This window comes from Perca flavescens, chromosome 4, assembly GCF_004354835.1.
Source record: "Perca flavescens isolate YP-PL-M2 chromosome 4, PFLA_1.0, whole genome shotgun sequence".
Classification (NCBI taxonomy): domain Eukaryota; kingdom Metazoa; phylum Chordata; class Actinopteri; order Perciformes; family Percidae; genus Perca; species Perca flavescens.
The window spans coordinates 30764582-31048813 of NC_041334.1; the positions used below are offsets into that span (position 1 = coordinate 30764582).

At 40.5% G+C, this 284232-nt stretch overlaps 19 protein-coding genes across 35 annotated transcripts; 7 read left to right on the plus strand and 12 right to left on the minus strand.

Moving 5' to 3' along the window:
* Nucleotides 1-2304: 2304 nt before the first annotated feature.
* Nucleotides 2305-5249, minus strand: LOC114554915 (uncharacterized). Of its 2 annotated transcripts, none has more exons than XM_028576992.1 (4): nucleotides 5191-5249; nucleotides 4562-4863; nucleotides 4245-4374; nucleotides 2305-3737 (listed from the first exon to the last, which is right to left on the minus strand). In XM_028576992.1, the coding sequence occupies exons 2-4, from the start codon at nucleotides 4833-4835 to the stop codon at nucleotides 3368-3370; spliced, it is 774 nt and encodes a 257-aa protein (XP_028432793.1). In that variant the 5' UTR covers nucleotides 4836-4863; nucleotides 5191-5249; the 3' UTR covers nucleotides 2305-3367. The 2 variants fall into 2 exon arrangements, with proteins under 2 accessions (XP_028432793.1, XP_028432794.1); XM_028576993.1 differs by having other exon boundaries at nucleotides 5128-5213.
* stx18 (syntaxin 18) lies at nucleotides 5235-23688 on the plus strand. The gene is made up of 11 exons (XM_028576991.1): nucleotides 5235-5471; nucleotides 16143-16210; nucleotides 18460-18575; nucleotides 18808-18885; nucleotides 18969-19035; nucleotides 19136-19227; nucleotides 21573-21664; nucleotides 22067-22125; nucleotides 22608-22677; nucleotides 22767-22847; nucleotides 22963-23688. Exons 1-11 carry the CDS (start codon nucleotides 5253-5255, stop codon nucleotides 23056-23058), a joined length of 1038 nt encoding a protein of 345 aa, XP_028432792.1. The 5' UTR covers nucleotides 5235-5252; the 3' UTR covers nucleotides 23059-23688.
* Nucleotides 23689-24811: 1123 nt separating this feature from the next.
* LOC114554649 (neuronal vesicle trafficking-associated protein 1) lies at nucleotides 24812-31516 on the minus strand. Its single transcript, XM_028576608.1, has 5 exons — nucleotides 31353-31516; nucleotides 30925-31078; nucleotides 30523-30639; nucleotides 27536-27646; nucleotides 24812-26086 (listed from the first exon to the last, which is right to left on the minus strand). Exons 2-5 carry the CDS (start codon nucleotides 31051-31053, stop codon nucleotides 25886-25888), a joined length of 558 nt encoding a protein of 185 aa, XP_028432409.1. The 5' UTR covers nucleotides 31054-31078; nucleotides 31353-31516; the 3' UTR covers nucleotides 24812-25885.
* A 3927-nt stretch (nucleotides 31517-35443) lies between these two features.
* tacc1 (transforming, acidic coiled-coil containing protein 1) lies at nucleotides 35444-66491 on the plus strand. 3 transcript variants are annotated; one of them, XM_028574818.1, is made up of 13 exons: nucleotides 35444-35630; nucleotides 54638-54747; nucleotides 57383-58802; nucleotides 59651-59714; nucleotides 60388-60577; nucleotides 61350-61414; nucleotides 61856-61987; nucleotides 62094-62170; nucleotides 62304-62347; nucleotides 63287-63450; nucleotides 63534-63640; nucleotides 63752-63872; nucleotides 64793-66491. In XM_028574818.1, the coding sequence occupies exons 3-13, from the start codon at nucleotides 57403-57405 to the stop codon at nucleotides 64856-64858; spliced, it is 2430 nt and encodes an 809-aa protein (XP_028430619.1). In that variant the 5' UTR covers nucleotides 35444-35630; nucleotides 54638-54747; nucleotides 57383-57402; the 3' UTR covers nucleotides 64859-66491. The 3 variants fall into 3 exon arrangements, with proteins under 3 accessions (XP_028430619.1, XP_028430620.1, XP_028430618.1); XM_028574819.1 differs by lacking the exon at nucleotides 35444-35630 and adding an exon at nucleotides 47760-47846; XM_028574817.1 differs by lacking the exon at nucleotides 35444-35630 and adding an exon at nucleotides 52526-53201.
* aggf1 (angiogenic factor with G patch and FHA domains 1) lies at nucleotides 41687-47645 on the minus strand. 2 transcript variants are annotated; one of them, XM_028574820.1, is made up of 16 exons: nucleotides 47406-47645; nucleotides 47244-47305; nucleotides 46586-46779; nucleotides 46331-46430; nucleotides 46054-46229; nucleotides 45681-45812; nucleotides 45354-45542; nucleotides 43997-44450; nucleotides 43637-43745; nucleotides 43433-43484; nucleotides 43227-43328; nucleotides 42968-43136; nucleotides 42687-42766; nucleotides 42467-42594; nucleotides 42275-42374; nucleotides 41687-42164 (listed from the first exon to the last, which is right to left on the minus strand). In XM_028574820.1, the coding sequence occupies exons 3-16, from the start codon at nucleotides 46769-46771 to the stop codon at nucleotides 41910-41912; spliced, it is 2232 nt and encodes a 743-aa protein (XP_028430621.1). In that variant the 5' UTR covers nucleotides 46772-46779; nucleotides 47244-47305; nucleotides 47406-47645; the 3' UTR covers nucleotides 41687-41909. The 2 variants fall into 2 exon arrangements, with proteins under 2 accessions (XP_028430621.1, XP_028430622.1); XM_028574821.1 differs by lacking the exon at nucleotides 43997-44450 and adding an exon at nucleotides 45088-45157 and having other exon boundaries at nucleotides 47406-47644.
* A 5071-nt stretch (nucleotides 66492-71562) lies between the features above and the next one.
* Nucleotides 71563-104830, plus strand: loxl2a (lysyl oxidase-like 2a). Of its 2 annotated transcripts, XM_028575218.1 has the most exons (14): nucleotides 71563-71681; nucleotides 73516-73829; nucleotides 76154-76329; nucleotides 86969-87177; nucleotides 89552-89768; nucleotides 91866-92049; nucleotides 94065-94216; nucleotides 94312-94479; nucleotides 97111-97276; nucleotides 97758-97998; nucleotides 98402-98517; nucleotides 98696-98832; nucleotides 100171-100282; nucleotides 102374-104830. In XM_028575218.1, the coding sequence occupies exons 2-14, from the start codon at nucleotides 73547-73549 to the stop codon at nucleotides 102442-102444; spliced, it is 2232 nt and encodes a 743-aa protein (XP_028431019.1). In that variant the 5' UTR covers nucleotides 71563-71681; nucleotides 73516-73546; the 3' UTR covers nucleotides 102445-104830. The 2 variants fall into 2 exon arrangements, with proteins under 2 accessions (XP_028431019.1, XP_028431020.1); XM_028575219.1 differs by lacking the exons at nucleotides 71563-71681; nucleotides 73516-73829; nucleotides 76154-76329 and adding an exon at nucleotides 85984-86017.
* Nucleotides 101846-109537, minus strand: r3hcc1 (R3H domain and coiled-coil containing 1). Of its 3 annotated transcripts, none has more exons than XM_028575221.1 (9): nucleotides 109507-109537; nucleotides 108178-108307; nucleotides 107165-107302; nucleotides 106410-106947; nucleotides 106031-106206; nucleotides 105845-105915; nucleotides 105653-105748; nucleotides 105291-105431; nucleotides 101846-102202 (listed from the first exon to the last, which is right to left on the minus strand). In XM_028575221.1, exons 1-8 carry the CDS (start codon nucleotides 109517-109519, stop codon nucleotides 105322-105324), a joined length of 1272 nt encoding a protein of 423 aa, XP_028431022.1. In that variant the 5' UTR covers nucleotides 109520-109537; the 3' UTR covers nucleotides 101846-102202; nucleotides 105291-105321. The 3 variants fall into 3 exon arrangements, with proteins under 3 accessions (XP_028431022.1, XP_028431021.1, XP_028431023.1); XM_028575220.1 differs by lacking the exon at nucleotides 109507-109537 and adding an exon at nucleotides 109337-109500; XM_028575222.1 differs by lacking the exons at nucleotides 108178-108307; nucleotides 109507-109537 and adding an exon at nucleotides 109337-109500.
* Nucleotides 109538-109791: 254 nt separating this feature from the next.
* Nucleotides 109792-112603, minus strand: LOC114554287 (golgin subfamily A member 7-like). 2 transcript variants are annotated; one of them, XM_028576030.1, is made up of 6 exons: nucleotides 112498-112603; nucleotides 111859-111981; nucleotides 111612-111764; nucleotides 111376-111477; nucleotides 110989-111048; nucleotides 109792-110649 (listed from the first exon to the last, which is right to left on the minus strand). In XM_028576030.1, exons 1-5 carry the CDS (start codon nucleotides 112537-112539, stop codon nucleotides 111001-111003), a joined length of 468 nt encoding a protein of 155 aa, XP_028431831.1. In that variant the 5' UTR covers nucleotides 112540-112603; the 3' UTR covers nucleotides 109792-110649; nucleotides 110989-111000. The 2 variants fall into 2 exon arrangements, with proteins under 2 accessions (XP_028431831.1, XP_028431829.1); XM_028576028.1 differs by lacking the exon at nucleotides 112498-112603 and adding an exon at nucleotides 112377-112481.
* Nucleotides 112604-113487: 884 nt separating this feature from the next.
* Nucleotides 113488-116048, minus strand: rplp0 (ribosomal protein, large, P0). 2 transcript variants are annotated; one of them, XM_028575200.1, is made up of 8 exons: nucleotides 115941-116048; nucleotides 115528-115635; nucleotides 115247-115422; nucleotides 114916-115003; nucleotides 114420-114566; nucleotides 114084-114269; nucleotides 113849-113989; nucleotides 113488-113715 (listed from the first exon to the last, which is right to left on the minus strand). In XM_028575200.1, the coding sequence occupies exons 2-8, from the start codon at nucleotides 115579-115581 to the stop codon at nucleotides 113563-113565; spliced, it is 945 nt and encodes a 314-aa protein (XP_028431001.1). In that variant the 5' UTR covers nucleotides 115582-115635; nucleotides 115941-116048; the 3' UTR covers nucleotides 113488-113562. The 2 variants fall into 2 exon arrangements, with proteins under 2 accessions (XP_028431001.1, XP_028431002.1); XM_028575201.1 differs by lacking the exon at nucleotides 115941-116048 and having other exon boundaries at nucleotides 115508-115599.
* Nucleotides 116049-118244: 2196 nt separating this feature from the next.
* Nucleotides 118245-149205, minus strand: LOC114553666 (paxillin). Of its 3 annotated transcripts, XM_028574999.1 has the most exons (11): nucleotides 148903-149190; nucleotides 130532-130707; nucleotides 130303-130388; nucleotides 129829-129962; nucleotides 129442-129637; nucleotides 129161-129308; nucleotides 123540-123698; nucleotides 122783-122956; nucleotides 121287-121368; nucleotides 121012-121160; nucleotides 118245-120921 (listed from the first exon to the last, which is right to left on the minus strand). In XM_028574999.1, the coding sequence occupies exons 1-11, from the start codon at nucleotides 148913-148915 to the stop codon at nucleotides 120655-120657; spliced, it is 1584 nt and encodes a 527-aa protein (XP_028430800.1). In that variant the 5' UTR covers nucleotides 148916-149190; the 3' UTR covers nucleotides 118245-120654. The 3 variants fall into 3 exon arrangements, with proteins under 3 accessions (XP_028430800.1, XP_028430798.1, XP_028430799.1); XM_028574997.1 differs by lacking the exons at nucleotides 118245-120921; nucleotides 121012-121160; nucleotides 121287-121368; nucleotides 122783-122956; nucleotides 123540-123698 and adding exons at nucleotides 125120-125805; nucleotides 126750-128168 and having other exon boundaries at nucleotides 148903-149205; XM_028574998.1 differs by lacking the exons at nucleotides 118245-120921; nucleotides 121012-121160; nucleotides 121287-121368; nucleotides 122783-122956; nucleotides 123540-123698 and adding an exon at nucleotides 125716-128168 and having other exon boundaries at nucleotides 148903-149205.
* Nucleotides 141939-157529, plus strand: LOC114553667 (coiled-coil domain-containing protein 63-like). Its single transcript, XM_028575000.1, has 11 exons — nucleotides 141939-141970; nucleotides 152734-152814; nucleotides 152945-153068; nucleotides 154052-154174; nucleotides 154860-155041; nucleotides 155124-155308; nucleotides 155433-155644; nucleotides 155733-155807; nucleotides 156831-156993; nucleotides 157082-157189; nucleotides 157343-157529. The coding sequence occupies exons 3-11, from the start codon at nucleotides 152958-152960 to the stop codon at nucleotides 157405-157407; spliced, it is 1224 nt and encodes a 407-aa protein (XP_028430801.1). The 5' UTR covers nucleotides 141939-141970; nucleotides 152734-152814; nucleotides 152945-152957; the 3' UTR covers nucleotides 157408-157529.
* Nucleotides 157530-158849: 1320 nt separating this feature from the next.
* myl2a (myosin, light chain 2a, regulatory, cardiac, slow) lies at nucleotides 158850-162267 on the minus strand. Its single transcript, XM_028575364.1, has 7 exons — nucleotides 162194-162267; nucleotides 161646-161738; nucleotides 160984-161059; nucleotides 160700-160804; nucleotides 160524-160602; nucleotides 159581-159629; nucleotides 158850-159333 (listed from the first exon to the last, which is right to left on the minus strand). Exons 1-7 carry the CDS (start codon nucleotides 162194-162196, stop codon nucleotides 159229-159231), a joined length of 510 nt encoding a protein of 169 aa, XP_028431165.1. The 5' UTR covers nucleotides 162197-162267; the 3' UTR covers nucleotides 158850-159228.
* A 3087-nt stretch (nucleotides 162268-165354) lies between these two features.
* Nucleotides 165355-206420, minus strand: cita (citron rho-interacting serine/threonine kinase a). 3 transcript variants are annotated; one of them, XM_028575921.1, is made up of 48 exons: nucleotides 206309-206420; nucleotides 205894-206016; nucleotides 205609-205750; nucleotides 204933-205108; nucleotides 203882-203983; nucleotides 200592-200734; nucleotides 200025-200118; nucleotides 199728-199934; nucleotides 199389-199542; nucleotides 197988-198177; nucleotides 193945-194050; nucleotides 193275-193418; nucleotides 192685-192804; nucleotides 190800-190970; nucleotides 188511-188564; nucleotides 188366-188419; nucleotides 187954-188094; nucleotides 187668-187793; nucleotides 186988-187083; nucleotides 186558-186674; nucleotides 185724-185833; nucleotides 184167-184341; nucleotides 182322-182519; nucleotides 182052-182105; nucleotides 180769-180966; nucleotides 180295-180488; nucleotides 180040-180175; nucleotides 179773-179877; nucleotides 179310-179450; nucleotides 178972-179079; nucleotides 178654-178846; nucleotides 178049-178210; nucleotides 175943-176080; nucleotides 175559-175739; nucleotides 175361-175452; nucleotides 175064-175168; nucleotides 174668-174837; nucleotides 172968-173048; nucleotides 172617-172752; nucleotides 172040-172179; nucleotides 171786-171878; nucleotides 171543-171651; nucleotides 170979-171107; nucleotides 170744-170824; nucleotides 170565-170643; nucleotides 169804-169986; nucleotides 167185-167572; nucleotides 165355-166518 (listed from the first exon to the last, which is right to left on the minus strand). In XM_028575921.1, exons 2-48 carry the CDS (start codon nucleotides 205993-205995, stop codon nucleotides 166495-166497), a joined length of 6342 nt encoding a protein of 2113 aa, XP_028431722.1. In that variant the 5' UTR covers nucleotides 205996-206016; nucleotides 206309-206420; the 3' UTR covers nucleotides 165355-166494. The 3 variants fall into 3 exon arrangements, with proteins under 3 accessions (XP_028431722.1, XP_028431720.1, XP_028431723.1); XM_028575919.1 differs by having other exon boundaries at nucleotides 187668-187796; XM_028575922.1 differs by lacking the exons at nucleotides 165355-166518; nucleotides 167185-167572 and adding an exon at nucleotides 167906-168034 and having other exon boundaries at nucleotides 187668-187796.
* A 1060-nt stretch (nucleotides 206421-207480) lies between these two features.
* Nucleotides 207481-210077, minus strand: LOC114554571 (beta-crystallin B3). Its single transcript, XM_028576494.1, has 6 exons — nucleotides 209172-210077; nucleotides 208716-208797; nucleotides 208463-208578; nucleotides 208196-208328; nucleotides 207977-208119; nucleotides 207481-207875 (listed from the first exon to the last, which is right to left on the minus strand). The coding sequence occupies exons 1-6, from the start codon at nucleotides 209459-209461 to the stop codon at nucleotides 207569-207571; spliced, it is 1071 nt and encodes a 356-aa protein (XP_028432295.1). The 5' UTR covers nucleotides 209462-210077; the 3' UTR covers nucleotides 207481-207568.
* A 177-nt stretch (nucleotides 210078-210254) lies between these two features.
* LOC114554572 (uncharacterized protein KIAA1671) lies at nucleotides 210255-217956 on the minus strand. Its single transcript, XM_028576495.1, has 8 exons — nucleotides 217534-217956; nucleotides 214401-214501; nucleotides 213209-213305; nucleotides 212835-212979; nucleotides 212520-212656; nucleotides 212195-212394; nucleotides 211948-212033; nucleotides 210255-210980 (listed from the first exon to the last, which is right to left on the minus strand). Exons 1-7 carry the CDS (start codon nucleotides 217831-217833, stop codon nucleotides 211958-211960), a joined length of 1056 nt encoding a protein of 351 aa, XP_028432296.1. The 5' UTR covers nucleotides 217834-217956; the 3' UTR covers nucleotides 210255-210980; nucleotides 211948-211957.
* Nucleotides 217957-221253: 3297 nt separating this feature from the next.
* On the minus strand, nucleotides 221254-223802 carry LOC114553742 (golgin subfamily A member 6-like protein 22). The gene is made up of 2 exons (XM_028575082.1): nucleotides 222150-223802; nucleotides 221254-221265 (listed from the first exon to the last, which is right to left on the minus strand). The coding sequence occupies exons 1-2, from the start codon at nucleotides 223800-223802 to the stop codon at nucleotides 221254-221256; spliced, it is 1665 nt and encodes a 554-aa protein (XP_028430883.1).
* A 9738-nt stretch (nucleotides 223803-233540) lies between these two features.
* LOC114554125 (protein unc-119 homolog B) lies at nucleotides 233541-238437 on the plus strand. Of its 2 annotated transcripts, none has more exons than XM_028575757.1 (5): nucleotides 233541-234006; nucleotides 234973-235086; nucleotides 235324-235420; nucleotides 235634-235806; nucleotides 237488-238437. In XM_028575757.1, the coding sequence occupies exons 1-5, from the start codon at nucleotides 233775-233777 to the stop codon at nucleotides 237598-237600; spliced, it is 729 nt and encodes a 242-aa protein (XP_028431558.1). In that variant the 5' UTR covers nucleotides 233541-233774; the 3' UTR covers nucleotides 237601-238437. The 2 variants fall into 2 exon arrangements, with proteins under 2 accessions (XP_028431558.1, XP_028431557.1); XM_028575756.1 differs by having other exon boundaries at nucleotides 233544-234006; nucleotides 235321-235420.
* Nucleotides 238438-245281: 6844 nt separating this feature from the next.
* LOC114554124 (RNA-binding protein Musashi homolog 1) lies at nucleotides 245282-270642 on the plus strand. 2 transcript variants are annotated; one of them, XM_028575753.1, is made up of 14 exons: nucleotides 245282-245424; nucleotides 245935-245975; nucleotides 246685-246766; nucleotides 246909-246993; nucleotides 255210-255251; nucleotides 255638-255730; nucleotides 261428-261476; nucleotides 262115-262197; nucleotides 262452-262569; nucleotides 264638-264718; nucleotides 265338-265394; nucleotides 267704-267760; nucleotides 267988-268142; nucleotides 268223-270642. In XM_028575753.1, exons 1-14 carry the CDS (start codon nucleotides 245360-245362, stop codon nucleotides 268298-268300), a joined length of 1086 nt encoding a protein of 361 aa, XP_028431554.1. In that variant the 5' UTR covers nucleotides 245282-245359; the 3' UTR covers nucleotides 268301-270642. The 2 variants fall into 2 exon arrangements, with proteins under 2 accessions (XP_028431554.1, XP_028431556.1); XM_028575755.1 differs by having other exon boundaries at nucleotides 268259-270642.
* A 1662-nt stretch (nucleotides 270643-272304) lies between these two features.
* On the plus strand, nucleotides 272305-275596 carry LOC114554642 (transmembrane protein 233). Of its 2 annotated transcripts, none has more exons than XM_028576597.1 (4): nucleotides 272305-272478; nucleotides 272568-272758; nucleotides 274181-274315; nucleotides 274995-275596. In XM_028576597.1, the coding sequence occupies exons 2-4, from the start codon at nucleotides 272573-272575 to the stop codon at nucleotides 275004-275006; spliced, it is 333 nt and encodes a 110-aa protein (XP_028432398.1). In that variant the 5' UTR covers nucleotides 272305-272478; nucleotides 272568-272572; the 3' UTR covers nucleotides 275007-275596. The 2 variants fall into 2 exon arrangements, with proteins under 2 accessions (XP_028432398.1, XP_028432399.1); XM_028576598.1 differs by having other exon boundaries at nucleotides 272305-272454.
* Nucleotides 275597-284232: the final 8636 nt, after the last annotated feature.

Genomic DNA, 284232 nt, shown 5'->3' on the forward strand with positions numbered 1-284232 from the left:
TTCCTAAACCCAACCGTAGCCTCGCAATAACACGCCACGTGGCTACGCTGTGACGTTGCAGACTGCCATCCACTGTATACAGCGTAGACATATAGCTCAGCGGATAGCTCAAAATGCATACAGATAACACACCACTTGGCTTTAGGAAAGTGCCATGTATGTTTAGGCGAAGTCATGATGTCATGTTGCCCAGCAGGTTGCTAGTGCCAACCAACATTAGCAATGTCATAATATTGCCCTGGACATTTCCGTGAGCTATTGTCGATAACATATCATCCAGCCTACATTAAAATAATAACATGTTATTTACCATTTGTTTGACAATAAATAGGAATAGTATGTAGGCTATTTTTTGTTGATTAATTTGACAAACATGACATTGTGCAACAAAAAAGAAAGTGCGATGTTTTGGACCTGAGTCAAACATCTATCTGGCACCAACTCCAAATATCTTTTCTTCTGGGATCTTAAAAGGCTTCTTCTATTTGTCTCGTTGACATAATGCCAACTAAAGCAAACTGGATGAGTTCATTCAAAATCATGGCCAAAACTCCCTCTATCCACCCCCACCTGTCAAATCCTGTCAGAGCATACAATATGTCACGAGAAGAAGGACATGCAGAAAAGGGAACATTCTCACACGTTTGGGATGTGTCCAGAGGCTTATTTGTAAGCCTGCAGGGTGTGGCAGGTAAGCTTCTACCTCAAAGGCAACAGCTCCCTCCCATGTAATTGCTCTTCATCAGATCAAGATGCATGACATTCCTACAGACTGTTTCAAGTAAGTCCCGCCAAAAGACAGAGAGTTAACTGCCATCAAAGGGGACAATCTCGAATTTGGATCAGTGGTGGTTGATGGGATATCATTGTGTCGTTAGCTCAGGTTTCAGACTACACCCCAGTAATAAACATTGCAGACTGCAGAAAATACAGCGTACTGATGGACTCAACCAAGCAGAATACAGCAGGAAAACTTAAGCCAGCAAAATGCATTACAAAAGCCCTTACACAAAACAGTGTTATTCGCCCCAATAAGACATCCTCTTATCAGAGCTGGTACCATTCGAGCGAGTCAGAGGAAGGATGCACCCTCAGGCAAAGCAGTGATAGGGCCTTTGATAGAATTAAGCCAATGTCAAACAGCCAGTAGATGAGTCCTGTGAAGATAAAGCAGCCAGGACTGACAGGTCTGATAATAGTCCAAACAAAGAGAAAGTGGAGATTAAGGGGTTCCTTTTCAGGCAGTTAAGTGGACTGCCCAGAGGACACTCCAAAACATGGCTCATCTGTCAGGGACGGGAGGAATGGATACCTTCCCCTGACGCTTCATCCAGGGGACAGATAGTATCTCGGAATTCCTATAAAGAATGCTGTACTAGTTCAGCTTTTAGGCTATCATCAGTAGTCTACTTAATCTGCATGTTTGCATTTTTACAATAATACATTTAGTTGATACTCTTATTTAGAGGAATAAAAGAAATACAGTAAATGCAACAAATACGCATACAATCCAAAAATATCAGCTTCCAAGCAATCAAACCTAGAGTGCAAAGGTTAAAAGGCAGATCATATTCATGGTTTGACAGCAGAACAACTATCAGTGAAGTATAAGAAATACTTCCCAACCATGTGTACCTGTATCAAGGGGCATGTTTGTGATAAAGAGGAAAATAAAGAGCCAATAATTTACAGTTACCAGCATTGGTGGAGTACTTTTACTCAAGTACTGTACTAAGTACAATTTAGCAGTACTTGTATTTTACTGTCCTAAGAACATATCTGAGTGGTGCAGGTGAAGGAGAACTTTAGTCCATCTAAAAGGGCCGTGGGGGTATATCAGACAAAAAAGGTTGGGAACCACTGTATTGGAGAATAAATATGATCATCATATGATCATTTGGGAAAAAAAACCTGTGATCGTAACATGTTTAGATAAAATCAGTAGCAACCTGTCATCCTTTTTGCCATTCTAGCCCATTACTGTAAATGCTCGCAGCAAGCTCAATTATTGTGTCTTATCCCGGGGTAAGATAAAAGTTAGGAAACTTTAATGATCAGTTAGACTCCTCATATCAACACACTAAGCGCGGCCGTGCCTATAACCTTCGTCCTTGAAAAGCTGCTCTCTTTCCACAGTCAAAGCTAAAAGAGTGAATGAAAAGAAATGACGAGGAGTTAATGCTGAGGCGGCAGAAAAGGAGAGACAGTCACAGCACTCGGTTGTAACACAGTCTGGCACAACACTAACAAAGGAAATGAGCAAACCACACAGCAAATAACAGACTTTTATTCAACACTCTGGGCCCCACTCCTTACATCTGGGTGCCAACCCCCATCACTTACAAATAAACGGATTTATGAGAGATATTACGCACAAATTACTACATTTGTCTAGACAGGACATTTTTGTAGCTTCACTTACATTGGCATGACCAAGTTAAATTTAAATAAATATGTAGATTGGTATATGTCAAACATTTACAGCTTCCAAATTCGCACTTAGGAGTAAATGGCATGAATCAGCAAATAAACTACATTTCTCACAGTCTAAAACTATACATATGAGTTGGACTTCGCTGCCAGATAAACTAAACTAAATTAGAATTCCTACAAAGAATAACTTTGATTTCAAGAATTTGAAAATGTAAGAGTTGTACTTCCACAGTAATATGGCACACGGCATTCACCTAGGAAATAATTCAAGGTTATATGAGCTTTTGTTAACGTGTCATTTGTTCTCGTTGTACTCATAAGTATAAACTATACTCTAATCATCGTATATCAATATAGAGGGAAGTCAAAGGAAACATGGCTGTCACTCTACCCATACTAGCCAACAGTGGAGTTTGCAGTGACAAAGGGAATACTTCAGATATTAATGCAATTTTTCCAGGCTCATGGTACTGTGCATGGTGGCTCCCTGGGTTTACAGGGACACTTCAATGGTATGGTGTCATAATTAATGTTATAAGTTACACCTGTGCTGTTCCTGTTATGATACGTCAAAATGTCAGCTTTAAAAAAAGGTCTTTGTCCATCACAAATTGGGGAAAAACGATCGGCAAATTCTTTTTCACAATGAAAGGAAGAGCTGACATCAAGGGATCAAAAAGCAAATTTGCTATAAATGCTTGGCTGTGGCATTGTGAAGTGTGACCAGACAAACCTAATCAATATTTCTCAGTCTATAGAGTATGGAATGTGTATCCAACTAAATTAAATGTGCTGTTTTAGTATTTCACTATACAAAAACATTACAGATATAAATTATTAATATTGCTTGAATATTCGTTGACATGAATGTACACATTTCAGAGGCAGGCACAAAGTCACAAACAGGTGCAACAAGTCGTTCTCTACAGCTACTTCAGTCCTTTGAAAGTGGCTCTACCATTTTCTTTTTCATCAACTCAATTTTTAGTGTGTAATATTCCTCTTGCAGCTTGAGGACTGCCTCTTGTCTTCTCAGCACAGACATTTCCAAATCCATTCGCTCAGCAAAGTTTTGCAGTGAGGAAGTAGAGCAGGGGGTATCTAGGTGTTCTGAGGAAGCAGCAAAGCCAGCAGCACGATGTGCACTAAAATGCACTGCGAGTGATTTAGGGACGTTAGTGGATGCTGCCGTTTTTTGTTTTGCTGGAGAAGTGGATGGATCTGGATATGCCGGGAGTTCTCTCAGTGGATGTTTGTTTGAGAATCTTTCATCTATTGTGTGCTCATTTCCATTTTCATCACAGCTGAAAAAAAAGTGTGTCAGTGATTTTGTTTGACAAGAATTTGCATTTCATTCTTAATGTTTATAGTTGGTTTTTCACCTGCCTCTAGTGATATCCAGACACATAGATAGGTTTGGTTTAATTTGTCCAGATGCTAAGATTACACTTTGGATTTTGTTTTTAGTGTGCTCGCAGCACTGACAATTTACATTTGATAAATTAATGGCAGCATCTCTTTCCAGAAACAAAGTTCCTGTTACTCTAAATAATCCTGTGGACAGTTTTAATAGGGACTATTTATCTGGAACAAAGTTAAACTGAAAACTGTTCACAGTGAAGTTTGTGGCTAACCCAAATATGACCAGGACAATAAGTGGGGTGAGAAAATACTGCTTGTTTTGCAATTGGGGTGATCGTACCTCAATAACAGATGTTCAATAAATTACTATATACAATTAAGTTCTGCTTTAATTCAGTCGAGCCACAAATACTAATATTTACCAAATAAACAAATCAAAAATATATTACCTGTTTAGTTGAGTTTCCACCAACTCTGAGACTGAAGAGTCTTTCCTGTCCTGTTGCAACATGTCTGACAGGTTCATCACAGAAATAACTACTTGAGTCACAGTACCGAACTGTTCAAGAGACAGGCCCTCTGTGAATGAAAACCCATGCCATGCATTCATTAATAATAAACACAATACCGTAAATTCTACACAAACACTGATGATGAAAGTGTATTTTTCTGCAGCTATCCCCATGTATCCACCCTCAAGGCTTAGACTGTAGATTTAATAGTACCAATTTGTAAGACTTTTTATTGCTAAGAAATATTTTCTCACCTATGCCCGCTTGCCTTCTCTGTCGTTTGATCTCCTCCCTTGACTTTGCCAGCAGATTTTCCCACTTTTTGTTACAGTCAGAAACTGTACGTTGAATCTGTGGAAACGCAGTGTTGATGGCTTTGGCTATTTCCTCCCAGGCTTGTCTTTTATCCTGTATTGAAACTCCAGTGCAGCACTTCCCTCTGATTATGTCTTTTCTCTCCTGCATTAACTCAGCAAGAAGAAGACACTCCTGGTCTGTCCAGTTAGGTTTTCGCTTCTTGCTGGACATCCCTTCAAGAAGTTGTAAGGGCTTTTTTCTGAGAGAGAAAGAGAGAGAGAGAGAGAGAGAGAGAGAGAGAGATTGATTAGCTGACATTACATCCTTATAGCACATGCATACAGTGCAGATAATTCAACACGAATGTCACCATACTTGAACATGATAATCTAATTGAAAGGTAAAGCTTTCTACTTAAGTCTTTTTAAACTTAAGTTATTATATTTAAGATGTTTTGAAATTGCAAGATTTTCGCTATCTGGAACTCAATCAAGACGAAGAGTAACTTGACAGCAGGTCAGACCTTTGCAGGATGTAAATACTATGAGGTACAGTACACGCTACAATAAATAATTACTGATAAAACCTTAAGGTGAAATGTAAGGCTTTCTTCTCCGTCTCAGGGAAAATCCAAAGCGTCGCACATCAATGACGTCGTCTGTTGGTGACGTGTCAGTTTGTTTACAGCGGTCCCTGCGCTGCAGCTGCACTGACATGGCTGTGGATATAACTTTACTTTTCAAAGCCAGTGTGAAGACAGTAAAAACCAGGAACAAGGCGATTGGAATAGGCTTTGACTCTACCAAAGATGAAATTTTCAAGAGAAGCAGACCCAAGAGTGGCTTCTCTCCGAAGGCGAAAGAAGTGGTGAGTGTTCCTTCTCATGCTAACTTTAGTTAACTGGGCTAGCATCGAGACAAACTGATGTTACGTGTAATGACAGTAAATATTGGACTGTTTTAGTGGTGGTTACTCATGTTGTAATGTAGAAGCAGCAGTGAGCATAGGAAATGTGAACAGCAAGTAAGGCAATTCTCCGACATGCTTGAAACGGAAACGCAATGCTTAGCTAGCTAAGTTTTGTATAGTGTGTATTACCAGATGTTCACAGTTAGCAAGGCCTCTCTCAGCAGTGTATATAACATATATAACTAAATTGAATGCAACATAAATTATATGGGAGTTAGGAGTTGGCAATATGGATATTAAAAACATAAAAACAAAACAGTCATGCTCATTGATTTCTAACATTGCCTAATACACCACGAGATATTAAAGGGATAGCTAGCTTGCTATAAAAGGTCTAGCAAAGTATATGGCAGCTGGCATGTAATCTTAAAGTAGATACCTTGCTATAAAAGGTCTAGCAAAGTATCTGGCAGCTGGCATATAATCTTAAAGTAGATATCTTAATGGCCAACACTAATGTGATTCATCCTCGTAACTGCTGTATGCATAGGTTTAGTTGGAGGGAGTGTATTAATGTGTCAGCTGTATTGTATTTTACTCTTCTGATTATTGTGCTGTTCTGAAGATAGTAGCCTCCTATTTAGATCCTGTTACATAATGCTAGTATGCACTGGAGAGGACAAAATAACCGCAGATAGGCCTATTAAATGCTCCAGCATTGTCATGTCTGAGTTGCCAAAATTGATTCAGTGAGAATGTATTTGCTTTAACATGGTTAATTATATTCAAGGTGGCTCTACAAAATTCAATAAACCAAATTCCAACCTGTTGTGGCTTTGTAAACAATTTCTATGGTCATACGCATGTTAAAGAAACAATTTCACTGTTTTATACAGGATAAATATTAACGTTATGGTCTACTCTTAACTAATGTATACTTTAATAATTTTCCAAGCACTCATCCAACCTGAAACCATAATCATGTTACTAAGTGAGTCGGTATTTTATTTTCCTCCCTCTGAATTTGTTAGTTATCTGCTCAAAAAGGAAATTACTTTTTTTAAGTGTATTAGCGACACACTGGTTTTCTATAAACCAAAATGTAATTTTACAGTATGCACTGTCATTCCATGTATTCAAAACAAAGTAGTTTCCAAATCACCATTACTAACACAATGGTCTTTCTTTGTCTGTCTTTCACTGCATCGTTGTGGTCAGTTATGTCACGTTGGAACATTATGTCTGCTTTTCTTTTAACACGCTGTCTGTTTCTCTAACTCATCGTGCCTGGTGCCCACTGTTCTGGCATTAAGGTGTAGATTGCAGTTAGCAAATGTGGCATGGTTTGAGATAAAAAAAAAAAAATGTTACAGTTTGCATTTGGTCTTGATAGTTAATCTAATGTCAACCCTTTTGGCACATATTTATACAACTTTGTGTCACACATGTTTTGTCTATAGTGCAAATGTAAGCAAATCATGGCCAGCAATTATTAATATTATTTTCAAGTAGCAATTATTTAATTGAATACTCAACTGTGTGGACTAAAGACTGCAAATAACATTATAGAATAACTTAAAGTCAGTCTACTTCTGAAGATAAATCCCTTCCAAAATGTCATATACTGTACACAGAGAAATAAAGATTACTGAAATAACATAACACTATTTTTACTTGAACCTCGGTCAGACTATTTTAAAACCCAGTGTGTACAGAATAAATGACTGCTCTGCTTGAGATCTGGGAAGACAAAAGCTAAGTTGTTCGAAAAACAAATCACATTGGACCAACTGGCCAGACTTAGCCGTACTGAGGCCAGAATATTTTGTGCCAATTGTCAGGTCTGAGCACCGCTGCTCCCCCAACACTGACAGGCCTGGATTCTGGGCTTTGAATCGATCCGGAAAATTGCCCAATGTGACCTAGACTTTAGGCTGCATAAGCTGAAACATTATTTATAAAATAATAGTAAAGAACATTCTCCTCACTTTATATAGATTAAAAAAGACGTGGCAAGTTTTCTTAAAATGTCCTGCCCTAATTAAAACGGGTTCAGTCTTCAACTACAGGTTGTAATTCCGTATCTCTGTTTAAAGACTTAGGCCTAGCTTACAGTGTCTTGAACATGATTTCTTCATTTAATTGAGGAAGTTTCACATTACTTGGTGAAGAAAAGTTCTGTTGAACCTCTTGCCATGGGACACTGACCTTAAAAACTTGGTAGGAGAAGCAACATTGCCATTTAATTAGTTCAGGAAACTTCACAAAACATCTCAAATTTTATTCTTCCATTACATGTACAGAGACATCATCAATGGTTGGCAGTAGGAGATGGATCATTGGCAACTAAAAGGCTTTGCTCCTTGTCATGAGTGTTGCTTCTACAGCCAGAAGTCCTTGGCCTGACATGAATATTGTGAACACAAACCTCTTCAAAGGCACCTTGAAGAACCACTTTACGTTTCCCTCGGGGAGTCAGGACTTTAAGTTGTACCTGATGTCAACCAACAGTCTGAGGCAAACATGAGCCCAGTCGCAGCAGCCCTGCACAACCAGGTTTTTGTTGTGTTCTGTTACGTTAATATTAGAAATGGTGGTTTCATAAAAGCAGTGGTGCTGATTCAAAGAAACCCAAACCTATCCTGTGGTGCCTGCCCTCTGCTCTCCTCCCCCCCCCGCTGTCTTCCTCACGCTGCAGATAAAATCTCAAACCATCTCGGTGAAGCAGCTTTTGTAGAAATTGAAATTGCGAGTTTGGAATGTCCTGACTGCTACAGTTATGTCGCGGTTTTCACCCACAACTCAACTATCCATTCTTCTCTGTACAGACTCACAGAGGCAACATTTTTTGTCCAAGTCCCCTCTTCACATGTATTATACCATAAACATGCTGCAATAACATTTTCTTTCGGCTCACGAACAATTTCTTGGGGAAAGCCGATCCTCCCAAGAGCCAGTGATTAAAGGTGGAAGATCAAAACAGAGAAAATATTAAATTAGGTCCCCAGTAACAATGTTGACGGCCGGCACCTAATGCACAACAGATGTGGGTGCCCTTCAAGACATGCATAACTCTCCAAGTTCCCACTGAAGCTTCACAAAAATAGAAAGAAAACATCAAAGTTGACAAATACACAGTGGTCCTGTGAGGCTTTTCCCACTCAAAAAGCAGCTCAATGAGAAAGGAAATGTAGCTTCTTTCAAGGCAAAAAAGGCTTGATTGACTAATAAGAGGGCCAGTGTTTACAGGGTGGGGTTTGGTTTGGGGAATCTTTTACCTCATAGGGGTTGGTTTGGGGCACTGTGATCTCCCATTTCACCGCTCACCTCGTCTCTCTCCGCAGCATGCTGCCCTTCTCAAGTTTAAATGGAAGAGGTCACTTTAAAATTGGTAAATTGTGTGTAGAAAATAGTTTTTGGCTCCCCACTGTGCCTTCAGTATTGGTATTCCAAAGTTGGCTCCTTCGGTTAGTGTTTTCTTAAAAACCCTGGCCATCAGCCAGCACTAAAAAGTATGTTGTGCTCTTAGAGTGTGACAACTTTCACATTGAAAAATTATGCTTGTATATTCTCAAAAACATTTAGTTTAGAATCTGGTTTACTTCATTTTTTCGTCAGTGATGATCAAGTTTCCAAGTCCAAAATGTTTGTTCAAAGTTATTTTTTGGGGGTACTCTGGACTATATCAGTCCAAATAGCGTCTGATTATGAACATGAAAGTAACATATTTCCCCAATCAAATACACTGGGATATGTCAAATCAGTGGTGGCACACTCAAAGATGAAGACCACACTTGAAAATGATGTGAAGGATCATTTTTATGATTCTATTAATGTTGTCATGCAGATAAAACTGGAGCACATTGGCAGATCTTTTGCGTTTTTAACAGGCCATGTTGGACAGATAGTGTACAGTCAGCCACAGCAGCAAATGGAATACAGCAATGACATTTATGAGTTTCCATTAATGTCATCCATTTAGGGAATAAAGTATGCAAGTGTGGAAATATTTTCTTTTTGTCTTGACAATTTTGAAAGGCCTCTTCTTAAAATAAAAGTTGTTGTCGGTCAAGTTACAAAGTTAAAACATTTATGGTAGAAGCACAAAGCCTAAGTCTCGTAGGTAAAATGTACCTACTTGAATATTCACAAAAAAGCCTTGCACAGGGCCAATACATTTTTCAGAGAATAAAAAACAATCATTCATATAGTAAATATAACGGCTAAATTCTAACTGTTGATGATATTGTCTCATTAAACAAAGTGAAGTCTGATATGAACCCCATTATATTGCAAATTCAGTGGAAGGGTGCAATCTATATTAATTTCATGTAATATTATTTACAAAAACACATGGTTAATTTCGACACAAGTCACAAACATTGGCACACAGGTAAAAACATGCTGGCATACAGCTGTCAAAGGACTAAACTCAGTCGGGGATTCAGTCATTGGGAAGGGATTTGCAAGGATCATCCTGAGATGAACATGCTGCTAAATTGTCTCTTTACCAGTTGGCCTAATCTCTGCTCTGTTTTCCCATGAAAGCCAGGCAAATTGAATTTGGAGGCATCTGCTGTCAGGCCTGAGCACAATCTTGATTTTGTTTAACTGCGTGCAACAAAATGCTTTTGCATGATTCGTGAAAATGTAAATAAAAGAGGAAAAAGTGGTGAAATGCAGATTAACAGATGTATGTCAAACTCTAAATCGCAAGATGGACACCAGATACTCTGCAGACAAAGTAGTGGAACAAAAGCAACGTTGAGCTCAATAGACAAGGCTACATTTGAACATTTAAACATGTAGCAAGACTAAAGCAGCGGCTGTTGGTGCTTTTTGAAGAATGTTGTCAAGCTTTGTCATTAGACATCTTAGTTATTGTGAATTACAATCACTGAAATACTACCAATGCAGATGACAGCAGGCTGCATACTTGACCCTGACACTTCAAAACACAGAGTCTGAACCATGAAACTACAACAGATGTGTGCTCCTCTACTTAGAGACTTTTGTTCTTTTTGTTCTAGATTAAGATGTTCGTGCAATAGGACATGAGGTATTAATTATGTATAGTCATTTCACATTGATATTTAATGCATCAAGTGAAACCAAAGCAGATAATGTTGTTTAACTTATAGTAAACATATTGTTTACTTTTCATTAGTGTAAATAAAAGGCATTGTTTAAGGCGAAGGTCAACAGAAAAATAGTTTTAGAGTTACTCTGGTTTGACATCTGCACTGCTGAAATGTCTGTTGTTTCCAGGCGCACACATTTTGCTTATAGTTGCTTTCTCCATTGCTCAAATTATACGGCTTCACATCAGATGCTGATTGGATAAATTTTTACATGCAATTCCTCTGGTTTTTGTCTTTACAGCAGTTGTCTAACCTCTGCCATCACTTTTTGACGACATATTTGACATATTGTTCAGAGTGAAAGTGTTTTATTTTCCAGAAGTCCCCTTACAAATTCAGCAATTTACCATCAATGAAAGGAAAGTTGTCCTATCACCATCTGCTGTTTACTCATAATTGTGCAATTTTTTTATTCCACAACATGATATGGGATTACTTGGATTGTCACCCATCCTGGTTTATCTTGGCAATTTAATTGGATCTTGGGGGCCACCTTTTTTTTTTTTTTTTTTTTTTTTTTAAATACAAAGCTACTTATTAAAGTACTTTATATCTAGCATTAGTTGTTATGCCCATTATCGTGAGTTATTATTGTTATTATTATTTGATTCTAAATGACAGGGGAAAATGGCTCAAGTTACTGAGAATTATCCAGCGTTGATGTTTTCCATATTGCCATTGTGATTACAATATCCACATTTATGAATTGGCATATTTAAAGCATGTCATCATTTTTATATATTTGCTACTGCTGACCTGAAACAACCAATTCACTTACACACACACACACACACACACACACACACACACACACACACACACACACACACACACACACACACACACACAGTTCAAATTACAAAAAAAAAGATGGGTGATGATACGCAGGCAGCAGTTCGAGAGGCACCTTCCCAGCGTTAATAAAGGTGTGTGTGTGTGTGTGTGTGTACAATTTTTAGATTTTACACTTAAGTGAGGCTTGATTTTTAGAGCAAATCGGTTACTGTATATTGCATTTGATACCACCAGCATGCTGGTGAATCTGAATAGACGGAAACACTGAGCAAGAGGAAGGGAGGGAACCTGTTGATTTACCTGATTAACAGACTTCAGATCATGCAACTGTAAAACACGCTCTGATTATTCAGGAATACATAGCAGGAATCACAAACACTATCACAGTATTACATAATCACGCTTGCTTTTATCAAATAACCGGCTTTGTCTATCTGATTGTGACCGGTCGCTTGAAGTCTCACTACCCTTTAACATTGCCTCTGTTTTTATTCATTTATTTTGTCTACTGTGGTGTCCAGGTTTTTTGTGAGTTAAACGTAACTGCCCCAACCAATGCATCTGTTTCTCATTAAATTGATTGTTGAAATATGATTTAGTTGCTTCAAAATACAGCGCTGTAGTTTCCATTGAATTTTTGTCTCAATGGTGAGGTCACCCTCTTGCGACCTCTTGCTTCTGCTTTTTGCGATTTTAAACATATTGCAATATTCTGCGATATATTGCAATTTATTACCTTTTTATCCAACTTCAAATTTTTCCCCAATTTCAAATGATGTCCCCAAAAGGAAACTTTGTTAACATCTGTTTTTTCGAAATAAAAAAAAATTCTCCGTTTGTTCATCTCACTTCACTTTTATTGCTGCAAAATGGGACTGACAAGCAGACCAACACATAATAATAGATCGATACTTGGCATCTGTGTATCGATACAGTATTGCCACGGAAAATATCGCAATACTATGCTGTTAGGATTTTCACCCCCGCCCCTACACTTGACAACACACAATGTCTCCACTGATGTGCCTCAGTGTTTGGATTTTAAGTTGACATGTTGTATCCATGCATGATCTGACCTGCATGATCAAAAATGAACAAACACCCAGACTGTATACAAGTGCTGCTTAATACGGCTTTGACTTATCCAGTAAATATCAAAACACAGTAATACACATCAAAAAAGGTCAAACCCTGTCAACCCTGTTCATATAATCATCAAAGTTTTCTTTGATGGTACTTTTTGTTTGTTTAAAGAGCTGACTAAAGCGTTGTAACTGCAAATAGTCATAAGAAGACAAAACTGAACCCATTAGAGAGTCAGACATAAACATGATAATAAAATCAGCATGTGGCAGAGTCCTCTCCACTGAAGCATCCTCTCTGTATCAGGCCCACATACCTAAACATAACATAGCATGGCGTCAGTATGGATAGCCCTCGGTCAGGACACACAGGGACTTAAACCAAAGCAGGGCAGTCATCATCAAACTCTGTCAGTTACCTGGATTTAACAAAACAAAGAGCCATCCAAGCTCTTTAGAAATCTGCTAGCTAAGCCTTTTCTCTTTTCTTCCTCATAATAATCCCCCCTGATGGTTTGTTTGGGCTCAATCTGGGCTTGAGGGAAACAGGGGGAAGGAGAAAACGAGGAGGTAAAGTGGGGGTCCTTGATGATGACGAGATTAGATGTAGCCCGGCAGACTGTCTCCTTCTGCCGTCGCTGCGAGCTCTGCCTCACACACACCTATGACGGTTGCACGTATACACACACACACACGCTACATACACACATACACGGTGAGCCGCATGCACAAGGCCACCCCCTTCCTCATTGTTGGAGAATTACTTGCTCTTTAGGGTCTTAAGTTACAAGAGCAATTGATCCCTCTGACCCCCTGCAAACTCTTGAGGTTGTGCTGGGAATCTGAGCTCCAATGTATACACACAGGAGACAGCTCAACCCCCAGAGCAGCACTCTTAACACTCCCCGGCACCCCAACAACACACACAGACGCACACACACATAGACACATACACACAGACACACACACACACACACACAGACGCACGCTTTTTTTTTGTGTCTGATGTTCCAATGCTGTGGATTTAGCACTGCCTGCTGGTCAAAAAGGTGCAGCACCACAGACCGAGTTCTGCTGGCAAATATATAGTTTGTACATAAATAAAATGCTAAAGCCAAGTGCTAATTGCAAGCCAAAAATATAGTTTATAGGTAAAAGATAAATTAGACATGCCATGTAAGAGGTTATATTTTCCACCTTGTGGCAGGCCAAGGTAGTCTCAAAAACAGAGAATTACTGAAACTCAAAAATGGGCTTCCACTATGACTAAGAAAACTATAAAATATTTACTTTTGAGAAGCTGGAGCCTGTGGTTTTTTTTGTTACCATTTCTTCTTAAAAAAAATGACTTATTAGCAAAATATTTGCCAATTCATTTTTGGTCAGTTGACTAATTAATTATTCAACAAATTGTTTCAGCTTTAGACCAGATGAAATACTTCACATTAGACTTGAGTGGAGGAGTTGAGATATAGCCTAACACTCCTAGATGAAACACCAATAAAAATGATCACAGAAGACTATAATTGGAGCACATGCTAAGATCCTACAACTAACAACAATTTTGGATAAAAAACTTCACAACAACTGTCTTATTTGTCTCTACTGTGAGATATGTATTGGAGGGGCGACCTCTAGCTCACCCAGTAGAGTGTGCGCCCCATGTAGGCTGATTCCTTGGCAGCGGCCCGGGTTCGAATCCGACCCGCAGCCCTTTGCTGCATGTTGCCCCCCCTTTCTCTCCCCTTTCCTCTCTTCAAGCTGTCCTGTTGATTAAAGTGCTCATTTTAGGTTCATAATTGTATTTAGAGGTTATATCAGAATAGGTTTACAACAAAACACCATATTTTTGTTGTACTGCACATTGCTGCAGCTCCTCTTTTCACCCTAGGTGTTGAGCTCTCTGTTTTAGCTACAGAGTGATGCATCGCACTTCTATTCCATCTTTGTTGGGAGTCGCACATGCGCAGTAGCTAGGTAAGGACTGCTAGCTAGACAGTTGCAGAATATGAGGGTGTGCCACGCTAGCAGCTAGGCGAGCATTATAACGTGTGCTACAAAGTGACAAACGTTCGTCATGGAAGTAAAGGCTGGACTACAGTAGAGCTGTTTGGAGCAGTTGGTGAACAGTCCCTTTGGGGTGGACTTTGGGCGTTTTCACTTTGTAAACCTATTACATGCACAAAAAAGATATAACACAATAAAGGAAAGGGGGGAAAAGCCAAAAAGCATAATATGAGCACTTCAAAGGCCATAAAAGCTCCAAAAAATTATCTTTATAATTAAAAAATAAGATACACATTGGAATAGCTGAATGCATCATTTATTCACTGAAGCAAAACATTATTACTAACTTTGTAAAATAGCTCCTACTTTCCAACTAACAGGATCACCCAGAATATTGGTCAGCATGACTGCAGGCATCAGTTTTGAAGGAGCTCACTTCAAAGTTTTCTCATTCACTGAGACACTACATAACGGACAATGTTTTGAAAAACCATAATAAAGGTTTTCTTCTCCCCTGAACCCCCCCCCCCCCCTACGCTCAACTGCTCCGAACAACAATTAACTCTTGACCTCAAATAATTGTATTATTACAAGGGTCGGCTTGCCTTAACCCTTGCCTGAGTTAGTGCCCCACAGCAGTGTGTCATACGTCACTGAATTACCTTCTAAACCAAAGGAGGAGTTCTAGGTTTCCAACAAATTGCTTAGCTCTGTTTATTTTGACACCTACTTTCTGAGTCAAAAAACTTGTCTTTTTTTTTTTTTTTTTTTTTTTTAAATAAAACACTGCTTCAGGTCACTGTGACGCTAGGAGTGAATGTTTAGAAACATTATTAGACTGCTGGTGCCAGGTTACCCCTTACAGCCGAGGCAATTTGATAATTGAGGTTGTTAGAGTGAAAAGGCTGAAGACAGGGTTGCTATCAAAATAATCTCCCACGCTTTGGGGTCGCTGTCACAGTCAAACTCATTGTGTCATATTTCAATCCTTAGCTTGTCTGAGTTCTGTCTTCTTCTGGATCTAACAGAGCCTGCTATGTGTATGTAAACCCACTTGTACCCTGCCAGCAGAGCTCTGTGGACAGGAAAGCAATTTGGTCTTTTTTAATATTTGACCGAATTATAGGAGCAAATATTGGATTGAACCAAGTTTCCTTTGGTTTGCCTGTGCACACATACACTTGGACATTTTCTCTGTGATAAATAGTAACACATCATGAATTTAAAGCTTATTAGAGGTCAGTGCTCTCTATGCAGCCGCTCAGGGTTTTATTTATGAGAGCTGTTTGACAAGGAAATTGCAGGTTTGATTTTTTGTACATCCTAGACTTGATGAATTGTCAAAAGCAAATATTGAGAATTCACAGAGATAGACAGACATTGGTCGCCTGTCACATCCAATAAATACAAAAGTATACATTTACTCTGGCTCTGTCTAAATGTAGTTGGGAGAAAATAGTTTCCTGGTACACGTCTAAAAACTCTTTCATAAGCCATGTTGACATGGTTAACATATTTGAAGGTGCAATTGAAGCATGGCATTTAAACAGACTCATTGGCATGAAGGTAATCAAGTAATGCTTCTTCTCACTTTATCTTGGCAGATCACGAACATCACCAAGCTCAAAGACTTTCTGCTACAACACAGAAAAGATTACGTGAGCGCCGGAAGGTAAGCCTCGCCAAACAGTCGTAGTAATCCACCACAATCGACAACAGCAGCAGTAAAACCCTTCCAGGCTGCAGGGGAGGCCAGTGAAGAGACAAACACTTTGATTCTGACTAAATTCAGAGAAGGTCAGAAGTCAGGGCTCCTTGAAGGTACCATCAAAAATGCCTCCAGTGTGTATGTGTGTGTGCTGCAGAGGGTTGTCTGCTGGCACAAGGTCAGCAGCGAGTAGGGTGGTCTGTAGCGGCAGGCTCCAGACTAATTGTCTGGAATAATTGAGCTGCAACCAAGTGAAGAACAAATCACGCCCTGGGACTAATGTAGGCCTTCCTCCTTTCAAGGCCCCCTCTGTGTTCTGTAGGTGTGGGTGTGTGGAGTAGCCTATGTTTTGTTAGGTTTGTTGATAAAGCCTCAACAGAACACATTAACTGAACATTAGAGATGTCAATGGGTGGAGTTCAGCAGTATTTAGGGGTGGGAAAATCCATCAAGAAGTCTCCAGTGGTATGTACACAAGTCTCGTCTACCGTCAGCCTCGCCATCAGCCGTTCCTGTCTTCCGTTTTCCACCACACTGTGACTTTGCCTGACAGAATAATTACGGACTATGGATTATACTGAATACACTTCCAAATGTTTATAGAATTAGTGTAGCTGGTCGTCATTTCAGTCCAAGTATGGTGAAGGTTAAAATAAAAGCTGTATTCATGGCGTCCTTAAAAGGAATATGTTTTAACATGTTATGACTGTAGCTTAACCAATCCAAAAATCCTTCTCTAGGTCACCATACGTATGGTAATGGATGACTTGTTCAGTTTGTATCACTGCATCTTTGTTCTTCCATGTTTGTTTTATTTAGAGGCTTCAACTAACGGTTATTTTCATTGTCAATTAATCTGTTTTATTAAAAACATTGACAAATGTCCATTGCTATTTCCCAGAGCCAAATGTAAGATCTTTAAATAAACTGTTGCATGCAACCAACAGACTAAAACCCAAACATGTAAACAAGAAGATGTTTTGCATTTGTGCTTGAAAAATTACTTGATTGCTGAATTATCTAAATAGTTGATGATGAATTTTCTGTCAATCGACTAATCGTTTCAGCTTTAGTTTTATTATAGTTATACATGAATATTTTTTGCGAGAATTAGAGTTAGTTTAAAGTGCTCATATTATGCTCATTTTCAGGTTCATAATTGTATTTAGAGGTTGTACCAGAATAGGTTTATGTGGTTTAATTTTCAGAAAACACCATACATTTGTTGTACTGCACATTGCTGCAGCCCCTCTTTTCACCCTGTGTGTTGAGCTCTCTGTTTTAGCTACAGAGTGGGGCATCACACTTCTGTTCCTTCTTTGTTGGGAGTCGCACATGCACAGTAAGTACTGCTGGCTAGTCAGTTACAGAGTATGAGGGCATGCCACGCTAGCAGCTAGGCGAGCATTATAACGTGTGTTACAAAGTGATGCACGTTCGTCACGGAAGTAAAGGCTGGACTACAATAGAGCTGTGGAGCAGTTTGTGAACAGTGTTTTTTTTGGGGGGTGGACTTTGGGCTTTTTCACTTTTTAAACCTACAATATAACGTGCACAAAATATATATATATATATATATATAAACCCATAAATGAAAGGGGGAAAAGCTAAAAAGCATAATATGAGCACTTTAAACCAATCAAGCTAGATACAAATCCAATCTAACAACTCAAATTCCACCTTTACAGAATAGAATCATCACCAGATCTTAACATTAGTTATGCATGTATGTGTCCACCAGAGGGAAACATTAAGCCTTAACCACACACCACCGCCTGACATCAAGAATGCCCTATGTTGAAGTCACAATCATGGTCACTTCTGTGGAGTTTCTTGTTCTCCTCATGTTTGTGCATGTTTAGTCAGATTGTTTCATTTTCCGCTCAAAGTAATAAAACATGAGCTCTGGTGAATTGGACACTCGTAACTCGACCATTTGTGGAACTTTGAATGTTCCTATCTGCCCAGTGCATGATGGGTACGGTTTCTGCCCCACATAATGTTGAATATGGATATGTAAGGGGTACAGGACGTGGTTGAAGGTAGATAGACATGAATATTAGGGAAGATGAAGGATCTGTCAGTATTTAGGCCACATTTAATAAAGCTGTGCTCTTAAGAGTCTTTGTTTGAATATCAATCAAACGTTCAGCTTTTGATACATGCCCACAAAGTATTTAAACTTACTGTGATTGTTCTTGTCTGTTTTACAGCCTCATCTCATCAGATCTTACCCGTATGACAGACAATGAACGAGACCAGATTGACCAGGATGCTCAGATCTTCATGAGGACCTGCTCTGAGGCTATCAAGCAGCTACGCAATGAAGGTGTGTGCTTGTTTTACTGTGCAGCACATGAACTAGTTCACAAATCTTATTGGAAATGTAAAATAGGCTCTCAGATAATGCTAATTTTGTCTTGCATTGTGAAGCATGATGCAACGTTCAAAACATCAACCGGGAGCTGAGAGGAAATTGGATTTGTTGTTACTTTTTGGGACTATACCAAAACCTGCAAGTTTGTCTTTAATAAGTGAATGTGTTCATGTTTTCACCATAGCGGTGAAGCAAGTGACATCAGCCCAGATAAAGGAGCACAGAGGGGCAGTGCTGGACCTCATTGAAATGTATCTGAGAGGTGAGTTCATGCAACTCATTACAATTTAAACAGCGCAAACAGGACTGCATGGTAACATCATGTGTACCTTGACTGTTTTTAAGGAGTATGTAAGCTGTACTCTGAACAGAGAGCAATCAGAGTCAAGAGAATGGTGGACAAGAAGAGGCTGTGAGTATATGCATACCTCATTCACAACTATTATTATTTACTTTATAATACTTTCAAAACTTGCTCCTGATTTGCATGAGCCTGTGCTCTGTGGTTTTAGGTCAAGACTGACACCAGAACACCACAGTAGAGTGGCGAAAACACTGGAGGTGGAGCCTACAGAGGAGAAGACTGTCAAGGAGGAAAGTTCTGGTAAGTTAGTGAGTCGTCGTGAGACGCAAAAACTGGTACAAGCAACCTTAGTCTATATCCACGACGTTCCACTTCGGGGATTGCTCCATTGCCACCGGAAATTCCGCCTTATTTCACTCTTTTCGGCCGGATGTCTGTTACCTTCCACTTTGTTTGTGTTGGAATTTTAAACTCCGGTGATGAGGACTATGGTTAACTGCTCCTCAGATCTCTGCAGGGTAAATCCAGACAGCTAGCTAAACTTTCTGTCCAATCTGAGGTTAGTGCCGCCCATGATGATTGTGATTGGTTTAAAGAAATGCCAATAAACCAGAGCACATTTTTCTCCCATACCGGAATGCTGTGTGGACTAGCCAGACCCTCCTCCGCGGCGCTGTGGAGGAAGGTCTGGCAAAGCGAGACTAAAGCAACCCTGATACTACTGACTTGTTCTCTGCTGGTTTGGTATTTTTGTGTATATAGCTATTTCTGTTCCCTGTAAAATGCACTTGTCCTTGCATTCTGTACACAACAAGAAAATATGGCAATAGTGACAGAATTGCACAGGAAACACCATTAGATACATTTGGTCAAAAACGCAACTTTAAAGGGACTATAGTAAGAATGCATGTAAAGCAGTCTGTACTGCATTAAAGATGAATGGGTGATTATTGTGTGTATATTATTACTACTATATATCTACTTCCATTAGATACTACTACTGTCTTTACATTGGTATAAAAGTTCTTCATTATTTACATTTCTACAGCCATCTGAAGGCAGCAGGACCAATCTTGGTGTTTCATCTGCAGTCTCTAATTTGTACAGTGCAATGCCTCAGCGCAGCACCATTATGCCTGATGATTCATTGTGGGCACTTGTTGGGAATTACAGTTAATATATAGGGATACACTTCACAGTTCACACTGACAAATCTTAAGATGAGATATGTAAAGATAAAACTTTGCCGTCCTCTAGACGTCACTTAACATTCTCAGGACCATCCGCATCCAAATCTTTATCCAAAAAGACTGGCATGGCCACAGCTGCATTTGTCTTCACACTTAATTAATTCTTCAGTTTAATAAATGGTGAATAAGAGCTTAATTATGACAATAAAGCTTTTGGTTAAGTTTGATAATAGCGAGTCTAAAAGCAAATTGACTTCGTTGTCATTATCACGTTAACAGGATTATGATGTGAACCATGAACACTGCTTAACCCTCTGAGGTCTAAAGGGCTTTTTTCACATATCTTCTTGAATTTTCCTTTTAAGGGTATTTGCATATAACCTGATCCCCATGTGTTTCATATCAGTGTTTCACATCATATGCTCAGAACAAACTCAGCTTTCTGTATAGTGATGCCCAAAATTGTTCCAGAGCTATGTGTAAAGAGATAATTTGGCCCTAAAGCGGAAATATTTCTCAAATCTCTTGTGAAAACATAACTACACTCAATTGTTTTGGTGCTTGAAATGAGTTTACAAAAGTCTTGGGTTCACAAAAGTAGCGTAATATATAAATAAAATAGTAAATAAATGTCTAAAATAAATTTTGTAATATCGCTTTTTGAGTAGGAGTGTTAAAGACATTTCTTCCTCAACCTTCTTATCACTTAATAGAAACAAACTGAAGTCACCAAAGTAAATGTAGCACATTTTGTTGTACTAATTTTCAACCAAAAATGCACATAATTAAAACCATGACTGTTTCGAACTAAAAAAATATATTGTCTAATGTCTGGGGAAAACATTGCATGACACCAGGGCTCATCACTTGTCTTTGGCTGTATATTACGTGTGCTGTATATTGACCCTCCCAGAGAACAATAATGTTTTCCTACTTGAAGAGGTCCCTCTGCACCTACTCCATTTGATGAGCCATTTTCATTAAGCACCACTGAGATTGGCTCAGTGGTTGAACAAGTTTCAAGCATAAAATGTGTTGTAATTATTAATCACCACATTCCTACAATTTATATTCCCTCACACCTAGTCCCTGTGTGCAGTGTTGCTGCAATGACCTACAGTTGTTGGGACTGCATCATGAAAAAATGTCAACACGGACTGCTCTTGTGAAATGTGGTGAAACGTAAAGTGACTACAAGGATACAACATAAAAATAAATCCATCTTAAAAACAACACATAGGGTTATATTTGAGTTTGAGTTTATTGAATTCATGCTCATAGTTAAAACAACTGAATAAAAAGCTGAACTTACAGTACATCAGGTTAGAAAAATAAAGGGTCTAGCCCTATAAATAAAGTCATTTCAAAGAGAAAATTAGCAACTACATGAGCAATTCAGATGAACAAAGTGAAAGTGAAAGATTTATTGTGAGTTTTTACTTTTCCTTCCTGTAGAGAAGAGTGTGTCGGAGGTCCCCAACAACCCGGTCAACCTGTGGGAGGAGGGCCGAGTGGAGGACGAGCTCTCTCCTGAGGAGATCCAAATGGTGTGGCACCTTCATTCATGTTATACAGTATATGGAGATCTGTATCATTCATGCGTGTCTCATAAAAGTACAGCTATACATAGACAACATCTAAATGCAGGACTCAGCAAAGTGCACAATAATTGATTAACGCAGGAGGTTTTTAGGGAGAATTCATTCATAGGAGTCCAAATAACTCATTTGGACTTTTGAAATATTTGTCATTACACAAATAACCCAGTGAAGTGTATTTTCACAGTACACCGTTAAGTTCATTTAGCCTTTTTGCTAGATATACCTCTTTGACGGTTTGTGGTCCAAATGATACAGCATATCACTTCTCCTAGTTACACAGAATTAACGTCTGACATCTACCTAAGCATTATTAATGAAGATGTTTTGTTATTGTGCATTTCTGTCTAGTTTGAGCAGGAGAACCAGAGGTTGGTGAGTGAGATGAACAGCCTGGTGGACGAAGTGAGGTGAGTCCTGCTCAGCACACACGTTACGTTCCCTTGTTATGAACAACAGGTCTATTACCAGGGGATGTCTGTGATTTCATTCTGTTCACACATCAGTATTGTGAATCAGTGAACGGTAAAATGATTTACCAGGGAACAGTGGTAATCACACTCTTTTGTGAATGTGTTGCACAATGTCATTTCCACTCCCACTAAATTACACCGCCCCTAGTGATTGAAAAGCCAGGTGAGCAAGACAACAATTATGTGAAATACCAGACACCGATCCAGACAGGATTAAAATGACCCAAGGACATAATGTTTGCAGATTAAATTTTTACCGTGGTAGCCAGAGAAAATCACTGACATTTTTGTTCCAGATGGAACAAAAATGGTCCTACGGTGAAAATAACCTGCCCCTGTATTACTAATGCCATCTGGAAGGGCTTAAATATGCTAGGCACTCTATTTTATATTTAATGCTTTCCTTTTGTGCGCACCAGACAAATCGAGGGGAAGGTGGTGGAGATCTCTCGACTGCAGGAGATCTTTGCTGAGAAAGTCCTGCAACAGGTGAGTTCCTGCTATTTCGTTCACTTGGACTCTTCATTTTGAGAAGAAGTTGTACATAAACTCACTGTCCGTCTCGCGTTCCATGACAGGAAACAGAGATCGACAGTATTCATCAGCTGGTCGTGGGCGCTACAGAAAACGTCAAAGAAGGCAACGAGGATATACGAGAGGTAACATCACTGATCTATTCTGCATGTGCTATTCATACTTTACATTATCTTTTCCTTTGGTTGATGTTAATAAATCTGATCAGTAAAACGTCACTTTGTTTACTTCTATCACAAGGCAATCAAAAACAACGCTGGCTTCCGGGTATGGATCCTGTTCTTTTTGGTCATGTGCTCTTTCTCTCTCCTCTTTCTGGACTGGTACGACAGCTAACACATCTAGCCAGCATGGGCTCTATACGACAGGAAACCGTCTGGCTCTGGCACATGTTGGTTATCTCATACAGACGTGATGAAATCACTGAGACTGAATGCACGGTTTACCGTGCTGGACCTGGTGTACAGAGTGCTCTTCATGAAGATTCTGTGTTCAAGTGGAGATGGCAGTTTGTTCTTCCCTGATGCTATCTATTAATGTTTGTCCAGGGCAGCTTCAATGTTTAAAAGCACTTGAATGGACGCAAGCTTTGTATGGAGCACTGTGTCCGCTTTAAGCGTGTGTATGTTTGAATATTCAGACTTACTGTATCACTAAAAGCAGTGACGATGGTTTAATTGGCAGCAACTTTTCCCGTCTGAGTGACGGACAAAACAACATTCATTTCTGATCCCTTTTGAAGCAGACTGAAGGTTACTGTTCAGAATGACAACACATTCACTTGTCTCATCTACACTATTTAAATACACTTCTGTACCTCAGTGACATAAATTATACTTTGCCGATGAATGTTTTGCTTTCCGGGCAATTATGAGCAGCAGAATCATTTTTAATATCTTTCACAGCATAACTGTACTGACACACCACTCACATTCTAGTAAAAGTAGTCAATAGTCTTAAATGAAATTCTGTGTCTTCTTTCTTTACTTTAGGGTATGATTTTATAACCGTTAATACATTTCATATGAGATAACATCAAGAGCAGCAGAGAGGCACAGCCTGCTCTGGTTCGTGTGACCTCAAGAAGAGAAGCTGCTGATATGTCTGCTAATCTCTTTATTAATTCAGTCCAGTTCATTTATTTTTCAATTCAAGGAAGAAGATTAAGAACAAGGCTTTCAAACGAGTTATAATTTAGTTTAGGTTTAAGGATTAATTAACAGGCTTGAATCAAAGATGGCTGCAAATCCCCCTTCTCGGCCAGAGCCTCGAGGAATTTGAGTATTAATATGACTGGGACGAGTGGATTCATTTAGACTAACTTATTCTTCATGGCACAGCCATGTTTCGGTAAGACAATTTGATTATCTGATATCAAATCGTTGACTAGTAAGGTAAGGTAAAGGTACTTTATTGTCCTGAACACATTCATGTAGCGAAATTCATTCTCTGCATTTAACCCATCCCTCTAGGGAGCAGTGGGCAGCCATTTACAGCGCCCGGGGACCAACTCCAGATCTGAGCCAGTGCCTTGATCAAGGGCACTGACTGGGGTACCTAGTACATGTTTTTTGATGGTGGGGGAAACCCACGCAAACATGGGGAGAACATACACAGAAGGAAGAAGATAGTACTGCTTTAGAAGACAGAGATCTAATATTTAATAGTCCACATCTAATTTTCCTATTCTGTTCTATCATTGCAGTGGTAATTTTAATTAGGTTCTTAAGTATAGCTCCTCTTTTGTTTACCTTTTGATTTAACTGATCTGAGTCGGGGGACGGAACCCGTGGTTATGGGACTTATGAGTGTTAGGATTAACCTATATCCTAGTTAAAGCATTACAGCGCTTAGAATTTATTCTTTGATCTCAACTCAAAGGAAACTGAGCGGTTAACTGTATTTAATTTCTGCACTGAGGGAGTTTCAGCATTACTGACAATTTACTCTTGAAATACTTCACAAAAATGTTCATATATGCATTCCACTTGGATGTTGATGTGAAATGTGGGCACTTTATTTTCATTTAACATTTTTATGTAGCAAATGCACTTTAATGGCAATCCTTACATTGTTTGAAAAAAGTACATCATTTGTAACGGTTTAATAAGTTAAATGACAAATACAGAAGAAAGCATCGGTACAAGCGACTACTGTCAGATTGTTCCACTACATCAACCTAAGTCTAGCATCTGGCTACCAACAGCCATTTGTGGTGACATTAATCAATGCAAAGCATTGCACAATACAGTGGCTTCACTAGCAATGCAAAAACATTCAATACAGTAGCATAAAATGTATGCTATGAAAAGTAACCATTAAGTGGCCAGCAAAGAAAAGCACATGGTGTTCACAAGTAGTTTAAATGAACGTAGACAATCATTAATGCTGGTTAAAAAGACAATGCATCAACTCATTAACAGCAGTATATGCAGAGAGCAGTATGGGCTGTGACAAAACAACACCATTAAAATAGTTATTTTTTCGCTGGTTAAAAGGCTTCCTCCAGGTCAAGCCTCATTTATTCACAATATCATGACAGTAAAATATTTTGACATAGATGACCTCAGTGGCAAATATGCTGCAAACTTTGGCGCCTTGTGAGACATGTACCACTTGCTGGACCTCGTGAGGTCTGACATGCGCTATCAGTACTTGATGTATTTGGGGGGGAGCTCAAACCAAACGGATTGTGTTTAGAGTCCTGCGTGCATGTGTGTTAAAACAAGCGACGCAGACACGAGATGGTGCAGTCATTTCACAATGTGAGTACTAAAGAGAGTTTTGTTACATATGTGTATGTACAAAGACAGTGAGTGTGTGTCTGTGTTTGTATCCGTGTGACTTTATCTACAGGTTTGCTCTGTTTTTAAGTGCAAATAAATAACGACATATGCGATTCAAACAAACCATGAATCCACCCAATGGTAACGCTTGCTTTGCTGAAAACTAATTTCCACAGATTTCCTGCTACAGTACACATCAGCTGACCAAACTACATCAACAAGGCAGCAGAGCACCTCAGGCAAGAGAAGTTGATTTTTCACCCACAAAAAGCCACGGGACTCTGAGGTTTGCTTGAATGGCACAACCATATTATTTATTTCTTTCTTTCTTTGAGCAGCAGGTTAGGCCACCTCCTGATCCCAGTATCCCAGGTTGGTTAAGCCAGTTTCTGGGCAGTCTCCGTCTCCTGCTGGGTGACCTTTTCCTCAGACATGATGGTCATCCATGGTGATACTGACCGGGTGATGGTCTGCTTGGCTATGTTGTAGTGGTTTATGAGGGTAAAGAGGCGCCCGCGGCCCCCAGGGCCCTGAGGGGGGTAGTTGCCATACATCCCAGCCAGCATGCAGCGACCTTGCTGCTCCAAAAAGAGAGGGAACGAGATCAAAATACAGAGACGAGCCATTGTGAAAAGAAAAACAACACACTAGGTGACAACATTATTATTTCTGTAGTATAATGGTATTCTGGGAAACAAACTGTGATTCACAGTTCCCAGTTATATGAGAAGAAAAGACAACTGTGACAAAACAGCTGCGCTGTTTGTACCAGAGCAAAAGATCACGCAGAAAATGAAAAACAAAAAACAAATTGATGAAACAACTTGATACAAACTAAGCTGCATTACCTAATCTATACCGGTGCCTGTGAAAATGGATTAGGCTTGTGCAGAAATGAGTCAACGGTCCTTGACGCCACTGCCACAGGTTTTATAGCAAGCCTATATAACTTTTGTGGCCAGCACTCGCTGTAGCTGTGTATTGGACTGAGCGACAACTTTTCATTTGTAAGAGGATTGTATTACTACTTATTTTTAAAGTTTAAAATAATGTAAAAACCAGATTCATTCATTCAGAGTCATTTTAGAAACCAAACACTGGTACAGTGAAAAAGCTTTATTCACAATGCCTCAAATTCTATAATAGAATAAAAAAAAAATTATTCTATTATAGATCATGCCTACAAACAGAAAACTATTAAATCTTTGAAAACTATTCTGATGAACTGAAAGGATAGATTTGTTTTGTTGGTAAATCTAACTTGAATTTCTTTTATCGTGAAAAAGATTCTTGGTAAAAACATTGGCCTGCAAATGCTTACCTTAATTATGACATCCATTATGACAGTCAGGTTGTCTATATGGCATATTTATTATATAGTAAACCTAAGTTATGTATCCCTCTTCAAAACTGCTAAAACGCTTTGCAAAGTAAATAAAACAAGCAATGAAACAAAAAGATAATCACATTAAAGTGCTCATATTATGCTTTTTGGCTTTTACCCTTTATTGTGTTATATATTTTTTTGTGCACATTTTGGTTTACAAAGTGAAAAAGCCCAAAGTCAACTCCAAAGGGACTTACCATCTCCAACAGAAAACACTGTTCACCAACTGCTCCAAACAGCTCTATTGTAGTCCAGCCTTTACTTCCGTGAGGAACGTGCGTCACTTTGTAGCTCACGTTATAATGCTCGCCTAGCTGCTAGCGTGGCACGCCCTCATGCTCTGCAACTGTCTAGCTAGCAGTACTTACTGTGCATGTGCAACTGCCCAACAAAGATGGTACAGAAGTGAGATGTCTCACTCTGTAGCTAAAACAGAGAGCTCAACACACAGGGTGAAAAGAGGAGCTGCAGCAATGTGCAGTACAACAAAAATACGGTGTTTTCTGAAAATTAAACCACATAAACCTATTCTGGTACAACTCTAAATACAATTATGAACCTGAAAATGTGCAAAATATGAGCACTTTAACATATCACTGTCAGACAGGGTCACAAACATTGATGCTCATTAAGTGTTTACCGTGTAAACAAAGCTGTCGGGGCAAGGCTGCTCGTACTGGTAGACCTTGTAGACAACCAGGAAGACCACACACACCAGGAAGGCCAGCGCACAGATCACAAGCAAGGTCACCTATGGGAGAGACACATTGAGCTGTAACAATTCCACATTTTACTGTACGATTAATTGTCTCAGAAATAATTGCGATTAAAGGTCCTATGACATGATGCTTTTTGGATGCTTTTATATAGGCCTTAGTGGTCCCCTAATACTGTATCTGAAGTCTCTTTCCCGAAATTCAGCCTTGGTGCAGAATTACAGCCACTACAGCCAGTCCCATGATGAGCTTTCCTTAGGATGTGCCATTTATGTGTCTGTAGCTTTAAATGCTATTGAGGAGGAGAGAGGGGGGGGCAAGGTGGAGGGTGGGGGTGTGGCCTTGAGCAACTGCCACTTTGCTTGTTTGCAAGCCATGATCACTCTCTCTTTCTCGTGGGCGGGCCAAATTTTCTGGGCGGGCAAAGCAGAGAAAGGGGAGGTAACCTTTCCCCTTATGACCTCATAAGGAGAAGATTCCTGATTGGTCCATCTGAGCTTTCCTTTTCTCAAAGGCAGAGCAGGATAGCCAGGGCTCGGTTTACACCTATCGCCATTTCTAGCCACTGGGGGACCATAGGCAGGCTGGGGGAACGAATATTAATGTTAAAAACCCTCATAAAGTGAAATTTTCATACCATGAGACCTTTAACAATATAACTGTCTCTTTCAGTCAAATGTGTTACTTTTTTAAACAAAAGCAAGTTTTGAATGAATCCCAGGATGCATCTTTTGGTTGTATCATTGTTATGTGATCCAGATAATGGTATAACACAGGTACACAGCCTATGAAGCAAACCACGCCTCTTTATTATAAAACATTGTATTTTTTTTCTTAAATGAACATAAAATTGACTATTACCATTATACCCCTTAGAGCCTTAGCTAATGTGAGCAATTAATTGCGGTTAAACAAAGAAATGGTGATTAAGTAAAATAATTGCGATTAGACAATAGGCCTAGATACACAACAGCTCCATCATCAAACCTATGTCACAGCTCTGCTAAAGGTCTCATTCTCAAAGTGGGGTCTGTGGCACTCTGCCAGGGGGTCTGTGAAGTCTTTAGATTCATTCATTCAAATCATCATGTAAAACTTTGTATTTCTTTTTTAACAAAAGGCTCCATTGTTCAACGAATAGTATTTCAATTTTCAAATCTATAATAGTTCATAGAGTTGTAATCCAACAAATCTTAGACTCTGCAACTTTGTTTAAAACATGTCTAATATCTTTCTAATACATTTCTCTTGTGTTGTTCTTTCAAGTAACTAAGACTACAGAAATTTAGCTACGTCATATTATTCCAAGGGACATGTATGACAGGGTCCACGGCATATTCTCTATCTTGTTAAGGTGTCCTTGGCTAAAAAAACTATTGAGAATCTCTGTGCTAAAGGACATATTTTCCTCCGCTGCTCCCCTCTGTCCTCAGGAGATGGGTACTGCTCAATCCACTCCTCCATAGTTAGGCCACTCAGGAGGTTGAATTTAACCCTAAATGTTTCCATTTTGTTTTGGGTTTTAGCTATCTAAGTTAGGCTATCAGTTCAAGCGTTTTTTTTTTCTCAGACACAGAGTGATACTTATTGTGCAAAGGAATTAGACGTCATAGCCGTTGTATATGGTTATTTTATTACAGCTGTGAACCAATCAGACTGCTTGACTTAAGCTACCTGTTTTATAAATAACAGTCACTAACAGCCAGGCAGGCCTATAAAGGATATTCTGCACATAGTAACTCGACAGGAAGATGGCTTGTGTGACCATCTGTACAGCCCAGCTCTCACCTCTCAGGGGAGTTATGTAACGACTACTGGTGTTTCTAGGAAGTGGGAGGGAGGGATAGGACAAGGTGTGGGAGAAATCGCCTCATTATCGCCGAAGATGTTGAGCCCCAAGGTGTGCACAAGCTATTTTTATGAGTCCATATGTTATTTTGCTTGTGGGCAAATTGGATTATTGAGAAAGTGAAACAGTGAAATCCAGATGCAAATGTGAAATCTCTGTCAGAATATTCTTGAGGGTTTCTTGGATTGGAAGCACGGTGCCCTCAAACAAGTCCTTTTTGCACCCAGTATGTTTGGCACCGGTTTAATTAGACTGTTAACAGCACATATCAAAATGAATAAAAGTATATTATTTATATCTGTCTGTATAAATCCCCCAGTTACACAGCAGAGCAGACAGAGTGCAAAGCAACAGGAGATTACGAAAGGACTGTCTGTGATGAAAGGGCTGCCTGCAGCATTTCAAAACAACGATCAGAGGAAGTGAGCTGTGTTCTCTTAGACAGTGGTGCGCCTCCTTGCCTTTCAGATGTTTGAGAATTAAAGCTCTTTTACTAAAGGAAGCCTGACACACCTCACAGAGACGGTTTCATCTGTTGATTTTGAATATCAAGTAGACTATTGCTTAGTCTGCATGCAGAACACATAGTTCATACATTTTGAAGTATGCAAGGAGGTCTTCAGTCACCCAGGATTGTGTTTGATCTTTTCTTTTACAAAAGCACATGCTTTTTAATCATTCTATATGGTGTCACACATCTGCCAGCCAGGGGGGCGTTGAGGGAGGTGGGAGAGATGCTTGCTGTTTGGAGGCCATCGCCATGGCAGCAGCTGAATTAATGAGAGTTTCAGGGCGGGGTTAAGTGAATCATTATGCATTATGTCTCCCTGTGTAGCCCGACAAGATGACAGGCTGCGCAGGACACAGGACATTAGGGTGGCCTGAGCAAAGAAGTATAACTTGGTTATTGGTGGGGGAATGTTATGACGGCATTGACAAATGTCCTGAGCTGCAGGGACACAGCTGTCTGCTCTCCAGGCATATCCATGTGTAGGAGTGGGAGATATATTGTAAATGGGATGTTGTATGAAACGCAGACAATGTCAGCAACATCATTCTTACCTTGAGTCGCTCAGATACGCCTTCAATGATGCTTATTGAGAACTCTGCGATTTTAGGAGATCGTAGCTTTCCCTTCTTGCTCTCACCATCATAGTCTGCCTTTGTCTTCACCACCACCTGGTAGAAACACAAAAACACACACATACATGAGAGACGATCCAATCAGCTTTCAGGTGTAGCTTCAGGAAGAAAATGAGAGTTCACCGAGGCAGGATGGGTTACATTAAGTGTATTGTAGTATATAAATAATATACCTGTAAGGATGATCATTGGTTACACAGAGAAATGTGTTTTCCTTGATGTCCCCTATCTTAATTGGACTAATTGGAATGATAGAAATACAGAAATGAAGGCCCCCTCACTGTGACTCTCCAAATCAGTGGAAACGGACAAAAATCTTACCTTATCTGGTGGAGGAAACTGCAGCTGACTGGCATCTAGTGGTGTGATGAGAGGGATGGTGTCAAATCCGTCTTCAGAAACCACCTTGCCGTTATTTTTCTCGCTGAAATTATTCCCCAGTTTAACCATTTTCCCTGCACGAAAAAACACCAACCTGGGGGGGGGGTAGAAGCGCGTATTACTCCATTAAGGATTATTCTCAGCTCCTGTGTGATTCTTTAAATCTTTCAAGAAACCATAGCAATCATCTTCACACATGCAAACAGCATTAAAAATCGAACACAATGATGTGAGGCGCTTTTGTGGGCCACAAGAAAGCCTGTTAACCACAAAAGCGCAGGAGAGGACACAGCAAGGCTTCGACATAATGGGACCGATGCATCACCGTGGAAAAAAAAAGAAAAGATGTACCGCATCCAAACACTTACCAGCTCAGCCGAGTAGCGTTTTGAAAACAGCGTTTTTTCCTCCTGATGTGGTGACTTTATTGCTACAGCGCCGCTATATGTTTTGTTAGGTGTGACGCAGCCGATTTGCGGAGAGGAGCTGGTGTACAATATGGCCAGCTGGGGTTGTGCGCCGCGTTCCCTCCGAGCTGGATGCTGCTGCTGGCGTCTGGCTGCACTGCAAGTGATGTAACATCCTCATCGCATCCATCCATAGACTACTCATCTGATCAGTGGCAGTAAACCCAGGAGCTGGAGCCCATTCACAATCTAAATGTAGCCTGCAATGTGTTTTTATTGTATCCATTGATGAGGGGAATCCAGGATTGTTGTTTTTTTTTTTTATTAAAAGGATTTCTATGGGCAATTATGCAAAAACAGAGCCTACATCTAGAACATACCAACTTGTGGTTTGCAGAGCCGCAGTAGCCTATTGTAGTGTCTCCTGCAAAACACACATAGCCTAGCCTACATTTATACAAACATTGAAGTTATATGGAGAGATAAAGCATTTGAAAGTAGTTTTTTGAAAAATCCTGAATTAGCCTAATGTGTATTAGTGGCTGGCTTCCTGATGATGATAGGCTACTTAAATCTCCTGAAAACTTGGCTTTAAATCTTAAAATGGCTATTGGTATTTTTTATTTATATATAAATGTATCAAATGAGAATGTGAAAACAATGTGACAACGTGAAAGAGGTCACTTGTAGTGATGAACCTACAGAGAGTTCTCTCACGAATCTGCAGCGAGTTTCAGCTCTATGTTTAGCTGTCTGGCCACAGCTTGGAGGTTTTGGTTCACTCTCACTGCTCTTATAGCCTTGTTTTTGGCTGCAGCAGGCAGAAAAAAATAAAATAAAATACAAAACTTCTAAAAACCCACTGTACACTACCTGCTCAGCAGCAGACAGACACAGTATTACTTGCTGATGAAAATATAGTGGAGCATTTAGCAGCTAAAGAGACAGATGTTTCCCTTAGAGTTGGTGGAGAACAAAAACAGAGCTAAAAGAGAGTGAATATTATACTAACATTCAGCAGGTGGCCACAAACACAACTCCAAATAAATTATAATGTTGCTCCATAACTGCTGGATGTGTAAATAAGCCACTGGTTACACAAGTTTACCATATCAACGTAAAATTTGATGTGATGATATTTCAAAGTTCAGAATGTGTTTCCACTGCCCCCAAGTGGCCAAAGAAATCAGTTATTTCAGGTTTAAAGAGTAACTTCTGGTTGAAAGTTTCAAACCTGTCTCAATTCTGGTTGGGTGTGGTACGAAGGGTGCTCTGTTGCACCTGTAACCATACCTCACAGTGATGTCACAGTGTCCTGGAGTACACCTGTAGACCTACATCATGGCAGCAAGGTGAGAGGTTAGACCACCACATCAGCAAATATTTTTAGTGGGTGTTTAATTACTCTTTAAAGCTCCTGAAAACTTGGCTTTAAATCAAGTATGGTTCTATAACCTTAAATATTAATGAATCAAAGTAAAAAAATCATCTTAAGGTATTATTTATTCTGTTTAACATTCAAGAACTCTGACGCTGACAGCAGACGCTGGATCAGGATTTTGTGGTGTGGTTTTAATCAGATAGGATTGACAGTAACCAAACAACCCCAGTATGTGACATCACCTTTTTCTAATGCTGTAAATACATGAATACATACAATTGAATTAAAATCAAATGTCCTGTTATAGGTTTTTCAAATGGGTATTTTTTTTAAATAGGCCAATATTTTTTATAGAAATGTGTGAGCACAACTCTGCCCCAGTCTGTGCGTCTGACTTTATCTTCTGTCAATAATGTTTGTAACATGATTTTTGACAGACTTTTATGTGTTGTTTTGTAGGCCTACTCCCATGGGTGATTGTTGTGCGCGGATTTGGAGTTCACCTCCTACCAGTGCATTCAGCATTCTTCAGCGTCATCATTTTTGCATAGTAAAGCTGAGTATCCCCTGTTTATCAGCATGCAACGAGTTAGAATAGCATAGAGAAAAAAAGCTAAAACAGAAATCTCTCAAGTGAAATAATGAAAACTGTTCTAACTTTGGCAGGAAATAGTATGTTCAGGATCCAAAAGCTGATGGGGAAAATAGGTTTTCAGGGCCTTTAAGTGACAGATCAGAGTGTGGTTCTGTAGTGATGGCTGTCATCTTTTCACTGATATTACACAGCAATGACTTTGCAGACTATGTGCTTGAATGTCCAAATGGGTATATTTTCAATTTTTTTTTAAACACACAAAAAAACATCATGTCATGAATCAGACTGTGTGACTGTGCACGAAACTTAGATCTTCAAAAATGTTGGGATCCATTAGGCTAAGATACATTGTAGTTATAGTTAAATAATCAACTTGAATTATTAACAAACACTGCACCAAGCATTCAGTATATAATCACTGTGAAAAACATGTAACATTTAGATTTTACTAAGCCCTTTATATCACCTCATCATAGTATTTATAGTAGTAGTGAAATGAAGATGTGTCTGTGCATATTATCCAGTAGCTTGTTGCCAGGCTACAGTGGGAATGAAAGGGATCCGTAATTGATCAGGTCCAGCCTGTTAATCCATAGGGAAAAGGAAGCAGCAGAACAGAAAGTGTTCTCGTCACATATTGAGATGGAAATCACAGCTCTTTGGTGAACTGTTAACTTGGCCTGGTGGCTATGACAGCTGCGCTGCCTCTGTGTGCTGCTGCTGCTGCTGCTGAGATGTCTGTATAATCCAGAGTTTCTGTTAACTGCAGCAGGCAGATGTGTTGCAGGGGTTTTCTGCTGCAGTTGCCTTCTCAGGATTAACCACTAGAGGGAGAAACCGCTCAAATATTTACAACTCATGACTGCTTGTGTTATGCATAGCCATGCATAGCGTGGTTATTCCTGTTTAAGTGTGTGGGCATTACCATCACTTTAACGGACAAAACTGTAGAATTCTGATACCAAACTCTGTGTTTTTTTTCTTTAAACAGGCGCCACAAAAAGGCAGCACAGCAGTGACAAATGAACAGATGTTTCCTTTTTATTTAAATCATACTGCACATTCAAATCTCATTTTCAGTGGGATTTAGATACTAAAATCACAGATCACCTACTGAGTTTGTCACTTTTCAGAATAGCCAAGCTGAGTGGAGAGATCACCGAGAGAGCAGTACTCAGATCTCTTAAGTAAAAGTAGCAAATACTCTGCATCTAAATGTTTACTCAAGTAAAAGTACAAAAGTATAAGCATCAAAATATAGGTTTAAAGTACCAAAAGTAACAGTACTCATGCAGATTGACCAGTTTTCAGAAAAATGTAGGCTATATTATGTTATTGGATTATCATTACATCACTTTAATGCTAGGTGGGGCTCATTTTACTTGATATAGAGCTGGGTAGCTTGTAAATTTCCACCGGGGTCAATAAAGTCTAATATGTCATAATTGATTTGTTGATTATATTTGATATAAATTATCAGAATTTTCAAACTGGTAACTAAAGTAATAAAATGAATGCAGTCGAGTAAAAAGTACAATATTTCCCTCTTGTAGTGGAGTAGAAGTTGAATTGTAGCGCAGTAGAAGTATAAAGAGGCAGAAAATGGGAATATTCAAGTAAAGTACAATTACTTTAGAATTGTACTTGAGTACAGTAGCTACTTGAGTAAATGTAGCCTACTTAGTTACTTTCCACCTCTGGAAGAGTTTTGTAAGTGTTTGTGAGTGTTTTGTGAATTAATGTAGATTTTAGCTACTAAAGTTGCTAGTGTGAAGCTATGATATTAGTTTAAATTGAGATGATATGAGTATGTAATGCTGCATATAGTCTATTGCTGTGCTAAATGCTCATTTAAGCATTAGTTAAACAATTATTATTATTATTATTATTATTATTAAGTAACAGTGGAAATGAACTCAGCAGTATGCATGGTAATGATAAATAAAGTCTTAACTTGTAACTTACACTGTATAAAGTGTGACAAAACCTTACATAGCGCTGCAACTGCTGTGTCTTTAAAACCAACTCTGCTCTTGGCTCTTTGCCCAGAAAGTTCATTTCCCATCCCCACATGGACTAAGCTCCGTCACGCAGAGAGAACAAGTATTTTCCCTCAAAGAGCGGCACCTCCAAAAGCACTCAGAGCACAAACTCCCTTAAGGACCTCTGTCACTGACCAAGGACTTTTCTTTCCACTGTGTTGTTAAGGAGACAAACCTCCCAGCAGATCCGTCACAGCCCATCAGTCCTCAGAGAAACCAAGGTATGATTTACACTCTTTAAACTCAAAATCTGACAGCCAGTCTGCCTGTCAGGTGTCCCGTTATTCATATCATTATGTGCTTTGAGTACATTAGTTAACTGTGTGTGTTTTTTGGTACTGATCTGCTGACTTTTGGACAGTGTGCCAGATGACTCATTGAATGTGCTGTGTCTGGTCTAAAAAGTCCTGCTGCCATGTGGGAGCTATTGTCTTTTGCATGGACACAAAGCCTCTTTTCATGAATGTATAATTCCCCTCACTAGTCGACCCAGCAGTTTGTGTTGGGTGTGATGTGCGATGCTGTTCAGTACTTCTGTTCATTAACGCTGTTCTTGTGAAGATTTTGCAGAAACAACAGGCAGGTTACGGAAAAGATTTGTGTCCTTGAGGTAGAATGAGTCACAAAGATTTGAATGGAAAGAACTTTGGCAATAACAATAAGGTTCAGACTGACTGTTTGGTTTGGACACGTTTTTAGCAGTAACCAGGCTGCATAAACAGGATGCTATCTGCACACACACTCACACACTCGGGTTGATGCTCTGGTTGAATGGACAGGCACAAGTACCGGCAAGAACAGCACCGGCACCGCCATCCGTGCTGTTGATGTAATCAGCAAAGTGAGATGTTTATTTTTCTATGGACCGACTGGTTTGTTGTTGTGGACAACTTGCATGGGAGCTGCTGCATCATGTGAACGATGTCACTGTTGAGCTTTTCTGGAGGGGTTTTCTGGGAAGATGAGGTCACAGGGTGACACACCCAGAGGCTCGGGCTCCGATCAGGAAAGGCCAGGGGTGGAAGACGTTCAACAGCGGCTCTGAATGAGTCACTTGCCGGGAGGAAGCCATAGTTTCGTTGTGAATTTCCATTCTGTTTGGAGCACAAGAATTTTGGTCTGTATGTGGTATTTATACACACGGCATGACGAACCTGGAATGGGATATTTCCCCCTCAAATACATAAACGGAAGCCTTATGACAGCTTTAACAGGATTACATAATGTGCTTTCATAAATTTGCAAGAGGCTTCAAGTAGTGTAATCTAATTTGCCAACATGAAAAGGACCACTTTGAAAGAGGGTGCTTCAAGTAAAAAACATATTCACGCTGGAATGTGGTTGGAATGAAGATCATTTCCTTTCAGCCAAAAAGATCAAGTTGGATGACCTGTGAACTCTTGGAGGCATTTAAACCCCCACTTCCTGACCTCTCCTCACATGAGCATTCCCACCCAACACGTGCATTCTGTGTGTCTCAAATCTCTTTTGACTGCCTTCCAATGATTACAAAACAAGTTTTAAAATAGTGCCATCTTGTGTGTTTTGAGCCTGTGCGCTCTGTTCTGATTTATAGAGGCTCACTGGGCGGTGTGGACGGACGTGGCTGGGAGGGCTGGCTGGGCCGGAAGTGGAGTGTGGGGGGGGGGAAGTTGAGTCAACACAGAACGGTTTCTCAGACTTGTGTCGCTTCTGGTCTCATGCCTCTCAATGGAATCACAGGCACAGACCGAGATTGCGATAACACAGAGTTGCAGACGTGGTCTGGCAAAAATGAAAGGAAAGTGTGTTGAGTCTGGCTGGGAAGAGTTTTCTGCTTCTGTCTGGATCCCAAAAAAAGAGAGAGGGTAAAACAAGCAGTGGTGGAGGAAGTATTGAGATCTTTTACTACCTGCATTCATACTCTAAGTAAAAGTGCAAAAGTATTTTGCATTAAAATGTACTTAATAGTACCAAAAATAGTCCTTATGCAGAATGGCCCATTTCACAACATATTGTATTACTGTATTATAATTAGTGATGCACTTCTTTCATGAATTAAGTTAATGTTGCAGCTGCTACAGATGTTGCTAGTTTTAATTACTGCTATAGCTTAACTTATAAAATGCATCATCATGTATTAGTTGATTTATTTTTTGTATTACTAATCTAACTCTGCAAAGTAACTAGTAAGTAAAGCTCTCAAATAAATGTAGTGGAGTAAAAAGTATAATATTGGCCTCCAAAATGTAGTTAAGTAGAATTAGAAAGTATTGTAAAATGGAAATACTCAAGTAAAGAACAAGTACCTCAAAATTGTACCTAAGTACAGTACTTAAGTGAATGTAGTAAGTTACATTCCACCACTGGAAACAAGTGTAACTGAAACGCACATTAGAAAGATATGTAGAGTATTGCATGTAAAAGAGCACAAAGGCATCAGAGTTTTGTTCAAAACACGATGGGTTGTGTCATCCTTCATTTGGAATATCATTCATTCGGATTGTTTTTCATTCTATACATTTCCCTATTCATCTCCTGATCTGTGCAACCCATTTTTGCGATCTACTGTTTTATTCATTTATAGTGAAACACACTATAGTGGAGTGGACTACAAAGAGTCTCCCATCTCTTTGTACAGCTATTGTCCTCATTTTGTGGCTGTGATCACTCACATGACCACATGACTATATGTACACCGTGTATTACACAAGAACTTCATTCTGCCACACAGCTGTTTGAATCGCTCTGAAAAACACATTGTGACTGGCATTTCAAAGTACAACAAGCTGTGTTCGGCTCAGAGCAACGCAATACACCAGACAAGCTCTAAGCGCATGCAACTGCATTTCAGGTCTTATAAATAGCGAGACTGTCACTAACTGAACTGTATTCATGAGGTATGTTTTCCTAAATTACAGACTCCAGTGAGCCTAGCCCTTGACCATGATGGAAATGAATGACATCCTGCCCCGTGTAGGGAAACTATGAATGATGATGATGAAGGAGTTGCTCTCTTACTATTACTTTGTGGTCGCTCCTCTGACACACAGCGGGGAACGTCTACAGTACGCAGACTCTAGTAGTAGTGTTCACAGTCTACCAGTTGATGTCAGGCTCTTCAGTCCATGACAGATCAGGATAATCTGCATGTCTGGACAACTTTCTCTCCCCAGCTTCCACAGGTTGGCAGAGTAGTGCGAGGGACTATCCCATAAGACTGCAGTTCCAAAGCTTTTTGGCTTGTGTGACCCCTGAAAACAGAACAGTCTACTTCTGATATCTCGAGCAGTGTCCCTTTTCAGATTGTTTCAACTTAAACATTTTAGAGACTAAAATTACCTTCTGACTAACTGAAGGACGCTTTGGCTAATTAAAAGTAATTTAAGTAGGTCCTCCGAGAGGAGGTAGAGGTAGACCTGCTCGCAATCAGTCAGCTGCTACAGGCAATGTGTCTCATAATGTCAGTGTTTTGGAAAAATGCAACAAAAATAAACTCATCTGATGGTAATTTTAGTTTTTTTTTTGGTGGAGAATCAATACAGCTCACTAATCAATTGAAACCATCCAATAACACCGGAGATGATAGGATGCTGGTAAAATGCAGTGTGCACTGCTGATGAACTTCAAATATCGCAGCTGTCTGTGAAATTTATTCAACAGCTTTTCTTTGACAATTGACTAAGGGCACATAAAATCTTTTTTAAAAATCATCAAATTAATAAATAAAGTTGATTCCATGGCCATAGAGTATCTGTACAATATGGCTAAAGGTAGAATTACATCATCAAAGGTTGAGGAAGGAACATTTTCTCAGACAAAAACAAGTCAATATTTGACTTTGTTTCATATATGAACTGTGATTTTATAAGTTATTTAATTCAATTTCATATCATTTATTCAAATGAATTAACTTTAATTCAATAATTGTATTTTTAATTTAATCTGTTAAGTGCAATTTAATGTAATTCATTTTAGTTAATTTAATGTATATAAGGTAATTTATTGTAATTATTTAAATGTCTTGTCATTTATGTTGTACATCACTTGTTTGACAACATACTGAACGTAACATAACCATATTATAACCACAACCATTTTAGTCAAGAATGACAGTTATTTTTTTTTTAAGATTATTTCTTTGGGCTTTTTCACCTTCAATTTTTGACAGGACAGCTAGATGACAATGGGAGAGAAATGCAGGAAATTGTCACAGGTCAGATTTGAACCCTGGACCTCTGCATTGAGGCATAAACCTCTCAGTATAGGTGTGCCTGCTCTACCACCGAGCCAACCCGGCCACACAAGACCATGTGAGTCTTAATGTGATGTAAATTTAACCTTGCATTTAAAAACAACTTCTGACTCCTAACTATCAAGATTGTACAGACTCCCGTCATCTAAATACCTGAAATATGGAAAAACATACCTCTGTTATCTGCAAATATGAGACGCTCCTTTCTTCTTTGTCTAATCTTTAAAAATGCAACACACAACAGTGTTTTTTTACAAGTCTGTGTGATTGGGTGCATGTATGAAAAGGAGATGACCTTTTCTTGCTCCTGTGTGCAGCCCAAAGCTAGAAGGGGTTGAAAACCAGATGTCATTATGAGAGCAAAACATGGCAATGGCAGGTTTTCTTAAAATACAGACATGGTGAAATAATAAAAGCACCTCTTTCTGCATTCTTAAATCCCAATTGTTTATTTTGTGTGTGAAAGATGCCAAATTATCTAGATTTGTTATATTGCTATGCAGGCTGAGGCTTGTCTTGAACAATCACATGGATTATAAACACTATTTCTTGTCCGTCACATAACCCCGATTCAGTTACAGCTCCAAACCAAGTCTTAGAGGGAACTTGTTTTCACTTGCCTGTGAGAGTATAATCCCAGGACAAAACAACTGCCTCAAGAATAGTCACATTTTCAAACTGCGGGAGAAGTGAAAGTGTATTCTCTCTGCAAGAGTAATATGCACTTGCACTGTTTCTGTTACACAGATTTCACATGTACACTCCAGTGTTCAGCTAAACAGTTGGAAAAACGCACTTAAACATGGCCGGCAAAACAGAAGAGATTTAATTACTGGTATATTATCATTATCACGCAACATAACGTCAATATAACTGAAATCTGCTGATTTTCCCCTGCAAGGAACTAGAATCACATCATATTTTGCATAATAACTTAAGAAATTACATTATGAATGAACTGCACTTGAAAGAACAGTGGATCAGTGTTCCTCTGAATGCTCTTGCAGAGTCAGGAACTGGTCAAGCCAGATCTTTGAAAAGCCTTGAGCCACATCCTCACAGAGGAATGAATTCCCACTTTATCACATGACTCACCACATCGTTTTATGGCTGAGACTTTCTACCCAATACAACCGGGCACATAGGACACAAGCTGATCCCTCCCAGTTTTGTTACACTACAGTATAAGCTGCAGAGTGTTTGCTTCCAGTTAGTGCAGTTAAGGGAGGAGATAATAGGAGGGAGGGACAAAAGAACCCCCTTGTCAAGAGAGGAAGAAACCTGACAGCATTGCATCACTACTAGTGAACTAGCGCTGTGGAGATAGGTCTAGCAATGCAGGACTACTATTGAAGAGTCATCAGAGGAGTGCAGTAGAGCGCCTACTAGTTAAGAGAAACACAGTGGTGGGGGTGTCTATTCATCGACCGGAGAGGAAAGATCAAAATGGGTGGCAATATAAGTCAGAAGAGCAGGCGAACCAGCTCAAGGAGTTACGCCAACAGTGTCACGTGAGTCAAATTACTCACCTGTTTGATGCTGATTTTAAAGAGTAAATCTATTGTCACTTTGTCTTCATTCACTGATTTAAAACGTGTGTTGCTTGCAGCTGAACCAATGATGTATGAGGCTTTTTATCTCTCCCACATTACTAGTTCATATTTGTGAAGTTGTATGCAGTTATAATAATGCCGTAGCAGCAAGAATATACAACATATACTACTATGATGTAAACTACAATACTGAGTGTATAACTACACTTGCTTTCTTTTTCCATTTGGTGTGAGAGTGGACTCTAGTCAAGCATACACTTGACAGACACATGCAAATATTCACACACCCTCAAAATGAACCCACAGATAAGACTGCATACAGGCAGACTGTTAAACATGTTTGCTCACTGGCCTTAGACAAGTATGTGGATGTGCGTGCCCATGTGCTTTTCGGCAAACACACCAATTACAATAATAACATGCAAATAATCAAACTGAACCAAAAGGTTAAGCACGTTCACATTTTTATGTGCAACATTATTCTGGGGGTTGTTGTCTTGTCATAGCATGATCTCATTGTGAGAAATATAGCTTCACTGTGTCAATATTTGCTCGAGGCGATTCATTTTCCTTTCCATATCCCTTTGTTCTGGGAGGCACAGTGGCAGCTCTGTCAATTTACAGACAGTATATCACATTTCCTTTGACAGGAGAGAGCAACGCATCAAGCCTCCCAGCTTTTAAATCCACAGTATATTCTCTCGCACGTATTCCTAATTTTGCCCGTCTGCATCACCACCTGCTTGTGTGTTTGTAGCCTCAGTCTCTTCTCCTCGGACCCAGGCTTTGGGTGACTTGTTCTTCTGCGTTTTAGGAGACAGCATGTCAGGCTGGCACGAATCAGCAAATCTCTCGCGCGCTTTTTCCCAGTTCTTCTGGGACTTTGATTTGGTCATAGAGACGCTGTCCAGTGACATGGCACCACCAGCCCCCAAACCTGAATGGGACTTCCTGATTTTCAGTTCAACCTGTGGAGAAAGGAATGAGAAAGAAACAAAAATCAAACAATGTTGTTGCTTCACAATTCATTTTTAGTCCAAACAGAATCTGCCAACAGAACATCCCCAGATTGTCTTACCGGGTCTTTTCTTCCAGTTCCCTCTTTACCCAGGCCCTCTCCTCTCTTCCAGCCCATCTTTTCCAGCATTTTCCGTCCTTTATTGACTTCACTGATCTCCCTTTAAGACGACAAGTACGACATAATACATGATTACCACTTCATCCATTGTTTTCCTTCTTTAGAAATTACAGTCAGGGACAATGTACTTACTGATGAACAGAAGCAGGCGCATCATCTCGTTGGAAAACGCCCTCGCTGCCCACTGTCTGTCGTCGAGACTCTGCTCGGTCCTGGTATCTGGGGTTCCTCAGGGCTTTGGCCTCCTCATATTCACTGCTCTGTTTACAGAAAACCAAAGAGGTGACTGGCTGCATTTTGGCTGAGTTTTTAAAACTTAAAACTGGTGGCAGTTAGTCCTGATAGCACTCACCTGCAGGCCATATTTGGCCTTCATCTGCTTCAGTTCCTTTTGTCTCAGTGCTTCTTTATCATCTTTGGTGAGAGCAGGGCCTTTGGGAAAATACAGAGCGAAGCTAAATATTGCGCTCTAAAATAATGTTCTCCTCATGTCTAACATGGTGTGGTAAACAATCAAAACTAGTGAATGCAGTCTCACACTGAGCCTTTGTTTGAGGAGTGGCTCAGTGTACCACTGTTGTATCATGCAACAACAAAATGTTTTTCTATGGATGTGTTTTCGTGAGGTAGTACCTGTAGTATTCTCCTCCCTCCTGTGCTTGCTGAGGTGAGCCATCACCTGACCAGGCTCACAGCCATCGCAGGTATCAGTGCCCGAGTGGATATGGAAGGACAGCACGGTCTCTCCCATCTTCACCTCATCACCGTGCATCAGCGCATGTGGCTCACATTTGGTTTTAGGCTGCAGTAAAAAGATGCATCGATAACGTCATTGCAAAGTTAAAGTTGAACAATTTTATTTAGAGGCAACAAACATAGACATAATGTTGACCTGCAAGATCCTGTTGCCATTGATGACTGTTCCATTCTGGCTTCCCTGGTCCACCAGCATGTAGCTCTGCTGATCCTGGTCAAAGTACACCTCTGCATGAAACTAAAACCAAATACAGTTCACAGTTAGAAACATCGCATAACCCTGCAATATGAAAAGACATTTTGAAAAAAACCCTGGCCAAATATAAAAGTGGAGAGGGGTACCTTGCTGACTCCCATTTCTGGTATTCGGATTGCATGGTCCATATCTTTCTCTCTGCAACAGAAAGACAGCAGGGTGTCTTTATGTACTTGCCGAGAGATCAATTCCTCATATTTTCTCTAAGTCTCGCTTGGTATGAAAGTATGAAGCCTTTTACTGATATGTAACTCATGCTGCCACATGACAAGAGAGAAACTAGCACAAACCTGCCAACGGTGGCTCGAGAGTCAGCTGTGATGATGAACAGAGTGCCCACCTGCAGCACTGGAGATCTAACCACTGTCACTCTTACACAGGGCGGCCAAATGTCTGTGACTGCAAGAAAAATAAACCCACTGCATTGTCACGGGAACACTGCAACCTCAGAATGGTAGTGTTAGAAACAGATGACAGGTGATGCTCTAACTAGCTTCAAGTTACTACCAGATTTAACAAATTTACATAAGAGCTAATTGTTTGCCTTTATTTCTATAGCACATTTTAGCAACAAGGTGATTTAAAACGCTTTACATAAAAACACCTTGTGCCCCGAACAAGCTCTGAATTTGGCTTGTTTCCCCTCTCACCTTGACTCTGAGTCTCCATTTCTGACTCTGGGCTTTCCTTGGAGCTGGAGCTAGAAGATGATGAGAACGAGGGAGTGGACGCCCACTCCTCTCTTTCCGACTCTGTAATCTCACCCTCTTCCGGTTCGCTGTTCCCCTCCGAGTCATTGCTCCGAACCGGACGCTTTTTCTTCTTCTGCTTTTTTGACTTGGATTTCTTCCTTTTCTTCCTTGATCTACCTTTGTCCTTATCATCCTTATCATCATCGTGTGAACCGGTTTTCTGCTTCTTCCTCTTTGACAAAGATTTGCCGCTAACCTCTTTATGTTTAGAAGAGTCTTTTCTACGGGGAGCCACATCGGGACTGCGAGACTTTCGCTTCAGTTTTCGGGATTCCGTGGTCCTCTTAGCTGTTGGCTTTTCGACCCAGTCCATTTCTTCTTCTTCCAACTGTACCTCATCAAATATGATTTCCTGCCATCAGACAGTCAACAGTGAGATTACAATCTCCAGCGATGTTCACTGACAGGGGCAAGCTGGCTTTGTAGATCCCATGTTTCATGCCAGGCACTGTTTTTGTACATGGTTTCAGTCTTCAAAGACAATCACTATACACCTCCCTTAAATTACACCAGGGAAAACTTCAGTGATCTAAATATTACTTTTTACCTTCGATTTATGAGCACAAGTGGCCAAATCCTCGGTTTATGACACTGACTGTACAGAGTAATGACCATCTGAACAGATGTTAGATCACACAAACAACTGTTTGATATCCTACGACATAAAATGACTAAATGCTTTATGATTTAAGTCTTACACTTGGGCTTTACTTTCCTAGTTTGACCATCATATTATTGATTGTGTTAAAACGTCATCACTTACTTTAGAGCCTGACATAGACCCAACCAGACTGTGTGAATCATCACATCACAGTCAAACATTGGTAAGGTGGTGCTTGTGTGAATAACTCCATTGGAACTATATAAATGATTTATTAGTTATTGATTCCTCCTATTGTAATGGCAAAACTATTAAATAAAGGCCCAGGTTAAAAAATATCTTGAGCTATTCTTCTGAATGGCTCTGCATGGTGGGATTAAAGGTGTACCTCTGTGGGAAGCAGTATTCCAGTAAGAAGAAATCTTCATTTTAGCCAATGAGTTAGTCACCTCTTGCACCTAGGTCAGAGGATAATCTTTTAGTCAACTAGCCTCAAGTTTATACAAAAAAAGCATTTGAAGACCGAGACCAAAACTGTAAAGCCATTCGTTTTTTAAACAGGGGAATTACAAAGTCAAAAGCCAGCTGTCGGACACTGTCAAGTATAAAATGAATACATGGTATGCATCAATAAAAGATACAGGTGTTACATACCTTATCATCCTGGTGTAAGATTTTCTTGGACCCTTTCTTTAACTTTTTGCCCTTCTTTTCACCAGTGCTCTTGTCATGGCAAGGCTCTGCAGCAGGCACCTCAATCCTGGAATGAAATTGGTATCGCCCACTCTCTGCATCACAGTAGTAGTAAATGCCTGTGTTGGCATCATAGTACAATTGACTGGCCTACGGAAGAGGGGAAAAAAAGATCAGAGAACTGTTACGAAATGTCTGTCAGAGAGGGGGAAAAAAAACTAAATAGCTGCTAAAATAATTTGGCTATAGACAGCCCTCAATTTTACTTAAAAGGGGTTTTTGACGAACCGAGTCGTAGTAGAAGCCCGTGCTGTGGTCATAGTACATTCCAGTAGCCTCATCAAAGACAAACCCAGTCTGTGTCATTGCCTCTTCAGCAGTGGCCCTCAACATATCAGCTATGGATCCTCCATCACCCTCCTGAAAGTCATAATGCCATTTATTAGTCATGAACGTAAACTCTCATTTATTAATTCAATTTATCCACTCATATCAACATCTCCTTATTTCAGTATTTGGGATTAATGTTGAACAATTAGCCAATTAATCAATTAAATGTTGAACCATCAATTCTGATAATGATTTTTTTTTTTGTCATTCATGGTGTAAAGAGAAATATTTGCAATTACTTCTGCTTAAGTAACGTCTTAATAAAACAAACCTCTGTTGTGACTGCAACACTGTCGTCAGTGGGAGGGTTAGCACCAGCAGCTTCATTTGGTGCTGAAACCTCTGCGGCCTCGCTGTCATTAGCTGCATCCACTGCTGCTACAGTGTTCAGGCCGTCCGTAGTGTCTGGGTTCTGAGAGTAGCCTCCATAGTAGTAGTTGTAATACTCTGGAGAGGATTATTGAACAATTTTTAACTGTTGACTCGCTTTCTGACGAGAGGAAATAATTATTTTATTTATTTAATGTAAATATACAAAACTAACATACCAGTTTCCGTCCATACATTTTCTTCTGTCTGAGATTCACTGTCGACTCTGTCTTTATCTTTCTTCTTCCGGTCATGAATCTCTGCACTCAGATGGTCAACCTGAAACAATACGTTTTAGATACATTCAATTGGCAGGCATTATTGAAACACCTATCATAATAACATGATACTAGAATTGTAATGAGTCACAAACTCAGAAGTTGCAGAAGTTGTGGTCATAATGGTCATTTCTGTAAGTGTTACTATGCACTGACTTGTTTCCTCAGGTCATCGTTGTAGCTCTCTGTGCTCCTCTGCAGTCTTTCGGACTGGTTCAGTTGTTTGTGTAACTTGGTCAGCTCGGCTCTGCACTCGTGGAGCTCCTGCTTCAATGACTCTACTTTCAGACGGAGCTCAGCCTCTTCAGACTCCGTGTCCCTTTCTCCATCTTCATTCTCCATTAGTTTAACTGAAGACGATAACATTCAACTTTGTAACTTGTAACGTTATAGCGTTATGAAAGCTGCCTCAGAATAGTAGCCATATTTACATCTAGCATATCTGTTTCTGGGGGTAGTTATTCATTTCAACAGACAGTAACGTTAGACAGCACAGTTGGAATAGCTAGCTAGTATACTAGCTAGCTAGCTATGATACTAGCACTGCGCTAGTGCTAGTATACTAGCTAGCTAGCTATAATATAAGTATACGGTATACGTGCAGTTTAGCTAGTGTCCCAAATTCCCCATACAATGTCCTTAATTAATTATGAACCTGCTAAACCACCTGTGCTGTTGGGGTTAGGGATAATAAACTAACCTGTCTCAAATAAGACCCTCATCATTTGGGACACTCAGTTTTTGGAAAATAATTTGGGACACTAGCTAAACTGACTAGCTAACGTTAGCTCCGTCTGTAAGGTTCACTTCTTACCGTTTGCGTCGCTTCCGTCTCTTTGGCAGTGAATTCCCTGTCAGCACGACAAATGAACCGACCTGAAAGTTGAAAATAAACATTTTGTAACTAACCTGTATTTCCGACACACTCGAGTACATGTTTTGATGATAATTAGACAGTTAACGTTAAAGTCATAACCGTGGTAATGTTTACTGTCCACCCTGTTCGCAACCGCCATTTACTACTTGCTAATACGTCACAACGGAAATACTTCTTCTTCAGGGTTGGCGGACTTCTTTGTTGAGAGTGAAGACAGGACCGTGTTTTTAATGTAAGAAATGCACGTGGATGTATAATAGGAAGAAGTCATGATGTCAAACTGTTTTATAATTAATGTTTTTGTCACATGCTGTATGTGTGAATTTACACAATAATGTTAATCAGTGGTAAAAAGCTTGGCGGACTTCTTCGTTACATCTGACACATCTAGAAGAACTTTACTGCCACCCATCGACGAACTATTTTCATAGTTTACCCCTTTACAGCTCATGGTAAACATTTACCTTTCTTCAAATGACTGATCTTAACGTCCCTTTCTGATTCATGGTCTTTACGGCAACATATTTTACTACGGAGCCGGTAAGTGTCAGAAAACAGCATACAATGCGCCATCTGCTCTCACTTTTCACAATTGTCCAATCCTTTATATTTATTATTGTAGATTGCAATAATCAGATTAGACAGATGCCAATAAGCTCAAAAATTCTGTGATCTGTGATGAACGCTGCATGCTGATTAGCTTGATTTTAGTGCAGCATTCTGAACATTAAAAAAAATCACTGATTTCAAAATGTTTTAGAGGTTCTTGTTATGAGGATGTTCAGTGTCTCTGTGAATTTGCAAGATATATATTTGTACAGTATAAGAATTGATAATTATAAATAAAAGAGATTTAACATCCAGGCAAAGCAACTGCCCCAGGGCCTCAGAACACCAGGGGCCCCAAAACTTTCAGGCTTCCTGAGCCTAATTTAATTGAAAGGTTATTTGGGAATTTGCACCACTAAAGTTTAGTGTCCAAAATCAATCAAGATGATATTAGTTTTAAGGTTGATCATGAAGAGGACCCTTAAAATTTAACCTTCGTTATTTCAGTTTTCTGCCTGTGAAGTGAGCAAATTTGTTAATGGTGGACGTGGAGGGACAGTGCAATACTGAGTTTGTTAACAGTGGAAGTGAATTGCTCTCCAAAGGCTTTAATACATATTATAACTAATAACAAAAGTAATGGACCTGTAATTATAAATAACTTTTATACAGTTCCCTGATCAACCCAGAGTTGATCAGTGTACAATAGTGGGCATTATGAATTAAGTAGGCTGACATGGGTGGCTGTGGTAGAGCGGTTGCCTGCCAATCGGAAGGTTGGTGGTTCAATCCCTGGCCCTGCAGTCCTTTGGCAAGACACTGAACTCCAAGTTGCCCCCGATGCAATGTGAGTGATTATCTGTTGAGCAGGCTCTTTGTACTGCAGCCTGGGCCACGTGTGAATGGTTCCTGTACTATGTAAAAGCACTCTTTGAAGACTAGAAGTCCTTTATATGGAAATTAAGTATTGGTGTGCAATTATGAGTACATTAAATATAATTGGAGTTTGTACTATATAAAGGTGCATCACATAATAGATGCTAATTTAAGGTTTGGGAAGGTTTGTTAACTAAGTATAAATTGATTATGTTTGTTGCTATGCAATGTTTTTTTCTTATTGAGGTGCACTGTCCTGTTGTCACAAAGCTTTCACCACTAGATGTCCCTGCAACACACTGTTTCTGCTATTTGACAGCTCAGAGTGAAACTGAGGGAAATTTTGTGATAGTTGCTCATCTCTGGCAGGATGTGGTCATAACTTAAAGTCAAAGCAAAACGTTTTTAGCTCTTATAATACATGGCTAGTACCTAGCTGCTAGTTGATGAATGATCATCTCACACTGTTCAGTTTGTCACACTGTATACACTTTCTGTCAAAGGGCTGATCATTTAGTTTGCCTCTTTGTGATAAGGCAACATTAAGGACTACTGTATGCTAACATAGACTAATTGTTTTTACACACTATCTCTGTCATTGTCCTTTGCTCCACTTGTCCTTCCTCCTCCTTAGTTCCTCAAACACACGCCTAACTATTCTTCTATTCACATTTTGATTCACTTCCTTCCTCCCCTTCGTGTCTACACTTATTTCAGGCTCCAGAGGAGGGGCTGTTGTATAATGATGTGGCTCCACTATTGTCCTCTAAAAATGAAACACAGTCTCTATTTATGGCGAGAGTCTATTTAAAGTATGATACCGTACACTGTGTACTTATGTGAAATATTATCTCTGCATTCTTTCAGACACTTGAGCTGTGAAGTTACAGGGCAGGTTTGTCAGAAAAATATTGTTACTGGGTGTTAAGCTTGACATGACAACTAAACATAAATGTGTTATTAGTCACATACAGAGACAGGCAGAACTTGAGTTGTTGTGTTAACTGAGGAAAAACTTCTTTGGGAAGGTCAGAGTTGTTTTCCTTCTAGTTTTAGTGACTTTCTGTTTTCTCAAAAATGGGGTTCCTCCCATTGTGTTTGAAATCTGAGCTCTTTTGAGTTGTGTTTGGATTTTGGTGGCATCATCAGACCTCTTGTGGCTGTGGTGGTGGTAGAATGGTGTGGTATTTTATTTGGAGATACACACAGCTGCCTCACGCTACCTACTGATGTTTATTGATGCCATTTTTTAGACTAGAAAATAGGGGCTGTCATCTGTGAGTATAATTTGTTTGGAGGAGTGGAAAAGAGTGTGGTGCTCAGCTCAGTTTTTTTGTGTTTTCCAAAAAACAAACTGCCAGTGAATAGTTATGAGTTATGTTAAGGTGGTAATAGGAACCTTTCTTACTTATCCTGGCTACCACTAGAGTTTTCTCTGGCCCCCTTTCTCTGACAAGAAGGATAAAGGCACAAATAGATCCTCATGCTCCTGTGATAATCTCTCTGTACTACACCCATAACTACTAATTGCACATGATCAATGCAAGCAGGGACCCACCTAACTTTCACCCCAGCCTCAAGCCCCACCAGACCCAGACAGTAAATAAGTGGGCAGAGGACAAACTGCACCCTTTCTGGTCCAATGTGGAAACTCTGAGCCAGCTCCTCCATTGGAATTTGGGAGGAGTTTAGTTGCTGTGTGGCCAAACCAAAACTTGGAAGAGTTTCTGGAGTGGGAGTACAGTATTAGAAAAAAATACACAGAGGATGCATTGCATGTTATATGACAAGGCACACAAAACCAAAAAATAATATACCATAAAGGTGTTCTTAAAAAAGCACAGAAGCTGTGGCCACATTGAAGCTCTGATATGTGTTTCATTCTGCTTTAAAAAACTCACATCTCATAATGGTGATTGTTAGACTTTATAGCTGATAACTGCTGCTAATTGGCATTTGCTCAAATACGAATCACCTCTAATAATAATAATAATAATAATAATAAACTTTATTTATAAAGCACTTTTCAAAACAGAGTTACTTTACATGGACAAATCTAAATAAAACAATTCAGCACAATACAATTAAATTAAATAAGGCCACTTATACAGAGATTGAAATACCCAACAACCAAATAATAAGATAAAAAGTGTGAAATAAACAAATAGAACATATTAGAACTAAAGTGACATTAACAAAATGCTTCTTTTTTTAAGTTTTAAGAAGTGATTTGAAATATTATACTGCTTCTCCGAGCCCCAGATCCTCAGACAGGAAGTTCCGAAGTCAAGTGGCCCTGACCGCAAAAGCCTGGTCACCTATACTTTTTAGGAACAGCCAGCAGAACCCTGCCTGAGGATCTGAGGCTACGCCCTGGCTATTAGGGGAGCAGCAATTCAGCAATATAACTGGGAGCCAGCTCATGAAGTGCTTTAAGAGTGATCAGTAAAGTCTTAACATGAATTCTAGCAGTTAGGGGAGGCCAGAAAAGGGCTAAAGTGATATTGTCTTCTGAATTTGTTAAAAGCCGAGCAGCTACGTTTTGTACTAACCAAAGGCGTGATATTGTATTGTGGCTTAACCCTGAATAGTAAATTACAATAATCAAGACGCAATGATATAAATGCATAGATGACCTTCTTGAGATCAGTGCCGCAAAGGAATGACCTCATTTTGAAGCATAATTGGAAAACACCCAGGTTTCAGCTGCACGTTTAAGAATTGCACACAGGAAGCTAAGTAGTTCTGTAGCGAAGGCATTGGCTTTGGAGGACCAAATACCATTATTTCTGATTCATTTTCGTTCCACTGTAGGAAGTTTTGGAACATCCAGCACTTGGTTTCTGATAGAAGAGACATAGACGTAGGTGGCCTTCACTGGTTTGGGACAAAAATCTGAGTTTAATGAATGTTGTGTTTGCGGATAACATGTCCTACTGGGAACAAGTATGTAGAGAACAGGGGGTCAAGGATGGAGCCCTGGGGAACACCACTGGTCAGAGGTGCCACTGAAGACCAGGCATCACCATCAACTACTGAAAAGGTTCTATTTGACAAGTACGATTGAAACCAGAGGCTGACCCAATTTTCAAGGCGATCCAACAAAATTGCACCATCGACGGGATCAAATGCAGAGCTATGATCAAGAAAAATTTAAATAGCACAATCACCAACATCAGCTGTTAGAAATAGATCATGTGTAGCAGTGTTTCTGATTTAGTCTTTCTATCTTTTGTATGTCAAAGGTGTCTTGGTCTACACAGAGTCATCAGTTCGTACTAATGATTGACTTTGGCCTTTTTAGCAACATCAGTTATTTTAGAGAACAGTCTCTAATGGTGTTGAGGTATTTCAGACACGCATCCTGAGTAATGTCATGCTTTTGTTTCCTTGACAACATTCAACAATATGTACCTGTGTCAGACGCAACAATGGGTTTCTGCCATCCATTAATGAGTGCGTTGAAGGCGGTGATTGCCTGTCTGTTCAGTGGTCTGAACTGTTACCGCAGACAAATTGAATCCAACCAGGTAGATCTCCTGGGGCTATCCGACAAAACTGGTTCCCCTGCATGCATGCATGCCATTGGATTGCAGAAACTGTTAACTGTTAACAGTGTGGGGGAGCAAAGAAGGCTTAAAGATCTAGCCCCACATTCCTAACCTCTCTCTGGGCAATAAAATGTGGAGCCCCAACAGTCTAGCTCCTCCTCCTCCTCCTCCTCCACCTTCTGTTTGTTTTCTGACTCCCTTCTTCTGCTTCAGAGTGGAAGAGCAGCCTGACAGGATCATACCATTTTCTAGCCACAGGGGAACTCGTTTAGTTGAGTAAGGAGAAGCTGCATTCATTTTTAGAGCTTTGAGCTTCCTGCCTCCCTGTGTTTTTTGTCAGTGGACTGACCCGAGGTGGAGGGGAGCGGTTGGGAGGGGGTGTTCAGCAAGGGAGAGAGTGAGAACAGCATTTTGAAACCCAGCTGATCAGAGCTGTGATGTGCTGCCACAGACGGAGAGGGAACGTGACTGGGAAAAAAGAAAAGAGGAGATAATAGAAAGCAGCTGAAGTCTTTTTTTGATTTTAAGACGGAGAATATACAAATAGAAGAGTGGAAGAGAAATGTCTCCTCCCTTTCATGGGAACCTGGGAACTCATGTGAAGAGAGAGGCTCTGTGGAAAGATGTGAGAGCATTTGGCAGGGTGGAAATCTGAGGAAGAAACACACAGAAAAGGATCAGTCAGGCTCTGGAAACCAGTCCAGTGAGGCTTTGAGTTGAATAAGGTTGGAAGAAAACCCGTGGAAAGAGAAGTGATGTCTTGGCTGTCACCCGTGTCATGGGCCAAATGGACTTGGACGGCCGTGCGAGGGGGAGAGGAGGGAGAGGAGGATGAAGAGGAGCAGGAGGCCAGCGAGGAGAGAGAGCAACGTGGAGAACGAAGAGAGGAAGAGGAGGAGGAGAGATCTCAAAGCTGCAGGCAAGTGTTGTGCTGGAGCCCTGAGACTACTGACACTGGGATTTACACTGGCTGGACTGGAGGATGGGGCATTTTTACATGTGTGTTCATGTGTGTGTGTCTAGTATTATGAAGGTTAGGAAAAAAAGAGAGAGAGAAACACATCTGTTGGCTTATCTGCATTTTTTGTTTACATGCAGAAATGGCAAATGTGTTGTCGTGCAGCGCTGACCACTGACACATTTCTGGTGTGGCTGTGGTTTAGGCTGTCTCAGGGTTTGAACAGCATGTTTTTCTGAGCCTTACTGACACTACATCCTCATTTCTGTTTACTTCAGAGAAGTAACACACTGCAGCCAAGTACGGTTTAGTTTAATGATGTAAACATTGCTCACAAACATGACACATGCTCAAGGCATCATGGCCCTGGTGTCTCTGTTCCTCGTGTCTGCTTTGATGATGTATTATTTTGGCCATTGTTTAAAGTAAAGATTCACAAAAACCTTTTTTGCGCTGACTTCCACACCTAAACATTTTATTGACCAGATAATGTATCACCACTCTACCTTAAATGCCAAAATATATGATTGTTTAATAAGCCCAGCAGTTATCTAACCAGAGTCACTCACATCAATATCTAACCTGCACTGCGATATGGCTTCCTGAAGTGATCAGATCAAAACTGAGTGTTGCTGCTCTACAATGTTAAAATCACAAGTCAGTGTTGAAAAGGGTCCATGGAAAGTACATTGCAAACTGTATTCAGTTGCAATGTTAGCATCTCATTTTAAAATATAAACTTCATACTGTATAGTGCTAAAAATGTGAAAGAGTGGGATGGCCTATTTCCTCTTTCTCTCGATCTTTCACTTATTCGTTTTCTTTCTCTCCGTTACTGGCATGAATCAAATAGTGCCACCTGTGTTGCCAAAGCACAATACAACATCAGAAGAGATAGTAAATTAGTAGATTCAACGCAGAACCATTAATCGAATTTAGATGGATTTTGGACAGTTGAGACTTGTAAAGGTACATCAAAGTCCTCTTTGTATATGGTACATATTCACTCACACTTTATCATCTTTGCTTTTTTATGCAAGTAATGGCTACCCTAGGATTCAAATGGAACGTTAGAAGGTAACATCACACTTTGGTTGAACTGCTACATGCTGTGATGAGGGGTCACGCATAGGGAAAAGAAATAAAGAATTGCATTTGTCCTTTACTTGCACATATTGCATATTTGAATGCAGTTAGTGCAGTTCTGTTAATGCAAGTCATCTTTTGCAGTGCTGACTTTTGCTTTTTGAGTACATAGTTCCAGTATTTATAATGTGATCACTACTTCTTAGTTATATAAGGATTTTTCTGTCCTCCTGTGTTCTCATGTTTGGAAAGTTCATGCTCTATCTCTCTCTCTCTCTCTCTCTCTCTCTCTCTCTCTCTGGCTTCCACAGCTCTGACTCAGAGGGTCATTTTGGCACTCCTGAAGCAGCAACTCCTGTCCACGCACCCCCAACCTTCCCAAGAGAGCTGGAGAACAACAACACTGATGCAGACAAAACAGGTGAGGCCACTGCTGAGCAAATAGCGAGAGAGAGAGCGAGAGAGAGAGAAAGATAAGGAGAGGCAGAGTCGGCATACTGTTCAAGAAGTGAACACACAGCAGTAACACCTCGGGGTAGCTGAAGGCTCTCATTAACATTACAAATATTAAACAGATCAGAAGAAATAAGTATTTTTCACGTACACGGCACATGTTAAAGACAGAGTGTCCCTCCATGAAGTTGCCATGGAAACAAGAGTCTTTCGATGTTGCACTAAATGTTCAGACATCACGTGTGTGTGCATGTTTGTCTTTGTAGTCAACAAAAGAAAAAAAATTTCTAAAATGCATCAACTAAGTCATCTTTCTATGATAACATAATAATTTTAAATAGCACCTTTTTGACAAATAACTCCACTACTGTGTCTGAACTGTGTGTATCAGGTTCACCACAGCAGAGTAATTGGATACATATGCAGTCTGTCTGTTTCAGGAATGTACCTACCTACTGCATTTTAGCTTTAAATCCTGCCTATTTCAAACTATAAGTGCCATTATACAAATGTGTTTTATTACAGGTACCTAAGGTTACTAATACTAAGCAGTGAAGCATGTCCTGCATGCTTGGTCGGTAAGCTGGTATGCACACTGAGTTTTGGGTGGGTTTTGGGTGTAATGATGGCAGAAACACTGTCATTGTCATGTGTATCACTGAGAGGAGGAACCTATAGCACAGTGTGGGAATGGCCCTTGCTCTGGAATTCAACAGGTTCAACAAAAGCTTTGGTTCGCCCCCTTTGGAAACTGATAGAGGTCACAATGAGGGGAGTAACTGAACAAAGCTCGTTATCAGGCTGAAACCATCTCGCTTTTTAAGGAGGTTTGTAGGAGACCATGCGTTAACGTGAGGCAGTTGCTTTCTTGGTAGGAGTAAATCCTTCCTGTAAAACAGCTCCAAAAACATTTTCCAAAAGTGTGCATTGTGAAGAACAACCAGAATGGAGCGTGCAGGGAGTTCACTTTTGTTTCAACCACAAACGTCCCTTCCTGCAGCTGCGAATCAGGAAGTTAAAGTGCCTCTAGAAACTTTCTTTGAATGTAAACATGCTGGCAGTGTTTGTCTGTGTCTCCGTTACTACCTCAGCATCAGTCTGTACATGATGACAGTTTATAAATATTTAATAGATAGTTGAAGACTTTGTCAAAGCCAAAAAGGCACCATATATTAAAGGTGCAGTAGGTAAGACTTATAAATCTAACTTTCGTGGCCGGGTTGGCTCGGTGGGTGGAGTGGGCGCACATATACTGAGAGGTTTATGCCTCGACGCGGAAGTCTAGGGTTCAAGTCTGACCTGTGACGATTTCCTGCATGTCTTCCCCCCCTCTCTCTCCCCTTTCTCACCTAGCTGTTCTAGCTTTCTATCATATTTGCTGAAACTGACCCTATGTTCCAGTTGAACTACATGAAGCAAGTAATTTAAAAAAACCTCTGGCTCCTCTGGCATCACCAAAGCCTGTAGTGCGATTTGCAAAAATCCACCGCTCCCTGTTCAGATGCACCAATCATGGCCAGGGGGGGTGCCTAACTGCGTGTCAATCACTGCTCATGCACACACATTCATTCTCCCTTGTTGTTCAAATTTGTTGGCTAAGTACTGGATCTTCATAATCCTACCCACAGCACCTTTAAACTTGATTACATTAGCAGATGAATAATTGAGACTAGCTGTGTATGTTTCCTGGATGGATGTATTCATCTGTGGTGAAATGCATGATAAACTGACATTTGACAATTTGTTATAATATTATTTCTATACAATTATTTGAATACTATTTAGCAATGATTTTGTTTTAGAAATGTTTTAAATTCAAAGATAATCATTTATATGATATAGATGTGTTTGATTGAAACCAACTACTGTGCATGTGGAGATAGTACTTTTTATACTAAAATCAATTTAATATATCATGCCAAAATGGTAAACAAATGCAAAATTATTAATTTTCTACTCAAATTCGACCAGGTTTTGCATATTATTGCAGACACAACAGCTGATTAAGATTGACCCTGCTGTGACATGTTCTGCCATGAGAGAACCAAAAGGGAGTCTTATAATTTTTCTATTGATTTTGCATGTGGCTATAAATGAGGATATGTTTGGATGGGCATGTTGGTCTGCAGGAATACTTGACTTGAAAATGACACTCTGGCGACATACTAATGTGAGTGGAAGTAGGTAGAAACAAAAAAAATATTATGTTGCTAGTCTCCTAGCAACATAATATTACATGAATATGGCGAGTATGACAGGCGTACTAAGATATGTTGATGTGTCAAAGAGTCCCTGGGGGCAATAATTACTCCACAGCAGCCGCTGTACCTGTTGTCCTCAACACAACACAAAATACATCATAGCTCTCTTTTTTTCTCTTCCTCTCTATTTTCCAATGCACTACTTGGTTTAAATGTTATGGCCCTCATAGAAAGACATCACCATGGCAACAGCAGCAATAGGAACAGCGTCTGAGTTTAGATTTGATTGGAGATATTATCATAGGGAGGGAGTGTGCATGCAGTTTCCCTTTTTTATTTTTTAATTATTGTTATTTATGTTAATTCTGGCATTTTTTTCTTCTTCTCACATTTCTTCTTCAGATGTGGATCAGGAGGAGCACATGATAGTGACTGCTCCGGTTTGGGATCAGGATATTTTGCTCAGCCACAACATGGGTCAGGATGAGCCTGCGGTCCCCATGGGTGGCCCACTGGAAGTAAACATCCAGACCCTGGAAGCAGAACAGACAGAGAATCTTCCAGAAGCTTTGGGCTCTGTGCCTGTCCCTGCTCCATCCTCAGTGAAGGAAGTGCCTGAAGTGGCTAAATGCACAGTGCCATGCACAGTGCCATCCTCTGAGCCATCCCAAGTCCCAGTCCCCGTCCTAGTGGCAGATCCTGTCCCCGATGTGGCTCCAGCTCCTGTTCCTGTTCCTGTTCCTGTTCCTGTTCCTGTTCCTGTTCCTGCTCCAATCCCAGAACCAGACTCAGTTCAGAGCAGTGAACCTGCAGCCAGACCAGCTCCAGAGCCCCCTGAGCAGAAACCTCTTGTTGAACCAGAACCACAGTGCAATGGCCTCGACCAGACAGAGCCTACTAAAAAGACTAAAACCAGCAGGTCTAAGCCTCCATCCCTGAAGGTGAAGCTTGCACAAACAAACGAGGAAGAAGAACTTCCTCTTCCCAAGGCCACTTACAAATTTGACCCTGACCAGCTGGATGACAGCTTTAACCCCTTCACCTGCGGCGGATCCAAAATCCAAAACTCTCCCCCACCGTTCGGTTCAAGCTCTCTCCCCAGACTCGAGCCACTCGGTAGCTCCTTGCCTGTGTGTGAGACCAGCTCAGTAGCTCCAGCCCAAGCGGAGATGATGGAGTCATCGTCAGAGTCGAAGTCTGTGATGCTGGAGTTCGGTCTGGACGAGGGGACAGTCAGCAAGCCACCTCAGAGGAAATTAGGCGGTAAAAAGACAATCAGCAAACTTGCAGCTAAGAAGCAGAAGGCCAAAGGATCAGGGGCTTCCTGCCAACCAGCACAGGAACCCACTGTGTCAGAATCAGATTCTCAACCAGCATCAGAACCAGTTTCTCTACCAGTGTCAGAACCGGTTTCTCAACCAGTGTCAGAACCGGTTTCGGATGCTTTTCCAGAAACTGCTTTGCCAGTTTCAGACTCTACTGCAGCTCTGAACCTTGATGATATTCCTATTCCTAAATCAGGAACATATAACTTTGATCCCAGTCAGTGGGACGACCCAAACTTCAATCCATTTGGTAGCAATAGCACGGTGAGCAGCTCTCCAGTGCTCCCTAAGAGCTCCTACAGTTTCAATCCAGACAGTTTTGATGAATCCGTGGACCCTTTTAAACCCTCCAAAGCTATGAGCGCAGAGGACACGTCAAGTAGCGCCCCTCAGCCAGAGATAAAACTGAAAGACGGAGGCAAACAGAAATCAGGGCACCCAGTGGGAGAGAAGAAAGTGAGACAGATTCCCAAGAAAAGCAAAGAAAGGACAATCATGTAAGTCTACAGCAAAATAAAAACGCTCTATCCCCAGGAGATTGCAGATTTGAGATTGTGACTTTATCATCGATAATAAACATTCAGATTTTTATTTTTATATGTTATATTAGGTTTAGATCCACTCCACTGAGCTTGCTTTTTCTTTGGGTGGATGTGTTTGCTTTGAACACATGCCAAACACTAACACTGCATACTGGCCATTGATGCAGTTTCCAAACAGGGTATATATAGGCTCTTTAAAGTGCTTATAGCTGCAGTGCTTTGGACTAATTTTAGCTTTTCCAGGTCTGTCGGCATCTTGTGTTTATGCTCAAACTTGAAACTATCTAACATGCTAAGCTGAATGCCTTAAGTCACTCACACACTATCCTTTGTCTCTTCCCCCTGATCTGTTCTACATTCCCTTCATCAATATCCCCTTCATCCTCCATTCTTCCTCCTCTTGTCTGTTACGCAACCCCCAACCTCTGCTTTCGTCCACTTCTATTAGCCCCAGGACATCTGAACAAGTCAAGTTTCTCTGTTTTCTGTTGTAAGTACTCTCAACTATCGACGCTCTCTTTCATGCATGCTGGCTTCTCATTTTACTCTCATCGTGGCATCTGCTGTGCCAGAACTGACTGTTGAAGGAGCATGTGAGGGAAATAATCCTTAGTTTCACCTCAACTCACAAGGCCATACATCATCAAGTTAATTTGTCCGGTCTTGTGATCCCTCCAGAAATGCTTACGGCTCTATGGTTGTAAAAACAGGAGAAAGAAAGAGGAATTAAACTTTTGAAGGACCACTATTTTTGGATCTATGTATTCTGACACTTGTATCGTCGTCATGTGCTTGTTTTGTAGGAATTCCTGTAAAGTTCAGAAATATGATGAGAGCCAGTCCTTGGTGCTTGACGTGTGCAATCAGGTAATGCGTGTTTTTCTGTGTGGTGTTGTGTCAGCTGAAATGTGAAACCTTACCGTAGTGACACTGCAATGTCCATTATTCTGCAGCTGTCCAACCTTATCGGCCTCGCCTCACCTCTTCACACACACACACACACCCATACACTATGAGACAAGCTAACAGCAGCATCAGCAGTGGCTCCAGCTCTGCAGTGCCTGCTTGGCATGGTGACAGATGTGTGACTTATCAGTCTTCAGTCAAATATTAGTCTGCTGCTCCCATGTGCCCTTAATGGTATCACCTCCTCCATCCTTAGGAGATATCCTCAAAATATTGTGTAACACCAGAGTCTCTTAGATAACGTATTGTAACACCATTTTTCAAGGCCCACCATTGTTACCTCAGTGCAGTTGGAATATATTCATGGAAAAAAAACAACGTTTGTTGGATTGTGATAAGCGATACTTGTGTATGTTTTAAGTAATGTACTGTATCCACATTTGTTCATGTAATTTTGCCATCCACAGTAGTACTTTCCTATGTAGGAAAGTTTTTATAAAAGCTGCTAACTATGCCTTTCTTCCTGTAAGGAGTTATATTGTGTATTTATATATAAAGTAGTTATATTTAATATTTGATACATCTGAAATAAATCCCATTATAAGGTGGATCCTATCTTCCTCATTGTCTCCAGGAGGAGGATGAGGTGGTGGCTCAGACCCCAGAGATCACTAAGCCAGTTCATCACGCCACTGATGAGGAGAAGCTTGCCTCCACTGGCATTGTGGGCCAGACACCAGACAGCCAGGAGGAGAGAGGAGAACCCGAATGCTATAAAGCACCTGTAAAAAAGCAGCCAATCACTGATATATCTGTTATGGATGGTATGTTTGGAACCCCCCTTCGCTATGTGTAAAATAACATTTACAACAGTGTTTGGTGTTAAAATGAAAAAAAGCAAATAGTGAAAAGAGAGACTTTTCGACATTGCTAAATATGACACTTTTTCCCTTTAAGTCAACTTTAGTGGAAGGACCAACTGACCAAATGTTCACAAAGCACGTTTTTATTATGTGAAACAAACAGCCCTAGTAGACTAAATAATTATTTAGATAGTCATAATATCTGGTCTCTTTTATTCCACCCGACCTTCTAAATTTACTTGTGATGTATTTAAGTTGGTAGTATTTTATAGGACATGCAGTATAAAATGTCCGTGTATTCATGATGTTTGGAGTTAAAGAGGTAGGCATGCCCAGAGAGGCGCCAGTTCCAACACCAGGATGAATTGCAAGGATTCAGTTACATCATTTTCTCTGCAACTACTGTTGGAGTATTGGAGACTGCAGAGCCCCAAGAATGTGTCAAACTTTATGAAGGAATAAAATGGAGCATGCATGCTCAGCAAAACCCTGTCCTGGATATAAGAAAGTTATAAATGTTACACTGGGGAACAAATGTTTCCCACAGTTTTGCATTACAAGTCTGTGTCAGTGGTGCACGTCTCACACCGTCTTTATACTAAGGAAACAAGACGACGAAAACTAGACAAATAGTGCCCATATTCTTCACTTAACTTCATAACTTAGATCGTGACAATAAGTACAATTAACAGTTGTCATTTGTCATTGAAGTATGTGTTTTTTGTCCCTAAAGGTCCTGAGACTAAGATTACAGATCACCTGGAGGAGGAGGACACCTGCAGTCTGAAAGATGATATAGTAAGTACAGGGAGGGAGTAGTATGACTATTTAAACATGACCTGCTTGTTTTGCACCAATTATTCTTTATCTCAATTGGGAAGAATATAGTTTAGCCATTATTTGCGTCCTTTATTTTTGGACTGTGTTGCTTTCTTATGCCCAGGAGCTATTTTTGCTACAATGATCTAATAGTTTTTAATCACACATTTTATTTGTCCACAGATAGATAATCACACTTGCACTTGCATCAGGTTATACAAATGTTTGATTAATAAAATCAACACACATGTGAACAGTTTTCCCAGAGCGTTCGTTGCGAAGACATCATGTGATCTGAAATGAAAAGTAAATACAGCAGAAGTGGTGATTTGCAACATGCCATAAGGGGCCTGCTTACAAAATGTAAAGATTGTGGCAGTTCTAGTCAGATAGAAAGTATGTTTTTTCCATATTCCACAGAGTGAGATATCCATGAACCTGACAACAAAGGTGGCCAGCAGTGAGGGCCCTGCCACAGCAGCCCTGTCCCAGGACAACATACCTCTGAGTGAGATGGACAAGGCCGCAGTGCTCACCCTGATCAGAGAAGAGGTATGTCACTGTCACAAACTCAGAAAGACAGAACTCATCTAGTGATGGTTATTTATTTTTTTTTAGATCTGAACATTTTCCTTGTCATGCCCTGTCCTCCAATCAGATCATCACTAAAGAGATGGAGGTCAATGAGTGGAAGAGGAAGTATGAGGAGAGCAGGGCTGAGGTTTTGGAGATGAGGTATGGAGCTTCACTGTTTCTTCAGAAGCTTGCTTTACATTTTAAAATATTACAGTGCAAATGTAGAAAAATATTAACACCATAGAGAAACAAAATTTACAAATGATGTACTTTCTATTTTTTATCTTGACAGGAAAATCGTTGCAGAGTATGAGAAAACAGTTGCACAGATGATTGGTAAGTTGCTGCCACCTAGTGGTGGAATATTCTACATGGATTTGTATGGTTCACACCTCATGGCTTCAGAATGCCTTATCAGTAGTGTGTGTATTTCATGACTGCTCCACGAACATTATAACACCTCCAGGATACATTCAATTTAAGGATGCATTATATAAGTATATCTCACTTAAAATGTTCGTTTTTGTTGTGTTGGGTCTGTTGCAGTGCATAGGATTTGAAATGAAACAATGACAATGAGGTTAAAATGTTAACTCTCAGCTTTATTCTGAGAGTGTTTACATCCACATCAAAGGAAGATTGAAGCCTTTTTTATTTATACACCCCAAAACATAAAGTAATTGGATTGAGTTTGCTTAAACTTCATAAATTCCTCATATTTATTTGCTGATTTTTTTGCACACTACAACTGCCTAAAGTCTGTGGCTCAAAAACACCAGCAAACACTCTGTAGCTTCCGTCGTGATGCTATGCTGGGTCTGTACTGCAGCCAAGTGGTCATCAGAGTGAAACACATGATCAGTTGTACTGAGGTCAGGTACCTCAGGTACTCAAGACCTCGCCAGTCAATTATATCCCACTGTTTGGCTATAAAAAGAAAGTTAAAAAAAAAAAAAAACCTTTTCCTTGTTTGTATTTTTTTGATCCCTGTCCTACTGCACTGTCTTAAACTTTGAGAACAAGTAGTATGTATATAAAGGGCTACGAGTCCCTCACACTCAAGCACCCACAAGGCTGAGAGTTGGCACTAATCCTATAGTCACTGCTTCATGTCAGACACAATGTGCTAGCGTAGCACAGAAGGACTTATTTTATATGGTGATGTAACGCACATGCATTTACATTTTGCATTTGTTGTTTCAGTTAAGTCTTTAAGCTGTGGTATACATCTTGCCACTCAAATCTTGTATTTTGTAACTCCCTTGTTAATTGCAGAGGACGAGCAGCAGCAGAAGACCCTGTCCTGCAGTAAGTCTGTCAGACAGCTGACCGTAGAGAGGGATCAGGCCATGGCTGACCTCAACTCTGTGGAGCGCTCCTTCGCTGACCTCTTCAGGAGGTATGAGAACATGAAGGGAGTCCTGGAGGGCTTCAAGAAGGTCAGTAGAGCTTCAGTATGAATCTCATGAGACTACCACAGAATAGCCAGTTCACTAGATATTCTCTGCATGTATTTCTTCAGAATGAGGAGGTGCTGAAGAAGTGTGCGCATGACTACCTGATGCGTATCAAGCAGGAGGAGCAGCGATACCAAACTCTCAAGGTGCATGCTGAGGAGAAACTTGATAAGTAAGTTTCCATGTCTGCAATTTACGATTTCAGAATTCAATCATTAGACAGGCTAGACATAGTCTCTCATTTTGACGATCTCTCTTGTCTCTTTCAATTCCTCTCTAACAGGGCTAATGAGGACATAGCCCAGGTACGTGCCAAGGCCAACTCTGAGAGTGTTGCACTAAACGCCAGCCTGAGGAAGGAGCAGATGAAGGTGGAGTCACTTGAAAGAGCTGTCCTTCAAAAGGTGGGATGACTACAAACATGATTAAAATTGATTCACTGTGTTAAACTGTGTAAGTGCAAGGCAGGGTATGCTGAAAAAACACTCTGGATGCTTGAGGTTAAAATCCTTTTGCTGGGAGAGTTTTCTGTTTGTGTGTTAGACATCTCTTTTCAATTCAGAAGTCTGGTAAAAGGTGCTAAACAAGGCTTTTTTTTAAACAACAATGTATTATTGTCAAATAAATTGTGGCATGTAGGAATTTTTACATCAAACAAATATGATTACAGTTGAGATCATTTGTGGGCTTTTATGTCACACCAGTGGTAAGATTGCAGTACTATTATTTTCCAAGATTACACACATTCCTGTCCTTTCTCATTTTTTTGTAAAGATTTAGTAAAAGGGATAAACGTTTCTTCCCATCACCTTCAACTTGTTGCACCAAGAGGAACTGGAACAGGATTTTTTGGTTCTTCTCGCTTTGGAAAAAAATGTCTTCTCCTGTTTTGTGGCATTAGATCCAATAGATGTTATAGCAAACTCCAACCTCTGTGGCTTGCAATGTTAAAATATAGATTCATGGTGTTGAATTACAGTGACTTCAAAAGTGCTTTATTTACAGCAATCTGTAAAATCACTGTAAAGTACTTCATCATGTGCTGGCATATGTCTGCCATCACACTGGCATGACATCTAACACCAGGGGGCAGTGTTTAATTTACTAAGACCAACAGACTCTGGTCATGTATCATATAAGCATATCATATTGTTTGTTTTTTATGTGAAAAATATCAGAGTAAAGAGTATTTCTTACTTACTTACTTACTTCTCTGTGTACATATTCAAAGACTTGTATTGTATCAGTGCAAAATAGTGTTTCTGCCCTGTCGTTTTATCTTTACCCCCAATTTCTAAACACTCTTCCTCTCTGTCTCTCACAGAATCAAGAGATCGAGGAGCTCACTAAGATCTGCGATGAATTGATCGCCAAAATGGGGACAGAATAAGAGGCCTTTAATCAATATTTCACTGCAACATTTATGTAAATACTGTACATAATCACACTTCAAGCACCTGTCAACCGTATCTTTCTCTCTGCTCATATGATTTTGAAAAATACATTTGAAATGCAAAATGGTTGCTCTTTTCAGATTGAAATATGAAACCAGTGCAATAATTGTTCATAGTGGAAGTGGAAGAAGCACAAAGCTATCACAAGGTGTATTTTAATTACTTTGAAGGAGATGTATTGATCTTTGATTAAGGATCTACAGCAAAGGCTCATTTTATAGTTCAAAGATTCATCAGGTTTTAACTGTTGACCCTCTTCATTGTAATGTATGTGCTTTTGTTCTATTACAGAGAATTTCCATAACCGTTTTATAGAGCATGTTTAACACCAAACTAACAATAGTGGAACTAAGGGAAAGACAGTGTGGGCACACAGCACAGACATCTTTTAGCACAGTGCGTCTACACTGTAATTACCTGTGTTGATAATACATTTGTAAGAAAGGACAAATCTCTCTATTGAGTGCCTAAACTGATCATAGTGTATTAGTTCCCTGGCATATAGATAATAGATACAGATAATAGTAATATTACTTATAGTATTTCTTAAGTTGCCTTTGAGTTTGTTTGTGTTTGACATGGATATATGGAATGGTATATATATATGGAAATATATACAATGTGTGATGAAGTCCTCAGTTATGCAGAGTTTGAGTTTTGACATTGTGTTTATTATGCCTACCATAAATCTTTGGGATTGTTAAATATGAAGAGCACTTAAGAGAATCTTGAATTCTGTTCTATGATATCGTGTTCATTTGGAGATAGTTTGATGGGTGGAAATTAAAGTTTAGTTTGAAACTTAAGTAGTGAAAACTTTGCTCTCATTATACTGTAAAATGAAACCATGTGCCATGTTTAATTTTCTCGCTCTGCGTTTGAATGCAGGAAAGTAAGAAACACATCCTGACATTGCCATGTAGATATTCTTGGACTGTATTCATATTTTATGCAAGCCCAAATGTTGCTGGTGTGCCTTTATTTTGTCTTATTTTGTTAAAAAAAGAAAGAAGAAAAGATTTTTCTTAGATGCTTCATGCCGTTGTTTCCAAATTTGGTTGCCAAAATGTACTCTATACATCATATATCTTCTATGATCAAAACACCCTGAATAACGTTATAATGGGTTTGCAGTTAAGGTGAAGGTCTGTGTTTTTGTGAGCAGAGAGTTCATCATGTAATAATATCTTTATTGCTAACATCAGAATATTCTGGTCTGATTGAACCTGAAGAAGCTCACGAGTGTATTTCTGGTCAGATGTGTTTGAGATATAAAGGACAGATTCTTCTGTGGATGCCTTGTTTCATGTCAGCACAATCAATTGCCAAATGTCCTTGTAAAATGACATGAGTTTCAGTGTGACTCTGTGTCCTGCTGTAGTGGTGTTACATTAGTCTGAAGGTGCTTTTTGATGCAAACCCATTGTTGCAGTCCAATATATGTAAATTTTATACTTTATGAAAAGAATATCGTTCCAAATATTTGTAAAATTGAGTAAAGTATACCCAGATTGTATGTTAACTGCTATATTTTGTGCATTCCTGAATAAATGGTTAAGATTTAATATATTTCCTCCTTTGCCTGAATCATTTAAGCTGAGCACACATAATGAATCAGAAACACATAACATTTTGTTGTTCCTGAGTCCACTATCGCTGCAGCCAATGTTTATTCCTAAAGGGGAGCTAGAAACTAAATGTCATCACTGTCTTCATGCTGTCTCAGCCAATGTCCTTTTGCTTTTTACAAACTCACAGAGGCTGTAGTTTCCTCCAGCGTTCAGATTTAACAATTATAACAGTAGTTAGAAATGTATGAACAAAACAGTCCATCTCAGGTGGTGAGATGCACAGTCCACAACTGTGGCGGATCAGTGATTTTGTTTGCAGCTTCCCATTATTTAACCCTTTCAATTTCCATTTCTGTTGTCAAATTTAAATGAAAAATCACAAGTGGGGTTAAATTTGTCTACTGTAAATTTGAAACATCAAAACTAAGTTACTTTAGTCACTAACTGGGACCTCTACCAGCGTTAGACTTGAAGTTGTGTGTTTGGTCTGCTTCTACATCCTGTCCTGTTCTGTTGCAACTTGACTACAGAGACGACCTCCTTCCTGCTCCCCTGACGGAACTGTTGATCATATTTTAAAGGAAAAAAATGTCCTCTCCCTTACCTCATATTGTTCATCAATTTGTTTCATAAACAGTTAACTATACAGTGAAGTTTAGCAGAGGAGCAGGCTGACTGCTGGTATTCTTTACCCTACTATCCACAACAGGTAACTTAATGATGTTTACTCAGACAAAACAAGTGGTCATCCTCATTAAATCCCAATTGCTTTCTCAAACACAGCCCAGTAGCCAAATCTGTTTGAAGCGGGGTCATTTACCAAATGAGGTCAGGCGGTTTTTATTGTTGTAGTCACTCAGTGCCAACAGATGCACTACAAATGTACAGTATTTCTCCATATAAAACAATGCAGGAAGTCAAAATGTGTCAGATGTGTCAGGTGTTGAAGCCTAGAGAAGCTACAGTCAGTAGAAAGGTTGTAGTAGGTAACTTGAATAATGTTGATAAAAAATGTTCAGGCAAATTTTGGTAATTGTTTGATGTCACTTATGTCAGTAAATTCAAGTCTTACCTGTTACATGTCTCAAATGTTTTTGTCCTTAATGACATTTGCACAGCGGAGAAATTTGTTGGAACATTCTCACCACATGGTTGTGTCCTTAAACACCACATAGTACCACAGGGCAGGTCCTGTACTATACTAGACTTTTTTTTCCGACATACTACACTTTTTTATGACTTTTTTATGACTTTTTTCGACATACTATAATTACTTTTTTATGACTTTTTTCGAAATGCCATATTACTATATTATGACTTTTTATGACTTTCTGCGACATACTAAACTATGATTTTGTACGACTTTTCGTCTTCAGTAATATGAACAATAAATACAACTCTGAACCAGAAAATTATGAGCTTCATAAATAGCTCAGTGAGATAAGCTGCTGACATTATAATAACCATTCAAGGTTTAGGGTTAAATTCTTTAATATACGCTGACTTTTTATGATTTTTTTCTACATACAATACTAAGACTTTTATATGAATTTTTTTCAACATACTATAGGCCTACTATGACTTTTTTTGACATAATATACTATGACTTTTTTTTCTACATACTATGTAATTTTTTTCTCGACATAAATGAATGAATTTTTTTGCCTTTTTTCGACATGCTATACTATGACTTTTTTATGACTTTTTAACATACTATACTATGACTTTTTTATGACTTTTATAACATACTATACTATGATTTTTTTATGACTTTTATAACACACTATACTATGACTTTTTTTGTCTGCGGTAATGTAAACGATAAATACAACTCCAAACCTGTGCATCATGAGCTCCACAAATAGCTCAGTGAAATAAGCTGCTGAAGATCTTATGAAATTTGGAGATTAAGAGTTCAGCTCTTTCATATACCATGACTTTTTTATGATTTTTTTTTCGACATAATATACTATGACTTTTTTATGACTTTTTATGACATATCATACTACAGTGTTGGGAGTAACGCGTTACAAAAGTAACGCAATTACAGTAATGTATTCCTTTTTGCTGTAACGCAGTAATATAACGCATTACTAATTAAATTTCGGTAATATTATTACCCGTTACAATCTCAGTAACGCGAGTTACAACGCATTTTAATGCAACATTTTTTAAGAATTTCCCAACACCGCGAAGCATTTGTTCACAGGAAGAAAAAAAAGCCGTGCGTATTATTTCATAACATCTGTGTCCCAACAGGTGACGGTACGTCAGCTCGGACAGCTGTGTGTCCGAGCCGCTGACAGATTTAAACATGTCGGGAATTAATGTTTAGGTTGTTACACGTAAATCATTGCAGTTTATCAGCCGTGGAGAGTAACTCTGCCTGTAGTGGAATGGCTTAACGACCAAAAACGCTTGTCTTTTACTGTGACCATTTACTGTTCAATATGTTGCTGTCATGAACGGTAATAATTATAACAGTTGCAGTTTTACAAACAAGAAAGTGAGCAACTTAGCTTGACGGACATGTTGCATCTCAGTAAGCTAGCAAGAGTACACAACAGACAACTTCCGTGTAGGCTACTTCAAAATAAAAGCACTTCCTGTGACGGTTTGCAGTAAAACTAAATTACTGTTAAAAAAAATAAGGTTGTGTACCTTTTCACATATCAGCTGTAAATCAAGTACTGTAAATAATGTAAATAATTAGTTTTAATCACACTATAATTAACCATTTCCTTTAGACTGTTTTAAACTAAACAACATGAATTTCTTATTCAAGTGCTTTAAACAAACATTTTACAACAATGCCGTACTTCAATACAACCATAAGATACTTTTAATTGAGTATTTTCATTTTCTCCTACTTGTATATTGTACGTTTTATTTATCTATTTTTTATAGCTTTAGTTACTTTGCATATCCATATTAATTATACAAAATATTATGAATAATCTATAATGTATCAAAGTGGATAAAGAGGAGACTTTATTGATCCGGTGGTGAAATTCACAAGCTAGCTGCCAAGTCAAACTTCCGCTATTATTTTGGTGAAAGTAACTCAAAAGTAATGCAAAAGTAGCATTACAATTCAGAGAGATAATATAACTAATTACTCTCAAATGACAGTAACTAGTAATCTATAATGTATTACATTTTGAAAGTAACTTGCCCAACACTGTCATACTATGACTTTTTATGACATTGCCTACTATACTATGACTTTTTATTACTTTTTTCGACATACTAAACTATGATTTTGTACAACTTTTTTTATCTTCAGTAATGTAAATGATAACCACAACTCCGAACCAGTGTATCATGAGCTTCACAAATAGCTCAGTAAGATAAACTGTCTAATCTAATAACAATTTCAGGTTCAGGGCTCAACTCTTTCATATAGTATCCCTTTTTTTGACATACTATATAATTACTTACTACTTTTATAGGACTTTTTTCGACATGCTATTTATGCTATGATTTTTTTTTACATACTATATATACGTACCATGACTTTTTTATGACTTTTTTGAAATACTATACTATGACTTTTTTATGACTTTTTTTCAACATATAATACTATGGCTTTTTTATGACTTTTTTTCAACATACTGTACAATGTAATTTTTTCCCGACATACTATACTACGACTTTTTATGACTTTTTTTCTACGTACTATACTGTTTTTTTTTTTGAAATACAATACTATGACTTTTTACGACTTTTTCAACGTACTATACTATGACTTTTTAAGTCTTTTTTTGACATACTAAACAATGATTTTGTATGACTGAGGGTTCAACTCTTTCACATTACTTTTTTATTACTTTTTTTTGACATACTATGACTTTTTGTCTTCAGTAATGTGAATGATAAATACAACTCCGAACCAGTACATCATGAGCTTCACAACTAGATCAGTGAGATTTTGCTGCTGAAGATTTAATAACAATTTGAAGTCAAGGGTTCAACTCTTTCACATACTATGGCTTTTTTTGACATACTATACTTTGACTTTAAATTGACTTTTTATGACATACTACAGTAAATAGAGTTTATTATGATGGATCAGTTAGGAGGTTTAGACATGACAGTTGATGAATACAGGCATGGAGTACTCAGCATCAACAGGAGTGACTTGCTGTACAGATTTGTGGTGGCTCTTACTTGTTTACAATGCATCCTTGAGGGTAACACTTACAATCTCAAAAGTTTGTTTCTTATATTTAATTTATAGTTCTCACTTGGTTGCATCTGGGGCTCCCCTAGAGCAGATCAGCTCAAGATCTGACAACCATTGGTTCTCCTTTGTGAAAATATTAACTACAATTGTATCACTGATTTTGTCCACAAACAAGAAATATCTGTCTCTCTTGTTTTACCAGCCACTCCTTTACCTTGTCTATACGGTCAGCCATGGCATGATGGGAAGAAAGTCAGTCGACTTGACTGAGCTTGTTTGCTGGAAAGCGTCTACAGTTTGTAGTACAGATACAGTCTATATGAACAGAAGAACCAAACCAATGAGCAGTAAATTGTTGATTTTCAGTTAAATTAGCAGTTCTGCAGTACCCAGTTAAAATAACATTTTCCTTCTTATGGAAAATGCAAAAAGAACTTTGTAGCATATAATAATACTTTAATAAATAAACATAATTCCACAATAGTCATTAAGTATGATGACTGTGTTCTTCATTCTTTCTCTTTCACTCAATATTGTGTGAGTTATTTATTTTATTCACATTTTAGATTAGTTTCCAGTGAGATTATAGTGACTTTGCTGTTGTAAACTTTACTGTTGCTCCTTTAGAAACAACATTTAGTTATATATTTAAAATATAAATTCAAATCCTGTTCTAAATTTTTATTTAAATATTTGGCCACAATTTAGCATACACTGTCTATCCAGCCACATAGGCTACTAGGTTTTGACCGACCAGTGTAACCCTGGTGATTGGGCCGGAGAGGGCGGGTCCAGGATGCTGAGGCGGCTTCTCATTGGCTGCTCTGCGCGGTGAGGAGTGGGACGGGAGCGCGCGGCCAGCTGTGAGGGGAGCAGAGGAAAACAGCTAGAGTACTAAAGGGACAAAGAACCGCTGCTTCACATCTCATACTCTCCAACAGGTTGGAAACCTCAAAGTCAGCGTCTTGGAAAGTGTCTACTTCTTGTTCTTCGTCTGTCAAAGTAAGTGTTTGCTTTTAGCTTGGGCTAGTCGACAGCTGATGGGATCTTGCACGTGCACAAGTGAAACATTCAAACTTATTTGTAAAAGGGTTTTCTTTTTTCGTCCTTGTGTACGACTTAAAACATTAAATGGGTCAAATTAGCAATGTCTCCTTTTAATACTAATTGAATTGTATTTTTCATCCCATGCTTTAAATTTAAATACAAAAAAGTGTTGCAGCTCTCAAAAGTTATCTAAAATAGAACATGTGCTACTACGGTTTGTTGAATTGTCGTAATACCTAACCTAAATAATGACCAAATCTTAAAGGAATTAGCGTCACTCTGATATTTATGCCTTCATTACTCTGGTGCTGATGAAATTGAGACGGATTTTCTGAAGAAGCTGCCGTAGGCTACTCTTCTGGCTCTCGATGAGTTCTTTTTTTTGTCACTCACTGTGAACATTGGGACTGTTCTGGCCATGGCTTATGGGCTTAACAGGCACTTGATGGTTGATTTGTGCTTTTCTGAATTCAGCAATACACTATACAAGAGCACTGGCTTTTGACTGAGAAAGCAATACGTGCAGCATGTGGAATTTAGCATTTTCCAGTTGACTTGACAGTCCTCGGCTACCTTTGACTGACAGCAGCTTTCACTTATTGGTTGGCCTTATTGCTCTGATGCAACATGTTTTAAATGTTCTACAATGTCGAACTATCCATTTACAACCTGCTGTCAAGTTTCTGAGTAAGTGTGTAAGTCTGGTAACTGGGAACATTTTTCTGTAGGAGGTGGGTGTGTCTCCACTGGTTTTGTAGGCAGTATAATCAAGAACATATATAACACATATTCAAGAGAAGTGTTAGTTTTTCATAACTGGGTATGTGGAGTTGACATGTGCTGACTGGAGTGACTCTTATGGACTAATTTAAAATGCAGTCAATCTTGACTGCTGTGAGAAGAGGCATACAGAATTATTAAAAGCCCAAATTAAAGTATCTCCTTCTTCCTGCTTAACTTTCATGAGAAGATAAACCAGATGCTTCAGATGATCGCATCTGACAATTTGTTGACTGTTTACTGCAGGGGTGGTGTGAGCTCTGAAGTTTGTTTGGCTGTTGCTGTGACGCAACTTGGAAAAGCAACCTCCCTTCCTCCCCTTCAACACACTAAAGACGTGGAGGTCTCCTTACTTTCACTGTCTTCCTTTCCTCCAGGAAGATTCCTCCCATGGGGCTTTTGGTCCCTCCGTTGACACTTTCATGGTTTGCCATGAAATATCGAGGCAGAGTCAACTTTATCTCTGAACCTCAGTTGCAGCCTCCAGGCACAGATCAGCAGATACATGAGAGGGGCAACACCCCACCCTGCAAGAGCCCACATTTGCTCTCCATTAGGCTGTCAGAGAGAGAGGAATCCTTGTCTTAGCAACATAACCCTCATTCTCACCCAAACCTTTTCAAATTCTCCATTTTTTTTCTTCTCTGTTATTGCCAGTTTTCACTGGTTGCTTAATATATTGTAAAACTATGGTGAATTCTGTTAGTGATTCACAAGTTTATACTTGTGGTTGTGTAGAGGCCAGTGAGGGGTCTCTGGGAGCCTGATGAAGGCCAAACCAAACTGTTACTGCACACAACTTTATACAGAAACTGCTCATTCGCTTAAATTATGGACAAAACTACCACACACCACAAATTACTGTCTGCCTCTGCAACATGAACTCCTTGGAATTGGATGTTGTTACTTTAAAAGTCCATCTCATTAAGAAATATTCACTAAGCATAGTTCAGTACAGCTTCTATTACCGACACATGCAATCTTTTTTTGTCTTATTATCTCCCCCTAGATCACTGTCTTTTCTTTCCTCGTCCTGCATAATGCTGCGCCCAGTTGCCATCCACTGTCTCTTGTCCACCTTGCTGTGCATGTGGGCGCTGTGTAACGGCCAGTCACCCTCTAGCCCCCCTGTAATCCAGCTACGTCTAGCTGGGGAGAAGCGGAAACACTACGAAGGCCGGGTGGAAGTTTTCTACAATGGAGAGTGGGGGACGGTGTGCGATGATGACTTCTCCATCACTGCTGCCCAAGTGGTGTGCAGAGAGCTCGGCTTCATGAATGCCGAGTCCTGGTCGCCCTCTGCCAAGTACGGAAGTGGAGAAGGTAAGAAAACTAGTGTGGACTTTATTAGAAGTGTCTGTTGGTTTCCAGGATTTCATCTGAACCTTTTATTATCTAATCAAAACCAAAATCATGCTTTTCAGCTGTCTAAGAACTGAGGTGAGGGTATAGGGTGTTAATCTCAGTAAACCAGGCAACCACCCACAGTCAAAGGTAGTATATCTCTTCATACAGTTTCATATGTTCCATGGAAATCCTTGACTGAGGTACACGTTTCCTCCTGTCTGACTGCTAATACCGTCAGGCACTGGTTTCCCCATTAGAGGACTGAGACACGTTGATCAGCTCTGAGCATAGGGGGGACTGGAAACACTGAGTGTGTAAACCAGACACACACAGACGTAATCTCATCCCCTCTCACTTTGTGTATGAATTCCTCCATCACTGTAAAAACACTCATGAGATTCCCAACTCTGTAAGTGCGATAGCTGCTGGTGGTAAATGTCAGTTGGTAACTGTTAATTAACTCAGTGTCCCTTGTTAAAGGCACATGTTTTCCCACTGGGTTGGGCCACATCCAGCCAGCCACTTCAAAAGTGAAGTAATTAACTTTGTTACTTGCTTCCCAAAGCACCACTGTCATTACAGCAATTTCAAGAATAACATATATGAAGTGATACTTTACAACAAGCAATAAACAAGCAGTTTGATTCTGTTTGCACTGCATTTTAGCAATGGCTTAGGTATTTAAATGTCCCTTGGAATTGGGTTAGGCTATGCTAAAAGACACTTTGAGTGTTGTAAAGTTGCAGTATTTATTATAGGATGGGAAAGAAAGAAGTTTATTTTTAACATAAACTGTGTGCAGAAATAGTATTTTGCCATTTATCACTAAAGAATTACCAAAATGGTTTTTGGTAATTTGCTGACAAATAGATGTTTAGTCTGTAAAAGAATACTTTTGAAAGGAGAGTATTTGAGGCCCAGACTAGCTGTGTGCATGTGAGTGAATGGAAACATCTTTTATCTGTTTTCTTGTTGATGGTGGAGACCCATGACTATAAACTTGATCAAGAGCATTTTGCATTTCCCATTATAATGACTCCAATAAGAGAAACCACAAAATGTTTTTAATTGAAGACACAACTACATAACAAGTACAAGTACATCCCTTTTGGATGCAGAGCGTTTTCCCTGCAGGGATGTTAATCAGATCCTCAGCTGCCTATTACACAGCTATTATTTGCTATATAATTGATATAATTGTGAAAACATGTTTGTGTAAAACAAAATATCAGAAAAAGCTAAGGCTACTCTGCTTCAAGCTATAACTTGAAACAGGATCAAATGCAACTGCACAACATCTTTATTTAGACCTTCTTAGGAACACTGTGCTTTGTCCAGTTTAGGATTTTGAGTGAAAGGTTGGAGTTAAGTGGCTTGCTGAAAGTGCTAATAAAAGCCCAATCAGAAAATTCATGGCTCCCCTGTGCACTGTGCTCCCTGCTCTTTTTTTACTGGCTTGTGAAATTACATTCCCATAAGACCGGCGAATGATAGTTTTAACACAGCAATCCAGATTTATCACAACTGGCAATGCTGGGTATTTGTTTAGACAAAGGTGTACTGAGACTAATCTGGTCTCACTTGGGAACTCTGCTGTATTTCAGCACCAGAAGACTTGGCTCTTATTATGTAAATGTTTCAAAGGTAATCATCTCTCTGCCAGGAGAAGGCTACGTGACCGTATATGATGCAGTCACTTCTTGGTATGATCAGGATGTCGCTCATCAACATATTAAGACTGCCAGAACGATGAGCAGTCCATTGGTGGTTTCCATGACCACAGTTCTGTGGTTTCCCTCACGGCTGATTCAGAACAGCCAGCTGGACAGCAGATGATCTGCTTTAGCCGTGACAACATTTATTCGGCAGGTTTTTGCTGAAAGAATGCGTCAGGTTATGTTGGAGACCAAACACAGCTCCACATGAGTAGGTTTGCTGTCTGTGTGACTAGACTTGGACATGGAAATGCTGAAAAAGATGTCAAAAGGGTGTGATCCATGGCTTAAGCTGTCAAGGTACCATGTTGTAACCACCCATTTATATTTTCTAATGAATGAATTCCTTATTAGGAATTGAAATTTACAGCCCCATGGGGCTCAGTGGGAAAAGTGTGGCACCAGCCCTGCCAGTGTAAATGGTTTGATTTGTGATAGCAAGGGTCAACCACACATTGGATTATACAATAAATGTCCTAAACCACAGAATATCAGTATAACAGGTAATACATTAAAACAAGTCCTGCAGTCCAACAAAGCAGCACACACAACATATATCTATTTGCTTAAATCTTTGCCTCTCAGGCCGTATCTGGTTAGACAATCTGCACTGCACTGGTGGAGAGAAGACCCTGGCTCAGTGTCACTCCAATGGCTTTGGAGTGTCGGACTGCAAACATTCAGAAGATGTCGGAGTGGTGTGCACCCAAAAGCGCATTCCAGGCTTCAAGTTCATCCAGAACCAGGCCAACAACGATGAGGTAGGTTCCCATGGAGCACCACCCTCACAAATAAACCTGTACACATTCGGGATATTTCTAGTAAATAGATACATCTATACAAACTCACACAAGTAAACAGGCTGGGATCATTTGATCACATAGTTAATAACACTCAAGTAGCATCCACTCATGGTTCAAGTACACACACGTAACCTGAACAGATGTTCAGCACAATAAAAAAAGGAACAGAGCATAGGCTTTGGATGAAAGAAAAACCTTATAGTGAATTGCTCCAAGAATCTCAAAGTATTTATTTCAAATCTTTCCAACTTTCCAGACTGAGCCAGACAGATCAGTGAATTGAATGTAATGTCTGTCTGTCTGTCTGTCTGTCTGTCTGTAGATATTACGAGGAGCAATATTTTGCTGCTTTAAAATTACACAGTCTTTAGATTGCTGTGGGTCAACTTATGATACATGTTCAAACAAAATACCCAAAATGTCGCTTGACACGACAGCCGCCAATAACTGATTTGTAAATCTATGAAATAGTGGTGTACTAAATCAGGTTGCACCATTTAAACTTAAGAAATTTCTTAGCTAGTAAAGACCATAGACGTTCCTGTAGCATCAGCTGCAGAGCTATATTGTCTTGTTTCTTGAAATTTTCTTGTTATTATTAAACAGCATTTTAATCACGTGTCAGGTCAGATCTATCGATCATATCCCATTACCTGTTTTACTCTTCACTCTCAGTTAATATATTAGCAAGCTAACGTTACTTTTGTCAGTTATGCTAGCTAGCTAGCTAATCAGCAGTTACGGCTGGAAGTTTGTGGTCGTAAATGTTCTTTAACAATTCATCTCCGTGTACAAACTTGTATGTGTGCAACCCGTGTAAATTTAGTGAGTCATAAATCTCCACTTAGTAATCACTTACATTATAACAAGGCTAAGAATTTACAAACAGCTGTTGCAACGGACACCAGTATTTTGCTCTTTGTCTGATTAAATGGATACAACTAGTAATCAAAATAATGGCCTTATGGGTACTAAATCAGTATGTCTGGACAAAAGTGCTTCCGTGTACTTTGTCATATCTGCCATGACATGAAGCTAGTGAAGTAATCTGCAAGTCAACGTATAATGTTGAGCTGTCCACTCCGCCATTTGCACTAATGGCTTTGCCAGGGTCTCATTACACTATCCCTGCCCACACCGGACCCCCACTCTGCAGCCTTGGAGATTTTGGAAATGACTCAGAGAGGGGGAAGTCCATCCTGTCTGGCTGCAGAGAACGCCTTTGTACCGGATGGAAAGTCAGTGTGGGTTTGTTGACGTGATGGGAGAAAGGGAGGGAGAGAAGAGGATAGAGATATTATTTCACCTTGTCTGTCTAAAGCAACATTTCTTTGGCAGCTTAGAACACAGTCGATGCTGTAACACTTCATGACGGCATTCATACTAGAGAGTTTTGTTTGTTCATACTAGAAGTCGGGTGGGAGATTTGGCTGTTACCAGACTCTCTACAACAGCCAGAACAGTCAGTGACTGTGATTTTTACTGGGTTCAGTAAAGGCAACACGCCTGAGGAGAACATCTGAAATCCCTGTGTATCTTTCTCATGCTTAGTTAAGTCATGGGAATGGAGGAATAAAAGACAGGAGAAATTGAAATCTTTAATCCCAAACTGAACCCTATTCACAATGTTCTTATTTGTACAGGTCGTGTATGTAAGCAGCACCCTTTCTTCCCTATTTGTCTTGTGTATTCAGGGTCTCTGGGGTGTTACTGCAGTTCAGTCCCCCACCCTGTAAATATTTCCTTGGTCTGGCCAGAGCCTTTCAAGTCGCAGGGAAGAGGAATGGGGAAAGGTGTAGCTACACCTCTTAAACCATGCTTGAGCTGACGTCAGCAATGTTCCTTCAATCTGTTTATTCACAGCATGAATTGACATTCTGTGCTCTATCTGGAAAGTTAACACCCTAACCAAACGTGTACTACAGTCTAAGTAGAGGTCACTGCTAAAATGGTGGGGCAATTAGTATTTTTGCTTTTACATGAATGCTTTCCGAATAGTGCGGCCTACCAGGGCTTTGTACTCTCTTAGCTTGTAGTGTCAGTGATGTGTCAGTTTAGTGTTGACATGATTTAAGTAAAGATTTTGAATTTGAGTTACAGAATTTGGATTACCAGCAATTCTTTCTTGTATGCATGGAGTAGTTTTTCAGTACTGTATATCAGGGCAAATCTACAGGTCACAAAGTTGCTTCAAACTGCAATTATTTTCTTTCGTAAGCGATACATTGTGAGACTACTTACAGTTTATGGGAACGTGGAAATTAGACCACATGCTCACTTCGGTAAATTCAGCTTTGACCACAAATAATAGTCTACTGAAAACATCAGTCTGTCATTTATGAAAACAGCAGCTTCCACTGGCACGAGTTGCAATGGAAGACATGCTAAGCAGAAATACCATTAAAGCTTTAGCATTTACAAAATATCAAGTCAATAATCAAGTTTTGCTAAAAACTAATCTTGAAGTGTCTTTCTCAGACAGCTAAAGCTTTTGTCAGTCGCCATTTAACCTGTCTGACATTACCAACTGCAAGTGATGTCAGTCTGCTACTGATCTGTCATCGAAAGACGAAAGCCATCGCTCCTAACATTAACTTTCTCAGTTAGTTATGCAACACTCATAACACAACAACAGAACATGCATTCTTGGCTGACTGAATCATTGTCATGAATAATGTTAATTATTTTAACATGCAGCATCTCATGCCATTCTCACACCATTGCAACATGACCGTTTTCATTTGTCTGTCTAACCAGGCACAGTTGCTTTATTTATTAGCATGCGTTTGTTTGGTCTTCAGCCATTAGGGGGGATTACATTTGTCAGCAGAATCAAACACTTAGATGGCAGGAGGCTTAGTTTATCATCTGTTAGTCGGGACTTTTCAACCAACTCTGCCATTTTCGCTTGCTGTTCACGTGTGAACGGCATGTGTAAATCATTGTCCACAGGATCAGTGATAAATACATCATCTTCATGAGAAGATGCCTCAAATTTCAGTCAGTATACGTTCGATGTTTATGAGAGAGTGTGATGAGTCATTTAAAGGGAAAATTATAGGTTCATGGTTTTATAGGAGTTATTCCAGGATGTTCTTTACTTTTTTCAAAATGTTGGCATTGCTAGCGTTGCATAATACATTGTCCCCTGCAAAAGAGAAATTTCCAGTGGGAACTGTTGCTTTGTTGCACTCTTATTCGTACCTTTTTGATTGTTCACAAGCCAGTGCAAGTAAAGAAAATAAGATTTTTTTTTAGATATATGAATCGCATACTCCTGCTTGCAGAACCTCAAACATCATTATAAACAGATTAGACGTCTAGATGAGTTCATCTTCTGCCTGAAGGGATGAGAAAAAAATTAGCACCAAAAACAGCTGCAGTTGCCTACCACTTAGTGAGTTCACTCCAGCTAAACACTTACATCCAGAATTAACACAAAGACGTCAGAAGCCAGTTGTACTAACAGAATGCAGTGGTTAAAAAGCCTTTTGATTCGTTGCTCATCTAAACAGGGCAAAGGTTGCTCTTCTCCATCATGCGCGACGGTGTCCGCTTACATGAATTCCAGTTCCTCACATTCGCTGCTATACAACCAAAGGAAACCCGAGCCAAAGTTGGATTTGCCTCCAACATGATGTATGCAAAAGGCTTGCGAGGAGGAGAGTGATCAAGGGGAGAAAAGGTAGATGTGTGCGCTGAAGCCGGTTTCTCTCCTGTGTATAGAGTAGCAGACAGATCCACCACATGTTCAACAGCTGGATCACACTGTGGCCTTAGCTGTCCTTTGCGCTGCAGGGTGCCAACGGTCCAAACTTTTATTTCTGACACCTGCACTTTAGGATTACCATAGCATTTTAGATTTAGTAAATATGAATTATTGTATGTGCACTGCACATATGCATCAAGACTAAAGTTTCAGATATTACACAATTTAAGCTACTGAAATGTGAGATAAATGTTTTGATTTGAGAGGCCTAAATTAAAGCACCAGTTAGAAATTTGTTGTACATGGATGTTTCAGTACAATACAATACAATACAAAGCATCTAAACTTAAAGGAACTTTTTGACTTTTTGGAAGTCATTTTCTTTGTTGCTGAGAGTTGGATGAGTAGATGGATACCATTCTCATGTCTAGCCACACATAAAGCTGTACCCAGGCGACTGTTAGCTTAGCTTAGCATGGACATTGGAATGAAAATTTCAATTATGAAATATCGGCATTTCTACATTTTTCCAATTAATTTAGGGCCAGTTTGAGATTAGCCGTGTGTGTGTGCATCTAGTCTACCTATAGTAATTAATGTTTTCCTTTCTGTTGTCATGATGGGAGCAGTGCACTCACTGATAGATATTCCACATGCAAAGCACACAGCCACACACATGCACACACGCACACCTCCTCAGTAAAGTCAGTCAGGCAAACTTGGGGCAGAAAGTGGGGTAGGGCAGATGTGAAAGTCATTTGAAAGAGCCTCAATGTTATGCTTTTCATCTAAACTGTGGTGTGATTATCATTCATACATGCCATGTTTTGTAGGATGGGGCGGGTGTGGGTGGGTGAGTAGGTGGGTGGGTGTCTGGAGGCACGTGTAGATAAACGTGCAGCAGGGCTGGAGGGCTGAATAAAGCGGAAGAAATGCACAGTAGTGGAAGCATTAGTCAGACACTGGCTAGACCACAGTCTCATGTTCACACATTAAATACTGAGGGGGACCCAGACACAAAATAGTCTGCTCTCCATTTGGAGTTCAGTAATGGTCAAAGCACGCTTCAGAGACTAGTAATGAATAGAGCTAAATAAAGTAGTTTTCTTTCTTTTTCTGTAACTCGCCAATTACAAACAAGAATCATGCAGTCAAGTCCAGCTAACCAGTTCTAAACATTTAAAAACTTGTGAAATATTGGCCATTTATGATTTTTTTTTTTTTACAGGAAAAGAGTACTTTTGGAAAAAGGCCACGTAATGAATGAATCACTACAGTACAGTGAGTCAGTCACAGAGTGACTGTAAGATGAAGCAACTTTATAGAATGTCCAGTTGAGAATTAACCTCAGTATGACCTACAGAATGGAAAACCTGCTCTCATTACATCTTACTCCATCACACATCTAGGCCGATCTGGTTGCCAAAATGGTCAAATTTCGGAGGAAACAGGTATACCTGGCCACAATGTGTTGTTTTTACTCTTTGGTTTTTTTACGGATTTAACAAACAAGATACTATGTGTTGATTAGTGAACTTAAATGTGAAAGAAATATCATCATGGGTCCATGTTCTTTTTGCTGCGTTTTTCCATTAAAACTTCTAAAGAAGTGACCAGTGTTTGGATTTGGGCCTTGGCCAAACAGGATTATGCTGAGTTTATGTCTGGTGGTCTGGGTATGGGGGAGAAATGCCTGGACTGATCCCAGCTGTGGATATCTGTCCTCTTCCCTTTAGTCTCACACGTTCAGACGGCCAGTTTCCTCTCTCTGTGCCAAATGCAACACAGGCTAAACCTATCTCAGTGCCCCATTTCATACTCACCTCATACCCCCTATCCTGTCTGGTGTTTTCTGTCTTCACACCTGGCGTCACTTTGATTACTCACCTTTTCTGTTTCACTCCATGTTCTGTATCAGGTGAACTTCTGTTTAGCTATTTATTAATATATAGCTTACATGTTTGTCATCTTTGTTTTCTTTCTTTCTTTGTTTTTTTTTTCCTGTTAAATTCATGTTTTTATACCATAACGAATAATCTCTCCATCGTCTCAGAACAGCAGATCCCTGATCATAGTCACGTCTCCTCACCTTCCCATCTTGTCAGGCACCGACGGAAATGCTGTGTCATGCTCTGGCCAGCAGGAATGTCTTCATGAAAGAGTGGTTCTTACCGACTCTTACCACTGCGGTCAGTGGGAGGAGCGGGGTCACTGTAGAAACAGTCTGACTTGGTTGTGGCTCCTCCTGCATTGCACTCTTCAGCGTTTAGAGCCTTGAACATTCCATCAGGCTGACGCCATCTCAGGAAACCACCCTGTGGGCAAACGTTTAATATTTCTGGGAGACATGCCTGGATGTTTTTTTTTTTGCAGAGTTAAAGAAGCAGGCCATTACAAAATTACTGAGATCAGCTTTTGCATACCACTGAGCAGCTCAGAGGTTTGGCACCCACAGTGCAACCTCACACCCAGCCAGGGACAAACTGCAGAACTTGGCTTAAAATGAACAATGGCTAATTAGGTAGTTGTTTTACCAAAACGCCCTGGAGGTCAAAGGTTACCATTACTTCCTGATTTAGGGGTCTTCAGGAGAACACATGATACTAACTGGGGTGAACCACGGTCTGACCAACTGGCTTTACAGCCCTTTATGGTAGACTGTGGACCACCCGCAGACACTCTCCTAACCTGAACTCCGTCAGCAGCTTCTGTCTTTAGCCTCTCTTTAAAATCTTGATTTACAATTTGAATTTTATGGATAATGTTTTTTTACTTCTATCAGTGCTCTCTGTTTTCTGATCATCCCATAAATCCAAGATGCTACGTGAGCAGTCTATTAAGAGACATTTGGCTAGATTTCTTCCACACTGACCCTAAGGGAAAAGACTAGTGTTTCTTCTTTTGTGCTCTACTGGTTCGTTTTAGGTTCTTGGCTCACTGCTACAGTGTGAATAATGGCATTGATATATTTCATATCATATGTGAATATCAGGTAGCTTTTCATAAAGACTATATACACTTGTGAATTACTATTTATTCCCTTTAATTTTTTTTTATTTGGGAAAACCAAAATACTGCCCACAGGCCCTTACATCTCAACTCTGTTTAACATCTACATGCTTCCACTGGCTCACATTATGGAAAACAACAAGATTAGTTACCTTAGTTATGTGGACGACACACAAATTCACATAACCTTAACGCCTGGGGACTATAGTCCAATACAAAAACTGACTAAGTGCATTGAACAAATTAACGACTGGATGTGCCAGAACTTTCTTAAATTAAATGTAGAAAAAACTGAGGTAGTTGTTTTTGGAGTAAAAGAGGAACGATTGAAAGTCAGCGCTCAGCTTCAAACAGCAATGTTAAAAACAACAGACAAAGCCAGACATCTTGGTGTAATTATGGACTCAGACCTGAATTTCAACAGCCACATTAAGACAATAACAAAGCCAGCCTATTATCACCTTAAGAATATATCAAGGGTTAAAGGACTTATGTCTCAGCAGGATTTGGAAAAACTTGTCCATGCTTTTATCTTCAGTAGACTTGACTACTGTAACGGTGTCTTTACAGGTCTCCCTAAAAAAATAAGACCAGACAGCTGCAGCTGATTCAGAACGCTGCTGCTCGAGTCCTCACTTAGACCAAGAAAGTGGATCACATCACTCCAGTTCTGAAGTCTTTACACTGGCTTCCTGTGCTCCAAATAATTGATTTCAAAGTACTTCTGCTAGTTTATAAATCACTAAACGGTTTAGGGCCAAAATACATTTCGGATCTGCTACTGCACTACGAACCACCCAGACCTCTCAGGTCATCTGGGACAGGTCTGCTTTCTGTCCCCAGAGTCAGAACTAAAACTAACTAAACTAAACTTTGAATTGCCCTGTTGCTGAAATGTGCTATATAAATTGCCTGGCCTTGCCTTGAAGACGCAAGAAAAATTGAGCAAAGATTCCAGACATTCATCCAAACTGCTAAGGCCTCTAAGGCAACACTTAACAAGTTTAAACAAAGATTTCTTTTCCGATTTTTCAACTTGTTTTTCGATGATGTGTTCACCCTGATGGATTGCCTTTCTTAAGCAAGTTTCAAGTCTGCAGGTTTTGGCATGAGTTTATATTCATCATAGGTACCCAAAAAGTTGGAAAAAGGTTGTCATTCTTTAACATAAAAAAAAATGATAACGTGCTTTCTAAAGTGTCTGGCAGTAATCTAAATTTATACAAATGAACAGAAAAAGCATACAGTATAATATGTAACAGTCTGTATTATTGTATCATTCCTTCTCAGATTGCTGGCATTTCTTTTTTTTCTGATACACTTGTTCATTCCTAGACTGGGTAAACCCCGCCCAATCTGGCTGGCTGGAAATCTGTATGTTTATCTATCCTGCTTCCGTTACAAATTTGCGGGAACCAATCACAAACTGGCTTATCCACCTGGCGCACTATTGGCGGGTTTAACGCAATGACGATAGAGAAGCGACCAAGCAGCTTCTTGTTTATATTCAACAAGCCGGCCACCGAAGCGCAGCACTCCATGGCAGCAACCCGTTGATGCCGCTGTCGCTGCTACGTCACCCGGATCGTTGGTCTGATTGGTTGAAGGACTATCCAATTGCGTACAGAGTCATTTGAACTATACCCGTTATTCACGCCTCTTGTGCAGTAGAATATACAGAGCAGACTCCCCAGATTAATGTTCAGTCTTAAAAGGTCGAGCTTGGTCTGGTGATAGCCAGACTATTGCATTCCCTCACAAAACATTCTTCCTTTATGACTCATAGGCCTCATTGTATTTACAATACATCAAGTGAAACAGGAAATGTGAAGTCCAGAGTTTAGATAAAACTACCTATATCCTCTAAATAACATTCTTGTCTTTTAGACATTTAGACAATTTATTTGAGATATTGACACTTTTTTTTTTTTTTTTTTTTTTTTAGCAATGACACTATAAAAACATAAAGGTTTCTTGGTTTCATTTGATGTCTGATTTCATGTTTTTAATTTTGATCTCTCTTCGCAGAGATTAAACTACATAGACAAAGATTTTTAAAGAAATCTATGAAGAAAATAAAACTGCTCTCAAAAATGAGAAAGACAAAGTGTGAAAAGTTAAAAAAAATGCATTGAACGTTTACGGTAATCATTAATATGTAGCTGCTGTCAGGTCTTTGGTCAGTGGTTGATTTACAGAGGTGTCAAGTAACGAAGTACAAATACTTCGTTACCTTACTTAAGTAGAAATTTTGGGTATCTATTCTTTACTGGAGTAATTATTTTACAGCATACTTTTTACTTCTACTCCTTACATTTTCACGGAATTATCTGTACTTTCTACTCCTTACATTTTAAAAATAGCCTAGTTACTCATATTTCAGTTCGGCTTGTTTTCATTCCGGCTCGTCATCGTTCAAAAAAACACACACAAAAAAGCCTATCCAGATCGCTCCATCCGGAGAGAGTGAATGTGATTGTGGTTGGATGAGAAGTATAAACATAGTCATTCCGACACCCTATTGGTTTGTACGCGATCCATCAAACCTGCACAGACCCGGTGCTAATACGCCACCGGTGCTTTAACGACCGTTATCTACCGGACCGAATAGCACGCGGATTTCGGTGCCTTATTTAGGTGCCACTTAAATGCCTGCGCTTCTCTCTGATGCTCCGAAAACGGACGTTAGAGGGAACTGAAACATCGCAGCACGGGACGCTAGTTAACACTACAGTTGACAGCAGCTAACGTTAGCCTACGGTTAGCTAGCAGCTGGAGTAAACACGGTTAAAATTCTGACAGCTAAACGGTGTAAAAGTGTGTCTGTATTTCACTGGAGAGGATTGTAACACCAGTCTGTAGCTGCTGTTGTCTGAAAAACACAGACACAGAGATGTGTCACCTTTTTCAGCCCTTCTGAGTTTGCAGGTATGATTTTAATATTACATTATTATAGTCATATGATTTTGTCCCAACGTTTTGGGGTTAAGCTGTTGTCCTTAATGGCATTGTTTCCCCCTTACATCAGGGGTCTTCAACGTTTTTTAAACCAAGGACCCCTTAACTTAAAGTGAGATGTAGCAGGGACCCCCTACTACATATTGTATGAAATTAAGTTGCCTATTAAACTGGGCCTACAATAACAGTTAGGGCAACCTAAAGCGTTCTTACATACCCTTTTTTCATAAGCTATTAAAATATTAATTGTTGGCATGATTTTATAATATTTTAATGTTACATACTGTATGTGGCACAGTAAATCTAGGATTAACTGTATCTGTGGGCTGATATCTTAGGGACTCCCTTACCTATAGGCCAGTAAGCCTATCATCAGTGGGAATTTATATTTGCTAATAATATGTTGGAATTATGTTAAGGCATTTTAATTTTAAAAGACTCAAAGATAATAAAAAGACTAAAAAATTTACAATAATTTGGAGGCCCCCCTGCAATGACTTTGAGGACCCCTGGTTGAAGATCTCTGCCTTACATTACTTTTACTTTTATACTTTAAGTAGTTTTGAAACCAGTACTTTTACAGTTTTACTTAAGTAAAAAGCTTGAGTTGATACTTCAACTTCTACAAAAGTCTTTTCAAACCCTAGTATCTATACTTCTACTTGAGTAATGAATGTGAACACTTTTGACACCTCTGTTGACTTATGCTGTTATATCATGTTACGAATGACAATAACAGTCCTCTAATCTTTTAAAGGTATGGAATATTCCATTGATTACAATTCTTATAGTCTATGTTTAGCAAAGGTGTCTCCATATGGACTAAAGTGTACATAAAGGGGTCTATGGTGTGTAATATAAAATGTGAAAATGGTGTTATATGGCATGCAGTGATGAAACATTTCCTCTGCTGTTTCTCAGGGTTTAACGGTGCAGGTGGAGGATGTGAGGCTCAGGGCCACTTACTCTCAGAGGAAAAGGATTCCCATCACTGAGGGCTTTTTGGAGGTGAAAGATGGAGGAAAATGGCGACAGATCTGCAATGAGGAGTGGACAGAGAAGAACAGCAGGGTCATCTGTGGAATGTATGGCTTCCCCGGAGAGAAACGCTTCAATGCCCGACCCTACAAGTGAGTTATTGTGCTGGGGCCAGCAGAAGGATTTAAATAAGGCCAGTTAGAAATATTAAAAGTCTTCACATTAGGTGAAATCTAACATAAACAACCCTAACCCTTAGCTTTTAGTTGAGTTAATTACAGTTTAGATTATGGGAATATAGTAGTGCTGCATATATAATGAATTATTTTAAATTCACACATGTGTCAAAAACATGCTATATTCCTGTATGATACATTTTAAATTTTTATGTTACCTTAGGATTTCTTTAACTGTTGATTTTCATTCTTAGTCTATTTAGGAATGTTTTATCATCACAGACTGATGTTAGGAAACGTTACGTAAGCACGCGTTTATTTACACTGTTCATCACTCAATCTTTCATCCGCTTTCCACACTGAGATTAAACAGACTCAAGCCTGGAGATTCTTGACAAGAAGCCAAAAACTGCCAGAGGAAGTTTTAGAGAATGAAAGATGGGCCTTGCTGGGAAACCACTGAATGCATTACGTTGTGAAACAGTGGCTCTTTTGGCTGAATGTAATTGTTTCCCTTAGTTCTCCCTCTATTTCCTAGAACACTTTGTGTCTTATCATTTTTATCTGCCAACATGGGAACTGAAGTTCATAATAAAACAGATGTTAATGGCATGTGAGAGAATAACCACATGAGCAACTCTCCCAATCTGGTCACTACATGAAAGAGAATGTTTCTCTCTTAAGCTCAGCCTGAGGTACAAATCCAATAATCTAAGTTTTTGTTTTTAGAAAACAAATGTGGCTACCTGCCCTCCAAGAAGAACATATCTTTGTTGGTTTGGTCTTCAGTACAGTTTATGTGCATGAGTTTGTGTTCATGTTAGTCTAATCTATTTATTACTGTATGCACATCCAGTCAGTGATGGTCTCTACAATCATCAAGCTCCCAGAACCACAGTTCCACCACAGTCAAATTAAGACCAGAGAGACATCAGACATGCAATTGATTTACAATGCCGTGAGTCAAAGGGATAATTACGTATGATGTGGTCAAATGTGCAATCTGTATTCAAATGGATGCTTCGTGTAAGGATACTTATGATATAGTAAGATGAAGGCGAAGAAGAGGACTTTGATTAAAAAGGTCTCTATTTTTATAGTTTTGGTAGACATGATCTCATCTGATTTGATGCATATGGATGCATTTTAACTGAGGAAAGCACACTATAAGGTGCATCAAACCAGCAAAGAACACTTTGTGTTTTGTTTATCACTTAAGATCACAAAGTCTGTTTAGGTTTTAAAGTTCACTGTTTTACAGAGGTGAAGGATCACAATCAATCTTTCTTTTATCTGGAACAACAAAGGACAGCTCTATTCACCAAATGTGCCAATAACTAAAAAAAATTAAAAACTCAATAAAATTTAGCATCTCCTCCAATTTCACGGACCAGAAATTGTTCTTGTATTCAAATTGCTACATTCTGTTTACAGCATCTGGATAAGCAGTAAGAACTGAAAGGCTGTAAATGTAGCTCATGCTGGTTTCATTACATGGTCTGCTTCTTCCAAGGCCCGGACCTGTTGTTGTGGTCCTCAATGACCCTGATGACTTCTATTCAAGTGTGGGGGTCATGAGAGTTGTAAGGTACTCTCACAACAATACCCCCATTGTGCTTCACAGCGTAGTATGGTTATTGTTGTCCCCATTCCCATAAAACAGCTTGTTAATATTTCTGTGAGGGTGTGAGAAAGAATTCTAAAATATTTCACACTAATTGGGCTGATGCTGCTGTTATAAAATACTTTACTGTAATTTACTTCCAGACCTAGTTAATGTGTTTTTTTTTATTTCCAAGATGTTTTTAATACCTGCAGTGGTTCAGACCTGTATGGTATAAAATAACTTTTTTCCCCCCTTTTTTTGATATAGAAAGTTTCTCACATCCATATGTCACCATTGTTAGGTAACCAAAATTGGCATTGACTGTTTTCAAAGCTCTTCGTTGTTGTTGTGTGATGTGCTCATGGAAATGCAGCTCAGCAGGTGATAATTAAGTGTTCAATATCAGAGCCTCTCAGCCAGCACTTGAATACACCAAGCGGACCATTTTTCAGAACAATCAATGCAACAGCATTTCTGTGCAAAGATGACATAACATATCAAAATGACATGTTCACTGTGATGAGTTGAATTTCTGAAGCAAGTTTCAAGTCTGCAGGTTTTGGCATGAATTGATACCCACCATAAGTACCCAAAAAGTTGGAAAAAGGTTGTCATTCTTTAACATAAAAAAACGAAAACATGCTTTCTAAAGTGGCTGGCAGTAATCTAAATGTATACAAATTAACAGAAGAAGCATACAATATAATACGTAACAGTTTATAATATTGTATTATTCCTTTTCAGATTGCTGGCCACGCGTCGTAAGAAGAACTTCTGGGGTTTCTCGGTCAACTGCACAGGCAACGAGGCTGACCTGTCCGATTGTAAGATGGGTGGAGAGATAAAGCAGAAGGGCAACAGCACCTGTGAGAAGGGCATGCCTGTAGTGGTCAGCTGTGTGCCTGGACGTGCCTTTGCTCCTAGCGTCAGCGCCGGCTACAGGAAGGCCTACAGGTTGGAGGTAGGTTGGATTTTGCACGCTTAGCTGCACAGCCGATCTGTAGTGAACTCTGTCACTTCATAGGAAAAAGATCTTGGGTTTAAAACTCAGCTGTAGTCCTTTCTGTGTGGTGTTTGCATGTTATTTCAGTGTGTGGACAACAGGGATCTTTAACTGTTTATGTGGCAATGTGCAGTGCTTCATTAGAGTTTTAATTTTAATTAGGTACAGTGAATGTATAGGAATTTGTCTTGATGGCATTTATCAAAGGACAGACAACCAACTTACGTATTATTATATAGCATACTGAAATAATGCGACAGAAAGGAAAACTGGACGTTTAACTGCAATACATGCCATAGACTGAGTTTGAGTTTAGTTTATTTATAAAAGGGGACAGCGCAAATTAATAAAACACATGATTTCCCATGGGTTAAAAAAGCCAGAATTAGCCAAAAGGCTATTTTTCATCTGTAGTCCCCTGCCTTCGATGTTAAAAAGGCTTTTTAAAATACAAAGAAACAAAAAAACAACACAAGCAAACAAGACTTAGCACAAAGCATCACAAAAACAGAACCCCATAAAACAGAGCTCAACACACAACGTAGCACAAAACAAGACACAACACAAAAGCAGAAGGATGTACAACAAAGCAAAACAACAGGGTATAAAGTAAAAAAAAAATATATATATATATATATATATATATACATATATACACATACATACATACATACATACTTACATATATATATATATATATATATATATATATACATACATACATACATACATACATACATACATAGATATACACCCACACATATATACACATACACATACACATACACATTCACATAAATTAGAACAGACGTAACCATTAAGATCATTAAGAGCAGTATTAAACTAGGACGAAACAGACTGTGTTTAAAATACTTGATAAATTACTGTGTAAATGCAGGCAGCTTGTCAGGCAGAGGAGGGCGGTTAAGGTCAATAATTGCATTGGATTTTGGTGACTTTGTTTGACTGAGCAGAATCAGATGTTTGGAAAAACTGAGTGTTTCTAATAAGGAAGAAAACAGTCATGTATTCTGTTAAGAGTAATCCCATCTGGACAACTCAGTCTTCACTTGTGGAAGAACAACTATAAACTGAATTAAAGCTGCAAGCAGCGTTGGCCCTCGCACCTCCTTGCGTATCGGGGTTATGCCGCTCCACGCAGCCATGCATTTGCGCAACCGTCAGACACAGCGCGCACGGTGGAGTGTGCGATGTTTGAGATGTTGTATTGCAAATGTTTTACTAAGCGTAGGGGGCGGGGCAAGCCATCATCAATGAAAAAGGACCTCTCTGCTGAGTTCAACAATACCTCACACAAGAGTCTATGAGAAACCTGGCTTTAGTTATGAAATGGGGTGTGGCTTAAGCATATGGGGCGGGGCAAACTGTCACCAATTAAAAAGGAACTCTGCTTAGTTCAATGACACCTCACACAAGACTACCTTAAACGGGTCAAAAGTTATGAAAGGGGCGTGGCCTGAGTACATGGGCATGGTTAAAGTATAGGGGTGGCTCAGTATCACATGTAGACCACACATTATAAGTTTCATGTAAATCGGATGATGTTTGTCATCTAAGGCTGATTTCCTGTTGCCAGCAGGGGGCGCTATGACCAAAAGTCAATATTGGCCTGTTGATGTCCTCGGGCCTGGACTCTTGTCCTCATTTCGTCCACACACACACACATATATATATATATATATATATATATATATATATATACATACATGTAAACAAACCGCTCAATGAGGATTTCATCTCTAAAGCAAAAGCAGTTATGAGCAATGTGTGCAGCATAGTGAGCATGCTGCCTGCTTGGTTATTGATCTTGAGCAAATTATTATTCAGGATATGATGATTATCGAAGACAGCACACCAGCTAGTCACGATGCTGCATACTGCAAATATGTCCAAATGTAAAAGAGTTGACTCATTTAAATAAATAAATCCAGTTAATTCAAACATCAATTCATCAATTGCTGTAGATTTTAGTAATAATTTGAATTCTCTGTAACATTTTCACTAATCTTAGTTTTTGGTGGACTGTTTCTGTAGCAACCCCTGGTGCGTCTTAGAGGCGGAGCTATGATTGGTGAGGGGCGAGTGGAGGTGTTGAAGAACGGGGAGTGGGGGACAGTGTGCGACGACAATTGGAGCATTCAAGCTGCCACCGTGGTGTGTCGAGAGCTGGGGTTCGGTAGCGCCAAAGAGGCCTTGACTGGCGCCCGACTGGGACAAGGTATGACCTACAGATTAGTCACTCTATATACTGTAAATGTTGGTACACTGATATGGAGAGTATGGAGAGTGTGCCCAAATAAAATAAAATGATTTCAAAATATAAACCCTTTAGGAGGGGGGAGACTTACAAATCATCATTTGAATGCAAATGGAATTAATGAATTTATAATGCCATTCTTGTTATTCATCAATGTATCAACTTATATATTGATTATAATTAGAGAGCAACTTAACACCCAGTTTTAGCTTGAATAAAATACATTGAATTATTTTGATTTAGTGTAGAGTTACTCTTTAAACACCGAAATAAATCGAGCTGGGCCGAAATTGCAGTACAGAAAAGCCAAATATATTTTTGAGATAATTTAGAAACAGCTTCTTCATTATGTAGTTCGAGGCATTCCTTGGTCACAATTCTTTACTGTAATATCCAAATATAAAGGATTTATTGTTATCAATTTTTAGGCTTCAAATATCCAGCATTGGTATGGGTTTAGAAGAAGTCACATATTTATTATGGTGGCACACTCCTGACTACATACACCAGAACATTGAAGACCACAGTCACAACTCTCAGCCATACACACAGACAGTTCCCTCACACATTCAGGGATCTTTCAGGCTTTTAGCTTTGATGACAGTCTGCATTTACAGCACTTAATACTCAACAGAAGTCCAAGCACAGCTTCAAGCAAAACTCATTCCCAGCTGTGAAAATAAAAGGTATGGACTGAAACCAAAGATCTCCACCTTCACCTTATCTTTGGCCTCTGTATCACCACCTGTTTCTGTCTCACTTTAAATGGGCCCAGACCTAAGTCAGCATATAAATACATTGGGGAGTGTATGGAGTAGCACATTAATGCCTAGACCTAGACCCAAAACCTGATTCTGTGAAATGCAATATACCACAGCCTTATAAGAATCACATGTGCGTTGGCTCTGTTGTCCTCTCCTCTGCCTTATTCTTGCAGAAAAACACAATAGCGCACAAAATGTTCCAGCAAGAAAAAAAACAGCCTTAAGGGTTTCCGAGGAATTATTTGTTGGAGAGCGCACAAGGTTATTTGAGGGATGGATTTCTTTATGAGCTGACCACTCCATCCTAAAAGGGGTGCGATACACAGACCAGAGGCTTGAAATAACTGATTGTGTTTGTTTTCAGAAGTCAATGAATTGGACTAAACAAGAATGTCAATAAATCTAAAATGGTACTTCCTGGATTTGTATGAGGGAATAGTTTTAAGGCATATTTCTCATACGTACCTCGTTTTCAGCTGATAAAGAATACAAACTAGTGTTTAGAGTTTTTTTTTGCTTGGCCCATTGTGATTTTTTTGTGTCTTGCATTTATTAATCAAGATTCATATATAATTTATTTAATGTATTCCAATCATTGTCAGACATGCTGCTGTGATTACAGCAGCACTGTGTTCTCCCTGTTGTTAATTTATGTGATCCACTGACTGCCTGTCCGTTTCAGTCTTTGGCTATAGTTTCAGAACTCGCTCACTAGAGACATTCCTGTTAAGTCACATAATAAGAAAACCAGCATGGAGGGAGTACTCGCACATGTTTTTATGGAAACTCCACAACACTGAGAAGACTTTTTTTTTTACATGAAAAAAAGACGAGAGAGAGAATGTTTCTTTTTCAGGCCTCAGCTGTCTCATTGTCATTTCACATAGCTGACTGCTTGTTTACGTTGCGTTGTAATTCTAGGGAACAGGACATCTTACATTTGTCTTTAGATAGACACAAGCAGACGAGACTCCTGCTCTTTTACTCAGGAATAGTGGGCAGTACAGGCGTGTGTTTCCTAAAAACAATGTGTAACCCGAAGATCAGCTTTCTTCTTTCCAGTAAATAAATGACGGTTCTTATTCTCATTTTCTGTGATGTACATGTTGCCAATGCTCCAGCTGTTTGTCCAATTTTTAGTGACAGTAAGTTTAGTCCTAAGTTCAACAGAATCACAATTCATATTTGTGTGATGCGTTTGTGTCTCCAAAGGGATTGGGCCGGTCCACATGAACGAGGTGGAGTGCTCTGGGTTTGAAAAGTCACTGACTGAGTGCTACTTCAACCGTGATGCTGTGGGCTGCAGCCATGAGGAAGACGCAGCAGTCAGGTGTAACGTTCCTGCCATGGGCTTCAACAAAAGAGTGAGTACCCAAACTCTTTCTATCTCTATAGTATAAAAAAATAAATAAAGATTTGCATAGAACTGGAGGACACACCTGTCTATTTCTGTCCTTAGCTCCGGTTAAATGGCGGCCGTAATCCTTATGAGGGCCGTGTGGAGGTTCTGGCAGAGAAGAACGGCTCTATGGTGTGGGGCACAGTGTGCAGTGACAGCTGGGGGACCATGGAGGCCATGGTAGTGTGCAGACAGCTGGGCTTGGGCTTTGCCAGCCATGCTTTCCAGGTAAGGACTCTGGCCTTCATGTTGCTCTCCACATCTACTTCCAACAAATCATTCTGATAATGAGCTTATCTTCACTGCATAAATGTGACTAGCTGTAGTTTAGGCTCTGGCATAACACTGGCACTCCAAACTGGACTTTTTATAATTCATGCTATCATTCCAGTATATTTGATATACATACTGTATGAGTAATTCACTCACACATTGAAATGAAATGTCATATTTTGCTTCTTTTGTTTGTACACGTGGTAATATTACTTAAAGGAAATGTCAAGTCACTAAACCACATCACATCCTGTATGTGTGGAATATACTGGACCTCGCAGAAACATAGCTTTCAACAGCAGCAGGAGAGGTATCAAGCTAAATAGTTCAACTTCTATGCAAGCCAGCTTTATTGATAATAAACTCATGATATACACCATAATTCATATTTCATTTAGTTTTAGTTTTTTAGTTTAGTTAGTTTAGTTTTAGATTAATGGATTGGACATGACATGAAAGTTACAGTCATGTGTAATATGCACTATATGAAACCACTCTGGCAGTACTACCCATTTTAGTGTGTGTGTGTGTGTGTGTGTGTGTGTGTGTGTGTGTGTGTGTGTGTGTGTGTGTGTGTGTGTGTGTGTGTGTGTGTGTGTGTGTGTGTGTGTGTGTGTGTGTGTGTGTGTGTGTGTGTGTGTGTGTGTGTGCCTGCGTGTCAGTGGATGCCATTAACTCTCACTTCAACATTCTTGAGCTTTGTTGATCCCAGAGGGCAAAGTAAGGTAGTAACTGTCTTAGAAACTTCAAAAACATAGTCAGTGCAGGTCAGCGGTGGTAAACTCCTTAGCAGGAGTAATGGGGAAAGCATTGGTTTGCTGTTTGAAGTTTAGTGGAGCTTTTCACTGGTGAAGCCTCTGCCGTGACTTGGCTGCGTCACAGTTCTGTCCTGCTTACGTTTACTTCTTGCTTTTTAAAGGAGACCCACAGTGCTTTCTTTATGTCTTGAGGTGAGAGGCCTGTAAAGTTTAAGACCCTCCTTGTGTTCTTTATATATTTTTATTTTCAAACCATTTGTGGTTTAGGATGATATAGGTCTGGAAAGTGTGTGTGAATCACAGGGACATCCGCTGATAACAGCAGGGGGAGGGGGGGAGGGGGTTTACGACTGGATCTGTTGGAGGCTGTTCATCACACTAAAGTGTGTTTGGGACAATTATCTGAATGCACTTCTAATAAGACAACATGTAAACATTTTGTCTTATGTGTTCATTATGTGTTTGCAGTCACTGCTTGAGCTTCTGCCCTTTTCAAATACAGTTCAACATTGTGCTTTTTACAGTGTGAAATAAAGAGTCCACTTGTGATTAAAAGTAGCCATTTTAGGTCAAGGTTTCATAATAACATGTCCCTTTATCATCACATTCAGTAAGTTGCCATTACATAAAAGTTCTCATGTTAACTGCAGGTTTAGGATTAATAAATGTCTGCTCTTTGTTATCGTAGGAGAGTAGGGACTCAGCCTCTCCAGAGACTCTTTACTGTCTGAATTTTAAATACTTCTGCAGGCAAAACCCCACCACCAGATGGAACAAATGACACAAAGCTTAAACTATACTGCTGTATGTCTGCCCCTCTCCTCAGCCCACCAGCAAATACTATCATATCCCTCAGCTCAATTTCTTTCTCATGAATCCTCCAGTTTATTGGAAGATGACGGAAAGTATGATTTACGGGTCGTTTCCATGTGGTCTGCAAAATGCTGTATTAACGCTAAGTCAGGACTGTGAGGACAGCAGCGCATCCCTTGCTGTGTGTGTGTGTGTGTGTGAGATCCTTTGATTAGAGTTGCCCTCGGGGACAACAGGGGTAACATATCCCAAATTAAATACAGGAGGAAAATAAAGTTAATGTTTATTCCTAAAACGATCCCACACACATTTCCAAAACATTTGAGCAACATGATCTTCATCTGGTTAATTACAGCTGACTCAGGCATAAATTAATGAACCTATGTAATAATGGCTCAATGGTGCTTTTTGCCCCCAACTGCTCCTTCCAGGCAGCGTTTCAACCGCTGCCTTCAAGGCACCTAACCCTAACCATAACCATAACCATAACCAGTGCCTCCCAACGGTGCCTTCCAGGCAGCGCTGCCTGGAAGGCACCGTTGGGGGCAAAAAACACAGATAAACATAATAATGCTGTGGACTTGAGACTTGGAATTAAGTTAGATTTAAAGGAGTAGTTTGACATTTGGAAAGAACACTTATTCACTTTCCAGTTGAGAGTCAGATGAGAAGATTGATGCCACTCATATCTGAGTGGTATCAATCTCCGTAAGAAGGAGAATAACTGTATTTCCAAAATATCAAATTCATTTAAGTCACAAAAATGACGTGACTCACTTTGGACTTGACTGCCTAAAGGCTTGACTAGTCTCCAGTCTTCATTTACATTAGACCTATGCATTTAAGGGACTTTGTCTCAAAAAAGTAGTAGTTCCGATTAAAAAATTAACTTTTTGCTTTTCAGCAGCACTTTTTTTACGTTATTTAACGTTAGAGGTCTGTCCAAACCAACTGAGGGGCAGCTTGATGGGATTCGGTTGAGTGATACCTAGTTTCTGTGCTTCTCTTTCATCAGGAAACATGGTACTGGCAAGGAGATGCCTCGGCTGATGCTATTTTGATGAGTGGAGTGAGATGTTCAGGAACTGAGCTAACTCTGGATCAGTGTCTACATCACGGGAAACACATTCTCTGTCCCAAAGGCGGTGGACGCTTCGCTGCGGGGGTCTCCTGTACCCAGAGTAAGAAACTGTAGAATACAAACACTGTAAACATTCAGAATCTTACAAAGATTTTCATGGGAGACATTTTGATGAGTAGGAAAAGCACATATGTAAATGAGGAAATGAATGATTGCTGAATTCCAATTAGCTGCTTCATTTTCCTTGTCCTTGTATTGTGCATGCTGGCTCACTGTCACACCATAATGGCTTACTGGAACACTTAAATAAAACAGAGCCATTGTTAATGTTATTACCAACACCTGTGGTTTTCCTACTATGACAAGTCAAAATGTCTGCGGGGAAATAGGCCTGTAAACTAGAAAACATATGCTTTAAAATAAAATGTGGTTAATACTGTAATATTATACTGTAAGGAATATTTCTTTTAAACATTTTCTCAAAGACTAACTTGATGCTGTATAGCTAATTGGGGAACTTTGATTTTGGGTGATACATGCTGCTCCTAACCACCACGTCCCTGTTGCTCTCTCTCTCCCAGCGGCCCCAGACCTGGTCCTCAGTGCCCAGGCTGTGGAGCAGACCACCTACCTGGAGGACAGACCCATGTACGCGCTGCAGTGTGCCCATGAGGAGCGCTGTCTGTCCAGTAGTGCCGACAAAGCCGACCCCAGCTCCTACCGGCGCCTTCTCCGCTTCTCTTCCCAGATCCACAACAATGGCCAGTCAGACTTCAGGCCGCGGGCCGCACACCACTCCTGGATTTGGCACGAGTGTCACAGGTGAGACCTCTGCTGCTTTTAGAATAGTGACTTTATGAAATCTGATCGGTTATTTTCAAATGATTACACTGGGGTAAATGATGTTATTGCTATTGCTCGATGTCAGTGTCATGAATCCTTTGAGGGGAAAACGCAGAGTAAAATACAATGTATTTATACAGTATTTCTGAAACTGAATGAAAATATTTGGGATGAATATTAAAACAGTAAATAATGAATTACCAACATCTAACTGTCCTGTAATGCCCTATATCCCACTGGAGATTAGGGCTTTCCCCTGTACTCCTGCTATAAATGCTGTTTGGAGTGGGTCACGGATAACAGCATGTATGTTATTGTGGAGCTGCTAAATATAGGCATATATAGGATGTTTCAACATTGTGTTCTTACTTGTCTGATCCAGACATTACCACAGCATGGAGGTTTTCACCCACTATGACTTGCTGACTCTAAATGGCACTAAAGTGGCAGAGGGACACAAAGCCAGTTTCTGTCTGGAGGACACTCACTGTGACGAGGGTGAATATTCTTCCTTCCCTTTTCATTTTATACTGTGGCTTTGTTTAGAATTGGGCTACTGAGTTCAGGTTTAACACGATTTCCTTTCATAAGAAGCAAACACACACACACACACTTTGATTTGATGAAAATATCTGAATGTTTTAATACAAACTGAAACTGTGCTGAATGCCGACAGGTATCCAGAAGAGGTATGCATGTGCAAACTTCGGGGCACAAGGCATCACAGTTGGCTGCTGGGATACCTACAGGCACGACATTGACTGTCAGTGGATTGACATCACAGATTTGAAGCCTGGCGATTACATCTTCCAGGTAAAACTTTCTGCTGCTGGAAAGATTGTCTCATCTCCAGCCAGCCTAGTTGTATAGACCAAACTGCTTGTGTTATACTCTTATTCAGACTTTAAAGGGAAACTACGCAGGTTTTTTTTTTTTTAAGCTTAATTTATCTTAACTGAACAGCTTCGGTGTCATTGGAATGGTTATATGACTTTTTTCGAGGTGAATGGTGGTCGTGTCGCTTCCCCTTGGCGCCTGTGACAGAAAAACTACCCTTGCAACTTTTGGCCGGTGAACTACTGGCCTCAGATTCAGGAAGTATTACGCGATATCAAGTCTCGTGATGTAACGAATTACTTCACGGCACGGCACTGCACGCATACGCCCATTCAGGAACCGGCTAACAAGGTAGCGATGGATTTTTTTCCAAGGGGGTTAGCGTCTGTCAACAAACCATCGACATATGTCAACAACCCGTAGGTCCTATGGCGCCATTTTGATGCTACTAAACGATCACCCGACGTTAGCATCCCATTGACTGCCATTCATTTTGACGTCACTTTGACAGCGAATAACTTTACATCTGAAGCGTTTAAAGAGGCTACCAGAAGACTTACAACTTTCAGACACGTTGCTCACGTCACATTTACGTTGTCTCTGTCAGTTGGAGGCTGCGCAGTAAAGCAAGAGCTCACCGGAAAAGTGCTTCTAATATCCTTCACTGGTCTCCGTCCAGAGCAACGGGGTCTATTGGTCCATTATATATATGTCAATGGTCTCTGTCCAGAGCAACGGATCTGTTGGTCCAGTTTATATACTGTCTGAGTTTTTCACACTTGAGCCGGCAAAAAAGAAGCAGAAAGCTAGGGAAGCATTGTCAGAGGAACAGAGAAAGAGGAAACTACAGACTGACCGAGCGAGGAGTCAGACACAAGTAAACATAGGAGCTGCCAAATATCTATTCCGAAGCTTAAAAGGGGGAGCTCTATAAAGAAACCTGCGAGTAAAAAGCCAGAAAACAGCGAAGAAATAGCCAAAACTGCATCACGCCACTTTAACAAGCTAGCAGGGGGTTGTTGAAGAACAAAGAGCCTTCTGACAGACACTTTGGCTGCTGCAGAAACAAAATTTCCAACCTCTGGGTTGCGAGACAAACTCTCGACATCCTCCACTAGAAAATTCTCTTTTTGAATCACTAATACAATACAACTCCTAACATTTTCTTTTTGAGACAGTTAGGTCACCCTGCCACCCTCTTAGTCTAGGCCAATCACTACATCTGTATTATTCGGTTCTTAGTGGTGCTTAAAAAATGACTTGTGGAATGAAAGAATGTTTCTTTGACATTTAACTTTTTTTTGGATCTCTCAGGTTGTGATAAACCCCAACTATGAGGTTGCAGAATCAGATTACACCAACAACATTATGAGGTGCCGCTCCCGGTACGACGGACAGCGAATATGGACGTACAACTGTTATATAGGTGAGACCATTAATTTAGAAGGACCATAACTCCTCTGCATTATGATTACGACAATTACATTACCGGTAACTATAGTAGTCAAGATTCAAGTTCAGTGAAAAATGAAGCCACATTATAGACTATTTGTATTTTTCATGAAACATTCATTGTGTAATGAAACGTTTAGCGCAGTTTAGTTGTATAATATATACAGTATAATAAATACGATGACTTCCTGTTTCTGTCCCCTAAAAATCGGGTTACAGTTTTTATACTTTTCACCTGATGTAGGTGACAAAGGGTTACTGTGACTGCACGGTTTATTTAAAACTTTACACTCACTGAAACCTTTATACAACGAATCAAGTTAGTTTCGTAGTTTCATGGGATGGTGAAGTATTTAATGCTACAATTAAGTCTTTTCCCTGAATCGACTCAACGGATGCAGTTAAATTCTACAGGTAATCAACAAGGTGACGCGTAGAGACACTCTAGAACAACGGTCACTCCTACATCAGGCACAAAAGAGAAGTTCAGGGAAACATCCCATTTCAGCATGACAGAAAATACATTACTTGACATTCTTTAAATACAAACTTTAATTCTCTCTTAATGGCATTTTGGCCAACCACTATACAGAAGTAAGACTGAGGTTAGGTCAATGGACCTTTTCACAGCAGACATTTTGACTTGTCATAGTAGGAAAAGCACAGCTGAAATTGATAACCTTAATGATGGCTCAGTTCCATCAAGTGTCCCAGTAAGATATTTCAGTGAGTCATCATGCACAATACCAGGGCCTCTCCTAAGTGGAATGCAGCCATCAGTAATGGGTTTGACTACAACTGTGCTTTTCCTACTATGACATGTCAACATGTATGCCATAAAAAAGGTCTATTACATAGAAATGACAGTACAGTAACAAGTACAGAGGACCTAACATTCCAAGTTTCAAAGCTCAAACTTTTGTTGATCAAAAACCTCTGAAAGTGTTCTGTATTGGAGGACTGACAGAACATGAACACAACAGGCAACAATCCTAAAAGGTTGTTTTGTATCATTTAGAGGAACAAAATAAATATTAAAAACTTAAACATCTTGCAACTTGTTTGCAAAAAAATAAGTTTTAAAACTCAACAAAAACATTAGAAAATATCTATTGAGTCCAGCATAACATTGCGGTTGCATGCGTTTTCCCTTGCAAATGTGTCTCAATTGAAAAGCTGGCTTTTAAAAACAATATTTAGTTTTATCTTTTTAGCACATCGGATTCTGTTAATGGATCTACATTACATTTGTCAGTTAGAGTTGTGCACTCCATATAAAAATCTGGCTGTAACTAAAGTGGACAATGTAACAGATATCTTCAACTAAATCCTAAAAATTAATCTGTGGAGGAATTCAGCATTAAGTTGAAAAATAATTACTACTTACAGAGAATTATGCAACCAGTCCTGCATCACCTGTGCAAGGAGGAAACAAAATATCCCTGTCTGGAAATGAAACCCTTAAGCACTTTAGTTTTAAGGCAACATGCAATCAAATCAAAACAAGCTAGGAACTTCTCCAGTTTGCTCCAGTGCATTTTCTATATGAAATCACCATTTGCATTAGCCCCTTTCATAATTTAGCTTTGTTTTACAATTAGTGATCTAACGGTGAACAACAGGAACCAAAACAATAATGTGGTCAGGTTCAGCTATAGAACAGCAACTTTGAGTCGATTGAATCGCCACCAGCGTCAGGGACACTTCAGCAGGCTGGAGTTTGCAGATGGGTGGCAGTCTCCTCCTTCACCACATAAACGCATTCACCGATCAGTGAAGCAGGCAAACAGTGCAGGACGGCAGTCCTACTCTTCATGATCAGCTAGCAGTTTGTGGCCACTGTGGAGTCTCTACGCAGGGCCAATGAATGGAGGCAGACCTCTGCTGGACCGGTCTGTAGAAAATAGAAAGCCTGTTAAATGATATTTCAGACAGACATGTCACCTAGCTGTCCTGTCAAAAATTAAAGGCAGAAAAGCCACCAAAAAAATTAAAACTATATATATTTTTTCCAATTGTGGCATTACTGGTCATCTCATCATACTTTCCCTGTCTGACTTCACAGGTGGCTCACAGAGTACAGAAACAGAGGAAACATTCCCTGGACTGCTGACCAACCAGCTTTCACACAGGTAGACCAAAGATGGACATCAGACGGATGGACATTCGGGAAGCATATATTGATATTTGACAACCACTAGAGGGAGCTGTACTGTTTTGGTTTCCTTGGAGCCGTGCTGGAATGTTGTTGGGTTCAGGGCTCAACTGGTACAACGAGTCAATAGGAAAATGAACTGCTTGCTTACTAAATCTTTTAAACCACATTCAGCTGTACAAAAGTGTCCTTATCGCTTAGTTTCTTAGTGCCTTTATGGTCAGTAAAATGTCATTTTTGACCTGGTGCTTACTGGGAGAGACTTCAGGGAGGGTTGCAGCCAAATAACTTATTAAATTAACTGTGCCAAAGATTTCAAGAGTTTGGGAAAAGCCTCAAAACAAGGCTGCGGTCGAATAGTAAAAATAAAAAATAAAAAATGACCCCCTACGTCTTTTCCTTGACCTCGATGTAAAATGTCACGAGGTCAAGGAAAGATGTGAAGGACAGTTTATGAAAGACAACTGCGGTGCTCAGAGAATCCAACAGTACACTAGGCTACGTACTCATGAGACGGTGGATGTTTTGACGTGGGTCGGCTGTGGTGAAATTACAACTTTCCAAAGATGGACTACTTATAGCGCATCTAAGAAACTTTGGAGCGTTTACTTGTTTTATGCAGGCTCTCTAAATGTGGAAAACCCTGTGAAAGACATCATTACCAAGGTTGGAATTGGAAAAAAAAAAATTCACAGTTACAAAAAGTAAAACGAAATGGGTTTCAACAGTTGCTCACCCTCCTGTCCACTCATTTTATCAACGTGAATCCCAATTAGTATAATTGTATGAATTGTTAAATTAGAAAACATCTAAAAACGTAAGATAGGCACATAGTTTTTGTGCACGACCCGAATGGTGCGTCGCTTTAAATGTTGCTGTCACAAGGAATTGTGGGACAGCATTATTGGTTTTCCTTTCGTAAAGGATGGTCCAGTGTACCCTATGCTAAAAAGGAGATCAGAAAGAAAGCATTGAAACACCTTTCTTTAGCATTTAGAGAATTCGGCCAGCTCTTATCATGGCTGCCACTTAGATACTTCCGGGTCATTTCACTCCGTTAGGAACCTTCCTAAGGCCGCCTACACACGATAACCCATTTGCTCACTGTCCACCACTAGGTACGGCGCAGAGCAAAGCGCAGGTTTACGCCATCGAGAGTGGAAACTGGCAAAGCCATTTCCCGTTGCTAGGTAACGACAAGTTTGTTAATATACACGTCATGCCTATTCACAAACCTGGTAATCCCATCCGACTGCTGACATTACACCATGTGTAAGTTTTTCTGCCGACTTCGTGATAAGTCTTTAAAAAAGGTGTTGTACAGTTCAGGGAACGCCGAGACACAGAGGATGAGCTTTTCTTCCATTGTTGTATACGCGTCACTTCTGGCTAAGTCGCGTACAGCGGTTATCGTTGGTTGCGCTTTCGATCAGGTCAGCGGCAACGAGGTCAAAGTTTAAATAATTTTAACTCTGAGCGCAGCACAAAGCGGCAAATCCGAGCGCTGCGCGACGCCAGGGGTAGCACAGCGCATAGTTGGGCAGCACCGCTCTCCTTATCGGAAATCAACAGAACGGCCCGCGCAAAGCGTTTAAGCAAAAAACTATTCGATCGCAGCCCAAAATCCACTAGATGAGACCTTCACCTTTATGTTGCGTTTGCTTGGGATGGTTGGATGAACAAGTCTACTGCTAAACCTGGTGCTACAACTGAATATTGCACTGATGTTTTTCCCCAAAACAGCTGAATTCAAAAGTGGGGCGTTTAAAAATCACATTTGATTCCACAGTATTGGATAGTTAAAGGTTTTAACTAGAAACTGAAAACAAATACAGTACATGATTATAATTCCTATAGAGCAACATGGTACAATCTATGGCAAGAACAAATAATTCCTGTTTTTAAAAAGACTGCATTTAACTTTCTACAAATGATGACAACTTGCAACCAAAACTATAATATAGGCTACCTAAAGTTGGATTTCTTTTTTCATTTACCCCACAGTAGATTAATCAAACAGTTGCTTGGATTTGTTCCCTGCAGTGTTTTCTGACAAGCTTTTCAGTCATGGATTGTCAAAATTAAGTGGGAATGTGCTTTTCTTCAAGGTTGTTATGTTCCATATACTTGAGCTCACTTTTGTTTTATTTATTGATTATTGTTTTTTGGTTGTTACAGTAGACACGCATTTTCATCTTCATGATCTGAGCATCCCCTCAGCTTCTTTCTCAATGTCTGAGTTTTGTTACATTAACTGGGATATCATTGTGGATGTACTGTAAAAGCCACAGATGTATGTGATAATGCCTCTTCATTGTTTTGTGAATTAGTTTTTTTTTTTATTATTATAAAATGTGGCATATTCAAGGATCCTTCATTTAAAAAAAAAAAAAAAAAAAAAAAAAAAGTGTACTTGTTGCTCGCTGGTTATATTTTGTATGCAAGGGTGAATGCAGAAAAGAATTGCATTTCAAAATAAATATTGGTGAAAGCTGATACCAATGTACAGAATGTTATGAGCCTCTTCTATAATGTTTCAGGTAATATAAGTGCTTTAATAAAAGGAACCTTGGATAAAAGTGGAGAGACATCAGTAACATGACAAAATTACTGTATAGTCTACAGTTAATGGTTTTACATATGCTATTCCAAGTTCAGTGTTTTGATCACTAGCAATCAAATCACTATGTTAATAGTTAGTTGAACAAAGAATGGAAAAGGAAAACAAATTAATTTCCAACATCTCCACACTACAGCAAACTCCACAATTCTGTGTGTGCTTTAGAAGGCCTAACACTTAATGTGTCACTTGTGGTGGTCTGTTCACCTGTGTTAGCCAACAGCGTTGGCTATGCCCTTCAGTATTGCTGCACTCTGCCTCGTCCCTGCAGCCCCAGGGCTCTGGTCACCATCCGCCTGGCAACAGCACAGTCTGTCCTAGGACGTTCCTTCACTGGCTGGATAAACTCTGGAAGACAGCACAGAAACAACCATCAGATCCAAATCATCCAGTGTTAAAATAAAAAAAAAAAAAAAAACTAATTACCAGACTGAATACTAGATACCACAGAAGGGCTCCATGATATGAACAAAATAAAAAAATATATTGCTCTAGATCTCTCTTACACCACAACATGCATGTTATTCCAAGTAGCTACAGGGCTCGTATAAGCTTAGTGAATCACCCACCTGCCCGTTTGATGGCCTTGCCTTTGGCTTTTTTACTCGCTTGAGCCAGTGCTCTTGCCTTCAGCATTGGATGGCAGATGGACATGGCATGGAGTGCTGCACATGACATTGCTGTACGTTAGTACATTTTTAGTCATTCATCTTTTAATCTAAATCCCAGCACCACAGTCATTGTGCAGCGAGGACTCCTACCTGCCGTCTCACTGGAGAAAATCCCCAGGGCATGTGTGTCATCTACCCACTCGATCTTCATTCCACCATCACTGCGAGCGACAGGAAAGAACTTTAGGAGTTTGGTAGCTAGATCAATTGTTTGAGATTCTTAAAATGTACTTACATTGGACATATGGGATGTTTTTCAAAAGTCTCTGATCGCACCTGTAGTCTGTGAAAGCATCCATGAGGTCATCGGTTTTGAAACACTGTGGGAAGCCGTAGATCTCGATCACGTGGGGAAACGTCTCCGGGCCGATGCACACAGTCTCATAAGAGGAGTAGTCATTCTCAACGTGCTGAATGGAAACAGTTACTGTCTCTTTCAGATGTGCCTTGATCTGACAGGCCAAACACAAAATGAACTGGTTATAACTTAATGTGACCTCAACGTGAAAGAGTTTAATGTAATATGAATGTTAATCCAAATACACAAAGTACATAGCAATGGAAAACATTGATAACAGATAATTATTTATATGTATAAATTAAGTTTCCATAGAAAAATTAAAGCATAACAAAAAACAAACAAAAGCAGGCTTACCTCTTCAGTTACATCATCGGTGTCTGTGCATAGGTCTTCCTTGCCCTTCTCATCCTCCTCCAGAGTCATGTCACTGAAGCAGGACACGGTCTGTACCCAAACTAGGGGCTCAGCTTCATGCACCACCTTTTGTTTCTCCTCCTGAGGACAAAGTGCTGAACTGTCAGCAACAGGGTTGAAGACACCCTCTGCTACACTGGGGACACATTCCTGCCTGGATGTGCATGAGGACTTTGTCTTTTCTGTAGTTTCGGGACAGAAACAAGAGTCCGATTGACTGCCGAGGCAGCTACAGCTACTTGAGGCTGGACTGGGCAACTCTTTGTCTCCTGAGGGTCCGTGTGAGTTTTGTAAGGACAGTCTCTCCCGGGCAACTCGTGGCATGTAAAGGGGTTTGTCCGGCCTCTTAGGTCCTCGGCTTCGCGATGGGATCGAAGATTTAGGCTTTGTGTTGCCATCCGTCTCCTCCCCGCTTCTTAGGTGATCCTCACACAGGCCGTTGTTGCTCTCCCAGCCACTGTCTTCCTCTACTTCACCCCTACAAAACAGAAAAACACCAAGGTCTTCAATTATTCTACAAAAATTGAAAAGCAATTTAAACTAAAAGAAAAGAAAAACCACAACGTAAAACAAAGATACAAAAAGAACGGGCTTTATTTTTTTACATGAATGGCAAATTGCACATACTAACAAATACAGCAAAGATGGTTATTGCTTAGTTACCAAATAACTAAGATCTTGTATAAATTCAGTACCTGAGCTCAGAATGGCAGACCACCACCCTACGGCACCAGCTCTCCCCTACTGAGAAGGTGGTGAGCTCTGGCAGGTCCTCTATGGTCCTATGGATCAGGTATCGCAGCCTGCTGGGTAGAGTGGGGAACAGGAGCACGCTGGACAGGGACACAGAGGGCATGACAACAGAGATATTTTAATTTTGACAGTACAAAAAGGAACTTACTTATTTTTAACTTGGCGTCGAGAGGATTTAATGTCAATGAGACCACCTGATTAAATAAAAAGGTTAAATACAATGGCCAGGATCTCATTTGCAACAGCAGAAGAAATACATTATCTCACAAAAGTGAGTACACCCCTCACATTTTTGTACATATTTCATTATCTCTTTTCATGGGACAAGAAACGACACGTTGCTAGACATTAATGGCTGTGTGTTGAGTTATTTTGATGGGAGAGCACATTTACAGTTATACAAGCTGTACACTCAATACTTTACATTGTAGCAACGTGTCACTTCTTCAGTGTTGTCCCATTAAAAGATATGAAATATTTTCAAAAATGTGAGGGGTGTACTCACTTTTGTGAGATACTGTAAGTACAGTGAGAAGACCCACAACAAAGAGGCAGTCTGTCACACACCTCTTTAAAATGTCCAAAATTAGTTTATATTTATCCAATAGGATGAGACGTTCAGGTTTTAAAGTCACTGGAAGTCGGTCTGAGTCTACCCAAGTTTGAGATTTACTCGTGGGGTAGGAATAGTCCCTGGTCTTTTAAACAGTTTTAAAACTGAGAAGAGATGTCCGTTACTGAGGCAGCTCTTGTAGGGTAGATTTATCAATAACAATGGTGTGTGGTGTCCTTACTGCTGTCCTACTTTTCCATAATTTATAGTAGTAATGAATACTGAATACAATATTTATCTCCCTGATGAAACTGTGACGGAGTTTAAAACGTGAAATTGTACAAATGTTCAGCTGGCCAATTCCGTCGTGTATTTTCTTTAATTGTCGCAACCTTAACTTACCTCCTGCCGTTGCTTTTCTGTTTGTATATTTCCAGGTCATTCTTGACGTGATGCACGAATTTATTTTCTTGCTTTGGAAGATAAATGCCATCGAAACAAGGAAACGCCAGGGTGGACAGAGGGACGGGTCCTATGGACAGTGTGAGATTAGAAACCGAGCTAGATCTATTAGGTTAGCCACGTTAGTTCAAGCTACGTAACGTTAAATAAGAAAGCTAGCTGGGTATGATGCGTTTTGATTTCCTAAACCACACGTTAACGTTAACTCAAAACAAAGCTAACGTTAGCTGCTTTAACGTTAACTAAAGTGGGCTTACCGTTATGGTCAAATTGTACTCTTTAATTTTTTTAATTTTTTTTTAGTGCGATGCTGCAGCCGTGGGGTCACCGGTGACTACAATTAAAGTCCCAGGCAGCAGTGGTTTAGTAGCATGGATAAGGTAAATTCAGTGGTAGTTAGCTTTTAGCTTCCGGAAGCAGATTCTTTTTTTCTCCAGAAGCAAGATATCCGGTATGATTTCTTCAGAATAAAAGCGGCGTTCCTACAAATTTAGATAAACCAAACAAATAAGAAAACGCAATACACCCACCTAAAGGATTATTAGGAACACCATACTAATACAGTGTTTGACCCTATCACATTTCTAAAGAATGCTTCCAGCACCTTGTTGAATCAAGGACACAAAGAAATAGCTAAGACCGTTCTAAAGGCGAAAGGGATCCCCCACACCATTACACCCCCACCAGTCTGCCCAGTGGTAACAAGGAATGACGGATCCTTGATGTCATTCTGTTTACGCCAAATTCTGACTCTACCATCTGAATGTCTCAACAGAAATCGAGACTCAGACCAGGCAACATTTTTCCAGTCTTCAACTGTCCAATTGTAGCCTAATTTCCCTATTTTTAGTGGAGATGAGTGGTACCCGGTGTGGTCTTCTGCTGGTGTAGCCCATTATTTGAGTCAAAGTTGATCTTCCATCAGCTTGAATCACTCGGCCCATTCTCCTCTGACTTCTAGCATCAACAAGGCATTTTTGCCCCCCCCAGGACTGCAGCATACTGGATGTTTTTCCTTTTTCAGACCATTCTTTGTAAACCCTAGAAATGGTTGCGCATGAAAATCCCATTAACTGAGCAGATTGTGAAATACTCTTACCAGCCCATCTGGCACCAACAACCATGCCACGCTCAAAGTTGCTTACGAGAGAAGCTGCTGTGTCAAACTCTCCTTTTATTTCACCTGTCTTTTCAGGAATTTAAGTTTATTACCCAGTCTCCTTGCCTGGGACCTGTAACACATGCCACGCTCAAAGTTGTTTAGCTCACCTTTATTTCCCATTCTGACATTCAGTTTGGAGTTCAGGAGATTGTCTAGACCTGGACCACACCCCTAAATGCATTGAAGCTGTTGCCATGTGATTGGTTGATTAGATAATTTCATTAACGTGAAATTTAACAGGTGTTCCTAATAATCCTTTAGGTGAGTGTAAGTCATGTGGTAATTGTTTTAAGCCAAATACCGTTTTTGGAACCCAATGTCCACACAATACTACAGCTTAGTCTCTTCAAAGCCTCTCATATTTGAAATAAAGTCAAACACGAGGAGCTATACATGTTTCAGGAAAAGGCTTTTTATTTAGATAGAACATAATATTTGTAAGAAAAGTACACCAACTGTATCAAACACCAACAATGGCAATCATCTGTGGAGTTGATAGTGTTTAAGGTTTCTGTGGTGTCTGGTGATAATGAAAAAGGTGATGACATTCGCAATATAGATGGTGAATCTTATTAGAAGCATGTAACAGGACTGTTGAATATGATTTGGGAGATTTAGTGACGCTGTACTAGGACAGTGAGATGGACATATTTCAAAATGCACTATGCCACGCTGTTACTTTGAGATGGACTTAATTACAGTAAACATGCTCTATTTTCAGTCACAAAAAAATCTGTTCTGGAATTCGAATGTGCATGTTTTACAAGACATGAACCCACCCACAAAAAAGTCACAGTCATGCACAGCTAAGAAAACATTTACCTCAACAAAGGCTACAAACAGCATGTTAATACTGTGGAGCACTGCCCATAACTCAATTACTGCTAATAGACTGTACCAACAACTCCATCCCTACCTACTTCCTATAACAGTTCTTGGCAACTAAACATGATTTGACTCTATATTATATTTGCACAAAAAGAAAAAAATGTACAAGTCAAATCAATTATATTTATCATGTTTTTTTTTTAAAAGTTGCATTTAACACAGTGGCACTGTTTATAAAGACGGGTCTTGATCAACTAGGAAATCATTTTTTACATCACAGCATGTATAAAAAAGAAAATATAAACACTTTTGCAAACATAAGGATAGGGAGACATTAGAGTACTTATAAATAACAAAGAAAAGAATCAGATCAAAACTGCTGCTGCCAGACAGACAAAGAGCATCTGGTCAGAGTCACCAGTCTATACAGAGAGGTAGAAAGAAAGAAGAAAATCTTGTTAGCATTAAGAATAGACAATGGAGATTTCAGTGTGATATCTTATTTTAGGTTTTGACTAGATGGTAGTAAGTGTCCTGCTAAATGATTACTTATTCTCAAATGATGGAATTAAAAGTTATCAGAGATCAATTTGATTTGACTGTGGCTAAAAAAACAAAACAAGCTTTGTGGCCAATGTTTTGGGATATATCCTTAATATAATCCTGATTTCTTAGGTTAAGGGCAAAAAATGTCAAATTAGAACTCCCAAAACCTTTTCAGTGGACCTCTTCAATAAAAATACAGAAGAAAGACTCCATACCCCCAAGGTTCTTTATCTTCCAGAGCCAATACTTCTGTCTTCAAAGATGGTAATTTCAACCTAGAAGATAGCAAGTTAAGGAAAATACACAATGCTACATGCACATTTTCTTATATAATGAACAAAAATGTACTGTTCTTAGCATACAAAGTTACACAAGGTTAAATTTACTACCTACCTTATATAGCTAAGTACCATTTTTCTCTAAGGTTTAAAAGATACTAGTTAGTTTAGAAGTGGTTTGCACAATTAGGCACACATCAAAGAATAACCTGGCCAAGCATGTAGATGGAGATATTTATACATGAGCCAGGCAACATCTAAGCCAGTAAGCCTTCAATACTTGTCTACACCACTGTTTACTGCCTTATGTCAGGTGAAGGATACAACTCTGAGGCCTCTCTCGATAGGGTCAGTCAACAGCAAGCCCCTGGGAGCATATATCTTCTCATTCTGGTCCTTAATGTACCTTGCAATCTTCTTTAACACCTGCACACACAGAGAGAGAGAGAGAGTAGCACACAAATTAAAGATACACATTGATATGTAGATCTGTCCAACCCACCAGAGAAAAAAATATATGAGCTGGCGATACACACAGCACAACATTAAAGCAGTTGCACCTTTTCATAGTGTGTCTCCATACAGAGGAATATTGTATATGCAGTTAGACAAGCCAAGCAGCCCTCCAAGTAAGACTCCGCCCCTAGTTTCTCTGCCTCTGCGTACAAGTTGTTTAGAGTCTGGATGGTTTCCTCAAACTGCTGCTTATCAAGCTGAAACCACACAAACAGTTTAGATATTACACACAATATTTTAACATTCAGTCAACAATTAAAGCATCCATGTAAACACTGTAACGTTACATACCCTTGACTCAAGTTCAGAGGGGAACTTGGTCTGGAACTTGGAGATGGTTCCTGAGCTGTAGTCTCTCTGGACAAACACCTTGGAGGAGACAGCCGGCTGCTGGAGGTCCTGTAAACTGTGGGTCTGGACAAATAACCAACATTTAGACGGCTTTCTTACATGAGGAATATCTGTCTGAAGGGTTGGAACAGTAGCACCTCACGTTACTGTAAAGCTAGAAACACAACTGAGATAAATCACGACGCTTACACGTAACCATCATCAACTTAGCTACTTGAAACACTTAGCTAACGTTAGCTACATACGCTAACGTTATTATCAAGCTAATAGCTACCACAACTAATATATTTCATTTAATTCTAATCCGATGACAACTACTACATACAGCGTTATATGATATTGGCAATGTTGATGTAGGTTACTGTAGAACATAATGAAACAATAGTAACGTTACAATATAAAAAAAAAATCGTTTAAGATACGGGGTAAGGTTAGCTAGCTAACTTAGCTAATAACACGTTTGCTGGCCCATCAAAGCCGCTGGAAAGTATGTCATTGTTAGCCTTCATCGCCCCAAAATTAACCCTTAACACGTTATATTTAGGCAGCCAATTTAAACATTTAAAAACAAAACCTTACCTCAGCCATATTGGACGTCTTCCCTATAGCTGCTGCGCGCATCTAAGCTCCAGCTCCACCAGCCCAATTCAACTTCCGGCCCGTTTTTTTTTTTTCAGAATAAAGGTTTTATGAGTGATAGCCTGGATGCCAGGCGAAGTTAGCCCCGCCCACAACATTCGAGGTCGGGAAGTTGGCATATACAGTCTATGTAGAATCTGAGTACGACGACGTCAGGCTACAATAATACATCATTTTACATAGAAATATTTCGATTTCTTTTTATGGGTGTCCTCACTGAAGTCTAACTACATGTGGATACCATGCAATTCCACACTAACATTTAGACCCGTGTAGTAAACTCAAGTAGATAAACGTTGGCAGTCCTTCAGATCAGGCACATTTTAAAGCCAAAACCGCACTATGCAAGTTTGCCAGATCGGGTACATATTGAGCGGATCTGTAGTTCGAATGAGGCATGACAGCAGTAATTGACAATCCAGCTTCCAACCTAGAGGGGAACTGAAAAGGAAAAGTGCTTTGGTGTTGCTTTGAAAGAGTTACTTATTGAATTGAAACTAGTTTCAATGATACAGCACAGCCAAAACGCCAACTGTTCTTGATACAGGCAGCAACTACATGTTGCTAGTTAAATTCCTAGCATCTGTTACCTGCTGGCATGTCATTTCACTACAAATTCCCAGTTATGAAAACACTTAAGACTCTTCCATTTCACTGCAAGATTTTATTTTGCAGGCCAACACACCCAAAACCGGAGTCTTGCACTTTGTCAGGGTCACACCAATTTAGGACTCAAGAAACTGAATTCACTGGATTTAATACAACCATTTTGAGCATCAGTTTATTAACCAGCAAACCATGTGCAATCAGATCACAAGTACTTTATATTCTCTACCCACTAAGAGTCCGTGTATGACCATAGAGCACAGCATTCGGCTGCATGTTTGTCTAGAAGCAAGCTTCCCTTTAAGCAAAGAAATTCCCACAAGGTAGATGGATGTAAGAGACTTTATTGAATCATGACGTTATTTGACTCATATCTGGTTTGTTCGCTGTATTTTTAAATTAGTCGAACAGACCGAAGCCCATGTCATCATCCGATTCCTCAGACTCTTCCTTGACCTCCTCCTTAGCAGCTGGTGCTGCAGCAGTCTCAGCTGCTGCTGCAGGTGCTGCAACAGCTACAAAAGCAGATGGGTCAGCCAGGAAGGCCTTGACCTGCAAGGACAAAAAAGGTAAGTTAATTTCCATTTACACCTAGTGATTTTCTGGTCATACAACACCAAAGTAAAGATGAATGCCCATTCTACATGTTAACTAATGGGGACAAGTACTAATTTGATGTGCACACCTTATCTGCCAGGGGGAAGGAGTAGTCTGTCTCCACAGCAACGGCCAGTACTCTCTTGTAGCCATTGATGATTGTGTGGGGAACAGAGGCCAAAGTGGGGTAGCCAATCTCCAGACACACACTAGCGATGTTCCTCACACCCTAGATATCACAATATAGCGAACGATATATATCATGTATACATTTCAAAGAATTTAGTTGCGAGGACTTCTTTCTTTACAGAAGAGCATCTCACCTCCAGGAACCTGGCATGCAGACAAGCCTCTGTGATGTCAAGCACCTCAGGACTGTAAACACTGCCATTGTCATACACCTGCTGGATGTTGAGTCCGTAGGAGAAGGGTGAGATGTTCAGCATGTTGAGGAGTGTGGCCTCGCTGGCACCAACCTTGTCGCCAGTCTTGATCAAACCGACGTCACTCTAAGGACAAATATTAAAAGTTAGACGCAAACATTTTGCTGTACATTCAGTTTAGTTTGACAAACCCGTTTCATTTAATGAGACTGGGACATTTAGTGTAAGCATACAGTGAAATTCCAACTATCACAATATAGTAGTTTTCAAACTCACCAAGATTTCAATGGTTCCCCTGGAGATCTTAGTGGTGATACCCAGAGCCTGGAAGAAAGAGGTCTTCTCAGGACCCAGACCAGTGTTCTGGGCTGGCACAACCACATCACAAGGGGCGATGGCACCAGCACGGGCAGCTGCAGGTACCTGTGGGTGAGATTTTGTTTAGTATGCTACTTTAAGGCTAAATTAGTTTTAAGCATGGCTGTCCAAGGCTAATCACAATCAGTTTATTTTTTTAAATCAATGTCTGAAACCTTACGTGCCTGGCAGTCGAGGGATACTGACTGACAGGTATAGCGAGGAGACAGTTACTGTTTGCAGGGGGAACGACAAAGCAGCACCAAACAAGCTGCATTGTAACTTATCCTGCACAAACCTAGGTTTCTCTCACTGTGTTGCCAATTGCCAAGAGTTGTATGGGGTGTACAACTGGATGAATATACTAAGTGCAAGTATCTGCACCACACTTCATATTTCTCTTGAGGACTCTTACCTTGTTCGCCAGCAGCAAGTCCCTGATCTCAGCCAGATCCTCCTTGGTGAAGACAAAGCCCACATTTCCTTTAATGTGAGGCAGTAGCCTGTCAAATCATGAAAATACCTGTTAAATGTGAGCCGATTGACATTTAAAAAATATAAATAAAGAAGAAAAAGTGTCACATGTCTGAAACCTTGCGTCCCTGGTTGTCAGGGGGATGTAGACAGACAGGGATAGCTGGAAACAGTTTATTGTTTGCAGGGGGAACGACAAAGCAGTACTACACAAGCTGCATTGTAACTTATCCTGCCATTTAATAACTACAAAAGTAGAATAGTAAACTCACTTCTCCAAGGCAGGATTGTTCTCCAGGTGGCCACGAATGGCTTTGCGCATCATGGTGTTTTTGCCCATCAGCACCACGGCCTTGCCACGCAGAGACAGACGGATGGTCTGCATCTGCTTGGATCCCACATTGTCTGCACCCACAATGAAGCATTTTGGAAAGTCATCCAGAAGTTGCTACAAATAGACGAATTTTAATTATATACATTCATATTTACAGCATAGAAGTGGATTTATTAAGCCAATGTAAATATAAACTTACATAAGCCAAGTCCTACTTACGATAATTTTCATAAAATAGTTGGACTTCCACGTGGCCCTGTCTTCCCTGGGCATCTTTGCAGTGCTTCCAAGGATCGCTTAACAGCTGGTTTAAAGACAAGGTAATACCTGCAGACAAAGAATGAACGAGTTAATAGATGTACTTCATAAATAGAACGACACAATATGCATGGTACACCCCGAAATGTGCGCGACAGTTAGCTAGCTAAAGTTAGCCGGCTAACAGCAAGCTAGCAACATTTTAACAGGCCGCGCTAGCTAGGTTAAGTAACATCACCGCACTTTTACACTACAAAACACGTATCTCTATGTGTTAAGATAGTATCTCATGAAGCAAAAAACCCTATATGTCGTAATTTCACCAAATACAGGGTTTCCCGTTTTCAGAAAGAGAGAGAGAGAAAAATCCTTACCGGACACAAGAGGGTCGCGTGAAAGAAAGAGGAACAGGAATGGCCGCGAGAAGGATATATACCAAACAATGACCAATCACAATGGAGTCATGGGCGTCAGCTGCACACCCATTGGATGGATGATGTGTCACTCACCTATGTAACCACATTACCACCAATAAGAGGAATCTCATTATAACATGCAACCAAACAACGCTTCCTCCTTTTCGACTTTACTTAACAAGCGTGGTGTAATAAAGAATTATGTGTCTGCCTTTCGAATAGGACTAATCTGGCAAAATTAATGCCGATGTTAGCCCACTAGCTAACATATCCGATAGCAGAGCAAAACAATGGTACAGACGGCTCTACAGCTTCCGTCAGAGGTCTGGAACCACGTGTTTGGGTATCTCTCGGTGGCAGACAAGTTTAGCGTCCGGACATCCTGCAAGTATTTCAAAAAACTTGTTGACCACGGATCTCTTTGGAAAGACTGGTCAGTAGTTCTGGGTTTTCAAAATGGCTCTTACAACAGTCAATTCTGGGCCACTCTCCGCCGCAGAAAAGTCACCAGTGTGGTGTTAAGGAGCACCAAAGCTAAGGTCTGGAAACAGCTCGCCCTGTCCCTTCCTACTCTAACCACAGTGGTAATGGACCAAAGCTCCCAAGCAAGCCTCGACTGCTTAAAGGACTTCATAAATTTGAAGCGTCTGGCTATTAGAAGCAGTCGCATCTCTCTTTTGCTAGATGCTTCCACAGTGTATCAACCCCAGCAGCTGACTCACCTTAGCATGTGCGACGTTACATTCCCCACTTCAGCCATGGGTAGCTTTATTTCTGCTGTCTCACAGTTTCCAAATCTTACATCTCTGGTCTGTCATCGGATGGGAATATTTGAAGAAACAATTTGGATGGTTCACTCCATACTTACCTGTCTGCGTAAGCTGAAACACCTCTCAGTATCCATTGTGCATACACTGTGTGCCTTTCACAATATTTCCAGACCCAACCCAAGCCCCTTAGGAGAAGCTGGTGGTGCCCCAATCTTGTCCAGTTTGGAACTTATTGACTGCATGGATCATTCATTACCAGAAGATGCAATGAGGCTGATGCCTGGCCTTAAGAGGCTCGCTGTTTTCTTCAAGAGCTCGCATAAGGAGATGCCAGAAAGATGGCCATCGCCTGATGGCTGTCACCTGAAAACATGGCTGAGTGACCTCCCTCAACTGTCAAACCTGGTCATTGTCAATGGCCCGCCTGTTAAGAAGTATGTCACCTCCATTTCAGCCACATTGACCAGCCTCACACTGTGTGTTGCAGGGTTGTCCTTAGAGGACATGGCAGCTGTGTCAGTGCAGGTACCAAATCTCCTGCACTTTCACATAGACCCCTGGCCCTCACATTTGGGAGCTCACACCGCTCAAATCCCACACCTTTTTCCAAAGCTCAAAGGTCTCAAACTTCGCCATGAACATGTACCAGAGAGAGACTTCTTACACCTTCACCAGCTGCAGGACCTGGAATGCTTGGAGATTCTGGATATGCGCCCGCAACTCCCTGAGCTTATTGGCAAGCTCCAAGCTCTCACGCAGAACAGACTTCAGGTCACAACCTTTCCTCACAGGAGAGATGTGTTGTCTTGTCCTTGTGTTTGTCAGGTGTATTGAATTCCTGACCTTTTCCCCCGGTCAGTCCGATTGTTGCCATGTTGTTGTTGTTTGAACCTGTCCGGATCAAATTTAATGTCTGGGGTTTTGATTTTCAAAATAATTTGAACATGCGTTTACTTCAAATTAATCTACAGACTCCACAACCACACAGTGCTAACTGAGCTATATCTTTGTTTCTTTTTTATATTTAAAATTGATTTCCTTAATCTGTTATACTACCCACTGTTAACCTAAACCAATGGTTCCCAAGCTGGAGGTCAACCACTTACAAGGGGTCACAAAACACATGTTTTCAGTCTAATCTTTGTTTTGTTATTAAGTAAGCATCCCTTTGTTGTAAGGGATCATAAGCCAAAAGGTTGTGACCCAACATCAATGCTGTATTAAACCTCTGTACATAGAATGTCCTGTGGTTGACTTTTTTTTTTTTTTAAATGTGTATATAAACATTTCAGATGTGTGGAGTCATTTTCTTATGAATACACTTTTTTTATTTAAATCAACCGGATTACTTCCACTTTAGTTTTTATTTATATATATATATATTTCATGAACCTCTTGGGTGCCAAAGATCTGGTTTAATGCAAAACATTGAAAAAGGTAACGTATGGGTGAAAACAGAGACAACAACAAAGTCACTTTTCAGACAAAACAATGGCAGAAATAAAGTTCTTATTTTATTTGCAGCAGTTATAATAATCAGTCAGTAATCAGGACCCGCATACACCCCACCCACACAGTCAAATTTGTGGATCATGAAAAAATTCAAATGGTGAAAGATCACATGAATGTCTCCATTTACAAAGCAAAAGTTCACGTTATCTCATTAACAGTAAAAGGCTTTTTTTTTTTTTTATTACAAATTCTTTGACAGAAGCAAAAACTATAAGGCAATATACTGTAAGCAGATAAATATACATGGGGCAAAATTAAGTCAGATCTGTTCATTTACCCCTGCTACTTTCTGTAAATCTGAAACAGCTACAAGTGTACACTATACTGTCTGCTGAATGACTCTCCTGGGCTTGTCTATTACAGTGTAAACTTTTGGGTGTTCGGAGTTAAGATGCACCACAGCAGACAAAGCCTCTTCTAGAGTTCAGCACATAAAGAGTCAAATCACAGGAACAAGTTGAGAACTCCACAGTGTATAAGACCTTATTGCATTGACACATTTGGCACAGAAGCAAACATTTTCTCAAAGTAAAAACAATGTGGATACTGTGTATTCACTAGGTGCACACATAGTGATCAAATTAAAGACAAGCAATATTGTCAAATCAAAAATCACTCATTGTCTCATATGTGACAAAACAGAGCTACAAGTAAAATAAAGTTGAAATTAGTCATTACATAAATGTTGCTAGATGCTTGGCCCTGGCTTGGTGTTGTATACTGATTCCTGACCAGCTAACACCAACATCCAGCTTCCATCAGTGAGCCAAGTGCTGACATCAACTCAGACAGCAGGATCATAGTTTATGACTCATAATGAAAATAAAGAGGGCTGCGCTTCCTGACACACTGGAATCAAAGCTGGTACGTGTTGTGTGCGAGAACAGGATCAACTATTGTTAGCCTACATGTCATTAGAGCCAGCTCTTTGCATATCAGTGTGAGCCCAAACAGCTCAAAAATATATATATTTCCATCAAACAGTGACAAAACACAGTTCAGTCACAAAGTCGAGCATATTACAGGTGTACACATTTTGATTCTGATTGTAACAGCAACTGGCAGCTAGTGCTGATAAAACTCCACATAAAAGAACGCATGCTTCTAATCCAAAAGCACAACCGTATTTTAAATGTTGCACCAGCCTTATTAATAGATTAAATACAGTGATAAATTCACAATAGTAACATATGAAAAAGATGTTAAACTGAAGCATCATTTGTTCTGAATTGAATTCTTCTGAATTTATTCTGTGTGGGTAAATACAGCAGGAAAATCTCCACTTTTAATCTGGAGTAAAGACAATCAACTTTGTTTTGGCTTGTTTTAAATTGCACCATAAATCCAACATTAATAACCATAGTACATATGTTATTCTTAAAGACCTACTTTTTGCCATCATCAATCGCAACCGTTTCATTTTATTTCAACATTATTAATGTAAAATGACACAGTACACACTTTGCAGTAGGAAAGTAAAAATTAAGTTCCAAGTTGCTACAAAAGTTCTATATAATGACTTTCTAAAGTCTGATTTCACTCCCAGTGGGAAATAATCAACATACAAGAGCAGAAATGTGAGTGTAATGTTTGATGAAACTGAGAAAACATCTGGGTTTATTTTCATAGTAAAATAGTAGAAAAATAAGGACTAGCTAATATCTTGCAGACACCTGTAAAATGCACTTTAAGATGATCTCATCAAGAGATCTGTGGTTGGAGTGTGCAGTTTGAACTGGTATTTTAAAGAAGTGAAGGAGAAGTTCTGTCTGTGTGTGTGTGTGTGTGTGTGTGAGTGTGAATGTACATATATCATGGTTATTTTTAAAGCTACAAAAATACATATTTTTCATAGATTATTTCAACACTCATTGGCCAAGCACTATGTATTCAACACTCAACATATTCCTAAAACTGTTTAAGTCAATGGTCCATGCAATCAAGCAGCTGTCTCATATCTGCATAAAACCACCATAGGGTCTTGCCCTGCTTTTACAAATAAAGGCTCTGAGGAAATCTTAATTTGATGCCCATATGCTCACATATGCACACACACATGGGTACATTAGCGTGTTTTCTTTGCTGCACACAGGAGAAAAACTCTAAATGAAAATCTCTTTGGGCTCTGTTAAAAATGTCTTCAGCAAAAGTATGAAATGCCAAGCCTGAGAGGTTGGACAGCCAGGGAAGGGTCAATAGAAGAAGACATTTCTCACCCTAATGATGTGATTCACTAGCACACCAACGCCCTCATTCACAAAAACTACTTCACTGACTCAGACATGCTAGACATGTGAGTGCACACACATCCACACATGCATCCAGACATGTAAATAAATGTGTAGAGGCGTGTACACACACAAACACACATTTATACACAATCCCACAGTCTAACTGAAGAGTTTAACAAAGCAGCCCTGGCAGTAGGGCTTGTCGTTCTGCTCCTTGAAGGTGCCTTTGTTAAGCTGCTTGAGGCAGAAGGCGCACACAAAGTGCTCTGGGTGGAACTTCTTGCCCATTGCTGTGATGCAGCGACCGGTGATGGGCTTCTGGCAGCCGGAGCACAGCGAGCCACGCCGCTCGTGGTAGTGCGCCTCACAGTACGGCTGGCCCTCGTGGTCAAAGAAGCTGCCGTTTATGAATGGGGTGAAGCACTCCTGGAAAATCAGAAGAGTAGAGGGAGAAGTTATGATGATGGGTTAACATAAAAATGGCCATATTCGTTAAAGACATCTCAAGTGACTCACCCTGCAGACGAAGCATTCAGGGTGCCAGAGTGAGTTGAGAGCAGAGATGTAGTTCTCCAGGATGGCACGGGCACAGCCACCACATTTAGGGGCAAACATGTCAAAGTAGTCCTTCCTGCAGAACGCCTTTCCATCCTTCTCATGGAAACCTAGAGGGCAGCAAAGACACACAGTGACTCACTCTGTAGCCTATGCTTCGTTTAATATTAAAAATTCAACATTGCTCTTTTTCTACACAAACCAGGTTGTGTTATTAATTGATGAGCAGTTGGTACCTTCTGGTCCGAAAAAGGCTCCACACTGGGCACAGAAGAAGTGCTCTGGATGCCAAGTCTTGTCCAAAGCAGTCACTACTCTCTGTGAAACAAAGGAGAACACAATGGTCAATCATTCAATTTCTGCTAAAAGGTGTGACCCATAAACAATCAGGGGAAAACGTGGTTCCTCATGTTGCTCTAAAAGAAGCTAACATACAGTATCAGCATGTCTGTCATTATGGGGGACACTACACACCAGAAAGTCAGAGGCCAGGAGAGGGCAGGCAAAGTCTACAGAGATGTGTGGGAGGTGCTGGGAGGCTGTGTATGACCTGTTCCTGGCATTTCTCAGCAGCTTCAGCTGGAAGCACACTCTTACTGTCCATGTAAAACCATATTTCGAAACATCCACAGCTGCTAAGTTTCCACAGCAGGGCAACAATTACTCACTGTAAATTACATGTCAGAGCACAAGTGATTCTTGGCTTTGCCACCAGGGGATGCAGTGTTTAAAAAAAGAGGGTTTTTGTGGGCGCCCAGATAGCTCAGTTGGTAGAGCGGGCGCTCATATATAGAGGTTTACTCCTCGACGCAGCGGGCCAGGGTTCAACTCCGACCTGCGGCCCTTTGCTGCATGTCTTTTCCCCCTCTCTCTCCCCTTTCATGTCTTCAGCTGTCCTGTCAAATAAAGGCCTAAAATGCCCAAAAATAATCTTAAAAAAAAAGAGGGTTTTTGTGAGGGAGGGCAATCTTTAACATTCATTATCTGTATAGATAGATACAGAGCAATTCAATTGATAATATTACAACAGGGTACAAAACATGTAAATGAGCATTACCAAAGTCAAAATCAAAATACAAATGGAGCAATTCACAATCAACTCAAATGTTTAACACAACTAAATATAAACACGTATAAAGTCCAGGATTAAAATTTTGTTTTTAGAAATTCTAACTTTAGTGGTTCCCTTAGACCTCTAAAAGATACAATACCACCTTCAACCCTGCTAAAAACCCAAAACCAAGGTTTGAATGTAAACCACTGGATGTTCAAAAATGACTTAATAAAGAAAGAAAGAGAAATATCTGCCTTAGGCCAGGTTAATGTCCACGGTCTACTTCCTTTCCAGTACCTCTGGCACTGTGTGTGTGTGTGTGTGTGTGTGTGTGTGTGTGTGTGTTTGTAAGAACAAAGGCTGAAATCTCCTGATGTGAGTGTGTCACTATGAGGATAAGACTGAGCGCTGACAAGCGAGAGGAGAGTAGCATGCACAAAGCAACTAAAGTCCCTTCACTTCTACTGCCTCTAGGATTTGTGTGTGTGTGTGTGTGTGTGTATGTGTGTGTGTGTGTGTAACTCTAAATGTCTGCTTAAGAAATAAAGGCAATGTAATAAATGTAGTAATTTAAGTAAGGCCTTAATCCATTAAGTTATGAATCAATACAATCCTTATCCACCCATCTATTGTAAACATGCTTGTGTGTGTGTATGTGTTAATGCATGCATTACTAACATCCAGTATGGGTCCATTACAGTAGTGGCATCGTGGTGAGAACAGGCTGTGGTAGTCTTTCTCACAGTAAGGCTGCCCCTCACGCTCAAAGAAGTTCCTGGAGCCTATCTCCTCCTGGCAGTGGGTGCACACAAAGTGCTCGGGGTGCCACGTTCTGCCCATGGCAGTCACCACCTGGTGTGGGGAGACACATTGCCTTAAAGTGAAATAAGCTTCTGAGGGAAAGACCTGGCTCAGCACAGAAAATCACTGCAGCCTTGCATGCTAGAATCAAAGGGGATTTTGCAAACAGCAGCAGATCTCATAGCTCAAGTTTAAAAATTAGTAAATCATATATTCAAACTAATCCCAGTCCCTTTCAGTTGGATCAAGATTCACAGAAATCAACATGTTTGCGCTTCTTTAAACAAAAGTCTCAAAGTAACTAAGTAAACATAATAAAACAGAATAGAAGCTTCATGTTTTATCTTGCTCCACTTGTTGCCAATTATTTAAGAGCTGAATTATTGATAGATTACCTGGCTTGGACCTTAAGCAATCAGCACAGTTTGAAATATGTGAAACATGAGCCAACACTGCACACCCCAGCCAACTTGGGCAAATACATCTGGAGTGCAATCTGTTTTTTCTTAACAACAACAAAAAGCTATGATGATGTTATATAAGCCACAGAAACAATGTCTGCACGTCTATCTAAAAGGCATAGAAATTTCCAACTGAAGTCTTCCATTGTTTTTATATGATTCAATGTTATCACCTGTCCAACAATAGGTTTCTTGCAGGCTCCGCAGACACCTTTAGCCACCGTCTGGACCCCGAGTCTGTTGAGGTCGGACTGCAGGCTTCCCAGCATGTTGTCCAGCTTGTTGGCTGGTTTGGGGGGACCCGTGGGAGAAGTCTTTCCCTGGGACTGGATCTGACAAGAGATAAAAGACCAAAGTAGCTTCACTATACTGTTCTCATCATTTTGCATGATAATTTTTTGGACTTACCTTCTTGTCACATTACATTATTTTGTAAACCTAATATAATTCTTTCATGTAACTGCCTTCGTAATTATTTGTTCCAATAGTCCCTCCCAGGAGTACAACAAGTTAATCTAAATGGTGGTTTGCTGTCTCTTTCCGGGGGACGGAGAGAACATGCCAAGACAAGCCATAGACATATTAACCGGGACAAAATCTATTCTCATCAACCCTAATCCATGTTTGATGACTCTCTAATATCAATATAGTGTGTGTGAATGTCTGGCTACTGTAATATCAGCAAACACAGACCTTCTCAGATGGTGTGGTTATTGGAGCTTCATGACTCTTACATTCCACTGAGAGAGAAAATAGCATCTGCGCTCCATGTATTCTCTCTCACACACACAAATTAGACAGCCAGGCATCTCACTGAGCCTTCGACCTGAACGCAATTATGCTCTAGCACTCATATCAATCTCCTGCTCAACTAGTCTTCACCAAAACTACGTCAATAAAGTCACTATGGATTCTAAAAGAGGGGATGGTACATGACATTCAACGTGCTGTTTTCTAACCTAGTGGGACCTGTTGACGGAAGTCGTGTGGGAGCTGCTATAACTGTGTTGGTAACTGTGCTGTCATGTGGCCGATTAGGTTTCAGTTGCACTGAGATCCTACCATTCCTGCGCACGGTAGGACAGTTAGTGTAACGGGAACATGGGGGGGGGGTTACACTCCTCTTTCCTCTAAGCTCTTAAACTCTCCGTTCCACTCTGAACACACAGCCCTTGGCGCCGTCATATGTCAGAATTAGAAAAGGGGCTCAGTCTCTCCAGCCTGAATGTCAGCACCCCTCATAACCTGGACTGACTAGATTTCAGACAAAGCTTTTAAAGAGTTACCTGTTGCAACTTGGCACAAATGGACACCAGGGATCAAAAACAGAGTCAATGACCAGATGGATTATATACAGTAGTTAACATAAATGCTGGGGTGTTCCAACTGCTTGGATTTGAACCAAATAAACTGCAAACGCTCAAATAAAACAACTCAAAGTTTAGAAGAAAGTGAGAGAAGAGAAGGATGAAGAAAGGTGATCCGTGCCTGCATTGGTGGGAAGATGGGGTTATACTCGGTCTGACAACCCACTGATACAAAGACCTTGGGAGGGGGAGGTGGCGTGACAGGCTTGGGAGGGGGGCTAGGTGATGGAGGGGGCTGTACAGGGGGAGGCGTGGGCTCCCTAGGGGGAGGAGTAGGTTCCTTGGGGGGAGGAGGGGTAGGTTCCTTGGGGGGAGGAGGGGTAGGTTCTCGAGGAGGGGGAGGGGGAGGGGTTGGAGGCGGAGGAGGTAGTGGTGGAGGAGTATGCTTGACTTGGGATGGCTTTTTGGGTGCTGGGGGAGATTGCGGAGGGGGGGGAGGACTTTTCTCTGTGGGGCAGGTGATTCTGGAGGGATGATGATCTGGGGGAAAGAAGGAAAAAGGAAACAGCAAAGAGAGCAGTGCAAATACAGTGGTCAGAATGAGGAAAAGGAAACGGTAATAGTAACAAAATTGTCTCAACAAACTAAATTGCTTATAGTGACTGCCAAAGACAAATACAATTTTTATGTTGATATGATGAAACATCATATCTTTTTAATATTTGTCAGTTCACTTATTGACCATAGGCCAAAGTAGCATAAGCTAACCATCAGAGGGACATCATTTGCTACTCTTGGTTTAATGTGGTCCCAGAGTAGCACTGAATAGCACTGACTCCTGCTGTGCGCCTCTAACGTCTACCTTATCCACAGATGGCTGGACCCTTTCTTCCCGTGTTCGCTGTGGGTTGGACATGACGATGACTCCCTCCGTCATCCAATCATCTGGCTGTTGCTTACGCTTGCGCTCCACTCGCCCAATTCCCAGTTTCCCCTGTAGCTCCTCAATGAGTCGGTCTTGCGAGTTGCTCTTATTCACAATGACCGGTCCCATTTTACGTCTTAACATTCCTTCCCTGAACATTGGATGCACGTTGGAGGTCTCTTTGGTGCGGCGGATAACAGACTTGAGCTGGAGAGTAGATGATATAGGGAGGTGTGGGGTTGTGCCATTCACCACAAAGTCCATGTTGGGTTACAAACACAAGCAGGACAGGCCCAGCACAGGATATTTCATTTAAGTGGCAAAAAAAATGCTCAAGTACTAGCAAGAACATACTTTTGTCAGGCACTTGTGTATCCAATCAAATTTGCCCGCAAAAGAGAAGCACAGCTTTCCATTCCTTTTAATTGATTCTCTACTGTCAAGTCTACTTAAAACTATTTAGGCATGCTGGATAGCTGAGGTCAAGACAACGCAGGTATATCACAAAATGCTTGTACATAAGTCTGCACGTGCCAAAGCAAGGCCAAACATCAAAGCAAAGTTCTTGAATGTTTTTCAATTATATACATACATACAGTATGCATTAAAAAATAAACATATCCATCCTACCGTCTATGTATTGACACCATCAGTAAAAAATTTTTTTTGCATCATCCACTGATTGCGTAAACATGACAGGCCACGCCCTGTGACTAACACAGCAATGTCAACCAAAGCAAGTAGGGGCGTGCGGAAACATATTTTCAGCAAAGCTTTCGACATCAGCCACACAGTCTCTACAGGAAGATTTCTCCCTCAAGCCATTTTGTAATTGCTCTGCAATGACACCACATGCATCACGCCACATACTTGGAGGAATTTCTCTTCATCAATACACTTTGTATTTTTCTACTTTTGCACACCTCCTTGAGTACTTGCAGGAGCTACTCCCCCAAAATAAGCTTATTTCTGCAACTAGAGATAAACTCGGCTTAAACAATTATCTAACACAGCCATTCTGCCATTATTGTCAGAGATAATTAATATCTTAGGCCACATGGCTAAATAATAGAAAGACCACATGGGGTACCTAAGTCTCTCTAGCTTTTTACCAGCAGCTTATTTTGGGAGAGTCAAGTTGAGTGTCCTACTTGGCCAGAAGCAGATAGTCGCTCGACAGCAGAGGGCTGCTGAGTGGGAAGGTCCAGCGTTGCATCTGGTGTCCCGGGGCAGGTGGAGGGGGTGAAACACTCATCCATCCAGCTGGACTCAGTCATGGGTGTCAGGGTTCCCTCTCGACTGAGATCAGGGTAAATTCCGTCTTCCTCCTCCCAAGACCTGTCTTCATCTCCGAGCATAATGGAAGCAGGTGGCTGGTTCTCACTCGGTTGGGTGTAGTCGGAGGCTAAGAGTTTGTCTAAAGCATCATCTAATAAAGGCTCCCGACATGGCCATGTTAAATCCAGCATTTCACCTCCCTGCATTTCTGTAAGAGGGGGAAACGGGCTATTTGATGGTACATCGGCAAATAAAACTGGTGAAGCTCTGGGACTGCTGGTGCTGGAAACTGTGTATTTTTTTCTGATGACTGAGGCAGGACTTTTAGGACATGCAGTTCCACTCGTTGGAACTGTCACTGGACTTACAATCCTTGGGAGTGTTACTGAGCAAGCAGTCATTGGCAATGTTTCAGGAGTAGAACTCTTGGGTATACTTGCTGAACTAGAGATATCAGGCACTGTCACAGGGCTTGCAATCTTTGGAACTGGACTTGAAAGTCTTGGAAGTGAAACTGGACTAGCACTCTTGGGAACTGTTTCTGGACTCGAATTCTTTGAGACAATTACTGCACTAGAGAGATTAGGGACTGTCACTGGACTCACACTTTTTGGAACTGGACTTGAAATCCTTGTATCTGTGACTGGACTAGCATTCTTTGCAGCTTCTGGACTATGATTTATAGGAACAAGACTGTAGCTTTTAGGGATTGGGCTTGGGTTCTTGTAAGACTGATTTAGATTGGAGCATTGAAGATCAGGTGGACTAGGACTCTTGGATCTAAGAATGGGACTGGGGTTTATAGACACAGTAACAGGACTAGGGCTCTTGGAAACAACTACTGGACTAAAACTTCTGCCAACGGTAACTGGGCTTAAGCTCTTTCCAAGTGTACTTGAGACTTTACTAGCGTTAATTGACATATATGTAGGGCTGTTGACTTCAGCTTGACTAGCAGGCTTTGTGGTACTGGAGATACTGAGGCTCTCCACATGAGAGATCTCAGAGGTGACACTGCTACCATCATCTATCTGTTGGACCTGGGAGTACTGAAGGCTCTTGGACGATGCAATGACTACAGTGGAACCATCTGAAGACGTAGGGGCTGAACAACCATCTTCATCTATATGGAGTTCCAATGGAAGAGGGGTACAGGAAGGAGTAGTGTAACTAGAAGGTAGAAGAGTATCTACTGAACCAATACTAGCATCAATAGATTGGGAGGTTTGTGGAGAACCAGCTACCAAGGAAGGGTCTACAGCTTCCTGATTCAGAGACAACTGAGAACCAGACTGAATCGGATGCATTGACGTAATGATCACAACGTACAAACAAAGACAAGACATAAACAGTGGTAGAGAAAAGAGAAAAAGACCAGGAAAAAGACATTGAGAATGAAGGGAATGAACAGAAAAGTTGTCTCACACACAAAGCCAAGCATGGGCAGAGTTCACTCAATGTCTTCAAGTAATCGTTCCTAAAATACTACAAAAATGAAACTAAAATAAACATTTGTTTATTTGAACAAATTAAGTTTTGATGTTTTACCTCAGACATGCACAATCACTTAAAATCTAAAAAAGTGACCAGACTTAACATTGTAATCTTCACAAAGATAACATTTATTGCTATGTGTTAATGGGTTTTAATGGGAAATTGTTTTGGATTGCATTATGTTATCAACAGACTTATGTTGATTTTGCTACGTCAACCCCACAACTTCCTCAGTGAACGCAAGCTTTCAATAAAAATGCACAGTCAAACAAATGTAGAACAACAAAATCTAAATGTCATCTGGTATATGGTTGTCAAGCGTGACAAATCAAAGTAAATTTGAAATTAAAAGGTGGTTGTCAATTTCTGGTCGGTTCTAAAATATTTTGTTGGAACAAACAAAAGTTGGTTCAAAATAAAGGAAAGGTTAAAAATAAGAAATAATTCTTTCTTCAGTTGAGGTAAATAAAAGCACGAGCCACTACATTTATGCCGTTGCAAGTACAAGCTATGAAAACAATAGAGACGCAGAACTGAAAATGCATTTGTAGGAAAACTTCAACATTTCTATTGTGGAACACTCCAGCAGAAGCAATCAATTTGACATTACAAAGCCACAAATATGGAAAAGACACTGAATAAAATTAGTCTGATCCTAGATCCTAGTTTCTACAATGAATTTAACAGTCGTGCAGCATAGTCTTCAACAGTTGCGCAATGGCATAAAATAGACATCCTCCATCCAATACGCAAACGTGATGACCCACAATCTACCCAATACCATACTCACATTGCTTTGGACTTTGAAGTCAGACAGGGAGGCCATTAGCTCATCCAGCTCTCGTGTGGCAGAGGAGGCAGACATTCTGGCTTGCTGCTGTGCTGGCGTTTCCTCTTGTCCATCGCTTTGTCCAACTGACACAATCAATGGTGTCGGACTAAAGAAAGAAAGAACACAATTAACAAATGGGCGCTCCACATTAAATGTTAATATAACATTTATGAGCACTAATTTAAAACAGCTTAATGCACGGCATCATTTCCATGTTGGTTTAATAATTTGTCGCTTACATGGGTGAGGGCACAGAACTTTCCAGCTCATCCAGAAGGCTCTCTACACTTGGTCGTACATCCTCTATTCCCCGAGCTGCCATACTGCGCTTGGGCTTCTCTAATACAGGTGGAGCAGCCTTGCCTACAGTAGAGACTCCATTCTCCTGGACGTGGTGGATGACGCTGCTGGCAGGCAGCGGGGGAGCTGCTTCTTCTATTACAGAAAGAAAAAGCTAAATTATTTTCCTTCATGGATCCACAGTGCATAGTTTATCATTTCGTAAACCCCCAAACACCAAAATACAGAGGAGAGAAGGGACAATCCATGTGAAATACCACAAAAACAATCATGCTAAATTTAGATAGTGACATCCGAGAAACACAAGCAAAGTAATCTTTGTTTACCTTCTGTGGGGAAGGCAGGAGTGCTTTGCTGGACAGCGTTAAGCTCCAAAAGCAGGCGGTCCAGCTCAGACAGGTTGCTGCCCAAGGATGAGTTCATGGCTGATGACTCACTACTCTTCTGCTTATTAGGGAAACTGTACAGAGTAGAGAAAAGAACCAATATGTTTCATCAAAAGAACTATGGACTGAGAGTGTTGCTATATTTTGACACTGGCATCATTTAGAGAGTGTCTCTGGCTCACAGATGAGTCCAAATCCAAATGGAGATCTAATGTTTTGTGGTTCTCAAATAGATTACACACACATACTCCCCCTTTTAATGTTCTCCCTATAATTAGCAAAATATGGTAGGGTTTTTTCACAGACATGCTGCCAAGTAAAGTTATCTATATTCCCAAAGAGTTCCCTCACTTTTTATAAGTTGTAAGACTGTTTATAAATTGTTGACCCAACTAACGTGATTCCAGGTCCTACCTGTATACGTGGTCCTCTTCACCAATGGGTTGAGTTGGACTGCTGCTATCTCTAGACCAGGGACTTCTCTGAGCTGAGCTGAAGGACTGAGGAGAGGAAGTGAAGTCACTATATAGTATTCAGAAGACCATTCACAAATGTAGCAACTCATTTACACTTTTATTCATGAGTAAATTAAACAATGTTTTTAATTGAATAATTGTATAATAACATGTATGTGAGCATTTACCTCTGTTTCATCAAGTCCGTTTAGCTCAGATGGAGTGGGTGGGACCTGGGGCAGAGAGCAGAGGTCTTGCTTGGTCTGACCTCCAACAGGGAAGGAGTAGGCGCTCTCGTCAGACAGGAAGACCGGACGCTTAGAAATGTGGGATGTTGTGGACTCAAGGTCCGCCAACAAAGCATCTGCGGAAATACAAAACAAAGATTTTATCGTCACAGGTCTGAAGCTAATTATATTCCCAGACAATGTTGGGTGAAAGCACAGTATAGTGCTGCAAAACTCATCACCAGTTCCATTTACACACACATACAGGAAAAAAGAATTACAGCCTCTTTCGCAATCTGTCAAAAGCCCATGTGCACCGACATCATGGGAGGTGGAGTTGTAAAGTTAAATCATGCAGACTGTCATAGCCACTCCTTTGGTTACTCATTGACCCCTGTCTGCCTGGAGTCTAAAATCCAAGAGGCGCTGTCAAGTCTGCAACCAGGTATGCATGCTCATATTTACCATCTACACAACAACAGTTACCATCACTGCATTAAGGGGTTATTTAGTATTTGGAGAGGAACACAGGCCAAGAAAACAACTACTAATTGAGCACTCCCGACCAGCAGGTAGAAGGACACATAGCATTATAGGGGATTTAATGAAGAGCGCAGAGTGCATTACTGAATACTTTGGCTTATTTTAGCACTCACTCACCACAGCAGTGTTTCGTTTCTCTTGCAGAATTTCACAAGTCCTAAATAAAAATAAAACCCTAAATTAAACAAACTTAATCTAACAAGAAATGTCTTTTATAAATCAACTATTCGCACAAAATGAATGTAATTACATGTTTTCCATTTGCTCCAATATATGTGAGTTAAGAACAATGGCGCTGTCAAAATGAAGTTCATAAACTAATGATAATTTCTAGACAAAACTAAATGAACCATAGTTACACAGCAAATGTACACAGCGCAAGTACAACCAAGTTTTATTTCTAATCGCAGCTTACTGAAAAGGTTCAAATTGCACTTTATTGAGAGGTTTTGAATATTCTAAAGGTTATTCTGCAATATTGCCAGTAATGCTAAGATGTTCCAAACACCAACTACTCCAAAGCTCCATCCTAAAATTAAGCAGCGGGGCAAGAAAGACAAAACCATAGCTAAAGTAACATGGAGATGATACGTACCTTAGAAAAAGACAAGACGTTACACCCAAGAGAGTGAAGAGGAGATAATACTGAGAAAGAAGAAGTTAAGGAGGAAACCCAAACATACTATCTACCAGGCAGGAACTGCCTTTCTTAACTCTACCATCAGCATAAGAGCGCAAGACAGACCCGAGGAGGCGGAGGAGGAGGAAGAGTTGGGTGCAACTGAAAGCAGAGGAGAGGATCAGGGTAGAGAGGGGGACGGGTTCAAATGAATGCCCCCCCCAACACACACACACACACACACACACACACACACACACACACAAACAAACAAACAAACAAACAAACAAACAAACAAACACACAGCTATACCAGCTCCAACCCAGCTGCCTGGAAGCTCAAGTAAGAGACATTACTCACGTAAATGACTGAAAAACAGTCTCTGTCTGTGGCAGGCTGAGCAAGTTACAGCAGGTGAAGGACAATGTTGTGAAATGAGTAAACTTGAGGCCAAGCAGAGCTATTATCAACAGAGGCTTGCCCAACTAAAGGAGTGGTATCCCAAAGGTATATAAAAAGGTCTTATCAGCCCCTCCTTCGCAATGTCAGCGCACACTCTTCTTAGGTTACTCATGACTCACATTCACTTTTACCATGTTTTGATGCTAAATTCAATTCAGTCTTTACATACATTAAGGAACAGATTATTAAGATATAATCTCTTTTGCACAACAGGATGTCATCAGGAGACCAACTATATTTGTACATTTTAACCTGATAATGAATGCTAGATAGAGCAGAGTATCATCAGTACAGAAGTTACTTAAACTGCAATGTTTCCCAGACTGAGAGGAGACACAGCAGAAGCAGAGCCAGATCACTACCAGATCCACTTGGCCCAACTTAGCATTAGCATGATTAGCATGGCTAACATGCCAGAGACTCCGTTCAGAAGCCCGAGCAGCACATTCCAAAGTTTCATTATGGACACAGCACAGCCCACTGTTTACACTACTGCAGCCTGCTACTGTGTGTATGTGTGTGTGTGTGTGTGTGTGTGTGCGCCCTCATCCTTTACTTGGTAGTAGCAAAAAACACACCCATAGAATTAAAGAGGCAGAAACAACATCATCAATAGTTATAATTTAATTGGTGTATGATAAAACTTGTATTAAACCAACCAACAGACAGGTGCAGTCTTTACTTCTGGTCCAGTGAAAGGGGAAGTCAGCAAGATTGGGAACTTATTCTAAGAGGTTTTCCTGTGTTTAAAACACAGAGGTTAAGCCGACTTCTTCTTTACAACATTTCCCACAATGGAGCTGATTTTTATAGTAACAACATCACCCACAGTCTACGCAGTCCTCCTTAATATTCATTGCGGTTTACAAATGTACACGATTAGAAACAAAACTGGATCAGACAAGTCCAGACATTCATCTAGGGTGAAGTGAAGACAGGCCAAAACATAATTTAGATTTCATCAGAAACTTGAAATACTGCATAAATAAATAAATAGCAAGCATATCTAAATGCCTCGGTACATAATCTGCTGCTGATATCAGAATAAAGTTTTACTGCAGCTGGTGGAGACCTCAGTAAACAGATGCCAGTCCAGATGGTTTACACAAGAAATGTTAATCAACTTAGCACAAGAGCTCAACTGGCTTTGACTCTGGTTGTAAAACCAGGCTAAAACACTAACCCCCAGGCTATATGAAATACATATTCTCTTGGCTTGTGGGAGATTTGTATACTAACTTCAATGTATCAGAGTTCATTGAAATCAGCAGCTCATTTCCTTCAACAAAGTGGTTGGAATACGGTCCTATAATTTAAAGGATGTAGGCTAAGCATAACATATAGAAACTACCAGCTTAAGGGTTGCATTTGTTCACTCAACACTGCATGCTAGGCATGCTCTGACCCATCCACAAATTATACAAATACACAGAGGTGTGTCAGCCTCCTTGGCCAAGAGAACATACCGTGACACAAAGGCTCTAGTGCAAAGCACAGAGTAGTTCCCCAGTGACCAAAAATGGAACTACAGTAAAATGAGGAACTCATAACAGACACCCAAGTGCTTAATCTTAAAAATGAGCCTCCTGAATCATTCTTATCCTTTATAAGGAGAGGCAAGAACTTTTAGACATAACTTAAAACTTGATAAAACTTGTGTTTGTTATAAGAACAATGCTATGTAAAAACCTTGAGATACCCAAGCTCCTCAGGAGCAGGCAGTTGTGAGAGGGCGACGGCTCTAACAAGATCTAACAAACTGCCTTCATCAAACACAGTTCGCCCTCTTTGAACAACGAAAAACACTAGCATTCTGTTAGCTTACACTAAATGTGACATGGCAGGGCACAGCTGTGCTTAAACAATGAGGAATGGCGGTGGGAGTGTCGAGAGAGATAGCGAGTGAAACTGAGATGTGTGTGTGTGTGTGTGTGTGTGTGTGTGTGTGTGTGTGTGTGTGTGTGTGTGTGTGTGTGTGTGTGTGTGTGTGTGTGTGTGTGTGTGTGTGTGTGTGTGTGTGTGTGTGTGTGTGTGTGTGTGCGCGCGCGCACACAGCAGCAGGCAAATCCTCAGAGGCTAAAATGTGGGTTGACGTAGATTAAGGAGACTCCCTTCCTCCCAGATGAATGGTGCACATTTTAATTACACAAACGCTGCTGTGCATAGGGCTCATTACTGGAAAGAGAAAGAGAGAGAGAGATAAAAAGGGGACTAGAAAGATTGGAGTGGGCAGAGGAAAGGGATAAGGAAGACAGAGAAAATTAGAAATGAATGGAGGGGATTGCAGGAAAATGAGGGTATGGAAAGGAAACCATTTGAAGAGTCGAGTATGTTAACAGCAACAGGGAAGGACAGATTGCAACATTGTATAGTCAAAATCAACATATAAATATAATTAAGCAAAGCAATTCTGGAGCACTACGTTTACTCTTTGGGGTTTGATATATAAGTCCTCAAGCGCCAACAGAAGCAAGCTTCCATTATCTCTGACAGAACATCCTGCCTGCTTGATACCGCACACACTGCTTGTGGTCATATCAGCGTCGACCACTGCATAGAGTGAATCAATGCTGTCTACTACACTACACGTCTCCTGTTTATTTAGCTGGCGGCGGTTCATTTCAGGGAATGGGTCCTATAAAATGTAATGTAACAAAACACAGCCTTTAGCAACCTGCAGGGGGTGATGTTGAGTTGTGTGTGTGGGACTGGAGCACACTCCTGTCTTATTCTTCTAAGGGCTGGTACAAAGCAGGCTTTATCTGTGTGGTTCATAAATGCCAAGGCATTTCCTGAGATATGCACTGACACCAAAGTGGAACTAACAGGATGAATATCAGCCGCAAGATTCTGTCTGTGCAGCAAATTTACCTGTGTTCTCTGACCTCCTTTCTGCATCTTTCTACCCTCGTTCCTTTAATTTCTTCCCTGATGTGTTGCAAGGTGCACGGCGGCTGATGTGAATTCCAAACATGCCACAGCTCGTCTTTCAAATATGAGAAAAAGAGCAAGAGGCGGAGATAAATGCAAAGTGCACACCAGCTGAACAAGATTGTGTGATAAGACAGACAAGGAGGACAGATGGGAGAAAACAAAATGTCCCCTGTGAGACAAAGATATTTTGTACATAATCTGTTTGGAGTCTAAATGTAATACTATAAAAAAAGAAACATGTAAAAACAATCTCTATTGTATGGAACAGCCTTCTGTTACTACTCTGTTCTACTCTGTGAGTGTGCGTCGACATGAAGTGACAGTCTTTCATGTTCTGTTGTGAGAGGGATGGCCTTTTGAATGTGACACAAGCTGACAGAGCATCACACAGCTTCCGCCAGAAGGAAAACAGAAGAAATAAGGACAAGAGGGGCGCACATGCACTTTAGTCCCCTTTTGGGCTCATGCTAGACAGCAGAAGGCCCGTGCCTGTGTTCATTTGGAGCGCTTCAGCGGGCACACAAGTGCAAAATTAAAACTCTCTCTCTCACACACACACACACACACACACACACACACACACACACACACACACACACACACACACACACACACACACACACACACACACACACACACACACACACACACACACACACACACACACACACACACACACACACACACACACACACACACACACACACACACACACACACACACACACACACACACACACACACCACAGGTGCCTCTCAGCTAGGCTGCTCACACATACCAGAGACAGACTGAGGCATCGAGGCCCACTATAAATACCATCCCGCCTGACCCTGACCTGTGGGAGCAGAGACATACAGTATGATGATGATGATGATGATGGATGGCTATGCCGGTCTAAGCAACAGTAGGACATTACAGACCACCCAACCACCCTGTACCATGCATTACATTGCATTTGCTTTGCTGTCTCACACACTTGTACACGTTATAAACAGGAGTCTGGTTGGAGTCTCCTTATGTTCAGATCAATGAAGTGCTAATGCTACAAAAGCTATTAAATGGAAAAGGCACCACAACCCGCACTTGCAATAAAGTCATAGAATACGACTGCTTACAAAGCAGCTTGTACTCCACTCCAAAGTAGTCAATACAATTTGATAAAGATAAAGTCTGCTAATTGAGAACCTAGGTAATGGGAATTGACTGAATCCCGTTAAACAGAGATTGTGATTCCTGATAGAAGTCACTTATAGTAGTATTGTGAAAATTGTCATATTATTATGACTTAAAAGTACCTCACGCTGCCACAGCATGACCATTTTTAAATTAGGAAAATGACACTCCTGTCTGTATCTACACAGACTAGGTTCTGGAAAAAAAAGGCAAAATGCCAGCAGGCAGCTCTTTTTTTTTTCTTTTCTTTTTTAGCAAAAAGGCTGTGATAAATCATTACTTGTCAAGCACCAAATGGCAGACAGACAAAGTTAGCAACTAGCTGGTGAACATATAGTGGAGAATTTAGCAGCTACAGAGACAGATATGTCCCTCAAATGTTGGTAGAGACCAAAAAAGGAGCTCAAAGATTGGACTTACATTTGCCTGGTGACCAAAAACACATTCTACATGAATGATAATGTTGCGCCGTATATCTGCTGGATGTGTAAGCCAGTGTCAGTGTTGTGTTAAAAGCTTGTTCAGTGGCTAAAAAAAAATATTCAAAGGAATATGACATTCGTGGGGAATATGTGCTTATTTACTTTCTTGACATTACCACTCTTAGAGTATGTCTGTGTTGAGTGTGGAGCTAGAGCCGAGAGGGGATTAGCCTAGTTTAGCAGAAAGACTGGATGCAGGGGTAAGAGCTAGCATGGCTCTTTTTTGAAGTGTTTTACATTTCTGTTTGTGCAGGATTGAACTAGTGCGCTTGAGATGTTGAGCTGTTCCCCCTCTGCTTTCAATCTTTACATTAAGCTAAGGTAAGCTAACCAACTTACCCGACAAGTGACAGAAATAGTCACAGGCCTGACACCTTGTCGCTGTTCATTTCCACCCAGAAAGTAAAACCCTTTCAACCTCTGTGATGAGTCTGCTTTCCCGGAAAGTACTGTACGTTTGACCTCCACATATGTATAAGAAAAACTGCCATCTACAAGGTGTAGGACAAGAAGTAAATGCTCATGTTGCCACCATATCCTCTCTTATATAATTTTAAGTAATTTTTACAAACATTCCCTGGTAAAGATCAATTTATGTACCTCAGCATCCCTCCTCAGTCCAATCTCATCTGAGTGCTTTTCATCTTAAAGCAATCCGCACATTTACCTTACTCTGCACATTTCATTTTCCACTGATTTTTCTGTTGTTTAACCATTCCAGCATCTCTTCATGTGGATAAATTAGTTTCTAAAGTAGTCTATCCTCACAACTGAATTCAAGCCACACAGCATCTCTTTTTGCTCGGTTACAGTGGATACTGGATAATGTGAGTTTTTGGTTAATTTCATAATTTATGTCTTTATTGCACCCACCTAGATTTACTGCAAGGGTGAGAACATCCACAATATTAAACATACCTAGCAATATGCTATCATTTCTTTATTGTTGCTACTTTGTGCAGCTTGAGAGCATATAAATTATATCTATGATCTATCCATGATAGATTTTTTTGTATAGTCATTATTACATTGAAGCATTTACTTTTTTTAAAGCGCAACTCTCGCTAAAATGCAACCTAGGGTCTTCTTGTGAATATGAGTCAAACATCTTAAAAGTGGCATTTCCGTCCTAATTATGCTTTTAAACTAAAGTTTGACTCGGGTGTATTCACAAAAACACCCTAGGTTGCATTTTGGAGAGAGTTACGCTTTAACTAGCACTTTTCACCTCCTCTTCTGCCTGCTTTTCACTTACTTCTGATTATCTGCCTGATGCTTTTTCTACCATCTAATTTGTAACTGCTTTTATTGTGCCATTATGGCTTGTGAGTTGTGTTTGCACTGTTTTTAATCCTTGCTGCGGGGGAAATACATATCTATTGAGCTGAATAATTACATTTGAGTAAAACTGTTAAATGCTTTTTGAGTGTATGGATAATGTATCCACCTCTACATGTGACTATTAGAACTAAATGAAAAAAGTGAGATAAGAATATCCGTAACTAAAAAAAAACAATACCAGTCAAAAGATAAAACACACTCTCCTCTTGCTGTCTACCAACTACCTCCTCTCCCTTTCACTTCACTTCCCTACAGAGAAAGGCTTACAAAGGAACACCGAGGCGCAAAACCTTTCCTGTGGTTTACACATTGCCCCTGTGCTTATTTTAAGCATCTGTGTGCATGCAACAGCGGTGAGAACACTTCAAACATGTTTCAGCAGTACTGAGGTGCATTTATTAAAAGATAGTATGAACGATTGCTTATGTTTAGTTGAATTGCAAGCAAAAGTCAAGACAAGTGGAAGTAAAACTATCCACTGAAAAAGACATTTTAACATTCATTCAAATACCTTATTCAGCAATACTGAAATTCCAGCATTTGTCCTGTGGCAATGGCACTACGGCGAGTGGAAGACAATTTCACCTGCTGGTGTAATTAAGGCAGTTGACTGTTTACACCACTCTGGGCTAGAAGGCAGCAAAAGCAAGGCACTTTCTAAATGTGTGCTGTCCCAATTGCACAGTAACTACAACTATTTTTGCTATTCCACATTATGATTTATCCCCTCTTACAGGAACTCGCCGACTTATTGGGAATTTAGCTTATTCACCGTAACCCCCAGAGTTAGACAAGTCGATACATACCCTTCTCATCTCCGTGCGTGCTTTAAGGCTGTCTGACGGCTCCTGCGGCATCAGGCCAGCACAGAACATGCAGGTGAATGGTTCCAGCAATCCTACTGCTCCGAATAAGTGACAAAATAACGCCAACTTGTTCCTGTTTACATGTTGCGATTTATAGAATCACAGTGTAACATGAGACACAGCAATCTTCTAACCGTAAACAAACCGGGAACTATATTCTCAGGCGGAAGAATATAGTACTTGGGCGGAGTGATATGCTCGCAGCAAGCCTGTCTGAGAATATAGTTCCCGGTTTGTTTACGGTTAGAAGGTGGCTGTGTCTCATGTTACGTTGTTTTATGTACACGCTGTGACTCTACAAATCACAACATGTAAATAGGAACATGTTGGCATTATTTTGTCACTTATTCGGAGCAGTAGGCTAGTTGGAACCAGTGACCTGCAGGTTCTGTGCTAGGCTAAGCTACTGGTGGAGCCGTCAGACAGCGTTACAACACACACGGACACAAGAAGGGTATGTATTGACTCGTCTTACTCTGGGGGTTACGGTGGATAAGCTAAACTCCCAATAAGTTGGCGTGTTCCTTAACTACTCAGTAGTTTATATATATATATATATATATATACACACACACACACACACATTTTTTAATGTCAACTATTCACCATGTTGTGCTGCATGCTGAAAGGAACTTGATATTATGTACTGTAATTACAAAAGTGGCAATAATGTCATTCTGTACATGCTTTATTTTACTGATTTAATAATTAATGCATTTATTACAACAAATATTTATCATACAAAGTAAATAGATGAAACTTACACACAATTCAATTGAGGCGCCTAATAATTGTGATTTTGAAGTTTATTTGAGCTTTAACAAAAAAAAAAAAAAAAAAAGTCTTACCAAATCACTAGCTCTTTCTGGAGCTTTTTTAACAGAGAATACTCCATCTGGTCATTAAGACTATGAGACGAGGTTGGAAGCTCTGGAAAAAGTCAGCAGTAACAGGATTGTGAGTTAAAATTTGTTTTTGCCAGTTTGCTACAATCATCAGTCTCGCTTTGCCAGACCTTCCCCCACACGCTGCGGAGGAGGGCCTGGCTAGTCCACACAGCATTCCTGGATGGGAGAAAAAAGTGCTCAGGTTTATTGGCATTTCTATTAACCAATCACAATCGCTGAGCTCCGCACGGAGCCGCTGCAAAATAGCCTCGGGAAGGAACTCGTTTTGGTGGAACGTGTATGTTCAAAAGCTGTTTTAGTTGTGTGAGAGAAAACTCAGATTGGACAGATAGTCTAGCTAGCTGTCTCAATTTACAATGCAGAGCAGTTAACCATAGTCCTAATAAATCCACTGGAGTTTAAATTTCCTTTAAAATTTCCTGCAGCAACGGAGCAATCCTGGAAGAGGAATGTCAAGGATATAGACTACTAAAATCAGAACCCAGACCCGGTTAAGTGGCAGAAAAAAAGTAGATGGCTGACTGAATGGACAGTTTTCCCCTTCTCCTAATCAGTTCTGTCTGGTTCTGTCTTTTCTGGGTTGAAGTAGGTCACAGCACCAGAAACAAGCTGCTCTTTGTCCCCCTCTGGCAGGACGAGGACAGAGGGAAGAGGATGGAGGGAAGGGTTTGTGAGGTCTGCAAAGCAGGCCAAATCAATCCATTGAAAAACAGTCAGCTCGGCATGGGTGCCAGTGTGTGTGTGTGTGTGTGTGTGTGTGTGTGTGTGTGTGTGTGTGTGTAAACTCTTCTAAAGCCAACACCCCTATAAACCTGTGGAGTAGTAATCCTAATCAAGCACCACTGATGCTGTCATTAACCCTAGTGGGGTCTAGATCGGGCTTCCTGGCTGATCCTCTTTAACAAACCAGATGCTGATTGTAAATCCAACTACAGCACAAGCAATATGACACACACAAACACACACGCACGCACGCACGCACGCACGCACGCACGCACGCACGCACGCACGCACACCACCACCCTCCCAACTGCCCAATTAATCAAAGGCCTGCATTGTGGTGGCTTTATTTCCCAAATAGGGCAGTAGCAGCAGTGTGTTTGTGACTATTTAAACACGTGGCCAGAGGAAACCTGCTGGGCACAAACCCATTTCCTAATAAAACAGCGATGTGTTATCTAAGCCTGAAGCCATGCCAACCATACAACCTCTTAGAAAAATGACATTCAAGAGCCAATTAGAGAAAAGCCTAAACAAAGCCATGCAGGTGCTTTTGAAAAGGCCATCTCTGACACCGTAAGAGCTCAATTTCATATGACAAATAAGCATTCATGGAACTGAAGCAAAGGACCACAATTTCAACAGCGGTTACCTTTTGAAACGTTGGGGTTGATTCGTTTTTGTGCTACCAATCTAATTTTGATTCAAATTCAAATACTGTGGTATATTTATCTTTGGTGCAAAACTGTTGTACCAGCTGTTTTCCTCTTACAGCTTGAGGATCAGCGGCATCACATCGACCGAGCTGTCAGTCACTGTCCGACAGAGTGCTGGGATGAGAATCTCACAAAGTCAGCAGGGAACTCAATTCATCAGACCACAGCAGGATGGTGGGGGGCAGATAAGAGCTTATATATCTACCCATTACATACTTCAAAATGTGTTGTAACTGCACCCGGTTTCCTCCGTACTTTGCTTTATATCTTCATTGACAAAATGCTACATCAAGCTAATGAGCTGTCCCGGTTGCCTAGGAAACAAAATGGGAAACAGCAAGAAAGAAATACAGGATTTAATGAGACCAAAGCAAACCGGTTCCTTCCGCTCACATTAAGGAAGTGACAAAAAATAGGACAGGATGAGGCATGTCCACCAGTTAGTATGACTAACACGATGTCTGTGACCAACAGGCTATTCTGTTGATGAGCAGCAAAGAATCCTCATGACTACTACTACAACGGAGAGGTCACTAATAAGGGCATTTCCTGTCACAAGACGTGTGTCCGGCTGGAGGAGAAGCTGCCCAAGAAAAAGGGCTTATTGAGCTCAGAGGAACATGACTGGTACATGCAGTAAGTAACTATACTGTAGGACATGCTGGTCATGCTGCGTGGACTAGCCAGACCCTCCTCCGCAGCGCTGTGGAGGGAGGTCTGGCAATGCGAGACTACTTGAATCCCAATATGCCTGTTCCACAGACAGGGTTTAGATTGAGCCAGGAGTAGGCCTTAACGTGTACTAGTTAAACTACAACATTTGAGCAGCTTCCATGACGGTGGCTTAAAGGCACACTATGCCAGATTTGTACCTTAATATAACAGCTTCAAAGTAATTTCGATGGTAAACAAACTCGTAGTAGGGCCAATCATCCCAATAGCAAAGCACGCCATAGGGACGCCGCCAGCAAAAACAGCAATGCAAGTTTGGTAGGTGGCGCGTCGCCAAATCTCGTGTCTCTTTGCCTGTTCGATGTCCGAAGTTTCCATCCTACTGAACAGGTAGCGGTATAGAGGGGGGAGGGGATCAGGCCGTGAGTGTAGAGACGGCTCTGCGTGACACAAACGTTAAATACAAGTACTCCACAGCAACGCTATGGGTCGCTGTTTGACAAAAAACAGAAACTGCATAATATGCCTTTAAATTTGGCTTAGTTAGTCGGAGACTATGGAGGTAATATGAGAACACCTGCGTTAAGAGTCATTAGGTTAAGTATGAGCACATGCTGTTGGTCTAATGGTGCTCCTAAAAAAAAAAAAACTTATGAAAAAGAAAACACAATCACTGATGTGAATCTGGAGACAAAACAATGGCAGGGGAAAAAATAATTTGTTTAAAAAAAACTTGAGTATGAAAGAGCGCTTCTAAAAGCAAACTGAGTCAGGCTACAATTTGCAGTGAATTCAATGCAAACGAAAATGTAACCACAAGAACGTCAGGTGAGATATCTACATTATAATCAGTATTTTGGATTTCTCATCTTCATGCGTTTGTGACATAATTTATATGAAATGATATCTGCCTTTATAGACTCCGATGATGAACCTTAAACTAGCTTTAAAAAGAATCAATGCAGGGCGCCCGGATGGCTCAGTTGGTAGAGCGGGCACCCATATAGAGGTTTACTCCTCGACACAGCGGGCCCAGGTTTGACTCCGACCTGCTGCCCTTTGATGTTCCCCCCGCTCTCTCCCCTTTCATGTCTTCAGCTGTCCTATAAAAATAAAAGGCCAAAAATGCCCAAAAAAAAATATCTTAAAAAAATAAAAATCAATGCAGAGATTAGAAGAGAGCAATTTAAGACTGTAAGTGGACCACCAAAAAAGAAAAAGATTGAGTGACTTGTTGTCTGGAATAATAGAGTACCAGCAACAGCTGAATGGTAGATTAGACCATGACCATTTAGACAGTTCAGATGACGACCTGAGCACAAATGGTATATATCATCATTCTAAGGATAGGAGTTTATTTTCACTCATTTCATATCATTATTATGTCACTCATTAAATGTCACTATTTTAATGTTGTACAGTATATTGCGATTGCGATATGATTCACCATGTTGGAGTGAATGATCATTTTTGTATCATTATTCTCATTTTCATTGAAAAATATATAAAAAAATAAAATCCTTGCATCCTTTTGCGAGGATCTGTACTAAACAAAGATTTTTTTTCTTTAGTCTGTAGGATACAATTTGTAGGCCGGGATGTCTCTGCAGCACCACAATACTTTATTTTAGAATGGTTTGACACATATTCAGCCTTTAACAAATACTGCGCCCCCCTGCGATTTGGAAATTGCACTAGTTCATATTGCGATTTCGATAAAATTGCAATTCATTTTGCAGCCCTACTGGCTGGTATGTACATTAGTCTTCATTTAGATATCAGTATTAAGGACTAATTTCAGTTTCAATTTAGTCCTAGAGTAGCTCTAACTTTGAGTTAAGACAGCTTAAACAGGCATTTTAGTCTTGGACTAGGCTGTGAAACTGGCCCAATGAGTCTAAATATGGTTTTTGGCTTAAAGCCCTATTTTCGAATAAACCCTGGGTCCAGAAAGCTACAGTAGCTGTTCAATGTGGACCCTGCAGGCTGTTTTTATGGTGGCTGAGTGTAGAGCTGTCGCTGCTTAGTCAGCTTCCTCCTCAGAGCTGTCTGTCCACCGCACCAATCTGTGATCAGGAGCGTGGTTGTGGTTATATATATATATATATATATATATGTGTGTGTGTGTGTTTACACCATATGTCTCAAAGCCCTGCAGCATTTAAATTTTAAAGTCAACCAGATGGACAAACCCTGGAGGAGATACAAGAGATTCTATCAAGCCTTCAGATGCTACATTGATTCTGTGTGTGATTTATATGCCATGCCGTATCATCTAGTGTAGGCTTGCCCCTTGTTGCATTAAGATGTAATTTGCAACAACAACTTGCCAGGTATTTGAGATAATGGGAACTTCCAAGGCCGGACTGACTTCGCTTAAAAGAGTCCTAAGTGATTTAGTGTTGGATTTCCTTAAAGTTGGGGGACTTGCAAGAGACAGATTAAAAAAAGATTGGTCATAATTCAAGAAGTAGAGGCAGATATATCCTTTATTTTAGCCTCTAGTAACGACTTTTGTTAGAACATCTCTGCCAGGTAAAATGTTTTGGTGAATACTTTTTGAAAATCCAAGCCCTCTGTTTGTAACCTCTAACTTCCTTGAACTTTCTTTATTTTTGTGTGCCATTTTAACAGTTGGATTTTGGTTCAGATTAAACAAACAAGATATAATGTCATCAGCTTCATGGGTGCTGGTAAGCATTTAGTTACCTTTGGACAGAGCAGGCTAGCTGTCTCCCCCGGTTTCCAGGCTTTATGCTAAGCTAACCAGCTTCTGGCTGTAGCTTCATATTAAGCATACAGACATGAGAGTGGTATCAATCTTCTCACCAAGACAGCAAATAAGTGTAATTCCCAATATATCAAACTATTGATATAAAGTCTCTCTTTCTATAGAAGATCAATTCTTCTGATCATATTAACAGAATCTAAAAGTCATATATGCATTTTTGCCTAATACTGATTTCCCCTTAAATCACATTCAGGACTTCTAAAAGGAGGGTTATGCACATTGCCAAATTACTTCTTAGATTCCATAAAGACTCCTTCAGAATTTGAACTAATTCACTAGATATTGCACTGTATGCACTGCAGAGTTACTGATCCATCACTGCATCATAAGTCAAATGAAGTAGAAGGTTGACTATTGAAACAACAGTGTCCGACAAGGCTGTATTGCTAGTGGGCAGAAGGTAAATAAGGTTATTATACAAACTGTGTCCCTGATAGTATGAAAAACAACCTCTCAGGCATAAATGATATCCGTTTCAAAGTCCAAGAGAGTATGTTGAGGAAATGTCACGTTTCTTTTGCTGTAGCCTATAAACAATGAACCAACCTAAATTTAGACTTGGTTGAGTATCTAGGCTACATCAGATCTCATTTGGAGTAAGTCAAAAAACTAATTTGCCCACGCCCACTCCTTGAGTGACATTTCCAACGCTGCAGCTGCTGTGCTGACAGGGCTCTGGGGAATCACTTCACTTCAAATGATGCCACTAAAGCGACAGTAAAAACAAATCAGTGAGAAAGAAATAGAGCAGTGACTGTATTTGCAGGCATAAAAAGGAAATACTGAAAGGTACTGCGGATCAAAGTGAGTAAAAGGAAGTTCACTTTGGAGGCTATTTGACATTCATGTCTTGTTGGTGCAAGCCCAGAGCACTGAAGCAAGGAGCAACGCTTGGCAGCGCTGATAGCTGAGGAGGGGAGGTCAATGCAAGTTTGCCTCAGAACATGCCACAGCATCTAAATGGCAAAGATTCCACAAATCAAAGGAGACACAAATTATATAAATAAAGAAAACTTTTGTATCCAGTTCCCAAGACTGACTTTCATTACTGACTGGAGTTAAAAACCTCTTAATTGCAAGCGATCAAGCATCACAATCTGCCTTGATCCAAATCTTCCTAAAGGCTAATCTGCTCTCCTGCACACAGCCAGCTATAAACTGTCAATGGCCTGCAGCTTCCTTGGTTCGCCACAGGAATGGTGGGGAGTAGGGAGAGAGATATAGAGAGAGGGTGGGGCAGTGCAGTGTTTAAGGAGGATACATTTTGGCTGTGGCCCAATCCCTACATGTGGGCTTGATCCACCCCGACATCCTGCCTGCGAGCAGCGCTAGTCTGCTCCCACGGCTGGTTCTGAAGGAAGTGTGGGGATAAGCGTGCACATGTGCAGATCACAGAAAAAGACGCTTTTAGGGAAGAAGTAGTCTTGCATTGCCAGACCTTCCTCCACAAAGTATTCCAGGATGGGAGAAAAAATGTGCTCTGGTTTATTGGCATTTCTTTAAACCAATCACAATCGTCGATCATTGCTAAGCACCGGTGCTGCTGCAAAATAGCCTCGGGAAGGAACTTTTAGTTTTAGTGGAACGTGTGTATGTTAAAAAGTTGTTTTAGTCGTGCAACAGAAAACTCAGATTGGACAGATAGTCTAGCTAGCTGTCTCGATTTACCCTGCAGAGATCTGAGGAGCAGTTAACCATAGTCCTCATAAATCCACCGGAGTTTAAAATTCCAACACAAAGAAAGCGGAAGGTGACGGACATCCGGCCAAAAAGAGGGAAATCCGGCGGGAACAGAGCAATCCCAGATGTGGAACGTCGTGGATATGGACTAGGGAAGAAGCAAAGCTGCCAGTCAGGGTCACTGCTTTAATGTCACTGGTGTCAGGGCAATATGGGAATGAATATGGGAAGACTGTAAGGAATGAACAATAATAAGTGAGGGAAAGTGGAAGAAAAAAGAGAGATGGAAGAGCCGGTTGGTGGAAGGTTTCTAGGTGCTGCTGGCTCAGCGCTTAAGAAGAAGGACTCCTCTGCTAAAAATACATGTAGGTTGAGTTGTCCTCTCTGGGGTCTGAAGGGAATGACTGACTGCCTGCACTGCCTCACTTCAGCTCTTTCGAAGGTGCCTTTTTTTATTATCCCTGACTGCATTTAAACGATTTTGAAACTTGAACACTTTGAATTTTCATTAACAGACTAAAAAAACAGGCAAAAATGTCCCTCAGTGACTCTCATCCCAACACCATCCCTAAGGGTCTACATTTCTCAGAGTTTGTGCGCCACAGTTCTACAGGTGTCTGCTAAAACGATGACAGAATTTACAACTCTGTGACATGATAATTACACAGGGGTTGTGTAACGCTCTTTTTTAAGCAGCTACTTTAAGGAAAGCCCTTCACCCACGTAAGTTGAGAAGGTATCCATAAATATTGACTAGATATAGAATGACTAATCTTTTTGGTACAGTCTCACCACCATGATGTCAACCAAAGAGCTGGGTTTTGGTCCAAATACAGATACAGTATATAACCAGCTGTGGCGAAAACATGATGCCGACAACTAAAAAAAAACACACTGTAGTCAAATTAATTTTTTTAAATTAACCGAGCCAGTTCAAATAGCTTTGCCCTGGAATGAGAAAGATATGTTACTGTAGAACAAAGCTGTATCTCTTATCTGAATGCAAGTCCACAAGCAGCTCACTGAGGGTGAAACTTTTTGGATGGCTTTTGCAAGACATTTATCATCTTTGACTTTATGAATGCATTCTAGTGGGTTTTTTTAGCATCCAATGAACCTGACTCCTTCAGTACACTTCACAAGTGTCCTGCTAAACTTAACCTTACAGTTGCCAGGGTAAAAGTCAAAGCCTTGTAAACACAAACTGTACAGTCAATGCTTGTAAATGAATACCAAAAAAAAAGAAAAGCGGATCCTTATAGCACTGTGCATGCCTAATTAAAAACAGTGGTTTCCTTCTGTTGTATAATTAGGCTGCACATCAAGGGGGTGTGTATAGTTGCATGTATAAATTATTCTATGCCATTGAAGGAGATTTGTGAAATATTTCACATGGTTAGCAGCAATTTAATTATGACCATTGCTAAGATAAAACAGTGTGGGTTTATTTCACAATTTTTTAGCTACTAAAACAATAGCAAAAGGAACTGCCACAGAGAGAATCTGAAGAGCCAGGCTATTGTGTGCATCAACAATTGTGCTGAGCTCTACACAACCTCCCTGTCACCACAACCTGCTCTCAGGCATTACATTTTCTGCTGTCATCAAGTGTGCTATAATTTACTGAGTTAAGTTCATTTAGCACAGCTCTCCTGGATGTATCTGCTTCTGTGTGCTATACGTGTGAGCAGCACTGGTGTGACAATCGGCTGAAATCATGAAAATGAGTTGCAAGGGGCTTTAAATGGGCTACATCATAATGACCATTCAAAGTCTGGAATTACTCTTTAAATTATTGTGTAAATGGGAGAGTTTTTTTGTTGATCACTGAAACCAGCTGTTACCGTCCCACCTGCAGTAGAGGCACATATGTGAGCTTGGCAATCACCAGGAAGGGCTCGATGGGCCAGTGTCTTATCAAATGCCAAATTAAACAGTGGTCAAATTTATATATGTCAGCTAGTTTTTGAGCAAGAAAAAAAGTTAGTCGAGCCCTGCACCAGCCTGCCATGCCCGGTTAATTGATGTAGGGGAATTGTAAGATGAATAACTCGCCGAGAAACACTGTCAGTGCACTAACAGAGCACCACGTCCTCTTGCACACGTTTTTTACTTACTACTAACAGCCCATATAGCTTGTTAATTGGGCTAATTACCGCAACGAGCCCGATAGCAGGGCTTCCTCATGTCAGCACGCGGGGCCTTTCTGGGCACATAACCTCGCGCTAAGCGCAGCTGAACCAGGAGAACTTCACCTACCTGGACATATATACATTATACATTGCTGACCCAAACAGACAGCTGTAGTCAACAACCTCCTTTAAAAATCTCCGTTTGCTAACGCCAGCATTACGTGTTTCCGCAAACAATAACGTTACACTCCCACGCGACGTGTAAATGTTGCGTTCACGGCGAGCGAACTTACCTAAATCATCCATGTTGGCCGGAAATCGTTCCAATGTTGAGAACTGGACCGGTCTTCCTTTTGTCGATCACAGCTGGACTGTAAAGCAGCCGATTCAGCTCCCAATCGCTGACTCCTCCGATCACAGATATCTCCCTCGCTGAACGCACTGAAGTTTTCAAGTTCCCCTGCTGCTCGACGAGCCTTAAACAAACACACACACACACACACACACACACACACACACACACACTCATACACACATACCCTGCTGCCCCCCTGGAGTCTCCAACAGCCCACATCCAGCCCCCTGCCTGCCCACTAGGCTACACACAGGGACCAGCGACATCTAGCGGCAGAGAGTGGTACTGAAGACTCACCATGTGCCAGTATGCCTATACCTCAGAACCAGAAAATCAGAATCAAAAAAGGGTTTATTGCCAAGGAGGTAACACATACTGGGGATTTATCTTGGTTGTTACCGCATACATAAACAAACAAACTATTTATAAATTATATATATATTGAACATTAATATGAAATAAACAAATACAGAAACAAATATAAACACAATAGCTGTTTACATAAGAAAAAAGAGGCTGAATGGATTGAGTGCAGAATGTGCCATGGGCTGGTGTATAGTCCAGGATGTACAGTAGGTCGATGCAAAGTGTAGTGACTAGGGGTGAGGGTGGGGGGGTTAAGAGTCATCATCATTCATTAATGGTGTAAATTGAACAATGTAAACCTTCTGTGCACCTTCTTCCTACCTCTTAGCCTTTGAGTCTTTTGTCTCTTCCTTCCTGGCTATCAATGAAGTCTTTTCGTATCTTGTTGCAGATAATTATTGTCACTACAAGATCATTGGATGCAGCCCACATTGAGTTCAAGTCAAGTGGACAGGCTCTGTTCACTCAAATGTATCATGAGTATATAACACTAAGGTTTTGATTTGCACAAATAGATGTAAAAAAAAAAAAAAAAAAAAAGAGTATTCTTATATGATTAGTTTGATGGTGTTTTGCTTGGTGTCTGAGTACCCTTGCCATCCCTCTCTGAAGACCACTGACCTTTGAGTTCTAACCTGAACCCCCTACAGGACTGGAGCCTGGGCTAAGATGATCAAGGCCCAGTTCCATGCCTTATGCTCAGGGCCGCCCCGGAAAGGTCATGGGACCCGCGACGCCTCCATGTTCGAAGAAAACGCAGCAAAAGCACCCTCTTGGATGCACCTTTGCTAGATCAAACATTATAAAGTGCCCTCTAGGGTGTCCTTCCAGTGGACAAAATGTAATGCAGTGCACTAATGGTGCCTACATGCTAGAAAGTTTTCTGTGAGCTGGTGCCCCACTGTATGCAGCTGGTGTTATTATGTTTTTGCAACTGCCCCTCAGACAGCTGAACCTACCCCTTTTTGTGGATGCTTGGAGGTTATGAGTTTTACCATTTCAGTGACTAAATCTAATTCAGATTGAGATAACAGAGTTAATGCAGAGTTATTTATATGTTGTAATACAGGACTAGGTTGGAATTTTTTACCACATCAAATCACGCTTTTCCGGTGCTGCTTTGATTTGTGATGTGTTTTTTTCCTCACATGCACACTTGAGGCTCTTTATTTACCCAAAGCCCTGGTGAAGTGTAATGGCTTTCACTAGACATAGACAACAGGTTTCAGAATTCTCACAATTAATTGAACTAATTCTAATCAGCTGTTCTAGAACAGAAAACAGTTCTAGAACACCCTTCCTTTCCAGGTCAGGGAAGGGCCTTGGTTAAAACCAAGGCCACACCAGGAGCATTTGCACCACATTTTGAGGAGCAAAAAAACTCACAGAATAACTGCAACAACCGGCAGTGTTCATTGCAAAACTTATTCAACAACAATTAGCAAATGGACGACACTACAGCACTCAAAGATTTTGAATCCCTTTGCAAAACAAATAAGTTCCTCCTCTGTAAAAATAAGGCCCTCTGCAAAAGAAGCAAATATCTAACCACAGACAAGGAGGCGTTGCAGAAACGGATGCATTGCCTGATGGGCCAGGACACACAGGACACCAGCTGTGTCCCTGAAACAACGGAGGCCAATGAGATAGACTCCCAGGAGCAAAGCGCTTCCCCTGGAGATTGTGAATCCTTTCACCGGGCCAACAAGTTTCTCATCCAGAAAAACAAGGACCTTTGCAAGAGAATTGACAACATGTCAGTAGACATAGTGACTCTTCAGAAAAAAATCAATGACCTGATCAGCCAGAAGACACAGGTCACCAGCAGCGTCTCTGAAACATCTACAGCCACCGAGTTTGCTGACAAGTACTTGCAGAATCAAATCCCTGAAATAGATAGCAAGGAAACTCAGGTGGAAACAGTTCTTGGCTTCGAGGACCTGCAGAAGATGAATGTCAGGCCTGAAAGAGTAAGGGTGCTTGAGGAGTGGCTGCAGAGTCAGGAGGCCTTTTATTTCAGGGAGGAGCAGGACTTGGGGAGTGAACCCACTAGGCTTTTGTTGTGGAGAAGGTTTGTCAGGCTCTTCATCCCGGGATGGAGGAGACGCTACTCGAGCAGGGAGACAGTGGAGTGTGTGGAGTCCGGGGAAAAAGTAAGATGGGAGACCCAGAGGAGGCCCACTGTGCGGGAGCGGTTTGTTAATTTCTGCAACCGGAGATTTAGGAGGAGTTCGTAAAAGATAAAAAAATAAATAAATAAATAAATAAAGCAAAATAGAAAAATAATTGAATGTGTATGCAGTAATTATTATTAATCAGTCCTCAATTACCTTTGCACAAAAACAATCACTACAATGTCACAAAATGTTCTTGTATGCTTGGCAGTGTCCTGATGGACTGGGATCAAAAAATGGCCCTGACATTATACAACATTCAACAGCTCAGATGCCCGTTTTTAGAAACAAGCCCAACATATTTAAAAAAAAATACTCTACAGATACTACACTAACACTGTCATCGAATGAGGAACACTGACACCTAACCTGTTTTCATCACAGCTCAAGTCGGCCTGTCTCTGTGAACACACACGCCGCACAAATCAGCAGTTCTCACAGGAAATTCATCTATTATTTCTCAATGGTGGATGTAGACTTGCCACTATGCCACTAAAGAACTGAATTAAATCTCAACATAAACCTGTGAGAGAGCGTTAACTGCAACCTCAGCACACTTTGAAAGGCTTCCCCTGATCAATGATTGGTGTAATATTCCTACAGGGATTTACAGTGAGTGGTGCTCAGCAGTGAGATTATAAGGACCTTATCGTGGGTTGAAACAGGTTTTTATGTGTTTTATGTCCTCTCAACAAGATTTCTGCATGTAGAAGCTATCATTTTTATCTTGTTGCATCATGATTTATAGGTTTGCTTTTGAGGAATTACTTGAGATTTAATATTTATTAGGCCTGTAAATTTTATTTTTCATGAAAACATATATACTAGATACTGTGAGCAGTGCAGCCCTTGTTCATCATTGTGGATGCCCATTTGATTTATTTCATCTTTCATTTTTCCTAATGGCCACTAGGTGGAGTTCTGGTACAAACTAATACACACTCAGTTTCAGTGAGAGTTACCACTCAACACTACTGATGCAGTTTGTTATTGTTTTCAGTGAGTTAACGACATTTAGCATTTAGTCCACTTTAGCATGTTTTATTTAAGTGCCTATACTTTTACTTTCAGATCCAACATAATCATATTAATTTAAAAATATACTATTATTGTTGTACTATCACATGTAATATAATATTAATATTATTACTCATATGGCCCTGGCACTTCAACAGTAAATAAACAGTCTCTTTTGGAATGTTTATGTTTGAAACTGAGAAATGCTTTAGCCTACAGTTTGAGTACTACAGAAAGATGAAGCGAGATTTCCTCCCAACTATTTAATCAGGATTTGACTCCATATCTGGCAGGTAGGTCATTATCCTTGGACATTTTAGCGTTAAAACTTTATACAGTTATTTTCCAAATTACTTGTGTGTGGAATCGAGAGTGGAAAATAAAAAAAACTAATTACTAACTTTAACTTGAATCTTTTCATAGCTTTAGATAAAAAATGGCAACCGACATTTTAAAGGAGCAATACAACAACCTGCAGGAGGAAAATGACCAATATAAGAAACTCATCAGCCAGCAGAAGGATCATTTGGATTCTCTGGATAGGGAGGTAAACTACAAGACAGACATATACTGTTTTTAGTGTGTTTCAGCTCTGTTTGTGTTGAGATATGATATATGTTATGCTATATAAGTAGATGTCACAGAAACAGTAATAGTAGAAGTGCAGTAGTATTAATACCAGTGGTAGCAGACGGTGTAGTAGCAGACTGTTGTATTATTATGATCAGATGCAACAATTCAATTCAATTTTATTTATAGCATCAAATCATAACAAGAGTTATCTCAAGAGACTTTACAGATAGAGTAGGTCTAGACCACACTCTATCTGTATCTATTTACAAAGACCCAACAATTCCAATAATTCCCCCAAGAGCCATTCCATACAGTGGAGAGGAAAAACTTCCTTTTAGACAGAAACCTCGAGTGGGGAGGAAAAACTTTCTTTCAGGCAGAAACCTCGGACAGACCCAGGCTCTTGGTGGGCAGACATCTGCCAGTGCAGGTTGGGGGTATGATGAACAGTGGCAATTATAGTAACAATAAAGACAATGGAACTATCACTAGAAATAATAGTTGTAGCAGTTCAGGGCATGGCGTAGTAGGGCATAGCAGGGCGTAGTAGGGTGGCAGTAGGGTAGCTACATATGTACAGTAGCCGGTTTTAGCATTCAACCAAATCATCATGTTATCATTCATTTAGTTAACAGCACATTGGATTGGATTGGCAATGAAGGAGTTGACTTTCAACTTTAGGCTATATATTTAATTTACATAGCTACATATTTGGTGAACAGTATAGGAATTGTAGAGTAGGAGTGGTTGCCCCATTGTAGTGCTGCACTGTACAAACATCGCAGGGGACTAACTTACATATTGAAAGTGTTGCAGTTTCCTCACCGCAGGAACCCTTAAAGATGAAAGTCAGCCAATGTGCTACAGCCAACAAAAAAGAAAACCTGTCACTGTCTGTATAGTTACAGAGTGCATTGTATGTATTGTGTCTTGTTTCCTGTGTGTGTGTGGCTCCAGGTAATTGTGTCAGAGAGCAGGATTCTGGAGATGTTAACAGTCCCAGGTGGCATCCTGAAACAACAAGGGGAACACGGCCGCCTCAGGAAACACATCCGCGTCTTAGAAAACAAACTCAACCAGGTACTAATGCTAAAAAAAACTTAGCTTTATACACACATTCATGCGACAATGTCAGCTTCATTCAAATCCCAATCCAATTAATCAATTCCTTATTGGAATCATCTGTAACTTTGGGAAACACACATCATTGCTTTCTTGCCAAGAGTTGGATGAATTGGAAGATTGATACCACTTTCACGTCTGGCCGTTAAATTAAGCAATTAGTTTAGCTTAGCATGGAGACTGAAAGGGGGTTATGATTTCTCCAGGAAGTCATTGCACCCAGCCAAGAAATAGTCCAGCAACTCCATGTTAACAGACTAATGTGTTAGTTAGTAATGTGTTAGTTAGCTTTACAGGTGCCAGTGGAGGGATGTGTTATCTTCGGACTGAGCCAGGCTGTTGCCACCTTTTCCCAGGCTTGTTGCTAAGCTACTCTAACAGACTGCAGATTGTAGCCTTATATTTAACAGACAGACATGAGAGTGGTATCAATCTTCTAATTTAACTCTTGGAAAAGAGAATAAGTAACCTATATTCCTGCCAAATAATATCAAACTATTCCTTTATTACAAGCCCTAACTGTAAATGAACGTCCCTCATAACAGTCTAATGCACTGACTTCTAGGGGAAATTTGAAATGCTCAAATCTATGAATAGTCCCAGGTTTTAGCCTTAACTCCAATTCTTCCCTCGTCTCCTGTAGGACACTGTTAAGTTTGACGAGTTGCTGTGCAGCAACATGGATTACCGCAAACACATTGCTCACCTGCTACAGCAGAAAGGCTTATGGTGCAATATCGAAAAGAAATTCAACAGACAGTTGGCTACACAGCAAAACATCACAGAGGAACTGGGGGAGAGGTTTGACCTCGCTTTCAGCCAGAGGTAATTCATTTGTTTGAGTGCATGTGGAAAACTTGGGGGGCGTTTGATATTTGATGTGTGTTTGCGTTGTGTTGTGCTACAGGTCAGAGGACGAGATCCGAATGCTGGAGATGAGGGAGTGCATCGAGGTGGAGACGGTTCATTTCACCAAGAGAAGGATGCAGCTGAAGACTACCATCGCCCATGACACCAAACGGCAGACTTTCATGGAGACAAAGTTCCAGGAAATTATACCCTTGGAAGAAGATGAAGACTCCAAGAAGAGAAGTATGATATTAATCTTAATCAAGCTTTAAACAGGCTCGGCTTCCATCTTTAATTAATATTAAATTTCATGTTCAGACATAATCCGACTTGTTAATAGTGTGTGATCTTTATATCCCTGTTACAGAGAAACAGCAGCAATATGAGAATGGAGTGAAGAAGCTGGAGATGTACTTGCAGGGACACAGCACACTAGTGCAGCTCACCGGAAAAGGAGACCTGCGTCACATAAGCAACATGTTTATTCAGAATGAACAGAAGAATTTTGCTCATATCAGCTACATCAACGAGCTCCATAACAGAAGGAACATGTTGAAGAACTGCACAGACAAGATGAAGGCATGCACATGTCCTGTTAACAAATACTCACAGACACAGTTTAACCTAGTGTACTTTATAATTTGATACGCATGTGTTTCTCTTTCAGAGTGATATCCTGTTCCTGGAGGAAGAGAACAAAGGACATGATGAGCAGATTAAAAGCCTTCTTAAGGATCTAGAGGTGAGTCTCACTGTCTGACCTATCGGATCACATAATACAGTAGCTATTTCCATTTCATAGTTTCAAACTATGTCACTATTATAAATATTGTTACAGTGCTTCACTGTAGCTGACTAGGATTATAATAACATATAATTATTGTATAAATAAACTTGGATCCAAGCTGTTTCCAAGCAACACATTTTTCAGGTATAAACCTTGTATCTCTATGATCTTGACGCTTATGGACCTCAAAAAAACAGCTTGATAAAAAAAATATTTTTGATACTACTTTGATGGATTTTATGAGCTATGGATTTAGCTAAAAACATGAAAATCTACCAAACAGCAATGATATACAATCTGCTGTTGGTGGGCAACACAGTTCTGTTATCTTTAGTTTATATATCGTTGCATCTATTGCAATTATCCAAAAATATCTTTGTTCATTCTTATAGAATTAATTTGAACATTTAATTGATCCTGTACAGATCAGAACATGATTCAGTCTGACCCTACTTCTGAGATCATGCAACTATTGTATATGATACATACAGTATACTGTCACATTATCTCACAGTATCTTAGTCTTCAAGGCCTGGCCTATAAATCCACACTAAGGTCAAAGGAAGACTTGGACTTTGCAAGGAACAACTTGATACTAACAAGTTACTTACTTAGTTACTTAAAAAGTTACAGTACTTGACGTGTACAGTAAAGTCTATCTAATACTTGATGTATGACTATACAGTTAGTAAATGAAAAGAATGTCACATGCACATCTTGCTTGTTTGGGTTTTTCAGCTTGGATCGGTTTCTCTATCGTATGATGTCATTCAAAGACAAAAGGGCTTTGATTAAGTAATGTTGCCTATTAATTTATTGTATATCCCAGTGTTGGTAAAGCCTCTTATTGACAAAGCTTTGTCCAAGATATATTTTAAAATGGTTTTATACTTTATAAAAAGATTAGATACCCTTGGTTCTTAAAAACCAGCTAAAACAGCTCTGTCTTTTTTCCTCCTGTGTCTTTCTGTGCTGTAGTCTGAGTTGGAGAAGTATAGCTGTCTGTCAGACTCCCTGGAGAAGCAGTGTGCTGTGGTTCAGAGGACTCGGGACCAGCTGACGACTGCCATCAGTGGCCTTTTAGACAAGATAATGCAAGATGTGGTCATCGTCAACTCTGACAACATCGTACACTTCACCAGTAGGTGTACTCTTAACCCCCTAATCATGGCCCTAAATTACATTTTTCACATTTTAACACCCCTGTTGTCGCCTTCTTTTTACTTCAGGTATCCTTGAGGAGAGTATTAGTAACATGCTGATCCAGGCCAACAACGTGGAAGACGAGTACTTGGTTCCTGAGGAGATGCTGTTGGCCAACTCTGACTTGCTACCAGGTATGAAACACCTTTAACCTTACAGTGAAACTGTGTGATAAGATTTCAAAAAAGCTAACTGTGATAGTCTTCTTGACCAAAACTAACAATACTGTTTCTAACCATTTTTATATACACATGTTCCACCATAAACTGTATGTGTATTTGTTACAGAATATGAGGCAGCTGTGGAAACAGAGACCTGCAGGTCTTCTTCACGCTCGATCAAGTCTGCCTGATCAGACAGAAAATGGTGCAGTCACATCCTTCCTTTTTATCGATGAAGTACAAGTGCCTTTTAAACACTTCTGGTGGCAATAAACTCATCACGGCATCATATGGTGGTTCTTTATGTAGCATACAGTACGGTAAATTCGTCATTGAGAATTCCATGCAGTTTTTATATTAATGCTAAAAGATCCATTTGAATTGCATAATTCATACTGAGACAGTCCATGTTGCATCTGACATGTGAATTTATCAATATTAAAGCTGCATTTTTTTATTTAGCCATTTGAGGGTAAAGGAACCCCACACCTAGCTGAAAACAAAACATTTAGCATATTAACAGCTAAATTTGTTATGGCTAATGGGTTCAGAGGCGTAGCACAAAACTCTGGGCCCTGTACAAAGGCATTCTCTATGGGCCCCTCCATGCATCCACAGCTATTCATTTTAGCATCTTTCTAGGCCCTCTTCACATGAGTCTTACCTACTGCACCTTTAAAACCAAAACAAAGAGCTAAAACGCTTTCGCAGAGCTGAAAGCAATAGCAGATTTGGGTGACAATTCTCTGTGGGTTTGTCACTACAAATGATCGTTTTCACATTACAATTTTGTTGTTTCATCCACCGTTAATACAACAAATTGTGATTAGAGCAGCTTTAATGGTAACGGTTCATTCAGCTGCAATAGCAGGTACAACTAAGGTTAAAGGCACAACGTGCTATTTTTCCCCCCAGTGCCCTAATTCCCCTCCTTTAATGGCCACAGTCTGTTTCTGGAGACTGTTAAAACAGGGCGCATGATGTGAGCTCAAATGTCCAAGTTAATCCAAGCACTTATCCCTCACCACTCCCTACATATCTCCTCTCCTCTCTAGAAAGCAAACTTTGGTCTGGGGTGGACAAGCTGGCTCCCCCGCTGCCCCGGACCCTCCAGCTGCCAACAACCAGGGATTTTCACCCGCCAAAGTCTAGCAAGTGGGGTTGGTGAGGGCGCTAAGGATCACTTGGTGGCATCCTATTGTGTGCCTGCCGCATGAACTCCACAGTATAGCATTACCCTCTTCACATCATCACAGAACTAAAATAACAGCAGGGCTTTGTCTCACTTAAGCCCTCTGTTTCAGTAGCCAACCATTTTAATGTACGCACACAATATATATGACTTTGTGCATGCATATGAACGCAAATACACATGGGTGCACACACACAAACAATGCCACACACACGTTTCGGATTGATCTCATGGGGATTTCAGTGGACCATCAACCACTATTCTCAAGTGCACACATTTACTACCTAACATGGAATTAAAAGACTAGCTGGTATAGCCATGTGATCCTATAAACATATGACTCACAGGAATATAACCTCTTTTGCATTGTCTCTGTACCGTTTGTACTGCTCTTTCCCCCGTTGTGAATTTTGTTTTTCAGAAATCAGAATGACAATTGGCTTCTGTCTTTGAAAACTTTTATTAGACGAACATGCACAGACCTTACAAATGGATACTTTCTATGAAAAATAAAGGCAGGTGGTTTTGAGTGTACGAAATGACAACGGAAAATAATCTAATTAGTCTCAGGTGAACGTGGAAACATTGTATGGATGAAGCAGAAATGGAGCTCACTCCGTTTTTTTGGGGCCTGGAAGAGAACATTTTGTCTTGATCCTCTTGCGCTCTTGGGTGAGTATTGTGCATAGACAATGCAGCCAACATAAAGATGGATAAATAAACCACAGTCCATATCTCCTTCAAGGCAGTGGGCCAGATTCAAGTCATGTACCGGCAAAAGACGGACTTTCTATTTGATGAACACGTTGACAAAAAAGGTTTACTCCTGGTCCTTTTCCTCTCCGTGGGTAATGATGTGAACCAGATTATTGTAGTCCAGGTTCCCTGTCACATCTGGGGGGAACGCAGCGAACATCTGCTCCATCTAACCCAAAACAAACCCAGATATTAACATCATTTTTATAAGAGCTTTAGCCCTTCACAAAGACAATAACTCAGCAATTTGAAAAGGTGGGATGATGATTCAACTTTTATTTTATTTTTTATGAAAATGTTTCTGACGACAATTCAGACGGACGTCATGGTGCTGTGCGTGGCAGAATCACCCACACACGACACACTAAGCAATCAGACATAATAATGAGTATTAGGATAAAAGGACTACAATGTACCTCTTCAGGGGAGAATCGGTCTGCTTGTGTTGTCAGCATCTGTGTCACACTGAACAGGAAAAAAAGAGAAAACAACACTGTATGAGATCCCTTGTTCACACCAGGAGGAAATGTGCAGATCCTAATGGATGAATCATTGCAGTCAGACTCAGACGCAGTAGTGTAGTCTAATGTATTGTAGTGGGTATACTGTGCCACATTTATTTTTTTTCCTGGCTCAGAATGGGCCTTTTTGGGAGTCTGAGTGTCCTCCCCCAGGGTTATTTTGAGCATCAAAGACTAATATCCTGCATTCTGATACACTTTTATGCACCAATTTATGGTGGGAAAGCCTTTATTTATCCTATGAGAAGGAAAACACAGATGACATTCAAAATATATCGAAAATATAAAGGAATATAAAGCAGTAAGGGGGCTTTCACATCAGGGACCTAAGCCTGGTTCACAAAAGTTGACCCCAAAGCAACGAGGACAAAATAAAATAGGCTACTTATATTTGTCTTAAATGTGTGGTGAATGGAGGACACTGGCGTTAGTGTAGGCGGAGCATTTGGGCCCGGTCGCTACGCACGCACTACGCTCAGCGGGTCGATGAAAGATGAGAAAAGTCTCTCTGCGTGTTCTGCAGCGTTAGTTTAGTTTGCTTTAGTTCACATTACACAACCCCATATCTGTGGATATAAATATCTCAAGTGAAAGTTCTGTCACAAAAATACGTTGTTGCTTATCATTGCACATTTTGAAGTGGGTATATGGAGATCCTGGAGATTTCTTAGTGGGTATTCTGCATACAGGCCTACCTGCGTATCACGTAGACTACACCACTGCTGAGTCAGACGTGGTCGTAAATTGTGAGTGAAAAGCTTACATATCACTTCGCGATGAATTTGTAGGCCTATATTGCAAATTGACGTGGAGTGAAGAGTGTGTCAAAGTCACTTACTAGTCCTTCCTCAGCACACCTTTCCCCTCAGGGTCAAAGACTTTAAACGCGTTGAGGATGGTCTCCTCTGGATCAGCACCTAGATATAAACATAGGCTATATCCGATAAATACTAGATATAGAGAATATAAGACATTAAAACAGTCAACAATCATCTTTAGCCTGTATGTCCTTACCTTTCAGCTTCTCACCGAACATGGTGAGGAAGACGGTGAAGTTGATTGGGCCAGGAGCCTCTTTGAGCATCTCGTCAATCTCTTCCTGTTTCACATTGAGACGCCCTACGGCACCAAACATGAACATACGACACAATCAGATTAAGCAGATTCAGAAAAATATGGAGCTTGAGTATTGTTGATCTGTTTTGCATTGCAGCTCATGACTACGGTCTTTTATCTGCAATAAAAACGAATCAACTCACAGCATCTTGCAAGACTGAACGTGAGGGATGTTGACATACCTAGAGCAGCAAAAGTGTCCCTCAGATCGTTCTTGTCGATGAATCCGTCTCTGTTCTGGTCCATGATGGTGAAGGCCTGAGGTCAGTGCACAGGTCAAAGTACAGTACACATAAATGAGTCTCTCTGCCTTGAAAAACAGATTACAGCCTCATGCTTCCAGCCCACTTCTTCAGACAGAGAAATTACAATCTGTCACAGAGTTTTCGATTCTTTCCTGGAATATTTTGTGTGCCATCTTTATAAATGAGCACTGTTAAGTATTTATAACCTGCGATCCCCCCTCTACCCACCCCCCCTGCCGAGGTTTAGCCTGGCATCCAGGGCATGCCCAGCAGTTTATCTGCAGCCTAATCACTGATGACACAGTCTGGATGTCTGGGCACCACTGACCGTCATACCAGCATACCACAAGCCTCACTGCTGACAAGCCAGGGGCAGGAAAATAGACAGGTGGGCATACTACGATGATGAACAATGGAAATGGAAAGACAGAGGAGGATGTAGAGGGGAAATAGAAATAGAAACCTCTGAATGTGTTGCTGTGTGTTTTTAAGACAGAAACACTAACATGCATGTTCTTACGCCATTCCCACATTGGGCGTGTCGTTCCCCCGCCAAATGTAAATCAGTGGGGGGAAAAAATAGGTCAAGCAGCTTTCACCTCTTTAAATTCCTGGATCTGAGCCTGCTCAAACATGGAGAACACATTCGAGTTGGCTCCCTCTGCTGTTCTCTTCTTGGCTTTCTTCGGGGCCTTTTGGCAGAAAGAAAGGAAAAGAGATGAGGCAGACACTACACTACATGGCAGTTTGGGTTAAGAATCACAGAAGAATGTGTTTATAAGAGGTGGGAAATTGCATTTGGGCAATCACACAAGAGCATAAACATTGCATGTGATTATTTGTTCTTGAATATGATGTTTGTAATTTAGCTGAATGTATCATTTAGCTAAATAATGCTAAATGTAGCCTGCACATAGCAACACATTTTAATGTGCAGTAAAATGAAACCTCTGCAACGGAAAGCTACTTTCCATCCAAAGATGTTTTCAAATTAACCTGTTTTTCCTATTATTGAGTTAAGTACAGAAATTGTTAAATTAACGTTGAGAATTTACAGATGATCTGTCCAATATAAATGTAGCATCCTTGCAGCCCAAAACTATCCTTGCACCATCAAACAGCATCCTGCACACAGTGAGTGACTTACCATGGCTGAGCAGCTGGGAGGTCAGACCAACAATGATGCCAGTGAACAATGGGGAGATTGTAGGTGCCCTTTTGTAGCCCCCAACCCTCAGCTCTACTGGATGATATTTATAAACTATGTCCTCTTTAGGAAGTGACAGGTGAATGATGCTTCATACAGCACATACAGTATTGCATGCTCGCAAAAAAAAAGAAAAAAAAAGAAACACAGGCACACACAAAGACGATTTGAATAACCGGTTTAGAATATCAAGAGCAGACTGAAGGTTAAAGCACTTAATCACTTTAAAGTGCCCTTTGTCCACAGAGCAGTCTGGACTGCCTAAGCTATAGAAAGGCATGGTATTACCTCGATGAAAGTGAGGTTATCGAGTCTGCAGTATTCTTTTTACTTTGTCTAAATGATTTTAAAAAATGCCAGGAGAGGGTTGACCCAGAGTGCCACCACAGATGGAATAGTGATTTAAGAGTTCTTAATATGAAGAAATCAGGCAGTTTTCCTCCAGCTGACCAGTCTGACCTTTGAACTACTCACTAGAGCGTACTTGCTATGACCATTCAAAGTGGGGTTTGTGTTGGGCAATCCAGTCCCACCTAAAACAATATTAAATGCAGTCTGAACTTTTTTTTTTTTTCAAACTCCATGACAATGTTAAGGCTACGTAGCCACTGAAAATGAGTCTGCCCCCAGCCAATGCATTAAACATATCTTATACGATGCAACGTAACTGGTGTGAAATACATACGGTACATGTATTTTATAAATGTTATGAAATGAACAAAACATGCAGTCTCATACCGACTGCAGATGGTTTGTCCATTCAATAAGATATGTGCTCTCAAAAAGGTCCTTGGATTAATGAATAAATACTGGAGAAAAATAGGAAATGATGTCCTATTTCTTTTCTTTAAAAAATGTAATAGATGTACTTTGTATGTAGCATGCAGGTAAAAACAGTTTACCAGTCCAACAGATGACAAAAATGGAAGATTTGAAGAATTTATCAAAGTTTCAAATCTCTTCGACCCACAAAAGGTTTTGATTACCTGAACTGTTTGAAAGCCTGTATCCAAGGACCGGAATTTTGAGCTAGAATTGACCTACTTTCACCAACAAAATATTTATCAACTGTCAATTTTGATATTCTGATGTGTGTGGAAATCATTTCTTGTCTTCATTCGATACAAGACATGATGAGAGATTGTGGAAATCACCAGCTCCTAAAGTGTAATTTATTGACCTGTCAGGGCAGTGTTTACTGCCATCTTTAGTCACATATCTCACATGCTTCATAGTACAGTATGGCACAGCACACAAAGTACACTATTTATGTCCTCTTTTTAAAAAGGTAAATGTACCTATACCATTCTGTCAGTGAAACAGATTATCACAGGGTAAACACTAATTCTTTTCATTCCTAAAAGGTAAAATGAGATGAAATACAGGATACAGGCCAAAGAAGGAACTGCATCAAAGGATATCTTCGATCTACTTTGCACACTACACTGGTGTTAGCTCTAAAGAGTTTGTGAAACTAAGCTCAGTGTTGTCAACAGCAGTAGGTGCGACATATTCAAGTGAGACACACTGCTGACACTGAACACGTTCTTACAATGTGTCAATGCACCATTAACACGTCATCCGGTATCACTTCTGGGTCCCAGGTCAAGAAAAGTGACAGTCTGTGAAAATGAGCTGAATGGGCCGGGGTGAGGAGGCGAGGCCACGGGTGTGTGATCTATATAAAGAGAGGAGCTCAAAGCCTCCCTGCACTCAGTCCACTCACTGTCAAATAAAATGCTGGTGATAAACTAAGAGCAGATGTCACTGGTATCATCTCACAGCATGGTGTGTACAAGGAGGTCAGAATTCTAAGAGTTATCGTTGCAGATGCTATTATTGAAAACGTTTCCCCCCCTTCAGCTCTTCTCAGTTCGGATTGGAGCTGCAGCTACAGTGACTGGAATGGGAGGCCATTGTCGCATTGGCTGAGCGCTCGGATCAGACACCTATAAATAGACTAACCTCTTCTAACACAATGGACATGGACAAATGGTCGTTTCACAAGCAGCCTCGAGTGAGAGTGGTGAGTAGAAAGCACAGTTTTCTCTTCCTTTACATTCTATAGAGTGAATTAGGAGGGAGTTCTATGTCTGCAGGATATTACCTGCTCACAGGCACACAAGCACAACATAAGGAGGCAAAGTAGAATTGAAAGACAATGGTTATAATATTTAATATTCTGTGACAAAATCTCTACAGGGAACGCTAATAAAACATTTGTTAGCAGACATCAATATCATATCCAGCGTTACGGCATTATGATCATGTGAATTAAAATACAAATTTAAAAATATATATAAAAAATGAAATAAAACAGGATGGGAAACCCTTTTGTTTAGAGTCCCTTAGAGATCAGTGGAAAACGTGTGCAATCTGTAGCATTGGGTGCTTTTTGTTGAACATTTGTGACCAATGAATCAGTTCTCTGTTCTTGGCTCAAGTACATTCAGGAAGAGTTTTTACATCTAAAAAGAACCATATCGGATCCAGAAAGTTAAAGAAACATCTTCCTATTGAGCGCCCTACTGTTAACAGACACACTGGGCAAGTTAAAGTGTGGCATCTCATCTGCGTATATTACTATAAACGTTTCTGAAAAGCACAAAAATGTAATAATTCTAATTCCATGGATCAAATTATAACATATATAGAAATAAAATCCCCTAGTGTTAAGTCAAGTGTAAGCACTTTGACAATGATAGCCAAAAAAATACATTTGGATGGATTCTAGTGTCTTTTAATGCTGGACTGTTCAACCGTTTAACTTGCCAAGAGTGCCTTGATAAAAGAAAAAGAAGAGATCGAAAGTAATTATACTCATATGAATTTACTGTGCAAATAGGTAATAGTTAAAAGTACGGATATGTTATTCACGTGCTTCGTTTCTAAAATTGTGGAATAAAAATATAATCCAAATGAGGCAGAAGCAGAAGACAACACTCCGTTTCATTTCAGATATACATATCCATGCCATTTACGGATCAGGGAAAAAACAAATAATTTACAGCTTCACCTTGAACAATTTTGGGTTATATACAATATAAGAGACATTGTACAAAAAGAAATGCTCAAGTACTATGTTGTAAGCTTCAAACATGATCCCCCCCCTCTCCTGTCATTTAGTTCAGAACTGAGGTTTTGCCTTTGACAGATGGAAGTGTATACACGAGTTGGATCCAGATACAATCACTCACTTGATAAAGGATGTTTAGACATAATAAAAGAATACTCATTGGACATTCAAGAGGACACGTAATCACTTTTTTCTTTAACAAAAATAGACCTGGCTTATCCAGCCTTGAAATTCCTTCTCAATATATATAAAATTATGTCTCGTCTATGTACAGTCAGATAGCGTTCTGAAGGATTAGAAAGCCCTGCTAGGGATCGTGGGTAGTGCAGTTTTAATGTCGAGCTGTGTGTTGTTCTACAGGGCAGGGAGGGTTGAGTTACTTACATTTTATTTTTAATTGTTTGTGCTCCAGCTAAGTCCTGCCACCCTAACTAACCAACGCCTTGTCAGAAGACAGACTAGCAGAAAATGATTGTAATTAGCTGATAATGATTGTGTGATGACATGTCAGCACAGGGCTGGAGCCAGAAATGCTAAAAGATGTACAGTACTCTCCTGCCCTGATCTGGGGCTACTGTGGACAGAGCTGAGCGTGGAAGGGATCCAGTTCTATTAAAACTATTTTGAGTGAGACTCTGCCATTTTCACTAGTGACTGATTTTGTAAATATTTAGGCATCGACTTGTGAGATAAAGTTGCTACGGCTGTGCTTATCTAACGTAGTCACTACTATCTGGAGTTAACTAAAACTAGCAAAACCCACTGAGTCAGGTCTAAAGTTGAGAACTTGTTTTCCAGATTTTGTTTTTGAAGATATCAAATGGAGTTACTAATCCTTTCTCAGAGTACAGAGCGCTTACTCAAATACATTGCAAAAAAAAAAAACCTGCTCAAAAAGTTGTTTAATATGGCATTTTGTTGACCTTTATTGACTCGAGTCAGTTCATTGAGAAAAAATAACCTGATTCTATTTGACATCTATTTATTTCTCTTGTTCTCTCCGTTTTGACTGCTACAGCTTTTTTTTTCTGTGGGTTTGTCAGCTTAGATGTGTGGCAGTATTTCGTCATGAATTGGTGACACTCTCACTAGTTCTCTGCTCCCTCCGTTCCCTTTTCAAAGATGCATTTCTCTTTCCATGCTGGGTATGTGGCTCTGCTGTCTCTCAAACAGATGATTGGTCCCATACCTGTAGAATAAATTAAAAAACATAAAGGCAGGTTAATACATACACAGACTACCACTTAGATTGCTATACTTGAAATATGTTTATTTAAAATCTGAACCAAAACATCCAATAATATAGCAAGACTTTGGGTACTTGTGGGTACGTACGTCGGTACGTAGAGATACGGACCCTACGTTGTAGCAAGACGTGCACCTCTCAAAAAAATTTAACTACACGTCGCGGCGACGCAGACCGCAACAACTGTGATTGGTTGTGGCTTAGTAGTGTCGCATTTGTCACCCTGCTGGTGGTGCTACAGGAAACCTACAGCGATCACCAAATTCACCTGGATTCTTCCTTTTGACACCATAAGTATATGAAACTTATTTTATGACAGTCCCTCCAATAATTGTCAAACAACATCACTAAAAAACTAAAATGTCAAGTGCTGTTAGCGTTGGATGAAAAGTCGGGGGATTGCCATCAGAATTGATCTTCCAGGGACCATATAAATGTCTTTGTAAATAGTTGTTGCAGTCTGGATCAAAGTGGTGGACCGACCGACTGACTTCACCATCCCCAGAGCCACGCCGTTAGTGTGTAAGATAGAGTTTTGCTACCATCATTGTAATTGAGTAGTAACAGTTATGCATCAACTGTATACAGCGACAGAAATGATCGACAAACCTTGTTAACAGGGGTTATGGGCGTGCGACCAGAGCCAGTATGAAGCCTTTGGCGCTCTTCGAATCGTCCGGGGGACCTCTCCCTACGAACATCCATCATCCGGCCAGGAGAGCGGTCCATTCGAGGGTCTGCCATGGCCCTGCCCGGGGAGCGCTCTAGCCGGGGGTCAACCATTGCTCTGCCTGGAGATCCCACTATCCGACTCTCCAGCATCCTGCCTGGAGACTTCTCTCTCTCCAGTGGACGGTGGGGGGACTTGTCCCGTCGAAACTCTGTGCGAGCCTCTCTGTAGCGGTGAGGTGTGCCAGGATCTCCGTGAACTAGCGGATTGGCTGCCAGCCTTTTAGAGATGTGCTCATTGTAGGAAGGAGGCCCACGCTTGTTAGGGCTGTTAGGATGAAACCGAGGCACAGAGACGGGCAGGGGGCATTGGTCAAAGGAAAAATGTATTTTTTGTCTCTGGTCATGGGCTTTGCTTGGCACTTTCAGATAAGTCAACAGTTGTGGTGAGGATGATGGATAACTAAGCTTATTTGATAAGCTGTAGTTCATTGCTATTCATGGTTTGAAGAGACTGAACCCATCTACATGATTTAGTTTTCCGAATGAGAATGGAGTCAGAGGCTGACAACAACAACTAAAGAGCAAAGTTTTTCAAAGTCATAACACTGGGAGTAATAAAGGCTCAGTTGTTAGTGAGATTCAAATTGTAATAGACCAGTCTCAATCAGAAGTCAGTCTCTTTATTCAACAATTTTCTTTCTACATTTGACAGGAGGCATTTTAAAAAGCAATTTTAATTTAATAAGACATATCTCAGGATTTACCACAGATAAAAAATGAACTCCTCCTGTAAAGAGCAAAATGAAGGTGTTACTGTCCTGTTTTATAACCAGATCAAACATAAAGGCCACAATTTAACCATCACCACCTGTGGCTGCCAACCTGTGCCCAGCAGTGCCAGCTAGTCCCACTGATCATCAACACCAGTGTACATGGAAGAAAAGAGTGCGGTGTGCTTGGAATGCTCTTAGTCTATAATAAACGAATGAATACTGTAAGTAAGATGCTCGGGTAAACTGAGACATTAAAAATTAAACAAATAAAATGCACATCTTTGGGATTTTTTTTTTGTTGACCTGCTTTACCTGACTATTATTCCTTCAGAATTAATTTCCCCTTAGGGTTATCTCGGCTTTATTTCCCTTCACTAGACAAATGAAGGCATTGCATAATTTATTTATCAATATGTACACAATGCAGGTGTCAATTAAACCTTTATGGGATGTCCCAAATTCCTAATTGACTATTATACAGAGTGAATATAGAGTTATAGATTGGGGTGGCAATTTGGTTTTTGCATTCTGTTCATTTATTCATTCATTTATTTATTTGAATGTATTTGAGTATTAAATGTATTTATTTGCCACATTAGATTGGTACTTCACATACACATGACTTGGGATGGGTATGGGTTGAAGTTCAAATACTAGTGTTGCTATAATATTATACATACAAGTTTTGGTGCAGATACCAAAATTATACTTTGACAAATAAAAACAAGTCTAGAAAAGCATTTTTTCATTAACAAAAGAAGGCAAAGTTCTCAAAAATGATCTAAACACAAGCGGCCAACCTTGCCTATATAAAACAAACAGGTTTTGATTTAGGTATGTATGGAACTACCTAATAAAAAAAATAAGACTACTAATGTGACCAGACATCTGATGTAAACTTTCAAGCGTTTACAATACGAGGTGCTACAGACACATTTCGGTCAGTACAAAAACAATAACTGATTTACTAGACATCCAGCCTCTGGTCATGAGACCGAATAACTACATACTGAACTACATGTATCTAACATAGAAAATGTGTTACAGCTCAAAATGTGTGGTGACTTTAAAAGGAAGGTGACTGGTTCCAGCAATCCTACTGCTCCGAATTGTGACAAAAGTGACAAAATAACGCCAACATGTTCCTATTTACATGTTGTGATTTGTAGAGTCACAGCGTGTACAAAAAACAACGTAACATGAGACACAGCCATCTTCTAACCGTATACAAACCGGGAACTATATTCTCAGACAGGCTTTCTGCATAGCTCTGCCCAAGTAGCAGAGCTTCGCCTTCTGAGAATATAGTTCCCGGTTTGTTTACGGTTAGAAGATGGCTGTGTCTCATGTTGCGTTGTTTTTTGTACATGCTGTCTACAAACTCTACAAATCACAACATGTAAACAGGAACATGTTGGCGTTATTTTGTCACTTATTCGGAGCAGTAGGATTGGTGGAACCATTCACCCGCATGTTCTGTGCTGGCCTGATGCCGCAGGAGCTGTCAGACAGCCTTACAGCACGCACGGAGATGAGAAGGATACAGTATGTATCGACATGTCTTACTCTGGGGGTTACGGTGAATAAGCTAAATTCCCAATAAGTCGCTGTGTTCCTTTAAGAGAAAGTTAAAAGATTGTTGTGGATAAAAAAAAATAAAATGTCACCAAACGAATACCCAAAACAGAGATTAGTGTAATTGTCTAGATGAGTTAATCAAGAGAATGGGAGACAACAGTCAGTAAGTGTGACCTGAAGCAGGTTCCATGAATAGTGTCCTCACCTGCGTCCGGAGCCGTTTCGCTGCAGGTCACCTACACCCTCTTGGCTCTGGACCAGGTTGCCCTTGCAGCAAATGACCCGCAGTTTGTTCTGGTAGGAAGAGGCCAGGTAGATGGCCCCAGAGGAGATGGCTGGGCCAAGGTAGCGTGGGTTTGGGATATCCAGGTGTGCATATGAGTGGGGCCTGGAAAGAAATGAGAACATTAGACGCTGTATCCTTCAAAATATTATGTGTTTTATATTTCTATAAACTGTGGGGTGATCGCGCTTTCACAGTTGATGCCCCAAAACTTTGGAACAGGTTACCCCCTGACATTTGCACTATTACAGATGTAGCTCTTTTTAGAGCCAAACTTGAAACTTATTTTTTTAGAATGGCTTTTAATACATAGTAGTGGCGTGACATTTTCCCTCTCCTCCTCCTGTTTTTATGTAATCTTTTCTGATTTTCTAGTATAGGTTTTATTCTTTTTATTGTATGTTATGTTGTTTCATTCTTGTTCTTAATGTAAAGCTCTTTGGATACCTGCTGGTTGCTGTAAAGCGCTATATAAATAAATGTTGATTGATTGACTGAAATGGATGATTCTTGTCGATGTGTTTACTGAGACCTGGCAGTAATGGGAAATAAATATTCAATCACTACAATATGACACTAAGTAGAGACCCACAAAATGATGATGATGATGCGACTGGGAAAAAACTAAACAAGTGTAAACTCTGATGGACGGTTACTAGCAAAGCAGCAGAAGGCAGTCTTACCCCAAAGCAGCGTGTCCCTGAATTTCAATAACGTCCAGAGAGTTGAAGTAGGTCACAAACAGGTAGGGTTCTCTATAGGCTGAAAAACCAAAAATCCACATGAAATCATATCGCACATAATACATTGACCATTAAAGGAAAAAAAAAAAAAGGCGAAGTGATGTGAAATTCTGACTCACCAAATGAGAGTGGCAGACGGCTCCATTTGATATCATCACTTCTATTCCTGCGGCCGTATGCATCCACAAACACACCAAACTCTGCAAGAAAAATTATAATAATTAGAAGAAAAATAATACACTATTAAAAGAAATGCAGATTTTCACACACAAACGTATGTGTGTTGACATGCTCAAATGCATACACAATGTACTGTACATGTGTGCCCACACAGAGCGAGAAGACATGTCTAACCATGGAAACAGAGAAGGTATTCATCTTTCTGTGGTGCCGTGGTGACCTGGATGATGGAGATGGGGAAGCTGTGGGAAGAGGCGGCGAAGACAGCTGAAGCTAGCGTCACGTCATTTTTATCCAGGAACTCTGTACAAAGAAATCATATCAGTCAGCTCGTTTAAGTGTGAATGTTATATAATCAACAAATAATAACAATATATAATCACAATTGTGTAGACTTGCTTAGAACACCATCTGGTTGACAGAAAATATTATTTAAAAAGGTCCCATGGCATGAAAATTTCACTTTATGAGGTTTTTTAATTATTATTAATATGAGTTCCCCCAGCCTGCCTATGGTCCCCCAGTGGCTAGAAATGCTGATAGGTGTAACCCAAGCCCTGGGTATCCTGCTCCGCCTTTGAGAAAATGAAAGCTCAGATGGGCCAATCTGGAACCTTCCCTTTATGATGTCATAAGGGGAAAGGTTACCTCCCCTTTCTCTGCTTTGTAAAGTAAAATAAACACAGGAATTAAGTGCTGATGCCTACCATGAATAAATCACAATGGCAGGTGACCTACCTTCCAGCACATACTGCTTCATCTCAATCTCATAGAACTTGTTGGTGCCGATAATGATGCTGTAGCCGGTGAAGTGGATACAGCTGCAGGGCTCTGATGTCTCAATCTCCTGCAAATACAAACAAAAGTTCAACACCTTCCCAAACTCATTACTCCCTGAAGCAATACATCTACTTTGGTACAAAACACTGCCTTTGCTTCAAGACATTATCATTTCCCTATCCATCTGCAAGGCCCACTCACCTTTCTGATGCAGAACTTGTTAAGGCTTTCATTATGTCGCAGAATTGTAATCTTATTGGGCATAGCAGCACAGATACAGGTCCCATTATCAATCTGTAAAGAAAGAAGAACTGAGCAATCAGGGCAGTGGTAAATATCTGCAATCAGACAGAACACTGCTTTGCTATTGATGTTCAGCTCATTAACTCTGACTAAATAACAGTCTAACTAGGAGGATTTTGCTCTGTGTAAGTAACAACAACAACCTAACCCACCTTTCCAGAGGAGAAGAGGTGGCATCCCTTCACTGTCTCAAAGATGAAGGGGTTGAGGTCAGGCTGAGCTGGGAGATGGGACTGCGACAAGGACTGTTTCACCTTCTTAATCTCCACCAGACACAAGGCCCTCTCCTCTCCTAGAAGACAAAACAAACACACCACGTACAGTCAGACGCACAAGCAATATCTTATTTACTTCAGTGCATTTATACACATGATTATAACCAGCTAAAAAGGTCTATATAAGACTAAAACCCAATATGAACCTATATACTACAGTACATTTACATTTAAGGATTATCTGATTTATTAGGGCGGCAGAAAAAGCTTGATTTACCCGCTATGTCAAATTTTCAAAACATGTAATACATCAAAAAGTTGTTGTTCTAGAATAATCAGTTATTACAAACAGCTACAGTGTAGATGTTAAATAAATGATCTGGCAACATAATGAAAGCCTCATTGAGTTGATAATGCTAAGTCTTCTAGAAATAATAGCTTTCACTGACAAGAGAACTAAAATGACTGACTTATAATTGAGTGTAATGGACTCAATTTAATACCATGTACTGACCAGTGATCATCAGCAGCTTATCGAGCTCCTTCAGGATCTGGATCTGGAAGACGGAGGTCAGCCCGGGGATGTGGGTTAAAGAGTTCTTTATGACGTTTAGAGCGTACAAACCCTCCTCAGATCCAACCAACACGATCTAAGGGAAAGGATAAGATAGATCATAAGATTAAGAGCCTAATAAGTTTAACATGCAGAGAAATGGTGAAGCAGTCAGAAAGAGTATCTAACTGGAAGAACACCGATTTTTTTGTTACTTTGGATTAGAGTGTCAACTAAATGCCAAATATAGCAAAATTATAAAAAGTAAACTTCATTATGTTCCTGTTGATGGTACAGGTTTCTGTCTTGTACCTGGTCAGTGAGAGGCAGAGTGCAGTTGATGTCCAAACGGTCATCACCCTCCAGCTTCAGCAGAGAATTGCCCAGAAGTTTCTATTAAGACAAGAAGCAGAAAAAGAGAGACATGGAGCAGATGGAAAGGGCAGGTTAGGCAGATCTTCTACAAATCAGTTGCTTTAGAACAAGAAAAGGTGACCAAGCAAGGATGACAGCCGCAGAGCCTTCACCAACTCAAACAAAGAGATTTATGGTATCTGAATTAGTGAATACATCCTTCAGCATTAATGAATTAAGGATGTACAAGTAATCTGTCAGTCTTCCCAGATAATGTGGAGCATATCAATGCCGATTTTTGGAAATATATAGTTCTTTGGAGTTTTTGGAATTTGATGTTCAGCAAATCACATATGGGTGGAATGTTCAGGTGGGTGTTCAAATACTTTTGGCCATGTAGTGTATTCTGCCGAAAGGCAAACAAAGTGTATTGAACTTTTGAATGCATCTTTGAATAGGTAACACAATTAACAAGGCAGGGGTAACACTTTTTGGGAAACGCTGACATACAGTTTAGAGAAAATATAGTCTTGCATTGCCAGACTCATCTCCACAGCGCTGTGTCAGTGCTATAGTATGGTCTGGCTTCACGATACACATTAACATTCTGAGATGGGGGCAAAAGCGCCCTGGCTTGTTTGTATTACTTTAAACCTATCCCACCCGTCCAGGGCGGTGCTAAGCCCCGGATGCAGCGACAGTGCCTCTGCAAAATAGATAGCGGAAGGGGAGGTAGGCCAGCGTCAGGCTTTATCCCAGCACTATACATCCGGTAAGCCAGACTAGAGAAAATGTAAGACTATTTTATATATTGGGAAAGTGCAATAAACACAACCACCAACAGCAGAAGCCTGCAGACTGAAGTTAAACTCAGGTTGCTAAAGGAATGTGTACATGTGTCGGTCATGTTTCAGTGAAGGGGGCTACAGCAGTGCATGGCTTTTGCAGAAGCATGCATGACATAGCATATGACACCAGGCCAGAGGCGCACAGCAGAGCCTATTCACAACCATGCACTATGTAGGTTTATGAGTGTATGATATAATTGATGTGAGTTTTTGACCAATGAATGCTGCTGTTTTTCACAGGTTACTTCGATGGAACATATTCAGTAACTCAGTGGCGTGTTGACCTGTGCTAAACAGCATCAGCGTTGTATGTGTAGATGTAAACGGCTACTGCATGCTCAGTCGGTCGGTTGACTGAAGCTCAACGTTCGTGCGGCTACTTACTGTACCTGAACCAGAGGGGATAGGTTCTTCTGTCTTTTAGAAACACCTGCCTATAATATGATCCACACAACCGAGTTGAATGGAGATACACACGCACAGTATAATCACATCAACAAAGACGATGACAACACAAAAATATAAGACGTGGATGTTGAGAACATGCAGAGAGAGAAAGAAGAAGGAGGGAGATAAAACGAAGTGAAGGCACTTGCTGATGTTTAATGGAGGCATTTCATATATTTGACCTAATTCTCACACCCAACAATACAGCCACCCTTGGATAAAGTTGATATTTGAAATGTGCACAATAAGCGAGTTTGTCTTGTAAACTGGGCTGTTTTTCTTACACATCCAAAAGGCAAACTCAAATTTTAAACCGAATTAGGCCTTAGACAAGCAGAAAAAAAATCAACAGACAATACTTACAGCATCAGAATCCACTTTGTCTTTAGATCCACGGCTACCAGCCACCACAGACTCCAGTACAGCCACCCAGCGCTGCTTGTCAGGGAAGCTGGGAGCCATGAAGTAGATCGACTGGCCTGGCCAGCAGGTGGTGTGGGGATGAGACTCCAGCTTCAACACATACGGTATGTCTACACACAGACAGACACAGACACACAGACACACACACACACACAGGCTCTCTGGCAAACCGCTTCATTTCACAGCTTAGCAGAACTGTCAACATTTTGTTATATTCTAAGATTCAAAGTATAGATTGGACATGTGGATCCAATTATACATTTGGGGAGAGGTTGATACACTTAACATTCTACAATAGGCTGAGTCGAGCAGGATTAGGTGGTATTGATCCAGTACCTGACTTGGCAGTGTTGATGAGCTCGGAGGCTCCAACAGCTCCATGAACGGTTACCTCTCCATCAGGCAGACAGAGCTCAAACTCCTCCTCAATTTTTATATAGTCTAGAAGAAAAACAACACACTATTTTTATGAGATAGTGCTGTATTGATCTACATTGTAATATAAAGATTTAAATGATTACAAATTGCCTCATTAAGGAATGGATCAGTGATTTTCTGTCACATTAAAAATGCATCTTTCTATTACCAATGAGAATACAGCCATTAAAAAAAAAATAATAAAAAAGTACTGACCTTCTCTGGGCTCAGTATCATAGATCGATACTTTGGTTCCATCAAGCACCACATATTTACTCTCCCAACCCTGCTGACCACGCTTGCCATTTCTGTGTGAGCAAACAAATGCACATTACTGTCAAAGCTGTGAAAAAAAAAAAACAACATATGGTACATGGTCAGTTTGGTAGCAAAAAGACTGAGGTCTGAGGTTACCTAGGCTGCTTCATCCATCCCTCCAAGCGAACATGCCCACTGGCCTCTTTGACCTGCAGTGCGGGAGAGCTTGCCTTTTCTCGGCACAGAGCCTCTGAAAAGTGAGTGGCATACTCGGTTGGCAGACCACAGGTGGCCGGAAGACATGGTGAGCATTTAGGGTGACACAGGGTGTGACACTCTATAATACAACAAAGAGAGGGGAATGAAGAACAATGCAAATTTGTGTTTCTATAAAAGTTCTTAATTAGTAGAATCTTATCATAAATAAGAGAATTCATATTGTAATGTTAAGGGATAATAATTTATATAATAATTTATATAATTTATCCTCTGAACTATGTTCATATTCAGTGCTTCCCAGCTACAGTGCAGGATACAAACCTAGACAAGTGGCAGCCTGTCGTCCAAAATGCACAGTGTCCAGGCAGACGGCACACTTGGCAGCCCTCATGTTGAGGCCCACAGTGAAACGATGAGGGATGTTGTGGTGCATTCTCTCTTTCACACGACGACCAAACTCTGCAATGCAAAAAGGGAAGAATAAGTGGGCAGGGATAGGAGTTACTTTTTTTTTTTTTTTTTTTACAGGCTTAAAATCACTTGAGAAGTCAGCAACAAATCCATGAAATTTGAATAACATAATATAAGGCATATCAATGTTCAAGTATACTAATATAGTTAGTCAGAATCAGATTATGCATGCCAATGACTATGGGCATGACTATGCATTAAAATGCATCCCAAAAACCCATCCAACCATTTACTATCTAAATCACGACTCCACAAATGATGCAGGGGATTAAAAAAAAAGAAGGGAAAATCACATCAAAGTTGACATTTAAGAATATAGTCTTTGGTCAAGTTAAAGCTTGACAACGGGACAGTAAGACAGATGTACAGTACGATATGAGCATGTGTGTTTGTGCAGTATTACATGCATGGAGATGAGCTCATGCATGTAAGAAGACAAACTGTGGTGACTGCTAACTTACTTTCAAAGGTGACTCTCCTCTTTTCTGCGAGGAGCAAGAGGAAAGAGACAGAAAGGAAAGAGCAGTCTAACAAAAGCTATGTGAAAGCAAAGGAACACGGACAGAAAGGAACCTGAATCACAAAGCAAGTTTAACTTGGCCAGGCTACTGTTACCCAAACGTGTCTCTGATAAAATACACATCATGGTCTATCTTATAGTCTTATAACTTACAATGCTGTGATATTAAGCTTTCACTTTCAAGTGAATGCAGTATTTTTGTCATTGGAGGATACTTTTGGAATAGGTTTTTCCATTTAGGACATGGGCTGTTTACACATTTTGATATGATCCACTGAACCTGCCATGCAGCTATGTTGTATGCAAAGGTTCAGTTTCCATTGTGATCATCACCATAAAAAAAGCTTAGTGATGGTGGAAAGCCCAGAATAAAACCAACCCTACCTGGCTAATGCACTATTCTTACTTTGTGAGATAGGCCCAAGCAGGATTGCCAAGTTAGCTGGATAAATGCACAGTGATTGTTGTTTTATCTTCAGTCCAATGAGTCCATGTCCCCCGTTTTGGAGCAAGCTCCAGGTTTAACATGTACTGAGCACAGTTATCCAATTTTGTTTAAACTTCATAATCCTGCTTGGTAAAACAGGCCATAGAAAGAACACACACATAAAAACACCACATAAACACAATAAGTGAACACAGAGTCCAGTTGTGCTAAAGCTGTTCGCATAAGGGTGAACACCCCTATGACAGACACTGTACAGCTTCAAAACAAGGATTCAAATTCATTGAATTTGTGGCTAGGGCAGCATTGAGTTTACCAGTGTGTTTGGTTATTAGTTTATCGGTTTATATCAGGGCTGGACAGTAACGGCCATAGTAATAACTGGATGAAACAGGGTTAAAATGCTGACACTTAAACGGTGTAGTGTGACTGTATTTCACAGTAGAGGATTTCAACAGCAGGACATACAACAGTCTGACTGCCGCTAAAGATACGCTAAAAGACACAAACTGGCATTTGATCACTGCTGTTGTCGGAAAAACAACACAGATGACTAAATGCTGTGTTTATTTAAAACGGGTAAACCTCATGGTGCATTCAGAGTTATTGTAAAAAAAAAAAACATTTCTCATCTGTTTTTGTCTTTTAACATAGCCATTATAGCATTGTTTCATTATTAAAATGTGTGGTATAGTTACATAAGAAATTAATTTTATATATATATATATATATATATATATATATATATATATATATATATATATATATATATATATATATATATATATATATACACACACACACACACACACACACACACACACACACACACACACACACACACACACACACACACACACACACACACACATACACTCTTGCACTTCTGGTTAGATGCTAACTGCATTTCATTAGCTCTGTACTTGTACTTAATGACAATAAAATTGAATCTGAATTAGTATGTCTGCGCACGTATGTGTGTGACACTAACCTTCAGGTGTGGAGTTCTCCTTGCAGCGGGTAGAGGGGTTGAGAAGGCTGCTGGGGTTGGGTTGATGTTCTGGGGATTTGACAATTGCTGACATGAGGATCTGATGTCGAGCCTGGGCCGGCGTGGCAGGAGCCCCATGTTCCTGGGCTTTGAAATGAGCCGCTGTGTTACCATAAACAAATAAAACAACCTGACATTAGACAGTAATAGCTATTATGCTATATATCTGGCCCCATTACCAAATTAATAATAGATATAAAATCGCAAAGAACCTGGTGTAGGTAATGGAGCAAGATGCTGCCATGGCAACTCTGTTAAAAGATGTCTGGTAACAGATAAGGGAGGAGGAGGCACAATACAGGCTTTTCTGAGCTGACAAAGGTTGTCATTCCTCATCTCCAATGGCAAACCTAACTTTATGGTGGTATGAGTTTTGATGAAAAATACATTATTACTGGAGTCAAATCAACAACAATTAAATATTTTGTTATTACAGGGCCAGCTACAGAGTATCATCCCATTCCTTGCTGCCAAGGGATGCCAAAAGATATAAAGCCTGTCCCATATCTGGTGCAGTTACTGTGCAGCTAAACACTGGGACCTACCCTCCTCTCTAAGGGATCGCAGCTCTATCCTCATCTTCTGCAGAGCCTCTTCCAGATCAGCGCATCTTGACCGCTCCTTATCCAAAGCCAGTTTCATGTCACCATACTGCATGGGAACTGCTGGCTGGGCCTGTGGAGCCAGCGCCCCGTTAGTCGTGGTGCCTACGTCCTCCCGCCGCCGCCCAAATATACCCTATTCAGAGAGGGAAAATGTTACTAATACTATATAAGAACAAAACAATACAACCACATTTTTAAATAGAATCTGTTTATCAATCTAATGTGGCTTCAAGTTGTCATAAAATGTTTTCAAAAGACCTTCTTTTTCTTGGTGGGCTGGTCCATTTTGGCCTGGAGGAAGTCAATGAGTTTAGTCTGCTGGGAGATGGTCCCCTCCATCTTCACCTTCTCATGGGAGTATACAGCCTGCAGGAAAGAAAACAGATCTTCAGAGAAGGAAATACCTCTGAAGACAACCTTAAAAGAGTTCACATGAATCAGGATTTAATTTATCCTCTCTGTCCCCCTGAGACACCCGGTTGCTTGCCAACATCCGTCGCACTATTCTAATACTATTCTAATATCTAACTAGAGAGAAATCTAACCCTAGAGACCACTGTATTTCCTCAAACAGGAAAAGGTATTGCATTGAGCACCTGTATATTCTCCAGCTGATACTCCAGATCGGTCCTCTCCGTCTTGAGCATGTCTGTCTGGTCTAGGGCATCCTGCAGGCCTTGGGTAAGACGAAATATGTGGCTCTTCTGGAGGTCCATCTGCTGCTGCAGCTTCCCTTGCTGTGGGGACACCAGCACACAGATATTTAAAGTAAGAAATCATATTTTAAATCAGCCACATTCCGGAGTGGTAGCAAATATAATTATTAACTTTATTAAAACAAGATGTGTTTTTTTAAAGATTTTGTACTTTGAATTCAAGTATTTCAATTTACATGAAATACTTTAAATCAAATTACATTTCTTTAAGCATAGGCTAAAACTGACTCCTGGTTTAATTTTTTTGAATGAGTGAGTTATAGGGGACAAGTCCATAACATAAATGTAATTTACATGTAATAAATACAGGTGTGTGTTTATGTGATTGCATTTCACATTCTACCTCTTCCATCAGCCTCTGTTTAAGTTCTCTCTCCGTCTCCAGTTTCTGCTGTAAGCTGCGGGCGTTCATCTCCAGCATGGTGTGCTTCTTCTCCAAATCATTGAGCTATGAGAACATGTAAGTGCATGTTATATAGTTGCAAGTAAAAGTTAAATTCACACCTCCACAAACAGTGTGGATTTTCTCTCTTTAACCCCATCTTCAGAGGACGGAAGATGGAGTTAAAGTTAGATCATAAGTACATTTGTTTAAACACTTGTGACTCACAGTATCAGACAGACTTTCAGCCTTCAGTCTCTGCTCCTTTAAGGCCTGTTGTAAGGCCAGTATCTCAGCTTTGTGCTCTTTGACTGCCAGTTCTACTGCCTGGCGAGATTCAGTGCTGCGCTGGTCTGCTCGCAACCTGTAAAAAGCACAATATCAAGTCTTAGAATAGCAATACATTTTAATATGGAATGACAGTCATCCTCATGTAAAATAACAAAGACTAAGTATATTTAAGTGTTCATGCTTGTTTGTTACCTGTTCTGCTTCTCATTGTCCAACAGCCTCTGCAGGTCTCTGGTGCGTCTCTCGGCTTGGCTTTTTTCGTCCTCCAGGGCACCTCTCCAAGCCTCCCACTGCCTCTCCTTCTCCAGCAACTCATCATTTAGGGACTCCAGCTCCACCACCTGCTCCTCCAGCATGCTGCATGTGGTCTTCAGTGTCTCAATGTTCTGGGAGGATATAAGAGCAAAACTGAAGAGGGAATCTTTTGGACAAAACAACATAATTGTTGTCTCTCCTTTCAGTTACAGCACAATGTCTCAGTATTATGAATCTTAATGATAGGATGCATCACATCTTTGGTCTGAACTAGGAGGATAAATAAGGATAAAAACACAACTTGACTTGTTACAATATCTCTAACATTCCACTATATCTATTGATGTGAGGTACTGGAGGTTACAGTGAATTATGTTCAAAAGCTTTCAAGCATTTGCGTATGTGCGTTACCTGTTTCTGGTTGTTTAGGTGCATCTCGCGGTCAGCCACCTCCTTCCTCAGCCTGTCCACTTCCTGGCTCAGCTGCAATTGGTCCTCCCTCTCATCTGACGCTTCATCAAGCTGTTTGGACAGGTAGAAGTTCTGGCGGTTCAACTCAGCATTCTCCTGACTCAGCTGCGTAAGCTGCTCCTCCAGATCAGTGATCACCTAAGGCAACACAAACAACTAGAGGTGTTAGTCTTGCTTATGGAGGTGCTTAACAGATATTTTTAGGTTCTGGCCACAAAAGCCAGGAGAAAAGAATCACTGAAGTAATAGCACAGCTGGGCTACTAATACATTTAGATCTTTACAATACCGTAATGAAGCAATGTATACTGATGGTGAAGTTACTTCCAAAATCCCACTAGTAAGAGACTTGTGTTGGCCATGAAGGAATTAGGTAAAGGATGCTTTATTAAGGGAGTCAAAAATCAAATAACATCTGCAGACACTCTGACAAGACAGCCGACCCTCAGCAGAAAAGGCAGTTGGACTGATCAGTCTCCCCGAGTTGGTCAAAAAAGTGCTTTGGAACACACCAAAACGACGAGACGTAATACGTCTCCCTAACAGCAGGCTAATCTGCATTGTCGCCCAAAAATGAAAACCGGCAGCTGATTGGACGAACATGTCACGTGGGTATGGTTTATCCGGAAATTCAAAGACAGACTGTCATGGCGGCTTGTTCAGAATACGATCTCATATTGTACTAAAAGGGTTCACCGAAATGTGTTTCTGAAAACATCTTAAGCGAGAAATAGGCTGTGCAGTTGCTGAATCTGTCTTCATTTCAGATCAACAAAGGTCAGTTTAAAACCTTTGGACGGACGATGGCACGGAACACACGGAACAGACTCGAGTCACTGACCTCGCCAGACTGTCCAACGGCCAATTATCGGCTCGGTGTGTCTTGGGCTTTAGAGGTTTTATTTAAAAGTTGAAGGAGGTGAATTGTTGAACATTTTACATTAATGTTACCCATCTTCTTGTTATTCATGTCAATCATTTAGTTACAGTAAATATGTAAAAAGCACCATATGGACTCAAGTGTTTGGGCAAAGTTGGAGAATGCCCTATGAAAGCAAGCTGCGCTTCCTAGACCAAAACGTGATACAGTAGACTACATTGCTACATTAGAATGAAGGTTTAAAATTGAACATGAATCATCAAATATTTAAATAAAAGAATATACTTTAGAAAATTGTTCTGCTGCTGCAGAAAGCAGAGACAAAAGGCTGTGGCAGCACTTACTGAGCAGCTGTCTCTCAAGGCATCAAACTTGCGCTGAATTTCATCTCTGTGATTCTGCGGGAAACAAGAGCAAATGACTGCTACATAAAATGGTGAAGAACGATGTATTGCTGACGACATTATTTAAAATAGACTGAAAACGTAACATGACCTTTCCTTCGGACTGCGTGCATAACATAGATTGCCTACATCTGAATATTTTTGTGTGAAATGTATATGCATGTATTTCTATGACGTGACTCTGATTGCACACATATGGGCTTGTCTTACCCTGAGGGCAGTGATCTCCTCTTCAGCCTCAGCGGTGGTCTCCTCCAGCTCAGTCTTTGCTTGCTGCAGCTGGCTCTCCAGGGCAAGACGTGCAGCCTGCAGGCTGCTAATCTGGGACTCGCGCTCTTGCAAGGAGAGGGTCAACTCTGACACCTGTCTCTTGATCTCCAGCTTCTCTTCTTCATGTTCTAGGCCCATCTACGAGGAAACAGGACTAGGGTGAATGCAGTGTATATCACAGTATAAATCAGACGTGAAATCGATTGTATTTGCATATAATCTTTAGCATTTGTTAACCTGCTCAGTGTAGTAGCTCAGATTGTACAGTAGATGTTTTTGGACATCAGGGCAATTCAGAAATTGGAGGGAATCTAAAAGGTCTGTTGTGCTGACATTTTTGGTATTGGTATTGGTATTGTTGATATGAATTTGAAACTTTCAGTTTCTTATATAACCACGAAACTATACAACCTGAGGCATCCAGGCTAACGTCCAAGAGTTTTTTTTAAATAGTCCGTACTGGTATTAGGATGGGCGGGCGGGTGGTGGTGCTGGAGTGGGTAGGGATGAGGTGTCCAATGTGGAATATTTTGTCCCCGTCCAAAATTCCTAATAGCTGGCCTGCATTTGCTTCCAACTCAATTCTCAGATAACGAAATGTAGATTCAATCTCTACGATTAAGAACAAAACACAGAGACAGCCCAGCCTAAAAACCTAAAAGTGCATGGTGAAAAATAAGACATCTATGTAATTAGATTTAAAATGTCAAACTGGTTAAGTTTTTTTTTTTATTATTATTTTAAAAGAATGTCGGCCCATTCTCTTCTGGTAAAGAAATCACGTTGAGACACACAAGGATGCATTTATCTTCTTCAGAGGTTTCTGACTATTACAGAGATGAAAAGGGTGGATTTAATCTCAAAGTACATCTTTGTGTGTGAGTGTGTGTGTGTGTGTGTGCAGAAAGAACAGCAATTAGTGCCAATCTGTGTATCACATCTCAGTAGGGAATAGTGTGTGGAGGTAGAGTTATGACATCTAGTCAGCAGGTTGTCTGCCACTAACATTGGCAGACAGCACATAAGGGGGTGAGAGCTCTCAAAAAGGAGAAAGGGGGCATTGTTGTTTTCAATTACGTCAAAATTATTTTTATAAAATAGGTTCGCATCGGATGCATGTACAGCTAATGGGTTTTGCAGTGCATTTCTCAAAGTGGTGGAGAAACATTATGTACTTTTAAAACTCTAACTAGTTTAATACATTATAATTCACAGATGAGTTTTAAACATCCAAAATAGGCAAAAAAACTACACTTTTCTTCTTTTTCTTTAATGTATCAATGTGAGACTTCATAGAATTTTCTAGAAAAGTTATAAAGCTTTCAAAGGGAGGTCAGACCGCAGACCAGAGTTTATAGACAAATAGCATCTTGCTCAAGGATACGTCTGCAGGGTGAATGCTTAACAACATGGGAACTAACAAACTATTCATTGGCCATGCTACTATGTCCTGCTTTATTTTTATATGGTCAAACATATTCTCACCTGTTGTAATGCAACTATACTGTTCCAGAGATAACACATGAAGGCGGTGAGCTCCACTGGACCAACAGATACATCTTGTGTACAGGCCCAATGGCAATTTTGTAGAGGTGCAATTATCAACCTACAGTATTTAATTAGCTGTTTATCTGAAAGGGATCTGAGCTTGCTAGCTGATCAGATGCCTTAATCCCTTTGGTGGATTGTTATAAATGTAAGGCTACACTGTGTGCTAGTTAAAGTGAATTACTTAATCTTGAGCTAACAGATTTTGCCTTGTATCTTTGCTTCCTGTTGCCTCACCTCCCGCAGCCTGCTCTCCAGCTCCAGCAGCCGGGTCCTCTTGGTCTGCTCCTGCTGACTCATCTTCTCCAGGTGCTCTTCCAGTTTGGCGTTTTGGGACTCTAGCTTGCCTGCCTGAGACTCCAAATAGAACTTTTGTTGCCGAAGCTCTGAGATCATCTCCTCCTGGGCTTTCCTGACAAAAATATACACAAACAGATGACTATTACATTGCCTGTAGGAAGCCGACACCTTTCAAAAAAAAAGTTTCCTAGCATTTATTTAACATATAAAGATGTAGATAGGAAGTTTAAGTGGCATTACTAATGTGAGCCAAAAATTTTGAACAAGAGTTAATTCAGTAAACAAAATTGTATAGATTAAGGTGGGGACATTTATGTTTTAAGTAGGGCTGTCAATCGATGAAAAAAAATTAACTAATTAATTGCACAATTTGCTGTAATTAATCGCGATTAATCGCTTTTTTAAATTGAGACTGAAGCTTATAATAATGGATATTTAAATGCTAAATCATTTAACTTTGCAAATATGAAGAAAAAACCAAACAAGGAAAGGTTCTGCTAAGTTCAGAATGTTTAATATCTTTCAGAACAACAGCAGCAACAATTTGGCTTATTTAGTCCTGCTGAAGGCTGCTGAAACGGCTAGAAACTGTCTGACTTGGGAGCAGATTTTTGTCACCGTCCCCGGCTGCTGTCGCCTGCTCTCGTCTACTTTACAGGCGAGGCGCAGTTCATCTCCAACGAGCCGAGTAGCGCTGCCTGGTGTTATGGAGACGTATTACGTTTCTCAGCCGCCACATGAAGTAAACAAACACAGCTGCGTTAATTTCGTTAATTTTTTTTAACGGGTTAAATATTAAAAAATTAACGCGTTAATTTTGACAGCCCTAGTTTTAAGTTATGATTAGTTGAAGCTGCATTTTCTGTATTTAAACCTGTGATAAATTACTGTTTTGGCCACTTGGGGACAGCAGACACAAGTTGTGAATAAAACAGTGACATATCATCACCTTTCAAGTTTATATGGCAAAGTTGTTATTTAGACAACCAGCAGTTACAGAGCAACATTATCATCATTTTTTTGTTTCTGATTTACTGATGAATGTGAGTTTAACATTCATGCTCTTTCACAATTCTGTGGGAAATATGTAACTCTTTAGCTGCTAAAAGCTCCACTATACTCACCAGGCTGTCGCTAACTGTGTCTGTCTGTTTGGTGCTGATCAGATAGTGTACAATTGTTTTTTAAAACTTGTTCCACTGAAAACGGCTATCTACTGTGCCTGGAAACGACGCTATGAGAGTGGTGAGAGTAAATCAAAATAGTAAAGTCGCAGCCAGACAGCTAAATAAATGAGCTCAAAGTCAGTATAAAGCTCTGTGAAGCCGAGAGGAGCTGCAGATTCTGGTGAGAATTATTTTTACATCAACACATTTATGCACATTTTGAAGTATCGCATTAGAAAAGCTGAATGGAGGCCAGAGGAGACAGAACCATTGTGGGTGGGGGCTCTGATGAATAGCACAGTATGGGCAGAAGGTCTAGTTAACTTACATATTCTTCTGGGTGTAAATGCTGCTATTAGCGGCCAGCTTGTTAGCCTCTGACAGCTCAGCGATGCGCTGCTCTAGGTTCTTCATCTTGGAATCCATAGCATTAATGGTCTGTAAGAAGAAGGAGACACAATAACATGGTGGAAATTCCATTCCATTAAAGAGGCTAAAATGCAAGAACATATTCCCTTTTAAATAAAGCCAAATCCTACTAAGATTAATGGTACACAAACATTTCAGCAGCACTATTTCTTATATAGGAAACAGATTTTTGTACTGCAGTGAAATCCTATTAGAGTCCATTAAGGTGTTGCCTGGATCTTCTACTGTCAACGTCAGATGACTGCCTCTAAAAGCTTCTTACTGCCTCAATTCTACCACATTAACCAGATTAGGACTTGAGCCCAGGCTTTATAGAGCAGCATAAAGTATACTACAATTTAATCCAACTGTACATTCCAATACATTTGAACCACCATAATAAATTACTGTGTAAAGAAAGAAAACACATTGATAGTCTAGTTTTCGAATTCTCAAAACAAATTCAGTGGATAATAAAAAATTATATGTACGAGCAACTGTAACCCATCGAGATTTATACAGTACATTGGACTTGCATAATATAATTGAGAGGGAAAAAATTGACAATTACGGTATATACATTCCCGCAGTTTCTGCTGTTGATAAAAGAACCACTAAAATAAGATATGGTATTAGACAGTGACAATATACAACTTTAAATCCCTTAGTGTTTTTAATCCCATCTCAGTAGAACATTTACTAGCATATGCCAGAGTGGATATAATTTTTTTAAAAGCCTGTTGTGTTTCCTTACTGCTTTCTGTTCACTTATAAGTTTGCAGTTCTCCCTCGACTCCTCCTCCTGTTGGGCCTTTCTGGCCTCAAGGCTCTCCTTGTCAGCCAGGTCCACCTTCATCTGGTTCACCAGAACCTTAATTAAACACATCCAGCATATATTACATCTGTCACATTTAGGTTAAAGTCTGTAATTTCCTACGTGATAAAGCAATCAAACAAAAACACACGGTCACCTCACTGTTAAACAGCTCTGACTTATATAACACCACAACAGTGATTTAGAATGGCAGGACTGACAAGGGTCTATTATTATTACTAGTATTACTATATATATTTAACACGTGTGTGTGTGTGTGTGTGTGTGTGTGTGTGTGTGTGTGTGTGTGTGTGTAAATTCTCAGACATATACAATGTTCAGTAGCCTGGACAATCTAAGGCTGGCCAACCTTGATCTTGTCTTCATAAAGCTTCTCCTTTTGAACCAGTTGGGTTTCCATCCTCTGGGCCGTGGACTGGGCATCCCTCAGGTTCTCCTCCAGTTCCTGGAGGGAGTAGCATTATAAATATAACTGGACACATCTAACACGTTAACCATATATCCAAAATAGACTACATATTTCTCACATTAATGTTAATAATTCAGTATAGCTGTCTTTGTATATTACATACAAACACATACAAACAATCACAGTGATGATAAATGTAGCTTAAAACCTTGGATTAACAAAACAGCACATTCTACAAAAAAAAAATACAAAAAAACAAAGCGAAATTATTTAACAATTCTACTCTAACATCAAATACATTAAAATCAAAATAAATGAAGAAACTTGCATCGAAAAGCTGGAAATCCATAAGTCGGCTGGAGCGGTGCCTGCTCATGCTGACACCGGTAAAATCGTGTGTATGTTAAACTCTGTATGTAATGACACCGGTAGACAAGTAGCCACTTGTGAGGGCTCAGCTGGCAAAGAGCTCTTCAAACAGAAATGTGTGTAGTGTGTACATTTGTGTGCCAAGATAACTGATGAGGAATAGACTGGGAGAGGGCAGGATGAATGGGAGGGGAGGAATTAGGAGTAGAATGGGTCAAAGTATTAGCAAGTCTTATCTGTAGTTCTCTCACCAGGATCTTTTCAGCCATCTGCTGGATCTGCTGGGATTTGGTCTGAATGTCATCTTTCAGCTTATTCTCCCGCCGCTCAACCATTTCCAGCCTCTTTACCTGGTTCTCCAGGGTCTTCCTGCCCTCCTGCTTACACACCAAAAAGAATAACATAAAGCTAGCCACAAAGATACCTTCTCAAGAGCGACTTGTGCTGCAGGTGAATCAATTACAGGAAAAAGTATTTAACAAACCAGTATTATTTAACAAATGTACATGATTCAGGATTGTGGGTTTACTTTGGTACCTCTGTCTCTCTCAGGCGGCGTTTTAAAGTGTCACTAGAGTCGGTTTTTCCTCGCAGGCGCTCCAGGTCTCGCTCCAGCCGCTCCTTGGCCTGCCGGACATTCTGCAGCAGCTCAGTGGCTTCTGTGCTCGCTTTCACTGCCTGGGGAGAGGTCAGGAGGTCAAATGCTGTTAGAGGATCCCAAGACAAACCTCTTCATATGCTTGGGCAATTCCTACCCACTAAAACATTGAAAAAAATCTACTCAAGGGAATAACAGAAAACTACAGGCTGCAGAAATGGAGAGATAACAAGTTAAAAGGATTTATTCACTTTGTTGTTGTTAAATAATCCTGCTGAGAATAAAATACCTAAATAATATTATTTTTCTCTTATTACATAATGACAGTAACCAAGACAACAATGAATTTACCTTGGACAGTTTGTCCTGGAGCTCCTGGATTTTCACCTGCTGCTCAGAATTGGTCTGAAAAAAAGTACAGAAAACTCAGTCAATACACTTTATGGTAATTATGGCTCTCAGCATGTAGATCAATCTGGCAAGGCTGATTTGTTACCTTCTCTAGTTTGGAGAGAAGCTCCTCCACGTCAGCTTTGCCCTGCTCTTTAGCCTGAAATATAATTGGCATATAGTGGAGATCAATAATCAACGGTACAATTCATCCATTTTCTTGTGGTTGCAATAGCAAAAGGCCTTGCACAGCAGCCCAGGCAGCAGTTTCCCCATAAACTTCCTTTAGTTCCTCCTGAAGGACCCCCGAATGCATCCAGGGGGATTCCAAACCCTGATGTGATTAACCATTTCAACTAAGGCCATGCTGCCTTTTACAAAAACATGTTTGGTATTGAGTCCATTAGTCTGTCAGACTAACAAGATTGCAATTTTATATTCAATAATACTGGATTGATAGCATCAAGACACTACAAAAGCAAACCAAAGAGGAAAGGACAGTATGATACGTTTATAGGCTTTGCAGATTGTGTGCTTGGCTCATAAGCTATGATTTCAGCAGTTAGCCTAGGCAGTCATTCATGCAAAATACATGGTAAATTAGTTTCAAACTTTAAAGCTTGTATTACTTATTTCCCCATTGCAGTAGTATATATTGTAGTATAAAGTGTGGCCCTTATTTATATTTTCATATAGAATACATTGCCATTTTATCTAACTGTTTTTTTATGTTTGTAGATAACATAATGTTACAGCTATTCTAAGCCTATAGAGTCCGATAAACAAAGCAAATAATGTGTACTTCAGATTATTTCAATGATTTGAGTAATGTTTGTGAGCCAAGGTCAGTGGCACCGGGAGCCCTGACAGGTTTCCTCGTCATTATCTATTCTGTAGAAGCAGAATGGGGATTTGTGGTGGAAAACCTTGGTATAGGACTATGCTGTTAATATGAATGTTCTTTAAACACCCATCCTTTGTGGGAACTGTTGGACCCCGATTATTGTGTAACTGATAGAGTGCATATACTGTAAATCTAACACTCAAGTGTTTGTAAAAATGCAATAACAGGATATCAGACTGGAACATAACAACTAAAAGGTTGAAGTGATCTGAAAACCTAAAAACATTATGGGCCCTATTTTAACAATCTAAGCACACGGCGTGAAGCACATGGCGCAGATGCATTTAGGGCGTGTACAAATCCACTTTTGCTAGTTTAACGGCAGAAAAAAGGGTCTGTGCACCGGGTGTATGGTTCAAAAGGGTTGTACTTAGCATCTTAATTAATCATAGGTGTTTTTTGGGGGTAACATGCAACAAACCAATCAAAGTGTCATCTCCCATTCCCTTTAAAAGCCAGGCGCCTTTGTACCTTGGCAGATTGCTATTATGATGGCGGATTTGCTTAACAGGAAGGAGAGATTTTCAGGTGAAGAAACTGATCTGCTCATAAAGTGGAAGCGCGTGGGAAGATCATATCATAATACTATTTCACATTGTAATATTTAAATTTTTAATCTTTTGCATGTTTGTGTGCTGCTGCGCGTCCTTGTGTGTGTAACAAGCACAGTGTGCACGCTGTGCACAAGCCTAGGCGTATTACTAATGCGCTGTTAAAATAACAATGAAATGCTGCGTTATTGACTTTAGACCAGGTTTTTGTTGGTCAATGGCGCGATCACTTTCCACTGCCTCAAGATAGCAATATGCCAAGAATGCCCCTGAACACACCTCATGGGCCCATGGGCGCAGGTGCATTTGCCATTTAAACGACTAGGGCACTGGACGGGAAATTGACAACTGCGTCGGTCTTAAACTAGCAAAGACACTTGCGTCGGGCTTTGCGCTGCGCCCTATATGTCCAAGAACTGTCTTCCAAAGAATTGTGTCAAAGTAACAAGGGTGTTACATGTCTATTGATGGGGGCTATCTTCAGGAGGGTGGGAAAGAAGAAGATGTGTTTTAATAATCTTCACAGTTTATAATATTATGTATCTGCATTCAAAGTTTAGTTGCTATGCAGACTAACTCAGGTCTTTGTTTATTAAATAAAGATCTGTATAATTGCACCACCTCTGTGTCCTGATAATTCGTTGATTTATTGTCCGCATCTGAAAATCTTTAACAAGTATTGGCACGTCATTTGTACTTCCAAGGTGCATGGAGAGGGAAAAGAAGTCTAAAGAGGTCAAAACGCCAGCAACACTTTTAGTATATAGAACAACTTTACTGTAAGACCGACGCTTTTCAGCTTGTGACCTTTATCAGAGTTCCTTGTCATTATCTATTCTGGCAATATTTTGCCAGGATCACCGGTAAGACAACCAGCAATTCTATGTTTCAGGGACAAAAAGTGAATCCTCCACCTGTGAGACATATTTGCATTACATACCTTCTGTATTCTCTGCTGGTATTCCACAGCTTTCCTTTTGAGTTCCTCACTTGTTTGCCTGGAGTCTCTAAGTTCAGATTCGTAGAGGTCGCTGCGGCGTCGGGCAGCTGACAGGTCCTCCTCCAGCTGCCTGATGGTGACCTGCATCTCCTCCAGCTGGGCATGGTACTCCTGAGTCCATAGACCGCAAACAGTGGTCATCAATGTGGAAAAAAAATGCCCTCCAGACACTGATTGTATTTTTATGAACATGTTAGGTGAAGTTTCATCAAGTTTAGTCAAGTTCACCACCACTATTAACATCTTACAGTATATCCCTTATATAGCACTTTATATCCCTTATACAACACAATGTTGTGCATTAAACTGGACTGCTTATTGCATTGTGACACCCCTTTAAGTCATATTTTCTATTATCTTCAGGCTGTGATCACACTCATGCTGTGCAAGCTGGAGACAAGTCACTGTTGTCATCCAAGTAATAAGGACTTCAGGAACTCTTTAAGCAATAAGCCATGACATTTTCAAATATTCATTGTGCTACATAGCTTTACAAAATGATTTAACCCAGCAGTGTTTCAACATTTACCAACTTTCAAGAAGCTGGTGTATGCAGTGTGTTTTTCCTAAATAAATGTACTGTTCCATTTAGGCTTTTCCTGGAAAATAACAACCAGCAGGTTTTTATTAAGTTTTCACAAGCAGGAGTTAGTTTGAAACAGCCTAAAGAGGGTAACTGAGCTCTTAGCAAGGGCAACAATTGCTGCCAATGCTATAGAGACATACACTATATAATGTATTTCACAGATCTGCTGACACAGTTTCACTGTGCAGTGATCTTTAGAAACTGCACTGCACTAAAGTAATGACCATTTATCACCAAAAGTGTCAAAATCAAAAATAAGACCTAAAATATTACCACTTCAATGCTGTAGTTGGCAACTTTGCACTATAGAGACTATAAAGTGAAAAGAAAGACAACTGCTTAAGTTAACAAAAAATCTTTTCAGAGACATGTTGTACTGATGTTGGTAAACTCTTCACTCTTTGATCATCCCATCATGTGGACCAAGACTTTTAACCAATGAACAAATGCAAACAAAACTGCACACGCTAATAATTTTAAAGGTCCCATGGCATGAAAATTTCACTTTAAGGTTTTTTTTAACATTAATATGCATTCCCACAGCCTGCCTATGATCCCCCAGTGGCTAAAAATGGCAATAGGTGTAAACCGAGCCCTGGGTATCCTGCTCTGCCTTTGAGAAAATGAAAGCTCAGATGGGCTGATCTGGAATTTTCTCCTATGAGGTCATAGGGAGCAAGGTTACCCCCCCTTTCTCTTCTTTGCCCGCCCAGAGAATATGGCCCGCCCATGAGAGAGACATATCATGGCTTTCAAACAAGCAGGGTGGCAGTAGGTCACATAACATATTTCTAAATTCAACTTTGATTTTTGATTTGAATCATAAATGTTGATTGAAAAATTGTTAATACTATGTTCCCTTGGGAGGAGCGTGGGCGAACCTCTTGGTAAGTGTCCCGCACTTTTGTACCTTGCAGGGATACCATCTGCAGGGATGACCTTTATGAGTGTTGAGGACAAGGGAGTCCTCAGAGGGAAAGCCTTGCCTGTGTAACAGGGACACACTGGGAAGAATATAATCTCACTGCTGCTTCAGTAACTCCTTTATCAGCTATGATAGTATAAAGGCAACACGGTGGAAAGAAGAAGAATCTACTCAAATAAGACGATGGATGAAAGTATGAAGGCATTTTTCCCTCTTTCACTACACATTAGTATAAATAACTTTAAGTGTTTCACATCATTAACGTGATGAGAGGGTGGAGACAGAGGAGCGTTTGAATGAGAAGATTTACATACTTGCTCTTTAATTTCCTGCAGCTTGTTGCTCTGTTCCCGGATGTCGTGCAGCAGCTGCATGGCCTTGTCATCCTCTCTGGAGACCTCCACACGGGCCTCTTCTAAGCTTCGCTTTAGGCTCTGCATACACATATGTGCGCACAAAGTCAAGGCTGCTGTTCGTTCGAATCAATACAGATTTTTGAGGCGTTGAGGACAGCGACACACTTTCATAAGAGCATCATTATGTTTAACCCTTGTGTTGACTTTGGGTCACATTGACCCATTTTTAATTTTTGTTTTATATCAGAAAATATGGGACGTAGAAATAAGCGCTGAAAATGTGTATAAGAAAAATTTAACAATTTACAACGTTGGAAAAAGCAAAAAAAAAAAAAAAAGAATTACATACATACACACACACACACACACACACACACACACACACACACACACACACACACACACACACACACACACACACACACACACACACACACACACACACACACACACACACACACACACACACACACACACACACACACACACACACACACACACACACACACACACACACACACACACACACACACGTTATTATGACTCACACTGCACTCCGTGATGTAGGTAGCAAGGTCTTGCTCCAGAATGCTCCTCTGAGTCTCGGATGCCTTCAGCTCCACATCCTTCTGGTGGAGCACTGACTCCAGATCAGTCATTTTACGCTGGAACCTGGAGATCTCCTGCTCCATCTGAATCCACCAGAGAAGAGCACAATTACCAGTTTCTTTTCAAGGTTTGACAACGGCTTGTGTTACATTTAACGCCTTAAATGTAGCAGTAATGTAAAGCCACTAAAAGTGGTGATATAAATCAGCGAGAAGGGTCCATCATCAGTCATAGATTCTGATGATAGCTAAAGCATTTCACACAATTCTTAAAAAATGTAGTTCTAATATTGTACACACAACATGATTAATTTGGCTTATTACAGCAGCACCAGAAGCCTGTTGATCTGTGTTAAGCCAGTCAGGCAGAATAAACACAGAACGTCTGGTAATAAAACCCATAATCAAATGATTTTTTTTTTGTTTTGCTCAAAAACATACAAAAATACAATTTCAGTTTCCAGTCAGTCAACAATGGCCTTACTCTAGTCATATGTCTTGCTTGATGGAGCTAATCTTGCATTTGAAAATAAGAACAAACTTGTTTGTCATAAAGGCTTGTGATAAAATACTGAAACATGAATAAAAATGGCTTAAAGTACACCCTCACCTTGTGACATTTGTCTTGAGTTTCTTGTAATTCTCTGCTTTTAAGATGCAGTTTCTTTTCCATGGAGTTGGTCTTAGCAGGAGAATTGAGGCCAGCAGACACTGACCTGAGAACAACAACATATACAGTATATGTATGTATGTATGTATATATATATATATACACACACACACACACACACACACACATATACACACACACTGGTATCGGTAAGTACTGGAGTTGATGCACCGATCCAATACCACGTAATAAAGCCATAAAGAAAATCTACGATAAAGTAGTTTATTTATGTTCTTTTTCCGTTACAATTGACTGCCAAACTGGATCGTAAAAGAAAGTTCTGTGGCATTCATTGTTTGCGTTTGTTCATGTTTCACAAAGAGTTTAACCTGAGCCAGACCGACAACAAAGATAGAAATCATATCACATCCATACAGGGATAGTAGTATACAGCTGTTAAAACATAACGAAATATATGACACACTGGTATCGGATCGGTACTCGGTATCGGCTGATACGCAATTTCAGGTATCGGAATCGGTATCGGGAAGCAAAAAATGGTATTGGACCATCTCTAGATTAAACAAATTAAATGTTTCATAAAAATGTTTCGATTGTGTAAAAAAAAAAAAAAAAAAAAAAAAAAAAAAAAGTAGAATATTCCAAATATCACAAATTCTCAAATCATATCAGCTAACCAAAAAGATAATAAGTGAAAGTCTCATATCATAATGACATAGAACCACATCATGTATCAGCAAGCCTTAGTATTGTTGCTTAATTAAGCTGGCTGAAATGCAGACAGACACAACACCCACGCATCATAAATGAGCAACACTGAGAAGCTAAAAATATGAATTGACTATAGTTTCATTTATAATAAAAGTACTCAATATCTAATCGTAACAATAAGGCTGCTGACAATCAGGATAACATTCTTCAACAGAGCATTTTTGAAGTGAAAAAAAGCCAAGTATATTATATTCATCAGGGTTGATTCAGGACAAAACAGACTACATGAACAAAACAGCGTGTAGACCTGGGAATATTTGCTGTTTGCCTGACAAAATAATGTGACAGGAGAATTTGGGCTATGCTTTTGCTTAGGGTTGGTCTCCACAGAGCTCTGTAGTGAGTCCAAAGCACTGGATTTTCTTGTTTATGTAAGGTGATGTCCTATTTTGTTTCCATTCTTCGGGAATCATTTAGAGCAGAGTCAATTATTGCCCTTCTCTTGACCAGAAAAAGAGAGAAAATTCTACTCTGAAGTCTTCTAAATACATGAATGGGTCTTATGAATGTGTTCACAAATACAGCAGAGGGATCTTTAATAAAGTTGAGTCAGACTGAGTCACAGCGGTAAAAATAAATCATGAATGCAAGCACTGCTTCCTCGCCTCTCTGCATCGAGAAACATCCCCCTGAAACACACACATGTACATTACATATATAGAGGATGAGTGCACACACGCACAAAGGCACACGCACACACACAAGCCTTTTTCACAGGAATCTAGATTAAACAAGGAGGCGTTCCAGCAAGCTGAATCTGTTACCAATTAAAAATTGATGTTAGACATCAAAATTCATAAAGTTCTCCAGTGCTTAGTTGAATTGTTTTGGGGGCTACTGTACAGATAATATGACAATTTATCTGTACGCAGCTAGAGGTTTTCTGAGTTCAGTTGCATGTTTTTGTTTTTTTCATTTATCTGTTCTCTCTTAAAACTGTCAAAGGCATGATGAACTCAAAGTAAGGATGGAGGATGGATTAATTCATCTTAAACCGTTTTCTCCCGCTTGTAGTTACATATGCTTTAAACTGAAAAGCAAATATCAATTAATAATTTTTTGAAGGAAGAATGGCCAATATTTATATTTGGAATTTGGTAGTTGTCATGTCTCTGTACTGTGAAGGGAAAATAAATAAGTAGCCAGTGCAGACTGCATTATTAAAGAGAATCAAAGCGAGAGAGGGACTCAAAGCAAGACTGGGAAAGTATGCAAGTTAAAGGCTTTGCAGCACTGATCAGGTAAACAAAAATAATATAACACATACATTCACACCACATGCACACAGTGAAGGAAATGCAAACAAACACATAATCCTACACAAGCAGTGTTTCAAAGGGAGGGGATTTTTCAGTGAACATTCTGTCATTTTTGTAGAAAGTGGAAAATTACCACTGACTGTTGTTATTTGTCATCTCCAGTCATGCTGTAGGTGCATGACCACAATTAACTAAATGCAGTTATTTTAGTACATCTTTTCACAACAATTTCCCATTTACATTTTGTTTTCTTGTGTCCAAGTGGAGATGTTGGCATGATGGTGGCACAAGAGGACAGGTCAGAGGCCCATTCAAAACATAAGGAATCCAAAGACTATGAATGTCCGCAGCAGATTTTTTGAAAATGGGGACACTAGATTCTGAGATACCACGACAAGGGGAAATTCTGACCAGATGATGGCGCTGGTAAAAAAAAGTCAGTTGGTCACTTAAGTTATTAGGAATTATCCTGGGACTATGAATATCCACACAATGACCATCTGGCAGTAAGCATGCATGGCAATCTGGCCAAGCTGTCCTGCTCTTGACCACAGTGTTGACCACAGATGACTGACCAATATTTTCTTGCAAACTTGTGAAATATATTGCGTACATACAAAAAGACAGATTTTGAAGAATTTTGAGGAAACAAAAGGCGGAAGTTTATGATCCTTACAGCAACCGTTCAAAGATGATTTTCTGACACTAAAACACAGATAGCTTCTTTTAAATTTCAGGCAAGCTGTTAAGGGGATTTTGTTGTTGAGTTTTACTGATGAGGAGTCAGTCAGACAAGTTCACACAGAATGAAAAAAAGACGGAATAACAGGAACCCATAAAACGCATGATTAGCATTCTATTATGCCTGGCTCTGGGTAATTTCTCTTTCCTTTTCAGCATTGTAATAAAGAATGTGTACATGCATATGCATGCACCCACACACGCATTTGACACATTCTATGAGCTCTGAGCTCCTCTTAATCAAATGCAGCAAAGAAAACGACTGGCTTTAGGTAAAAACCATGAACAGATGACTGATGGTGTAACAGCAAGGGACAGAGACATTAGAAGAGGGAGAAAATAAGAGGAGGAGATGAGACGGGTAAAGATGGGGGTGGGGACTATGGGAAAAAAAAAAAAACATCACGGTAGTAACCATAGAAATAGATTCTCTCCCCCAATCTGAGCTCTCATCCTTTTCCCTGTCTAATCTGCTAACGTTTTTTCTTCCCTTTCTGTTGCTGCAGCTGTCATGAGCTGCAGTCTCCAGGACCATTAACCTGCTAGAGCACTGCCATGGGGCTACAGAAATGAAACCCATCCTCTTGCATTCTTATCTGAGGTTAAGAAGCCAAACACTATTAGGGATAATTACAGTCCCAAAACCCATGCTATAAAAGTCAGGAGCCCATTATGCTGCACAGTAACAGAGAAAGCACAATAACAGCAGCGCGGGTGGGAGTGTGCCTATGTCTGGGGTTCCACCTCTCAACAAACCTCATTGACACACTCAGCTGCATACCAATCAGCGCCGATGGCAAGATAACACCAGCTCACATCCTCTGGTCCATTCATTTGATCTATCTATCTATGCATTGAATCAACTGTGTGATCCCAAAGCATAAAAACAGGAATCAGAAGAAGAGAGCACTGGAGAACAGGGGGATCCCTCCCCTCCCTCGTTCCTTGTCTGACACAGCATAAGGCACACACTAATGACAGGGACATAGCACCAACTGGCCAGGGCACCACACTAGGTTACCTGAAACAGGGCTACCTGGAATTTGTTGCCTAGGTAATGAGGAATCTAATGGCAGAACAGCAGCCCAAGGTAGCATGGGGTCTTTAATCAACAAAAGTGTGTTAGAGAGGTGTATGCAGGAGGTCTCTGCGTTGACTACAGGAAAAAGAGGGGTCGTCTTTGAAAGAAGGAAAAAAAAAAAAAAAAAAAAAAAAAAGCCAAACAATGCCAAGTAAACAGGTAGCACTTACTCAGTTTTGGCCAATGCTGTCAACGCTCTGCTGAAGAACCAGCCTAGAAAGGGAAGATCCTGGCCCTGGAAGCCCGCTGGCAGAGCTCCTCGCTGGGCTGCTGAGGGTGGCCGGGGGGCTGCCTGCTCCGGCTCCTCAAAATTAGAGGTGTCATCTTCAGCGTGCAATGCAGGAACGAAAGGCGGGAGAACTGCAGGGGAAAGGATGGAGTAAGAGAGGGCAAGGAAAAAAGAAGGCAGCAACGAACAAAGTAGTAAAAAATAAACGTTTAAAATAAAAATAAAAAACACAACAAGGAGAAAGGGAAGAGAAAGGAAGGGAGGAGGAACAGAGCAGAGCTGTAGGAGCCTAGAGTGCGGTAAGTCGCGCGGTGATGCACATGCTGCCTCTCCGTCCCTCCCTCTTTCTCTTTCATACACACATGCTCACTTGCTCTCCCTCACTGCAGCAGAGCAAGCTAATCAGCTGGAGTCAAGGCTGAAGCATAAAGCTCTATCTGTGTCCAATTACCAATAAGCCAATTCTATATTTTTCTTTAAATACAAACATTTATGTATGTGATTCTCTTTTTTGTATTGTATTTGATATTTATCACTCACAGACATTAATAAAAATCAATAAATCTTCTCTTCAACACATACACAGGCAATAAAAAGCTCCTGCATTCTAAACGCTGTATCATATTATAACTGGAAAACAGCTCAGAGAAGAAGATAATTGCTTCAGAATCACAAAAAGGGGGGTTTATTCAGCTGAAGACATGAGGTGTTCTGCACAGCATAATTAACACTGATCACCCATACAGTTACACGTGTGGATTTGCAGAACCTCTGTTGAGCTGCAGTTCTTTAATGTGACCATGCTTCACTGAAATTGTCCATTAATGCAAATGTTATGGGTGTGTTTTCCCATAGCTGGTCAGGTGAAAATGCCAAACTCTTTGTCATTGGGTGCAGTCTCAGATTTGATGGCAACAAAGACATCCAACAAACGCAAATGCATTGCCGCCCCAGCGAGCGTGTCTGGTGTTACTAGCGTAAAAGATTTGTGCTGCGTCTGTTGAGAAGCAGATGAGTTGCAGATATTTACTCTGTCTACCTCGCTTCTTGTCTATGCCTCCCTCCCATTCTCTTCAGGAAAGAGCTGGCCTACTGCCAATGGTGCAAAGAATCTCATTATTTTACTACCAACAACACCACTGGCAACGTGATTGCTGTTTACGTGCAACCCCACGAACACGGTACACCGATGTATATTATAAACAACATATATAGTTGACAAGTAGTTGTAGATCATCTGTCCAATAACGTGATTAAAGCGACACTGTCATTTCAAGCTAAATTGAGCATTTTCGCTGGAGAGACAGAAGAACAGAGTCTCAAGGGAGAGGAATCTCCACACCTTGTCTTAAGTGGTTCCAGTCTACACTGGAGAAGAAAGAGTGACAGCGAAGTCCCTGGAAACCCAGACGCTCTTTGGCTCCACACAGCAAGCTCTGTAGCAGGTCTACAAACTGCTTACTGGCCCGCGGCTCCTCTGGAAAATTAAGGAAACGCTGGGGGCAAAAAACATTGACATGGATTTATGACATGATGCATAAACTGATCACGCAATACTTCAGGTGAATCAGACTGCATATTTTCACTGAGTACGCTGGGAATGGTAAATAGGCAGTCGACAGCAGACCATTTCAGATCAGATACCAGTGACCAATGTCAGTACCAGTCGAGATGACAGTACCTGAAAGTTGAGGATATTGTGGATTGTCTTGGTGGAAGTACCACCAGAAAACGGCGACCTGGCATAGATCATCTCATACGCTATGACCCCAAGGGACCACCAGTCACACTCAACCCCATAGGTGCTGTGAGAGCCCCCATTAATGGATGCCAGGACCTCGGGGGAGAGGAAGTCTTGGGTCCCACCAGGGACTATGGGAGCTGCAACCTGGAAATGCATTAATAACACAGGATGACGTCACTGTCAAGCATACTGAAGTCAATAGCAATACATAGGGCAACTCCGTAATCTACCTACTGTTTTGTTAGCAGTCAGCCTGGCAGCTGATCCAAAGTCTGCCAGCTTGATGTGACCAGTCCGATCGATGAGAACGTTCTCTGGTTTGACATCTCTGTAAGTGGATAGTTAAGAAGGAATTTGATACTGCTTTTACAGAGCGGTTTGTTGCCCGAGTACTGTAATATGTCTACCGCTCTGATGATAATGGAATACATTTGTAAACTCCAGCAATATTTTTGTATTACATAACATCATCCTGAGTGCTCCAGGTTAAATTACAATGCTACATTTCTCATGTCCAGGTCATGTTTTCCTGAATTATATGCATTTTTTCCAGTAAAAACAAAAGATGGAAGAATGACATTTTACGAGTTGCTTTCACACCTGAGCTGTGCGGTCTGTTTTAACCAAACCCTGGAGCATTTTGTCAGATAGTCCGGTTCGTTTCGGGTGGTGTGAAAGCTCATTTGAACTGTGGTGCGGACAAGTATCAACTTAGGATCTCTGGCCCTACTTCCTTAATGATGTTGTTCCTTAAAGCCTTGAAACGTTAGGTCTTCATCATTGAGGAGGTTGGATTCTTACCTGTGGACATAGCCCAGCTGGTGGACAGCATGGACGGCCTCTACCAGCTCAGCCAAATAGAACTGAGCCATGGCCTCATCAAACTGATCCTCGTATCGGTTTAGCAGGGACATCAGGTCACCGCCTGGCAAGTACTCCATCGCCTGAAGACACATTTGTGTATGCAGTAAGAAACTGGTAGTATCAAACTATGTCCGGAACTTGCAATTTGAAATAATTATATCACATGCTGTTGAAACATTTATGAATGCCTATAAATAGGCCTATATTTAGAAATGAAAACAAAGCTACAAGTGTCAGACCACATGTGCTTAAGCTCACATCAAAGCTCTATTCAGCTTATAGGGTGGTTCTCCTCATTATAGATTCAGTTATGTAACACCGAATACTATTGCAGATTTGTCTGTGATACTGCAGTCAAAGGATTGGTCTTCAATAGCTAAACAAAATACACCAACAATAACTGCAACATCCTTGTGTATCTGAGATCACAGGCTAAAACGAGACATGTTTACAGTCAAAGCAACATGCCACAACATAAAAAGATATCTCATTAAGCATCTTTAATGTTTGGAAACACAAATCAACAGATCAACCTGACTCATGTTTGACTTAAGTTCTCTTTTCCGCTGTCTGCATCATGAGATGAAAGGCATTGGTTAGGATGAATTTGAGCTATATGGTGGCAGCCATACAGCCACAACAGGCGAGAGAGCCCCTGGTGCATGAATGGTCGGTGAGTCTGAATGAACGGGAGCATTCTCCAGTGTTACCTAGCAACAAGGAGACTGGGCGCCTCTCTGACACATGGATAAAGATGGATGCTTTGTATTTTCCTCCATGCTCAGTTAGGGAGCGGGGTGAGACAGAGGGGGAGTGAAAAGAGAGGAGAAAGAATGTAGACATGCAGGGGGCATATAGGAAGGTATAAGGAGAGGGTGAGTGAAAGAAAAACAAAGGGCAGTATACAGTACACAGCTTGGCTGGGCAGGAAAGGCTTTTTCCTACACCCTTAGCCAGACTATCAAGTCATTAGAGAAGATATAGATTATTTGTGAGGTTAACAGCCTTCACGATGCTTACACTGGATATTCTCTCTGAGGAGGAAATTGACACTGTGCTTCACGGCTGAAGATTAGACTGTTAAGAAGACGCTAACATTTTGGAAATTATGCCTTGTTGCCTCCTTAACCAGAGTCAAAGGAGAAGACCATCTATTAATTATATACCCACATTAAGTACAGATATCCAGGGGGTGTTTTGCCTATAAGTGAAACACAGGAAGCTTGGGGAAACAGTTAGCGCAGCTTGATTGTTGTATTTTTTTTCTCAGTTGTAGATGCTGAAATGGGACATTGTGGTTGTAGTTGCAATTAGCTACTTAATCCTAATTTGAGCAACAACAGCTATAGGCTAAAAGACTGCAGCAGCTCAGAGGTCCTGTCCAGTGGAGTTGCCAGCATTGAATAATGTTGTTAATCTGAACAAAGCCCTGGTGACTTTTGGCTGTACTGGCGGCTAGCCTGCAGGCCAACAATAACACAACAACAATTTGGTGATTATTTTTTTCACTTTTGAAAGAGGCTAACTATTTCCCGCCAGCTTCAAAGCATTTCTTCATCATACAAGTTGCTCCTTTCATTGCTCACTTCAGAACCCTTCCTGTAGCAGCTCATGCACTATTCTGACTGATCTGAACTTAAAGGAAAATTCCGGTTGATTTCAACACGTAGCTCTGTTGTTTGTAAATTTGGAGTGCTGGCAGTAGCGAGAAAAATGAAAACAATCGCTGTTGCCTACACTGTGTTATCCTCCTGCTACAGTTTGCATCCAGGAGGCTGAAACAGGGCAAGTTTTAAATGTGTTTTTAGCCTCTTAACATGTTTGAAATGTCATTACAAGTAGGGCTGTCCTCGACTAAAGAAATTCTTAGTCGACTAACACTTATACGATTTTGTCGACTAATTGATTAGTTGATTTAATTGACAAAGCTGTGCGCTTTGAGAGGTGGTTAAGAATAGAAAAGCACAATATAAATGTAGTTAATTAAACATCTGTAAAACTGAGTTTCTCCACAATTAATCCTGCAAAAGCACCACTTTAAATCTTGTGTTTACCATAAATGTGCTCAGAAGTTTCTTGGAAATAAGTAATTAAGCATGAATAAGCTTAAAAAATGACTAATCGACTAAAGAAATCTTAGTCGACTAAGACCAAAACGACCGATTAGTCGACTAATTGACTAAGAGGTGGCAGCCCTAATTACAAGTGCCTACCCATGTGAAGTGATTCCTTCTGAGTGAACACAGTGAATCTGACTGCAGTAGATGTGAAAGAAAATGCATAGAAGTTGTGCTTATTCAGCTCTGTTTAGTTCCGGTGTTGAGGCGGCAAGATACAAACCGTTTACAAACTACAACACCGAAAAATATTTTCAAAAATAGGCATATGCTTATTTTTTTAAAGTAAGTGCTGTAGTACAACCAGCAGGAAACAAGTTATGATTGAGGTAAGTTTGGAGACTACCTTATTTAATCATTGAATTAATAAATATTTTTGTTCTATCTTTTTTCGGTGTTGTAGTTTGTAGACGGTCCCTAAGTCTTGCCGTCTCAACACCAGAAAAATAACATTTAATTAACAGTCGCCACTGGAAAGCTCAGTGGAGGTTTTAGCTCAGTTAAATAAATGTTATTAAAGATTTGGAACAATTAGGCCAACAACTTATACAAAAGGTGACATTGAAAACAACTGCCTTTATGGTTTGTTACTCTGTGTAAAGAAACCACACCTAGAAAAAGAAAATTGTAATCTTCTACTGCAAACACTTTTAAACCATACCATGGTAGGTGCTTCTGTGAGTGAATTAAATTATCTATTTTGTAATGGGGACCATTGCACCCCCAACTGGTTCCGTTTAGTGTAAGAAGTTTATTCAGAAAACACAAAAATCTGCAGTTAAGCCTCTCTGGTTGAGCCAGGGACCACACTGGCATCATGTTTTTTTTACAGTTAGTATACTTCAGTTACTAACTGTAGTAAGTACCTTCAGACCTTCGTTATAACATAAAGGGCTGTACTATAAAGACCCTAGGAATTAAAATGTATAATATACCCACCATGCCTTACAGTGTGTGCCATTTGCTTGTCATGTATATTACCAAATTAGTCCCCTGTGGCTTATGGTAGTTTGCAAAAGACCCCTAAAACATTCTTCTGACAAGGAGAAATTTACATAAATTAGTAATTTCAGTCCATCCTCAAGATGAGAAAAAACCATGCAGTCTCACCAGATAGACATGTTCTTTATCCTGGAAGGCGTAGAGAAGCTGCGGGATCCAGGGACTGCTGTTTAGAGCCAAGATCCTGCGCTCCTCCTCATGAAAAACCACCTGAGAAGAATTAAAAAGGCATGCTCACAAATTGTGAGCAGTGTACCAACCACATAAACTCATCTATATCTAAAATACTGAAAAGCTACCATCTTCAAGACTTCAAATGGGGTTTACATGTAATTTTAAGGAGATCTTAATGCACATATCAAACATTTCCACACTAAGATTTCATGCCCTCCTTACCTAGCTTCAGTTCATGTTGCTAGTTTAATAAGTGGGAACTAATTTTGTCAAATTATGCAAAGTAGTCACAGGTGGCATGAACAAAACATTTCTTGTTCATTGTAGTGCTCACTTCAGATACCTTCCTGTCGCTGTTCATGTACTATTATGACTAAGATCTATTCTATTAGTCACATGCCAGAGAGCACAGCTGTGAAATAATGTACCCAAATGTTGTTATGTTGTATTAACCCTAGAGCACCCTCCAGTGGGGCTTTTTCAGACTGCAACTTTTATGTTACTCTTAAAACTCTTTAGTTCATTTAAATGCCTATGTAACAAATGTGTCTAAAAGCCATTCATGAACCTTTAGAACCCTTAAATCATAACTCTCACAGCAACTGAGTTTGGCTTCGGCTGTTGATACTGGTTGAAAGAAATGCTCAGACAAAACAGGCCTTCATCACAGCAGACATTTTGACTAGTCACAGCAGGAAAAGCACAGATGTAAGTAACAACATTACCAATGGCTACGTGTCCGCCGTGACAGTGAGCCAGCATGCACAATACTGAGACCCTGAAATTGAAGCAGCTAAATGGAATTCCGTAATCATTATTTTTATTATTTATACCTGTGTTTTTACTACTGTGACATATAAAAATGGCATCTGTATAAAAGGCTTATTATGTGGTAAAGCCAAATGATTAATGTAAAAAAAAAAAAAAAAATGAAAACAACTTTCTATTTTCTATATTTTAGTACTGTGTTACAGTAGTTACTTACATTTTCTTGAGTGCGTAAATCTGTCTTGGCCATGACTTTCAGTGCACAAACATCCCCAGTGGCCTTCTCCCGGACTACTTGGACTTCGGCGAAACGACCTCGACCCACCACGGCACGCACTTCAAAGTCAGAAAGACCAGGCTGCATGGCTCGCAGCTCTGAGACGACTTCAGAAACTGTTTAACAAACACAAAACACACAGAGGTTTTTCACCCATTGTTCCTGAGAAATTAAGTGAAATAACTTTTAGGATGTAAAATTGTAAACATACGACAAGTACAAAACCAAATTCTATTGAGATACACAGTTACAAAGACATACTGTTAGTATTGGTATGAGCCTAAATAAATTATATCTGGCTGGTACTGAAAATAACATAATATTGTTTTTATGGTCTATATTTGCTAATTATGGAATCAGAATATCAGTGATCTCTTTTTACCATGTCAATTTATACTGTAAAAACTGTGAACTACATGTAGAAATAGAATAAATGTATTATGGTGTTCAAAAAAATCAACAGCTCAAAATCCGTGAATAGGCACGTTTTAAAAGCTGAACCAACTAACTGTTACAATGCAGAAAGTATCAAATAATGTGATTGGAAAATAGTGTATGTGCCCAAAAACAACAACAACTAACAAAGAAATACTACACGTGTAAAATGTGTGCTTACACTTATTAACAAAGTTTGCCACATTATGTATCTTCATAAGCTCTGGGGAGATGCACTCTTGGTACAGTAGCAGCAGAGCCTCCAGAAATTCTTCCCGACCTAAAGTGCATCCTCCCTGCTGCCCACACAGGCTGACTCGGCCCTGGGGACAATACATAAACACAGGGAAAGGAAGTCAGCTATTGACAGTTAAGGCGGCAGGCGGTTATAACTGTACAAAGTGTTTAAGACCATGCATATGAACAGTTAATATCATCGGGATATCTAAGATATACATAGCTTTACCTGAAACACTTGGTTGAGTCGCGAGCTGCGGCTGGTGATGGGATCCGCAGAGCACGGCAGCGTTTTCAGGCTTCCCTGACTCACGTATTTGAACTTCAACATGGCTTCTTAACAACAGATAACCTGGGCAAATGACACATAGTAGGTCAAAGCAAGTAACGTTATATACTTTATTCTAACACGTTAACTGATTAGTGACATCTACGACGCTACAATATGGTTACACAAAGACCAAGGGAAAAGCTGTCAACAAAATGTCAACAATGCGTCCCTTTAGCATGCTAAGTTAACGTTGGCTAGCGTTTTGCTAACTTTGCTAAGAAACAAGAACGTTGGCGCAACACGCATATAATAACGTTAAGTGTCGTTCAGTTTTATTTACCGAGACCAAACTGTACGCTATGAGATTACTCACCAGACTGCCATGCAGATAATTATAATTTAGTTTTTAACATACACAGAAACATTGACATGCTAAGAAGCACACTGTTTTCCTCTCGATAAACGTTGTTTCCGGGTCGACTTTCAAATTTTGCGCGTTCGCCGCCCACTTCTCGAGCCTGCTAAATGAAGGTGGCGTGTGATTGGACCACTGGAATATTCTGGGCGGGTCCAGCTGTTGTTTTAAACCAATGACTGATGTTTCAGACCCTGTCCCAGTTCAACACAACAAAGAACGATTCATGCAGAATGGAAGGAGGAGAAATGTATGAAAATAATGTAACATTAGAATTGAAGAGTCGATTTAGAAGATTTATCATTTGACAGATGCAGTTACTGCAGATCTGAAATACCATTAATAACTAATTTTATATTGTATGAAACAGGCCCATTTGACTTGGGATGCTGGGGACCATAGAATGTATAACTCACCATATTTTTTAAAATCTATGCTTGGGACACACTCCAGTTATTTAGTAATGTCAAAATCAACTTATTGACATAGTTATCATACAGACCAGCATGCATCGCACCACATCCATATTCCACGTTTTCTATCACTCAATTTAATTTAACAGACTTGTGGAAATCAAAAGATAGAGAGAAAGAGAGATACAGGCCTGCCTATCTGCAATCTGCCTGAAGGCTTCTGGATCAGCTGTGGTGAATTTTCCTGATGTCAAATAAAGAACAGTTGTGATAAAGGTTGAAGACTTTCAGTAGATTGGCCAAAAGTTTGTAGCCTAGCATCCTCCTGCTTTACAGGTGGATCTTTTATAACATTCAGCAAAATGTCATAGTCATTGTCAAAGGTGCTCATCCTGCAACCCTGCATTCCCCTGATCCTGCGAACCCTTTGATCAACACGCCTGGCCATGCGACTTGGCATCAACCATTTTGGTACTGTAACCTTATACTGTTTCCCAGTGTAAATTGTCACTATTGCTCCTTTTTAGCCTCATAGACATGCAGTCATTACAAACTCTGAATAAACACGTCCTTTGTATTCCTTTATGCATAATAAATAACATACAATAATTTGCAGATAACCAAAATCAGGGCCAAAACCTTTATTTCCAACAGATTTACATGGTTCATTATATTCAGTTACAGTTTTCCAAAATTGCATGGTCAGATATTCTAGACTAACAGAGGGCGTAGTGGAGAGATTGGGGACTGGCGTGTAGCCTTTAGCCTCCCCCAGTTTGGTGTAGGAGGAGCTGGAAGTGTGGTGTTACGGTTGGGGTTGAGTTTTTGATTTGGGGTTGGGAGCAGGGTTAGGATCGGGATTGGGGTTTGGGTTTGGGTTTGGGTTTGGGTTGGGATTGGGAGTGGGGTCGGGGATGGGATTAGGATTAGGAGGTGTAGGAGCAGGGGCAGGGGCAATATAGCACCCTCTCTTGTGCCACTGCATGTCCCGCACACGTCGGACGGACTGGATCTGAGGTGCAGTGGCTCCCCAATCGTTCCAGTGCTTGAAATCTCCTTGCTCAAGCACATACTGGCACCCTCTGTAGCCTGGATACATGTATCCCACCCACCTTCAAAGGGAAGAGAAAGAGTAGTGTGTAACATATCTTTAAAAACAAAACAATTACATCTACTATAAATTATATTTATCATTTGGAAGGTTACATCTTACGTTCCATTGATAGCCTTAGCACTGGCCACTCGATCCTGGAAACCATGAGCCCACAGACTGGGAACGTCATCATCAACAATCTCCATCTTTCTACCTTCAAAGCCTGTATTTTCAAACAGGTGCAGCTTATGATCTGCACTGTCCTGGAGAGAAAAACAATAGGTTTGATCATGCTTAACAGGAAGTTACATGTGCTAATATTACACTGATAATACTGACCACTTTCAGAGGCTTGAATGAGCTCAGACTGTAGATACTCATGCAGTTGGTCCAGGCGCTCCAGCGTGGGTACTCTCCTTTCTCCAGCACAAACTGCTCTCCTGCAAAACCTGGACGTTCAAACCCCACCCATCTGACAATATGGAGAGAATGCATTTATATAATGTAAATGCACACATTTGCCCTAAGCAAGGGAAACAAATAGAAAACAGGATGCAGATGCAGTAAAATTGATGGGACTCGATGAAGGGAAATTAGATTACGTACGGTCCTGACTCCACAATGACCGAGCCAATTCTCTGCGTCTTCTCCAACACATCTATACATTCACCAGACAACTCCACCTTCTTTCCACGAAAGTTCTCGAACTCAAAAACTGCCAACTGCAAGATAGGTGGAGAGTGGGATAATGTGTGATCTGCACCATCAGCAAAGTCCCAATGCATGGAATTTCTGACTTGTCTTAATTTCAACACGTGTACATAATGTGTGAAGTCAACGTTTTTGTTCAATCAGGTACCTTATATGTGGCTCCAGACCCTCCTTGGCCCTTCTCTGCAGGCAGCTGGTCTGGGTTTCCCTGCTGGTCTGTCATTTTGCCTCTACAAAGCACAGCAATTACATTGTTTAATGCATTAGATCGATTATTACTCTTAGGTTATTGAATTTATAGAGGAAAATAGTGTTTACAGCACATACTTTAAAACATGGTCACAGGTAGAACTTCAAACTGTTTTCTTTTTACCAGAACTGCTTAGTTATAATTCTGCTGTTCAAAAATCTAACATAGCAGCAAAACATTTGCACACTTTACTTCTTTATTTTACTTAAATCCTAGTTGTGTCCATTGTATATGTAAGAATAACACAATAGTGCACACACAACATGCTACTTAAGCAAGCATTTGGATGCAGATAGAAGAGGGGACAGGGAGAGAGGAAAAAAGAAAGGTCTGCCGGAGATTTTTTTTTTTTACCTGGATGGCTTGTGCTTCACTGCACCACGTACAAGCCACGCTCTCCGTCTTTCCTCTTTCTTTTCTCTCTTTTCTGTCTGTCTCAGTGTGAGGGTGTTTGTGGGTGTGGAGGCCTGGCGAGCGGTCGTTGGAGGCCAGTGGGGGTATTTATGGTTTATTTCTGGCCACAGCAGCAAAAAGCCTGTTGATGCAGCAAGTCTGTCGCAACCATTGTGTCCATCACAGTGCTTCTCAATAGGCTTGCCCCTCTGCCCCTGGCACACTGGCAAACGCTGCCCAGCTCTGCCCATGCTGCCATCCTGACCATGATCCTATAGTGGGCACACGCACTGACTGCCAGCCAAGAGAATGAACAGGGATCAGTCTCACTCAGCAGTATTGGCCCCACCCAGCTATCTTGCACTCCAGTTTCCTGTCTTCTATCCGTTTCTTTACCTTTCTCTTCATCCAGCGTCCAAAAAGCTGCGCATAAATGAGACTATGTTGTAATTTTATCTACAAGTTAAAAACTGACCAGCAGGCACGTGCGTCTTCATGCTCCACTGACGCCTACCTTTTGCACTATGGCATGCAAGTTTCCCATCAAAAACACGCTTGATTGCATTTCATATAAAAGGTTTTAATAAAATTCCCTCAATTTCCTCTTATCGTACTTGATATCATAAATGATTACAGCATTGATGATGTCACTCTTCAACATTAAAAAGGCACATAAAAGCATTCAGAGCAGATTATTGCATTTTTCTGGGTTTAACATTTTACAAAACACCCTTCCTGATTGTGTTATAGCATGCTCAAAATTTCCTCCCAGCTCACTGGTGATGTTCTGACCCGATCTCTTAATACATCCATGGTTCATTATTTATCCAGGTAAGTCAATTGAGAACAAGTTCTCATTTGCAACAATGACCCGTAGTCCTAGTATGCATGTCTTTATGGTGGGAAGAAACCAGAGCACCTGGAGGAAACCCACACAAACATGGGGAGAACATACAAACTCCACACAGAAAGGCCCGGAACGACCTGGACTCGAACCCAGAACCTTCTTGCTGTGAGGCAGAAGAGCTAACCACTGAGCCACCGTGTTGCTGGGCATTTTAATAAAAACCAGGAAGTGCATCTTTACGTTTTGTGGAACTGGAAAGAGAAGACAGACATTTATAGTGTAACAAACAGAAAAATTCCCTTGACCATGTTACTAAGTTATAGGTACTTGACTATTCTATTGCATACATGTACTGTATGGATGGTAATTTGTTATAATTTTTCTTAAAGTGCTTATAGGTTTACTTGAGAGAATCTGTGATTGGAAAGATAATGTAAAAGGCATTTTGTACAATTTAAACTACAAATACACACAAGATGCAATCCATTATTTATATTCAATATTTTCTGTACATATGTGTTTGAGTGTATGTGTGAAGGCCTAGTGTCATCAGTCCCTGTCAGTATATGATGGACTAACACATTCAAACAATAAGACAGTCCATGGCTTTGCTCTAAATTACATTGGGGGTATTTCCCCTCAACTGAGCCTCTGTACAGCAGTAGAAAAACATGTACTTGGCATTAACACATCACAGTCTTGGCACATAGCCTTGGCACCATATTTCATTTACAAACTAGAAAAGTTCCTGATGGCCTCTACGTTCAGCAAAAGCCATGAATAACCCCCCCTGAATATATCATTAAAAGTCCAAAACAAGGCACTCAAAGTGAAAAATGGAGCAATTGTGGCAAGGTGTCTGCAGTCAGCAGCAGCAGCTGAGATGGATTGATTCTTGCTGAACAGCAATGGCACTGTATCTCCTAAAGGGAACGAGAGAAAGAAAAGTTCACTTTTCGACTTTATGTAATATAATTTATCACATGTATTTTGTTGGTTTTACAGTAGTATAAGCACTCTGCACTGCTATGAGTGCATTCATTTTTAGCATGGATGGCCCAAGTGGCACTCAAATCCATAACTCTGTTACATCGACGTGTCCTTTTTTTACTTACTGTAGCTGAACAAAATATAGCTGCAAGCAGCAATTTCAAAAGGCATTTAAAAGAACATCAAGCAGAGCAAACTGCATAAAATCACAATGAGGATGTCTTTACCCACTGCGCAATTTAGATCATGATAGGAGAAAGCTTTGCAAAGATATGACCCACTTCCTGTTTTTGTCCTTGCTGACAGTTTATTATACAGCTGCATTAAAAAACATTCACTTTGTATTATCGCAAACCTATCAAGCTGTCTTGCATTATGACTCACAAGCCTATTAGTCCTTTTGAATAATGCCTTCACTCCTACAGTAATTCCGGGTATAAGCCAAGTGTCAAAAATGTCAAAATGTTCATGCTTAACGCTCCTCTATGGCTGATCCTGTTAAATCCTATATAATGCTCTACATATCACAGCAATTCACAGGTTATGAAAGCTCTAATGTGCTTTTCATTAATACCAGAATCAGAATTCTGTTACTAAATAGGAAAATTATTTATATGTAGTGACCATTGGATCCTTTTTGTATGAGAATAAGCTAAACATGTGTGCTTTAGACAAACTCTGAATACTTAAAGAGTTATGTTGATTCATGAAAAGGTTTTACAATAATGCAAATGTATTGACTCTAAAATATAAGGAAAAAACACACAATGAAATAGGTGACTGCCCCCCTCCCCCAAGTCTATCACAAGCAAACAGCAGAAATCTTCTTATTAACTTTTAAATTAATATTTTATTATATTTCAAAGAATCTGTGTCTTTGGTATTTCAGGTATTGCTCACCTGCGTCTGGCTAAGCCTCGCTGTCATACTGACTCAGGCGCTTCTTAGACTTCAGTTCTTTCAGCCAAGCGGGAGAGGAGACGGCACTGAATGACACAGAATCACAGGTCAGAGGAGTGTCATGACTAAAATGCATACCAAATTTGAAATAATTTTCTCATCATTTATATATATATATATATATATATATATATATATATATATATATATATATATTTTTAGGTATGCTGTCATGTTCTTTTCCCACCCTGCGTCCGTGCCGCCTAAGGGTGGCAGCACTCGTGCAGCCCCTGCCAGATGAGCGGCATAGCGAATAGAGCGGGACTGTTGTGAGGGAGATGGTGCCGCTTCCTCATTTTGACTTTCCTTCTCTTCTCTTCCCTTGTCTTCTTCCATTTCCTCTCTTCCTCTGGTTTCACCTCCACCTGTTCTCTTTTTTAACTGAGCCTTGAAGAGAAAGTTAAAGACATTGTACTCAATTCAAATGCCTCCCATTTGTATCATGTTATATGATAAAAAAAACTGGAAAACATAATATACTTAAGTTTTCCTCCAACTCTAAGAGAACTTACAATCAAGGCTGCAGGGCTCAATCCAGGGAACATGGGGACTCTCTGAGAGGTGGGAGGAGGAGAGCAGACCATCTTCGGTCTAGGCTGCTCGTCGTCAGAGTCCGACTCCCTTTGCTTAGAAGATGCCTCTTTTTCATCTAAAAACAGATATAACGGGTCAGTCAGAACATGCAGTAAATCAACATTTCCAGACTGCTTTTTGCCTAGAGCGGATGTGTTTAATTGAGACATTGTTTGCTTATTTTGAAAATATAAAAAAACACTGAGTTCAAGCTCTCCATGTAGATTACATGACATTATGGATGCAGTAATAACCTGTGGAGTCACAGGTCCTCCAGTCTGGGCTTTCTTTTGGAGCCAAACCTCCACGGAGCGAGCGTGATTGACGCGTTCGAGTTCGCCTCCTACCCAGATCTGCCTTGGATTTCTGCACGCTGGTGTCGAGGAGAGGAGTGGAGCTCTGTGCACAGAAACACACACATAATCCAGCAAGCAATTAATCGAACACACTGTATTCACCAGTGTGTAATAACGCACCATCACACTACAGCAATGCAGATGCAAGAGTTTTCCCAGGTACGCATGCAAATTAACAACCAAACTACATGTTAATGTTTGCAGCGGATGACGCAGACATCAGCTGTCACCATTCACAAAGGGGGGAGGATTAGGAACTAAGAATCACCAACCTCCGGAAATGGAGCCAGCTCAGGCTCTCTGTAAAAATCAATGGTATCAACTTCTTCAGAGGGGACTTCAGGAACCTGGTCAGGGACGGGCTTTGGGCTGAAGAGAAAGAAAGTTATTTAAAATCGTGTGTGAGCACAGAATTAAATTAGAAGGATAGAGGAACTGTTTAGATTCTTTCAGGTCAGGTTCAGGATTAATTTTAGTCCAATTTCTGAGTTTCTGTGTTGTACTTTATTAGCCACAAGGGGGCACAGGGAACTCAAGTCTCAAAAATACTTGACATCACATTTTTGTGTGCAGCTACACTTGGTTATGCTATCAAAGGATTTATGTTTAAAAAACAGGACTTGCAAATTGCATATCTCATTATGCTGAAAATTGAAGTCCAAATCACACATGGATTTAAACAAAAAAATGTTGGTTTCACAGTCACATTGGGTTATTGTTGGTTACACTACATGCTCCACTGATCATACTAAGACACAAGTGCTAAACTTGGACCTCCAAACTGCACCTTCAGCCTGCTTACTTCTTCAGTGTCAGAAAGCTATAGTGCTTCTATTTGTAAGTGTGCTCAATTTGAATCAAACTGCCTCAATGTGAAGCCACACCTTCAGAACAAGACACAAGGAATGGCACTCAAACCTGTCCAGTCCTGTCTGTCTCCCATCAGAGTAAATGAAGGACATGAAGCAAAGGAAAGATACAGTCTGCAGTTCACAGTATGTATTACTGCACGATATGAGGAAAACATGCAATATGCGATAACGGTGTTGCATTACTTACGATACATAAACAGATATTAAAATGTATTCTGTTCTGCATCTCTGCTGCTTTCAGTATTCTTCTAAAATACAACAAATTGCTTGTTGAATTTAAAACAAATAAAATGAAATCATTTCTAACATTCTATTATTGAACAAATTGAACATTGAATTGCATATAAAAGGCACCACTTAAAAAGAATGAGTTACATTTTAATGTGCACTTATCTACTGATATTTTCTTCCAACTAACACAAAAAATCTCTGAGTGTCCATCGCGATATGTTGCAGCCTTTTGCGATGTGTATATTGTGCCAGTTGATATTGTGATGATGATAAAGAAAAAACAATAGATATTGTGCAGCCCTTGTATGGGTGTGTGTGTGTGTGTGTGTGTGTGTGGGGGGGGGTGCAACCTCTTTCCTACCTGTCAATTTCAGATGTCTGTTCACAAGCCTCATTCTGCTGGTCTGGCTCATAGTCTATCAATACATCAGTGTCTTCATCGTTTGTGCTGTTAACTGGTGCCTGAGAGACAGAAAGACGGACAGTAAATTAAATTGGAAAAAACATACCATAGAACAGAACCAGAGAAAACATAAAGGAAGCATTTGACATTTGGATATATTTTCGCCAAAGTCAACTCCAATTTCATGTTAAGCAAGTGCAGATATCTAGCGGTACTACTCTGCCTCTCTCTATGTGTTGGATCAACTGCTTTATCACACAAAATCACATGATGTAAATGTTTTTTTGTTGTTGTGTAAATCTGCATAAGAAAACTTCACATTGTGGAGATGAGGCAGAGAGAAAATGGAGTGTGTGCTGAGCCAAGATCACTAACTACAGAGGACTAAGGACCAGCCAAGCATGCATCTTTTAATGAGCCGGGTCACAGAAGCTAGGCTGTCCTCAATAAACACCATGAGCACTGGCATACACACCTATGTATATGCCTACACACAGACACACCAAACACACTCATGTTGTCACGCCTACATGCTGGAATGCATGGGTGCACACACAAACACACACACACACACGCACACGCACACGCACGCACACGCACACACACGCACAGACACACATTCCAAACAAAAGCAACTACTGTGCACTTCTTAGCAAACATTCCTTTAAGCTCACTTCACATTTTGTCAAGGGGCACATCCCAATTTTATGTTGGCTGTATTGTCACCTGGATACAAAACAACACTTGAGTAAACACCCCTGCCCTCTGTATGATTTCACACACATCTCATCTCTTTCATAAGTCCATTTATTACTCAGAACTCACACGACAGCAGCTTCATTTGCACAACGCCTGTTATCTGGCAACATCACAGCATGAATGAATAGGCTTCTAGTGATTTTCCTATAACCACAGACTGGTGTTTAGGTACAGAGAAAAACAAAGTCTGTTCTAACAAAGACACAGTCTACAGTGGTGCATTTCCACCACCATGCATATATCTGGAATCTATCCCACCTTTACTACAGAAGTAGCCACTGCAGCTTCCAAACTTTTTAATGTTGTTAGCTAACATTTTTCAGTACATCAGTACTATTCACAAAAAGCTTCCATATCCCAAAATCACCAATTTTACTTCAAGTACCCTGGAATGAAATAAAAATCAATTTTGACTAAGCAGCGGAAGACGCTTTAAACTCAACATTGACATATTGAACATGTTAGCAAACAGCTGCCTATTTTCACATCTAGCAGTTACAGAGCAACTTCATTTGGAGTCATGTTTCTGGCCACCTGACAAATTTAAGTCCATTATTTACTCTCCTTTTAGCTCTGTTATTGGCCTCCACCAACTCTTGAGGGAAATGTTTAGCTCTTTAACTGCTAAGTGCTCCACTATGTTATCTGTCTGCCACTTGGTGCTGGGCAGGTAGAATACAGAGGCTTTATCAGATTTTTTTTGCTGTTCCATGTGGGGTTGTCACTATGAGTGGGCACCTTTCACATTACAAAGTAATTTAGGCCATTGTTAATATGAAAATATCAATTAGTGCAGCTTTAATCTACACGCGTGCAGCCGGATTCAGAGGTACATACACACTCTGGAAACTCTATTGAGGCATTTTGTTCCTTTTATAAAAAGTATTGTAAACAATAATCAACACAACAACAACAGCCTCTAAGTTGCTAACATAAGAAACAGATGCATTAAAAACTTCACAATACAAAAACTACAACTCTAAACAGCAGTAAACCTGCATATGCGTGAATGTGCCAGCACAGTATGCGGAGGACGGAGGATGTGCAAGTCAAGACAGAATGGGCTTTATTATAGTTTACCTCCAAAACATTTTTGTCACGGTCAATGGAATGTGTAAACTTGTTTCTGGTGTAGTGGAGAAGATAACAGAGATGCCACGAGCACAACTAACCAAGACTATAATCCAGAATTAGACTGTCAACAAAACATCACCTCTAATAAAGGAATGTGATAGATCATCAAAGTGGATATAGCCTGCAGGTAATTTTTACCTTTTGATCGTTGCTTGTGGCTCTTGCGCATGCACACCCACAAACAGTATATCAAAGACACACATGTTCACACTCACATGCAGCCAGCAGCCACAGTAAATACTACAAAACTACCAAAGACAGATTTCAGCCTATATCTCAAAAACTACCACCTGTGTTACAGTTGGCACTCAAAGCAGATGACAATAAGATATGCAACAAGGGATAAGTATAAAGGAAATCAGATACCTGCTATTATGCTGTTTTGACAGCAGATTTCCTGTTGAACTAATCGACAAAGTGTTACATTGAAGGTTATTTCATCATTAGGTCTCTTAAAATACTTGTGTTTCATCTTGACACCTATTTAGACATTGTCTGATAGTTTTCAGTAAGATGAAATAAAAAAAAAACATAGTTATCATCTAATTTAAAGGTTAATATAATGTAATGGGCTCTGACGTAAGGATAAATAATGGGGAAAATGCCAATTGCAACGGTGAAAAAGCTTTAAAATGGCACCAGCCATGACTAAATGTAATCAGCTTGAGCTTAAGGCACACACAGAAGCAGAGGGCACAGAAATAAATAGCCATACTTGGATAAACCTTGTCTATATCACACTTTGTTATAGTCCTCTGCTTTATCTCTGACACACACCACAGCCACAGAGGGAAAGGGCATGCATGTACACTGATAAAACACTACATTTAGACAACTTTATCAGATAACTGTGGCCTTCCTGAAACAGGCTGCCACTGGCTACTGCACTCCTTTTTTACATTTGCATGGTTATCCGGTAACACATGTGAGGGGGAATATTAGACTATGGGACACATAGTCTCACTATGGGAGCTTTGGTGCAAACTGTAAAAAAAAAGCACCTAAATTGAATGAAGCCAGGCCCTAAAGGCTCCCATGTTTATGTATCATTGTGCCTAATGTCAATTAAAATGAGCTAGACAAACCTTTGAAGGTTTAATGTAGCCTAAAATCTGATTGTCATTAACAATTCTAGTTATTACACACAACATTTCAAAGCCTTCATTGACTTCTACAGGGTTACTACATCAGCTCTTACAGAGCAGGTTGCAGTGGCTCTCCTCTGCAGAGTCTGCCGACTTCTGACGGAGAAGCGGCGCAGGGATCTCCTGCTACGTCTGGCGAAGCTACGAAGCGGTGACATAGCTCTCTGAAACCTTCCTGTTCCGTCTTCACCTTTTTCGTCCTCCTCTTTATCCTCCTCTTCCTCCTCCTGCTGCTTCTCTTCTGCGGTGCCCCACACCAGCTCCAGAGCCCCTTGCAAGGAACGTCGCACGCTGCCGACCCAGCCCGCCACCTGCAGCTGGGCGGCCGACAGTTTCCCTCCGAAGTACTGCATGCTGGAAAGGCTCACACAGCTGGTCGTAGAGGCACTAGGGTCACTATGGGAACTGAGTCACCAGAGAAACTAAGGTTCAGCTTTGTTAGAGATGAAGGGTTTGTATGGGTGAGTCAGAAAGCTGTGTCTGTAATCTGCCTTTCAGTTGTCATTTTCAGCAAGCACAAGGTGAAGAGTTTTTTGTGAAAAGGTTTCTGACGTCATGCAAAGCGAGATATATTCCATTTGAGCGGGATCCATTCTCTTTCTCTCCATGTTTTCATGGTTCAGCTCAGACAAACTTCCTGTAACAGTCTATTATTTGCTGTCGGTGACGAAGTAAATAGTTTGACCAGCCATGTGTTTGCACTGTGACAACACTATTCCACTGCAGCCTTCACTATGATGGATGTGACATCCTAAACAGCAGCGTCCCGAAAAAAGATCATCACATCATGATCCATTTAAAAACACACTGACAGAGCTATCTATCCAAACTTTCCCTTTGGTCGTAAATAAAAAAAAAAAATAGCAACAAAGCTTTTAGTCCTGCACAAAACTGTTTTAAGGATTACCTCTTTTCATGTGCACTCTCTTTCACTTCTTCTGCCACAGTCAAGCCTGTTTGCTTGTGTAACCACGTCCAAGTTCACATCACTACTCCGTTTTCCATTCAGAAAAAAAAAGGGAAAAGCAGGGTGGGAAATATCTGCCATTCCAAACATCCAAAGCTGGGTACAGAGAGGTACAGTAGATCACCCCTTTATCTCCTCCATACCTGGGTGATTTTACAGAATGTCAAAACAAAGCGTAGCTCTGTGCACGGATGTGGAAAATCCAAAAGGAAGGCAGGAAGGTGCGGCAGGCCGGGCCAAGGTGCGGCAGGCACCTCCCTCTACTGTTCTCTCCCCGTAGGTAAATGATGCAGGTAACTGAATGAACCGGGTCTTTGTGAGAGGAGTAAGAAGAGGGAACAGCAGAAAACTGGAAGACTTTTGGAAAGTTGAGGGAAAGTTTGAGTACTAGATGACTGAGAGAATGGACAGTGGACATGTGAACTTTCTTGTCCGTGGTTTAGCCCATCCTCTTTTGAGTGTATTAGTGCCAGAAAGTGTGTGTGTGTAAGAGGGGTGACGGGCTCTCTCAAAAGGGGTTGGAGAGATTGAGTAGAGACAGAGACAGAGAAAGAGAAAGAGTGGCACCATGTATGGTCATTCTGACACGCTGCCCTGTTGACCAAATCCAAATGAGGACATGATGACCACAAAGTACCTCGGCTCTTCTCACTATAGGATCTATCCATCCATCTTTCCATCAGCCGTTTAGTAAGTAACCTGAATGAGGTTGCACGGTTGGCTGCACAGCTTGTGTTTGCCCAGTAAATATTGTCCACCATTATGTCCTGTCAAAATAAAAGCTTTTCTCTGCAACACAATGGTGTCTTAAGTTTTTCTTGCAGCATAAACAAGTTTCTTAAACTCTCTCTCTTTAAACTTTACTGTTTTGTGTTATGGTGGCCATATATATTATAGTGGTGCAAGGTAGGCTACTCTACATTAGATAAACTTTTAGGTTTCTGTCATGCAGGATAAGGAAGTGCAAATGTTTATAGAGCAGCAGCGCCACTCAGTGGTGAAAACAGGACTGGACTCAACAAAGCAGCTTAGTGGCTATACAACGCCTCCTTACAGTAGTTCACTGGTTATGTGGATTGGTTTGTTTGCTGAAGCATGCAAACAGAAACACAATATCAAAAGGACACACACACACACGCGCACACGCACGCACGCACGCACACACAGACACACACACACACACACACACACACACACACACACACACAGTTAAGGGCCCCAGAGTTCAGTGTTTTCATTAATTCTGCAAAAATGCTGCATGTTCAAACAGGTGGTCAACCGATCTGTCTTGACTTCACTGTTCATTGCTTGTTTGCTTCCTTGGCTCTTTTGATCAACATTTCCCAGCAACATTAGCTGACTATTAGACGTCCAGCTGATAAGGACTACTTCTTTCAGGCAGTACAGCCATTATGTTGAATTGTGGGTCCACCCAGAAGTTTGCTCAGACATGGCTTGTTGACTGCAGCTGTACTATATCGTCAATGGGTCCTTGAATGTGAATCAACTGAAGCAGAAAATAAACATTCTGTTAAAAGCAGCCTTATGATATGTAGAGTATGATAGGCATAGCAGCACTAATACAAAGCTAATACTTCTCCAATTTGTAAGATAAAAGTCTTCAGTCCACCAACACTTAGAGGTTGTCCAGCTTCAGGCTAAACTATAGACAGAATTAACAATTGGACATGAGCTACAAACGAATGCCTGAATTAAGAATGGGAAGGGTGGTCAAATGGATTTTACTAGTCAGAAGTAGAGAACGTCTTTGTTAACTCCTCCCATGAAAACAGCGTAGGATTGCCATTTCTTGGCAGATCTTTATATTTTTATATTCCCAAATCGGCACAGAAAGTAAAATTAGCAGTGGGGACTATAGAAAAGATCCCATATCATAGTATCTATATCATTATATATTTTAATATAGTACATTTTATTGAAAATGAATTGAGTAATGTATAATGGGTGAAATAAACAGACAGGAAGATCTGTTTTTAGTTATTCCAGTAATTTAAAGCACTAGTTTGATATTTTAGGAAATTCGCTGAGTTAGAATAGAAGATTTAATACCAATCTCACCAAATATGAAGCTATGGCTAGCTCTCTTTATCAGTTATCTTAGCTTAGCATTAAGACTGAAAACAGGAAAACAGCTAGCTTGGCTCTGTCTAAATTATATATGATGTATTAACTGGCATGCATTAGAGGTGCTGGTAGGCAGTTTTTGTTACCTTTTGTTACCAGAACCAGGCTAGCTATGGCCCCATATGTCTTTATGCTAAGCTAAGCTAAGATAAAACAAGCTAAGCTACACGGCTGTTGGGCCCAGCTTCATAGTTATCATACAGACATGAGCGTGGTATCAATTGTCTCATCTAACTCTTAGCAAGACCAAATAAGCATATTTCCCAGAAAGTCTAACTATACCATACTATTCAAGTGGATAAATATAGTGATGGGAGAGGCTGGCTTACTGCATTACAGGACCAAAAAATAAATCTAAAACACGTAAGGTGGAACCCACTCACTGGCAATCTGCTCCAAAACCTCTAGCACTGATTAGGTAACATTCAAACTGCAAAACTCACCCATAGCTGCTGGAAGTAATCCATCCAAGACCCCCATGTGAAATAATCCATCCCTCCTTCTTATGCTCATACAATGTTTGTTTTTTTCTTTTAAACTGCCTTTGTCTCTGAAAATAAATATTTTCTTTATGCACAAATAAGAGAAAAATGAAAGCAGCAGAAAGACTAATGCAGGAGAGATGCAGAGGAAGTCGTAACCTCACTTCCTGTTAGAGTTCTTAACCACACATCTTCAAATGTGCACCAGCAGACATAGATTTCACACAATCGGATGTAATTTTACAGTTGACTGAACGATTCAGAAAATGCACCAGGAACTGTCTTTCTCACCCCGGAGATCTTATCCTCAGGGGTATTTTAATTTGATCGCACGAAATGAGAATCACTTTTTATCACCACACCTCCAAAGTCAACACTTATCTTTTTCCAACACTACGAGTATTTTTTTTATTGGAGGAAATAAGGTCTTGCTGTCAGCAAGGGCAGGTACTACTACTGCACATAGATGTAGATTTCAGGCCATGCTTGTTTCATTACTCAATGTCACACCTAGACACACACCTAGACAAACACACACACACACACACACACACACACACACACACACACCTAGACAAACACACACCTAGAAAAACATACACACACACACACACACACACACACACACACACACACACACACACACACACACGTATTTAAGCAGTGACTGAATCAGGGCGAAGCGAGTATAACAAGATGTTTTTCCCCGTGCTACAGGAATGCCAATGTGTTGGTGCAGGTGGGGAGTGTGTGACTGCCAGGATGATTCAGTGGTGAAATAATCACATTTAGGCCTAGCTGCATGTAGACTCCTGTCTCTGTGCCTAACCTCACCCTTTCTGTGTCATTGAACAATTTCCCCCTTCCATATTAACTTTGCTGGTGTTCACAACAACAGAATCTACCAATAGTGGGTACAAATCGCGTTGCATTCCAACAGAATGGGACTGAATTTTGTATTTACCTCCTGCTCGTCTTCTTCTTCGTTCACTTCATCTTCCATTGTCTCCTCCTCTTCCTCCCTCTGCGTCTCCTCCTCCTCCTCCTCCTCCTCCTCCACCCCCTTCTCCCCCACCTCCATGGAGATGAGCTGTTCTTCCTCTGGTTTTTCCTGGGCTAATGTAGGCTTTGGGCTGCCTGGTTTTTCCACCTGCTCTGGCACTTTACTTTCCAGAGGACTGAGCTCCAGGGGTGCCACCACTTCAACTTCCTCTCTATCCGCAGGGACAGCTGGCCGACTCTGGATGAGCGGACTAGTTTCCACTTTTGCCTGCGAGCCCCATCTCTTCGGTTTGACTGAAAAGTCGTCAAAATCCACTTTCAACAGAGGCGGTTTGACAGAGAAGTCATCGTAAACAACTTCGACCTGACTCTCGCCCGTCCCGTAGGCTTTCACTAAGGGGGAATACAGTGATTCGGACTTTTGAGGCACATCTTCAGAGTCAAAGCTGATTAAATTTGGCCCCGCACTCTCTCGTTCTTCCCTCTTTCTCTCCTCCTCCAATCGCAGCTCTTCTTCCAGTTGTTGTGCTCGCTTCCTGTCCAATTCCACTCGCATTTTTCTCTCCAGCTCCTCCACTCTTTCTTTCTCTATCTGTCTCTTCCTTTCCTCTTCCCTTCTTCCTTCCTCTCTTTGTCTCTCCATCTCTATTTGCCTCATTCTCTCCAACTCTTCTTTTTTTTGCTGCTCTTTCAGCATCCTTTGCCTCTCCCTTTCTCTTTCCTCCGCCTCCATTCTTAATCTTTCTTTCTCCCTCTCCTCTTGTCTGAGTCTCTCTTCTTTCTGTCTCGCCCTCTCCCTGTCCTCCTCCTTCTGTTTCTCCATCTCTATTTGCCTCATTCTCTCCAACTCTTCTTTTTTTTGCTGCTCTTTCAGCATCCTTTGCCTCTCCCTTTCTCTTTCCTCCGCCTCCATTCTTAATCTTTCTTTCTCCCTCTCCTCTTGTCTGAGTCTCTCCTCTTTCTGTCTCGCCCTCTCCCTGTCCTCCTCGTTCTGTTTCTCCATCTCTATTTGCCTCATTCTCTCTATCTCTTTTTTTTCTTGCTGCTCTTTCAGCATCCTTTGCCTCTCCCTTTCTCTTTCCTCCGCCTCCATTCTTAATCTTTCTTTCTCCCTCTCTTCTTCTCTGAGTCTCTCTTCTTTCTGTCTCGACCTCTCCCTGTCCTCTTTCTGTCTCTCCATCTCTATTTGCCTCATTCGCTCCATCTCTTTTATTTCTTGCTGCTCTTTTAGCACCCTTTGCCTCTCCCTTTCTCTTTCCTCCGCCTCTATTCTTAATCTTTCTTTCTCCCTCTCCTCTTGTCTGAGTCTCTCCTCTTTCTGTGTAGCCCTCTCCCTGTCCTCCTCTTTCTGTCTCTGCCACATCAACTCCAACTCTTTCTCTCTTTCCCTCTCTCCTTCTTCTCCTCTCTGCCTCTCCGTCTTGTTCACCCACTCTTTTTCCCACACCTCCTCTCTTTCTTTCTTTTTATTAATTTCCTTCTCCCTCAGTTTTCCCTCCAATCTGTATTCCTCGTGGCCGTGAATCAATCTCTCCTCCTCCTCTCTCGGCCTTTGTCTTTCTCTTTCCTCCCTTAGTCTCTCCTCTTTCCTCACCTCCTCCTTCATTCTCTCTTTTTCCCTCTCCTCCTGATCTTGTTTAAGTCTCTCCTCTTTCTGTGTCGCCCTCTCTCTTTCCTCTTCTCTCTGTCTCTGCCACATCAACTCCATCTGCCTTTCCCTCTCCATCTCTTCTTCTCTCAGCCTTTTCCTTTCCCTCTCCTCTTCTTTCAACATTTCTCGCTCCCATTCCTCCATCCTCTGTCTCTCCTTTTCCTCCTCCTTCAGCCTCTCTCTCTCCCTTTCCTCCTCCTCCCTCTGCCTTGCCTTTTCTTTCTCCCTTTCTTCTTCTTTTCGTTTCCGCTCCTCTTCCAACTTGAGTCCTGCCTGTTCGTTCTCTTTTGCTCTCCGTCTTTTCTCAAATTCCAAATGTTTCAGTCGTTCTTTTTCTTGCTCTTGCACCTCATCAGCATCCTTCTTTTGAATACCTCCTACTCTTTTGTAGACAGGCACTGAAACAGGGATGTCTTCCTCAGCTTCATCCCCAGAAGCCTCTTCTTCTTCTTCTTCGCTGGAATCAGACGCTGAGCCCAGGATCAATGGAGGCCCACCATCATCTCTCTCTACGATACCAAAGCGAACGGAGCGGCGTTTGACATCGTTCCTCTTTGGAGCATGTTGAGCACTTTCACTTGCAGCTGAGTCTCCCTCATCAGTGGCAGCGTGGGTCGTAGATGAGCTGTGATTGCGTAGTTGGACCCCCCCCTCTGTTGATTTGTTCTGCAGAGGCTCTCCTAATGTTTCTCTTAAGTTTTCCGATGGCTTAACTTCAGCAAGAGCCTCTTTAGATGTTTCCATCGGGGTCTCTGTGGGTTGTTCAGCAGGTGACACCTTTGAAGGAAGATCCACCGCCTGACTGGCCGATGTCTCGGTTGAAGGAGGTTCAACAGGCGGCATTTTGGTTGTTTTCTCTGCTGTTGGAGCAGTTGGTTTCTCAGAGCTGTGGCAGAAATAACAGTTGTTCAAGGTAAAAAAATATATATATATATTACAGTTTAATGATCCTGCTTTGAAAGAATTTTTCACAGATAAATGGCAGTGCTCAGACCTGCCATTGTAATACATCCAAACACATTTATATATATATATATATATATATATATATATATATATTTCGATACCTCTCTCATGACTAGAAACTGGGGGAAATAGATAGCCTGGCTCTGGCCATTGTTAAATAAATTTGCTTACCAGTACCTCTAAAGCTCAGTAAATAACAAGTTATACATTTTTATATGTTTGCAAAGAACATTATGTAAAAATGAAAAGTTGTGGTTTGAAACGTCGTAACGTCTTGGCCTGGCGCCATGACTGGAGTGTTGCAAGGAACCTTTTACAAGCTAGATGTTTCCCCCCTGTTTCCAGTCCTTATGGTAAGCAAAGCTAATCACCTGCGGTCTCTAGCTTCATATTTATCATACAGACATGAGAGAGTGGTATAGGCCTTCTGATCGATATTACCAAAAATGTCAAACTACTGTTTTAAAGGGTTGTTTCACTCACATTACAAAAAATACATATATTCTTTCACTTACCGCTAGTTGTATCTAACCATTCTGATTGTTTAGTTTTATTTGCCAAGTTTTCTGCCTTTACGTCACCACAATGATGGTGGATATAATTTGTGGTGCTCAGAGCACTGAAAGTTTACATAAAAAATGTCAACAGCAACGCCTCTTTGTAGTCTTTGCTACTCTGGATCATCCACAGAACACACTTTTAACTAACTTTATAGGAACCATTCTTCTACTGTCGACAGTGATACCTCTCTTCAAACCAGTAAGGACATCTTGCTGTTGAATTTTTTTGAATGTTATTTTCTTTTCTTTTTTCCTGTCTTTTTTTTGGGAGCTTTTTTCCCTTTATTTCAGAGAGACAGTGGATAGGCAGGAAAGGTGGGAGAGAGATGGGGGATGACACGCAGCAAAGGGCCACATGGTCGGATTCGAACCCGGGCCGCTGCAAAGGCTTCAGCCTACATGGGGCGCACGCTCTTACTGGGTGAGCTAGAGGTCGCCCCTTGAATCTCATTTTCAATGCTGCAACAAAAACTAAATTCTACAGTATTCACATCTGTTGTAGTTGGAATAGCTGCAAAGGAAATATCAAAACTTGGGCATATAAACCAAACTACCAGAGTGGTGAGATGCTGGGGCGTAACAATGTCTTATACATAAAAAATACTTTAGTCTGTACTCGTATAGCAGGTTGGATATCTAATCTTACTGTAATATTTACACTTTGAGGAGGCCTGGTTTGCGCTCTTATTTAGAATTGGTTATTTGAGGACACAATCTTAATAGCAAGCTACATTATTCATTTACCACAGCACTATTTTATATCCACACAAAGTACAGAAAGTTAGAGAGACAAAGAAAAAGACGACAGTGCTGGTGACACTCAAATTAACACCAAACAGTTCTAGACTTGCAGTCATCTCTCTATGATTTGTTGACATTGTATGGCAGAGACTGGAGAAACCTTCCTCTCTTTAAGAAAACTATCCACCCTAGAGTCTAAATTCTATACGTACCAATAAAGCACCAATTTTACAAAAAGGAGTACCTATTATATTGAGCAGAATGATAAACTGCAACAAGAGTTGACATAAAAAGCCCTTAAAAAGCACATAAAAAGTGTGGACATGACACTTTGGATCTGTTGCATGAGTCACAAAAAATGAATCTGAAATGAAAATAGTATAACCCTGGCCAATCATAGCTAACTATAATATACAGTATGTGCCATTAACCTTAAATCTACCTTGATTGCACATGCAAAAGAATGTTCTTTTTTCTTTTACTCATGTCTTAGCAAGTCACAAACACAAACAGCACAGATGAAAGGAGGCCCGCTCACCTTTTAGAGCGAGTTCGGGGTGCAACCTGAGGCTTCTTTTCAGTCTTCGGACCCTCAGGGATTGTTTCCGTGGCCCAGGTTTTGATTCTCTCCTTTACACCCTTTACAACGCCTGTACCATTTATAATTTCTGGCTCCTCTCTCTTTGTCATGGCCTCTGGCCTAGATGACGAGTCAAACAGGAGACTGATTCTGCGTTTTATACTGCCTCCTCCCCTGTAATCCTCTTTTAGTGCACCTTCATCGGTTGACGGCTCTGATGTTGTCTGGTTCGGCTCTGGATCTGAAGACTCTGGCTTGTGTGCATCATCTTTGGTGCTGGTTGTAGAGACGGTTACACTTGGCTGGGGGGGTAGAGAGCCAGCTGACTCAAACTTCGAGGTGAGCTTCATGGACAGACGCTTCCTGCTGCTGCCCCACCGATATGCTGGATTGTCTGTAGGGGAAACGTCACTACCTGATTCTTCAACAGTTTGGACGACAGACGTCTGAGTTATGTCTTCTGTCTTTTTTCCGTCTATCTGTTCTGAGTTTACAATATCAGTGGATGCTTTGTGGTTTGCTTGGATGACATCATCTCTCTGGATTGGCTCAGGCTTGGGTGTCTCTTTGGGTGGAGCGGTTTGTGAGGCTGGATCTGATTTTCCTACACTAGAATCAAGAGTATCCTCTCCATATGGACTTGCTTTGCTTTCTTTGGTTGGTTTCGGTTTATCTTTGGTGAGCACACTTACAGAGCTGGGTTTGGAATCCGAGGTGGTGGTTTGTTGAGGGAGTTTCTGAGCGGGGGTGGAGACAGACGGTTTGGAGACACCTGAGGCCTCCGATTTTCCAGTCGGCTGTGTTGTTGTCTTAGAGGTTGCAGCCACCCTCTTTGGGGCATGGATGGAGCGAATGGTGGTGTTCTTCTGCAGAGAGAAGGGCTTGGGAGTGAGCCGAGGTTTGGGGGCCAGAGATGGCTTGGGGTTTGAGGTGCCACCAGTCTGGGAAATCTCAATGGAGCTCTCCATAACTGAGTCACTGAAAGAGGGGAGCAGAGGAAGTGTTTAGCAAAAACTACATATTTGCATTGAAAAAACATTATCACTCCAAGCCATAACACAGACAGTTGGTTATGTTTTTTACAAAAAAAACTGGATGAGTCTGGTCGGTCTAGATTCTTGAAACCACATTACTGCTGCAGGGGCAAAGATAAACTAATCAATCACCCTGAAGAACAGCGAGGTAGTACTCGAGACCGGTCTTGGGTCTTAAGACCGGTCTCAAGACCACTTTTTGAAGGTCTCGGTCTCGTCTCGGAATCGACCACATTTTTACTTGGCTTTGTCTTGGTCTCGGATGAAGAGGACTCTGGATTTTATTTCAAGACCGGTCAAGACCACAACTGCGGGGATATCTCTAAATTGCCTGTGTATCGTCTGATTAAGGCGTTAACGTCATTACCGTGATTGGATGTAAAACATCCTGCTTCAAATGCAATCAACACCTTGACTCATTTCTAGTTTGAAATGTGTTACAGCTCTGGCTGTCTGGGAGATGTCAACCAAATCGGAAAAAAAAATCAAAAAACACACAACATTCCACCTGCATTTTTTTTATCACCTCTTAGTAAGGAAGCATAAAGAAAGGTAAGTGTAAGTGTAAATTGAAGTAAAGTTATTAATCTGCCTCTGTACCAAAACTCTCCACTAATCTCTTCACTCAAAGGGATTTAGCGAATATTAGCTATACATATTAGCTAGTTGTATATACTGTATGTTTCAGTTGTTTGGTCCGGTCTTGTCTCGGTCTCGATACACTCAGGTCTTGGTAATGACTTGGTCTTGGTTTAGGTGGTCTTGACTACAACTCTGCTGAACAAAAACTAGAAACTATGAAAAGTCTACCTACTGGGGTGATTTTTATTTGGTTTTCTTCCTAAGTTTAGTTTTTAAATAATAATGGAAAAACATGTTGACAATGAATGTGCTCTTTTCTATTAAATGAAACCATTTAAATGGCCAGTTTCTTCCTTATGCCAAAGATCTGACCTGTCAGTCACTGTCACTTTTTCAGCCTGGAGGATAATTGTTATGTTCCAAGTGACCTCTGAGGGTTCATCTTGACTGAGGATGTCCAAAACATGACTTAAAGCTGATCTAAATGAACAGAGAGAAGTCACACATAGGATGGCAAGCTAAAATGTAAGTCCCTGTATTGTCCAAACAGTCACAATTGCAAAGGACACACATTTTATTTATGCCCCGAGCAACGTGGACTACATTTTATTATTCCAAAATGATATATCAATACTAGACCCTTTCAAGATTGTATCTACCAATAGTCTTTGTCATTTCTAGCTAATAAGAGGTTATTAACCTTCTGTTGGAGATCTTTGATAACTTCACAGTGCACCGGCCCAGAAAACTGTTGAGCTGTTGTAGTGTGATTAGGTGACGCTACTGGAATCTATTCGACACAAGTTGATAATGTCTTGAGGCTCTGACACACCAACCCGACGGCCGACCGTCAGCAGAAAAGGCAGTCGGACTGACTGCCGCCCCGAGTTGGTCAAAAAAGTTCCTCGGAACACACCGAATCCGTCTTGTCACCCAAAAATGAAAACCGGCAGCTGATGACGTGGGTCTGGCTGCTCCCGGATTTTACAACCGGGCATAATGGCGACTTTGTTCGGAGTACGATGTCATATTTTACGAAGATAGTTCACCAAAAGTGTTTCTGAAAACATTTTAAGCGAGAAATAGGCCGTGCAGTTGCTAAATCTGTCTTCATTTCAGATCGACAAAGGTCAACTTAAAAGATTTTTGTCAGATTTTGAGAGGCCTTCGTCAGGCTCATCCTGCTCGTCATTTCCGGGTTAGCACTCCACCAATCAGATTGGTCGTTGAGTGCGACTGCCCGCCATCCGACCCAGCATGTCAGGTCGGCCATAATGAAGGCCGATGGCACGGAACACACCGAATAGACTCGAGTCACTGACCTCGCCAAAATCGGGTTGGTGTGTCAGGGCCATTATACAAAAAAACTGTACTAGTCAAGTATTTTTTACAGACAAGTGTGATATTACACTGTTATAATATGTGATTTTGAAGGTAGAAATAAAGGGAGCTGCCATACAGTTTTAAACCACACTTAATATGAAAAAATACTAACATAGAAATCAAAACAGGCAGGTGTCTTTCAGAGACTGAAGCAGGCCTGATGAGTCATCACACACACACACACACACACACACACATCAACAATATGGTCTTCGAAAATGACATAGTCACACCAGATTTCCGATTGAACTGAAACAACTGACAGATAAACAAGCTTTTATGTGAGTGCTGTCTCATGAGCAAAAGAAGAAGCCAAACTTGCACACCCAAAAGAAAGAAACGACAGTAACAGCTTCCAATTTTACACTACAGTAAATGCCACAGGCATTCATTGTATGTCTTCTGGTTTGACCTGTAATACTTTAGCACAAACCGGTAACTCCACGCCCCACAATTTAACAGTCTCAACTCTCTGCAAATCTCAGCGTTGTCAGCAAAGTGCTTACTGTGTCACTTTCACATTAACAATCTACAGCTGGTTTGGATCAACTGTATTGATTCGAGAGACAAAAGTCCGCTATTGCACTATTATAGGTTTTAAAGTGTTTTTTGCATGTTATATGTTTTTTCATAATTATCTTTTTGCTGGATTGCTCAAATACACAGCACCTCTGGGCGTGCATGGTATTGTACAACGGGATCAGCAAGGACTCTTAACAGCTGTGTAGTGTTTGTTTCTGCTTTCCTCCATTTTTTACACAGTTGAATTCCTAAGAACCAAACACTGTCTGGCAGAGAAAGCTGCAGTTGATGGATGCTTATCTGTTGCTTATTTAGGCCACATTCATTAAGTCGGTGAAAATCATTCTGCAGCAGCACTTAACTTTGTGGGATTTTTGTCTCTTTATCTTTGTTTGCCTTTACTGACTGCTGCCCTGCCACACTCGGTCCCTTTCGTTTTTATGTCCACCGTATTATTTACTTCTTTGAGTGATGCTGTGAGAAGCCAACCACGTAATTTGGGATAACCGGTCTTCAGAGAGGCAAAAATTGCGATGTAATGAAAGTGGCGCACAATAAATGGCGAAATTAACGTTATTTCGGGCCATGTGTTTTCATTACGGGTTGTTAATAAGTTACTAGCCTAATAAACGCGTCAACGAACTCCCAGTCGTTGAACCAGCAGTGTGTCCTCTGAAGCTGGACAAAGGAAACTGAGATGGATGAATATAAGTTAGCCTACTTTACGTTTTAATGTCGCTGTCAGTTTTGTCAACGACTCTTTGGTGAGGATAACGTATATGTATGCGGATACTCCCAGCATACCCCACATATTCACGTTACAAAATAAAAAAATATAGGCTTGTCATTAAAACATAATGCACCTGCTCTTAACACCAGCTTTATGAACTTTTCCACCGGTTGAGATATTTAACAGACATTTATTTTTACCTTTGGTCTTCACGCAGTCATGGGCTACAGGTGGAGGAAGGAAGCGGGAAGAAGTTCCAAAATGAAAATGTTCCTGGGTTTTTCGCGATCGTCTCGCCTGCTGAGCTGTTGTCAGAGTGTATTTTATTTTTTTTTTTTCTCCCCAAGTCATTCACACTAACAAGACGTCAGACTGCTCCGATACACCCAGCGGGCACTCCCTCTGACCGCCTTAGGTCGAGCCACTCTGCTCTGGGAGTCAAGCTGGAGTCAAGGTACACACCGAGAGAGACCGGAAGTGACGTTTGTTTACTTAAAAATAAAAGCGCACCATAACTATTCAAGACCATCACTGAGAGGAGGATCTGTCCACAGTCACAATGAAAGTCTTCAAACAGACACAGATTTCAGTTTGTGTAGGCCTACAGCTTGCATGATAACTGAAGTGTTTCTCCCTTAAAATGGAATCTGTAAATTCCTGACTAATAAGCAAAGGAAATATGATGAAAGATGACATTTGTTGGTATAATTATGATTAAGTGACCACTTTACTTTTGTGGTTTTGCATATTGTACTGAAGTGTTAATTATTGCAGGGGACATAATGCATACGTATACAGCCTACCTTAAATGCTTTGCGTGCTGGTGACTTGAGTTACAGGCTATTTCTAGTAGATATAGGCTACCATAGACTGTATAAAATATACCAATTTTGTCAAGCTACCAAAGTGTTAGCTTTCAGTGTAGCCTAATTAACAATTGGAACAGGCATCAAATTGATCAAGGCTCTGGTACCCAAAAGACTGAAACTACTGTTTTATGGCAATACTCCAAGGTAAGCAATTCAATTTGAAAAGCTAGGCCTATGAGCTAGAAATTAAAGCAGAACTGTAATTTTGGAGAGTTACTGTTACAGTATTTTGTCTTGAAAATTCGAACCAGAAATGCTCTGTAAACTGATTGTAGCCTGACGGAAGTAGGTCTGTTCAGTGGACTGGATTATCAGGTTCTGACGGAGACAAAACGATACTTTACACCGGCTCTACACAAAGTTAAAAGGACTTGGATTCTTCCGTTGATCCTGTTCATCCCCCTTTATAAGAATTCATAAAAAATTGCCCCTCGGGAAGACATGGAGCCGTTGCAGCAACCAACATTTGCAAAAAGTATTTCATTCCAAAACGTTATGTTTTCTGCATGTGCTATTTATTGAATGTATTGTGTAAGGCAAATTTCCACATATTAACACTATTATTATTATTATTATTATTATTATTCATGCAGCTTTCACTGTTTTATGGAGAGTTCTGAGACTACCTGGAGCATCTTAACAGCAGGAAGTGCCATTAGCTCACTCACACAAAACCTTTATTTGCATAACACCTGGGCCTTTACTGCATTAAATTTGCGTTGCCTGCATGCGCATTAGGGCAGGAAACGACACACCTAAAATTATCTCTGCCATTTAGCAAATCTAAGAAATAAGACTTTTTAGATGAATTCCCCTGTGTGTGTGTGTGTGTGTGTGTGTGTGTGTGTGTGTGTGTGTGTGTGTGTGTTTTTGCTGGCTGGCAATCGTCTTTCAACATACATAATGAAAATCTTACATATAGTGCATCAGTTGTATTAATCAGTAATAATCCAAACAAACAACAACAAACAATAAGCGCTTGCGGCTTGTGGGCTTAAAATATTTCACACTCTGACTACACATGACTACTTGCTGACACTCAAAGGACGTTCTGAAAATGATTCTTTAGTAGGCCTATACAGTATTATTACATTATTGTGATATTGCTAATTCAGTAGGCAAAATTATCTGAGTATTTCTTTTTTTTTTAAAACAATGTGGTTATTGAGTTTCATTTTAACCAAGACATACATCAATGTAGACACACCCTGAAAAACAATAGAAGCATAAACCAAACTACAGACAGCAATCACAGCAAAAGAGTAAAAATAAAAAATTTAAAAATTTAAAAAACACCATATATAAAAGAATGACCTTTCACCTTTCACTGATTCCTTATTGTAAGATAGGCTATATCTGGAGCATCTGACCAATCAAACAGTGTCATAAGCCAATATAAACATCTCACTCCCACGTGAAAATTAGGCTACTAATTTACTCTGAATTCCCCTCATTTGCCAGAATAACACCCACATAATTTTGTTCAACAAAGTTCAAAAATGGTCCCCAAACCAGTTGGAAAGTATCTTGTCTATCCTTAACCATATACGTTATTCTATCCATTGTTAGGCAAGAAGACATTTCTCTAAGCCACCGACCAATACTAGGCCTATTCACATCCTTCCAAGCAAGAGAAATCAACTGTTTGGCTTGCAGTAAACACCTATAAAACTCTTTTATCTATCTGAGTAGGCCTACTTATTCCACTATAGCATGTGTCACAGTAGCCTACATTTAATTATTATTATTATTATTATTATTATTATACGTTTGGTCATTTTTAAATTGGTATTTTCAGGTAGTCTTGGCGAGCTGAGGGGTTATCCAGCGCTCCCTGGTGGACGTTTCAAAGAACCACTTCACACCCTCCTCTGGCTCACTGGACGAGTTGTCATGGCAACTGTGCAGCATGTGCTTACAAAAACAAGAGCTTGACCGTTCACCGACAGTTCTCTCGACATTCGACATCTAAAACGCTACGACGCCATTTTATTCTTCCAGCATTTATCTATCAGAGAAGAAGACCGACAAGACACTTGTTAAAACAGAGGTAGCTAAGCTAAGCCAAAGACAGTTAACGATGAGCGGAACCAAAGCCCGCAGCGACACGCCTGTTGCTGAAAATGTCTCCGGTGGCGGCCACAGCACTGCGGCTCCTCCGCGGGACCGCAAGCCTGGCGGAGGGGTTCTGAAGAGGCTCAAGTCCCGGAGGAGCCAGGTGGACAGTAGGCCCGTCACGGAGGAAGACCTGCGGACACAAAGTGGACACATTACGCCGGAGGACGTGTTAGGACTTCGGGTGGCTACTCGAGGTTTGAGTCTCTCTCGAACGTTTCTTGCTAAAGGTTTACGTGGTGGACACATGATGCTTAACGTGCTTCCTGTGCTGTTAACCGAGTCTCTACATTACAAGCTACGGAATACATTTAATCTACACATTAACGTTACATAAAACTAGAGGAAATGACGTCCAGTCGAGCATGCTTATGTGGCTGTCATGTGAAAATAGACTCAGACTAAAATGGTATTACATCTGTTGTATTATCTGACAAAATATACATCTGACATCATAAACAATAGTTAGACTTCATGGAAAAACCGATGTTTCTATTTTTAAGCAGCTCAATGGACACTGAGGATTTAACAATAGGAGGCGTCTTTGACATTAAGGTCTCTCTATGGTGTCACTTTAATTGTACTAAGATCCTGTCAAATGTCAAATTGAGCACACAGAGCACTATTGTGACATCACAGCCATGATTGATCACTGTGTATGGCCTCAGTTAGATACAAACTAATAATGATGACAACATGGTAGATTCTCGTCAGTTTTGTAGCCTACAATTACAACTGTTACAACATATGGGATATGCAAGGAAATGAAACTGTAGAAATTAAATGATACAAGGTCACTGCTTATCACATTATTCAACTGTGAAGTCCTAATCATTGTTTTTAATATATCTCTCTTTTGAAAAACAGCATACATTATAGGCTACAGCATATTCTTGTTGGCTTCACACATGATTATTTTCATGCATATTTCTGTAATGCCACAGTAGCTCCACAGCAATCATAAAAGCTTTGTTGTATCTTATCTTCTTTTATAGATAGGGTGCATTATGTATCTGTGTATGCAAAGTTGTGTGTGTCTGTGCACAAGCAAAGCTGTGTCTTCTGAGTGTTCATGCTTTAAGGGTGTACGTGTATGAACTACAATGGCTTGAAAATAATTTCAGCGTTTTTTAACCCCTGAATGCTGTCTGTCGTTGTTGCAGGGTACCTCTGTAAACCTGAGGACAATATTTATAACATTGACTTCGTACGCTTTAAGATCAGAGACCTGGAGACAGGCACTGTCCTGTTTGAGATTGCCAAACCCCCACATACAGGTAATGTGCATCAGCTTCCTGCTTGTACTGTTTTATTTTAGTGTTTGTTCTTTAAGGAAGCTGTTGACTGTGAAGTATCTGGCTTCTAATGTTCTGACCCTGCTGCCAACTTGTTCTGGTTATTGTCTCAAACCATAATACCAAGGTTCAGAAACCTCCATGGTTATTTGGATCAAACATAGTCCTCATTGTCAATTATTTAAAAATGTCTCTGTCCTATGTTGTGGGTCTCAGAAGACAATGAGGAGAACAGAGAGGCAGACGCGTGCGCAGGGCGATTTGTACGCTACCAGTTCACCCCAGCCTTCCTGCGCCTGAGGACCGTGGGAGCTACGTGAGTGACTCACACTTCATCAACACACACACCTAAGGAAAACGCACTTACCTGTTCCATGCACAAACAATGGAAACAATTGCAGCATTGTCACTGTCAGATACACACTCATTTGAACCAGTGCAGTATAAATGTAATAACATTATGATCACACAAGAACAGACCTTTTGTTGTAACATTACATTCTCCCTCCTCTCTGGATCACTCAATCAGGGTGGAATTCACAGTTGGAAACCGGCCTTTAAACAACTTCCGCATGATCGAGAGGCACTACTTCCGCGATCACCTGCTGAAGAGCTTTGACTTTGACTTTGGCTTCTGTATCCCAAACAGCCGTAACACCTGTGAGCACATCTATGAGTTCCCTCAGCTGTCTGAGAGCCTGGGTAAGTCGTCTTTTCCTAACACATAGACATTATGAGTAAAACCTGTTATGTTAAAAAAAATATTCCACATGCAATGATTATATTGAAGTATGTCGTATGATACATTGTAGCTCAGAAGAGATTGTTTCACCTTATCCAAATGTTAAATATCTAGAAGACTGAATTTAGTTTTACGTAATCTGTGTACCATGCAAATACCAAAAGAACAGATCAGCAGTTATTAGAGATGTTCCGATACCGCTTAAAACGCTGATATCAGTATCGGGGAAATACTGGAGTTTATGCACTGATCCGATACCACGTTATAAAGCCCTATAGAAAATCTAAGTTAAAGTAGTTTATTTATGTTCTTTTTCCGTTATAACTGACTGTCAAACTGCATAATAAAAGAAAGTTCTGTGGCATTCATTGTTTTTGTTTGTTCATGTTTCAGAAAGAGTTTAACCTGAGACAGACCGACAAGAAAGATAGAAATCATATCACATCCATACAGGGATAGTAGTATACAGTTGTTAAAACATAATAAAATATATGACACACTGGTATCGGATCAGTACTCGGTATCGGCCAATACGCAAGTTTAGGTATCGGAATCGGTATTGGGAAGTAAAAAATGTTATCGGGCCATCTCTAGCAGTTATTACTAATGGCATTTTTGTAGAGGAGATTTGTGACTTCTCTTTCGTTGAGCACTTAACACAAGTATAAATTAGTTAACTATTAAACTCGTCATTTGGTGGTGAAGCTGTAGGTGATTGAGGGATCTGCAGCCAACTTTAGCAACAGTCTTCAATCTCTTACGCTAGCAATGCAGCAATTTTGCTTAACTGAAGGTACACTATTTATGCTGTTTTGGAAAATTCTATCCAAAACACCGCATTTTTATGACCCTCATTTATGTTATATGGGACAGTATGTCATCATTATGATTTGGAAAACAATAACTCTACACTACAACTACTAACTCTTACCACTCTAGTGTAGATGATCTTAAAAATGTGCATAAATGAGCAAAAGTAGTCTTTCTTAATACAATACCTACATGCCATATGTACGTTGAAAGAGTTGTTGGTCACTGCAATCTTTCCACCACTCCATACAGGCCTTAAAGAGATCCCTTCCTAGTGCGACTACACTGTAAAACATGGGGAGCAAAATTCACAGTACTTTTAAAGTTCAGCTTGAGCTAATATGAGGCTTCAGCAGTCTGAGCTCGCTAAATCAAGCGGGTATCTTCTTAGTCTATCTACGTTTATTGCCAGTGTTGTGTCCCAGCATCAAACCTACATGCAACCACAAAGAAGTATCCCCCTGCCCTAGTTCAGCAAGGAAACTCACGGGTAAACACAAAGAGGGAACTTTATCCTAAAATATCTAACTCTGGAGGATTGAGATGCAACTAAATCCTCATATTAGCCTAGGCTGCACTGAACAAGACGGTGAATTTTATCCTCAGTGTTATTTCTGCTATTTCTGTCCTCTATGTTTTACAATGCAGGTCCTTCATGGCCAGGGCAGAGAAAGATTTATTACAGTGACCAATGACTTTTTTAATGTACATAATGTGCATAAGGTGCATGTTAGTATGATATTAAGACAGACATAAATACAGTTCTAATAGTTTGGAAGTTCCAAAAAAAATGTTGGAATGGATGAAATGCATATGTTGTCTGTTTTTCAGTCCGTCAGATGGTGGAGTGTCCTTATGAGACCCGGTCAGACAGCTTCTATTTCGTCGAAAACAGACTGGTCATGCACAACAAGGCAGACTATGCTTATAACGGAGGACAGTGATATTGGCCTGCTAGCATTCAAAAAATACACACACACACACACACACACGTACTGTCATATGTATACACACATTTAAAGACACACATACATGTTATATACACACATGCAGCTAAATGACATGGTTGAATTGCCTCTGATGTTTTTTAAAGATGAATTGCCATTCACTGGGATCATTTTCAGGACGCGTATTTCATATTGCAGGAGGTCAGTATCAGTCTCTGCTCTGACATACAAACAGGAAGCTTCTGTTAGAAAAAAGTTCAATACGCGTTAATTTATCTGTTTTTAATTATGAACAGTTCTGTTTCAAACCAAAAAAGGACTCATCACTCTAGTGGCTATGTAACGTCTTAAACACACCAAATGGATTTTAGATAGACGGTTAGTCTCCTCTTAGCAATTTTTGAAGTGTCCTACCACCCCCTCAACACACACACACACACACACACACACACACATTCAATCCCCAAGTGACACACATAGTGTTTACGCAGTGTTTGTCAGAAGCAGCTGTTCTCAGAGCTACCGCCTCCACAATCCACTCCAGACAATATCGGGGGAGAAAGCACAGAAGCATCCACAAAAACACTCCTGTCAAACACACATGGTCACTCCTGCGATCCCCATCTCCCTCCCCTCCTTCGCTTACACACACACACACACACACACACACACACACACACACACACACACACACACACACACACACACACACACACACACACACACACACACACACACACACACAGAGTCATCAACAATAGTACTGTATAAGACTTTGATCCATTACTGTTTTGTTTTTCTCTTGTTGATAGCAACATAGAAAAATAGATTGGGTAACAGTTAACTGCAATGTAACTGTAACCTTTGACTGCAATCAAACAAAAGACAATAACCTCATGATGAACAACAGTCAAACAAAAGAAATTTCAAGTAGATAATAGAGTTCTGATATCATGATGCATGCGATGATATAAACAAAATAGGGGAAAAGATTTGTAAGTAATGGATTACTGAATACCAGATATACTGTGAAAAAAAAAAAATGAAAAGAAGTGTACTTGGTCCAAGGAAAAGGTTGGACGTCCTTATTTTTAAAGTCACATCAGATATTTTTTCCCCATCTAAGTTTAATTAGCTGTATTTTTTTTAAAATCATTCCATTACCACGCACGTCTTAAGACATCAAAATCAAGTTGGAATATGTCTGGAAATTGAGTGGTATTTCTGGCTAGATAGTGTATTCCCTCTTTGTACTTTGTAAACGTTGGTGTTCAGGGTTAAAGGTGGTGTTTGTAAAAATATATATATATATAGTTTGTAAAAAGTTATCAAAAATAAATGTACATTTTCAGATACAAGATGTGTGATGTTTGCTTCATTTCTGGGGATGAGAAATAGTTGCAGGAAGTTGAGCTGATTTTGGTAGTTTTAGAAGTCCCAAAAGTGGCCACTAGGAGGAGTTATGTTATGACTAAGTTATAAATGAGTGCCACTGGTTTCAGTTTAGTTTCATGTTTGATTGTGGAAAAGGTCACAGCAGTGGCTTTTTTTATTATGCTGGAACATTTTGACACTGTATCTGGTATTTGCTCAACAGTTATATTCGTCTATGGCTGTGGTTTCACTGCAGACATAACACTGATAATATCATTTTAATTCCACATAATTACTTTATCTACAGGCCACGTGTGATGAGCTAGCATAGCATGCAATACATTCAGAAATTTATTCAGGATTGATGCACTTTGATCATCCAGTTTTGGAGTGTTGTGGGATTTAAACCAAAATCTGAGCCTCGCTCTGTTTATTCTTTCTCAGGCTGTTTCTTCCTATCTCTGTGTTCATCTCTCGATCTCACTTAGCCTCTCTCAGTTTCCATCTCTCTTTCCAGCTCTCATGCCCAAAATCTCATGGTCTTTTCTCCCTCACCTCTCCTATTTGGTTTCTCTCTCCACACCTATGCAGCTCTCCCTCCCTCGCTCTTCTGCTCTGTTTTTCCCTTTTCTTTCCTCCTCTCTCACCTGGTAACCAGACCTCTGGAGAGGAGTGTTAAGTTTCCACTTTCCCAGAGAAGAGGACAATCTGAGCCACACAAAGACCCACAATGGACCCCCTCTGCTCTCTCCTCCCTTCACTCTGCCACTGCACAGCTACACACACACACACACACACACACACAGTGAAATACAAAGAATATAAGAATATGTACACCTTCTGCATGTTATTCCTGTTAACCTCCTCATTCTTTTGTTGTTTTCTTTGTATGAAGCCTTCCTTCATCTTTTCTCCAAATAAATACTCTCCATATACATGTTGGTGTTCTCACTGACAAAGTCAGTTGTATGAAGTCAACATACAAATAGAAGTTTAGTCAGACTAGCATACTACCTCAAAGCTACAAAGCTAAACTAAATCAATCAGCCAAATCATTATCATCAAAAGCTTCAAACAGCCTGTAGACATTTAAATAGTGGCCTCCATAGGTTTACTCAACACACACTTTCCCCAAAAAAGTAAACTGTCCCTTTAAAATACATTTAAAAAATGGTGTGAAGAGCTAATGTGTCAGTTGCTGATTAGACTACAAAGCAGGGCGCAATTTAACTGTGAGCTCATAAATCAATAATCACAGCCTTCCATCAGGCTGGAGGGCCTGTACGTTGCAGCACACAAGTAAAGCAGCTGGACTTTAGTGAGCCACGTGTTACAATTAGCATGTACACACACGCATACATACACACTCATACACACACACACACACACACACACACACACACACACACACACATCCACGGCAATAAATACACACACTTTCCAACTTTCCAGGGATGATTTGTGTGTCCCCAGGCCTTCGTGGAATACATTTCAGCAGTCAGTCACAGATCGACATGCACGCACCGGAAACAACTGGACAGGTGGGATAAATCACCCCCCCTTTACACACACACACACACACACACACACACACACACACACACACACACACCTATATTTGTAACTGGCTTTCCCATATATCCTGTTCAGTGAATCACACCACATTGAAATCAGGAGAGGAGTGAGAAGCACTGATTTATTGAAGGTACCCTGAAACACACACACATACACACACACACACGCACGCACGCATGCACGCACACACACGCGCACACACACAGATCTACACTCAGGCAGGGGAACAGGGGGGACAGTGGTCTCCTATTAATAGTAACAAGGAATGGCGTTGATAGGTCCTGTGAAAGGAAACGGAGGGGGAGTGGAAAAAGGATTAAAAGAGATGCAGGGACGCACCGCAACTACACTTGTGTGCGTGTGTGTGTGTGTGTGTGTGTGTGTGTGTGTGTGTGTGTGTCTAAGGCTCTTTGGAGAGAGGTGGTATGGATTTCTTGCTACAAAAAAATTCTCTCTCTACTACCAATGATCCTCTCTCTCTCTCTTAACATAAACACACTTCCTCATCCTCTCATTTTTCTCTGTCTCACTCTCCCTTTCTTCTCCTTTTTCTCACTTTCTTCCGTCCTGCTCCGAGGCCCTGGCGTGAAATCCATCATGTGTTAACACTACATTACCCGCAGCACATCTTCCGATAAAGAGGTGATGAGTCACGGCACAGTCCTCTCTTTCAGGTCGGCACGGCGATGGTCTCAAAGATAGTTGTGACTCCATCTGTATCTTTCACGATGTCTATTCCAGCAATTGCTCAGTGACATCATCTCATCCCTGAAAGAAGTCGGGGCAGACGTGAAGCTGTAAACATAGAGGATGGTGCATGTAAATATGGAGAAACATAAATTTAGAAGTAAGAAAAAGCCTCCCCATCCCTATTGCCTTTTAAAACACTCATACAGTCAATCAAAAGAGTAGCCTACACTTTAAAAAAAAAAAAAATACTTTGTTGAAGGATTAAGTGTCACTTTTAAAGATCATCTCATTTCAGACTGAATGGATGTCGTATTTTAATGTCATGCTGAGCAAACCTTCGTGGATGTGACAAAAGATAACAGATAATTAGCTTTCTGGAAGTTAATAATGCACTGGGTACAACAGTGATGGATAGAAAGTCCTTTAACAAACTGTGACTCCCATACAAATTGCCACGGTGACGAGTGCAGTATTGAATATCTGTCTTTAAGTGTTAGGTCTCTGCGGATTTGTAACCAGAAGCCTTTGTGTGGCATCTATGTAGTGCATATGTTAGTATTTCCCTACGTCCATCCGCCCCACCGTCTGTGTGGTATTGCAGCGTGGATCTCCGCTGCTGCTGCTGCTGCTGCTGCTGCTTGCACTCACACATCCGACAGACAGAAATAGTCCTGTGTCATAAAGGGTAGATAGGTTGTGGTCTGTTTGTGCTCGCAGGAAGCCCACAGCCGCCTTTGGAAGCCTCTCAGAGCCTTCCAGCACCGTCAGTCCAGTTTGTTTTGTGTACATACGATTAATCAAAGGTTAACTCAACCTTCATTCAACTGTTGAAGAGGCCTGTAAATCTCCCCCACAATCTCTTCCTTCCTCTCCCTTTCTCTCCTCCCTTTGTCTCGCTCCCTTTGCCACACCTTCCCCTGGGGGATGGAGTGATTGTGATAGGAGAACGGAGGTGGGGCTCCTGCGGCAACCACAGGTGTGCTTGTTTCCTCCCTTCTCCTCTCTCATGTAATGATTTCTTTGGCTCGCCACCTGCCAGGTGGAAAAAACACCCACAGCAAACGGAGTGCTTTAAAATGGTCTCCTCGCTTCCGTTTCAAAAGGCTTTTTTTTCGTTGTTCTGTTGGTCTTTATCCATCAACAAACATTCCATTTGTATCTCTTTTTCATTATCCAATGCCTACGTTTATTTCAATGTAGTCCTAGAACTACCTGTTGCTTGTTTACATTTTGCATCACAGTCAAATGATGGCTTCTGGCTCTAAGAACTGCTGCTACTGAAACATTACAGCTGACTGTGCCACAGCTTCTAGCTTTTCAGATGGTCAAAAGCCGCCTATAAAACTCCTTTCTCTCGTGATCCCCTTCTTAACTCTCTTTCAAACTGCCTTGAGGGTGGTGGAGAGCAGGTCCCAGGCCCTGGCAGGTCAAAGGTCACTCACTGACAATGGGTTCCCACTCCAGGTCAGCTGTGGTCAAGGAAACAAAAGCAGTGAAGACTTGGGTTGGACAAACTATCGCAGTGTTGGGGTCACGCGGTGGCAGAGTGACAACAAGACAGAGGGAGAGTGATGGGATAGAGCAAAGGCACGAATAAAATGTGCAATGGGAGCTTACTGAAGACCTCTCTCACACACCGACCCACTCACTCACAATTTACACATGTGTACATTTTGCTTTTAGGCATACGTCACCAGATTAAAAAATCTGAAATACTGTTAAACACAAGTTAGCCAAAGTTGCTCAAAAGCTAGACATTGTTGTCTCTTAACTTTCCTCGTCACTCTCTTGTATTTGTTGGGTTTGAATTAATAATCACTTACAAAAATGGACTTACTTTAGTATTACAATAAAAATAAAGCCAAGTGCTTTTGCTTTATTCTACCCGTATCTTTTCAAATCGCTCTAACTTGTTCCTCCCCCTCCCCCATGCCGCTGTCTTTCTCCTCTCTTTTTTATTCAGTGCCATTGATCATGCATGCAGAAATTCAGCACGCCCAACCATGGTGCTCTGGCAAGGATAGGTTAGCTAGTGCAAGGCCTTGTCCTACATACTGTTCTCTCGCTATGGTCCACTAGGCCACAGTCACACCCTCCCCCTGATCTGCCTCCCACTGACTTCCCCCATTGCCACACACACACACACACACACACACACACACACACACACACACACACACACTGCAGCCTGTCTCAGAAACAAGCACATGCACAGATCATCAGGTGGTGTTGGGAATGTTAACTCATCATTATCAAAACCTTTTTGTCACGTGCAGTGAACTTTTGTTTTTTTTGGGGGCATTTTTTTAGGCCTTTATTTTGACAGGACAGCTGAAGACATGAAAGGGGAGAGAGAGGGGGAACGACACGCAGCGAAGGGCCACAGGTCGGAGCTGAACCCACGGCCGCTGGCTGAGGAGTAAACCTCTGTACATGGGCGCCTGCTCTACCAACTGAGCTACCCGGGCGCCTGCAGTGAATTTTTTAATGGGGCTCATTTCTGTCCCTGATTCAGGCCCGCTTCTAACTTGTTTCACACACACAAGTAGTTGTTTAATTTTTAAGGATACTAGGTGCTACTGTAATCAGGTTACAGTATATTCAAACTACAAAAAAATCTAATAATCTCAGTTTGATACAAGAATCTCATCTGGCCCATAAAAATCATGCATGATCTCATCAGTCTAAGAGATTTGACAGAATGATGTGTATGCTGTGAGATTTTGCTTTGCTGTGTGTCAAGGTCACTTTATGATGATTGTAACTTTGTGAGCACTTGTTTCACTTTTGTTAGAGCAGCTGAGGCATGTGACGAAACTGCTCAGCTGACCAGGCTTGCCCTGGCCGAGAGAGAGGCTGACTAAGGTAATGCTGCTAATCTTCTACTTAGCTGGTTAGGGTGGCCTGTCACGTGGGGTGAAAGAGAGTGGGAGTGGGTAAGATCAGGTTTAGGTGAGGGTTGAACTGTGATAGGGTAAGAACTGGATGAAGGATGTAGTGTGGTGATCACAGCTGTTTTGGATGTGATGGATTAGGATGAGAGCTGGGCAGCAGGAACAGGTGGGTTGAGGGTTGTGGGGGTTGGACCAGGCAAGTATGATTGATGGATGGAGAGGAAATCAAAAAGGGGGTGTTGCATTGGGCTTTTGAAAGACTTTGTGGATGTGGATGTCAGTGTTGATGATCAGGTTAAAAATGAATTAATACATGTGGTGGATTACTGTTGGATCTGACCAAGGGTGAGGTGAGAGTTGGTAATGAATACACATACTGCCACATACTATGACGTAACATCGGACATCACATTCATAAGCTCTGTATCATATCACATTACATCATGTAAGGTCACATAATGTAGCATCAAGACTCATATCACATCACAACAATATATATTTGTTATTTTCAGAAAACGAGCCCTTGTTGACCTTCATGCAATCTAAAACTACAATTATGACTCCGTATCCATATCCTGTTTATGTAACCTATAGTTGTCTGGCTAAATAGGTGAGCAAGTACCCTGGTTACGGATGCCTCATTTCACCTGAGACGTAACCTGGCACCACATGAAGACATCATTTTCCATTATAAAAAAAATACGTTCATGTGGAGATATTACTATAATGAGTGAGAAGGTTTCTGTAGCTGAATCTTTCTTCATTATAATGTTCCAATAGAGAAAAGCTACTATAGCTCTAGATCTCAAAGCATTCAAAATGCTACGGGACCAAGCTGTTGGGATCGACCAATGACAAGAACGGCGGGGAAACACTACAGAGAGCGCCACTGGCAGCATGAATAAAGGCAGACAACGTGCAGGGGGGGGGGGAAGGGGGGGGGGGGGAGGAGGAGGGGGGGGGGGGGAGGTCCGAGGCAGGGGTAGGCTCATAGGGTAGGCTACGGGAAAACGAGGTAGAGGCGGAGCTTATCTTTGAGCGTGTATGCATGTGTGTGTGTGTGTCCTTGCTCACCCCTCCTCCTTTTAGCTACCCCACCCCCACCTCTCCTGCCCCCCCCCCTCCTCTCGGCTGCCCGCCCCTGAGTCTGGAGCAGCAGCAGCAGTGGAGCTTCACTGCCTCTCCTCGCCTCACAGTGCGGGAATATACCAGCGGAGAGCGGAATGGATACGGAAGGGAGCCAGAGCAGCCTGTCCTCCGGCACGGACAACTCCCCCCACGACCCCTGGTAAAAGCCTCAGCCCGTCCGCCTGCCTTTTGCTCGCCTCTCGGCCCGATTTGAGTTCACCTTGGACTTTAGTTGAGTTCAGTGCGGGAGCGGAGCAGCGCCGAGACAAAAGACAAGCACGCTGTGTGTGTGTGTGTGTGTGTCTGTATGTGTGGGATGGATCCACTCAGCGAAGGAGACACAGACGCACCGCTGCTTTCCGCCTGTTTCCCCCCCTCTCTTGTTTGTTTATTTATCTCGGGTTTCCTCCAGAAGGCCAAATTGCAACTTCTCCTCCATCATCTGGAAAATCCTCTCCTTTTTTTTTTTTTTTTTCCTCCTCCAGGGGATTATAACGGCCCGACTGGCCGATTGGTGACTTCGCAACATGGCCGATGCTTTCTTCTTACTTTATTGATGCTATATTACACATTATTCCTCTCCAGTTTCCCCCATTGAATGTGAATGTGATGTGCTCGAAAGACGGCGTGCTATTCTGTGTGACTTACAGCTTGTATTTCTCTCATTCAGCAAAATGTTCATCGGGGGTCTGAGTTGGCAGACAACACAAGGTGAGCTGTCCCGCACGCTACTTTAATAAGTCTGAATGAAAGCCTCCTGTTTACTCCTGTTTTCTAGCTTCCATCTTACCCGTGAGGCTTCCTGGAGTTAAAGAGAAACACTGTAGCCTAAATAGTTTAATCAAAGCCTCCTATTCAATAAGGATCAGCTCTTAGGATTTAGACTTGCCGAGACGCAGTGAGATTAACACTGGAAGTGCATGCACATACGACGACTTTGTCTGCCTTTTCCTGTGCGCTCATTACACAGAAGGGCATGTATAGTAAAAGCGATCGATTATTCGGCGTTAAAGCAGAAGTTATCGCTCGCGTGTTGTGTCCCTTATTGTTGCGCTCTGCTGAATCCATTCATTTATTTTAAGACCCATGAGCGCAAGCTGGTTGACGAATACAGTTGTATTCTTGTTGCGGCAGCCCTTGTTATTATCCCGCTGTTGGCTGCTATGTCGGAACTGCAATCGTCACCAAGTATAGCTTTATTTGTGGACCGCAGGGCCTAATGGGCTGTTAATGCTGAATGGCCAGATAGCCCGTGTAGGCTACAGTCTCTGAGGACTGGAGGGACACAAACACAACGTGGTCAGCCAGACCCCATTGTCTCTTTCCAGCCACTGCCTGCCCACCAGCTCACCAGGGCCTGTAGGGAAAGTCACATCTGATTGTGGATTTATTTAAACATGTACACTTGCTGTCTTTGCAGAGGGCTTGAAGGAGTACTTCTGTAAATTTGGCGAGGTGAAGGAGTGTATGGTGATGCGGGATCCCGTTACCAAGCGGTCGAGGTAAGAAGGAGGCGTGTGCGCTCCGCCGTCCTATCACTGGATGCCTCATGCTCTTCCATGCTTTACCATTAGGCTGTTCAAGCTGCCGTGAATTTGCATTCTGGTTTTTGAGTTGAATTGCATGTTCTTTCTCCTTCCGCAGGGGGTTTGGGTTTGTAACATACGCAGAACAAGCCGGTGTGGAGAAGGTTTTGGCGCAAAACAGACACGAGTTGGATTCCAAAACGGTGAGTTATAGGCCTACCTTTTGAAGAGCTGAATGCTGCCAGCGAGTTGTTCTGGGTAACTTTTCCCAATTCTGTGTAGCATGTTTTTTTTGTTCCCCCCCTCAGTGCATTTTGCCTCCCACCTTATGGCTTGTAAAGTTGAGGAGTGCGTTTTGGAGCAGCCCTCCCTCCTCCTCTTTCTCTGCTCATTTCCCTCTCCAAATCCCGGTTCAGGGCGCCAACATGAAAGCGTTCTTTCTTGGTCTTCATTGCCATGGTTACCTGGGGACCTGAATGGGGTAGGAGCCCCTGCTAAACCCTCACAAGGTTTATGCAGAGAGCTCACAAGTTTTTTTTTTTCTTCTTCTTTTTTTATAGAAAATATCAGCACCAGTTTTCTGGTGGCAACTCTGAAAGGAAAAAAAAAAGTTTGAGGAAAGGAAACAGTTGTGGCAGTTGTTCCCAAACTGATGTCAGAGGGGGGGAGTCTGTGAGGTCCAAATGAGTCTGAGTTGAATTTAAATATTAAATTAGCCGCTGGGGTTAGTTTGAACAACTACTGTGATCAGAGGGTTCTCTGTGATTTCCCCTCTTACGCTACTGACACACAAAGATTCAAATAGGACAAATCAGTTACCAGATATAGGAGTCAGAACACACAATGCGCTTGTGTTTAGCTACATAATAATAATAATAATTTGTAACTATACGGAGGACGGTGACGCGTAGACGTGTGTGTATCCCTGCGTTTGAGTCAAAGCTGCTGACTCAGATTTCAATATCTGTGAAGGTGTGAATGTTGTTGTCTTGGTTATGTAGATTAGTTGTAGAAATGGGGACTGGGTGTGTCAGTTTGTGTCCTACACACACACACACACACACACAGAGACACACACACACACACACACAAATATAATAGGATCATTTGAGAGTGAAAATCGGTGGCACAGGAAGGCAGCAGAGCCCAGGGGTGGAGAAAGGTAGAGTTGGTTAGCTGTTGGAGCAAGCCTGTTGCCGGGGGTGACGCCAGCCACAGGAGACAGTGCTGTAACTGCACAGCCTGATGGGATTTATGTCTCCATAACAACTTCTCAGCTATTTTGCATCAACTTAAGACACTCGGCTCGGTTGGGTAGCAGAGCCACACACACACACACACATATAATGTTATGTCACGACAGACCTTTATACTTAGGTGTGAGTGTGTGTGCAAGATGATCTGTGTGCTTTTAAGTGCAGTTTTCAAATGTTTGAATTGAATTGCAAAGTTTGATCTTTCTGCGCAGTTGCTGTGAGTTTTATTACAAAATGAGTGTTTCTGGTTTTCAGTTATAGCTTGGATGCAAGTTCTAAGCAACTGTAAAGTGTTAACTCTATGAGTCATATTAACGATTAAACCTAGGTACAGTCTTTGAGAGCCAGAGTGTGTGATGTGTGATGAACATTGCTGGCAGGCCACTGGTGGGGTTAGGCGTTGCCCTATTATAAACCAAAATACAGCATAACGCTAAACAATAATAATGTTAACTACTCAAATGCAGCTGTGGTTGCTCAGGTTGTTGTGGCAGCAGTCTGCGGGGGAAGCACACCGTGCTACCATTTATCCAACCAGGCGTTTTAAACAGGGTTGTGGTTGCCATTTTGTTGTTTACATTTCGGAATATTGGAGCCTTCATTTTCTTTATGTGTTTGCAAACCTCTCAGGTAAAGACAATAATGACTGTATTGCTTATCACAATACATTACAATGACAATACATCAATATAATATCACTGATGCAAAATGACCGAATGTTGTGCAGCAGCAAAACAGCTCATTCCTCAAAAGCGCAACACGGTTTCCACTTTTTCTGTGCTTATTAATAATTATAAATAAAGCCTTTCAAAGAGTACATTATTGTTCAAGCATTGAGTCAACTGTGGGTCAAATTCAGTTTTTAATAACATGCGTATCTTTATGGGATCAGTGACAACCTCTCTGTAACGTTTCCAACACCTGTCCCAATTACATTTTTTTTTCTATATTTATTTATTTCTATGCACTTTGTGTTCTTCTTGCACCTGGACTCTCCCTCCCTCCCCCCCCCCCTCTCCACAGTTAGAGGAGGATAACTATTGTTTGATCAGCAGGAGATGTGAGAAAGACATTCCTCCGTGGAATGAGGAAGAGTATTCGAGAATCTGATCCCCCCCACACTTCTTTTTATGCTGAGCCTTTGGTTTGTGAGAAAAGACGCTACATGGCCTGAAGAAGAGAGACAAGGAAGGTGAATGAAAGGGATGTAACAGAGCAACAGGGTGCTGTGTGTAGGGACCCAGGGTTAGAAGTAAACTACATTAACTGGCGCAAGGTTCATACCACTGGTTACAAGTGGTATTAAACATTTACAGCCCAGTGCTGTACTATTACGTCCAGTATTATTTTAAAGCAACAGTCCAAACACCAATTGAACATTATGGTTACTGTCAATACCTGTGGGCCAATATTTACATGCAACACACGAGAGGTTGTCGTTTGCTTTTAGAGTGAGGTTGTTTTGGTTGGTTGTGTTGGTCGGAACAGAGTGTGGCCTTAGGGCAGTGGTGTGCTGTTGTATTTCTCTGGACAGAGAAGAAGGGCACAACTGGTATTTGTTTTCTCTGAGGAAATAGTTTACTGGAACCAGTTACGGGGTAGAAGAAAAAATGAGACCAGATATTCTCTGAAATGCCACTTCTCATTGACTCGGATTAGCGAGGGGAGATTTTAGATTTTGGCATGATATTATCTGTTATGTAGTTACGGTATATGAGTTTTCAGATGAGACAAAATGTTCATGGGATTTTGTGACGTGAAATTTGTCCGCACAATTTTGTTTCACTTACTCGGGCAAATAAGTCATGGATTATTGTGCACTTTTTAATTCTTAAGATAAATAAACATGTTTCTTTAGCCACATTCAAAGTGCAGTACGCAGTACTTGATGATGATGTGCTAGTAATGTGTAATAACATAGTAATTGGTAGGGGTGTGAATCTTCGCTGGTCTCACGATTCAGTTCTGTCAACGAATCGATATGATTCAATATCCCGATGCATCACGATGCGCCACCTCCTCAAATGTATTATATATTGCTACACATGGTTTTCGTCAACAAATGTATATATATATATATAAAACCTCCCGTTTTTATTGCATCTGCTCTTAAAAAAAGTCACTTCCTGAACAAAGCGGACAACCAACAAAAGGCAAAAAGAAAAAAAGCAGCGACTGAAAAAATCAACAAGAAACATCAGTAGGCAATCATTGATTATTGTCTGTCAATGCATCGATGCAGAATCAGCCACGTCCACGTGCAATGATTCATTTCAACACCCCTAGTAATTGGGTAGTGTTCCAAAATAATCCCTAAATAACCCAAGTTTAACGCTGAACAAACATTAATTGAAAGAAAATGATCATTTTTTATAGAAGAGAATGACCAAAATGAGGCTCATACAGAAGATTCTTTATTTTTTTTTATTTTTATTTTTACACCAGGTAAACAAGAATGCCCTTTCTGAAATGGGTTACAGTAGGTGGTAATTGCTGCTTTTAGCATGACCATCTGTGAAGGTACAGTCGTGGTCCCCAGCATGGTGCTTATATAGCTGCTTCCGTCTATTGCCTACAGTATGTTAGCACCAGCCTCTGTGGACCATTGGCACCACGGTCTGCCGTGGCCACTGGTCTAACACCTAGTTAGTGGTAGTGGCTAGTAGACTTCAGTTGCTAGCACCAGCTCCTCGCTCCTGACTGGAGATTAGCTGGTAGTGCTGACGTGGACAAAATTGGAGATGGGGGATGGAAAGGGTGGAGGAGAGGAGAGTGAGGGAGGCCCAGCTTCTGTGCTGTAATTAGTATAGATCTGAAAAGCAACTAATCCGATTGAGGGAAACAAACTGGATTGGGCTTGCGTGGTCCATGCGTGGCCTCAGATCCGGGGATAAAGCCTGGATCCTGGGTTCTCTGTCCACGCACAACCCTCACCCCCTTACCACCACCACCACACACACCCGTCCTGGCGAGGCGCCCTAGCAGGGTTACAAGGGCAGCGGTGGGGTTGGGGCTGGGGCTGGGGGGGGTGCCTCATTAGTGAGCTTCGTTAACTAATTACTGTGCCATTGTTCAGTTGTGCAGATTGACCCTGCTGGCCTGAGCCCAAACCAAGTCTCTCTCTTGCTCTGCATGCATGCATTGACATGCCAACTCCTTTTGTCTCCTCTTCTGTTTATAGCTTTTTGTTAAGCTTATATTGATTATAGTGCCATAATGAGGCAGACTGTGGTGCCCTTTTTTTTTTTTTTTTTTTTATCAGTGTGGGTGTTTGCCATTTTGTTGCAAGAATGTGTTGGCAGGTTGGCTAATGTGTCACAGCTTAAATGTCTGTATATGACTCTGTGATTGGCAATGCACTTGTTGTCAGTAGAGGTGGATTAGCGTTTCTGTGTGTATTCATGTATTCTTGCCTATTTAATTACATATGTGCGCCACTTTGTATACATGTGTTGGTGTTTATGTTTGTGCTACATTATGTGGGTGCTCGTAAGTGAGTGTGTATGCATGTGTGCCTGCGGGGGTAGCACCGGAGCCCCAGTTCCTCTACGGGCCCATCTGTTTTGTACTCTTTGTCCTGTTAATTAATGAAATCAGAGGGGCTGCCTGCTGGGACGGCCCCGCTGCACCGCCACACTGGACAGGCCCACTTTCTCATGGGCTGACTCTGTTTTCCAAATGAATGCCTTCTCTTTCTCCCTGTGCTTTCTCATTTTCACGCTCTCTCCTTTCTCTCTTCCTCGCTCGCTCTCTATCCCTATCTGGCTATCCATCTATTGATTTGACGTCCTATTTTTTATTTGTTTTCCAGTTTGTAACACTGGTGGACGCGCTGGGCCACGTGAGGTGAATATTGGTCGTAGATTAGTCTAGTCTTCAAAGCTAAACCACTAAAATCATATTGTAGGCTCACTATGCTACTTTAGGTTGAGTGGAGGTTGGATGTCATGAAGCAGGATGTTAGTCAGACCATTTCACGAACACTCAGTCATAACTCTTCTTTGTCAGTCTGGAAAGAGCAACTTTTTCTTCCTAGAAAGGTTTAAACATCATTCACGCGTAGTTATGTTGTCACCACTGTTGATTGGGACTGTTACATCGCAGAGCCACTTCTCAAATGTCCAGCCTCTGAAGAGCTATTTCTGAGTGTTGCAAACAATGACCTGGCTAAGTCATTTTACCTTTTGCTTTGTGGCCTATCTGTCTTCCCCGAGGCTAATCCGACAGTCTGATAGATGCTTTAGTTTTCATTTATTATAGCCTTCTTCTGAGTGCAGCCAGATGTAGAAATGACTTGTTAGATATTTTCTGTTATTTCGCTGAAGTGGAATGTTGTTTTTTTTTTTTAACAGCATGGCATGAATGTAGCCGTAGTAGCACTACTACAGATATTGCATTAGGTCTAACCTAGTCTAGTTGGTAACCTTCTGTATTTTAGGATGTCTTTTCAGAGCTCTTGATGATTTAAAAGCTATGAAATATTGGTGTTATGACAACATGTGAAATATGGGTGGGAAATATGATGATATACGTCATGAGACATAAACATTTGTCAACGGATCTTCCTGTACCGTTTGTCTCTTTAATGTCTCTGATTAACACGATTGTTGCCTCAATGTGATGATGCATCTTGACTTCGTAAGATGTTTCATTAGCTGGATAAGCCAAAAACAAATCCAGTGTCCGATTATTTTATCCATTTTATTTATAGTTTTTTTAGTTGAGTTTTAAGAAAGTGTATGACAATATATATATATTCATTTTGTGACATAATCTATTCTAGATGTACTGATTACCTACCTCTAACGTAAAAAGGGCTGTTTCCAAGCAGAATTGAAGAACAAATGGATCTTACAAAGATCCATTGACAGGAGGCTGGTTTTCAAAATCACCACATGCTGTTAAATTAGTAAAAAAAAAAATGCTGTTGGATGTTTGTGTTTGTTTGCATTCAGGCTGATGGAAACTAATTTTTGGCAAATATTCTACTGAATACACTGTACGCGACTGCAGCCTTGTGACCGCTGTTATAGTCAGCTCGTGGTCTCTGTCTCTGTCACATAATGGCCTCAGGGTAGCACCTGTCCTCTAGTTTTGTTAAAATCGGGGTGAAGGCACCTCTCAGCAGCCGTATCTCCCAGCCACTTTACAACAGGACTGTTTTGTAAAGATGTGTTATTGTAAAAACATGTATTTACAAGATTACGAAGCACAATAGTTAATAATGGCTAGGTAATGGCTGCCTGTTGTGGTAGTCTTCTAGTGTGATTCTGTCATTGTGTATCCTTCGAAAGGGCTCTGCACATGTGCACTGTTACTTGCACTGTGATACTTGGAGTATATAGAAATGGCTACATCTGTATTTGCCTTTTGTAGTATTTGTGTCTTTTGCTCTCATCTTTTTGATAAAAAACCAAAAACAAAAACAGGTGGTGGTACAAAGGTCACCGTGATGGTAATCATACAGTATGAAGCCACTCATCTATTATGTTCCATTTGGCCCACTAAGCACAGATCCTGTAAGAAATGCTGTGTTGTTGTTGTTTGGTAGTGCGCTGTGTTGTTGCACTGCTGTTGCCTATAGTTGCCGGTGGCTTTGTTTGCCCTTGTCACCTTTGTCTTTGTGCTCACACCAGCTGGAGGTGACTCCTCTTGTCTTTGTGCCGCACTTTAAGGTGCAAAGACCTTCTGCAATCCTTTCCAAGGACGCTGCTGCTGCATTTTACACAGCGCCGCGTTCTCGAAGAGGTACTTAAAGGTCCTCGTGTGATACTTTCGTCTGTAGATTTGTCATCAGACGCGGTAAATCATCACAGGAAAGAGATGAAAGGATTGTTAGAATATTGAAAGAACACACTCTCCCGTTGTATTGTGTGTATTGTTCACATTATAAGTACTTATTTCTGGCCATTTGATAAGCTCCTCTTTAGTTGCCAATATCAATTCAATACCTCTGATAGCGGCTGTGTGAGACACAAGGGCTTTTGCTTCACACATCCAATTATTAGAACAAAGATGGAACTCTAAGACCATAATACACTACAAGGTCCTGTGACCTAAAATCATCTCTCTCGTTGGCTTTAGTGAGAATAACACAAGATTCCTCACAAATTTAAAATGCCAAGCCAGGCTTTGCATATTTAGCATTATTAAAGGCCAGCTCATTCAAAACTCATTTGCTTCTAATTTTATCTGTAACCCTGACCACTGCTGAGACATTCCACTTGGGAGAAATATGTATACAGTCAAATCTGGTTACTCCAAAATGGAACTTGTCTGGATTTGTGAGATTTAAAAATATATATATATCCATCTGAAATGTATTCAGAATATTAAATGCTCATTTTGGATTCCAGACTGCCCTGCTCCATCTAGCTTGTGACTAAGATGTATTTAGTTGTGTCTCAACACACAATTTAGAGAATGTACGTATTCACGTCTCACTCTGTATTTTGTTCCCTAGGCCTGTTTGTTTGGCTGGTGTGTTTGGATTTTTTGGGACTTGCATAAACAAGGGTCTACTATACATACTCACAGATTAGCATATATGTTCCATTTCTGGAAAAGGAAAAATATTTGTTCTATTGCTTAACCTTTTTTTTTTTAACAGTAATATTTTTTTTGGTTTCCTGGAAACTCAGAGCCCTCTTTAACAGCTCAAAATACATCTGACTTTTTTATAATTTAATTAGGATTTCTTATAGATGATTTTTAACTGATTACATGTTTCAAAAAATGACACATTACTTCTGTTTGGGGCCTCAAAGACAAACTAAATAAATGAATGTAAATTCAAAGGGAATGGTTATTGCTTAAATAATTTCCCACATATTAGGTTTTAATAAGACCAGATAAATAAAAAAGAAATATGTAAAGGACAAAGCTTAGTTGACTTTGCAATTATTATGATTATTTTTACACTTACAGCAGTGGGGTCTGTGGGTCTCCAAAACAATGAGAAGGTAAAGAAAATGTCAACCACAGCTCACTTTTAATAGAACCCTCTAAATATCTGTAATAAGCGGCCTATTGTCACAGTTCATCAGTCATCAAAACATTTAAATGCACACTAGGATGTCTTGAAATGTGTACGTTATTTCAACAACAGAAATCTTTTACTATTACCAATTTAAAACTCATCTGAACTCATCTCACCCCTACAGATCGACCCGAAGGTGGCGTTTCCCCGCCGGGCTCAGCCTAAGGTGAGTGCACCCTGAAGGGGTTAACAGCAAAAAGGAGTAGTGATGATGTCATATGTCACCCCTCATCACGCAGTCCTCTGGTTGGCTGGGATTAGAGTCAGGCAAGTGACCAAAGAAGAGCGGCAATCCACTTGTCCAGCCTGACACAGCGACCCTTGACCCTAACCAACCCCTGACCATCAGCACCCAACATCACACACACACACACACACACACACACACACACACACACACACACACACACACGCTAAGCTAAGCTAAACTAAGTACAAGCTTAACACAAACAAACACAAAGTCTCTTTATCACCAGCATCTACCCCCTGCCTAATGTGATTAGTGTTAAACGATGCCGCCTTCTTCTTCTTCTTCTTCTTCTATGTTACTAGCTGGTGACCAGGACAAAGAAGGTCTTTGTCGGAGGACTGTCAGTCAATACCACCATCGAAGATGTGAAGCATTACTTCGACCAGTTTGGAAAGGTAAACTAATATAAACAAATCTGGTATCTATTTGTGGTCATCCCACTCAGGGATAGGCTCTTGTCTTTCAGATTCTCTAGTGCAGTGGTTCCAAACTTTTTGTGTCAGACTAATCTTAAAGGGGAACTACGCCCGTTTTCAAAATGTATATATGTTATTCCTATGGTCCAAAAAAACCAAATCTCTCCCAAATCCCAAAACTAGAGTGCTAAAACTTAAATTTGTCATCAAGTATAAAGTCTGCTCCCTAGATAATGAATTGGGAAAAAATATTACAGATGACACAGAGCACCCAGGGGAATGTACATTTACTGAGAACACTACAATAGAATAAAGAAAACAAAATCAGTCTCCCATTCACTGTCTATTGAGCAGGTGCAGACTTTCTGGCTTTAAAGGAGAGTGACAAATATTGATTGAACTTTACTAGGCCATGGAAATAACATTGGAATTCTTCATTCAGGTGGTGTTTCCCTTTAATTACCCTTTATCAACAACCCCCCCAACATCATGTTACAAATTTGTTCACATTGAATTGAGTTTAAACAAGATATTGTTTAACTAATAATGATATAAAAGTGGATATGATACTGTATGTTAAAAATATTTTTTTCATACGATTGAACTGTTTGTTAGGTGGGTTTGGTTAGGTTTGCATTTGTAGTACTACTACCATCTGGAGTGACAGAAGCGGGATGTTTATCCATTACTTTTAGCTATTTCAGTCGTTTGTCCAGTAGCTAACTATTTAAACAGTTTATCCATCGCTATTAGCTCATATTCACTATTTCAACCATTTTCCTTTTAGCTATTTTAACCATTTATCCATCAGCCAACATTTTCAATGGTTAACTCTAACCCTCATCCATCACTTTTAGCTAACATTAACTGTTACTCTATGTATCTCTGTTCGCTTGCTAACATGTTCTCACCCACTCTGAATTGCATATTGTGGTGTTCAGGTGTTAAAGCTGGCTCAATATGTGGTCAGATTTTTTTTTATATAAAAACGAAATTTCTATTTTATCAAATTACTTGAGCTACTCCACAATCTTTCCATGTACCCCCTGGCAACTGCGGAAGTACCCCCCTGGGGTAAAAGAACCCCTGGTCTAGAGCTCACTGCTCTAATGGACTGTGCACCTTTGATAGATTATATTCATCTGTTGCCCCCATCCCTTTGACATATCTCAGCTTTCAAAAGGCTTGTTTTTCTCATTTTGTGTGACTATTTTTCCCCTTTTCATTTGAGTCGAGGCACAACAGAAAGTGCAAAAGGGACCTAATTACAGAAAACTACCAGCAAATGTTTAAGGGGAAAGAGAGGACTTAAAGAGAGAAAGAACTAAAAGAAATTAAATAAAATGCTTGTTGGCCATTGATGGTCTGGTCTGCCAGCTACAGTATTAGTTAGTTTGTTAGTTTATGTCTTTTGTTAGCTGTTTTGCTCTTTTATGATCACATCTTAGTGTTTTTGGCTTCTTCATTTGTCTTGCTCAGCTCCTTTGAATGAAATTTGGTGAAAGGCAAACACATGCTGTGGAGACAGATGAGTGGCCGGGGAGAAGGAGGAAGAAAAAAAAAAAAAAAAGCAGCAAGAGGAGGGGAAGAGAAGAGGGAGATGGCGTGGGGGACTGAAAGGGAAGAAGCAACCCCCCGTAGAGAGAGAGAGGGAGGGGGGCTAAGAAGGGTTGAAGGGCAGAGAAAGGGAAGAATGTTGAGATAGGGAAGAAGAAAAGTGGCTATGAAAGGGGGAAAACACCAATCTGATGGGCCATAAATGTATCCAACCAACTTTGGGATGTTTGGGAGTGTGTTTGAGTAGAGTTCAGGCTCTTCAGTATTAACTAATCAAATGCAACAGCTGCTCCTGTAACAGCCCCCACACACACACACACACACACACACACACACACACACACACACTTTACCCAAAATCAGTACCTCAGACACCAACTCCTCTTCCATCCCACATACACATACCCTGCTCCAGTCCCTCCCAGCTTGTTGCCGTGGTGACCTGCTTTCGTCCATTGTCCCGCTGTAATCCAGTGTTTGTTTTTTTTGTTTCCCTTAAAAAATGTGTACGAAGAGTGCATTTGCATGAATGGAAAGCAGGGTGTGTGCGTGCAGGAAAGTGTGACCGTGGCATCGCCGTAGCTGCGATGGGAGAGAAGCTCGCATACATTTGTACAGACTGTAAGACTCACAGCCAGTGATCCAGTTGTCACAAACATTGCGTGTGTGGTTCTGCTGTTGGTGTAAGCAGGAGAAGAGTCTGAAAATGAACATTGCTTCAGAACGTAGGCCCTAATGGATTGGAATAAATTAAGAGCACAAATCTCCTTCTGCCTTGTGTCTGTCTGTGTTTCCTGTCAGTTGGCCTCTGGCTCACGTTTAGGGTTTTACCATATTTCGGGTGCTAGTTCAGATCCACATGTCTTCTAATTGTGGGTCGTGGGTCCTGGTCAATGGTGCATGTTGTGACATGTGTCCTGGTTCCTGACTTGTGTTTTATAAAATGGCAGCCCTGTGCCGAATCAGTTTTCCCTGGTGATCACTGACAATCATATCTAAGACAACACTCCCTCAGCAGGATGAGGGAATATTTGGACTGCTTGGACACGTGAGACCAAAGCTGTATCATGGATAGCGCCAATTCCAAAGTGCATTCCTGCTGAGCGGGAGGTAGTTTTTGTTTATTATCTGAGCCTGGTTACAAGGTGCAGGTTGGGATGGAGTAGGACTCAGTGTCCTGTTTATTTTCGTACTGTGGCACCGCCTCGCAAAGGAAAACACAGAATGCACTATGCATTATCTGCAACTCTTTGATACGTGCAGTAGTTTATTTTTTTTGCAGTATACTTCTGAAGGCGCACCTACATAAACTTCATTAGACTCACTGGACTGAAATGGCTGCTCAGTTGACACGGCAGGTGTTTTGGGGCCAAAAGGCAGGAGTCAACGGTATGTGTTAATGTGGGGTTTCCTTACTGAACAAATCGGAGCTCCTGTTGCTAAATGTCACTACGGCAGCCATGTTTGTATGAGACATGAGTCTGAATGCTGAGGTGAAGGTCTTGTGATTCCCCTCAACCGGGTGGAAAGTCGAGAACACCACTCTTCTTTTTGGCTGAACGCAGAGCCCGTGTGATTCAGAGAATTGTGTTTTAAACTGGTCATCAGGCATTCCGGTCATACAGTCAATTATGTTAAACGCGAAGGAATTCCCTGTTTTCACACCTTTTTATTCTGCTTATAGTACTTCACATGAAAAACTACCGTTAAAATCCCTTTTCTGAAATCAAGTGAGAGAGTAAGTCAGAGCAGTAAGCAAAGGAAGGAGTGGATAAGATGAGAAATGCAGCATGGACAGGGCAGACGGGAAAAGTTGGGACTCCACTCACCCATGTGAGTTGCCGATTAGGAGGCTTGACTGAACACTTTGTTTGCTGGCCTGTTTAGAGAGAGATGGCTGGAGAGAGAGAGAGAGGAGAGAATGAAAGAGGGAGATGTAAAGAGACAGAAGGGAAAACATGTGAATGCCACCTTTCATAATCTCGCAGAAAGTGTAATGGACTTGTCAGCAAACGCTTGTTTTTCAGACAATAGCTGCACGCTTCACTAAAACATGGATATTTTTAATGCTGCGCTCGGAAAGCTGCGCATGATCACAGCTGACCCCATGTTCTTCGGTACATCTGAGAATGTCAGAACTTCATGAGAATATGACCTTAACTTTTTTTACTCTCTGCATGCATGCTGACTAGTTAGTTACTGAGCCGCTGCTAAGCCAATCTCAGACCCCCACAGCTATCCAATCAGATTGTCTTACATCACCCTGGGCCGTGGACATCGGAGATCATCTTCTTATTGGTTTTGGCAAGGGCAAGGGGCTGGTGTGCGACCACAGCATAAGCTCACACACGTGACGGAATATTTCTCAAGTCAGCGTGCCATTGTATGCTAATGGAAGACAATAAGATGAAACACATTAGCATGACTGCACAGCATATTATCTTTGGCTTCTGGCTTCAAAAATGTGGCTTAACAGCTCAAAAGCTCCTCAGACCAACCGTCGGTCATCTCTTCCAGAATAGATGTGGCTAATGCTAACATGAGGGCTAGCTGTGCAACGTGTAACTCTACGCTTATGATAACATGTTGGCTTGCAGCTGTCTACTTACTGTCCTGTTCCCCGGCTCTCTGCTGTGTCATTGAGTTTTGGACAACCGGAAGGGTGGAAGGCATGAGGGAAGAAGAGGAGGAGGAGGAGGAGCGATTAAAAACTGAATGAAGGACAGAGAGAGGAGGGGGTGCTCTGTGAGTGTCCAAGCTATATGTTGACAAGGATGAGAGTTAAAAGGGTCAGGTTGTGGACGCCAGGCAACCTTGATCCTCTCCGTGTTCATCATTTTGGCAAGGAAAATCTGAAAATCTTTCACTGGCGCAGGTGTCCTCTCAACTAGAAGGATGTGTTTTACATTTGAAGTAAAGGTTAGAAATTGGCCTGGTCATACAGAGGCCTCTGCTACTCATGTTACACTGGTTTGAGTTTCAGTGCTTGTTGCCTAATGAAAATAGCCATGTAGTCATACTCCACATGTATCTCCATGTGATATAGGAAGACCTGTGTTGCAGATTTTTGTGAATGTTGTCGCAGTACTTGTTTTCGGCTAACGACAGACAACAGAAGGTCATTTCCACAGTGATCCCAGGCCTTGGCCTCTCTCTCTCTCTCTCTCTCTCTCTCTCTCTTCTCTCTCTCTCTCTCTCTATCTCTCGCTCTCATATGTCATCAGAGCTCGAGCAGAAGCTGCTTACTTTCCTGCCTGTGAAGGACAAGTGAGGGAGGGAGGAGAGGGTGAAAGGGGGGAGGAGGAGGAGGAGGAGGAGGAGGAGGAGGAATATGAATAGGGCAGTGGAGTGAGAGCAAAAAGGAACATGTTGGGAGGAGGATAATGAAAGGAGAGCGTGTTGACAAAGACCCCAGTTCACTTTGTTCTATATTCTGATTCAAAATGTTCATTTATGCTCTATCAAAACTTCACCTTCTATTTCGTTTTTATCACCCAGTTATTCATCAGTTTCCCCTTTTCTCTTTTTCTGTCACATGCTTTCTCTCCCTCTCCGTTTCTCCTTTCCCTCCATTCTATTCATTGAAATTAGTTGGGGAGGGGTGGGTGGGTGGGGGGCAAGTTCTTCTAATTGAAATTCTTTACAGGGTCTCCATGGGAATGGTAAACTTTGTGGAGAGGGAACAGCGAGGGTGAATGAATGAAAGGGGGGAGAGAGAGAGAGTAGGACAGAGTTTGTGAGAACTCAGGATAAAGACAGACCGAGCGAAGAATGGGGAAGAATTTCCTCCAGCGCCTCGTGAACGGGGAACATTCACTTCTTTTTTACCTTGATGGATTGTATTTCATTTTATTTTTACACAGTGTTTCCCCCCCCCCCCCAGTTCCCCGGCACTCTCTTCCTTTCTCTCCCTCGTAGTCTTTCTTTTTCTTTCCTCCTTTGTCACCTGTCACCCCTCCCTCTCTCCACTGCACCCTCTCCATCTGTTTTCCCCTCTTACTCCAAATGCTAAAGAGGGACAATGGCACCCCATGCTGTGTAATGATTGTGTGTGTGTGTGTGTGTGTGTGTGTGTGTTAATATGTCGAAGCTTATCTATTCTTTGCTTTGTTCTCACAGGTCGATGATGCCATGCTTATGTTTGACAAAACAACCAACAGACACAGAGGTACACACACACACACACACACACACACACACTCACACACACACATTATGTTAAGTAGGGACACCTACAAACATCCGGTGAAAGGAGAAACAGCGTGATAGAGTCACTGTGTGAATGTCCATGAAAAGAAATGCATCCGATACAGGGTCTGGATAGTTCCAGGCCAGGACGCAACTTAACGAGACAAGGGATGAGGAAAGAGGGAGAAGGAAAAGAGTAGGGTGGAGTGGGAGAAATTGGGTGTGAAAATTGGTAGAAGGCAGTAAATCTGGGCTCAGTTTTTGATGGACCACGCCCCATCCCTGCTCCTCCTGATGCCAACAGCTTGATTGACAGGCAACCAACGCAAGGCCTGTTCTGCTGTGGATTAGCTCCTGGTGTTAGAAATGGCTGGCGACCGTCTAATTATATCCACTGTAGAGTTTTTTTTTTTTTTTTTTTTTTTTTAAGTGTGTGAGTTATTGAATGTGGTCAAGTGTTTGTGTTAAAAAAAATGACTCTTTGTAGAAAGGGAAATTCTGTGTTTTTTCCATAATTATTTTTTTTTTTTATCCATATAATTGTGGGATCTGGGGGGGGTCATCTTTGTCACAGACCAGGGTACCGCAAGTGTTGGAATAAGCTTGTGTGTGTTCCAGGCTTTGGCTTTGTCACCTTTGAGAATGAAGACGTGGTGGAGAAAGTGTGTGAGATCCATTTCCATGACCTCAACAACAAAATGGTACGCATGTCAGCAGTAACACAGCTTATCAACCTACAGGTTTCTGTTTAAGAACTAAACGTCATCTAACGAATAAACCTCCAAAACTTTTCAGGATTTTATCATGAAGGCGTGAGCATTATCTCTCACTGATGTTAGGATTTCTTTGAGCTGCTTTTAGTTTTTTCTGCCAGTGTGTCATGTTGTGTAGTTGTGTCTTCCTCTCAGTATTTTATACTGAACGTATTACTGAACATCGGTCTCCTATGCTTCAGGTGGAGTGTAAGAAAGCCCAGCCCAAGGAGGTGATGACGCCGACAGGCTCAGCCAGAGGCCGCTCCAGAGTGATGCCCTATGGGATGGACGCCTTCATGCTGGGCATCGGCATGCTGGGTAAGATCCAAACTCACATATGTACCCCGAAGCAAATAGACTGAAGTCTCCTTAAAGGTTTTATTCATATAGCGGTAGGTGTTGTTGTTTAGAGCAGAAGCTTAACACAACATGAACACTGACAGTTATGGACAGTTTTATCGAATAGGTCTTTACTTAATATCACAATTAGTGAGTTAATAACCGTTTAAATGAAAGGCTACTTTTCGCATATATAATTGAAGAGTTTGAGTTATTGCTGAAATTTGATTTTCTTCCGAATTTCTAATTCTTGTTATTCAAAATATAGGCCTTTTTTAAAGCTACATTTAAACGCGTAATTGTATTTTTCAACGTGAGAAAGGTTTGATGTCCATTTGTCCAAATAATAACGTATTTGTCACGGACAGCGACTTGGTGGACGCACCGCAAATTTCCACGTGGGTCTTGGCCTGTTTAGTGCTCTTTATCTTTATCCTGCAATACCAAACTAAACTCGTGCCATGTTAAGCATGTCGTCTGTGGCTCCTTGATGTCATATGTGAAATGTTAAGAAGCGAAATCCAGTTAACTTGAACTAAAATTGGCTTCTTAATTTGGTTGATATTAATCTCCGGCTGATTCTTACGTGCTCATCTCCAAATCATGATCTACGATGTGAACATTTAGAGGTCACAGGCTGAAGGGCACTGGAGTGAAATATGGTTTGAAAGGGTCCTCATTGAGAAAAACAAGCTGAGAGCTGTGTGTGGCATTTGTGGTTGTGTGGCTCCCTCTACTGGACATTTGACATAGTACTTCACTGTATTGTCTCAGTAACGGCTGTAGATGTTGTTTACTCATTTATTTAAATTTTTTTATTTCGCCTTTATTTTTACAGGCAAGTCATTAAGAACAGGTTCTTATTTACAATGACGGCCTGACAAGTGGCATAGCCACTTAGGGAAAGGGAAGAGGGCTAGATAATGAATACATTAGAAATACATACAGTTTAGAAACTACATAAAATACAAGTTGAAATACTACACAGAAATCAATAAACACTTATAACTTAAAATGGGTGAGTAAGAGAGGGAGAAACCGTTCAAATATTTAGCTGGAAAAATGTATTATGTATGTCCGTGAACAAGGATGATATTATGTTTTTTTTCTTTTTGATTATTTTTGGGGGCTTTTCCCTTTATTAGTAGTAGAGACAGTGGATAGACATGAAAGGGGGAGAGAGAAAGGGGATGACATGCAGCCAAGGGCAGCAGGTCGGATTCGAATCCGCGCCGCTGCAGCACTCAGCCAACATGGGGCGAACGCTCGTACTGGGTGAGCTAGAGGCCACCCCGTATTATGGTTCTGAAGGATGAAATGGAAATTAGTTTGTCCAGTTTGAGACTCTTTTTGCAGAGCATTCCAGTCGCGAGCGGCAGCATATTGAAAAGATGCGAGACCAGAGGCAGAGTTGGTTTTGAGAATGCTTAATTGACGATGCATTGAGGACCGGGTATTGTATGTGACAGACTTCGGCTGCAGCAGGTGAACTAAGTAAGGAGGTGATCGGCCAAGAAGGGTCTTGTAAATGAAAGTGTACCAGTGAATCTTACGGCGAATGTGAAGGGAGGGCCATTCGGTCTGGTTTGTTCATAATTCCTCTTTGGTGACCCTGACCCTTAAAGAAATACAGGAAAAAAATCTGTTATGATAACGTGGACGCTTTAATCATCATACTAGGTATCAAGTAGTGCATACTTAATAATGGCTACGCTTGGTTGTTGTTTTTTGGTCATATTTATATAAAATGTAATGATGATAATGTGACATTGCATACTTTGGATACTTGCTGCATTGGAGCAGAGAGAAATAGCTGACAGGAGACTGGTTAGCAGCAGGCCAATGTATTGTTGCATACACAACATTTAACAGCTGTAAAGGTTTATGATGAAAATCCTACTACTAGTAGGGAGGTTTTCACGTGAAACGAATCGATATGTAATCTAATATGTTACTCATTTTCATATTAACCCGCAGGTCTCTATGTCTTCATGTGACCTTATTCAGCCAAGTTTACTAAACAGATGATTATTTCTAATTTTAACAGGTTACCCAGGTTTCCAGACTGCTACCTACACCAGCCGTAGTTACTCTGGAATTGCTCCTGGTTACACTTACCAATTCCCAGGTAAGTCCATATACATGTGACATTTAATGCACTCTCTGTATGTCTTTTAACAGGGAGAAGTAAGTAAGTGTAAAGCATACATTCTGTGGCATGTAGTTGATTTAGCTGTAAAGTACCGGGAAAATGAAATGTGTACAAACTTCCAGAGTGCATGAACACACACACACACACACACACACACACACACACACACACACACACACACACACACACACACACACACACACACACTTAATACCATCTTAAATTGTTTTTAAAATTGTTCCTGTCTGGCTTTCCAAACCCTCCTCCTTCTCTTAAATATCTCCTTGCGTCTCAAATCTCATATGTCCATCATTTGCCTGTTTTCTCCTTATATTCTTCTGTTTATTTGATCTACTTATGTAACCTCCTTTCATTTGTCTGTGTTGCCCCTCCTTTTCCTTCGCTCCTACCTTCCTGCCTGTCTGTCCTCACAGTAGAGGTTTAACTTTTTGTGCCTGTGCTTCCATGTTAGCGTTCTAGTGTGGCTAAATGTCTTTGTGTGTGTGTGTGTGTGTGTGTGGGGGGCTTTGTAGTCTGGCCGGTGGATGGTGACTGTATTTACAAAGCGCTCTCTCTTGACCTTCTCTGTTTCTAGAATTCCATTTAGAGAGGACCCCCCTCCTGACATCATCCCACCCCCATGAGCTGGCAGGTCAGTGGCTCCTCATTCCTCCAAGGGCCCCCAGAAACAAAAAGAAGCTATTTAGCAGAAAAAGTCAAATGAAACTGGTGGCAAGAAAGCCTTTAATCGTATTTCCCCAAATGTCAAACTATTTCTTTAGGTTTCATGTGAACTTTGATGAGCATAGTCAGGTTGTTTACTAGAATAATGAACCATTTTACTCAGGTAATAAAGTAGGCAAAAACACAAGCTTTGTGGCATCCTGCAATTATTCCAGTCACATTTTTTTCCCAACACATCTTTAGAGACGTGTGTGATCCTGTGACTCTACAAATGATCATTTAATCTTACAATAAACTTTCTGTCTGTGAATCCTGTGGCCATATTAACAAAGTGCCAGTTATCTTACCAGTAAGAGTCGTCTTAAATTGGCACTAAAAAGTTCCTAGCCGAGAAATTCCTCTTACAGTTTTTTTCAATTGCTCAACGACAGTGGGCACAACTGGAGTCTACAGAACTACAGTCTGCACAGCAGCAGTTCATGTGGACCAAACTCTAGTTCGTTTTTCATTGCTTGAACACAGTTTTCAAAACTCTACACACTTATCCCATGACTTTAACCACAACGTGCACAACACTGTAGATTTACAGCACTTTGTTCAAATGCTAACACACTGCTGTCAAAACTGTTAACCACACATTCAAAACAGTTCAAAAGATTTCAGTCTGGTGTCTATCAAACACTGCTGATTGCAGTTTTAGCTGAAAGCCTAAGCAGGTGTCTTATTTTAGACTAGTTAATGAACATATATGGTATTTATATAAAGAAAGCTCAGAAAGCCTTTTTTTGTATACAAACACCAAATAAGAATGAAACAATTATACACTGTACCGTTTGAGAGAAACAGGTAAAAGAGCAGATACCAATATGTCCAGGTAAGATGTCTGAGGTTACAGCTATAAAAAAAGTGAAAAACACTATATCTTTACAATAGTAAAACTGCGTTCTTACTGTTTTTCAGAAAGTAATGGAAGTGAAAGCAATAGAAACACCACATTCATTTTTATTTAGAGATAATGCAGACATCCAATGTGATGAAGAAAACTTGCCACATGATGCTGGAGAAAGGCAGGATTAGTCACACTATTCTTTGGTACTGTTATGTACCTTTAGTTTTTTTCCCCAGTAATTCCATAAATTACTAGAGATAAAATACTATATTGAAGAAAACTGCTGATTTTCATTGCTTCTTGTTTACCTTATGTAAAAATTGGTATGTTATACAATCTATATTTTTTCCTTAAATAAACTATTGAGTAGTGTCAAGTCACTCAAACTGTTCAAACTCTAAAGATGAAAAAGTTTATAATTTCTATATTGGTGTTTGATGCTAGTGTTTTTACTCTCAGTGTGTTCTGATTGACAGTGTGTGTTATCTCAGTGAGGATTGTTCATAGTGTTTGGCTGCACTGAGCCTTTTTTGAGACGTGTGTAAAGAGTTGTGTTGCTTTGAATGAGTTTTGCAGGAGATGTGAACTGTTTAGCTCAGGTGCCTGTTGGTAGTGCAGACTGTAGTTTGAGTTTTGCACATGTGACTCCAGTTGTGCCCACTGTCGTTTAGCAATTGGAAAAAACTGTAAGAGCTATTCGCAAAGCTACTTAGAGCAACTTCTACTGAGAATTCTTAAGATAAGAGAACAAGCGGGGGAAACATAAAAAGAAACTTGAATTCAATAAAATTAAAATTTCATTAAAATGTGCATTTAATTCAAACAAACAATAATAGTAAAAATTAAAATTTAGATTGTAGTTTAATTAAATAATCGATTAAATTTAAATTAAAAGTCAAAAATGAAACACAACCAAATTAAATGGTGACATTAAATTAGCAGCATTTGACAAATTATGAGCAGGTCTTTAATGACTCAGGAGTTCTTTGAACTGCCTCTAAATTTTCTACGTTCATAACTGAACCTAATTTAGCCGGTCAGGAGCTTCTTGTTTAGTGAGTACGGCCCCTGCATCTACCAGCAGCTCCTGCAGCTCTGCCTTTATTCTGCCATCTAGTGGCCCTGAGTTGTACTGTCATCCTCCTTGTTTTTATCATAAGCATTATTTTGTTCCTTATTTAAAGAGCCTAAAGTCTGATTTTATAGGATGTTATGTGCAGCACTTTTTTGGATTTTGCCCCCTCCACCAGCTGGATTAAAAATCAGACGACAGATGTTTGTGCAGATGTCATGTCAACCGACACTGAGCTGTAGATTGTGACTCATGATGTGATATTTGAGCGTTTCACAATGACAATGGAATAATTTGGGGTGTTTGTAATCCTCAGCCATTCCCCTGACTGCATATGGACCAATGGCAGCAGCCGCAGCAGCAGTAGTTAGAGGTATGTGTGTGTGTGTGTGTGTGTGTGTGTGTGTGTGTGTGTGTGTGTGTGAGAAACATGCTGAGACAAAGAATGTGTGCACTTGTGCATACACTTGCCTTAGGTAGAAGTGTGTACAATGTCCTTCTTAGACAAATAAAAGAGTATTTTTAGATGTGTGTGTGTGTGTGTGTGTGTGTGAGAAGCCCTCTAGTGAAGAAGCCAAACTTGTCTCCTCTGTCTCTCAGGCTCCACCCCTTCACGCACAGCTGGTTTCCTGAGCACAGGCAGCCCTGGACCAATGGCTGACCTGTATGCTGCAGCCAACCAGGACTCAGGAGTCAGCAGCTACATCAGTGCTGCTAGCCCCGCCCCCAGCACAGGATTTGGCCACGGTCTAGGGGTAGGTCACATGCTCCACCAACACGCCCACACACATTTCAATGCATGCTCGGATGCACGTATTATTCCCAAATCTAATAGAACATGTCTCCACTCACTTGGTCTGTGTATCCCCAGGGACCTCTGATTGCTACTGCGTTCACTAATGGCTACCACTGAGAAGACTCAGGTCACTGAAGATGGGTGGGCCTCTCTTCTGCTGATGAGCCAATCAAAATGCTGGCTGCCCTCTGATGGCACAACCCGATTGGCCGGCCACAGGCTCTTCCTGGCTCTCCTGGCTCCCTGTGGCTTCACCCACTGACTGAATATCTTTTTAAAATCCCGAACTCTGTTTTGCTGTACTAATCTCACTTCAACATAACGTCCCCCGTCTCTCCTCTTTTGTCCTCGTGTAGTGTAATAACTAGACCCCCACCCCTCTGTTATCCATTATTTTCTTTTGAAGCTGAGGAAAGAGATCTGCAAAAAAAAAAAAAAAAAAAAAAGAAATCTCGGAAGCGTTTGTCAAAGTCACAGAGGACTATGTTGAGTTTTTTTTTTATTATTATCTTATTTCAATGTGATACTCGTTTCATTATGAAATCCTTTTAAGCTGTTACTGATGTGAACAGAGAGAGAAAAAGCCGTGCGAGATGGGTCTTTGTCTGAAAACCATTTTTAACAAAGGAAGAACAAAATCCAACAAACTCCTGTTTTTAACTCAAGCATCATGAAACATGAAAAAAAAAAACTAAACTAAAATGTATATTTTGGTAGTCTTTAAAAACAAAACCTTTGTAATATTGTTATTAATATTGACATAATAATGATAATATGTAAGGTATTTTATTCTGTAATTAGTTTTAAAGCAATGTTTTTATGACTGTAAGATATTGTACATAGACGTTGGGTGGGGGTGGGGGGGGTTTGAAGGGGTTACTGAACTGGCTCGCATGTCATTGGTTGGTTTGGAAAGGGTTAATAGCTATTTGATTGGCTGTCATTTACTACTATGTGTGGCCATCTCACTATTTTAATCAGTACGCGTATGGTATATGTGTACGTTGTTGGCCAGTCGGCTCCAGCGATGCTTCAGCTCAGCACTGTCGACGATAGCTGTTGAGAAATAACACTTCCAGGAGTTTGTCTGGCACACTCTTTCAGTTCAATACATTTTGTCACATACTCATCCCTTTGTTTGCTTTGCTTCTTGGGAAAAAAAAAGCAACTTTGACTTTGAACTTTTAACACCATGATGAACCAGATTTCTTGCATCTTCATGAAAACTACTTCAGATTAAGATGACGGACTACGGAAGTATCACAACCTTAAAGAGGAGAAATCAGGGGTTCACAGGGTCGGGGGTTGACTTCCTCTTTTTTTGAAAATATGATATATATATTTTTTTTTTGCGCGATTCACTTCTTAATGTTTTTTTGTTTTTATTGTTTACTTTTTTTTTTAAATAATTCTTTAATGCGGTGTTCTCCACTGGGAAAACAAATGAAGGACATTCTCAGAGAAGCAATTGTAGAAAACATCACAATCATGTTCTGTCTTCTTATCGCTTTTGAAGGTGCATGTGATTGCGTCTGAGCGTGTGTGAGTGAGTGTTTGTGCGCGTACATCAAGGTGTAATATGGAACTACTTTTGGCAACGAAGGAGCATTTCGATTGCCACTTTTTTTGGTACTAAAAAAAAAAGAAAAAAAAAAGCACCCTGTTCCATTGTGGCTGATCTGCTCCTCTCCCCCGCCTCCCTCCCATTTCATATTTAGGTTTAACAAATTTGTACTCCTCTGGAACCAACATATTGTTTCTATACAGTTGCTGCTCCGTGTAGTGGTGAACAGAGGGGGGTTTGGGCAGGGAACCAACTAATGGAACAGGGTTCTCGCTCCCAGTCGGCTCTGATACAGGACCTCAGTACAGACGACACTGGCTGGCAAGGAAAGTCAAAAAGCTGGAACAAATTCAACATTTGCCAAAACAAGTAGGCTGTTTGTTCAGCCTTCTTGCTGCAGCCTGTTTGATGTTCAGCACAGCAGAAAACTTCCTGATCCAGCTGGTTGTTCCTCTGTCAGAGCACCTGGGACACAACATAAAACTACTGCTGGACACCAACACTGTAACTTTTTAACTTACAATAAAGCAATAAGTTATTTTTTACCTTACAAATGAAAATAGTACTATTATTGGTAATAGCAGACGACGCGACGTGTGGATAATTCTGCGGCATTACGACTTATTTTCAGAAAAAAAAAAAAGAAGAAATTATATTTTTCTGTTTTGAGATCTTGTTCCCCTTGTATATTGATTATAATGCTGTCTTTTGTTGTGTTGATGTAAGGAAAAGGGCCAACGCTTTGAGTGGAGCTTGTAGCTCTATACGAGCTCAGTTAAAGTTTAAGATTTGGGCTGTACCCCGCCAAGCTTTACAGCAATGCTTTTCTTTTTTTTTCTTGTTTTCTTTTTCTGATATTTTCAATTTTAAAATCCTAATAAATTATTCTAAAGCATTTGATTGTGATTGTTTTTTTTTATTATAATACAGTTGACTATGTAACATTTCTGAATTTGGAGACACCTAGTGGAAGTAGAAGATATTTCCCCCCTCCATTTTCTGTAAGGTTGTGCGGCAAAAATTCAATTTAATTGAACTTTGACCTAAATATTCTGACCTCCACATGGCACATTCAATGGGAATCTGGCATTGAGGTGCAGGTTAAGTTCATTATGTGCATCTCTGAATTCCCAGTTAAAACTCTGCTCTCTTAATCATTGTAGGACCTGAGTAAAAATATCTTAAGCATGGCAAAAATATCTGTGAGGACACCAGATTAGAAAACTAATATTTTGTTCATCAACACTCCGATGTAATCCTAGTGAAAAAAAGAAAGACGAAACGATTCGAAAACCCTGATTTTGTCATCAGAGATCACTCACAACAAACATGTCACGAGAGGAAACATTTCAACCATATTGGATCCTTTTCTTGCTATAATATTTCTGAGGTGTTATGTGAAAAGCTACCTAAAGAAGATAAATGCCAACAAGTTACAATGACGAGACATTTGAGATGTAGTAAATGTGCAAGGAGGACCAGTTTGCCCTTGGTACAGTAACATTCCTGACTCTTGTGTAGTCTAAAGCAGGGGTCTTTAACATTTTTTAAGCCAAGGACCCCTTAACTAAAAGAGAGATGGAGCAGGGACCCCTAAAAGTGGTGTTTTCTATGTGATACGCAGGTATACGCAGTATACCCACTAAAGAAAGCTCCAGGATTTCCATATTCCCACTTAAAAATGCCCAATGACACGCAACAACATACTTTCCATTATATTTTTGATATATATTGAGAATTGTCATCTGTGTTTTTCTTCTTCACACAGGCTAAATAAAGGTATTTCCACCGTAAAGTGGTGCATAAAAGAGTATCCGAATACAGGAAATGAAGTCGTTGATGCTCAAAACCTCCCTGGGGAGGACAGCCAGATCCCCCCACGATGATACGGCCCCTCCTCCCCCAAAGGCAGATTCTGGCCATATATATATATATATATATATATATATATATATATATATACAGTACAGTATATCTACTACAATACATTAAACTACACCACTGACCCCCTACTACGTATAGTGTATACAGTGAAGTTGTATGATAAACTGAGCCTACTATACTGTGTAGGGCAGCCTAAAGCCTTTATACATACCTTTTTTGCATAGAATACTAAGCTATTAAAATAGCCTAACAATTGTTTGCATGCTTTTATAAATCATGTTTTAATGTTAAACATACATGTGGCACAGTGAATCCTACCTTAGTGACTACCTCACATATAGGCCAGTAAGCAGTGGGGATTTATATTTGCTAATATGTTGGACTTTTTAATTTTTTAATAAACTTTCAAAAATGAACAATAATTTGGAGGCCCCCCATGCACTGACTCTGAGGACCCCCTGTTTAGGATCCCTGCTGTAAAGGGTTTACTGTGTTAACAACATTCATAGAAGTTACATGGCACTGAACCGTTGACAGGGATCATTTCCATGTATCAGCATGTTGTGTGTTTCTTTGAGATGAGATGCCAGCAGTGGTAAATAAAGTCGATCCCTCACACTTCATCTCAGGGCCATCAGTGTGATGGATGGAGGCCAGCCGGGTTAGTGATCCCCTCCCACCTCTCTCCTGCTCCCACTCTCCCCACAAACGTCACTATTTTCAGCTTTGACAGAGGACTACAACCACCAGCAACAACATATCAGTCTTCTTATCAACTTCTGGTTTCAAACATTTTCTAGTTAAAATTTGGACTTCAACTCAAGTTGGATTTTTTTTGTCCTTTCAGGTTCTGGTTATTTGCAGCTTGTTTGTAACTTATCTTTGTTTCTAATTTTTGTGTTTCCCCCCCCCCTGACTGTGTTTCATTTCTGCCAGGTGCAATGGCTCTTGGAGTGCTTAATTCGCAAGTTAAAAATTCCCTGAGTGGGAGTGTATTTTTCGACCGTGGTTCTATAGAGGAAGAGGCACCTCCACCTCCACTCCGCAGCTACCTTTGTTTGACTATTTTTACCTGCTTTTGTCCTGCATACCCGGTCAACATTGTTGCCCTGGTCTTCTCTATCATGGTAAGCATGGCATTTCCTCAATCACCTTACAGCAAACTGATGATATAAACATTCAGTTTGGCCAAACTGTTAACAATGTATTGTGTTTCCAGACTTGTAATCTGCCAGCAGGCCTGCTTAGTGTTGTTTTACCAATATTATAAAAAAAAAATACAATTTAACCATTAAAGCATGTGACCAGGTCCCAACACGTTAGACAGCTTTAGATGACACATTAAAGTTTCTCAAATGTGTTTACGTTAAACAAATATTTTGCAAATCTTATGTTAAACATTTCTACATTAAAAATGACTAGGCCTGTTATATATTTTCTTGAGTTGTGTAGCTTATACATTATCCCACATGTTTAACGATATTTAAACACAACAGAGAAATCTGTAATTGTATCCAAAGTAACAGTCCATTACATTTGGTTGCCTGGCAATGGCGTTATATAACCTTTAAGCCACCTACACATACGCAATTTGCTCTCTGCGCACCGCTAGGTAGGGCGCAGAGCAAAGCGCAGCGCAGGTAAACGCCATGAAGGGTGGCAAGGAAGCTATTTCCCGTTGCTAGGTAACGACATGCTGTTATCTCATTGGTTGCGCTTTCGAAAAGTCATAGGCTACTAGGTCAAAGTTGAAATAATTTGAACTTTGAGCGCAGTGCAGAGCTGCAAATCCGAGCGGTGCGTGACGCCGGGGGTAGCGCAACGCGCTCTCCTTGTAGGAAATCAACGGAACGGCCGGCGCAAAGCGGTTTTGCCGCCTATCATGTGTAGGCGGCTTTAATCTGTATCCACAACGTTTAACTTGCAGGATTGCTCTCATTCTGCCGTAAATTCCGCTGGATGTCACTCTTTTCGGATGTCACGTTACCTTTGTTTTGTAATTTCTAAACTCCGGTGGATTTCTGAGGACTACGGTTAACTGCTCCTAAGATCTCTGCAGGGTAAATCCAGACAGCTAGCTAGACTATCTGTCCAATCTGAGTTTTCTGTTGCACGACTAAAACAACCTTTTGAATATTACATGTTCCACCAAAACAAGTTCCTTTCTGAGGCTATTTTGCAGCGGCACAGTGGCTCCGCTGGGCGCTTGGCACCGCCCAAGACGATTGTGATTGGTTTAAAGAAATGCCAATAAACCAGAGCACCTTTTTCTCCCATCCCGGAATGCTATGTGGACTCGCCAGACCCTCCTCCGCAGCGCTGTAGAGGAAGGTCTGGCAATGCGAGACTATGTAACCTTTAACCCCCCCCTAGTTGCTCTAACACAGGAAACACCAGATGATACGTCAGAGAGTAATTGTAAATCATACAATGTCACAGAATTATAATCACTAACTGCAATACAGCTTTTTGTCCACCACACAGCGTCATTGTTTCATTATTTTTTATTTGCAAAGTTTTATGTGCAACAGTGATTTTTGTATTCTCAGTCTAGGAACAGCTATGCTTCTGGTGACTATGATGGGTCGAGGCGGCTGGGCAGGAACGCTCTCTATGTAGCTGTTGCCTCCATCATCATCGGCCTCCTCATCATCGCTATCTCCTGCATCGTTCATTTCACCACGGTAAGACACACTCCTGGGGTTGGCCAGCATGACACTATATGTCATGACCATTACCATATGGTTATTATATCCACAAAACTACTTTAACTGAGATTGAATATTGTATCCACCTACACACACCTAATTCATTGTGATGTTTTTGAATTTCACAATGTCATTTTTTTTTAGTCCTCTTGTTATTAATTATACAGTAGAAACCCATTTTAAATATCTGTTTCCATAACCTACCTTTGTGGTGCAAAGCTATGGAGACCCAAAATGTTCAACATTAAATAAATAAAATAATTCCTTAAATCATTTCAGAAATTATTGCATCTGTAGGATATATTTTAAACAATGTATTCATGTGACAATTTATTTCATAATTACTCGTTTGTTTATTTAATATTGAACACTTTGGGATTTCAGGCATTGTATTTTGTGTCAAATCTGGAATTGTGATATATGATGTAAAATGCAGCACGGAGGTGAAAGAGAAAAGTCTAATCGTATATGAAATCTGTATGATATAGTGCATTATTATGTGAGAAAAAATATCATTATTATGTATAAATAAAAGTAAATTATACATTTTATAATATGTCTGGCAGATTTGTCTACTGTGGGTAACTACCACTACATGCAATTTAAAAGATGTTATGTAATGTGAGTGTTCAATGTACATCTGTTTGTGTTCCAGATGGAATTTTAATGTTGTGGAACGGAAGAGAGGGGGAGAAGAGAAATAAGACAGTTGAACAGGAAACTGTGGATGATGCCAATGAAAGGACTATGACTCGCCTCATGTTTACTTCAACGTGTACGTCACTTTCTCTCATGTTTACCATTCTTCATATGGACAATCAAGGATGATACAACGTGGTGAATGTGTTCATTTCAGTTAACGTCAATGATGCTTTGAATTAAAAAAAAATTTACTACAAATGTGTAGTGAATCCATGGTCCACAGCAAGGTTTTGTTAGGCTGTGACCCTGAAGACCCTGTTGTTTTTTGCTGAAAACATTGCTAGAGATAGATGATGACAGTAAATGGTCTATAACTTTATCAAAATACCCACTTTATCCATGACAAAACCAAATGATGTTACAGGTCCCGTGGCATGAAAATGTCACTTCATGAGGTTTTTTAACATTAATATTATTATTATTAATATAGCACTTTCATTTCTGCCAATACTCTGATGTTCTTAAGATTTATTAAAAATCAGAGGTTTACTCCTCGACGCAGCGGGCCCAGGTTCGACTCCGACCTGCGGCCCTTCGCTGCATGTCATTCCCCCCTCTCTCTCCCCTTTGATGTCCTTAGCTGTACTGTCAAATAAAGGCCTAAAAATGCCCAAAAAATAACCTTATTAGAAATATGTAGTACTGCCATTGATATTATTGATTATAGCTATTTTGTGCTACAGCATTTATCTTCATTGTTATTATAATGTGTATGTCATAACTTTGGTATGTACAGTACGACTTGGGAATTTACAATGTTTTAATGCTCTTTAACAATAACAGCAAACTCCTTATTAATTAGCTCTGAACACATTTCTAGATCAATTCCTGCCGTACATCAAGATTGTGTCTAAAAATAACTGTATAAACAAACCTTCCTTTGTTTCATTTTTTTCCATGTTTTACTGTAAAAGGGCAACCCAACCGATTTTATTATCAGTTGACATGTTGCAAAGGGCACTACTCCGCATGTGAAAACAGTTGTATAATGGGTTTTTAAAGTGAGACTATGTAACCTTTAAAGAGGAAATAACCCATTTTGGGGGCAGCAAGGGTCTAATAGAGTACTTATTTGCATTAAGGGAATATATATATATTTCTTGGTGGGTTTTGAGCTTGACCGATTCTTGGGAATCAAAGTCACAGTATCTTATCCTTTACGGCTTCAGTTTTTTAAATCCTTTTCAAATCTGTCACTAACTAAATTGTTGAGGGGCCCCTTTAACAACGTACTTAAAAACAACTTCCCCTTTCTTGGCAACTGCAGTGAAAATGTCACACGTTTGATTATTTTCATCTTGCTAACGACAGAATTAAGCTATTCCTGCTGTCATGTTACCTGACTAGTGCCACACTGTTTCCTGTGTGCATTGCCATGCCATGGCTCCAGACTGTGCCACATTTGGCGTCAAAGCTATCATATAAAAGTAAGCACAAACCAAAAGATCATATTACATGTCTTGAGATTCTCTACACCTGTTGCCTATTAGACCCCACATACTCAACCTTTAAATTATGTATAAAATTAGGATTTAAAAAGAAAAAAATTATTTCCAGAAACAGACTCGGGCCTATTTAAAATATGTCTTTTTCACCCAAGTTAACTTAGAAACCTCCTTTGAACCTTGAAGTACCACCTGCCTTGCGGGGACATTTTCTTGTAGTTTGATATGTCATAGTATATCTCCAACTAAATATAGAAGATTCCCCCTCCGTGTTGCAGGTTGCCCAGCATGTCACGCGGTCAAGCTGAACTGACCCTGTTGCAAGGTAACTGAAACATATGTAAAGTGTCATAAAAGGTGGGAAATAAAGTGAAGATTCGGATGGGTTCAAGCAAGGAGGGTCCTGATTCTGTGTTACCATATCAATCTCACCTCAAACCTCTTTTATTGTTTCTATTTAATAACACTTTTGGGCTGTTTTCATTCATTTATTATTACCTTCATGGATATACAAATTAACACCTAGATGCAAAATAAAAAATAAAAACCTGTAAATAAAATAAATAAATAAACTGTACTGTTTGGGTTTTCACTTTTTGATTTGCAGTATGCACCTTTTCCGTCAAACCAATCTTCTGTATGCAGGTGTAATTCGAAACAGTGCCTCTGATGTAATAGGCCTGCTGCCAAGTTTCAGCAGTTATTCTAATGCACTTAGACAAATAAGGTTTGGCAGTAATCTTGTACTATTATCTCCCATTACTTGAAAGAGAATTGCAGTGTGTTTGTAGTGCCACCTCTTTGATGTCACACCAAAGCAAAACTCGAGAGAACAAGATGAAAAATGAAATGAGTGCAGGGATTAGGCGACTTGAAAGCATGCTTAGAAAGATTACAGATCAAGGTAGACTTTGGGACAGGAAACTGATTATCTTACGATGTAATGAAACTCCTTTGTATTGAAAATTCACACAAACAAAATGTATTAATATAGTTTTCATTTCATTTTTTTCATTAAAGTGATCTGATTTCCAGCTTTGTGAGACAGCTGTTGTTTTTTTTCTTCCCTACCAGAATAATGAATCATATTATTTTCCAGCTCGCATTCAACAGCATCAACTCACCTGAAGCTGTGCTGTTTTGCTGCTAGCTGCAATAGCCAATACATTTGGAGAGCACTCCATGACTCACATGAAGTGCTCATAAATAGGCCACTCAAAGCAGCTGCTTCCATTAGCACAAGATAGAGCCTCCATGCGCGTACATATCCCATGACACATTCCTCGCAGGGAGCAGCAGTTTGATCCAGTTTGAATACATGAAAGAGGATAACTGTGGGAATGATGCAGAGCACACAGGGAATCATGAACATTCATTTAAGTACCTGATAGCCACAAAACTAAAAGTTTATTTTAAATACAGAATTTTGTCTCAGATTTATGAATGCTGAATTAATTTACTTTTTTTGTCGTAGAATATCATAGTATATCCCCAACTAAATATAGAAGATGTAGCTGTGTAAACATTCTAATAGAGTACTTAAACGCAATATGGAAAAAGGCTTGGAGAATCATTGAAGATCAAAACCACCCAGGCGACAGCCTTTTCTCGCTGTAAAAGCCAAATGTATTAAAGGTGAATGTGCAGCTATAACAACACAACAGCACAGTGTCATATATACGGGTCCCCGGTGGAGAAGGCGGACAGCTTCAAGTACCTTGGTGTCCACATTACCGAGGGTCTGACCTGGGCGCTGCATACTGACTCAGCCGTGAGAGATGCAAGGCAGAGACCGTTTCACCTCAGACGCTTGAGGAAATTCCAGGTACCCACTCAAATACTGAGCAATTTCTACTCCTGCATCATGTGGGAGTCATGATAGGGAACATCACTGCCTGGTACGGAAACAGCACCGAAACAGGACCGCAAGGCCCTGCAGAGATTGGTTCATTGGGTTGAACACGCAATACGTGATGCCCTACTCTGTTTAAAGAATATTTACGCCAGGCGCTGCAAGGAAAAGGCTAGGAGAATCATTAAAGGTCCATGCCAGCTGGGTAACAGCCTTTTCCCTCTGTTGAGGTCGGGTAGAAAGTACCGAATACACCAGGCCAGCACCGGGACGCTCAGGAGGAGCTTCTACATCCTTCTACACAAGGACACTGCTTCTGCTTCATGATGAATCATGCACAAGTTAAATGAGCTGATGGGATTACATATCACCGGAACTGTACCTCATATGATTTCATGTGACAAAGAAAATAGTTTAAATTGATTGATTGATTGGTCTCTTGGGGGCAATGGGATGAGCTGTAGACACAACATTGACATAATATCACCTGCTGGAATTGCTGTGGCAAATGTGTCACAATATTTACTTTTCTTTTTTGGTGTCCACCAAAAAATGATCTTAGGGTTCATCACTGCAAGCGACAAAATTAGGCACTTAGTTATGCCATCCATCGTCAATATAAAAACATTGATTACAGCAGCTTTAAACTCAACAATTAAGGTTTTTACAGAGTGTTGTGTTCACGACAACATGGCCAACAGTTATATTGTGACATTTATGATTACATATGGGAACATATCAGTACTGATATTGCTTGTTGTTGATATAATGGGTCAGTGAATGTCTTTGATAGTAATTTGACAAGCTGTCATCATGTACAGTATTTGTAGCTGTCTGCTGTTGAGATGCATTTTACTCATTAATGAGTTAACACAGTATTTTGACACCCATGTCTACACAGATGTTGCTTATGTCGACACATATCTTTGTCCACTTGAAGTGATGCCCACAACGCTTATAGTAGTTTCGCTAGATGCTTGTCAAGAGAGATCTGATTGTGTCACGCTATGTAGTGTCTTAGTGTGCTTTCAAAACCGACAACGGGACACTGTCCAGAGGCAGTAAAGCACATACAGCGCGAGAAGTCAATTGTGCACAAATTAATTGAGTTCTTAAAGTCAAAACCTTGATTTCAACATTTTCCAATGTGGTGCAGAATTAGATATAAAGGGTGTGGTTTGTATGCTTGTTCAGGATGTCCTCAGCGCACCTGTATGACAATACTGACTGATCCTTTACTTGTAAGAGGCCTGAAATCAGGAAGAATAAAAGATAAAAGAACAATTATAGTAAGGACCACATCACTCGTGCACTTCCTGAGCATACACTGCGCAGCCTACATTGCATAAAGCTTTAATTCATTTAGAAATATATATATATATATATATATATATATATATATATATATATATAGAAACAGTTTGGACACACCTTCTCATTCAATGTGTTTCTTTATTTTCATGACTATTTACATTGTAGATTCTCACTGAAGGCATCAAAACTATGAATGAACACATGTGAAATTATGTACTTAAAGTGATGGTTTTGAGTAATTTCTCCCTAGGGTCCTTTGCACCATGACCTCAAGCCAAACACCCCCCTAGAAGCTTTTTTCACCTGGGTCTAACATTGGGAGAGTTAGCGTAGAGTAGCGTTATCAGCTGATAGCTTATTAGCGCAGGGGCTAATGGACCCAAGTTTGTATCTCGTAAATGACACCACTAATAATGCCCGAAATGATACCAAACTTCTACACTAGTACAAATAGGTTATGCACTCATAAAACGATGGATTGGAAAGTTTGTAAGTACACCAGAAGTTTATATAATTATTACAAATTATTACACCGAAAGATACAACAAAAATATTTATTAATTTAATGATTAAATTAGGTAATGTCTCCAAACTTACCTCAGTTATTACTTGTCTCCTGCTAGTTATACTACAGCACTTACTTTAAAAAAAACAGTTAAATTAAAAATTTTTTTTGTTGCATCTCTTTTCGGTGTTGTAATTTGTAGACGGCCCTAAGCACTCGTCTTACTGCCGGCAGCAGCAACAACAGCAGAGAGCAGAAGAGAGCAGGCAAGTGTTCATAAACTTCTGGTGTACTTACAAACTTTCCAATCCATCGTTTTATGAGTACATAACCTATATGTACTAGTATACATAACAATATATATTTGGTATCATTTCGGGCATTATTAGTGGGGTCATTTACGAGATACAAACGTGGGTCCATTAGCCCCTGCGCTAAGCTATTCAGCTGATAACGCTGCTACACTAACTCTCCCAATGTTAGAGCCAGCTGAAAAAAGCTTCTGGGGGGGTGTTTGGCTCGAGGTCATGGTGCAAAGGACCCTAGGGTGAAATTACTCCGAACCATCACTTTAACAAAAAAGTGTGAAATAACTAAAAACATGTCTTATATTTTAGATTCTTCAAAGTAGTCACCGTTTGCTTTTTTTGATAGCTCTGCAAACCCTTGGTGTTCTCTCAATGAGCTTCATGAGGTAGTCACCTGAAATGGTTTTCACTTCACAGGTGTGCTTTGTCAGGGTTAATTAGTGGACGTTTTTCCCTTATTAATAAAAAAGCAAAGGGTGGCTACTTTGAAGAATCTAAAATATAAGACATGTTTTCAGTTATTTCACACTTTTTTGTTAAGTACATAATTCCATATGTGTTCATTCATAGTTTTGATGCCTTCAGTGAGAATCTACAATGTAAATAGTCATGAAAATAAAAAGGAAACGCATTTGAATGAGAAGGTGTGTCCAAACTTTTGGCCTGTACTGTATATACTGTACATATATATTCAGTGTATTTTGCATTTAAATAGTAAATTCGATATTGTATTGATATATATATATATATATATATATATAACTGGTCAAAAGTTTTAGAACACCCCAATTTTTCTAGTTTTTTATTGAAATTTTAGCAGTTCAAGTCCAATGAATAGCTTGAAATGGTACAAAGGTAAGTGGTGAACTGCCTGAGGTTAAGAAAAAGTATTATTATTATTATAAAAAATAATGTACATTTCAGTATTTTACAAAAAGGCCTTTTTCAGGAAACAAGAAATGGGTAAACAATGTAAAGCTGTTCTGCAGCAATGGAGGTTGATCAAGCTTTGAAAGTTGGTGCTACCAATTCCCACAGGTGTTCCAACTTCTGGATTACTTACAACCCCCTCTGTTTGTATAAAAGTATTGTTGGAACAGACTGTGGTACCGTACCCTCGTGAGCATTATTTGAACACTATTGTACTGCAGAAAGTAGTGTGTTGCTATAAAAATGGCGGGAAAAAGGCAATTAACAATGGAAGAGAGACAGACCATCATAACACTTAAGAATGTTGGTCTTTCCTACAGAGAAATTGCGAAGAAAGTCAAGGTGTCAGTGAGTACAGTATTCTTCACCATCAAAAGGCACTTAGAAACTGGGGGAAACTCTGACAGCAAGAGGCCTGGCAGACCCAAAGCCACAACAGAATCAGAAGACAAGTTTCTGAGAGTCAACAGCTTGCGTGATAGGCGGCTCACAGAACAACAGCTTCAAGCACAGCTTAATAGTGGTCGTAATAAGCAAGTCTCAGTTTCAACTGTAAAGAGAAGACTTCAAGCTGCAGGTTTGATAGGTCGAGTTGCGGCAAGAAAGCCATTGCTAAGACGTAGAATAAGAAAAAGAGGCTTGCCTGGGCCAAGAAACATCGCCAATGGACTACTGAAGACTGGAAGAAGGTGCTATGGACTGATGAATCAAAATTTGAAATCTTCGGTTCATCACACAGGATTTCTGTACGCTGTCGAGTAGGCGAAAGGATGGTTCCTCAGTGTGAGACATCAACTGTCAAACATGGAGGAGGAAGCATGATGGTCTGGGGCTGTTTTGCTCGATCCAGGGTCGGTGATTTGTAAAGAGTGAAAGGCACCCTGAACCAAAATGGCTACCACAGCATTTTGCAGCGCCATGCAGTACCCTCTTGTATGTGCCTAGTTGGTCAGGGGTTCATCCTACAGCAAGATAATGACCCAAAACATACGTCCAAGCTATGCCAGAACTACCTTAGCAAAAAAGAACAAGATGGTAAGCTTAAAAACATGTAGTGGCCAGACTTAAACCCCATTGAGCTGGTTTGGGATGAACTGGACAGAAAAGTGAAAGCAAAGCAACCTACAAGTGCCACACATTTATGGGAACTTCTGCAACAGAGTTGGGAAGAACTTTCTGAAGAATATTTGATTTCCATTGTAGAAAGAATGCCACAAGTGTGTTCAGCTGTTATATCTGCCAAAGGGGGCTACGTTGATGAGTCAAAAATTTAGAATACACTTTGGTTTATAAATTGATTCCATGATTTCTTTTTTAAATTCAATTATTTATTTGTTCTATTCTTTCATTTCAGCCTACAATAAGACATTGAACTGCATGGATTTCAATACAAACCTGGAAAAATTGGGGTGTTCTAAAACTTTTAACCAGTAGTGTATATATATATTTTTTTAGCTTTAGCTAGTTTAGCTTTTCCTTTATCTTGTTTTTACCTTAATAGATTATGACTGTTCACCCTATATTGTGGCTATTTAGAAATACTTGTATCACAGAGGGTGACCTGTAAGACTTGTCCTTTTCTAACCTGCTGAAATTTGTTCTCTGTATGACACAAATAACCTTTGAAAAACACACGTGGTAGAAAAACCATTGCTTCAAACTGGGTCATGACTGTGGCACACACACAGTAGAAAAGTATGGAGGGTTGTATGACGATGATGATTGATTGTAGTGCATATTGTCATAACAAAAATAATGACTGTTACCATGAACTATATAGGAATGTATATGGATTTTACTGTATATCATGTGCTGTTTATTTTGATGTGAGTAAAGTTTAGGTTCCTGTGTGCTGGACACATGTTACAGTGAGGTCAGTCTCGCATTGGACCCTCCTACACAACGGACAAAAATCTTTATTGCAGTTACTGATTATAATTCTGTGACATTGTATGATTTACAATTACTCTCTGACGTATAATCTGGTGTTTCCTGTGATTCCCCGGAAGTTAGAGCAAGTAGGGGAGTTAAAGGTTACATAGTCTGGCATTGCCAGACCTTCCTCCACAGCGCTACGAAGGAGGGTCTGGCGAGTCCACACAGCAATCCGGGATGGGAGAAAAAGGTGCTCTGGTTTATTGGCATTTCTGTAAACCAATCACAATCGTCTTGGGAGAAAAGGTTAACCATAGTCCTCATAAATCCACCTGGAGTGTAAACTGCCAACACAAAGGCCCAAGGCCCAAGGCAACAGATATCCGACCTAAATGAGTGAAATTTCCGTCAGCAATGGAGCAATCCCGGAAGCGGAACGTCGTGGATATAGACTACTGTAAAATTAGTCTCTATCGACAAAGACGGAAGTTACGCTGGATGTGCCTCGTGTCTGGCTGTATGTCCCTCACCTTCCGCTTTCTTTGTGTTGACATTCTAAACTCGGAGCTAAAACCGACAATCAAATTATAGTCATCTTTTTTTTTGGAGTAAAATTTTCATCACATGCTTGACAGCCATTTGAAATCCAGAGCTCTCCTCCCTACGTGCACATGCTCCACCAAAACAAGTTCCTTCCTGATGCTATTTTGCAGAGGCATCAGTGCTGTGTCCAGCACTTAGCGTTGCCCATGACGACTGTGATTGGTTTAAAGAAATGCCAATAAATCAGAGCATGTTTTTCTCCTATCCAGTAATGTTGTGTGGACTAGCCAGACCCTCCTCTGTAGCGCTGTGGAGGAAGGTCTGGCAATGCGAGACTACTGTGAGTTGGACTGAACATGCATCACACGCTACACTTGACAGTGAGGCTAGCACAGGCTATAACTGCAGTACAGGAACCA

What these genes read in the sequence shown, in the direction of transcription:
- LOC114554125 (XM_028575756.1), top strand. Translation starts at nt 233,775, where the DNA reads ATGAGCGGAACCAAAGCCCGCAGCGACACGCCTGTTGCTGAAAATGTC. An exon ending in ACTTCGGGTGGCTACTCGAG is followed by an intron (nt 234,007 to 234,972) that starts GTTTGAGTCTCT and finishes TCGTTGTTGCAG; the next exon opens with GGTACCTCTGTAAACCTGAG. An exon ending in TCAGCTGTCTGAGAGCCTGG is followed by an intron (nt 235,807 to 237,487) that starts GTAAGTCGTCTT and finishes TCTGTTTTTCAG; the next exon opens with TCCGTCAGATGGTGGAGTGT.
- LOC114554572 (XM_028576495.1), bottom strand. Translation starts at nt 217,833, where the DNA reads ATGCAGTACTTCGGAGGGAAACTGTCGGCCGCCCAGCTGCAGGTGGCG. An exon ending in GAGCCACTGCAACCTGCTCT is followed by an intron (nt 214,502 to 217,533) that starts GTAAGAGCTGAT and finishes TCTGTCTCTCAG; the next exon opens with GCACCAGTTAACAGCACAAA. An exon ending in AGCTGGCTCCATTTCCGGAG is followed by an intron (nt 212,980 to 213,208) that starts GTTGGTGATTCT and finishes TTCTGTGCACAG; the next exon opens with AGCTCCACTCCTCTCCTCGA.
- rplp0 (XM_028575200.1), bottom strand. Translation starts at nt 115,581, where the DNA reads ATGCCCAGGGAAGACAGGGCCACGTGGAAGTCCAACTATTTTATGAAA. An exon ending in ACTATTTTATGAAAATTATC is followed by an intron (nt 115,423 to 115,527) that starts GTAAGTAGGACT and finishes GTCTATTTGTAG; the next exon opens with CAACTTCTGGATGACTTTCC. An exon ending in CCTTCCCCCTGGCAGATAAG is followed by an intron (nt 113,716 to 113,848) that starts GTGTGCACATCA and finishes TTGTCCTTGCAG; the next exon opens with GTCAAGGCCTTCCTGGCTGA.
- LOC114554915 (XM_028576992.1), bottom strand. Translation starts at nt 4,835, where the DNA reads ATGTCCAGCAAGAAGCGAAAACCTAACTGGACAGACCAGGAGTGTCTT. An exon ending in GAGAAGGCAAGCGGGCATAG is followed by an intron (nt 4,375 to 4,561) that starts GTGAGAAAATAT and finishes TTTCATTCACAG; the next exon opens with AGGGCCTGTCTCTTGAACAG. An exon ending in GTGGAAACTCAACTAAACAG is followed by an intron (nt 3,738 to 4,244) that starts GTAATATATTTT and finishes CTTTTTTTTCAG; the next exon opens with CTGTGATGAAAATGGAAATG.
- LOC114553666 (XM_028574997.1), bottom strand. An exon ending in AGTTCTGTGCCCTCACCCAT is followed by an intron (nt 129,309 to 129,441) that starts GTAAGCGACAAA and finishes TTCTTTCTTTAG; the next exon opens with TCCGACACCATTGATTGTGT. An exon ending in GACTATCTGCTTCTGGCCAA is followed by an intron (nt 125,806 to 126,749) that starts GTAGGACACTCA and finishes TCTACTCTCCAG; the next exon opens with CTCAAGTCTGTTATCCGCCG.
- LOC114554649 (XM_028576608.1), bottom strand. Translation starts at nt 31,053, where the DNA reads ATGGTTAAACTGGGGAATAATTTCAGCGAGAAAAATAACGGCAAGGTG. An exon ending in AGTTTCCTCCACCAGATAAG is followed by an intron (nt 30,640 to 30,924) that starts GTAAGATTTTTG and finishes TGTTTCTACCAG; the next exon opens with GTGGTGGTGAAGACAAAGGC. An exon ending in GCGTATCTGAGCGACTCAAG is followed by an intron (nt 27,647 to 30,522) that starts GTAAGAATGATG and finishes TCTCTCCCATAG; the next exon opens with GTGACCTTGCTTGTGATCTG.
- LOC114553667 (XM_028575000.1), top strand. Translation starts at nt 152,958, where the DNA reads ATGGCAACCGACATTTTAAAGGAGCAATACAACAACCTGCAGGAGGAA. An exon ending in TAGAAAACAAACTCAACCAG is followed by an intron (nt 154,175 to 154,859) that starts GTACTAATGCTA and finishes CGTCTCCTGTAG; the next exon opens with GACACTGTTAAGTTTGACGA. An exon ending in ACTGCACAGACAAGATGAAG is followed by an intron (nt 155,645 to 155,732) that starts GCATGCACATGT and finishes TTTCTCTTTCAG; the next exon opens with AGTGATATCCTGTTCCTGGA.
- loxl2a (XM_028575218.1), top strand. Translation starts at nt 73,547, where the DNA reads ATGCTGCGCCCAGTTGCCATCCACTGTCTCTTGTCCACCTTGCTGTGC. An exon ending in ACCAGGCCAACAACGATGAG is followed by an intron (nt 76,330 to 86,968) that starts GTAGGTTCCCAT and finishes GCTGTTTCTCAG; the next exon opens with GGTTTAACGGTGCAGGTGGA. An exon ending in ATTTGGCACGAGTGTCACAG is followed by an intron (nt 97,999 to 98,401) that starts GTGAGACCTCTG and finishes TGTCTGATCCAG; the next exon opens with ACATTACCACAGCATGGAGG.
- cita (XM_028575919.1), bottom strand. Translation starts at nt 205,995, where the DNA reads ATGTTGAAGTTCAAATACGTGAGTCAGGGAAGCCTGAAAACGCTGCCG. An exon ending in GACTCAACCAAGTGTTTCAG is followed by an intron (nt 205,751 to 205,893) that starts GTAAAGCTATGT and finishes TATTGTCCCCAG; the next exon opens with GGCCGAGTCAGCCTGTGTGG. An exon ending in CTGAAAGTCTGTCTGATACT is followed by an intron (nt 179,878 to 180,039) that starts GTGAGTCACAAG and finishes ATGTTCTCATAG; the next exon opens with CTCAATGATTTGGAGAAGAA.
- LOC114554642 (XM_028576597.1), top strand. Translation starts at nt 272,573, where the DNA reads ATGGCTCTTGGAGTGCTTAATTCGCAAGTTAAAAATTCCCTGAGTGGG. An exon ending in CCCTGGTCTTCTCTATCATG is followed by an intron (nt 272,759 to 274,180) that starts GTAAGCATGGCA and finishes TTGTATTCTCAG; the next exon opens with TCTAGGAACAGCTATGCTTC.
- LOC114554124 (XM_028575753.1), top strand. Translation starts at nt 245,360, where the DNA reads ATGGATACGGAAGGGAGCCAGAGCAGCCTGTCCTCCGGCACGGACAAC. An exon ending in CCCGCCGGGCTCAGCCTAAG is followed by an intron (nt 255,252 to 255,637) that starts GTGAGTGCACCC and finishes CTATGTTACTAG; the next exon opens with CTGGTGACCAGGACAAAGAA. An exon ending in GATTTGGCCACGGTCTAGGG is followed by an intron (nt 268,143 to 268,222) that starts GTAGGTCACATG and finishes CAAATCTAATAG; the next exon opens with AACATGTCTCCACTCACTTG.
- r3hcc1 (XM_028575220.1), bottom strand. Translation starts at nt 109,361, where the DNA reads ATGGTTGTTGGTGCCAGATGGGCTG. An exon ending in TGTTGGTGCCAGATGGGCTG is followed by an intron (nt 108,308 to 109,336) that starts GTAAGAGTATTT and finishes CACTGTCCATAG; the next exon opens with GACCCGTCCCTCTGTCCACC. An exon ending in CAGAAAAGCAACGGCAGGAG is followed by an intron (nt 107,303 to 108,177) that starts GTAAGTTAAGGT and finishes GTCCCTGTCCAG; the next exon opens with CGTGCTCCTGTTCCCCACTC.
- myl2a (XM_028575364.1), bottom strand. An exon ending in AGATCCAGGAATTTAAAGAG is followed by an intron (nt 161,060 to 161,645) that starts GTGAAAGCTGCT and finishes CACTGACCTCAG; the next exon opens with GCCTTCACCATCATGGACCA. An exon ending in GTTCGGTGAGAAGCTGAAAG is followed by an intron (nt 160,603 to 160,699) that starts GTAAGGACATAC and finishes GTTTATATCTAG; the next exon opens with GTGCTGATCCAGAGGAGACC.
- LOC114554287 (XM_028576028.1), bottom strand. Translation starts at nt 112,427, where the DNA reads ATGAAGGCTAACAATGACATACTTTCCAGCGGCTTTGATGGGCCAGCA. An exon ending in GCTTTGATGGGCCAGCAAAC is followed by an intron (nt 111,982 to 112,376) that starts GTGTTATTAGCT and finishes TTATTTGTCCAG; the next exon opens with ACCCACAGTTTACAGGACCT. An exon ending in TGGAGACACACTATGAAAAG is followed by an intron (nt 111,478 to 111,611) that starts GTGCAACTGCTT and finishes CTGTGTGTGCAG; the next exon opens with GTGTTAAAGAAGATTGCAAG.
- aggf1 (XM_028574820.1), bottom strand. Translation starts at nt 46,771, where the DNA reads ATGGAGAATGAAGATGGAGAAAGGGACACGGAGTCTGAAGAGGCTGAG. An exon ending in ATGGCAACAGGATCTTGCAG is followed by an intron (nt 43,137 to 43,226) that starts GTCAACATTATG and finishes TTTTTACTGCAG; the next exon opens with CCTAAAACCAAATGTGAGCC. An exon ending in GAACTGGAAGAAAAGACCCG is followed by an intron (nt 42,165 to 42,274) that starts GTAAGACAATCT and finishes CTTTCTCCACAG; the next exon opens with GTTGAACTGAAAATCAGGAA.
- LOC114554571 (XM_028576494.1), bottom strand. Translation starts at nt 209,461, where the DNA reads ATGGGCAGAGCTGGGCAGCGTTTGCCAGTGTGCCAGGGGCAGAGGGGC. An exon ending in GTGAAGCACAAGCCATCCAG is followed by an intron (nt 208,798 to 209,171) that starts GTAAAAAAAAAA and finishes TGTGCTTTGTAG; the next exon opens with AGGCAAAATGACAGACCAGC. An exon ending in CATTCAAGCCTCTGAAAGTG is followed by an intron (nt 208,120 to 208,195) that starts GTCAGTATTATC and finishes TTTTCTCTCCAG; the next exon opens with GACAGTGCAGATCATAAGCT.
- LOC114553742 (XM_028575082.1), bottom strand. Translation starts at nt 223,802, where the DNA reads ATGGAGAGGGAAAGGCAGATGGAGTTGATGTGGCAGAGACAGAGAGAA.
- stx18 (XM_028576991.1), top strand. Translation starts at nt 5,253, where the DNA reads ATGACGTCGTCTGTTGGTGACGTGTCAGTTTGTTTACAGCGGTCCCTG. An exon ending in CTCCGAAGGCGAAAGAAGTG is followed by an intron (nt 5,472 to 16,142) that starts GTGAGTGTTCCT and finishes TTATCTTGGCAG; the next exon opens with ATCACGAACATCACCAAGCT. An exon ending in CTGAGAAAGTCCTGCAACAG is followed by an intron (nt 22,678 to 22,766) that starts GTGAGTTCCTGC and finishes GTTCCATGACAG; the next exon opens with GAAACAGAGATCGACAGTAT.
- tacc1 (XM_028574817.1), top strand. Translation starts at nt 53,038, where the DNA reads ATGTCTTGGCTGTCACCCGTGTCATGGGCCAAATGGACTTGGACGGCC. An exon ending in AACAGTTGCACAGATGATTG is followed by an intron (nt 62,348 to 63,286) that starts GTAAGTTGCTGC and finishes TGTTAATTGCAG; the next exon opens with AGGACGAGCAGCAGCAGAAG. An exon ending in GCTGAGGAGAAACTTGATAA is followed by an intron (nt 63,641 to 63,751) that starts GTAAGTTTCCAT and finishes CCTCTCTAACAG; the next exon opens with GGCTAATGAGGACATAGCCC.